The 288,358-nt window shown below is 43.1% G+C and overlaps 2 protein-coding genes and 1 long non-coding RNA gene across 6 annotated transcripts; 2 read left to right on the top strand and 1 right to left on the bottom strand.

The window, feature by feature from the left end:
• The first annotated feature begins 35,399 nt into the window (after window positions 1-35,399).
• On the top strand, window positions 35,400-42,882 carry LOC129624124 (uncharacterized). The gene is made up of 3 exons (XR_008700761.1): window positions 35,400-35,524; window positions 38,577-38,671; window positions 42,634-42,882. It is a non-coding gene; the product is annotated as an uncharacterized LOC129624124 (long non-coding RNA).
• Window positions 42,883-93,614: 50,732 nt separating this feature from the next.
• Window positions 93,615-125,129, top strand: SGCG (sarcoglycan gamma). 2 transcript variants are annotated; one of them, XM_055542547.1, is made up of 9 exons: window positions 93,658-93,753; window positions 100,670-100,789; window positions 101,129-101,323; window positions 103,951-104,052; window positions 105,586-105,673; window positions 111,649-111,768; window positions 113,058-113,130; window positions 120,801-120,924; window positions 123,121-125,129. In XM_055542547.1, the coding sequence occupies exons 2-9, from the start codon at window positions 100,676-100,678 to the stop codon at window positions 123,292-123,294; spliced, it is 990 nt and encodes a 329-aa protein (XP_055398522.1). In that variant the 5' UTR covers window positions 93,658-93,753; window positions 100,670-100,675; the 3' UTR covers window positions 123,295-125,129. The 2 variants fall into 2 exon arrangements, with proteins under 2 accessions (XP_055398523.1, XP_055398522.1); XM_055542548.1 differs by lacking the exon at window positions 100,670-100,789 and having other exon boundaries at window positions 93,615-93,753.
• A 2,854-nt stretch (window positions 125,130-127,983) lies between these two features.
• On the bottom strand, window positions 127,984-209,955 carry SACS (sacsin molecular chaperone). Of its 3 annotated transcripts, XM_055542544.1 has the most exons (11): window positions 209,836-209,955; window positions 193,364-193,869; window positions 169,779-169,929; window positions 162,168-162,255; window positions 160,991-161,076; window positions 160,216-160,327; window positions 156,009-156,155; window positions 152,560-154,042; window positions 151,958-152,049; window positions 144,545-144,571; window positions 127,984-140,852 (listed from the first exon to the last, which is right to left on the bottom strand). In XM_055542544.1, exons 2-11 carry the CDS (start codon window positions 193,381-193,383, stop codon window positions 129,295-129,297), a joined length of 13,764 nt encoding a protein of 4,587 aa, XP_055398519.1. In that variant the 5' UTR covers window positions 193,384-193,869; window positions 209,836-209,955; the 3' UTR covers window positions 127,984-129,294. The 3 variants fall into 3 exon arrangements, with proteins under 3 accessions (XP_055398519.1, XP_055398521.1, XP_055398520.1); XM_055542546.1 differs by lacking the exon at window positions 144,545-144,571; XM_055542545.1 differs by lacking the exons at window positions 193,364-193,869; window positions 209,836-209,955 and adding an exon at window positions 169,995-170,144.
• Between the last annotated feature and the right edge of the window lie 78,403 nt (window positions 209,956-288,358).

Below are 288,358 nucleotides of genomic sequence, written 5' to 3'. Positions count from 1 at the left end.
TCCCAGGGATGGGGAAGCCTGGTGGGCTGCCATCTATGGGGTCGCACGGAGTCGGACACGACTGAAGTGACTTAGCAGCAACTTAGCAGCTCCATCAGCTGAAGGAACTTCTTTTGTTGTTCAGTCACTCAGTTGTATTCACCTCTTTGCATCCCCATGGACTATAGCCCATCAGGCTCCTCTATCCATGGGATTTTCCAGACAAGAATACTGGATTGGGTTGCCACCTCTTTCTCTAGGGCATCTTCTTAGACCAGGGATGAAAACCGTGTCTCCTGCATTGGCAGGTGAATTCTTTACCACTGAGCCACCAGGGAAGCCCGAAGGAATGTCTCAGGAGCTTCTAATCCCAAATCCAATAATCTTCTTGCTCAGTAGAAGCTCTCCAGCTTGAATTCATCACTCTAGTCTTCGAGTTCTCTCCATTCTGTTTCCCAGGGTTTCTGACATCTCCTCTCCTATTAGTCTTATGGGACTGTCTCTCCTTGACCGTGGCTCCTAAACATGGACATTCCTTTGGATTTTTTGCTGATATGTCTCCTATATGCACCCTATTTTTATTGTAAGAGGCCTCATTTAACTTAGGGTATTAAATGTCACCATTATGACTGTTACTTTCAAAATACACAGTCATAACCTACTTTACATGTGGTCCTGCATTTCCACCAATTCCATCCTGGAGTGGTGCGTCCAAGAAAAAGGCTAAATGGTGGTCTCATCGTAGGTGCTGACAACCTTCTTCTGTAAAGGGTCATGCAGAGTAAGCACTGTAGGCTTTGCTGGATACACAGTCTCAGTTGCAAATACTCACTTCTGCAACTGTGGTGTGGACACAATCAGAGACAGCAGCTAACGAATGAGGAGGTCAGGGTTCCAATCAAACTTTATCTACAAAACAGGCAGGAAGGCTTATTTCACCCTGGGCCAATGCCTAGAGCTGTGTCTTGAATTTTACACTCAGTAGATTAGTAGTTTGACCTTAAAGAATCATTAATGACCTCAGTATTACAAAACTACTGCTTTAGAAATTATTTATTTTTAGAATTTCTTTCTTTCTTTGGCTGCTCTGGTCTTAGTTGTGGCATGTAGAATCTTTGATCTTTGTTGTGGTATGTGGGATCCAGTTCCCCAACCAGGGATCGAACCCCAGCCCCCTGCATTGGGATTGCAAAATCCCAGCTACTGGACCACCAGGGAAGTCCCTAGAAATCACTTCTTTTGACTAGGATTCTCCTCCTCTCACCCACTACCTTATGGGCCTACTAAACTCCTGTTCATTTCTGAGGCCCAGCTCAGATGGCACCTCTTGGGTGAAGCCTTCCTTCATGCATGCATGCACAACTGTGTGTTAGTAACCTTGGTACCTACATTGTACTTGTACCTGGTACCTATCCCTACTCAGAATCAGCCACACCTTCCTTTTTTTCCCTTTAAGAACACATTTAGAGTCAATTAAAACACTCCTCCTATGACTTCATAGGTGGCACTAGCGGTAAAGAAGCTACTTACAAGTCAGGAGATGCAAGACACCTGGGTTCAATCACTGGGTTGGGAAGATCCCCTGCAGAAGGAAAGGACAACCCACTCTAGTATTCTTGCCTGGGAAATCCCATGGACAGAAGAGCTGGGCAGCTACAGTCCATGGGGTCACAAACAGCTGGACACAACTACTCCACACAAAATACTGCACACAAAATACTCCAAGGGCTCAATTATAATTATGTCTCTCTTCACCCTTTGATGTTAAGCTTACCCACTGAAGCTTCAAAGTCTACTGATATTCACTGCTATGTAATTTATGCTGAATCATTGCGTGCTAAACACTTGTGCATTTGTGCAATGTCATGACCTACATGTTTCTTACCTCATCTTCCTGCTAAAAATATAATTATACTTTTTGTAAACCAAACTCATTGTTTCTTCCCAAATCTGTTTCTCCTCTTGCTAATGACATCCCCGGTCTTAGTTATCCAGGGCTTAAAATTAAATCTATCTTGGGACTTCCCTGGTAGTCCAGTGGCTAAGACATCACTCCTAGTGCAGGAGGCCTGGGTTCAATCCCTAGTTGAGGAACTCGATCCCACATGCTGCAACTAAGACCCAGCACAACCAAATAAATAGATAGATAAAATTTTTAAAAATTGAATCTGCACTGTGGTTCAGAGGATAGAACTGGTGTCATACAGAGGGGGAGCCAAGGCTCAGGGTAAGACCCTGGGTACATTATGACAGTCTCCCTCTCTCTGGAGATGAAGCTTCTCACTTGTGACACGGCCAGGTGCAGCCCAGGGTTACCATGCTGCTACTGCTAAGTCACTTCAGTCGTGTCCGACTCTGTGTGACCCCATATACGGCAGCCCACCAGGCTCCCCCGTCCCTGGGATTCTCCAGGCAAGAACACTGGAGTGGGTTGCCATTTCCTTCTCCAATGCATGAAAGTGAAAAGTAAAAGTGAAGTCGCTCAGTCATGTCTGACCCTCAGCGACCCCATGGACTGCAGCCCTCCAGGCTCCTCCATCCATGGGATTTTCCAGGCAAAAGTACTGGAGTGGGGTGCCATTGCCTTCTCCACAGGGTTACCATGGACCTTCTATAAACCTTGGGTTTTGAATGCACAGCTGACCTTCTACAAATGATTCCTGTTATTTTTTGTTAGGTTCATTCTAACATTTCTGGTGGTGGTGGTGGTTGTTGTTCAGTCGCTAAGTCATGTCCGTCTCTTTGCGACCCCATGGACTGCAGCACACCAGGCTTCTCTGTCCTTCACCATCTCCCAGAGCTTGCTCAAACTCATACCTATTGAGTTGGTGATGCCATCCAACCATCTTATCCTCTTCTTCCCTCTTCTCCTGACTTCAATCTTCCCCAGCATCAGGGTCTTTTCTAACGAGTCAGTTCTTTGCATCAGGTAGCCAAAGTACTGGAGCTTCAGCTTCAGCAGTAGTCCTTCCAATGAATATTCAGGGTTGATTTCCTTTAGGATTGACTGGTTTGATCTCCTTGCAGTGAAGGGACTCTCAAGAGTCTTCTCCAGCACCACAGTTGGAAACCATCAATTCTTGGGCACTTGGCCTTCTTTATGGTCCAACTCTCAGATCTGTACACAACTATGGGAAAAATCATAGTTTTGCCTATACAGACCTTTGTTGCAAAGTGATGTCTCTGCTTTTTAATATGCTGTCTAGGTTTGTCATAACATTTCTGGTAGCATGACCTTTAGCAAATTTTTTAGTAAAATTCATTTTCTCTTTAACCTTTATTGATTTAGGATTACACTGCCTGATACCCTGATCCTAACACAAGGCATCCTGGAACATTGTGTGAGAGCCAGTGCCTTCAGGGGACATACAGTCTCTCTGTAATACTCCAGGTGTATATGTTATACTAAGCTGTATAGCTAAAAATTAGTTTATAATTAAGTGATAATACTTAATTGGATGTGACTCTCTTGAGGGGCTTCCCGAGTGGCTCTGTGGTAAAGAATCCACCTGCAATGCAGACACTCAGGTTCAATCCCCGACTCAGGAAGATCCCCTGAAGAAGGAAAGGGCAACCCACTCCAGTATTCTTACCTGGGAAACTCCATGGACAGAGGAGCCTGGGGGGCTACAGTCCATGGGGTCGCAAAGAGTCAGACATGATTGAGCGACTGAGCACAAACACAGATGACTCTTTTTTAAAAACCATGTGTTCTGTCTATAGAGGGAAAATATTTGTCTTTATACTTTCAGATGTTTTGGGAAACCCCCGTATACTTGAGCCTACAGTACCTTAAATGCATCTAAACATTTTGTGTAGCCTTTGGCTTTTAGTAACTCAATGAACGATATTATTCAATCAAGCATTTTTTAAGAAGCAAGAATTTTTTCTTTCCATTTATAATCAGAAGCATTCAGATGGCTGTTCCTTTAGTGTCTGTGTTCTCTTACTCTTCCTGCATAACACAAATTCCTATTCATATTCCAATCTATGTTCCTAAAATTCATTGGTTCCTAAATACTTATTTTCCTGTGTCAGGTCTTTAAATCTGTTCTGGAATATTTTAATTTTCAGTTTAATTTAGCTTTTTTATAAACTTGTGTTATTTTAAAAAATAGATTATAAATTCTATGTATGAAATAAAATTATTTTATCAGTGTTCGTATTCTCACACAACCTGGTGTAACTCTGCCCATTTTTTTCTTATCACTGTATAAGTGTAATAAATTTACAAGAAACAAAGCTGAATAAGCCTGTATGAGCCCTGTTCCATAGACTAACTGAACAAATGCTTTTTGATTTCAAATTATTAAAATGCTAGTTTGAGAATAATGTTGATTCTTTTCTTTGAGGAAAAGTAAATGAATGAAATATACATGTAATTAATCTCTCTGATTGTCTACACCCTAAGTATATACATTTGTTTAAAGCATAGGACATTATGTTAGGCCTTACAAAATTCCATCTTTATTTACAAATATCTGTATAGTCATTGATGTTGTAGGATGTATACTGTGTCCTACAACCCACCTTCTTTGAAGAGATACCATCTCTGATTGAAACATCATTATGGCTATTGTTTATTTTTGCACCTCTTTAAGAACTAAGCCACTAAGACTATAAGAATTTCGAAGAGAAATACAGAAACGAATAGTAAGTTTCATAGGAAACTTATCAGACTTAACATGGTAATAAATGAGGTTAAAAAAATAGGAAAATCTCAAACATAGCAACCAGCAAAACAATGAAAACAGTGCCTCAATCTTTGTCCACCAGCTCCACCATATGGCACCGTGAGAATTTACAGTTTATCTTCAAGGGGAAAGAATTTCCCCAAATATTTAAAAATACTTATTCATGGTGAATTCAGTATTTCATAACAACAACAACAAAAAACTATTGAAAGTAGTAAGAAGCAACTTTTATCAATAACAAATGTGTGTCCTTTTACTTTGTTCTAAGTTTAAGAAGTTATAAAAATATAGTATTATCATCCCCCAGGAAAATAGATCTAAGGTAAACTAACTTTGCATCTTAAACCTAAACTTTTGCCGTCTGCTTTGCAATATTATTTTACCATTTACAATGTTGGATTGAAAGTTCATGGTTGGTTTTATTTTATCCAATATCTATTTCAGGCACTAGATTTGTAGCTCCATGAAAATTACATCGCTTCATAAAATGTAAGAAGACAGAAAAACATATGGTCATCCCTTTGTAAATCTAAGTTTAAAATTAAATGAACTATTTCTTCAATTTAACTTTCCGATCTCCTCTCACACTGATCTGTGTCCTTAAGTTGGAGCATACAAGTATACTTTTAAAAAATAAATTCTACAAAAGTCTGCTGTGAGAATCAGAGCTGAGCAGCTTAAGTAAAAGAAGAAGATTTGGGAGGGCTTTTGAATGTCCTTCATGGGGAGAAGGAGTCAGATAACAAAGGTGGGGCAAGAGAACAGTGTGGGCACCACAGGGCAGCTCTTAGTTCTAGTGTCTTCTGGGCGACTCAGGTCCATCTACAAACACTGTCCTTGGACTTGCCTGCCTCAGGTGCCTGCCCTGAGCTAATCAGCTGACCCAGGGACGACTCAGTCACATCTGTTCACAGTCATTGAAGAAGGGGGTTCCTAGGCAACCATCAGGTGTAGACAACACCTGTGTGGTCCCATAACCAACACCACCAAGATGGTTCTAAAGGCAGTTGGACCACTGAAAGGAGGAGATGGCTTCCAACCCCACTTTATCCAGATTACCAACTAAACCAGTCAAATACAAATAGTGTTGCTAACTAGGTAATTCAATATTTCCAGCCCAATAGATTTAAGTCCAAATTATATTAGTAGAGTTCAGACTACAAATTGTACACATTCGGAGAATTACAAACTTCCCTCTCTCTATGTGAATTTGGGCAGATTACAGGAACACCAGCTAAATGAAGCAGTTTGGATCATAAAGCATATGGTCCTCTCCTGTCAGGTGTTAAAGGAGGTCATGGGAATTATGACAGCACTCTGGACCGCATGGATTCTCACAGCTGTACCCCGGAAAGACGCTACTACTGCCACCAGTGAGCTTGCAGGTGACGGGGGCTCTCTGACCTTGACTCTTAAGGTCATGTCTGCAGGCAGGGACCCATGTGCTAAAGTGGGACACGTCCACATGGGGGCACTTCTCAAATATCTTTCATTTACTGAGGACAGTTTTTCAATAACAAAATAATTCCTCTGCCATTTCTGGGGCACTTATCAGGCCCACATCCTCTTTACATGCACTAGCATATTTTAGTGCACATACAACAATCCTATAAGTATTATTTTTTATTATTATTTATTATTCTCTTGCAGAGAAGGCGATGGCACCCCACTCCAGTACTCTTGCCTGGAAAATCCCACGGACGGAGGAGCCTGGTGGGCTGCAGTCCATGTGGTCGCGAAGAGTCGGACACGACTGAGAGACTTCACTTTCACGTTTCACTTTCATGCATTGGAGAAGGACATGGCAACCCACTCCAGTGTTCTTGCCTGGAGAATCCCAGGGACAGGGGAGCCTGGTGGCTGCCGTCTATGGGGTCGCACAGAGTCAGACACGACTGAAGCGACTTAGCAGCAGCAACAGCATTATTCTCTTGGGCTTCCCTTGTGACTCAACTGGTAAAGAATCCAACTTCAATGCAGAAGACCCTGGTTCGATCCCTGGGTTGGGAAGATCACCTGGAGAAGGTAAAGGCTACCCACTCCAGGATTCTGGCCTGGAGAATTCCATGGACTGTATAGTTCACGGGGTCGCAAAGAGTTGGACATGACTGAGTGACTTTCACTTTCACTATTATCCTCTTAAACAACGAGAAGGGTTTTTCTGGTGGCTCAGAAGGTAAAGAATCTGCCATCAGTACAGGAGACTAGAGTTAGATCCCTGGGTCAGGAAGATCCCCGGGAGAAGGGAATGGCAACTCACTCCAGTATTCTTGCCTGGAGAATCCCATGGACAGAGGAGCCTGGTGGGCTACAGTCCATGGGGTCGCAAAGAGTCAGAAATGACTCAGCAACTAACACTTAACTAAACATCAAGAAACCAAAAATTGCAATCCCAAGATGCCACATCTAGGAATGATTTAAATTCAATCTACTTTGGAGCCCGCCCAAAGACAAATTTCCCTACAAAAGCATGTTTAAGGCCTATGCACTCAGTTGTATTTAACTTTTTGCAATGCTGTGGACTGTAGTCCGCCAGGCTACTCTGTCCATGGAATTCTCCAGGCAAGAGTACTGGAGTGGGTTGCCATTTCCTTCTCCAGAGGATCTTCCCAACCCAGAGGTCGAACCCAGTTCTCCTGTATTGATAGGAGGATTCTTTACCAGCTAAGCCACTGGGGAAGCCCCTGAGAGATAAATTATCCTTTTCACAATCTTACTAAGAAGTATAGACAGTGTATAGATTCAATTGCAATATAATTCATATTGAAGGAGCAGATTTGTGCCTTGTTCTGTGTCAAACTCTGAGCCTGGAAAGTAGAGTATTTCTCATACTCCAGGATCCTAATGAGCTGACGGCAGCAACCACAGAATCTCACCTGAGAAGTCGCACTGAAACCACTTCTAGTTACTGTCTGATAATAACACTAATCCTGCATTGAACACCTACCGTAGATCAGTTGGTTTTCCTACGTTATCTTATTTAATCTTCCCAATACTGTCAGTTTAGTATTATCGTCCTCCCTTTACAGGGGAAGACGTGATGTCCTAAACTAGGTCCTGGTAAAGCTGGTTTTCAAATCCATTTTAGGGGGGAGGTTGTTTCATTGTGTTTCAATTTTGAGGCTTATATTTCTTCCATTACAACACACAACACCTCTGGAACATCAATCTACTTTCATGTGCTTAATCTCATTTCCCTAGATACGCAGTGGCTCACACCCATAGTCCAATGAAACACATTTTTTCTGGAAGGGCTTTTATCGGTGGGTGTCGTGGGCACCAAGGCTGACTCATCTAAACTATATTTGGTAGATCCTTTAAGTTGCTCACATCACAACACAGAGAGGCTACATGCTCTGCAAATGAGCGGCTTTCCAACTGAAGAATTTTATAATCCATAGATAATAATCTCTGCAGAATCACATAACAACTTCTGACTTTTCCATCAGAAATGTCCCTCCATCAACATTCTGTGCCACCAGTCCAGGAACAGATATAATATTCCCAGAATACACTTTAAGGATGAACTGCAAAATCAGAGAGCTGGTTGAGAACTGTGTGTGTAGGGGGGGGGGTGGGGGGGGGGGCATGTCACAGTTTTTTTTTTTCCCAATGTTTTGGGTTTTTTTAAGAAATCTTTGAGTATGCTTCTTTGAAAAGACCTCTGGGTTGTCCATGCCAAGACATCAGTATTTTTTTTTATTTTATTTTATTTTTAAACTTTACATAATTGTATTAGTTTTGCCAAATATCAAAATGAATCCGCCACAGGTATACATGTGTTCCCCATCCTGAACCCTCCTCCCTCCTCCCTCCCCCTACCATCCCTCTGGGTCGTCCCAGTGCGCTAGCTCCAAGAATTCAGTATAGTGCATCGAACCTGGACTGGCAACTCGTTTCATAAGTTAACTATTGACCCACACGCTGTCTCCAGAAGACCCAGGCACTGAATCACCACCAGTTATCTGCTTTCAGCATCTTTCCTCCTGCCCACATCAGCTCAAAACTTCCCAGATATTCCTACATTCATACAACTTTTCATTTTCTCTGACATCATCATTTGGTCACCAACTTTTCAATCTTTATAGTTCATCTAAGTGTTCTACTTTTGGAGAGGCACTTCATCATAGAAAGACTTCCATTTTTTCCTGCTTATAATTTAACTCTTGCTTTACTTTGCATTTTTATTTGACAAACTCTTTTATTTTTAAAACATCAGTCCTTGAAATGACTCTGACAGTGTCCCGCTCTCTCCCATCCTAATGTGTGTATTCCAGAGGCCGAAACTCCGTGCTAAAGACAGCAACAGCTGTCCGGTAGCAGCAGCCACTGTACAGACACAGCGTCCATGCAGTGCGTGCCACACTTGTCCCAGATGGGAGGGCTTCTCTGGTCTGCAAAGAGTCATCTGACACTACTTTTGAAGTCCTCCAACAGTACAGATGTGCATTCCCTTCAAGGTTCCCCAGCCCGTTATAAAAATGTTCAACTCAGTGATTTTCCAGGCAGGTCCTCAACTCAGCACAGCCTTAGTTCTACAAGGGAGGTTATCTTATCTAAGAATTACACTTAAGTTAGGCTGAGATGATCTTTCTTAAACAAGCTCTGTTAGCTAATACTTCATACATTATGGCATTCAGGCACTAACTCGCCACTTCCCTAGGATGTGTTCTGAAGTATTTTTCTCGTGGGTTTTTTTTCTATTTAAGGAAGATTCGAGCATCCTTTCCTTATGAATCCTATAGATAATAGTTAATATTTTGAAATAATGTGTTCCCATAAAGGGACATAAAATGTTAAGAATAGAAAACTGAAGAACATATATGTGTACACACACACACACACACACACACACACAAGGAATATGGAAAGAACAGACAAGAGTAAAACTCAAAAGCTATAGATTTCAAGTATGTGACAACTGAAAATTGTAGATACCATATAAAGTAAGTTTTGTTGGAAATTTTCCTTCCACATTTGTAAATACTTGTTATAATGTTATTTAAGGAAAACTTGAGTTGCAGAAAGCATGTTACACTGCATTTCAAATTTTAATATTTAGTTGCTGAAATAATAGCGCCTTAGGGGTAACAGATAGCAGGGGGAATTGGTGCCATTCTCAGGACAATAATACAATTTCTAGCAGAATTCACCTAAGCCTGTGGAGATGGGGAGGGAGACCTCCAGTCTGCGCTCTCATTGTAATCACCTCCCCATCCTCACTGTCCCCCCCACACCCCCACCCACGCCCCAGCCCCGCGCCCCAGGCTGTTGGCCACAGGATGGTCTCAGGACAGCACAACAAAGGCTCAGAAAGGTGTTTTCCAAGAATGGACTTAGGCACAAAATTCTGGGAACAAATCACCACCACCAGACTTAGTTTATTGTTCCACTTTCAGGATATACGATCTTTCTTAGAATTTCAGCCTACATCACAGTTGACATGCGTTCAGGCAAAATTCACAAGACAATCGTTAGTCTGCCACGAAAGGTTTTGTTCAGACCCTCCTAAATTCTCCCAACCAACCTCTTCAAAGCCAGGGCTGGGTCATTCTCATCTTACAAAGCAGCTGAACCTGCAGCATCTTTATACCTGCCTCCCCACCAACCCTGAACTGCTCAAGCCTCCTCCCTTTTAAAAATCAAACTTCCGCTTTCACTCAGTTTTATTCTCCTTAGCAGGCACACTGAGACACACGCCTGAATCATTAGTAGTCTGTCAGCACACCTCCAAACGCTGTTTAATCCACTAAGGCTTGATGAGGTGATTCAGAGACAGTGCATAAACAGTGCCACAACCAGACATGAAGGGTTGGTATCACCTGGACCTATTACCTTTCTGAGATTACACAGATTTATTTTCCTCCCTGTTTGATTTCTTTGTTCTGTCTGTAATGTTACAGTGATACCAAACCTACACTCCAAATGAAGTTTGATTTTCAGATTTTGTTGATTTCACTGAAGCTAAATACATCTAATATCCTCCCCTAATTTTTGTACATTGGAATTAATTTGAAAAAAGGGAAATGATTAAAATGAGTGAGTGTTGCATGCTCAGTCATGTCTGACTCTTTGCGACCCCATGGACTATAGCCCACCGGGCTCCTCTGTCCATGAGATTCTCCAGGCAAGAACAGTGGAGTGGGTTGCCATTTCCTTCTCCAGGGGATCTTCCCAACCCAGGGATCAAACCCAGGTCTCCTGCATTGCAGACAGATTCTTTACCACTGAGCCACCTGGGGAAGAGTTAAAATCAATACACTAATATCCAGAGATAACAATTAAATTCTTCATAATACTTTCACTATTTTCTCTATATACTTATTTATACCCAAATTAGCATATGGGCACTTGGTGATGTGCTTGTTAACTAATAAGTTAATACTTTTTACAACTAATGAAATGGACAACTGTGCATGATAAAACATTAAAAACAAAATGACAAAATATGTTATTCGTAAGAGTTGCATAATAATTTTTGGATGTACTATGAATTCTTTGTCCATTCCTTTGAAAACCATTCTATGATTACAAACTGTTGAACTATTATATTGCCATTTTTGTACTTGGATCCAGATCAGATCTCTGATCATGACCTTGGATTCTGAAATGTGGAACTGTGGGCTTAAAATTAAAAACATTTAAAAACTTTTGAAACACCAAAGCCAGTGTTTTTCCTCCAATGTGTTGCTCTAGAGAGGTTTTATCAGACTTACCAGTCACAGTAACTCTACACCTCCTGACACAAATTAGTCATATCTTAATTGTTTCTTATTCTACAGTTAATAGCTCATGAATGTAACTTGTGTTCTATTTATTACAAATCTATTGCACATTTCATTTGATTTTATATTGATTCGCAATTTGTTTGAAATTAGTTAACTGACCTTAGCTGATTTTTATTAGTGCTTTAATGTAGGTATTTGTTTGTTTACCAAACCTTATTATATATTACAACAATTAATACTTTATCTGGCATTTATAAAGCAAACTGTTTTCTTGCTCTAACAGTTTCATTCTTTTGACTTCAGTGTGTTAAATATATTTTATTGATATTTTCCTCTGTGACTTCAATTCTTTTCAAAATATTGATAATTTAGTGTTTTACTTTGTGTTTTGGTATATGATGTGAGATGAGAACAAAAATTGAGTTTTTCCATTCCCAGTGCCATTAATCAAACCATCCATTCTCCTCTGGAGTGTTTGTGTATTTTCCTGATCACATACAGACAGAAGAGAGGGGCTTCCTTTCCACCAGCTTGAGCCAGCAACAGGGCTATGATGCTTAAATCTAAGCATTAGTTTATCCCTGAATGGGCTCAACTTCCCACATTCTTCTTCTTCTTTATTCTCCCCATTCATCCTATTTTTTCTAAATGATATTTCTTCACTCTTATTAAGTCCTTCCCCTCAGCATCCTCACAAAACTTATTTCCTTTATCCTATGGCTAATAATTATACTAATACTGTATGAATTTAAGTTAATTCGGGAAAAAGTGAGATCTTTAACACAGTTCATTTACTTATTCAAGATCATGGCACATTTCTGTATTCCTTAAAATTCACTTTTAAGTTTCTTTGTAAGTTTCCTGGTTTCTTTGTCTTGTATCTTTAACACAATTCTCTTTAGGGCTATTCTTAATAGCACTTTAGGATTTTATTTTTCTGATTGTTCTAGTTTTTATTTGCTATCATAATCTTCTCCCATCTCTATCCCAGCAAACTTACAGAGGCTACATTAGAACACTTTTAGTTGTATGCTGGCATTTGCTCACTTTACTGAATACTCATATTTAATTTTAGGTTTTTATTCAATTGATTCTCTTACACTTATTAAGCATGCAATTATGCGAGTTCAAGTAATGGCAAGGTTGTCTGCTTTGCAAGAGTTATATCTCCTTTTTCTATTTCATGCCTAATCTGTTGCATTGACCAAAATGTCCAGAACAATGATAATTAGTTGTGATATGTTTATAAAAATATACATCAATAGAAATTTTGACTGTATCTCTTTGTTATATGTGCTTTGCTGTTTTATACCACAATAATACAAAGGATTATGAGAGACTACTATAAACAATAAAATAAAAAAACTAGATAACCTAGAAGAATGGTTAAATTCCTACAACCTACCAAGAATGAATCATGAATAAATAGAAAGCATGAATAGACCAATAATAAGTAAGAAGATTGAATCAATAATCGAAAACTTCCCAACAAAGAAAAAGCCCAGAACCAGATGGTTTCACTGGTAAATTCTGACAAACATTAAAATAGAATTAATGTCAACCCTTCTCAAACTCTTCCAAATAATTGAAGAGGCAGAAATTCCTTTTATGAATTGGGATTATCCAGATGCCAAAGTCAGATAAGGACACTAGGAAAAAATAAAATCATCAATCTATACCCTTGATGAATACAGATATAAAAATATTCAATAAAATATTAAGAAACTGCATTCAACAGAATATTAAAAGGATCATACACCAAGATCAAGTGAGATTTATCTCTGGAATGCAAGGATGATCCGTATACACAAATCAATCAGTGTGCTACACTACATTAATTTAATAAGATAAAAATCATAAGATTATCTCAATAGATGCAGAAAAAGCATTTGGCACAAACAAGCATCCTTTCATGGCAAAAAAAAAAAAAACACTCAACAAATCTGGTATAGAAAAAATATACCTCAACATAATAAAGATTAAACATGACAAACTCATAGCCAACATCATATTCAATGGTGTGAAGGTCATACTCAATCTTTTCTCTAAGATCAGAAACAAGACAAGTGGCCCACTGTTACCACTTGTATTAAACACAGTCCTTACAGTTCTAGCCACAGCAATTAGGCAAGAAAAGAAACAAAAGGCATTCAAACTGGTAAGGAAAAAGTAAAATTATCTTTGTTCACAAATGATATGATGATACATATAGAAAATCCCCACAAAAAGAAAAAAACGTTACAGATAATCAATGAATTTAGTGAAGCTGCAGGATACAACATACAGAAATCAGTTACATTTATTATACGCTAACAATCAATTATCTGAAAAAAAAAATAAAGAACACAATCTCATTCACAATAGTACCAAAAATGATAAAACACTTAGGAATAAATTTAACCAAAAAGATAAAGATCTTTACACTAAAACTATAAAACTTTGATGAAAGAAATTAAAGAAGATACAAGTGGAAGGAAATCTCATGTTCGTGGATTAGCTGAACTAATATTTTTAAAATGTCCATATTACCCAAGGCCATCAATAGATTCAGTGTAATCTCTTTCAAAATTCCAAGGGTGTTTCTTGGAATAGAAAAAAATGAAAAAAAAAGTCCTAAAATTTGCATGCAGCAATGAAACCCCTGAATGACCAAAACAATCCTGAGAGAGAAGACAAATCTGTTAGCATCACACTTTCTGATTTCAAACTATACTACAAAGCTACAGTAATCAAAACAGCATTTTATTACTTTTAATCACTGATTTATAATTTATTGATTGATTTTATATTTTGGTATGAAACTTCAAGCACATTTTAATTGGACTTACACTTTTAATCAACATATAAGGATTCTCATTTTGCTACTTACTGAACTGTTTGAATTATTAAATCTATTTTTAATATCCCTCTTCTTTATTTGTTCTTATTTAATACTGTATGAAATATCATATGAAATATCTTCTTGACTTTCATTTTACCACTGACTTTGACAAAGCTGCTAATAACCTGAAATCGATGACACCTGAAGAGTGGGGCTTGGGCACAAGGGTGGGTGGATCCTGTGTTACCCTTTCATAAAGGTATTACTCTGATTTTTTTTTAATTGTTAAAGTAATTAAATTAAATAGGGAAAAGGAATTAACAAAATCACAATGAGACTTTGCCATCTGCATTGGACTTTGACTATGTCACTTCCTAGTGTTTTCCCAAGACCAGAAAAACTCTACCTTCAGATTCATATCTATAGGATCTATCATTGATGCCTAGAATCTCAGAGATGTTAAATAAATGCTTTGAATTAAATACATAAATCCATTAATATGAAATGAACCTTCTTTTTACAGAAAGTAAGAAAGTATAAATCATAGAACAATAAAGAAGTATTAACAATACAGTGAATGGTTATCCAGGCAAAAGAGTTCACCCTAAAGCTAGATCTTGTTTAAAAATCCACCATACTACTTTGTGGAAGATTTCTAAACTTCTAACATTTGCATTTTTTCAAGCTTAAATGGTGATTATAACAGTTCACTCACACAGTTGCTATGAAGCTGAATAGAAATTACCCATATCACAGTTTGTGGATTCAGTTTCCCTTTTCAGACCAGTGATAAATGGTACAGCAGCTTTAGTGAAAAAAATGTGCCTGGATTTATATATCCTGATGAATTAATTTATGGAAAGGAATGAGAGAATAAACTGAGGGACATGATACAGCAAATACACTGCAAAATCAATGTTAAATTTTAAAGCGAATATGTCAGGCCAATACACAGAGACAGACATGTAAACACTTCCACTAATTCTTCAGAAACTCTGGTTCCAGACGCAACAATATCTCAGACTTTAACAGGAGAGTTTCATACCTGGAAATCTTTTTCTATGTTTGTACCAAAGCCAGGGCTTCCTTCAAATGACCTTGGACCTTCAGAATCAGCCTGAATCAAAGATAGAATTAAAGAAGAAACAAAAGAACCAGAACTGAAACTCAGATATTTTAAAAACCAAGACTTGTTTTTACAAAGTTGAGTTTCCCAGTTTCACAAGTCTGACTCTGTGCATTGCACCTCCATGTTAGCTTCTCTGGTGCCAGAGGTATTTCAGGATTCAAAGAGAGTCCTAGGCATGATGTATACTTCTATTGGGATTAAAAAAAAAAAATCAAAATTCCTTAAAGATATCTCTTATCAATTACAGCTCAAGTGTTGATTACAAAGGGCAACAATTTCCCATTCAAGACTGCCTAACTCCGGTCTAGTTTAACGTATTCATCCAATCTAAGTTAACTTCACAAAGGTCTTTAGCACCACAAGAGGGCATCCCCTCCTCCAAACCCTACCCCCAAACTCTGAAAGGCACATATATGATCTGGACAATACACAAAGGAACAAGAGGGGATTCAGAAACAAATGGCTGTTGTGATGGGAGCTCTGAGGTCCCTGATCCTGGCTGAGAGTCCAGGAAGAAGGCATCCACCAGCGGACACCAACAAGCGAGCATTGTGCCCACAGAAGACGGCACTTTGTGTACAAGGGGGAAATCAAACACATTGTAGACATTGCTCCAATTTCCCATAACACAAATGTTATAAAACAGGAAACAGCTGAATGAGATGGCAGTTGATACAGCAGACAAGTGCAGAGCATGAAGTCTAGTTACAGTCAACAGTTAATCAAATTCAACGCACAGTTTTTATCATCCTTGGCCTTTGACTCTCTGACACTGACATTCCCCACACTCTATTTAGGGAGTTTTGACTTGGCTGGAATCTCTGAATTGTAATCACATTTAGCTGAAAACAGCAGGGAGTGGGGGCAATTTAATCATTTTTAGTGAAGATGGGGAAGAAAAGCATGAGAAAACCCTCTTGTTTTCCCAGTGTGGTTTAATTAGCATCTTTCTGAGTCACTTCTTAGCTGTGACAAAAACCTGAGCTTTGTGGCTGGAGGAAGGGGTGTTTTCACAGGTGTGTGGGTGGGGAAGGGGCTGGAGCAGGGATGGGGCAGGGAGAAAGCAGAAAGTGGAGGTAGGAAGAGGCCCCGTTTGCCTGTTGCTTTCTTGACCTACATAGATTTCCCTTTTGGGGACTGAATGAGGACACACAACTACCTGCTCTGAAAGTTGCACAAAAGAGCATCTGTTCTATTCTAAAGGTGAGAAAAATCTTTGTGCAGGAATAAATATAGCAGCAGTATGAATGTCTATATTTATTCACATCCGAGTGAAAAGGAGCTTTTCAAAGCCAACGAGAATATTTTCTATGTGTGACCTTCACGTGCCTAAAAATAATTTCACTATCATGCACACATGTCATGTCTTTTTTGAAGCAGGGAGGAGAAAAATTTCTTTTTTCCCAAATCTGTATCATGACTAATTTGGAGATAACACAAGCCCCCAAAATCTCCAAAATAAAAGTAAATCTCCTATAAACACAATGGAAATATTTTCCACTAGCTGTTTAATTGTTTATGTTATATCCCAAAGAAGTTGTGACTTGATTGAGAATTTAATGATATGAACAGAACAGTAGTTCATGTTCATGGGTGGCCAAAAATAAATGCTTTAAACTGGTTCAGGTTGGTCACCTGGACATGAAAATTGCAATTCCCCTGCCAGATGGTTGTAGGAGGAGATCTTGCCAGAATCTCTACCATAGAGGGAGGGGGTTCCAGTCTTCCAGCAGCCCCCACCTGCTCTTACATTCCTGGGTGAGTTCAAGTATGGCCACCCAGCAGTCTCAAAACTGCAGGGACCCTGAAGCTTGCTCCCCTCCCCACAAATAAAAACAAAACAAAGCAAACCAAAGAAGCTGAGTGCATTGAAGATCTTCAGATCATTTCATGTGTAATCATATGAATCATTTCATAGGTATTTTCAGAATCATATCATTTCCTATTATTTCCCTAGTGTTGGTACTTCTATTTCTCTCAACAAGTATTAACTGAGTATTGGGGTAGCAAGATGTCCTTCCAGGCTCCTGGGAGACTGCAGGGAACAAAATTCAGAACACCCCTGCCCACTGTAGCTTCTAGTAGAGAGAGAGACAGACGATACCAGTACACATAGGAACATTACATGGAAGAATGTTAGGTGGAAGCGAGTGATAACAATTCAGGGTAAAGGGGAGAGATTGTGGGGTGGAAAGGCTGATATCCTATGTGGGAAGGTCAAAGAGGCCACTCAGAAAAGGGGACGTGAAGTGAGGGTCTAAAGGAAGTAGGGGCAGGAGCCATGGTGATGCTGGGGGAAGAACATCTGTGGCTGCCCAAGCCTGCAGTGAGGCGGGGGAGGGGGAGCATAGATGTGGGACTCAGGACAGCTGGCGGGGAGGGGAAGTCAGGCCCAGGCCACAAAAGCCTTGACCCCTGCGCTGAGGGACACGCAGAGCCACTGGAAGTGTTTAGCAGAGCAGTGGCAGAACTCTTTCCATCTCAGTAGGACTGCTCTGGCCATTACGAGGTCTTGACAAGCATCCAGGTAAGAGATGAGGAAGTCATAGTGGTGATGAGACCTGGTCAGGGTTTTGAGGGGGTTGGGGGTATATTTTGAAAGAAGAGTCTAAGGGATTTGCTGGTGGGTCAGAGATGGCATGAGAGGAAAAGAGGCCTAGAGGCCACAATTGCCACGTAGAAGAATAAGAAAGACAGTGGGAGGAACAGAAATGCAGGAGAGGTGCTGAGAAGGCAGCAGAGGTAAGACACAGATGGGGCTGGAGGGAGGAGTCTGAACTGAAAACATGTGCTCATGAATGACTAGCTCATAGCAAAGGGTAATGGCCTTGAGATAAAACGCAGTTACCCAGGGAGTAAATGCAGACCACATGGAGAGGAGGGAGGCTTTGAACAGGATGTGCTGCCATGCTGGGATTCGAGATATGGAGGAGGCAGCAGAGGGGCCTGAGAAGAGCCCTCGTGAGGAAGAGCAGACAGGAGTCGGGGTCCTGGGGGACAGCTGGACAAATTGCTAAAGGGAAAGCAAGGGTTTCTCAACCAGATGCTATTGATGGAATGAATAAAGATGACAACAGGCCATTAGACTGGGTAACATAAACCAAAGTAGTTAAAGGATTTTCCTGGTGGCTCAGACAGTAAAGAATCCACCTGCAAAGCAGAAGACCTAGGTTCAATCCCTGGGTTGGGAAGATCCCCTGGAGAAGGGAATGGCTACCCACTCCAGTATTCTGTTCTGGAGAATTCCATGGACAGAGGAGCCCAGCAGGCTACAGTCCATAGGGTCACAAAGAGTCAGACACAACTGAACGACTTTAACTTTCACTTTTCTTTCATTAAAGTACAAGTCTATGAACATTTCTACTCCCTGTGTATATGAAAAAGTACACATGTCAGTGGATCATAAGCTAAGCAAGTGGACAGAACCTAGCAGCTCTGACCCAGTCCAAGGTCAACGTCCCTGAGGGGCCCCAAAGTGCAGGCAGCAATGAAACCCCAGCCCACTGGCCACTCTTGAGGGTCAGGAGAGACAATGGAAAGGTCAAGTGACTATATTCTTTGCAGTGAAGGTACAGTTTGGGGGCCACTTCACAAGGTCGTTCATTTTTCCCCAGGAGCCTCTTAGCATCCTTCAGGTGGGAAAGCCTTCCAGGGACAAGACTGAGTTTCCCACAAAAACCTCCAGCCTCAACACAAAATGAGACCCTGAGCCCCAGAAAAATGGCGCTTGCATGATATACCTCCAGAAAGGAGTGATGGTGGTCCCCATCTGCATGAAGCTTGCTGTGCGGGGTGGGGAGGGGGGGTGTGAGGGGACAGCGGGGCAAACACACAAACAGGAGAGACACTCAGCTTTGCTGTGCAGAGCAAGCACAGTTCTGTGCAGAGTCAGCAAGTTCTGACTCCATTCACATGGTGTGCTTTCAGATCTGCAACACGAAACAGGAGAAAAGGCTGGAAAATGAGCCACTGCAGAGCCGCTCCACAAGTCTTGGCTCAGAACAATGCCTTTTGCTTCCCCGGGTCTGGGTGACACATCCTAACAGGGGCCCTGTGGGGCTGCTGCACTCTTCAGGGGAAACTGAAGATGGGTTTAGAAACACACACAAACTACCAGACATTCCTCTAAATGTACGGCAACTACCGTCATGTCATATTTTAATACAAAAGAAGCCCCGGCAGCATCTTCTGCTGACTCCACTGAACTGAAAGCTGTCTTCCACACAACCTCAGTTTCCAACCCACCCAGGAGCAGAACCAATAAAACACACATGGCAGCCAGACTCCTACCTCCATCACGCAGGTAGCCAAGATCAACAGTCATGTGAGTTCAGACTTAGCAGGAACTGATACAGGTACTTGTTCTAGTCTCAAGCCTGAATCACCTGGCTCTCCAATGCTTTCCTGAAGGAGCCCATGCTGGTTGTCAGACCACAGGGTCTCCTGTCCCTTCAGAAGGACCACAGCTAATTTAATGCTCTTTTGATGCCAGGCATCCTTAACCCAGGGCTTCCCTGATGGCTCAGTGGTAAAAAATCCACCTGCCAATGCAGGAGATGTGGGGTCCATCCTGGGTGGGGAAGATCCCCTGGATAAGGAAATAGCTACCCACTCCAGGATTCTTGCCAGGAGAATCCTATGGACAGAGGAGCCTGGAAGGCTACAGTTTATGGGGTCGCAAAGAGTTGAATACAACTTAGCGATTAAACAACAACAAATCTTTAACATAGGAACCAGCCAACATGGTGCAGGCAAAACGTCTTCAGAAGAATTTCATCTGGGAAAGAACTGCTTTGGGCCTTTGTGTTCCTCTTAAAATGACCCACGTCTCTGCCCTCCCGTGGCTTCCAGCTGTTTTTTTCTTGAGCTCAACCATATAAGCCACTGAGTCAGAACTAACTCTAAGGGGCTCAGAGCCCTCCTTCAGGGGCCGGTCTGGGATGATGAGAACTACTCTGGGACGATGATGCTGGAAGGCCAGGAAACCATGTGTCTGCTCCTTAGAGAAGTCCCTCCTGATGAGTCTGCATGCAGAGACCCCTGTTTAGAATCACCTGAAACTGAACCTAAAATGATTGAAAATCATCTAATCTAGCAATGCTTATTGCTACTTTCAGGATGACTGCTTTTTTTTAAAGATTTTTTTGATGTGGGCCATTTTTAGTCTTTATTGAATGAGTCACAATATTGCTTCTGTTTCATGATTTGGTTTTTTGTCCCTGAGGCACGTGAGATCTTAGTTCACTGACCAGGGATCAAACCCACACCCTGCATTGGAAGGCAAATTCCTTACCACTGGACTGCCAGGTAAGTCCCAGGATAACTGCTTTAAATGAAAAATTAAGAGCTTAATTTTTACTAAATATCTCAGGATCTCTAGCCGTGTGTGTGTGTGTGTGTGTGAATGTGTTCAGAGTTGAATTGGGGAAAGAAGGGTTAAGGTACCTTTTATTTTACTTTAAACCAATAATACCCTAGCTTTACATTGAGAAAACATTACTCACTCCTGAAGGCATAATATCAAAAAGTTTTGACATATGAATTCCTTTGTTGAGGAAGTCCATGCATGTAGGCTACACATATATTGTAGGATATTTGCTGCAGAGCTAAAGCTCACAATTCTTGTTCAGAAATTGCACTGTGTCAGTGGTGCCCACAGACTCATGGCTCCAATCTCTGCCCCCATTCCCAGGCCACATCCCTGGGAGTCTCTACGTCTTCACATAAGAAAACTTGCCGTCAGATTGAAAGGCCACCTGGGTAATCTGGGATGATCTCATGCTGAGTCCCTTCATTGCATCTGCGAAGACTCGTTTTCTAAGCAAGGTCACATTCACAGCTTCTGAGGGCTAAAAAGTGGACCATTCCACAGACTGCAAGGGGATAGGCTTTTGGCCGATGGAGATAAACAAGGACAGTTAAGCACAGCTGTGCAATGATGCACAGCATTGCCCTGCGTGCAAAGAAATTGTGACATTCTCATTTCCTAAAACTAAACAGAACTTTCCCATGAGTTTCAACATGTGCTAGTGGAGATATGAGAAGAGGAACTTTAACACAGAAATCCAAGAAGAGGCAAGGAGAAAGGTATCTTATATCCTTGCCTTCCCACAGCTGTCTTCCTCAACACAGCCAATGACAGAGAGAGGGCTAAGGCCTCCACTCCTCCTTTATTCTGGAACAAAGTTTCTCTCTGTCTTATTGTCCTCTCTACCAGGTGATATCTACTCTAACCTAAGAATCAAATATTTTAGAACAAACCTAACCAAAGTGGAAAAAATACACACCCGAAATTATAAACCACCACTGAAAAAAACTGAATGAGAGACAAATAAATGGAACATGCATAAGTTGCTGCTGCTGCTGCTAAGTTGCTTCAGTCGTGTCCGACTCTGTGCCACCCCATAGATGGAAGCCCACCAGGCTCCGCCGTCCCTGGGATTCTCCAGGCAAGAACACTGGAGTGGGTTACCATTTCCTTCTCCAATGCATGAAAGTGAAAAGTGAAAGTGAAGTTGCTCAGTCGCATCCAACTCTTTGCAACCCCATGGACTGCAGCCTACCAGGCTCCTCCATCCATGGGATTTTCCAGGCAAGAGTACTGGAGTGGGGTGCCATGGTTAGGATATTTAATATTGTGAAAATGGATATATTCTCCCCCAAAATTTATATACTAATTCAACATATTTTATTTCAAAATCCCAGGAACCTAATTGTTTTTTTTAATGTTAACAGTTCAATTCATTCAGTTGTGTCTGACTCTTTGTGACCCCATGAATCGCAGCACACCAGGCCTCCCTGTCCATCACCAACTCCCAGAGTTCACTCAAACTTATGTCCATCGAGTCGGTAATGCCATCCAGCCATCTCATCCTCTGTCGTCTCCCTCTCCTCCTGCCCCCAATCCCTCCCAGCATCCGGGTCTTTTCCAATGAGTCAACTCTTCGCATGATGTGGCCAAAGTATTGGAGTTTCAGCTTCAGCATCAGTCCTTCCAGTGAACACCCAGGACTGATCTCCTTTAGAGTGGACTGGTTGGATCTCCTTGCAGTCCAAGGGACTCTCAAGAGTCTTCTCCAACACCACAGTTCAAAAGCATCAATTCTTCGGCCCTCAGCTTTCTTCACATTCCAACTCTCACATCCATACATGACCACTGGAAAAACCATAGCCTTGACTAGACAGACCTTTGTTGGCAAGGTAATATCTCTGCTTTACTAAAATTCATATGGAAATGCTATAGAACCAGGAGAGCCCAAAACAGTCTTGAAAAAGAAAAACAATGTTGGAGAACACACCATTCCTGGTTCCCAAACTTGTTATGAAACCATAGCATTTAGGATAGTGTGAGGTTGGCAAAATGACAGACATAGAGTACAGTGACTATAATTCAAAGTCCAGCAATAATCCTTTCCACTTATGATTAATTGATTTTCAAAAGGATGCCAAGACAATTAAATAGAGAAAGATTGGTCCTTCCAATAAGTGGTGCTGGGGCAACTAGATTGCCAGCACGCAAAAGAACGAAGTTGGACTTCATCACAGCATAAACAAGAATTGACTCAAAATGAACCATAGACCCAAAGGGAAAAGGTCAGGTATAAAACTTTTAGATGAAAACATAATAAGACTTTGTGATCCTGGATTAGGAAATGGCTTCATGGTTATAACAGCAGAGGGCCACACAACCAAAAGAAAGATAGGTAAATTATCTTTCATCAAAATTAAAAATACTTCTGAGCTATAAAAACTGAGAAAACTATGTTTAAAAGACTTATATCCAAGTCCCTTTTAAATATATACATACATTGTGTGTGTGTGTGTGTGTATATATATATATATATATATACATATTTATATGTATAACTTCTACAACTCACTAATAAAAAGATAAATAAGCCAAGTTTTAGAACAAGCAAAAGTAGAAATAAAACTTTCCTAGTTCACAAATGACATGATTTTCTATTTCTGCATAGGAAATCCCAAACAATCATTAAAAAAAAAACAAAAACAAAAAACTTCTGGAACTAATAAGCAATTATAGTAAGAAGGTAAGATACAAGATTAGTATACAAAAGCTGCTTTCTTTTATACATACCAGTACTGAAGAAGTGGAATTTCAAATTAATACCCCAATACCATTTACATTAGCACCAACACATTAAATACTGAAGTATAAATCTAACAAAATATGTGCAAGATTAATGTAAGGAAAAGTACAAAACTCTGATGAAAGGCATCAAAGATCTAAATAAATAGAGAGAGACTTCTTATTCATGGATAAGAGGACTCAATATTGTTACACTATCAGTTCTTACCAACTTGATCTATAGATTCAATACAGTCACCATAAAAATCATAACTTTTGATCTATGGTGCTGGAGAAGACTCTTGAGAGACCTTTGGACTGCAAGGAGATCAAACCAGTCAATCCTAAAGGAAATCAACCCTGAATATTCATTGGAAAGACTGATGCTAAAGCTGAAACTCCAATTCTTTGGCCACCTGATGCAAAGAACTGACTCATTGGAAAAGACCCTGATGCTGGGAAAGATTGAAGGCAGGAGAAGAAGGGGAAGACAGAGGATGAGATGGCTGGATGGCATCACCAACTCGATGGACATGAGTTTGAGCAAGCTCTGGGAGTTGGTGATGGACAGGGAAGCCTGGTATGCTGCAGTCCACAGGGTGGCAGAGTCAGATATGACTGAGCGAGTGAACCGACTGACTATATTGTGAATACTGACAAATGGCTTAAAGGTTTTATGGACAGACAAAAGACATCCAACACAGCAGCAGAGGAGAAAAATAAAGTCAAAAAAATTGACTTACTTCTAGACTTATTATGAAGCCACAGTAATCAAGACAGTGTGGTATTGAAGAAGAAATAGGCAAGTGGATCATTGGAACTGAATAGAGTCCAGAAATAGATGCACAAATATAAAATCATATTTGTATGACATGTTGGTCACTTAACTTTCATTTGCAAATGTTCAAGAAGCTAATCATGCAGATCAGTGACTCTGTCTTCTGAGAAACCCTGGCGGACCTCAGAAGCACATTCCAAAATTTTGGAGAGATTGCCCTTCCTGAAGGCATCATTTTAATTGTCATTGTAGTTTCTTTGACCAAGGGTATGGACCTGACAGGGAGACCACGGGTTGGCATGATAACTTGTTACTCACTCAACAGTCTTAGGTATGAATGAAAGTCTCTGAAGTGCAATTTTGAATTAAAATGTGAATTACAAATGTACTTCCTTGTTAGGTTATTGTGAACCTCACATGAGCTGAAACACACAAATGGTTATCAGAACACCTGACTGCTGCATATTATTTCACTAATAAAATTCAGTTCTATAATTATGACCAAAGGAAAAGAAAAGGAAGTATTTGAAAGTCTACCAGTGGGCTTGATAAAATTTAGGAGAGATGGACAGGGAAGGAGTTTAGTTAGAGGTGACAACCAAAGTTTCTGAACCAGAATAAGCACGATGGTGATGCTGTCATTGAATTTAACTAAGCTCAGTCAGTTTTTTTCATGTTGAATTTAGTTGAATGAGAGTGGAAAATTGAAATAAACTTGGGGAGAAACTACACTTAAGTGCTCTTTGCTTCAAAACAGTAGTAGACTCAATGACTGTTGAATGAATGTATAAATTCAGGGCTATCACTAAATACCTCTTGTTGGCTCCTTGTAGATTTTGTCCTAATTCCCACATACAAGCTTAGCCCAAAAGACCTGAAGGAGATCTCTTAACCCAAAAGATGTAACTCCTCCAAATACGGTTGTGAAAGAGTCAGGCACTTTGATGATGCTGTTAAAGTGCTGCACTGAATACACCAGCAAATTTTGAAAACTTAGCAGTGGCCACCGGACTGGAAAAGGTCAGTTTTCATTCCAATCCCAAAGAAAGGCAATGCCAAAGAATGCTCAAACTACTACACAATTGCACTCATCTCACATGCTAGTAAAGTAATGTCAAAATTCTCCAAGCCAGGCTTCAACAGTACGTGAACCATGAGCTTCTGGATGTTCAAGCTGGATTTAGAAAAGGCAGGGGAACCAGAGGTCAAATTGCCAACATTTGTTGGGTCATCAAAAAAAGCAAGAAGAGTTCCAGAAAAACATCTACTTCTGCTTTATTGATTACACCAAAGTCTCTGACTGTGTGGATCAGAACAAAATGTGGAAAATTCTTAGAATTTTCCCAGGTGGTGGGAATACCAGACCACCTGACCGCCTCCTGAGAAATCAGTATGCAGGCCAAGAAGCAACAGTTAGAACCCGACATGGAACAACAGACTGGCTCCAAATTGGGAAAGGAGTATGTCAAGGCTGTATACTGTCACCTTGCTTATTTAACTTATATGCAGAGCACATCATTCAAAATGTCAGGTTGGATGAACCACAAGCTGGAATCAAGATTTCCAGGAGAAATATCAATAACTTCAGATATGCAGATGACACCACCCTTATGGCATAAAGTGAAGAACTAAAGAGCCTCTTGATGAAAGTGAAAGAGAGTGAAAAAGTTGGCTTAAAACTCAACATTTAAAAAACTAAGATCATGGCATCTAGTCCCATCACTTCATGGCATCTGGTCCCATAACTTCATGGCAAATGGATAGGGAAACAATGGAAACAGTGAGAGACTTTATTTGGGGGGGGCTCCAAAATCACTGCAGATGGTGATTGCAGCCATGAAATTAAAAGACACTTGCTCCTTGGAAGAAAAGCTATGACCAACCTAGACAGCATATTAAAAAACAGAGACACTACTTTGCCAACAAAGGTCCATCTAGTCAAAGCTATGGTTTTTCCATAGTAGTCATATATGGATGTGAGAGTTGGACTATAAAGAAAGCTGAGTGCTGAAGAATTGATGCTTTTGAACTGTGGTGTTGAAGAAGACTCTTGAGAGTCCCTTGGATAGCAAGGAGATCAAACCAGTCAATCCTAAAGGAAATCAGTCCTGAATATTCATTAGAAGGACTGATGCTGAAGCAGAAGCCCCAATAGTTTGGCCACCTGATGTGAAGAACTGACTCATTGGAAAAGACCCTGATGCTGGGAAAAATTGAGGGCAGGAGGAGAAGGGGACGACAGAGGATGGGATGGTTGGATGGCATCACTGACTCAACGGACATGGGTTTGAGTAAACTCCAGAAGTTGGTGATGGACAGGGAGGCATGGCGTGCTGCAGTCCATGGGGTCACAAAGAGTCAGACACGATTGAGCAACTGAACTGAACAGGCACTTTATGCTTTCTGATGCTTTTAGAGAATTTGAATGCACACTGTACGTGAGATAATACAAAAGTATGATTTTTAATTTTTTTAATGTAAGAAAATACCTATAATTTTTGGTGGTAGAAACCAAAGTATTGTATTTGTTTTTTAAATCATTCAGCAAAAGAGAAAGGAAAAGAACATGTAAACAAAATTGTGTTAATTGTTGAATCTTGGAGATAAGATTACTGTAGCTCTTTCTTTACTTTTCTTTATTTTTTGTTATGGAAAGAAAAGAAATGAGACATATATATGAAGACATATAGGGACTTCCTTGGTGGTCCAGTGCTTAAGACTCTGCCTTCCAATACAGGCAGTGCCAGTTCAATCCCTGGTCAGGGAACTAGGATTCCACATACCTTGTGGCCAAAAAGCCAAAACATAAAACAGAAGCAATATTACAGCAAATTCAATAAAGACTTTTAAAATGATCCACATCAAAAAAAATCTTTAAAAAAAAGAAGCATAAAGACCAAAAATCAAGATACTCTGAGAGATGGAACAAAACAGCTGAGAAAACTTGAGACTGCCCACTGCTGGAATATTAGCTACATAAATAACAAAACACCATGGTTTGAGCCAATCAGTCCTGGTTCTTGACTGTTTTCATTTGAACAATACAATTTTATGCCATTGTGAACAGAATATTGACTTCATATTTACCACGTGCTATCATGAAGTACTTTTTTCATAGTTTTAAGAGCTGACAATTCTGTGAATCCTTAAGATTAACAGAGCACATTTCCTTCTAAAACCCTAGTGTTCCTTTCATGGTAGATTACTCACCACTTCCAGTTCATTCAAAAAAGTGATTAAGCGTTTTACATATACACAATAATGTAAGGTTTGGAAAAACGCGCAAATAGACAATGTATGGAGGAAAGTGATCAGTTAAGGGAAGTAAAATAAATCTATATTTATGGAAACCTTTTATTTGGTGTGGGTTTCAGCTTAGACACAGTCTCTCACATAAGATAAACCACAGTCTATTTTCATAGGCCATAGGATAACCAATACAAAAGAAACATTACTGTTAATCCAAGTAAAGTCATGTCCTGTTTCTCATTCAGTTCAGTCGCTCAGTCATGTCCGACTCTTTTTGACCCCATGAATTGCAGCACACCAGGCCTCCCTGTCCATCACCAACTCCCAGAGTTCACTCAAACTCACGTCCATCGAGTCGGTGGTGCCATCCAGCCATCTCATCCTCTGTCGTCCCCTTCTCCTCCTGCCCCCAATCCCTCCCAGCATCAGAGTCTTTTCCAGTGAGTCAACTCTTCACATGAGGTGGCCAAAGTACTGGAGTTTCAGCTTTAGCATCAGTCCTTCTAAAGAACATCCAGGACTGATCTCCTTTAGAATGGACTGGTTGGATCTCCTTGCAGTCCAAGGGACTCTCAAGAGTCTTCTCCAACACCACAGTTCAAAAGCATCAATTCTACGGCTCTCAGCTTTCTTCACAGTCCAACTCTCACATCCATACATGACTACTGGAAAAACCATAGCCTTGACTAGATGGACTTTGTTGGCAAAGTAATGTCTCTGCTTTTCAATATGCTGTCTAGGTTGGTCATAACTTTCCTTCCAAGGAGTAAGCGTCTTTTAATTTCATGGCTGCAATCACCATCTGCAGTGATTTTGGAGCCCCCCAAAATAAAGTCTGACACTGTTTCCACTGTTTCCCCATCTATTTCCCATGAAGTGATGGGACCGGATGCCATGATCTTAGTTTTCTGAATGTTGAGGTTTAAGCCAACTTTTTCACTCTCCTCTTTCACTTTCATCAACAGGCTTTTTATCTGAAAGAGATGGGAATACCAGACCACCTGACCTGCCTCTTGAGAAACCTGTATGCAGGTCAGGAAGCAACAGTTAGAACTGGACATGGAACAACAGACTGGTTCCAAATAGGAAAAGGAGTATGCCAAGGCTGTATATTGTCACCCTGCTTATTTAACTTATATGCAGAGTACATCATGAGAAACACTGGGCTAGAAGAAGTACAAGCTGGAATCAAGATTGCACAAGGAGAAATATCAATAACCTCAGATATGCAGATGACACCACCCTTATGGCAGAAAGTGAAGAGGAACTAAAAACCCTTGTTTCTCGTTAGATATTTACAATTTAAAGCTACATAGTCAAAATTTCTAAATATGCTTCTCCACTAAAATTATATTCCAGCATGGCTAAGAGCATGTTTTACTTCATGTTATTTTTACATAAACATATAAATGTGCCCATGAAGAAATTTTTTTTCAATATAAATGAAAAGTGCAAGTTTGGTCATAATTTTCCACGAATACAAAATCACTGGGTACATGACTCTATTTAGTAGTGAAAACCAGCTAACTATATCAGCAGATTAAGCTTCTATCTAAGATGTTTTATTTGAATTGTAAATTAAACATTGTAAAATGCGATGAAATGGCACTAGCCTGTCCTTCAGTTTCAAGTTCACAAAGTTTTAGGCATCCTCACTTAGAATTCTGTCTTAGGCATTTTCATGCACCACTACTTTTTTTACCCACACTTAAGGAACCTCTATGTTGCTCTGGCATTTGTTTTTGTAACAGACTACGGACACAACTGAACACACGGTAAATTAGGGGTAGAACAGCGGTAAAGAATCTGCCTGCAATGCAGGAGACCTGGCTTTGATCCCTGGGTTGGGAAGATCCCCTGGAGGAGGAAATAGCAACCCATTCCAGTATTCTTTCCTGGAGAATCCCATGGACAGAGGAGTCTGGAGGGCTACAGTCCATGTGGTCGCAAAAGAGTCAGACACGACTTAGCCACTAAACAACACGGTAAATCAGAAATGTATTTTACTTTGAGGTTGTTTTAAAATTTAAATAAATACATCAGCTCAAGGAAATTTAGTTTTGATAAAAATAGAACTCCAAAACAACCCACCTCTCAGCTTTTCTGGATGGGGAATATTAAAATAAGGTAATATGGAAACAGGAGCTATGGTTCAAGCAAGGAGATAATCCCTGTTTGGCCCACATACCATTTTGTGAGTATAAAAATAATCTAATTAATTTGATTGACTTGAAATATTTGCTTTATTGCAAATCATAAAACCAGATGAAGAAGAAGATGAAACAACACTGGCAGGACCCTGAATACTTCAGATTCCTCAGCAAGGTGGGGAACAAAGGATTTATTTCTCCAACTCAAGGAAGATGAGATTAATTTCCCAGTCTTCCCATTAGTGGCTGTATATCTTTCTCATCCCCTCTCGCTTCTTATTCAACTATTTGAGCTCCTCTATCACTAAACTTGTAATGTATTCCCTGCCCAGCCTTCAAAGCCATGTTCACATTCACAGATAAAAGACCTGGTGCACCGGCTGGGGTAGGACCGCCACAAGCCACCCTGCAGTGATGACATGAGCGCACGATAAACATCCTGACACAAAAACGCTCTTTTTTAGAAGCGGCCACCACTCCATAAGCAGACCTTTGTTGCTCTATCTGTGAGTTAAAGGGTCGGTCCTCCCACTGAAAGGCCCTGAAGTCGACAGCAACTCCAAGTTGCTGACACCACGAGACAGAACAAAGGATCAGTCCAAGTCTTGATCTCCCGGGTTGGTGTGGGCCAAGTTCAGCCCAGCCATCTATCAAGACCCTGGAATGTGCCGTGAGAAAATACCCACATTCTGCCAAGGGGAGAGCAGAGCTGAGTCACTGATGTGCACGGGACCCTTGCGTGAGGGGCACAGGCAGCCTACACCCAGGCCTGCACTGTATAATGGGTAGATTTTCAGCAAGAGCTTGGAAGACAAATGATGCTTTTATCTGGCTTCTCCCCTTTGCAGTCAGAGTTTACGTTAAACCCACTTAGCTGTCTGCAGTGCAGCCTGCGGATTACCTGTTTGTATGAATCCAGTACATTACCTGGTCATGTGACTGAGAGACGGGGGCGGAGGAGATTTTTGTCAAATTGGTTTTGCTTTGAAGGGATCTTCAGCGGTTTCTGAAGCCTTACAAAGACAACTGTGCGTTCTGGACTCCACAACAAAAAAAGGATTAAAAGTGAACAATATACCAACTAGAGACGGTTGTCTTGTATTTCTGGCGATTTTATTAGTTTAGGCTCACTCAGTTGCAAGCTTAATATCAGCCACTCATAAGGGCAAAGTCGGAAAGGGAATAAAAACCCAGTCCCCACGACAGTCTTCCCAAGCTTGGGAGCTGAGCGTCCAGTGGATTTTTGAGATAAGGCCTCATCAACTAAAGTGAAACAATCATCTTTGAACTAAAACCACAAGGCCCTAAGTCAGGTCGTGAAGACAGCACTGTGAGGACAGGCGTCTCAAATGTTAACAAAGTTGAACTCAAATACCTAAAATGATTAATCAACCAAACTCATGTTGAGGTTAAAGCTTTTCTGTTTCTAAAACGCATTTGATTCCAAGAAGGAATTCTTTTCACAGCCACCCTGAGTGAAGCCTCAGCTTCAGCCTCAGAGGTTTGCTTTCTTTATCTTCATTAATCTTGGTCTCAGCTGAGGACAGGTGGGGGGTTAAGATGAAAATGGAAGGACATCAGAGAATTTAATTTCCAACCTCAGTACCAATGCCCAATACCAAATTATGTACCAAGTCTTATTAATAAAACTCTCCAGTGTCAAGACTTGAAGGTCTTCTTGGAGACATGACTGAGCGGCTGAACCGAACTGAATAGAATGTCAAGACTTGATCGTCACTACCTTGAGGACCTACCACATAGGCTTTTTTTTTTTCCATTTTTTAAGGACCAAATGAGATAAATTCATGTGCAACTGGTTTGGGAAAAAATATGAAATATTATGATAAACTCATCCTTAGGTTGATTTCAGAGTGCATATCACTGATGTTGTTGTTCAGTTGCTCAGTTGTCCCCAGTTCTTTGCGACCCCATGGACTGCAGCACACCGGGCTCCTCTGTCCTTCACTATCTCCTTGAGTTTGCTCAAAGTCATGTCCATGGAGTCAGTGATGCCATCCAACCATCTCATCCTCTGTCACCCACTTCTCCTCCTGCCTTCAATCTTTCCCAGCATCAGAGTCTTTTCCAGCGAGTTGGTTTTTGACATCAGATGGCCAAAGGATTAGAACTTCAGCAGCATCATCAGTCCTTCCAATGAATATTCAGGGTTGATTTCCTTTAGGATGAACTGGTTTGATCTCCTTGCTATCCAAGGGACTCTCAAGAGTTTTCCCCAGCACCACAATTCAAAAGCATCAATTATTTGGTGCTCAACCTTCTTCATGGCCCAATTCTCACATCTGTACATGACTATTGGACACCATAGCTTTGATTATACAGAACTTGGTCAGCAAACTGATGTCTCTGCTTTTTAATACACTGTCTAGTTTTGTCATAGCTTTCCTTCTGAGGAGCAAGCATCTTTTAATTTCACAGCTGAAATCACCATCCACAGTAATTTTGGAGCCCAGGAATATAAAGTCAGTCACTGCTTCCACTTTTTCTCCTTCTGCTTGCCATGAAGTGATGGAACCAGTTGCCATGATCTTAGTTTATATGAATGTAAATCGAATCTAAAGTCTTGTTCTCCATTTCATTTCCAGTTTTCATCTCTTAAACAGACAAAGAAATCACTAGACTATTAACTGTATAATAGAAAAGTGAATTCTTCAGGACTTTCTGCCCTGGCTGCCAATCATACATTATATAAGCTCTCAATCTGAAGCTATTTCTAATTGATGCCAAAAGCCCAAATTTGGCCAAGACAGGAGGCATTTAAGTAACTCAAGTTTAAAATTCAGGCCTCAATTTCAAGTTGACAGAGACTGATAAAGTCAAAAGAAATGATGTTTTTGAATTGTGGTGCTGGATAAAACTCTTGAGAGTCCCTTGGATTGCAAGGAGATCAAACCAGTCAATCCTAAAAGAAATCAGTCCTGAATATTCATTGGAAGGACTATGCTGAAGCTGAAACTCCAATATTTTGGCCACCTGATGCGAAGAACTGACTCATTGGAAAAGACCTTGATACTGGGAAATATTGAAGGCAGGAGGAGAAGGGGACAACAGAGGATGAGATGATTGGATGGCATCACCAACTCAATGGACTCAATTGAACAAGCTCCAGGAGTTGGTGATTTGAGAGGGAGGCCTGGTGTGCTGCAGTCCATGGGGTTGCAAAGAGTCAGACATGACTGAGCAACTGAACTGAACTGATAGATTATTTTCTCTTGAAAACTAATTGATTTTTTCCTAGTGCTTGATAAATGCTCTAATTTACAATCTAATTTATAAAAACTGAATATTTCTAAACACAGACTTCTTTAAAAAGTATCTAAATAGTCTTCAATATTTGTTCACATTAAAAAAGACTTACTAAGGCAGAAATAGAGACACAGACATAGAAAACAAATTTATGGACACCAAGGGGGGAAGGAGGGTGTAGGATGAACTGGAAGATTGGTACTAACATATATACCCTACTATTAACATGTATAAAATAGATGGATAATGAGATCCTACTGTACAGCACAGGGAACTCTACTTGGTGCTATATGGTGACCAATGGGATGGAAATTTTGAAAAAAAGATATATATACATATATAGCTGATTCACTTTGCTGTACAGAAGAAACTAACGCAACCTTGTGAAGCAGCTACACTCCAATAAAAATTAATTTTAAAAAAGCTAAAACATAAAAAGATTTACTGATCTTGACACAGCTTTGATCATCCATGATATGGTTTTTTTTAGCAGCTTTATTAGATATAAATTGTACATACCATAAAGTTCACTCATTTAAATGTCCAGTATACTTTCTCGGGCGGCTCAGATGGTGAAGAATCTGCCTGTAATACAGGAGACTCAGGTTTAATCCCTGGGGCAAGAAGATCTCCTGGAAGAGGGCATGGCAGCCCACTCCAGTATTCTTGCTTGGAGAACCCCATGGACAGAGCAGCCTGGCGGGCTACAGTCCACGGGGTCGCAAAGAGTCAGAGATGACTGAAGCAACTTAGCATGCACACATGCGTGACTTATTAAAGATGAACAATGTAAATGACAAATTGTATTTTTATAGTTATTACCGTTATTATTATTTTGCTGAGAGTGCACTTTTTCTTTAACACGTTGACTGTAATCTTGTTAACATGTATTTTATCTCTGCCTGTTCTCACCTGTGATTCTTATCTGTGACTCTCCATCTTCACCTGCATGTTACCTGAGCCATGATACACGCTTTTCAAAGATGTATCTGGGGGTCAGGGTGTTCCAGGTTCAGAAAGAAAAGGGAAGATTAATTGTGTATAGATACGGATAGATCTGTGTTGCTAGGGTGACTGGAGAAATAAGCACAATAAGGAGACTGTAAGAAAACAGTTTTATTTGTCCTTTTCATCCAAAGTCTAGCCATTCCTATCAGATCAGCCAGTCCCACTGCTTTCAATTTTAATGAAGCACATTTTTTACAAGACTGTCTTAAAGGTTTGGTATATAAAACATAATAATCAATCCCCACTGGAAAAACCCCAGACAACTTTAGAGTATGTTGTTCACGCCTCCCTGGCACCTTAGTGTGCCTGGACCAGTGCTGGGCACACAGAAGTTCCTCAATGAATGTTTTAGAAATGAACAACCTGAAAGTGAACAGAACAGCTGAGGCTGGAGGCTGGGACTGACTCTGCAAGTCTTCAGATCGAAAGAAGAGTCAAGCGGTCATAATAGAGTGTCAGAAAGATTTCTCTGAAATTGGGGTTGAGGACAGACTTGGAGAAGAACAAGATAAGAGTAGAAGTGCCTGACTATCCACACAGAGGGGAGGAGGCTGAACCACTTGCAGGAATTAAAGCAAAGAGGTGGAAGTTAAGAGGGAGCAGGGAGGGTCATCTGTGAGGCTGATTGACCCTCAGATGTGGAAGGTGAGCAGGAGGGAGGCACCAGACATGAGTCCAGGTAGCCTCTGGAGGCGCCTTTCACCTGGCTGGGAGCTTGCCTGGCTGGGGTTGAAGAAGAAGATAAGCTTGGCACTTACAGAGGATTCTGCCTGGATTATCACCCAGGGACCTGCAGCAGATCACAGAGGCCTGGGTTTCAGGGCATGGGAATGGCTGGACCACACAAGACTGCAGGTCTCCAATACAAAAAGTAACAGTTTAAGCCTCCTGAGTGGATGAAATTTCCAGGAAGAGAGCAAAGGAGGAAAGAAGACCACAAATGGAGCCCTAGGGAATAACAAAATTAAAGGGCAGACAAAGCCCCTCAGCATCACTAGAAGGACAGTGTGACTCAGAGAATCCATCATTATTGATAAAGAGTCAACCATCTCCTGTCATGAGTTGAATTGTGTCCCCACAAGATACGTTGAAGTCCTAATGCTGGTTCTTCAGAACGTGCCTTTATTTGGGTGGAATGGGTTAAGATGAGGTCTTCCTGCAGTAGCAGGCCCCTAACCAGTCTGACTGGTGTCCTTTTAAAAACACTACACGAAGAAGCAGGCATGTACACAGCAGAATGCCAAGAAGCCTCGAGTTATGCTAGCAGCAGCCGGGGAACTGCCAGGAGCCAGGAGAGAGATGCTTGCCTGCTGTTTTCCAATGGAGCACCACTGTGCAGACACCTTGACCTTGAACTTCCAGCCCCCGGAACGCGAGACAGTAAGTTTGCATCTAAGCCACTGGGTCTGTGGTACTTCTTAACGGCAGCCTCAGTGACCTGACACCACACCCTGGCTGCACAAAGAAGGTGCTGTTTCTCCACTCTGTTCCAGCCTCTCTCCCGCATCCTTCCTGGATCTCACTCCTGATTCTCAGAGGTTTCTGGGTAAGCAGATCATCCCCCTTACTCACCTGGAGTCTGAGAATCAAACTGTCTTGCGCATCTCGACCACTTCAGACTTTGCCCTGCTCAAGGTAAGCCAGGAGACACTGTGGCACCTCAATTTCCTTCTTTTCTTTTTTTTTTAATTTGCTCTTTGACTGGAGGAAAATTCCTTAATAATGTTGCGTTGGTTCCTGCCATACAGCCAGGCAAATCAGCCCCAATTATACATACATCCCTTCCCTCTTGAGCCTCCCTTTCCTCCCTCCAAACCCACCCCACCAGGTCATCACAGTTCACCGAACTGTGCCATACAGCAGCTTCTCACTAGCTAGCTGTTTTACACACGTTAGCGTATATGTGTCGATGCTACTTTCTCCATTTGTCCCACTCTCTCTTTCCCCCACTGTGTCCACAAGTCCGTTCTTCACATCCCATTTTAAAATAAGGTGCTAAGGTTGCAAGAGCGTCTTCAGCTTCAAGTTTCTACAAATACCTGGATGGAAATTAACCTGCAGAAAAGTGAGGACACAAGTTGATCCCCTCCCCCTTCTCACCACTAAACACCCCAACCTTTTATCTGAGCAAAGGGAGAGACACCCTCCTTTGACGTTATCAGACAAATCCCCATGATTCATCTGCCGTATTTTTAAGCTTTTCTTATAAGCCTCTAAGTCTCATAACTGCATTAACATTATTTTTCCTTCATCTTAAACCTGTCCCCTTAAAGTTTCGAACATTACTATGATTCAATGTTAAATATGATGACTTACAAAGTCGCACGTATCAGACCACAATTCAAATCATTCTCAGATTCATCCCTCTCAACCATCATGCTAAATTGTTTTCATAATTTCACCACCCATGAAGCCTGTCTGATTTTTACTTCACCTTCTGATCCGCTTTCTCTACCATCAAGAGTAAATCACCCATATCTCCATATGTTTCCTCCCCTTCTCTAACTGTATTACTCTAACAATTTCAAATTCAGTTTCTTCCATAAAGTCAAAGAAGCCCCTAATGAAACAAAGGAAACTCTTTAATGCCGTTCTGCCTTTAGAACCTGTACTCCCCCTAGTAAATCAAGCCTGCTCCAAACCAGTGGTGTCACTGCGTATCTAAATACTATTTTTTAAAAAATACTATTATATCTTAAACACTGGTACCTAACGTCATTGAAACTTTGTCACAGACCAACCTGAGAAAAAATGGGGTGCATATTTTTGAGATAAGACAGCAATCACAAAGTTGGCTCAAGGACTGTACCTGGGAGTAACATTTCTGTTTTTTTGTTTGTTTGTTTTGTTTTTTACTGGGGGATAATAATAAAATGTGTAACTCATAAAAATAGTCATATTGCTTCATGAAGTCAAACTACATCATCACTTCAGATCTATTAGTAGTAGAAGGGGGAAAATGTTCTTTCCAGTCTTAGCTTTGTAAGAATTTCACATATTTTATTTTAAAACCAAAATAAAATATTTGTTCCTTCATCCACCAAGCAGAATGTATGTTGTTAAAAAATATATGTATTGTTCATTGATTCTCCAAAGGCCCAGTATAGTGTAGAATCCTATTTGTCACTGAGCTTTTTTATACCTAGGAGTCTCATAGTAAACAGAAGTGGCCCTTTAACAGTTCAGTTCAGTTTAATCACTCAGTCATGTTCAACTCTTTGGGACCCCATGGACTGCAGCACACCAGGCCTCCCTCTCCATCACCAACTCCCAGAGTTTACTCAAACTCACGTCCATTGAGTCGGTGATGCCATCAACCATCTCATCCTCTGTTGTCCCCCTCTTCTCCCACCTTCAATCCTTCTCAGCATCAGGGTCTTTTCAAATGAGTCAGTTCTTCGCATCAGGTGGCCAAAGTATTGGAGCTTCAGTTTCAGCATTAGTCCTTCCAATGAATATTCAGGACTGATCTTTAGGATGGACTGGTTGGATCTCCTTGTAGTCCAAGGGACTCTCAAGAGTCTTCTCCAACACCACAGTTCAAAAGCATCAATTCTTCGGTGCTCAGCTTTCTTTAGAGTCCAACTCTCACATCCATACATGACTACTGGAAAAACCCTAGCTTTGACTAGACGGACCTTTGTTGGCAAAGTAATGTCTCGGCTTTTTAATATGCTGTCTAGGTTGGTCATAGCTTTTCTTCCAAGGAGCAAGTGTCTTTTAATTTCATGGCTGCAGTCACCATCTGCAGTGATTTTGGAGCCCCCCCAAAATAAAGTCTCTCACTGTTTCCATTGTTTCCCCATCTATTTGCCACAAAGTGAGGGGACCAGATGCCATGATCTTAGTTTTCTGAATGCTGAGTTTTAAGCCAACTTTTTCACTCTCCTTTAATAAATGGTTGGCAAATAGCCTGGTATTGAGTGGGGCAGGATTCTTAGAGGAAAGGGCAGAATAGGGAGGTGCCAGGCACATCAACCGAGAGCTTTTTATCAGTGGAAACGTAATGAGAAATTTATCTCTAGATGATGCTCTGTGAATCAGGTTGTTTTATCCATTTTTAGGAGAAGGAACCGAGTGTCCTTTCTCACAGCTCATAAGGAGCAGAGCTGGGACCCTGTGCACCCAGGTTAACACATCCTCGTACTTCCTTTGATCAGAAGAGAAGCCGGAAGGGAGCCATCTATGTTAATGTGAAGAGCAACTTCCTTTCCAAATAATCTGATCAGACTCAATAGATTCCAGACAAACATGGCTTTGCTAATACTTTACTGTTTTGAAAACTACATTGTTGCTGTTGTTCAGTCACTTAAGTTGTGTCTGAGTAGAGCTGAGACTCTACCTTACTGCAGGCTAGGTTCCTTTCTGATTCTGACTTGCTAGGAAATCTACTCTAAGAAAGACCTGTCTACCCCTCTCTCTCTGTCTCTCTCACACACACAGACACACACATTATGACCCAAGTTTAGGAAGTCGTAGACTTTTTGTTGACTCTGTATAAATCAATGGGATAAAATGCACTTTTTTCACTTCCTGACTTCACCATAAGTGAACTTATGGTGCCATCGTGTGGTGAGATACAGAGATTCATTTTTATCTGTTACACCAGGCTCCCTAGACTTCAATCTGTGACTTTAGCATCACCTCTTGTACCATCTCTCTCTCTCTCTCTCTCTCTCCATAAAAGCACAGCCACCCCTGAGGGAGACATGTGTATCATTTCCACTTTTTGCATCGGACATTCAGCAGAAGATGAGGTGTTTGCCTGCTGCTTCCTAGCAGGTCAGTTATGGGATTATCTGTGGGGTACTCTTTAATTGCAGCTTCACTTGCAAGGGTGCCTTTGATTACTAAGAGGTGTGAGTAAAGCTGAGTCCAGGTATTTGTGTGCTATCTGCAGGCAAAAAATAACCATCTGGAAGGGAGTTAGTGACTGGTTTTCTGCAGGTAAAAAGTGACGAAAAGTGAAAGTGTTAGTCGCTGAGTCTTGTCTGACTCTTTGTGACCCCGTGGACTGTGGCCCCACTAGGCTCCTCTGTCCATGGAATTCTCCAGGCAAGAATACTGGAGTGAGGAAGCATTCCCTTCTCCAGGGGAATTTTCCCAACCCAGGGATCAAATTCACATCTCTTGCATTGACAGGTGGATTTTTTGGGTATATTTTCTAATTTATGCAAGAAGAATCTGTCGAGAATGGCCCTAAACCTGGCTCCTTCACTTTAGTTTCCCATGGGTTCCCCTCCCTGGACCTTTTCCCATGGGTCCCCTCACCCTCAACATTCACACATCAAAGATGTGGAAGGAGAGACAGAATTTTAGCTCTGGCCTCAAACAGAAGTGAATTTCCCATAATTCTCAGGTTAGATATGTACAGTAGGCTCTTAAACTAACGTTCAAAAAACACAACCTTATTACAGAAAAACTGTGTTGAATGGACATTGTTAAAAATCATTATTTACTTCTGGAAGTTAGTTGATTTTATATTTTCCAAGCAGATATAAAGATATTACCACTAGAGAGCACCATGGTTCTTCCTTAATCTATATACATATGTGTTATAGTGATCCCTAATTTTAGGGATGATGTTAAATAATAACCATTATAATTTAAGCTGAATTTGGAATATTCTTTTGCTCTGTTTTGGTCTTTGCCTAGTAACAATATCCAAAGGCATTTCAATTTTGTTTTTTAAAATGAAAATCAGCAGCCAATTTCTTTGAAACCAATGCCACTTGTCTTTAGTACAACACCTACAACTATCTTGACCAAGCAAATACTAGCTGTTCAAATGCCTTAAACACCTTCCAGATTCACAGAATGAAAATTCATGCCTTTGTGAGGCTTATATTCTAGAGGAAAGACTGAGACAATGAATGAAGATTTTATATATATGTATATATATACACACATACATATATATATACATACATACTATACACACATATATTAATAACATTAATGAGATATTATATATAAAATTGTATATAGTCTATATAAAACCCCTGACAAGATGTTACATATGATATATGTATTTACAAGTCTTGTCTGAAATATTATCACTAAGGTAAACTCAGATTGGGCTTCCCTGGTGGCTCAGTGATAAAGAATTTGCCTGACAATGCTGGAAACACAGATTCTATCCCTAAGTTGGGAAGATCCCATGGAGGAGGGCATGGCAACCCACTCCAGTATTCTTACCTGAAGAATCCCATGGACAGAGGAACCTGGGGGATGGAATCCATGGGGTCGCAAGGAGTCAGACACAATTCAGTGAAACAACAATAACAAACTCAAATTGTTAACGGGCAGCTATACTACATTAATTAACATGCAGGAGTAGACGTGTCCTTTTCTATAGAGAGTCAACATCAGAACATCCCGCCCAATCTCTCTGTGTGCTCAATCTCCAGACTACCCCAACTCTTATACAAATGTCTTGAGAGTGAGCCACAGAAAGACAGCTTTGGTTTTATTTTGGCATACATGCCATTGTACCTGTACTAATATCATGGGATCATGACTCAGGACTCCACCTCAACAAGACTTCATTCATCACGAAATAGGCTTCAGGTCAGATTCCATCAAGTGCATCTGGAGAGATACTTCCTTGGTGGGTATCCCAACATTCTTCCATGAGACATACTCAAGGACAGAGCTTTGCAGTGGCATTATCCACACGAAATCTGCCCAGAGGTCAGGACAGATATATTGCCTTCACAAGTGGCAGTTCCATAACCCACTCAGTGCAGTGTCTGGATAGGATAACTCTATAACTCCTTGATAGGATCCGGAACAGGAATAAAACAGGTATAAAAGGACAGCTGATGAAATCTGAACCTGGACTGCCAATTAAGTGTCCTGATCTTCATCATTATAATTTGGCTACAGGGCTTCCCAGGTGGCTCAGTGGTAAAGAATCTGCCTGCCAATGTAGGGGATGTGGGTTCAATCCCTGGGTTGGAAAGATCCCCTGGAGAAGGAAATGGCCACCCACTCCAGTATTCTTGCCTGGAAAATTCCATGGGCAGAGGAGCCTGGTGGTCCATAGTCCAAGGGGTCACAAAGAGATGGACACAACTTAGTCTGAGCATTTACATAATTTGGTTACATAATCATCTGTCCTTGTTCTTAGGAAATCTACACAAAGAATTTAGTGACAAAAGGGCACAGTATCTTCTGCTTACTCTGAAATGGTTCAAGAAAAGTGAATGTTGTCTCTATACTGAATTATCTCTATCTACTACATCTGTCTCCAGAGAAAGAATGATAAATAGGTCACTATTCTTGAAATTTTTCCATTTTTGAAATTAAATAAAACGCTGCAAAAAAAGAATGCACATCAAAACAGAAAATGCACACACAAAATTATATCTTTCCTATTGTGACAGTTTCCCTCAAATTTGCATAGGTAAGGAAGCTGTGAATTATTCAAATGAATAGTGAGTGTAGGTGGAGGGTTCTGGTTAGAAATAGCAGGAATAACATTTATCCTTAGCAATTCATGGCTAAGGGCAAGGTTTTAAAAACCCTGATGCAGAAGAGATGGCTGAATGCAAAAGGTCACAGCTGTTTTTAGAAAAAGGCAAGCAAGCTATTGCACAAAATTTCCTCATGGTAAAATAGATTTTAAATGCCCTACCATTATGTATTTTCATAAAGAGTACTCTGATCCATAGAACTGCTATATGGCTGCTAGAAATAGGAAAGAATTTACTTCTTCCTGCATTTGATAAAATGACTGGAAATAGCAAGTTTAAAATGAAATCGTCATTTTGCTTCAATTTTCAATCCAAGAAAACCCTCTATTTTCACCCCATGGCTATAAATGTCTGTGCAGGCTCACAAGAAAATGCTTCAAGAATTCACACTAACACAGTTAGGATGAACCCTCTTGACTCATATCTTTCCCCCTCTTCTGTGAAATTCCTGTCCTAAGTCATTGATGGGATGCCCTTGGCACCTGAAGACTGGAGATGACAGGTCATAAAACATTTAATCTGGGAAGGACAGCATTGGATAAATACTGCTGCTAGGAGCTCCTGCTATGTGGAAGAAAGGCAGAGTATAACAGTCGATACTAGTTACAAGATGGGAAAAATCCCTTCTGTGAAGATACATTCTAGCTTTTTTAAACTTGTAAAACCTGTAGTCAGGAAAAGGAAAACAATGGAGAGAGAAGCGTGGCATAGATATGTTACTTATTTCTCATAAAAAGCCCTCCAGGCTCCTCTGTCCATGGGATTCTCCAGGCAAGAATACTGGAGTGGGTTGCCATTTCCTTCTGCAGGGGATCTTCCCAACCCAGAGATTGAACCAAGTTTTCCTGACTTGCAGGCAGATTCTTTACTGTCTGAGCCACCAAGGAAGCCTGTCTTGAGAATACTTGAGCATAGTTATGTAATGTCAACAACTGTCTGTCAACTACCTATTACCAAGTGGTCAGAGAACTAGACATTTTATACATTTTCTTACCTCATCGAATCCTCATAACAATCTCATGATTTAAATTGCAATCTCATGATTTAAATTGCATTAGTTAAACATCACAGAGAAAAGTGAGACAGAAAAATCAGCTTGGGTAAATCCTAGCTCTGATTTAAATCTAGGCTGTTAAATGTCAAAGTCTTTGCTCTCACCTCAATACTGAACTGGCTATGAATGTGCTATAGGTCCTGACGGGGGCAGCCCTGGATCATGACTATCATGTAGTCAGTAAAATCTATCCTTCCTTATTTTACCCACAGAGGAAAAATCATTTGATCAGAAAGAGAATTCTCACCCTGCAGCATGGAAGAGAACATCCAAAAAGTGACTGAACCTCCATCTCCTGAAGATTTCTTACCACTGAGCCACCTGGGAAGCCTGATTTAGGGACTATGGCTTTTTTTAATATTCACAAAACATAAAATTTTAAGTAATTTTATACACGACAATAATGTTATTAAATGTACATTAAATGGTGGTGCCAATATGAGATTGGAAAAATAAACCCCCCAAATAAAGGATTAATAGCCAGATAAATCAATAAAAAAGAATCAAATAGTTTTCAGTTAAGGTTAGAAAACTTTGAAAATTAAAAGCAACATTAGAGAAGCAAAGCTTTGTATAGCAAAGCAAATCACTATGTATCAGGCAGGAATGATGAAAAAAATACTGGTGATATGGCTGCAAAATAAATGCCATAGCAACGTGCCTGTACACATCAATTTCAGATTTCTAGCTCTGTAAAAGCATACTACCTACCCTACATTTATCTCTTTACTCCTGAATTACTCTTGAAAACTACTCTTGAATTATTCAGGTGTTGAATTGCTCAGGGTCTTCAGAAACAATTTATAACAATGGAATCATTTTACTGGGTACAGATAGATGAAAAATCACTCTAGTCATAAGAGAGAATAGCATCCTTCAGAAATCGATGCATTTGTGCTTGATTTACATGCATTCTTGTGATGCCACATCAACATTTAGAAAATAAAAGAACAAATGACTTTAAGAAGCACTGCCTGGGAAGACTCTCAGATGAAGGTCACCTGGGTGACCAGCTGCCACACTTTCTCAGGTGGAGACAGGTGCCCACACAGGCCGGTGCTACTGCCTTAAAGACGAAGTCAACACTTGCTTTGATACTTTCATTAAATGTATTCTGTATTACTATGTGTGTTGTAAAGAGTATATACTTTGGTTCTGTGTGTACATGTGCATTTGTCCGTTTTAGCACGCATTTTTAATTCTCAGGCTTTTCAGGATAACTCTCTTTCTATATCATCTTGCTTCTGTTATTTTATTTTCAAAATTTATAGTTCCTTTCCAGTCGATTCCATTTTCTGTCCAGGCTACATCATCTGCTGTTATTTTGTTCAATGATACAAATGGTAGATAACCTTCTGCAAATTCCATAATGGCCACCTAAGAGTTCACAAAGACATCTGTTAGCTTATTTCCCTTAAGTGTGCTTATTTAATTTTTTCTGTGATTCATTCTGATATTAAAAACTGACAAAGCATTAAATAAAATTTGAACAAACATGTAAGAACAAATAATCTCACAATAACAGGAGCTATATAGTCTGGTAGTCATATAAAAAGGGCTGTCAGATTCAGATAAGATCATGTAATTGTTTTCCACCTGAATGCCTCTCGCAGTTAGGCATCTCATTTTCCTGTCTCACAAAAAGAAGGAGGAGAGGAAAGTAACAGCAGCAGTTGATCATAAAGATGCATGATGTTTTCAAAGACACAGACGCCCTGCGAAACAGAAAGCAAAGGTCTGCAGAAGTTAACCTTGCAGGTGATCCTCTGTATGGAGACGTTTCCTGACTCAGAGGTATGTCTATCATTAGTTTCAGGTTTACTACAAGGAGGTCCTTCCAGGGTCTATTGTTTTTCTTTCTTTCCTTTCTTCTCTCTTTTCTTTTTTTCCCTATCTTTCTTTCTTATTTTCTTTCTTTGGGTATATAATCCAGGGCTAGAAGGTTTCTCCGAGAACAGCCAGTTTAACACCTTAAGAAGGCTATGTATCAAGCAAACAGCTAGTGGGGAGCTGCTGTACAGCACATGGAGCTCAGCTCGGTGCTCTGTGATGACCTGGAGGGTTAGAGGGGAAGGGAGGAGACGGAGGTCCAAGACGGAGGGGATATGTGTATACTTAGAGCTCATTCACAGCAGAAACTAACACAACATTGTAAAGCAACTATCCTCCAATTAAAGAAGACTACATGGACTTGTCAAAGTCTCTGACATTCAACGACACAAACAGCATCTCAAGTCCAATGTTGTCCTCATCATGAGTCCTTGACTTCCTCATTTTTTGATGTTTTGTTTCCTACCCAGAATGAACACACAGAAGTTGCCACTGAATGGTCTGGAACTCCTTGATACCATTTCAATTGTGAAACTAAACCACACACACCACAGAGACACCCCTGCCACCCGGAGTCAGAGGTCTGATGTGTGATGCACTGGGCTAGCACTGAGCGTGTTTGCCCTCCTGATCACTCAGTCCATAGAGTGATCGTAGCCAACAGGCATGAGTAAAACCAAAGTAACTGAGGATGCAAGCACCAGAGACAGGAACTTAAGGATAGAAAAGACATCACTTACCTTATTACTTCCAAGGTTCAGCTAGTTTATAAGATGCATGAGGCTCATTCATTGGACTCTTATAGAAAACATTTAAGGCTAAAACAATTTTATGTAAAACACAACTGATATGTTATCCAATGAAGCACAAGAGAAAGGAAACTACCTTCCCATCTGTGGTTTCACTGCTCTCCTTCCACTCTGCCCTTCACCAGACTAACTGATAACTTGCCCATCCAAGAGGCAGTTTCTGTGGTTTGAAATCCGACCTGCTGGTGTGAGTGCCGCAAAATGTATTCTCAATGAAAGTAGACTGTGAATATATAATGTGTATTCTAAACTCCAAATAATTAGAATCCAAAGGGCTTCCCAGGTGACCCAGTGGTAAAGAATCTGCCTGCAATGCAGAAGATGCGGGTTCGATCCCTGGGTCAAGAAGATTCGCTGGAGTAGGAAATGGCTACCCACTCCAGTATTCTTGCCTGGAGAATCCCATGAACAGAGGAACCTGGTGGGTTACAGTCTTTGGGGTTGCAGAGAGTCCGACACCACCGAGCTGCTGAGCATGCATGCACAAACCCCAAAGATGCTTACCACTGTGGAAGGTAATACATTGCTTTACACGGCAAAAGGGACTTTGCAGATATGGTTAAGACTCTCAAGATGGGGAGACTGTCTGAAATTCTCTGGGTCAGAATCAGAGGAGGTGATGTAATGACAGAAGCAAGGGTGTTGGTTGGGGAGAGAGTGGGGGCTCCTTCCTGGATGGTGTGAGGATGGAGGACGGTCCACGAGCTGAGGAAGACAGGCAGCCTCCAGAGCCAGAATAGACACACACTTCTCTGGAGCCACCAGCAGGGGGGCCGGCCTGCTGACATGTCGACAGCAGCTCAGGTAAGCTTTTTTCGGATTGATGACATCCAAAACTGTAAGATGATAAATATGCATTGCTTTGAGCCAACAGGTTTGTGGTGGTTTGTGACAGCAGCAAGAAGAAAAATACATTCCCCTCTCAGTAGACAAGTCCTACCTGACGTCTTCAGTGAGAGTAGGCTTCTGAGTTCCAGACCTACTTCCTGACATCTCCAATTCCTTGGCATCTCCAATTGCGTATTCTGGAGGAGGGAATGGCAACCCACTCCAGTATTCTTGCCTGTAAATTCCATGGACAGAGAAACCTGGTGGGCTACAGTCCATGGGGTCGCAAAGCGTCAGACATGACTGAGAGACTGATCACACATGCTAGTGTGCTTCAGAAGGATTTAAAGCTTAGCGTGGCTCAAAGGACACATGTTCTAAGAAAGTTATGGACGCTACAATAAACTCTAGTTGTGGAAAATGAAAGTGTTTGTCGATTTCTATTGAATAAGATATTTCAGTGGAGTCAGACTCTGCAATCCACTGGACTGTGGCCCACCAGGCTCCTCTGTCCATGGGATTCTCCAGGCAAGAATGCTGGAGTGGGTTGCATGCCCTCCTCCAGGGAATCTTCCCTGACCCAGGGATTGAACCCGCATCTATTACGTCTCCTGCATTGGCAGGCAGGTTCTTTACCACTAGTGCCTCCTGGGAAGCCTAGTTGTGGAAAAGAAACTAAAATGCAAGACAAAATTGGTGTAACCTGTGTACACAGTTTATTGATTCAGGACAGACTTAGTTCCAACCTTGCAATGAATGGCCTTAATAAGAAATATTACTCCAAAAGAATGATCAGAAAGCAAATAATTAATTTGCCAAAAGACTTTGAGACATCATACTTTCTTGGACAATTACAGTGTCTCTTGAAAGACTTTAGAACTTTAATTGTCTAAAGGTTGTATACAAAAAGTTGGTTTAGAAGAAACTTTTCTAACATGCTCTTTCCATTTCCTGGAAGAAAGAAGCCAAAAAGTGATTAAAATACTGAAGCTGTAAGGGATTGGCATCACTAGAACATTTTCAGTAACAAAATAAAACAAAACAACACAAAAAATAATAATTAAAACTTTGCTACACTCTTTTATATCACTGGCTTCTGGTGAAAAGTCAAACTAAACACTAATTAAACCAGGGCTTTCATTGTAGATAATGCTAGCTCTATAAAAGGGCAAGAGAAAAATAAATTATATACTGACTAGAGGTAAGTCATGAAAAGGGTAATAAGGCTTGTAACATATTAGGAATCAGGCAGGGAGAGGATTAAACGTCAGAAATACTGTTCTTTCAGAAATTATTCGATTTGGTTTTATCACTGTGAAAACTGTCATACTCTCACAATACCACTAAAAATTCTTCAAAATTATCCTTATATATAGATACTTGTATACGAATACATAGAGAGATAAACAGATACAACTTAAAAACATACTAAAGATAACGTCTTTCTTTGAACATATGAGTCTGTGTAAACTGGTAGGTAGCTTTTGCAAAGTAAGTTCTACATCAAAAATTTCATCCAGTCTATGGTCAAATCTCAAACTTGAGTCCATGTCTGCATATTCAAAGTGCAAATCTCTCACCAACAGACACAACGAATCTCAGAGAAATGGACTAAAGGATGCCTGGTGTATGCATATGTACCTACCAACAAAGTGTATTTTCTGTGATTGTGTTAGAAATCACAGCTGTGTGTGCTCGTGAACACAGTATTTCCAATTCCAGACCCCTGTGTTAGAAACATCAGCTGTGTGTACTACTGAACCCAGTATTTCAGACTCCAGACCCCATTTAAAGCACTGCATCACCTCCTGGTATTACAAGGCTGCAGTCCTGCAAATCTTTCACAAGATACAGCTGAGTTTCTCCATGTCATCTGCCTACTGATGACGCCAAGTGGGCACGGGGGCAAACAACCCAGGCTTGGGAATATTCTAATTCAATTAATACTGTTAAAATAAGTCAAATGCCCTTTTGATTACTACTGCAAAAATTATAGAAAAATGGTACTGATGAACCTATTTGTAGGGCAGGAACAGAGACACACATGTAGAGAACAGATATGTGCACACAGTGAGGGAAGGAGAGGGGGAAGAATTGAGAGGGTAACATTGACATATATACACTCCCATGTGTAGAATAGCCAGTGGGAAGCTGCTATATAGCACAGGGAGCTCAGCTCAGTGCTCCGTGACACCCTAGAGGGGTGGGATGGAGGGGTGGGAGGGAGAGGCCATATGTACACATACAGCTGATTTGCACTGTTGTACAGCAGAAACCAACACAACATTCTAAAGCAATTTTACTCACATTTAAAAAAATCTTATGATAAACCATAATGGAAAAGAATATTTTAAAAAGAATGTACATATAACTGTTCATTTTGCTGTACAATAGTAATTAACAACATTGTGAATCAACTATACTTCAATAAAATAAATAAGAAAATAAATTCAAAAATCCAGGAATAAAAAATTATGATGTCATGTCTACTGATAAATAAAACCTGAGCTCTGTGCTAAGTGTTGTATCTACTTCTTTCCTGTAAATGTCACTGCAAACCTTCAAGACAAATATTCATTTAAAACATTTCCACAAGTGAATACACTGAGTAGAGACAGGTTAAATAACCCACAGAGATTGCATAGGTAGGCAGAGGTAGAGTCAAAATCCAAACCCAGATCTATGTGATTCCAGCATGTGCTTTTGAATAAACCATTATTTAATGTGTTAAAAATAAGTAACATATATCATTTTTGGTCATTTTAAAAAGCAATGAATATATAATAACAGACAACGTGATGATCATATGAAATTGTTACAAAATAAATTTGCAGGGTCTGCTTTAGCATAAAGAATAAGTGAAAAATAGTGTTGTTCAGTCACTAAGTCGAGTCTGACTCTTTACGACCGCATGGGCTGCAACACGCCAGGCTCCTCTGTCCTCCACTATATATATATATATGTGCAAAAACACATAAATCTCATTATGTTGCCAGAAATGACCACTTATCTGGGGAAAATGTTGGCCACGTATTACATATCATATTCAAAATTAACTTCTAGATTATTTGAAGTTTAAAATATGAAAAACTTTTTAAAACTCTAAAAATATTTTAAAAATAAAAACAAAAGATTTAAGTATGATCTTTTTTTAAATAATGGAACAGAGTATGCTAAAGCAGGATGCAATCATATTTTTTTACTGAGGTATAATTGACACATAATGATATACTAGTTTCAGATGTACGACATAATTTGCTATTTGTTATGTTGTGAATGACCACCCGGGTAAGTCTAGTTAACATCTGTCATCGTGAACAGTTAATTTTTTTTCTTGTGATTAAACACTTTTAAGATCTGCTCTCTTAGCAGATGTGTTTATGACTTGGAAATCTGAAAAGGAAGAGATGGGCAAAGACAGGCCATATAACTGCTAAAAACATGAAAAATGGCTTAGAGAAATATATATTTGACAAAACTGAATACAGGACTCAAACACTGAGTGTGATGAAGGCAAATGCTTTATGTTGACAAAGGCACCTGCATTCAAAAGGCAAAAAAACTCAAGGACTGAACAGCATCGCATTGAAATACAGAAAGGAAATACTTTCAAAAAATACAAAGAAACTGAGAAGACTAGAATTAGGGAGGAAAAAAACCTGTCTCAGAAAACAGCAAAGTCATACTGAAAAAACAATATGAAGAATTTGAATACCACAAACATCCAACTTGGTATGATATACATATATCATACATATATATATAGAGAGAGAATTGTGTACCAAACAAATTGCAACTAAACATTCTTTTCAAACATCATATAACAGTTGCAATAATAAGCCAGATGTGAGGTTACCAAAAAATGCCTTCCGAAGTCCCAAAGCAGAAATCATACAGCCCAAGTTCTGATTAAAGGGTCACAAAACCAGACGGTAAACAACTAAAGCCTAGCCCTAAAGAAACTTCCTACTGAGAAATGTTGAATCGCTCTTCTAAATGACTCAAGATAAAAAGAAACTCAAAATTAAAATTAAAGGCTATTCAGAAATGAGTGAGAATAGAACACCATATATCAAAACACAGAATTTGGACAAAGCATCAATCAAGGAAATTTTGATGGTGAAGGCATTTACTAGAAATGGAGAAAAATGGAAACTACACGAGCCAAGGAGTCGGTTCAACAGAGTAGAAAGAGCAGCGGTCCAAGCCCACAGCAAGGAGCCTCAGGCAGGGAGGGGGAGTGAGCACTGGGACACACTCTGGGGTGGACTCTGGACTCCTCCTCCATCCAGCTTGGCCCTTGATGGAGTTACTTCACCTCTCTGTTTGCTCTTCAGCAAACCAGGGCTCTCATTGTTTTATTAAAAGATTAAGTGAGATGGCGCTAGTGATAAAGAATCCACCTTCCAGTGCAGGAGTAGTAAGAGATGAGGGTTTGATCCCTGGGTCTGGAAGATCCCCTGGAGGAGGCAATGTCCACCCATTCTAGGATTCTTTGCTGGAGAATCCCATGGACAGAGAAGCCTGGCGGGCTACAGTCCATGGGGTCGCAAAGAGTTGGACACGACTGAAGCAACTTAACATGCATGCATGCCTAAGTGAGATGGTGCAGATAAAGTTCTTGGGTAAGCACCTGACCAGCAAAGCTTACCTTAAAAGGAAGACAACAGTGTGCATTAGTCAATGACTCAGGACTCATTTATCTAAATTAGTCTATCTCTTGTATGAACATAGATGCAAAACTCTTAAAATATTCACAAGCTAAATCCAGTCATGTATAAAGGTGGGGGTAATATGAGTGAGCCAGCTGAACATATTCTAGACACACAAAGTTGATTCACCATTGGAAAAAAATTGACCGACATTATTCATGAAGAACTCATCAGGCCGATAGGAATAGAACACCTGCTGCCATCTTCTCTGCTGCTGCTGCTGCTAAGTTGCTTCAGTCGTGTCCGACACTGTGCGACCCCATAGATGGCAGCCCACCAGGGTCCCCTGTCCCTGGGATTCTCCAGGCAACAACACTGGAGTGGGTTGCCATTTCCTTCTCCAACGCATGAAAGTGAAAAGTGAAAGTAAAGTCACTCACTCATGTCCAACTCTTAGCGACCCCATGGACTAGAGCCTACCAGGCTCCTCCATCCATGGGATTTTCCAGGCAAGAGTACTGGAATAGGGTGCCATTGCCTTCTCTGGCTGTCTTCTCTAATGACCCTAAATTGAGACTATCAGCATCTCACTCAGGTGAAGTCAGGAGGCGTTCTCCAACTGAGTGCATCCGGGAAGAATGTCAACAGGTCGCATCTGGAGTTGTGCATCTTACTGCCAGGTCACAGGCACCTCCACAGTGCGCGGCATCTACATCATTAAAAATATGGCTGACATCCCACAGCTTCACAGACCTACGTATGTAGTGAACAACAAACATTTCCATCCAGAAAGAATTCAATTTTATTTGAGAGCAAGAACATTTAAAAATTCTCAAGCAAAAATTCACATAAGCACGTTTGTTCTGTTCTCCTGGTTTTAAAAATAATATCTAAATTGCCACTTTAGTAAAGGAGATAACCAGATGGCAATTTTATTTCAAGAATCTTATTTCAAGAGGGTCAGTCCATCAGCATAACTCTTCAGTCTGTTCTGTCTATAGATCTGAATCCAGGAGACACTCAAAAATTATGTTTAAACATATTCATCTAAAGGACGCCCAGGGTTTATATTCAAGGTAACTCTAAATATATAAAAAAAGCATCTCTGGGCAAGAAGTGACAAAGATATCAGTAGGGCTCCCTCCTCCTCCTTCTTCTTTAAAAGAACATATTGATATGAGTAACCTAAAATTCAAGAAATGTGACTTTACAGTTGCTTGAAGGTTGCAATCCTAGAATGTCCTCTGAGAAGGTATTTAGAACTTCAACATTCAGGCAGACCACAGACCACAGCACGAGGCTCAGATCACACCGAGAGGACAAGCACATGATGAGAATCCAAATTTAGGCAGAACATGACGTGAAAATATGAGTTCAGGCAATATCTTCTTGTCTTGGCATAATGGTTCTGCATAATCATTTTACATTTGTTTTCAGTGCATGCTACTGAATCCACATAAAATGTCTAATGTTGTTTTAAAATGCAATGAAATAAAATTATCTTGTTAAATATGAGGAGCAATTAACCAAAATCCATTATTCTAAGTTTTAAAAGGAAATTTTTCACTTTTATTGGAAAAAGGGAAAGTCGTACCCATTTATTTCACTCTCCTTCCTGAACAAATCACCAAAACACACAAAAAGGAGTCAAAAATAGTAAACAAAACATCGCCTGCATTGAAAATAGGTTGTGGCCATAAACACGGGGTGCAAAATCACGGTCTTATTTTCTTTCGAACTAAAGAAACTTCTTTAACATCTCTTGTGGTGCAGGTGCTCAGGCAACGATCCTCTCAACTTCTGATTGTACAAGAAAGTCTGCATGTCACCTTCATTCAGGAAAAGTGTTTTCACTGAGCGTAAAATTTGAGTTTGGCTTTTTTCTTTTAGCCTTTTCCCGATGTTTGATCGTCTCCAAGCTAGAATAGTGTCTCACAGGGTGTTTGTTGTTATTCTTAGCTTTGTTCCTCTTGATCTAAGATGTCTTTTCCCTCTGGCTGTATGAAGATCTTTCTGTGGCTGGTTTTCAGCAGCCTCATATGGTATGTGACAGTGTGATCTTTTTGTTTATACAGCTGAGTACGTCTTAAGTCTCTTGGATCTGCAGATTTAGTGTTATTAGATTTGGAAAATATCTTGGCCATTATTTCCTCAAATTTTTTTCTGCCCCTGCTTTTTGGGCCTCCAATTACACATATATTACATTGCTTCCCAATGTCCCATGGCTTACTGAGTCTCTGGGTTTGAGAAAGATTTTTTTTTCCTGTCTCTTTCCTTTGCCTCTATCTGGATTATTTCTATTTCTATGTCTTCAAGTTTATGAGTTTTTCATCTGAAGTCATGTAATCTGCTGTTTATCCCATCCAGTTAAATTGTCACTTTAGTTGCTATTTTTTCAGCTCTTGATGTTCCATTTGGCTCTATTTATATATTTTATTTCTCTTGATATTGTATTTTAATTTCCAGTTTTCCCAACACCACTTATGGAACAAACTTATTTCCCCATTGTATATTCTTGACTATTTTGTTGTAAATTAATTGACCATACATGCATGGGTTTATTTCTGGGCTTTCTGTTATATTCCATTGATACATGCCATTTTTATGTCAATACTACACTGTTCTGATTATGCTATCTTTGTAATATAGTTTGAAATCAAGGGGGATGATGCCTCCAGCTTTGTTCTTCTTTCTCAAGATTGCTTTGGCTATTCAAGGTCTTTTATGATTCCACAGAAATTTAGGATTGCTTGTTCTATTTCTAAGAAAAAATGTCATTGGGATTTTGATAGCAATTCTATTGTATCTGTAGATAGCTTTGGGTAGTATGGCCATTTTAACAATATTAAATCCTTAAATCCATGAACATGAAATATCCCATAAGTTTTTTGTGCAGTATTCTCATTTAGTCATCTAATTGCCAATAACTATAGTAATTTCCTCTCTACCAAACAGTTATTTTGGAGAATGTTATTCTAATTTTCAAGTGATTGTAGTTTTGTTTAAATAGATTTGTAGGATTCTTCTGTAGTTCTTTGATTAACAGGTGAGTTTTTCTGTCTGATGTGAAATTAGTTTTTTCTTCTGCACTGAGCCCCTTAAGTGTTTCTTTATTTTCATATTTTTCTCATCCTTGCAGTGGGAATCAGGAAATAATTAGGTTTGTGTTCAAACCATCACCTTGCTGGAAAACAATCACGGATAATGGTTCAGTTGACTGGTACTTTCTTCTTCTCCAGTGTAAACCATTCTGTCGTTTTCGTTCTCTTTGCTCTCTCCAGCACAGTCAGTGTTCTGTGACTATGACAATATCAGGGTCATTTTAAATTCTGTTTGAGAGAAAAGTCACTCTCTACTTAGAATTTAAGGTGAAAACCAACAGCTAGCCTCCACTGTGCCGAGCCATGATTTTTTTCTGCAAAGCATGATGACGGCACTCTCTAGCAACAATAACTCAGGAGTAACTTGAAGACATGTCTCTGTAATTGCTTCACACCCAAAGCCACAGAGACAATAACTGCCCTGCAAAGGACCAAAGAGATCATCCAATTAGTAACTACAGCCCCTTGTTCCGTAGATGAGGAAAGTGAGTCATGAATAAGACCTTCCCACACCATTATTTAATGGAAAATTTGCATTCATATTTGCCTGAAGAGCAATGCCTTACATAACAGAAGACTAACAACTTAGTATAATTTATGGGAACATCATTTTTAAAAGGGTTACTCATAACCTCGGCTCCTTCAGAAACTATATAGAATAGAAATGACTTTCTGTCAGCATTTAAAACAGTTAATTTTCTATCCTAAATGTCAGCTGGTAAGTTACTCACTAGAGTCGTGCATGAACAGCACCCAAGAGACACTGGAGGTTCATATTTGAGATTTTGTGTTTCAAAGTATTGGAATTTCTTGATCATGAAGACAGGCAATGTCTGTAAAACATCTATTTGCAACTTAAAGGCAGGTATACATGACTTGTCTCTATAGTGTACTCTCTACATAAAGAGTTGTCATCTACTCTGCCCTTACTCATCTTTACCGTCATTTCTAGAACCTCCCTTCAGCCATTCCAGGAATAGCATGAATAGTGATACTGATGTTATTTTCATCTTAATTTTACTTCTGATTTTAATTCCAATACTAATACTAGCTGAAGGTTATTGAGTGCTTATTAGATACCAAGCTCTTTTCTAAATGCTTTAAAACATAGATTGTCTCTTTAACACAAGTAAGAACCAACTATTAGGTCCATTTTTCAGACTAGGAAACTGAGGCACAGATCACTGAGTGACTTAGCCCTACCCAGCAGTCTGGTTCCAGAGTCTGAGGTCTGTTTTTAAATGCTGCTCTATTTCTCAGTCCCAGAGTCCATTCGGGTATTTGTCATGTCCAACTGAAAGGGGGAATTCTGAAAGCCTTCTCGCACTACAGTGGCCCAGGGAACCTGTCTTTCTTATAGAAACCACAGGTTACTTGCCTATCCTTGGCCATGCTTGCCTCAAAAGCCCGATGAGAGTCACATGCATGACGTTTCATGAGCAGGAAAAAGAAATGGGCTCTATAAATCATAACTGTACACTTCTGAGAAGGAGAAGAAGACCCAGAAGTAACAGTAGACTCTATTCAGATGTTGGACAAACACTTAAATGCTCATGACCCAGTGATGAAGGGCAGGAGGCTACCACACCTACACATGTCCCATTCAGGGGGCTGTTTCTCAGAGAAAAACAATGGCTCCTCCTTGGATATAGTTCCTCCTCGATCTCATATTTCTTGTTAATTTTAAGGTGGTAATTTCAAATGGTTATTCCCATTTGCATCAGATGAAAACTAAAAGATTGAAAGCAGAAGGAGAAGAGGGTGACAGAGGATGACATGGTTGGATGGCATCACAGATTCAATGGACAGGAACTTGGGCAAACTCTAGGAGATAGTGAGGGACAGGGAGGCCTGGCATGCTGCAGTCCATGGGGTTGCAAAGAGTCAGACACAACTTAGTGACTAAACAACAATAACAAAGACTGAAATGTCCATCGAATTCAACAACCAGGTTGTGTGACTACAGTAGAGCGAACCAGGGAAGCAAGGCAGGGGTGAGATGCCCAGGCTCATGGAGCCCTGTTGAAATGCTGGCTTTCTTGCTGAACATGGTGGAATCACGGGCGTGACTCAAGCGTAAGAACGGTATATTCTGGCTCAAAATTTTAAAGGTTCACGCAGGCTGCAGGGTTGTGCACAGGCCCAGGGTGACCAGGCAAAACAGACCACTTAGGAAGGGATTTTAATCATCCCAGCAAAGGAGGACTAGAAGTTTTGTGGTAGCAGGAGAGATGGAAAGGGTCAGCTGGGGTGCAGGGGTGCAGGGGGAACCAGTTAGGTTTGCTGATAGATGGGACATGGAAAAGAGAAACAGAAGGTCCAAGGATGACTCCAGGGTTTTGCCAATGGCACTGGTCCTGGCTTTTTGCTTGTTTGCTTGTTTTATTGGAGTGTCTACAAAGATGGAGTTATCAGAGGAAGTATTCAGAAGGAAAAACAGATTGTGCAATGTGTTGGTGCCATCTTATTCTATTTCATTAATTTGATCAATAAAATGCATCGAGTGTCAATTTCACGGCATGCTCTGTGCTAGATGTCAGAGACGGAAAACAGAAAGACATGCCATCTTTGCCCTCGAGGGAGTCACAGTCTAGGAGGAGACAGACATATAAGACCATGTTTCAGATAATTTCCTCCCCTCTCAAGAGGAGGAAATTTGTTACCAGGGAAGAGAAATTTATCACCTCACAGAACAGGACTAAACAAATCATCCCCCAGCCCCATTTACTAAGGTTCTATAATGATAAAAGTTTGAAATATCTTCACCCAGAGCAGGTCCAAACAGCTTAAGCCCCAAGGACAAGTCAGTGTTAACATCACTCCCCACCGCAAGAAGATACAAGATGACTTTATATGAAGAGACCTGAGCTGAGAGAATAACTATTTTTCTATTTTCAAAATTTCCTATTGTCTTGAAGCACCAACTGTGAGAACCCAGGAGCATAGAAAAAGATCTAGGAGTAAATCAATTTAGAATAAATTGGCATCCTTCTGAACACAGCGATTTGGAAAATTGGAGGAAAAGTGTCAACCAGAAAACTGAAATAGCATATTATCACTCTGAATGCTTTGTTGGTTCTGGAATTCTTCCTTCAGCTTTTAAGATCTTAGACTGAAGGAGAACATGAGAAACACATCACAAGTTTTATTCTGAACCACTTATTTATGGTGTAATCTTTTTAAAGTTGTCATACATTGCAGACATTTTAAGTTTAGCCCCTACTCTTCAGAAATATAGAACTTTTCCTTCCAGTGTATATATATGTTTCCTACTGTGATTATATAATATTATACATATTCTTAAATTATCATTCTACTTTGAAAAATAGCTCCAGTAGTTTATAGCACAGCTATCTTGAGCCAGCATCCCTAGGCTGAGCTGATCATATTTCATTTCTAGAATTTATTAGACACAAATTCCAGGACTAAACCTAGGCATCAGCAAACTTGGGGTAAGAGCAAAGCTAGCAAACCAGTGCTCTGACTTTTTAGGTGACATTTCTACTGTGGTCATGAAAATCAGTGTGGCTATGTGTCTATGGAATTATTTTAAATGTCAATAAAGACATACAGTGAACATTGAAGAATCTATGGAATAGAAATTTTATTTTTGGATAAGTTTTATATTTGGATCTGACTGTGGGCAGAGTAACCAGAGATCAAACTGACAACATTCACAGAATCATGGAGAAAGCAAGGGAATTCCAGAAAAACATTGACTTCTGCTTCACTGACTGTGCTAAAGCCTTTGACTGTGTGCATCACAACAAACTATGGAAAATCCTTAAAGAGATGGGAATAGCAGACCACCTGACCTGCCTCCTGAGAAATCTGTATGCAGGTCAATAAGCAACAGTTAGAACTGGGCATGGAACAATGGACTGGTTCAAAACTGGGAAAGGAGTATGTCAAGGCTGTGTATTGTCACCCTGCTTATCTAACCTACATGCAGAGTACATCATGCAAAATGCCAGGCTGGATGAATCACAAGGTGGAATCAATACTGCTGGGAGAAATATCAACTACTTCAGATATGCAAATAATACTACTCTAATGGCAGAAAGTGAAGAGGAGCTAAAGAGCCTCTTCAGTTCAGTTCAGTTCAGTCACTCAGTTGTGTCCGACTCTTTGTGACCTCATGAAAGGCAGCACGCCAGGCCTCCCTGTCCATCACCAACTCCCAGAGTTCACTCAAACTCATGTCCATCGAGTCAGTGACGCCATCCAGCCATCTCATCCTCTGTCGTCCCCTTCTCCTCCTGCCCCCAATCCCTCCCAGTATCAGAGTCTTTTCCAATGAGTCAACTCTTCGCATGAGGTGGCCAAAGTATTGGAGTTTCAGCTTTAGCATCAGTCCTTCCAATGAATACCCAGGACTGATTTCCTTTAGGATGGACTGGTTGGATCTCCTTGCAGTCCAAGGGACTCTCAAGAGTCTTCTCCAACACCACAGTTCAAAAGCATCAATTCTTCGGCCCTCAGCTTTCTTCACAGTCCAACTCTCACATCCATACATAACTACTGGAAAAACCATAGCCTTGACTAGATGGACCTTTGTTGGCAAAGTAATGTCTCTGCTTTTGAATATGCTATCTAGGTTGGTCATAACTTTCCTTCCAAGGAGTAAGCGTCTTTTAATTTCATGGCTGCAGTCACCATCTGCAGTGATTTTGGCGCCCCAAAAATAAAGTCTGACACTGTTTCCACTCTTTCCCCATCTATTTCCCATGAAGTGATGGCACTACATGCCATGATCTTCGTTTTCTGAATGTTGAGCTTGAAGCCAACTTTTTCACTCTCCTCTTTCACTTTCATCAAGAGGCTTTTTAGTTCCTCTTCACTTTCTGCCATAAGGGTGGTGTCATCTGCATATCTGAGGTTATTGATATTTCTCCTGGCAATCTTGATTCCAGCTTGTGCTTCTTCCAGTCCAGCGTTTCTCATGATGCACTCTGCATATAAGTTAAATAAGCAGGGTGACAATATACAGCCTTGACGTACTCCTTTTCCTATTTGGGACCAGTCTGTTGTGATGAGGGTTAAAGAAGAGAGTGAAAAAAACTGGCTTAAAATGCAACATTCAAAAAGCAAAGACCATGGCATCTGGTCCCATTACTTCATGGCAAACAGATGGGGAAAAAATAAAAATAATACAGCATAGTATATACACACATATCAGAGAATAATTTGGTGAAACCTTGACTTGACAGTGGAGTAAAACATTTTGAGATGCTATTTAAAAGATACATTCAAATAAACCTATAATTATAAAACTGATAGAATTGTATTAGAAAAATCATAGTACCTCACTTAATATGGCACTTTGAGAATTAAATGGTGTAATATTAATACAGGTAAAGCCTTTGCATAGTGACTGAAAACTATATGTGTACTCTGGAAGATGGGGATTCAGGAAGGACTATTGGCAGTTACATTTGTAAAACCTTGAGAAAAGCCTGTATGAAATTTTAATGAGTTAAATAAATATTTATCAATGACCTGTTCTGCTGTGTGCATGCTCAGTCATGTCCAACTCTTTGTGACCCCCATGGACAGAACCTGCCAGGCTCCTCTGTCCATGGGATTCTCCAGGCAAGAATACTGAAGTGGGTTGCCATTTCCTTCTCCATGGAATCTTCCTGATCCAGGGATCGAAACTGCATCTCCTGCACTGAAAAGCAGAGTCTTTAACCACTGAGTCACTCAGTGACTGAGTGACCCAGGAAGCCCTATCAATCACCTACAACACAGCAATTCTGAATAAGTTGTTAGACTTCAAAGCATGACTAAGACATGGCTTCTGCCTCTGGTGTGTGAAGGTGAAGTAATGATAAATAATTCAAATGCAACATATAGGTGCTCTGATGAAGGTGTGTCCAAAGCTCTGGCAGGGGGTGGGGGTGCGCAGAGCAAGATGAGCAACTTCCCTGTTGAGAAGAGGACCAGGAGCTGGGGCACACAGGATTTTCACAGGGCAGAGGAGGAACAAGTTTCTAAACAGAGGAAAACAGATGCTCAGGAACTTGGCAGCAAGACCATGGGGTGGATTCACTTTAAAGGGAGAGAAGATGTGGAGTGAAGCTTAGGCAAGACGGGGAAGAGTAGTGACCTCAGACTCAAGGGCCCTTTGGGTTTAGTGTTCTTCTCCTAGGCAATGGAGCGCCACCAAAATTTTGTATATGCCACAGCCTAAAAGGTAAGATATTGCAAAATACTTTGGAAATCTTCTGAGAGTTGAGCCACTGAAAAAAATATACAATAAGTAGGTTCTGAAAAATCTCAGGAGACAGAGTCTAGCCTTTCCCGGGTCTCTCTTGGGAGGAATGTGGAAAGCTGGAGTGTTACTAGCTGCACTCCAGTGAATTTAAAGAACTTAATTTAAAATCAGGCATTAATGACAGCATTGGAAAGAATCCGGTCCATGGTTCCTAACCAAGGTCATTAAACAATGCTATTTTTGCATATATTACATACAAAGCTAACATTAATCCCGATTTTCTTATCTTTCAATGTTTCATCCCAGAATTGCCCATGCAGCAGCAAGAGGAAACACTGAGCAGACTCCAAGGCAAGAATGAGAAATAGGAAGATTCTCCTGACTTGTCTCTAAATCTCTATGAAAACTACATTGACAAAGTATGTGATGGTCTTCATATACGAACTCTTCTCTTTAGAAATGAAAGTCCCTATCAAAAATTTTAAAGTACTGACGATTATGAATATAAATAGGTCTTTAAATACTATGGGCTTTAAATGGTTTCTAGCCTATGTGATACAAAAGTAAGCCTCTAATCAGAAAGTTATGTTTCAAAGGCAAGCATTTCACACTTTCTGTGTCCATTATTACATTTTATTGAGGGAAGGCAGTCAGCTTGGAATAATGCAACTCCATTTTCTACTTTTGGTAAAGAGCTGTCTTTGGATGTAGACACGGAGCTGTTTCAGTCATCAGAGATTTTCATGACAACCACTCAGACTTCACTGCAAATTCGATTACGTTCAAATGTGGCAGCTCGGATGGTCATAGCACTGACTATGTTTCCTCTATTCCTCAAGAAGATTGGTACATGTTTTGATGGCCCCTTAGTGTCATGATGAAAAATACATGTCCCTGTTTTTCCTCTCCAGTGTCAACAATTTTGGATGATTATATATCTTCTGAAATTGCTGCTGTTCTAGTGTTGTTTTCAAGGTCCACTTAAGTACTCAAATCTACTCACATTTTTATGCCTGGGATGGCAATTTGGAAAAATGTAAAATACTACAGAGCAAAATGAAGGCTATCTTTACAGAGATATGGCAATGTTTATCTTCATTTAAAAGAAAGTTGGAGAGATTTTAACCAGCTCAGAAGCCCAGAGAGGTTAAATAACTCATCCAAGATCATATTATTAAATCTGGTGTCAGGTGGGTCTACCTGACACCAGATTTCAGTCTCTGCTGACATTGAGAGCTCTGTTCCTACTGGTGTTAAGCTAGGATGTTTGTTTCTATTAATATATGAGTCTCCTCCACACCTGGACTTGGGCAGGTGAGCAACTGAAATGCTGTATTTTTCTGTGTTTATCCATTCAAAATGTCTTTTCCAAGCACCTAGTTCCAGGTCTTATGTTTGCAACAAAAAACTAAGCACTGTTCTTGGCCAGAGGAATGTTTAATCTAATTAGAGAAGAAATCTCATGAATTACAAAAATAAAGGGGTAAAACACTGCTATGTATCAAGTGCTGTTAAAAAGAATATGGAATTGCAGAGAAGGAATGAATCTGCTGCCACTGTGATGAGTGTGGTAGGAGGTGGAGGAGGGGCCCAGATCCGTGAAAGTGGGCAGAAGTCAGTGTCCCCACAGTCAAAGGGAGTAGAACCCAGCTCCTCTTTCAAAAATTCACATCCTGAGACAGCAGTCCCCTGACTTGCCTTTGATGGCTCATATCCATTAAACCACCTCGTCCTGCCCATGTTTTTCATGTCATGCCCTCTTTTTTAGTTCCTGTATTCTGTGCTAAGTTCTTAGCAGCAGACACAGAAAAGGAGACATCCAGCTAAATGATTCATATTTGGTGTATAAGATGGGCTGGGTCATTGTTGGAATCAAGATTTTTGATGAATACAAGAAACAGAGCTAGAAAACAGTATTTAAGCAAGTATTTGAAAGATGCCCATTTCATGGGGTTTTTCAAATTTTGACTCTACTGAGGTATAACCGACTTATAAAATCATAAGATATTTAAAGTATATATCGTAGGGATCTGATATATGTATACATTGTGAAAGGACTCCCCATCTAGTTAATTAACACAGCCATCATCTCCCATATATATCTTCTTTTTTAGATGAGAGCATTTGAATTCTACTCTCTTAGCAAATTTCCATTATGCAATACCATGTAGTGTTGACAGCTAAATAAAGAATTATTTGACTCAAGAAACAATGGAGTTGGGTTGGGTTGGACACTTTGGTGAGAACCAAGATTCTATGAAGATAAAAATAAAGCCAAAAATTTTATTAAGACAGTAACTCTGCATCTTTTCTAAGGCACAAATAGACAATGGAAACCTTAAAGTTGTCATTCACTGCATGATTCTAATAATTTAACCTTGAAAATTTAAAGCAATATCAGATAGTCTGCCACAGAGTGCAAAGGAAAAAAGAAATGTCTTAATACACACAGGAAATGAAAAAATTTTATTGCACCTGGATTTAACTTCAATAAATGCTTTTTAACTTTCTCCAAAATGACATTGGGTCATTTGACTAGAAGGAATGCTGAGGGGAAATCTTAATAGAGATAATTTTAAAGGCTTAGGAGAAAAAGATGGTGCCAAAAAGATGTTAATGAAAATGGGGTTACAACTGACATTAACTTTTCTTTATACTCAGTTTTTCAAAATTTCTACAATGTATGTGAACTGGTATCACAATCATAATTACCATATACGTTAAAAACAATGGGAATACAAAAGGAAAAGATATGCTTGTTCACTGCAAGATAAATGAATCTGCTTTCAAAAAGTTTCCAGATGTACAACTCTTCTGTCTGAATTTCTTGGCCAAAATATTCTGGCCATTTTTAAAAGAAAAAAAATCACAAATTAATAACGATAAATTGCCTAGAGGTAGATTTTCATGAAAGTGAACTCACAACAGCAGCATATTTATTGCCTTGCATTGGCAGTTTAACAGGGGCACACCTGGTACTGAAACGCATACTATTTACGCTGTCTGAGCACATCTGGTCTTATCTTACCAAATAACACAGATTCAGGTGAAACTGGGGAAGCCCTCATGTCTGTGGGTTTCTGGTATAAAAACTTTCTAAACAGCAAAACACACAAGAGATACAGGAACACCTACAGAAAAACACATTCAATCATGGGGAAATTTCACTAGGTATGTGTCAGATCATGGGAAAATCTGGAGACTGACAAGCTCGATTAAAGCCACACTTGCTTCAGAATAATGACAGTTTTAAAATGAAAGAGAGAAAAATAAACTTATAAGTACATTCTAAGAGCATATGAGCAGACAGCTTTAAAATTTCAGTTCCTACAGAACCATACCCTTATTCATGTGTGCATCTATTTGTGAACCAAAATTTTTTATTTAGACACTCATGTGCCAACCTCTGAGAAGCCTGGTGGGTGACAGGTGAGTGAAGAGAATCATCTCGGAGCTTCAGGTCAGTGGGGAGCAGACAACATGCTAAGACCTGGCATGTGCTCTACGGGGGGTCCTGATACTTCAGAGAAGCCCCCAAAGGAGAGCGATCAGGTACCCACCATGGATTCCTACTAATCCGTAATGCAGCTCCTATGATTAAATCAATCAGTCACAAACTCCACTCCACAAGCAGCTAAACAGAGGTGTGGTGGATGAGCCAGCTGGGCGAGGCCTTAGCCTCCTGCACGCGCGCTGGTTCAACTGAAGTGTGTTGTGTGTGTGCTCGGTCGTATCCAACTCTTTGAGACCCCATGGACTGTAGCCCGCCAGGCTCCTCTGTCTGTGGGATTCTCCAGACAAGAATACTGCAATGGGTTGCCATGCCCTCCTCCAGGGGATCTTCCTGATCCAGGGATTGAACCCAGGTCTCCTGCATTGTAGGCAGATACTTTACTGTCTGAGCCACCAAGTGAGCACCCAATAATAATAATGTTCAATGAATGAACTGTTAGATAAGGGAGCTGAGGTCTTCAAATTGCTTCTCACTGCCTCTCTTTAAGAGAGTCAACAAAATTTTCCTGTCTGGGAAAACATGTGTGATAAAAGGAAGCTATTTTTTTAAATGTCTAAAATTTGCCTTGGAAATGATTTTTAAATGTTCAGGCAGTTTGAGAATCATGAAAAACTGTAAGTAATTTAAATTATTGAAATTACAGATTTTGTAAACATGATGGGAAACACTGACCTGGATATTGTAGATACCACCACACAGCACTCCCTTCCCTTCCTTCTGTTCTGAATCTGGAGTCTTTACTCAGGATAGAATACTCCAGGAATCACTAGAAACATCTTGTTGACACTTACTCAGAACTTTCTCCCCTCTTTAGCATGATCTTATTTCATAAAGCAAGGATAAAATATTCCAATAAAGCACATCTCTAATTTAATATTAATAGGAAAATGATTTCTCTTTAAAAGGTTATTTTTAAAGGGTTGAAACAATTTATTCCTTAAAGCAAAGAATTATCTGTATAATTTATTTTAGAGATGCTTTTCTATCTCACATGGAATAATTACCTAACTTAACCATTTGTGAGCTCCATATTCTTAAGGATATAGAATTAAGACATGATTACTGCTACCAGTAAACTTACAACCCAGCAAGGTAAACACATAAAACAAAACAATATACTAGAAGTAGCTAAACGAATCTTGAAATATATTAGATGGCATACACCAATCAAGTCACATGATGCAATAATTAATAAATGGCTCAGAGAATAGACCCTCAAAAAGGACTAGAGGAATCCAAGAAGACTGCACAGAGGTGTCAGCCAGGGAAGACTTGAAGAGAGAGGGTTTTGACTGACTTTGACTAAAAGTCAGTACAGATAAATGGAAATTTCCTACAACACTCTATTGCCCTTTCCATCTCCATCTAATCTGAGAAACATTAAACAAGGTATTCCATGCAAAACTGGAATTCTAGAGAGAACATATAAATATATATCACAGGCATCTATATAGTACATACCAGAAGGATATATGTGTGTGTAATATCAGATCAGGGGCTTCCCTGGTGGCTCAATGGTAAAGAATCTGCCTGCCAATGCAGAAGACATGGGTTCGATCCCTGGGTCTGGAAGATCCCATGGAGGAGGAAATGGCAACCCACTCCAGTATTCTTGCCTGGAGAATCCCATGGACAGAGGAGCCTGGCGGGCTACAGTCCATGGGGTTGCAAAGAGTCAGACACAACTGAGAGACTACAAAACAACAAAACATCAGATAGATACATATCATATCTGATGGATGTATTTCATGCAATATATACATATATGTATCATTTCATATCAAACAGAGGGACCCAAATCCTATCTATGAACAATGATGCTAACCCTACCTACATTCCTGACCCTCAGAGCTTTCTTTCCCCAAAAAATCCCTCAAAGGAAGGGGCTTCAGAGCCACAGTCTCACTCCTAAGAGGTAACATCACCCCACAACCAGCTGAGGAAGCACCAGGATGTGAGTTGTCCCACAGCAGGTTTGCCTGAGCCCACCGTCTGGGGAGTTCTCTGCGTGTTTACTAGTCAGGAGGCTCTTTAGTTCTCCAGTTGGTACCATCATGTCACCAGCCTTTCAGCCTCACTTACCACAGTTGATAACCCCCTTATCCATGAGAAGCCACATTTATGAGGCTCTAAACATGGATCACCCTGTGTTCTCTTCCCATCTTCTTCCCATTTCAATGGGGACACCTTCTCACCACGCATTTCTTTCTCTTCTTCGTCTCCCCAACTCTAAATACTATTGTGACCCAGAACTGAGTCTTCCAGACTCCTCTCTCCAACTGCACCTCTGTTCCTTCAGTATCTTCCTCAGGGTCATGGCTTAAATCCCAACTTCCATCTTCATATCCCCAGCCTGGAGCCTCCCTCCTCAGTTCTTGATGCAGACATCTGCTCATGGGATGTGTCAGCTTGATGTCTTAAAGAGGATTCAAATTTCACAAGTCTAGCACTAGACTCGTCACCAACTGCTTGAACCTCTTTTCCAGCCATCCCTTCCAAATCAGTCCTCAGGACCATCATTCACCATTTGTTTGAGGCAAAGTGTGAAGTTATCTCAAACTTGGCTCTTTTTCTTACCTCGTATCCAATCCATCGCCAGAGGTGTTGACCCTGGGCAGCCCTCCACACTGACCTGCCCAGGCTGTGGTCACCTCCCACCCGGCTATTGCAGTAAAGGCCTGTCATGTCACCCCAATCGCTACGATCTACTCACTGAGCAGCTTATACAACAGGCATTTACATCTCACAGGCTGGAGGCTGGGCGTCCAAGATCAAAGTGTCTGCAGGTTTGGTTTCTCCTGCACTCTCTCCTTGCCTTGAAGACGGCCCACCTCCCTGCTCTCCTTAAGCGGTCTTTTCTGCTTTTCCTCACCCTACTAGTGTCTTTCATGTGTCCTGATCCCTTCTTATAAGGACACCAATTAGACTGGATTAGGGCGCCACCCTAACAACCTCATTTAACTTTAATTACCTCTTTAAAGGTCAGTCAAGTCTTTAAATATAGTTACACTTGCAGTTGGTGCTTCAGTGTATGAATCTGGGGAGGCAACATTCCATTATGGTATCATTCAGTGGTTTCCCATCTCACACAGGAAACAAGCCAGCATCTTTTCAGTAGCCCGAGAGACAGCATGTGGCATGGCCACCCTGTGGCTAGTCTTACTCCAGCTCCAGCACGCAAGCAAATCAGCTTGTTTGCCATTCGTGGAAGAACAGGCACCCTCTTTACTTGTGATTCCCTCCTTGGAAGGGTCTTTCTCTCCCTGTCACAGGGTTCTCAGGTCTTTGCTGAAGCATCTCTTCTCCAGGAGACCTTCCTGCCTAATTTACAGCTTCACCTTGAACACCACGACCCCCCTCTCCCACTTTATTTTCCATCAGGACACCTGTCATCATCTCTCCCAGTGTTGACATGACATATATTTTACGTATTTATGGGTATTTGTCTGACACCAAGCTTCCTAGTGGCTGAGGTCTTAGTTTTATTCAATGCTGGTTCTCCATCATCTTGAACAGGAACAAACATTCTCTGATCAAGGTGACAGAAATTCATGACTGTTTTCAAGGGTATAATGCTGATCAGAACTATCAACTATTTCTAGAACTTATTTGATCTTGGCCAATAAGCAACCTCTACTTTCTCTAGTTGATAATAAACTCGTACTGGTTTTGAGATCTCTTTCTGGAGACTGACTCTGCACAGCTACCCCAAATCCATTATTATTTCTTGTTTCTTTGCTTGTATACTTAGAACATGCTGAAATCAGCACATACAAATTCATAAATTCAGACCAGTCCCTGGTTTATTGAGGTGTTAACATAAACCATAATCCTGCAAAGAGGTAGAAATTTTAGATGAAAGAAGAGAACATTTATTGAGCACCCACTTTGAAAATGTATGATTTCATTGAATCCTTACTACAAGCCTGACTTCCCGTGGCTCAGATGGTAAAGTGTCTGCCTACAATGTGGGAGACCTGGGTTCAATCCCTGGGTCAAGAAGATTTCCTGGAGAAGGAAATGGCAACCCACTCCAGTATTCTTGCCTGGAGAATCCCATGGATGGAGAAGCCTGGTAAGCTACAGTGCATGGGGTCCCAAAGAGTCGAATACAACCGAGCGACTTCACTTTCAATACCTTTACTATAAGCCTCTGTTACCACTGTTATTAAGTCTGTTGATACTCATTAAATCTATTCATACTGTATTGTCTATTGATACTGGATTAAGTCTATTGATAGTGTTATTAATTCTACTGATACTATATTGGCTACTGATGTTGTTAGTAAGTCTAGTGATACTGTATTGTCTATTGATGTTGTTATCAAGTCTATTGATACTCTATTAAGTCCACTGATCTGATTGTCTCCTCCCACACATCAGAGCCAATACGGTTCCCTGAATATATAACAAAAATCTACCTTTTTTTTCCTCCTGAATATGCAGAGTTAATTTTCAACTCTTAAGGATTTTATATAACAAGAAGCTTATCTTCTCCACTGAGCTAACAACATTCTCCTGCTGGACACCCTGTGCCTGTTCTCACATGTGGAACCCTGGATACAGCCTTGATCTCAGAGGCTTGGAATATGCAGGAGCCAGGAGGGAGGAAAGGTATTGTCTTCAGCAATTCTCCAAATACAGCATAATGTACTCTGTAAGAGTCTGGACTCCTGAGTGCAAAGCCCGGGTTGTCCATTGACTAGCTGTACATCTTGGGGAAGATACTTCACTTTTCTGTTAAATGGGAAGGATGACAACAAATACATTGACAGCATTCATAGAGATGTTATGCCCACAGCCTGTAGCAGCTTCAGTAATGTAAGCTATTGATCTGCAACTTGCTTTTTTCATTTGTACCAGCAGTCACATGTTTCCCCTGATGATTAACATTTAATTTCTGATCTCTTGCTTTAACAATGCAAGTCAAACATCCTCATACATATTTCCAGAGGCTTATGTGAAAATTAGTCTAGGATATATACAGAGAACAGAGTTTGGCAAATGTTCATCTCCAATTTGTCTGGATATCACAAAATTGTTCTCTAATGCATTTGTACGGACTTTTACTTCCGTCCCCCAACACAGCAGTGAATGATACCCTCCCGTCATCTGATTGTCAGGCTTGATTGAGTGTGGCCTTCTGATGTGTGTGAGATGACCTCATGAGATACTCTGTTTTCATTTCCCTGATGGTTAATAAGGTTGGATATCTTTTCATCGTGTCAACCTTTCAGATTTCCTTTTCGGCTGATTGCTTATTCACAATCATTTCTACTACATTTTATTGATCAAGGTAATTCATAAAACCAACTTTGATTTGAGGGTAGGAGAAATAGAGTCCACTGCTTAAACAGACAGAACATCACACCGCACAGTGCATTTATCAGTTCTGTGGCTTGCTTTTTGTAACTGTTTTAGTTAATTTTACTGGAATTATCTATCATTCCCAAATAACATCTTCACCCATTTAGATTATTACAGAATATTGAGGAGAGTTTCTTGAGCTATATAGTACATCCTGAATGTAAAGAGAATTTGAAAAAGGATAGATGTATATGTATAACTGAATCACTTTGCTGTGATTTATGCATCACAGATGTCGCTTCCCAGCGTGTGGCTGATCTTTTCACACTTCACAGTGTCTTCTGACTCATAGACATTTTCAGTGTTAACATAGTCAAATTTACTGTCTTTGTCTCATGAACTGTGATTTCTGTGTCTCTTTTAAGAAAATCTGTGCTCTCCAAAAGTCATATTCTGCTGTTTCTCCAAATGCCTTAAATTTTAGTATCTACATTTGGGTCATAAACCATTTGGTATTTATTTTAGTACCTCATTTGGGGTAAGAATAGAATTTAATTTTACTTTTTTTCATGTAACAAGCCAATTGCCCCAGCAGAGTTTGTTAAAGAGTCTAGATTCCTCTATTTATTTGTAATATCCTTCTGCTGTATAATAAGTTTCCTTATATTTATGGTTGCATTCAAGTCCTCTCTAGCTAGAATACAACACTGTTTTAACAACTGAATAAGTTAAGACTGAACATTTGATTTGATACACCTTCATTTTTTTCTCCTTTAACTTTTCCTGACTATTAATGTTCTCTGCTTTCTCATTCAAATTACAACTGGTTTGTCGAGTTCCACTTATTAGTATCTTGGATGTTATTATATCAAATTTTAAAATTTAATTACATTGTAATCAATGCAAAAATCTCATCGGGAATTTTTTTCTTATAGACTGAAAAGATGATTCTAAAATTAATATGAAACCATCTAGTGTGTAGGAATCTTGTATATCCAAAGCAGTCTTTGAAAAGAATTAAGTCGAAGGACTTATACTACTTGATTTCAAGACTTATTATAAAGCTGTAGTAATCAGGATTAGTGATGCTGGCATGAAGACTGACACATCAATGAAACAGAAAAAAATCCTGGAAGTAAACTCACATCTGTGCTGATGTTTGATTACCAGCAAAGTCAGCAAAGCAACAACTGAGAGGGGAACCTTTTCAAAAGGAATTGTGGGAACAATTGGACATCCATCTAGGAAAACAGACCATAACACTCTCCTCAAACCAAACACAAGCATAACTCAGCCTGGATTACAGACCTACATTTAAATGCCAGAACAATAAAGCTTCTAGAAGTTACAGGGTCCAAGTTAGGTCTCGGAATATCTGTACCAGTCCTTAACTAATTTAACAAGAAAGAGCCAAGCAATAGCAAATTGTTTCATAGCCCTGTTCCCATGAACAGCACAAAATTTTCTCTAAAACACTACACACTCCAAAACTAATATATTCAACAGTTAAATCTAATCATACTCAATATACTTCTACCTTACTTTGTATCAGTGCGTAAAATCCTAAAAAGATTCTTTTAAAAACTCCTTATGGGAAATCTATCACCACCTCATTTCCTGATGCTCCAAAGTGAGCTGTTTAACTCAGCGTTAAGAAATTTCCCACATCTTTCTTTTTGTTTTCCTTCTCCTAGCTGGCACAATTTTTGATATGTAGTAGGTACTACTTTGTTTAATTTCATTTAATTGAAGATATAAAATCAACGTTTAAATGTTCATAAAAATTTATGAAGGAAACATTTCTTTAAATTACTAAAGCTGAAGCCAATAAAATGACAGTAAAATTCTAAAATACCTATTTTCTTTCATCCAAAAAATCCCTATTCTTCTGTTGCAGATTAGCTCAAAGAACTTAAAACATTTTTTTTCAAAACCAACAAAGAACAAAAGGGTAAATTTTTAAAACACAATTCAGGAGTTTGAGCAGATTCAGAATTTTCTCGTCATTAAAGGTAATGAAACTTTGACGGTATAGCTTTAATATTCGGAGAAGGCAATGGCATCCCACTCCAGTACTCTTGCCTGGAAAATCCCGTGGATGGAGGAGTCTGGTAGGCTGCAGTCCATGGGGTCTCGAAGAGTCAGACACAACTGAGCGATTTCACTTTCACTTTTCACTTTCATGCATTGGAGAAGGAAATGGCAACCCATTCCAGTGTTCTTGCATAGAGAATCCCAGGGACAGGGGGGCCTGGTGGGCTGCCATCTCTGGGGTCGCACAGAGTCGGACACAACTGAAGCGACTCAGCAGCAGCATTCTTCTTCAAATGTGTTCATAACTATTCATGGTGAAGCAGTTTTAGGTTCACTGAATTTACATGCTGCATATTACAGAGCATGACAGCTTTGAAATTCCATAGGCAAGAAACTTGTGACTTCCAATTTATTGTTATGCTGTAAATTTATAGATATGTAATAGATATTTTCATCTACAAAGATTACAATTGCAGTAAGAAGCATGATAACCATTTCATTTCTGCCATGTTTAGCACCAGTTTCTGAATGAGCACATCCAATCACGTTGCTATCTATTCCTTAAATATTTTAGGACCTTTCATGTTTGTTCCAGTATGCTAAGCCATGCAACTCTAAATTTCTAGTGCCGTCCAGAGGCTGCAAAACTTTAACATATTTTTGAAATCAATTATTAGAACACAAAGGTGTCTGAAGGAGAATCTGACACAGCAACTGTGGAGCTATTTTATTCATGGGACTTTTTTGAGAATCTTATAAAGATTACAGACACTGTCAGAACAAATGCATACTTTCACAAAATTTTGCTTACAACTTTAGGAATTTCAAAGAATACTGAAGTCTGATTCTTGGATCCCAGATTAAGAATCTTCACCTAGTTTAGTCCCCTTGAGTAAGTGAGTATATGTGTGCTTAGTCATGTCCGACTCCTTGCAACCCCATGAACTGTAGCCTGCCAGGCTCCTCTGTTCATGGGATTTTCTAGGCAAGAATACTGGAGTGGATTGCCATTCTCTTCAGAGGATCTTCCCAACCCCATGTGCTGTGCTGTACTTAGTCACTCAGTCATGTCTGACTCTTTGTGACTCTACGGTCTGTAGCCCGCCAGGTTCCTCTGTCCTTGACGATTCTCCAGGCAAGAATGCTGGAGTGGTTCGCTATGCCCTCCCCCAGGGGATTTTTCCGATTCAGGGATCAAATCCAGGTCTCCTGCATTGCAGGCAGATTCTTTACCATCTGAGCCACCAGGGAAGCCCCTTCCCAACCTATACTGGGAGCCAAAGCCCAGCACTGTGGGCCAGGACTCAGCACTTCAGTGGCCCAGCCAGTCTAAAACTCAAGCTTTTGCTGTCTGAGTTCATTACTATTTTTCTGCACAGTACTCAAATTCAAAAGAGGTAACTAGGAACAAAACACAGGATAACAATTCAAAGTTCTTATTAGATATGAAATAAAGTCTGAACAAGACAAACAAGTAGGTATAGTACTCTAGCATAATATGTTTAGTGGTAGAAAATAATCATAGCAAGCCATCAAAAATGACATCTTAGGGACTTGCCTGGTGGCCCAATGGTCAAGATTCCACCTACCAATGCAGGAGATAAGGGTTCAGTCCCTGGTGCAGGAAGATCCCACATGCCATGAGGCAACTAAGCCTGCGTGCCACAACGAGAGAGAAGCTTGGATGCCGCAACTAGAGACGCCCATGTGCTGCAGCTAAGACCCAACCAGCCAAATAGATTAAATAAATAAAAGTGACAGCCTAGACATGAGTGGTCAAAGTACATCCCACACAGTGAGCACAGATAATCAATATAAAGTGATTGCTGGAAGGAAGGAGGGGGAAGGGCAGAGATAAGGCGGGAAGTCAAGGAGGGAAGGGGAGAGAAATGTGTTTACCAGCACAGAATTAAACATTCATCTAAAACGTCGTGCTTCTGCTAAGGTTAACACTGTCTTATTCGTCCAGTTAAGTGAAAATGTGACCATGATATGGTGCTTCCCTGATGGCTCAGCAGGTAAAGAATCTGCCAACAACGCAGGAGATACACGGATTTGATCCCTGGGTCAGGAAGATCCCCTGGATGAGGAAATGGCAACCCACTCCAGTATTCTTGCCTGAAAAATCTCATGGACAGAGGAGGCTGGTGGGCTACAGTCCATGGGGTGGCAAAGAGTTGGACATGACTGAGCAACTAAGCATGCACGTCATGTGACAATACAAAAGACTGCTATTAAGTAGTTATCAAAGGAAAAATATTATCTCAGTTTTTTTTTTAACCTTGGAGTAAGATGGATCCTGCTAAGATGGTGCTTTGTTCAGAGAAGGAGCAGGTGGGGTGGAAGAGCCTGGGAGATGGCGGGAGCTAAGATTTCAGAAGAAAGCAGAAGCCACTCTGCACACAGAGGAAGATGTGTTTAGAACCCCTCATAGAGGGAAGGACAGAGATGGGAAAGAGGACAGGGTGCAGAGCGGGCAGGTAGCAGGAGGGCTCTGCTCTGGGAATGTACTGGAAAAGGGAAGGACTAATCTGACTCCACTTCTCACCTGTTTCTTTTGCTTTAACACTGTGCTCGGTTGCCCGTGCTGAGTCACATTGGCTTTGCACCTTTTGTAAAAGAATGCTGCCCAGAGCCTGAAATACACAGGGGAGTCTGTTCTCAGGGCTCTGACCTTTAAGGGTCCATCCACACAGAGATAAAAAGTTGCAGAACAGACAAGAGCACTTGTTTTATTTGAAGTTTATAGAAACATCATGACCTGACCTAACTGCACAGCTGCAAGAACAAAGGATTGCTACACCAAAACGTCTGCAACAGAAAACTACCCCCCTTCCTCACCTTGCCCTTTAAAAATGTTTTGCTGAAACCCTTCAGAGAGTTTGAAGTTTGGGGAGCACAAGCCACCCATCTCCTTGCATGACCCTGCAATGACTCTTTCTCTGCTCCAAACTCTAATTTTTTTATTTGTTTGACCTCACAGTGCAATGGGCACATGAACGTGCTGTTGAGAATATGAACTCAGTAACAGTATCTCTTTCTCAGAACCCCCAAATCTTGAGATTGGTCTAAAACTCAAAGAATGTCTAATAGGAGTGGTCAATTTATGGAAGACACTGAATGACCTAAACACTTTCTTTAGGGGCACCCCACTCCAGTACTTTTGCCTAGAAACTCCCATGGATGGAGGAGCCTGGTAAGCTGCAGTCCATGGGGTCGCTAGAGTCGGACACAACTGAGCAACTTCACTTTCACTTTTCACTTTCATGCATTGGAGAAGGAGATGGCAACCCACTCCAGTGTTCTTGCCTGGAGAATCCCAGGGACGGGGGAGCCTGGGGGGCTGCCATCTATGGGGTCACACAGAGTCAGACACGACTGAAGTGACTTGGCAGCAGCAGCAGCAGCAGGGGCCAAAACAAAGCTGCTAGCTCTAGCTCAGAGGTTAAAGCGTCTGCCTGCAATGCAAGAGACCTAAGTTCAATCCCTGGATCGGGAAGATCCCCTGGAGAAGGAAATGGCAACCCACTCCAGTATTCTTGCCTGGAGAATCCCATGGACCGAGGAGCCTGGTGGGCTACAGTCCACGGGGTCACAAAGAGTCGGACAAGACTGAGTGACTTCACTTCACTTCACTTCAACTCTAAGAAAACTCTTTCTGACAATAGAATGTATGTCCAAAGAAGATTATCGACTCTTCTCTGGAAATGTTAATGCTGAATTAGTTATCCAAGAGATTGAAATGACATAGGTATAAAACCAACTGAACTGAAGTTCAATCAACTAACTGAAGTTACCAAAGTCTGCTAAATATCTTCTTTAGTATCTTTTAACTCAATTTTTATGTTTCCATGATTTGCTTTCTTCAATAGTCCACATGTTTTAATATATTAGACACCATTAGAAATAAGAATTTCAGGTACTGAATTTAAATATATCTGTGAAATTCACTCATGCACATGGATTTCATTAAGTTCGGTGAAGCAAATAAAGTCTGTTGTTATGAAGAGGACCTTTGACAGCTCATAATTACATAAAAATAAATGCATCAGTTGAGGAGTAGAACAAAATTAAGATGTCAGCATTGATGAATCTCATAACTAAAATTTTAAGAAGCACTTTAAAACTCAGTAACTTTTCCCTATTTTGTGTGGCTACATTAAAGTGGTAACAATTAATTTTGCAGCAACTTGACAGTAATTATTTAACCCAACACATCATGGAAGGTAATTTTTAGAAATGATGGACTAAAATACATTAAATCTGCTTAGCTAATTAAACCATGAAAGACTAAGATTGGAATTGCAACGAGAATTCAATTTAATTCAAAACCTGAACAAAATTTATAGATTAGAAGTAAATGATTGGTTCTAACACTTGTAAGTAAGGATAACAATACTAAAACAAAAACAAGCTCCAGGTCAAAACACTAGTAAGAGGCATCTTTGGCAGTGGTAGCAGCAAGATTCTTTTTGGTAAATACTGGTAGCCAACAATAGTTAGGACAGATATATGTCCAGGCTTCACTTAAAAGCTAGTCTCAGATCAAAACCCACCAGACATGGTAGGTATTGCATTGAATCTGTAGACTTCCTGGGGTAGTATGGTCATTTCAACAGCATTAATTCTTCCAGTCTACAGGCACAGTATACCTTTCCATCCCTGTGTCACCTTTAGTTTCTTTCATCAGCGTCTCAGAGTTTTCTGAGTACAAGTCTTTGACATCCTTAGCTAGATTTATTCCTTGTTATTTCATTATTTTTTATATGATTGTAAATGGGACTGTTCTCTTAATTTTTCTTTCTGGTAGTTCCCTGTTAGTGTATAGAAATACAACTATTGGCTTTGGGCTTATTATATATGACTTTATTTGAAGAAGGAAATGGCAACCCACTCCAGTATTCTTGCTTGAGAAATCCCCATTGACAGAGGAGCCTGGTGGGCTACAGTCCATGGGGTCACAAAACAGTCAGACATGATGTAGCAACTAAACAATAACAGCAACATGCCTTTATTGCGTTGAGGGATGTTGTCTCTGTAGCCACCTTGTTGAGAGTTTTTATCGTAAGTAGACATTGAATTTTGTCTAAAGCTTTTTCTGCATCTGTTGAGATGATCAATCTGTTAATGAGGTGTATTGCACTGATTTATGTGTGGATACCAAACCATTCTTGCATCCCTGGGATAAATCCCAATCATGGTGTATGATCCTTTTAAAGTATTATTGAATTTGATCTGCTAATATTATGTTGAGGATTTTTGCATCTATGTTCATTAGTGATAATGGCCAGTAATGGTCTCTTTCTAGGATATCTTTGTCTGGTATCGAGGTGACCCTAGACTTGTAGTATGTGTTCAGAAATGTTCTGTCCTCTGCAATTTTTTGGAATAATTTGAGAAGGATGGATCTTAACTCTTCTCTAAATTTTTGGTAGAAATCACCTGTGAAGTTATCTGATCTTGGACTTCTGTTTGTTGAGATTTTTTAAATTACTGATTTAATTTCATTAATGGTCACCAGAGCTATATGCTGTAGGGGTTCCTCCTATGTGGTCTGCATGGGCCCTTCTGCTGTTGTGAGCTGACTACTGTGGGCTAGTATGCTTGTCTGACTCTTGTTTCAGTTGGTTGCCAGGCCCTGTCTTGTGCAGAGGCTGCCTGCTGTGGTTGGTGGGGCCAAGTATTGGCATGGCTGGATATAGGGCTAGGGAATCTTGGTCCATACCACCTTATTGGTGGGAGGTGCTGGGTCATTATGGGGGGTGGACTTCTAGTAGGCAGGGTCAGTTTTGTCATGGCTAACAATGGAGTCCATGGTGTCTTGGAGCTGGAGGTGGGGCCATGCCCTGGCGTCTCTAGCCCTGGGGGTCCTGGAGTCAGTGTTAGCTCACAGGTGGTGGGACAAGGGCCCAAGGGATTCCAGAGATGGTGCTGTCCCCTTGGTGTGTAGGGTTGGGTTCTGGGCCCTCTGGTGGGCAGGGCCAGTCCCAGGGCAGCTGGGGTCATAGGGGTTCCATGGTAGCCAGCTGTTGTGTGGGGCTGTGTCCCCACCCACCTACCTGCTTGGCCCGGGGTGTCCCAGGGCTGGTGCTGACTGGCTGGTAGGTGGGGCTGGGTTCTGGAACTAGAGGGAGGATTTCAAAATAGCACTCAGAGCACCAGCATTCTCATGGTGGATGAGCTCCACACTATGGCTGCTGTAGCGTCCACATCCCCAGGGTGAGCTCCCACTACCTCCAGTCTCTCTGCAAGGCTCTTCAGCATCAGCAAGCAGGTTTGACCCAGACTCCTTCCAAATAACTGCCTCTGCCCTGGGTCCTGGGTTCTGTGTGAGCTTGGCAAGCATGGAGTCTCCCCTTCCCACTTGTCTCTCTTTAGCCTTGACTTTCTCTGTAAACTTCTAGCTAGCCTACCATTGAGCTCTCAATTATCATGGAGCCTCCTCTCAACTGTGTATTACCAAGCTCTCCATCATTTCTGAGAGTGTCCTTAACTGGGAACTTCCCCAAGCTCTCCTCCAGAAAAATTCTGTCTCCTTAGGGAGGGCAGTGAACCCCCTGCTTCTTCCCTGGGAGAACCTGGCCCATTGCTCCAGAGCTAAGCAGGACATGTGCTTTAGTCACTCAGTCGTGTCTGACTCTTTGTGACCCCATGGACTGTAGCCCACCAGGCTCCACTGTCCATGGGTTTCTCCAGTCAAGAATAATGGAGTGGGTTGCCATGCCCTTTTCCAGGGGACCTTCCCAACTCAGGGACTGAACCAAGTCTCTCCCTTCTCCTGCACTGGCAGGTGGGTCTTTACCTCTAGCACCACCTGGGAAGCCCAAGGACTTTAAATAACTGCTTTTAAAATAATTTTCACCACTTTTGTTTCATTGGAGAGAGTCTGCAGAGAGCCCCACATCACCATTCCAATATGTTTTCCATTTATGTATGTTTTTACCATTCAGTTAAATTTTCTATTTGTGTTTTACAATGTAAGTAATATATTAATTTACTGCATATAATATAGCTATACATATACATAAGTTGCAAATAATCCTACCTGCATTGCTCAAAATATCTCCGAGAAGGTGCTCAGTCAAAACTGTATGAATGGATTTATCTCTGGGCTTTCTATTTTGTTCCATTGATCTATATTTCTGTCTTTATGCCAGTACCATACTGTCTTGATGACTGTAGCTTTGTAGTATAGTCTGAAGTCAGGCAGGTTGATTCCCTCAGTTCCATTCTTCTTTCTCAAGATTCCTTTGGCCATTTGAGGTTTTTTGTATTTCCATACAAATTGTGACATTATTTGTTCTAGTTCTGTGAAAAATACTGTTGGTAGCTTGATAGGGATTGCATTGAATCTATAGATTGCTTTGGGTAGTATACTCATTTTCACTCTATTGATTCTTCCAATCCATGAACATGGTATGTTTCTCCATCTATTTGTGTCATCTTTGATTTCTTTCACAGAGTTTTATAGTTTTCTATATATATTCTTTGTTTCTTTAGGTCAGATGTGACTGAAGCAACTTAGCAGCAGCAGCAGCATTCCTATGTATTTTATTCTTTTTGTCACAATGATGAATGGAATTGTTTCCTTAATTTCTCTTTCTGTTTTATCATTGTTAGCATATAGGAATGAAAGGGATTTCTGTGTATTAATTTTATATCCTGCAACTTTACTATATTCATTGATTAGCTCTAGCAATTTTCTGGTGGTGTCTTTAGGGTTTTCTATGTAGAGGATCATGTCATCTGCAAACAGTGAGAGTTTTACTTCTTTTACAATCTGTATTCCCTTTTTCTTTTTCTTCTCTGATTGCTGTGGCTAAAACTTCCAAAACAATGTTGAATAGTAGTGGTGAGAGTGGGCACCCTTATCTTGTTCCTGACTTTAGGGGAAATGCTTTCAATTTTTCACCACTGATAATGTTTGCTGTGGGTTTATCATATATGGCTTTTATTATGTTGAGGTATGTTCCTTCTATGTCTGCTTTCTGGAGGGTTTTTACCAATAATGGATGTTGAATTTTGTTGAAGGCTTTTTCTGCACCTATTGAGATAACCAAATGGTTTTTATCTTTCAATTTGTTGATGTGGTGTATCACATTGGTTGATTTGCAAATATTGAAGAATCCTTGGATCCCTGGGATAAAGCCCACTTGGTCATGATGTATGATCTTTTTAATATGTTGTTGGATTCTGTTTGCTAGAATTTTGTTGAGGATTTTTGCATCTACATTCATCAGTGATATTGGCCTGTAGGTTTCTTTTTCTGTGGCATCTTTGTCTGATTTTGGTATTAGGGTGATGCTGGCCTCATAGAATGAGTTTGGTAGTTTACTTTCCTCCACAATTTTCTGGAAGAGTTTGAGTAGGATAGGTGTTAGCTCTTCTCTAACTTTTTGGTAGAATTCACCTGTGAAGCCATCTGGTCCTGGGCTTTTGTTTGTTGGAAGATTTTTGGACACCTTATCTTTGACAAGTAGGCAAGAATATACAATGGAGAAAAGACAATCTCTTTAACAAGTGGTGCTGGGAAAATTGCTCAACCATCTGTAAAAGAATGAAACTAGAACACTTTCTAACACCATACACGAAAATAAACTCAAAATGGATTAAAGATCTAAATGTAAGACCAGAAACTATAAAACTCCTAGAGGAAAACATAGGAAAAACACTCTTTGACATAAATCACAGCAGGATCCTATATGACCCACCTTCTGGGGTAATGGAAATAAAAGCAAAATCAACAAATGGGACCTAACTAAACTTAAAAGCTTTTGCAAAACGAAAGAAACTATAAGCAAGGTGAAAAGACAGCCTTCAGAATGGGAGAAAAATAATAACAAATGAAGCAACTGACAAAGAATTAATCTCAAAAGTATACAAGCAGCTCATGCAGCTCAATACCAGAAAAATAAACAACCCAATCAAAAAATGGGCCAAAGAACTAAACAGACATTTCTTCACAGAAGACATACAGATGGCTAACAAACACATGAAAAGATGCTTAACATCACTCATTATCAGAGAAATGCAAATCAAAACCACAATAAGGTACCACCTCACACTGGTCAGAATGGCTGCTATCAAAAAGTCTACAAACAATAAATGCTGAAGAGGGTGCAGAGAAAAGGGAACCCTCTTACACTGTTGGTAGGAATGCAAACTAGTACAGTCACTATGGAGAACAGTGTGGAGATTCCTTAAAAAATTGGAAATAGAACCCAGCAATCCCACTGCTTGGCACACACACTGAGGAAACCAGAATTGAAAGAGACACGTACACCCCAATGTTCATTGCAGCACTGTTTACAATAGCCAGGACATGGAAGCAATCTAGATGTCCATTGGCAGACAAATGGATAAAAAAGCTGTGGGACATATACACAGTGGAATTTTATTCTGCTATTAAAAAGAATGCATTTGAATCAGTTCTAATGAGGTGGATGAAACTGGAGCCTATTATACAGAATGAAGTAAGTCAGAAAGAGAAACACCTACAGTATATTAATGCATATATATGGAATTTAGAAAGATGGTAACGATGACCCTATATGCAAGACAGCAAAAGAGACACAGATATAAAGAACAGACTTTTGGACTCTGTGGGAGAAGGCAAGGTTTTTTATTTGATAAAATGACATTGAAACATGTATATTACCATATGTGAAATCGATCACCAGTCCAAGGTGGATGCATGAAACAGGGCACTCAAAGCTGATGCACTGGGACAACCCTGAAGGATGGGATGGGGAGTGAGGTGGGAAGAGGGTTCAGGATGGGGGACACATGTACACCCATGGCTGATTCATATCAGTGTATGGCAAAAACCACTACAATATTGTAAAGTAATTAGCCTCCAATTAAATTAGTTAAAAAAAAAAAAAAACAAACCTGTATGGAGAGTTCAGACCTTACAACACTCCTGGCTTTTTCCCCATATTTCTCTTCGGATACATTTAGCTTTTCCATCAGGGAAATCATGGCCAGCGCTCTGGGTCCTCTGGGCCGTCACCTTCCCCAGGAAGAAACTGTGGAGCCAAGTCGCTCTCCCACGTGGGCGAAGGGGTCATTGAGTAAATACTGATAGACACAGAAGCACTAATAGAACTGTGTGCCTTAAAATCATTTCAGCGAACCTCTTCAGGTTTTAAAAAAGAAAAGAAAAGAAAAGAATCGTGGTACTGCTTCTTCTCCTTTAGGAAGTAGAGGATGGGCGCTATTCCCAAGCGCAAACCCCGCGGGGCACCCCCAGCGGCCAGTCCCCGGCCCTGCGCTGTGTCCGGAGCCAGGGAGGTTCGCGGGGGACCGGCTGGGGTGCCTCCGAAGCCCGCGAAGAGCCGGGCCCCCCGCATCGACGCCCGGACACGCGCGGGAAGGGCGGCGCTGGCTGGGGTACCTCGAGGCACGAGGGCCTTGGAGGGGGACCGGCCGGTGCTCGCGGAACTCCGAGCACCGATCCGCGAGGCCACGGCGCTGGACCCGGAGTGGGAGTGTCTGGAAGGCGGGGGCCGGAGGAGGGGGCGGGGGTGCCCTGAGGCCGCGGGGCCGAGAATCGGGGAGAGGGCAGCGGAGGGCGCGCCCGTGGACTTGAGCGCGGGGCCGGTGCGCGTCCGGACTCCCAGAGACCCCGCCTCCCCCGGCGCCGGGTCCAGGGCGCCCCGAGCCCGCGCTGGGACATGGGCGCCCGCGGCTGGGGGAACGCCCCCCCAGCCTGGGAGCTGAGCCGGCGCGGCGGTCGCCGAGGGAGGAGGACGAAAGCGCGGCCCGCTCTGCCCGGGAGAGGCCGGTGGTCCCCTTCCTCCTGGGATGGAGGACCTGGCGGGGCCGGCACGCGCCCCCAGACCCGGGGAAGCGGCTCAGGTAAGGAGCGCGGCCGCGCGCCACCGCCTTGCCCCAGTGGCCCAGTGTCTACCCCTGAACCTGCCCGCTGCTCCCCCTTCCCAGCCCTGTCCCACGAACCCCGCCGCCTCCTGCCGGGGCCCTGGCCGGCCCGCACCTGCCCCTTCGCCGCTGCGCTCCGCGGAGGGGGGGAGGAGGAGCCCTGCGGTGTACTTGGGACCCTTCTCCAGTCTTTACTCCAAAGACTAAAGGCTGAGCTGTGCGCAGACGGGACTTAACTTCGGGAGAGGGAACGGTGGTCCGTGACCCGGCCTTGCGCATCCCTCGGCGGCGGGTGGGTGGGAACGCCCTTGGGGGCTAACCTGGGCTTCGGGGGACGGGAGGGGGACAGAAAGCCCTGAAGTGCCCCGTCTCACCCCCTCTTCACTGGGGTGGTCCCTCCATCCTCATTCACTACCCTCAAAGCACCCTTAGGTGTATGTTTGCATGTTATCACTTGGTTACGTTGGGATTAATTATTAATAGGAAGTCAGTAACAGCCATCCAGCGTGGTTGCTGTTCATAAATTTCAAGACAGTATCGTGCAGTATTTCTGGGAAGCCGCTGATCTTCAAGTGTTACCCGCTGTCTCGGAGCAGGTGATGCAGGGCTGGCGCTCCGTGTAGATGCGGGGTACCTTGGTGCAGTGCTGCTGGGTCTTCCTTAAAGCGGGTAAATCCATGTGAAGCAGTGGAGGTGTATTTTTTTTTTTAAGTAAGCCTTTTTATATGGCTCTTTTAGTGCTCTTCTTCCTTTCATATGAGCAGGTTATTTTAAAACTATGAAAAGTAGATTTTACAATGTTACTCAAATATTTACTTAAGCTGATCTCTTGGCTCTTGGTGGTGGACTGCTTTGCTGGAGGGTTCGATGTGCCTGGTATTAAAACTTCCTCGGAGAAAACAGAGCCTCCAACAGAGTGCTGTCAAGCGACATCCAGTCCACGTATGCAAAACGTCCTCCCCGGAACTTTTCAAATTGTAGAACAGTCATGTTTTCAAGTATTTTACTTTCTGTGAATCCTGTGTTCTTTCCATTTTCAATGCTTGTTAGTGCTGACTCAACATTAAGCACAATATTTAGTAGATATTTCACATAAATCATTAACACAGATAATATACTTGCACTTCCAGGTTTAGAAGCATAAAGTGCCCTGCATAATAGTTATCATCTATGAGATAATGTTTCTTTAATCTCGGAAAAAAAGTAGTGATGAGTTTTAACAAATTAAATTCATTAGAGCTACATAGCAGACTATGAAAGAAATAAGCAAAGCTTCACATTTAGCCAATAATTTGTTTGCTTTTTTTAAACTATAAAAGCACCTCTTTCAGAGATAATGAGACTCATTTCAATTTTAAAGATGTGTTTTATTCCTCTGGCTAGATCATATTTAAAATATATCAGATTAAATACATATATGTACTATTACATTTTAATCAGCATCATTTCATTATCTTGGTTCTGATTTTTCTTTTAATTTATCAGACCCTCATTTAGTCGTTAGTACTTAAGATTGTGCCCTACAAGAACTCCTGTCTTACTGTGGGTAATATATGCAAGTGTCCACAGACATAGTTACGGTTAAGCAAAAAAAAAAGGTAATTTTTTTTCTTTCTCTAGAATTGTATAGTTAAAAAGTTATTTATATGGGAATGATCATTGTAGTGTAATAATTAAACATTTAATTTTACAAACATTTAATTTTCTAGACATAGGAGATAGTGATTGGTGATTTAAAAAAAATACCCATTTTATTGTCTTCTTAGTTAAATTTATATGAAGTAAACACAACAGGCTATGTGCTGTCAGTTCTGCAAATGCAGTGTTCTCTGTATAGACAACCTCATTTGAAGTATATTTGCATATAAATTTCTGAGTGTAGCACCATCTAAATTAGGAAACAAAATAACTGTGTATAACAACTTGTCTTTTTAGCATATCATTCTGCTATATGTGAGGGAGATGTTTGTTGTGGAATAGGAGGCCTTGGGAAGAGGAAGGAGACAGAAAAGAGATGCTTCCCCAAGGTCATGGACCCCTTTGAAGGTTTGGTGAGAGTTACAGGTGTGCTATCCAGAAAAATGCCTGGAGAGGTGTACCTACTTTGAATTCAGTTTCAAGAGGTTAACAACCCTCTAAGCTCAGTCTTGGACCCCAACCAAGATCACTTAAGTTAGGTTTTTAGCAAGTCAGTGGGCTCAGTTGCTGCACGTACAAAACCCTAAATCATTCCATTATAGCAAAACAGAGCTGCATTAATAATTACCTTCATAATAAAACAATGAAAACGGAATTGGAAAAGAAATATGAATTAGGTATAAATTTATTAAAATGTGCTTATTCTTTTTGTCTGTTTGTTGCTAAACTCTTTTTTCAAAAATAAGGTCTCTGAATGAGAAAAGGAAGAATTTTAATATGAAAATGTTAACTAAAATCATCTTACACTGATGACAGAGACCTAAGGAGCAAACGGATACGAAAAAGCTAGGACTGGACACAGCTGTGTTCTTACAGAGAATGTCTGTATGAATCATTGCGTTATTTAGGTGAAATTCTGTGGGTTGTGTTATAACTGAGATTCTAACCAATGATCCCTCTTGGTAGCCATGATTTCATCCTCCGTATCCTTCTCCTTTAAGATTCTTGACTCAGTCTGTTTATAATTCCTTAGTTCAAAATGCCTTGAGGGAAATATCCAATAAATTGCTGTTGAGAATCTCCTTCTCAGATGTATCCTTAGTAATTGTCTTCTGGTGTTTGCCCTCAAAAGAAAAGTCCTGTTTTGTTGCATTTATTGAGTTCCTGCTTAAACCAGGCACTTTAGGAGTTCTACTTCGTCCTGTCTTCACCAGCACCCCCTGATTAGGGCCCCCAATAATACAGAAGGAACCTGGGCCCAGAGAGGCTGTTTTTATTGGCCCAGATGGCTGCTGGGCAAACCTGAGTAATAACATAGACCTGACCCCAAATCTGTGCCTCCCATCACAGACAGAGCACAGAGGGTTTTTAGGGCAGTGAAAATACTCTCTATGAATCAGTACAGGAGGAAAACTGGAAAATTCACAAATATGTAGAAGTTAAACAACATGCTCCTGAACAACCAGTGGGTCAAAGAAGAAATCAAAGGGGAAGTGAAAAAACACCTTGATGCAAATGAAATGACAACACAATATAAAATCTTTGGGATGCTGTAAAAGCAGTTCTAAGAGGAGAGTTGAAGGCAAAGTACTTACATTCAGAAAAAATAAAGATCTCAAATAAACAGTTTCATTTTATACCTCAAGGAACTAGAAAAGTAGATCAAGCCTAGCAGAAGGAAGGAAATTACAAATGTCAGAGGAGAAATAAATGAAATAGAGACTAAAAAGACAGCAGAAAAGATCAATGAAACTAGGAGGTGGCTTTTAAAAAATAATTAAAATTTACAAATCTTTAGTAAGACTTAAAAGAGAGGACTCATAAAATTAGAAGTTAAAAGAGAGTCATTACAAATGATAGTGCAGAAACACAAAGGATCATAAGGGACTACTATGAACAATTATATGCCAACAAATTGGATAACCTAGAAGAAATGGATATATCCTAGAAAAATGCAGCATACTAAGACTCAGTTCAGTTCAGTCACTCAGTCGTATCTGACTCTTTGCGACCCCATGAATTGCAGCACGCCAGGCCTCCCTGTCCATCACCAACTCCCCGAGTTCACTCAAACTCATGTCCATCTAGTTGGTGATGCCATCCAGCCATCTCATCCTCTGTCGTCCCCTTCTCCTCCTGCCCCCAATCTCTCCCAGTATCAGAGTCTTTTCCAATGAGTCAACTCTTCGCATGAGGTGGCCAAAGTATTGGAGTTTCAGCTTTAGCATCAGTCCTTCCAATGAACACCCAGGACTGATCTCCTTTAGAATGGACTGGCTGGATCTCCTTGCAGTCCAAGGGACTCTCAAGAGTCTTCTCCAACACCACAGTTCAAAAGCATCAATTCTTCGGCCCTCAGCTTTCTTCACAGTCCAACTCTCACATCCATACATGACCACTAGAAAAACCATAACCTTGACTAGACGGACCTTTGTTGGCAAAGTAATGTCTCTGCTTTTCAATATGCTATCTAGTTTGGTCATAACTTTCCTTCCAAGGAGTAAGCGTCTTTTAATTTCATGGCTACAATCACCATATGCAGTGATTTTGGAGCCCAAAAAATAAAGTCTGACACTGTTTCCACTGTTTCCCCATCTATTTCCCATGAAGTGATGGGAGTGGATGCCATGATCTTAGTTTTCTGAATGTTGAGCTTGAAGCCAACTTTTTCACTCTCCTCTTTCACTTTCATCAAAAGACTTTTTAGTTCCTCTTCACTTTCTGCCATAAGGGTGGTGTCATCTGCATATCTGAGGTTATTGATATTTCTCCCAGCAATCTTGATTCCAGCTTGTGCTTCTTCCAGTCCAGCGTTTCTCATGATGTACTCTGCATAGAAGTTAAATAAGCAGGGTGACAATATACAGCCTCGCCGTACTCCTTTTCCTATTTGGAACCAGTCTGTTGTTCCATGTCCAGTTCTAACTGTTGCTTCCTGACCTGCATACAGGTTTCTCAAGAGGCAGGTCAGGTGGTCTGGTATTCCCATCTTTTTCAGAATTTTCCACAGTTTGTTGTGATCCACACAGTCAAAGGCTTTGGCATAGTCAATAAAGCAGAAATAGATGTTTTTCTGGAACTCTCTTGCTTTTTCAATGATCCAGCAGATGTTGGCAATTTGATCTCTGGTTCCTCTGCCTTTTCTAAAACCAGCTTGAACATCTGGAAGTTCATGGTTCACGTATTGCTGAAGCCTGGCTTGGAGAATTTTGAGCATTCCTTTACTAGCGTGTGAGATGAGTGCAATTGTGCGGTAGTTTGAGCATTCTTTGGCATTGCCTTTCTTTGGGATTGGAATGAAAACTGACCTTTTCCTAAATCAGGAAGAAATAGGATATCTAAATTGGCCAGTAGCAACTAGGGAGATTGAATCCAAATCAAAACTCTCCCAACAAAGAAAAGCTAGAGACCAGGAAAATTCTACCTACATTTAAAGAATTAATGCAGTTTCTTTTCAAACTCTTCCAGAAGAGTGAAAATGTGAACACTGCTTTTGAATTTTTACTTTTTAAATCAACCTGTTCAAATCATAGGAGATACAGGAGACGATCATTTCAAAATGGAACATGTGACCAGTTTGATCATGTGAAAGTAAAGGAAAAGTGATGGAGGGCTGGAGAAGAAGGGGCACATGTCTAGGTGGGGGGAAATGCTAACATCCTCAACTAGAGAGCAGACAGACAAAGAGATGCTCGTCATCAGGGATCAGGAAAGAAATGCTGACATACACTGTTTGGAATTTCAGAGGTGACCGCGGATAAAACAACATTGAGAAAAGGAGAAGAAGGTCACTGGGTGATAATGTGCATGAACTCAGCCAATAGCATGAGTCCAGAGTTAATAAATCGAGCTACAGCCATTTAAGTTTATTTAAAGGGTCAGAGGTGAGTATGGGGAAGAAGATGTAAGTAGTGACTCAGGCCAGTGGACATGGAGATTGGTAGGGAGACGCGGGAGACTTCAGGTTTCTCATAAGCCCCCCCACCTTTTTTTTTTTTAGCTGTGAGACTTATGGGATCTTAGTTCCCCAACCAAGGATTGAATGCAGACTCTTGGCAGTGAAAGCACAAAGTCCCAACCACCGGACCACCAGGGAATTCCCTATCACAAGCCCTTCTGATGGTTTTCCTCTCCAGCGTGTGTGGGTTCTGCTTTGCTAATTGCTCAGTGTTTCCTGTCATTCTGATGGCCACACAAGCACTTCCATTCCCTGCCCACAAGTCCATACTTACTGAGGCTGTAGTATCCGTTTTCTGTGAATTAGCAAAGTTATGTGTTCATGGAATAATGCTTTTTAATTATTGTGATGCAATTCAGGCATTACCAGTGGATAACCTTTGAAATTTCAGGTCATGCTCCACTTTTCTCTTCTGAAATCTTAAAGTTTTCTATTCCTTTTAGTCTTCCCTTTTCCTACCTCTTATTTTTCCAGCATTCCAATGCTTTATCCTCTCTGTCTTCCCTAAAAACACTCAATTAGCCCTTGATACTGAATACTGACTCCTAAATTCCCCAAAAGTACCATGAAAAGCATAAGATACCCCATCAGCAGTCTAGTAGTTTCATTTTTATTGATTTGGAGACTCTGAAGGGACTATGAATTGTTTTTGTTAAAATGCATACACTTGGAGACTTCTCTGGTGGTTTAATGGTAAAGAATCTGCCTGCCAAATGCAGGGGACATGGGTTCAATCCCTGGTCCAGGAAGATTCCACATGCCAAGTGGCAATGAAGCCCGTGTGCTGCAATTACTGAGCCCTCACTCTGAAGGCCGTGCTCCACAACAAAAGAAGCCGCTGCAGTGAGGAGCCTGTGCACCGCTCTAGAGAGTAGTCCCCACCCACAGCAACTAGAGAAAGCCCGCGTAGCAATGACGACCCAGTGCAGCCAAAAAAACAAATAAATAAAAATAAAATGCATACACTTGGATCACCCCTATTTAAAAAGTCATCAGAGAGGCGGGTGAGAGGGCTCCAGGTAATTATATTAATAACATTTCAGATGAAAAACTTGAGTTTTCAGTTGTGTATAGAATCATTTGATCACTTCATTTTACTTACTTGAAAAGTCTGTGGCCATCTGTTTTGAAGAACTACAGCTTCAATTGAAGGAGCAAATGATTCACATGGTATTTTTTTTAAAAAGGTTTAAAGTTGATCACTTACAAAAGAATTTAACTTGATTTCACATTTCATTTACTCTGAAAGCCATCCTCTTACCGCTGTTATACTGACCTCTTCTGGATAATTCTTGTAATGTCATTCTGATCATATATGTTAGCTCTGTGTGTGTGTGTGTTACTGTACACTATGGAATTGCTTTTGGTGTAACTGCAGAGTCAACTAATTGAGGGTTTACTATATGCAGGTGCAAAGCAGGTAGTTCATGGTCCAGTAGAGAGAACAGGTTTACAAACCAATGATAGCCGTGTACCTACAAGCAATTATAATAAGTTTTTAAGTGCATATAAAAGAAAAAGCAGAAAAAAATGAGTGAGAGCTCTAGTCCGAGGTCCAGTGGGCGCCCGACAGCACGGTGACTCCTGTGGTTCCTTACAGAACCCACAGGGAGAGGACAGGTGAGATGGGCAGGCCTGACTACGAAGGGGGGTGTGCCTGTCTGGACCTGGCACCCCATTCCGACGGCTTGCTGAAGGACTTGAAGCAGGGGAGTGATGAAGGCAGCATTTCCTGTTCTCGGTGTTAATGTGGCATCGGGGAGAGTAAGACACAACACAGTGTACCTGCACTCAGGGAAGCAGGTACCAGCTACACACCAGGCAGAGGAGGACCCAGGGCAGAGAGGGGGGCAGAGCAGGAGGGGCGGTGTTGATTGGTGACTGGCAGGCGGGTTAGCAAGGGGGCTTCCTCGATGTGTCTCCCTGGACTGTGTGGAAGATGGAGTCGTAAGCCAGGAAAGGAAGGATGGGCGAAGGAGCAGGTTTGGGGAAGTGACAAAAGTGTAGCCAGGGTCAGGGAGGCTTTGCTGTCTATGCTGTCAGCTGCAGGTAGAGTATAAAGTCTCAGGGACCGTTCAGGATGGGACCATTGTCTATTCATCAACTTCAGCTGGACCCTGAACACAGACTCATACATTTCACTGGTAACTTTACTCCCTACCTCTTCAAAGCAGCTACTCCTCACTTCTCTGTTCTTTCCAAAACTCGAATTATCTCATCTGAAAGTTGCTTCCCTCCATGCCCTTAGCAGCTCTGACCTTGAACAAAGTGTTTTACATCCAGTGGAGGGGTAGACTAGTTTTCTTTAAGGCTTCTTATAGCTTTATAATGTTATCATTCTGTTGAAAACAAATGTGATGTGTGTATGTGAGTTACAAACCTGAATAGACCTACAGTGGATGCTTTGAAGATCTCTTCGCAATGGTATCAACTGTGGTATAAAATCAAAAGATTTTGTTTTCAAAGCCATCCTTCCAGCAGGATTAAAAGTTTAGTCAATAGTGTTAAATATATCTGTGAATGAGAATGGAGAACAGATATACAACTTGACTAACGTGCTTACAAGACAGCCCCCAAGCTGAAAATTCATCACTGTAAATCAGTTAATCGACCGATGACAGGTCCCTTTGTAAGTAACTTTTACGTGTGACATTTCAACCAGAATATTGAGTTAGGGGTTTCAGATTTTGACTATTTAGGCACCCGGTGATATTAAAATACATCTCATATCATCACTGTTAAATATAGTAGGTATTTTTGTTGAGAATTGGTGGCTTTGCCTTTTGTCCAACTGAATTGCCATGAGAGAAAAAAATAGTAATGCACAAAGAATTCATGTAAGATTTTTTGGTGTCTTATAAATAAATGTACGATTAGTTGAAGCTGTATCAGCTTTTCATTTAAGGCCTGCAGCTGTTGGTGTAAGAAGCATCAAATTTCAAAAGAAGTCAGAGCATAAATAAATAGCATGAGAAAAAGTCTCCTGAGAAGAAAATAAAATAAAAATTAAGCATCTGGATTATCATTCACATTGCTTCTCACAGTCAAGGTTTGGTGCCAAAATATCAATTTCAAGTACATAATTTAGTCAGTTTTAATTCATGCTGGAAACCAGGCTCTGTAAAAATAATGCAGAATAAAAGATTAAGATTATTCAAAAGTTGAGTAGATTTTCTTTACACCTTATAAAAGATGAATGATCTAATTGTTCTTTTTAAAGAAAGATAAGACTACATACAGACTTAAATTGACAGACTTAAATTGAAGAAAGTAGGGAAAACCACTAGACTGTTCAGGTATGACCTAAATCAAATCCCTTATGATTATACGGTGGAAGTGAGAAATAGATTTAAGGGCCTAGATCTGATAGATAGAGTGCCTGATGAACTATGGACTGAGGTTCATGACATTGTACAGGAGACAGGGATCAAGACCATCCCCATGGAAAAGAAATGCAAAAAAGCAAAACGGCTGTCTGGGGAGGCCTTACAAATAGCTGTGAAAAGAAGAGAAGCAAAAAGCAAAGGAGAAAAGAAAAGATATAAGCATCTGAATGCAGAGTTCCAAAGAATAGCAAGAAGAGATAAGAAAGCCTTCCTCAGCGATCAATGCAAAGAAACAGAGGAAAACAACAGAATGGGAAAGACTAGAGATCTCTTCAAGAAAATTAGAAATACCAAGGGAACATTTCATGCAAAGATGGGCTCGATAAAGGACAGAAATGGTATGGACCTAACAGAAGCAGAAGATTTTAAGAAGAGGTGGAAAGAGTACACAGAAGAACTATACAAAAAAGAGCTTCACGACCCAGATAATCATGATGGTGTGATCACTCACCTAGAGCCAGACATCCTGGAATGTGAAGTCAAGTGGGCCTTAGGAAGCATCACTACGAACAAAGCTAGTGGAGGTGATGGAATTCCAGTTGAGCTATTTCAAATCCTGAAAGATGATGCTGTGAAAGTGCTGCACTCAATATGCCAGCAAATTTGGAAAACCCAGCAGTGGCCACAGGACTGGAAAAGGTCAGTTTTCATTCCAATCCCAAAGAAAGGCAATGCCAAAGAATGCTCAAACTACCGCACAATTGCACTCATCTCACACGCTAGTAAAGGAATGCTCAAAATTCTCCAAGCCAGGCTTCAGGAATACATGAACCGTGAACTTCCAGATGTTCAAGCTGGTTTTAGAAAAGGCAGAGGAACCAGACATCAAATTGCCAACATCCGCTGGATCATTGAAAAAGCAAGAGAGTTCCAGAAAAACATCTATTTCTGCTTTATTGACTATGCCAAAGCCTTTGACTGTGTGGATCACAGCAAACTGTGGAAAATTCTGAAAGAGATGGGAATACCAGACCACCTGACCTGCCTCTTGAGAAACCTGTATGCAGGTCAGGAAGCAACAGTTAGAACTGGACATGGAACAACAGACTGGTTCCAAATAGGAAAAGGAGTACGGCAAGCCTGTATATTGTCACCCTGATTATTTAACTTCTATGCAGAGTACATCATGAGAAACGCTGGACTGGAAGAAGCACAAGCTGGAATCAAGATTGCTGGGAGAAATATCAATAACCTCAGATATGCAGATGACACCACCCTTATGGCAGAAAGTGAAGAGGAACTAAAAAGCCTTTTGATGAAAGTGAAAGAGGAGAGTGAAAAAGTTGGCTTCAAGCTCAACATTCAGAAAACGAAGATCATGGCATCCACTCCCATCACTTCATGGGAAATAGATGGGGAAACAGTGGAAACAGTGTCAGACTTTATTTTTTGGGCTTCAAAATCACTGCAGATGGTGATGGCAGCCCTGAAATTAAAAAACGCCTACTCCTTGGAAGGAAAGTTATGTCCAACCTAGATAGCATATTGAAAAGCAGAGACATTACTTTGCCAACAAAGGTCCATCTAGTCAAGGCTATGATTTTTCCAGTAGTCATGTATGGATGTGAGAGTTGGACTGTGAAGAAAGCTGAGCACTGAAAAATTGATGCTTTTGAACTGTGGTGTTGGAGAAGACCCTTGAGAGTCCCTTGGACTGCAAGGAGATCCAACTAGTCCATTCTAAAGGAGATCAGTCCTGGGTGTTCTTTGGAAGGAATGATGCTAAAGCTGAAACTCCAATACTTTGGCCACCTCATGCGAAGAGTTGACTCATTGGAAAAGACTCTGATGCTGGGAGGGATTAGGGACAGGAGGAGAAGGGGACAACAGAGGATGAGATGGCTGGATGGTGTCACCGACCCGATGGACGTGAGTTTGAGTGAACTCTGGGAGTTGGTGATGGGCAGGGAGGCCTGGCGTGCTGCAATTCATGGGGTCGCAAAGAGTCGGACACGATTGAGCGACTGAACTGAAATGAAGACTACATAAATCGCCTTGTTGCTGCTGCTGCTGCTAAGTCACTTCAGTCATGTCCAACTCTGTGCAACCCCATAGACAGGCCCACCAGGCTCCCCTGTCCCTGGGATTCTCCAGGCAAGAACACTGGAGTGGGTTGCCATTTCCTTCTCCAATGCATGAAAGTGAAAAGTAAAAGTGAAGTCACTCAGTCATGTCCGACCCTCAGCTACCCCATGGACTGCAGCCTACCAGGCTCCTCCGTCCATGGGATTTTCCAGGCAAGAGTACTGGAGTGCGGTGCCATTGCCTTCTCCGCCTTGTTACTTTCATGTAATTTTTTAAACAAGATGTAATTTTAGTTTACTGAGAAAATAACTGTCATAATTTTAACATGTCCAGTCTAACTTGTCTTTATTGTAATGATCATTATTTAAGGTTTTCTCAAATGTTAAAGTTTTTTCACTTAAAAGAGGTCTAAAAAAAGTGACAGTCACTCAGTCGTGTCCAGCTCTTTGCTATCCAGGGACTATACAGTCCGTGAAATTCTCCAGACCAGAATACTGGAGTGGGTAGCCTTTCCCTCCTCCAGGGGATCTTCCCAACGCAGGGATCAAACACAGGTCTCCTGCATTGCAGGCAGATTCTTTACCAGCTGAGCCACAAGGGAAGCTCCCCCAAAAAGGTCTAAAGAAAGTGATTTTTAAAGATTGTTACATAAGACTTTGCAGTTTACTTGAAAGAGAACAGTATACATTTAATACTAGCAAAGTCGCATGTGAATCTGATTTTTATAAGACTTTTGTTGACACTGGATTCCACTGGAAATGCGTCCCACAGGCTTTTCCTGCTCATTTAAGGTCAAGTTCACTGTAGAAAGTTAAAATCACATACTAGGGTCATGATTCAGGGTTTAACTGTTGGTTTTGTAGGAGGATTTTCTCCTCGGCACACTTAGTGCTGTGTCCTGGAATTGGTGCCCAGACAATTTTAAGTGTGGTATGAGCTGTTTGTGTCACGAGAATAAAATTAGATGCGCCTGTTGCTAATAGAAGGGAATGAAACATGAGACAGACCCAGAATGGGAGCCTTCCTCCGGCTGCCTGGCAAACTTGACCCCTCCCCTCTCACTGCTCGATTCCTGGGACAGCCTCAAATCTTGTCTCAGAAGCTCTGAAGGAGTACAGTTAATTCACTTTGTGCTTTTTGACAACATCTAAGGTAAGGAATCGGCTTTAACTTGGATCTTACAGAATTAGAATGTTCAACTTAAAGACCAAATAGGTATAAGGCTTCTTGATTATTTTTCCTTCATAGATGACATAATGGAAAATAAATTTAAAATGTTAAATAAATTTAGCTCAAAATGATTATATATTAAATATCAACAAAATGGAATTAACGCTTCATTTCAACTTTCAAGTTTTTCCAACTACTAAAATGCTACATGTTATTCTAGCATGATTATGTCCTTCTAATAGTTTTAATTTTAGAACACCATGACAGTATTTTTGTATTATCAGGCATTCAGTTGTTGCTGCTGCTGCTGCTACGTCACTTCAGTCATGTCTGACTCTGTGTGACCCCATGGATGGCAGCCCACCAGGCTCCCCTGTCCCTGGGATTCTTCAGGCAAGAACACTGGAGTGGGTTGCCATTTCCTTCTCCAGTGCATGAAAGTGAAAAGTGAAAGTGAAGTCGCTCAGTCGTGTCTGACTCTTAGCGACCCCATGGATTGCAGCCTACCAGGCTCCTCCTTCCATGGGATTTTCCATACTCTAGTTAATCTAGATAAAGAGTAATCTTTCAGATCACCTACTTCTAATTCTGGGCTTCCCTGGTTGCTCAGACAGTAAAGAATCTGCCTGCAATGAAGGAGACCCGGGTTTGATCCCTGGGTGGGAAGATCCCCTGGAGAAGGGAATGGCAACCCACTCCAGAGTTCTTGCCAGGAGAATTCCGTGGACAGAGGAGCCTGACGGGCTACAGTCCATGGGGTCAGAAAGAGTCAGACACGACTGAGCGACTATCACTTTCAGTTTCACTCACTTTTCACTTCTAATTCGACTCTTAAACTTTTGTGGTAGAAGTACATTTGCTTTACATTTTGTCATAGTTTTGTCAAAGACGTTTAAACAGAGTAAAATTCATGAGAACTAAAGTCCAGGTGGTTTGATACATTGAGAATAAGCAAAACAGAAGCAAAATGCCAGCTTCAGCTGCCCAACTCTTCTTGGATAAAAAAGGGAAAAATGTCTCTCTCCCCAAATCTGGGGAAAATAGTCTATTGCTCAAAATATGTATCAGAAAGTATAGTAAGTAGAATATGAGGTAAACATGTGCTGTGCTTTGACCTGTTAAAATGTCTATTCTTTCTGATGGATCCTAAGTAACATAGGCCTTTGGAGGACGTGTTTCTAAAGAAAGTCATCAAGAAAGATAATAGGGAAAAAAATAGCTTGGCTGGCTGGAAAATTTGCCAGCAGAATGGAGTAACTCACTAGTGCAACATGAACTACAAAACTCCCTGTGTTTATGTTTTGCTTGTTTTCTTGGAAACATTTTGTAGAGATGGATACAGAGAGGTGTATTTACCACCTTGTGGTTCAAGTTGTTGTTAGTCTTAGAGGTTCTAGAATTTATCTGAGGTTTCTTTCAAAGCCAAATGAAAAGCAGTGTTTCACTATATTTAAATATCAAATTCCAAAGACTAACACATCCAAGTTTCCTGAATATGTTGGCTAAGCTTGCAGCTAAAATGCTGCAAATAAAGCTGTTCCGTGTGGTTCTTTAAAAAATAAACACTGTAGTCATTAAACTAAACTCCTACTGGTGTTTTTCAGTCACTTAAGTCGTGTCTGACTCTGTGACCCCACGGACTACAGCACACCAGGCTTCTCTGTCCTTCACTATCTCCCAGAGTGCTCAAACTCATGTCCATTGAGTTGGTGATGCCATCCAACCATCTCATCCTCTGTCGTCCCCTTTTTCTTCTGCCTTCAATTTTTCCCAGCATCAGGGTCTTTTGCAGTGAGTCAGCTCTTTGCATCAGGTGGCCAAAGGATTAGAGCTTCAGCTTCTGCATCAGTCCTTCCAATGAATATTCAGGACTGGTTTCCTTTAGGATTGACTGGTTTGATCTCCTTGCAGTCCAAGGGACTCTCAAGAGTCTTCTCCAGCACCACAATTTGAAAGCATCAATTCTTTGGCACTCAGCCTTTTTTGTGGTCCAACTCTACTATACTGAAGGTGAAAATCAAATAACAATTATAAATTATGAATGGGTGCCCATTTTGTTTAATTTTGCACATTTTGTGGGACCTGGGAGGGGTTCCCCCAGCTCCCTCTTCTACATGGCTGCTTCTCAAGTGAGCCCAGCACTGCTCACCTGCCGTGTCTTTGGTTTCCTAGTGAGGAGCCTTCAGAACCCACCTCTGCTTCCTTCTTTCCTTCCTGCCTCCTTTCTCAACCTCAAGAGCATCTAGCCTTATTCTTCTCTGGACCTACTTCAGGACCAGATCGTTCTGTGGTGTTCATGTGAGCTTTGTAGAATTCCCTACCCTCTGTCTTTGCTGTTCCAGACTCCATGCTCACTTCTTGTTTCACATCTTACTGTGCCTTAGGGAATTTCCTGGGAAATAGATGCAGGAGTGTTTGGTGATCTGCAGACTTGCAGGAGACTTGAGACTTCTCCCAGAGTCCTTCACAGTGTCTGAATCCACTTGACTTTGTTCCAGCTGGTGTGCTGTGCATGCTGGTGAAGGAGCTGGCATTCCCATGGGTTGTGTGTGCCCAAAGCATGTGTGCTTCATCCTGAAGCCACTGGGATAGAATTAGTCTTGTGGGAGGTCACTTTGGTTGCCATGAAGACTGGATAAGGGGCATGGAGGGGGAGAGAGGAGCTGTAAAACGTCAAAAGATGGCCTCAGCTGAGGTCTGGAAAACAGACCCCAAGGGAGAACCAGCAGGAAGAAGTCATTGCCGTGGAGACAGTACCTAAAACCCATCCTCACTTTTGTGACTGTTTTAACTCTTACTTGAAACATTTTCAGCGAGTTTTATGTGTGCAGCATCTTTGAAGAAACACACTCTCAAAAAGCCTGGTAGGTCACTTGAGTTGATCAGTTGACCAACTGTTTGTTCCTCAATGGACAGAATTGATCATCACGTCACAGAACTAAGCAGGTGTGACTCTAGATTTCAGTCTGTGTTATATGATAGTGAAAGGGAAATACCTAAGATAATATGGTTGAAAAGTGAGGGTAGAAACAGCCCTTCTCTGATGCTAATCATCCTCCCAAATCCAACTCATTTATCAAGGTAGAACTTTGCATGATCTTGAAATACACTGTTGAAATACAGAGTACTTATGGATAGACATTCCTGGTAGAAAATGAAGTAGCATGAGGTCACTAAGGTGTGAAATGCAGGACAAGTCCAGCTATAAACCTGTAGGTGCTGGTTATATACTGGTGAACAAAACGGAGAACAAAACATCCTTATGTTGGCCTTATTTCTGCTAACTTCAGCTTCTGGACATTGCTATTACTCCTTAGTCAAACATGACATAAGGACGTGGTAAAAGCTTCAGATTTCTGAGTTTATTTAATAAAAACAAGAGTAAAACACTAAGAAAACATGTTTGAATTGCTCATCTTCATAATCATAGCCCTGCTTTAAAATAGTCTCTAACCGAACTAAGAAACAAATATGCATTTTAAAACCGCAGTTTTATGACCTAACATTTGTATGACAGTGGCTAAAAGTGTGGGGTTTTTTTTTTCTTGTTACTTTTTCATTTAAATAAAGGTTTCTTCCCTGATCAGGAATGTTAGCTAGTTAAAGGGCATTTATTCTGTTGGTTTGGTGTATTCTATAAGGAACTTTTTTAAATGGCAGCTTGCCATTTTATTTTAAAAGTCAGTTCTGTTGTAGAGACGAGAGAACAGTTTGATGACCTTGTAACCTGTGACTCTCCCTGCGTGTGTGTGTTTTATAGCAGGGGCCTTTGTGATGGTGAGAATTGTATTGATTGTGACTTTGGATGAAATTGATAACTACAGGTTGTGTACTTTGCTTTATTTTATAGTCATGCTAAGCAATTTGGCCAAAAATGAAGAGGAACTATTTTTTAAATTATTTGGTCATCCTAAATGTAGTCATAAAGTTGGGACAGGTATAGTGAATTTTCTGTTAGCTTTTCTATTATCAGAGAACTATATATAGCAAAAGGTAGATATATACAAATTTTTTAATCTGAAAAAATACAGAAAGACATTTGGGAAATGCAATTTTAAGTGACAAAGGTAGAATATAGAGGGAAATTATTGTTAACAATTTTAAAATTTGTTTATAGTCTGTTTCTATGGGTGTATATTTTAATATGTATTTCACATTCTGTTTTTCATTCAGCACTCTACCATTAGCATTTCTCTAGGATATTCAAGATATATGCTTTCAAGCAGTTAATTCTGTAATGTTATAATAATCCAATAACTAGTTACTCTGATGTTTAAACCTTAACATTATTTGTTGTTGTTGCTTAGTCATGTCTTGACTCTTTTGTGACCCCACAGACTGTATAGTCCACCAGGCTTCTCTGTCCATGGGATCCTCCAGGCAAGAACACTGGAGTGGGTTGCCATTTCCTCTTACAGAGGATCATCGAACCCCAGGTCTCCTGTGTCTCCTGCATTGGCAGGCAGATTCTTTACCACTGAGCCACTAAGAAAGCCTTTACTTTCCAGTCATTCACCATTATAGATAAAGTAAAACAAATACCTTTAAACATCAATCTTCATTTTCATTCCTGATTGTTTCTTTGGAATAAGTTTCTAGAACTGAAATTACTGTCTGTTTGAAATTCTCCGTACATAGTGCCAAATATCCTTCTAGAGGAATGGTGTTAATTTTCACTTTCAACAGCAGAGGAGTTTCATGCCCATTTTTCAAACATATCCATATGATATCACTTATGTGTGCCAATGTTGGCTAGAACCGGTTTTTAAATTTCCCTTACTGTTTGAAAACTGCCTGTGGAATTTGTGTTTGTGCTTCCTGGTGAAGTAGAATCCTTTACTGTGTATTAACCATTTGAGTTTCTTTAATGTGTGTGCATGGTTTTGCTCAAGTTGTATTGATTTATTTATCTTTCTAAGGGTATTAACCTTGTCTTATCTTTAAGGCAAATATTTCCTCCATTAGTTATCTACTGTTGAATTTTCCTTATTGATGTACTTTTTGTCACATCTACCAAGGCGACCTCTTCGTTTTCCTAAACGTTGGCACCATGTAGGAATTATGTGAGTTATGATGCAAACAGTGATCTCCAAAACTAAAAGATAATAAGATTATGTTGAATGAAGCTAGGTTTGTGATAGGTTTACACCAGCAATAGTAAGCTCTATATATGAATAGAAATATGTAACAATTGGAAGACATACATGTATGTGCATGCGAGAATGTGTATATACACTCATGCTTAGAAAACAGCTGTTTTTATTGATCTCTGGCAATATTGTAAAAAATATGTGATAGTTTTGAATTCTGAGTCTCTGGCCATACCCCTCCAATCCAGTCTCAGACTCTGAGCTTATCTTTTATGGACTGTCTGAATTTGCCACCATTATTTAGATGACACGTGTTTGAAATTAATACTACAGAATGATGTGATATGATGGGATTGAGTGTGTCCAGGGAAGACTTCTTGGAGGAGATGACATGTGAACTGGTGCTGAAGGTGAGGAGGGGGCCAGCAGAGGGTGTCAGGTGGGGAGGATGCCCAACAGTGAGTCCTGACCTGAGGGTTCACCTGGGCTGTTTGCAAGTAGGTGGGGCACCGTGGTAGCAGATGAAGAGGTGAGCGAAGGCTCTCATGTAGGGTTGGGGGTGTGGGCGATGGAGGAGCCTGGATGTTCTCAGTGGGGAAAAGCCATGGGAAGATTTGACATTGTAGAGTGACAGGCACTGAATTTTATTTCATGTCCCTGCTGCTGGGTAGAGAGAGCCTTCCAGAAGGGGAGGAAGGAAGTCAGGTTTGCAGTGGTGAAGATGAGGGAGTTCGAGGGGCTGGCACCAGAGTGGTTGCCATGGAAATGGAGGGACGTAGGCAGCCCGAGGATCTAGGCTGAAGGTAGAGTTGGTGTGGGGCTGATGTGGGGCTTGAAGGAGAAAGGGGGAAGCAAGAATGACTTCAGAGACTTTGAAGACCTGGGTGGGTGGTGATGGACTTTCTCATATAAAAAAAAAACTGGAGGAGTCAAAGATGAGTAAGTGAAGAATGCCCTCATGAAACTGTTAATAACCGCTTGGGTTTTGAATAATGCAGATTGTCAGTCTTCAGTGTTTGAAAATACTGAGTGATGAACAGCACCGTTTTATACAATCACTTTGAACATGGGGGAAATGCCCATTCAGTTGGAAAGAGATTTAAAGAATTATTTTAGACCATGACATTTTAAATAAGGACATCTTTAAATCATTCCTAAAAGTAAATGCATAAAAAAATCTCAGAGGAGAATTCTTTATGTTCTTATTCATCATTTTGCTATCTTTACAATCAGAAAAGTCATCATAATTTCTAATTTTAATTTAAACAAAACTATGCTCTTTGTGTGTGTGTGTGTGTAAAGAGGAGAATGAGCAACTTTTAAAAATCTCTTCCTAAAGTGGAAATTGTTACTGAAACTCTTACCCTGATTAACATAAAATGATGGATGTTTATAAGCATTTGTACATATCCACGTTTTGATCTTTCTTGAAGTAGGTCAGTACTTGGGACCTTTATTATAGGCAAATGTTGGTGTGATTGGTATCTTGTAAAGATAATTCTAATTTTAAATTCTGAGTAATATTTAATGGCTGAAGGAAGATGTAACCTAATTGTTTGGCATAAAACTGAGGAACTGGAATTTTTTTCACAAGACTTATAGGTACCAGCTTGATTTTCCTCCCACTGAATCTTTTAAGAACTTGATCACTTAACTGTTGTAGGTTGATGCTTCAATTCCAAAGTTAATCCTGCAGAATTTTGAAAGCTGTATATGTACTGAGTTTATTGATTAAGACCTGAAAATGTGGTTGTTGTTGTAGTCGCTAAGTCATGTCCAACTCTTTTGCGACCCCATGGACTCCATAGCCCACCATGTTCCTCTGTCCATGGGATTTCCCAGGCAAGAATACTGGAGTGAGTTGCCGTTTACTTCTTCAGGGGATCTTCCCAAGCCAGGGACTGAACTCTCATCTCCTGCATTGGCAGGTGGGTTCTTTACCACTGAGCCACCTTGGAAGCCCTGGAAATATGATCACTGGATTTCAAATGAATTTGTTATATCTATTATGGTAAATGACAGATTATCACTGTGGCTGAAATACAATGACATGTTTCATAGTATTCTTTAATGCTCTTTTCAAAAATCACTTAATTTTGGAGATTTGTTATTGGGGTAAAAAAATGTTTTGTTGGACTAATGGTCAGTCAATATTGACAAATTCTCTCTCTGTCCGTCTGTCTCTCCCTTTGTCCCTCTCCCCACTCCCACTTCCCACGTCCTCCCCCTTTTTCCCCCTCCCCCTCTTCACCCCCTACCTGTGGCAGATGGTGCGTGAACAATACACCACGATCACGGAGGGCACCCACATAGAGCGGCCAGAGAACCAGGCTGTCTACAAAATCGGCATTTATGGCTGGAGAAAGCGTTGCCTGTATTTGTTCGTCCTTCTTTTGCTCATCATTCTCCTTGTGAATTTTGCTCTTACCATTTGGATTCTTAGAGTCATGTGGTTTTCCCCAGTAAGTGTTATTTTTCCTGATAATCATGTTCTCGTTTTGTTTGTGCTGTCAGTCCATCCCCATTGCATCAACAGAAGCTCCCTGCCATGCAGTTAGTGTTTGTCTCCTGTCTAGATAGAATGCTCAGTAGCCAAAAAAAAAATACATATAACATTTAAAGTAATATAGCATTTACCTTTTCTTAACCTTTTTTAATAGCTTCACTGCAAATTATACTCTGTTGATTTTACAGTGAGTTTTCATTGCAGTTTTTCCACTCGTCATTATCTTTTCATGGTGGGAAAATTGGAGCCACCTTGAGTTTGGGGTTGATTGTGTGTCATGATTGCTTAAAGATTATTTAATTCATTAACTGACAAAATTTTACAAATTGTATTTTTCTAATTTCACTAATTTATAAATATTTACCATTCAAATGCAACTTACTTGATTTTTTTTATTCTGATATGCAATAAATTCTAGTACACATTTCAGTATTTAACAGCAAACTTAGTAACTAGTGAATTCAGTTCAGTTCAGTCACTCAGTCATTTCTGACTCTTTGCGACCCCATAGACTACAGCACGTCAGGCCTCCCGGTCCATCACCAACTCCCAGAGCTTACTCAAACTCATGTCCATCGAGTTGATGATGCCATCCAACCATCTCATCCTCTGTCATCCTCCCAGCATAAGGGTCTTTTCCAATGAGTCAGTTCTTCTCATCAGGTGGCCAAAGTATTGGAGTTTCAGCTTCAGCATCAGTCCTTCCAATGAACACCCAGGACTGATCTCCTTTAGAATGGACTGGTTGGATCTCCTTGCAGTCCAAGGGACTCTCAAGAGTCTTCTCCAGCACCACAGTTCAAAAGCATCAATTCTTCGGCGCTCAGCTTTCTTTATAGTCCAACTCTCACACCATACATGACCACTGGAAAAACCATAGCTTTGACTAAACTGACCTTTGTTGGCAAAGTAATGTCTCTGCTTTTGAATATGCTGTCTACGTCGTTCTTCCAAGGAGCAAGCATCTTTTAATTTCATGGTTGCAGTCACCATCTGCAGTGATTTTGGAGCCCAGAAAAATAAAGTCAGCCACTGTTTTCCCATCTATTTGCCATGAAGTGATGGGACTGGATGCCCTGATCTTTGTTTTCTGAATATTGAGTTTTAAGCCAACTTTTTCACTCTCCTCTTTCACTTTCATCAAGAGGCTCTTTAGTTCTTCTTCATTTTCTGCCATAAGGGTGGTGTCATCTGCATATCTGAGGTTATTGATATTTCGCCCAGCAATCTTGATTCCAGCTTGTGCCTCATCCAGCCCAGCATTTCACATGATGTGCTCTGCATAAAAGTTAAATAAGCAGGGTGACAATATACAGCCTTGACATACTCCTTTTCTTATTTGGAACCAGTCTGTTGTTCCATGTCCAGTTCTAAGTCTTGCTTCCTGACGTGCATACAAATTTCTCAGGAGGCAGGTCAGGTGGTCTGGTATTCCCATCTCTTTCAGAATTTTCCATAGTTTGTTGTGATCCACACAGTCAAAGGCTTTGGCATAGTCAACAAGCAGAAGTAGATGTTTTTCTGGAACTCTCTTGCTTTTTCGATGATCCAGCGGATGTTGGCAATTTGATCTCTGGTTCCTCTACCTTTTCTAAATTCAGTTTGAACATCTGAAAGTTCGTGGTTCACATACTGTTGAAGCCTGGCTTGGAAAATTTTGAGCATTCCTTTACTAGCGTGTGAGATGAGTGCAATTGTGCGGTAGTTTGAGCATTCTTTGGCACTGCCTTTCTTTGGGATTGGAATGAATAATTTAGTAACCTAAAAATCAGTCATTATAAGGAATTCAGAGTCTGTTTTAGGCACCCTCGTGTTCTCAAGATAGCTGGGTAATTTTATATGCTTTAATAATATTTTGTGTCCTTTTTGAAAAAAAATTCATTTAATACAGAATGTTTTTACTTTACCAGATAGTCACAGTGAGAAAAGATGCAGCAATGAACACTTTTTGGAGACTGAATAAAGGTTGAACTCCTCAGGTTTACACCCCAGGGTCTGTCAGGGACACCTCCTGACTACAGGGTCCTGTCTGGCCTCAGAAAGACCCTCGCTATGTGGAAGGCTGGGGGATGAGCAGGAAGATGCTGGAAAGGTCTGGAAGGGAGACACACCCGCCCCCGACCTCCAGCCCCACAACTGCTGGAGACAGAAGACTGTAACAGCCCCTGGGCGCCAGGGGCCATGCCTTCTCCCAGCCACTGTGTGATCCTACAGCGTGGTTGGCACTCAGTCAGTGTGTCCTGAAAGAATAATGATGTGCATTTTCTTAGAAATACGTGTCAATTAATCCCACAGACTTTGCGTGAACATTGTTATACTGTGAGCCCACCTGGTGCTCTTAGCTGTTTATCGTAAAGTGATTATTTAAATCTTACATGCATTTCCTAAATAGTCCTTTGTATTTACACAAGATTTAATATAACACTGAATACTGAATAAAAACAACTAAAGTTATAAATTAAGTGCTTAAGAGAAATGCAGAAAAAGGCCGATAGGAAATCTATAAAAATGTATACATAATTTAAGTCGATAATAAAAGAAGTGAAAAAGAAAGCAATAACAGAATCTCTGCTCTGTTAACAGGTGGGCATGGGTCACCTGCATGTTACGGCAGATGGACTTCGCCTGGAGGGGGAATCTGAGTTTTTATTCCCGTTGTATGTCAAAGAAATACGCTCCAGAGTGGTAAGAAAATGAGGACACGTTTAAACAATTTGTTTTATGAAAAATAAATAATGGTTTGCTTTTCTAATGAAAAGGATGTCTGCACTGACATTGCGTGGCTCCCTGGCCATGTGCCTTGTGTGTGCACGGGCACACAGTGAGTGACCAGCAGGGTCACACCCCAAACCTTGCCCAGAAACCCCAGCCCCACCCCCAGCAGATTTTTTACATCTCAGTGACCAGAGTTGTGTCACTTGGGTCTCCCTCCCCAAAGACAGGCTGAGAAAGCAATTAGCATTTCCAGCCCCTGAGGTGGAAGCCAGAAAAAAACTTGGGGAGAGGGGAGTTGGAAAGCATCCATGAGACAGGCAGAGTGGTTCCCCGGACAGCTGACTGTGTCCATGCCCGGGGGTGGGCCTCGCAGCCCTGACTGCCATGTCCTCCCTTTCAGGGAGAATGATAAAAAGAAAAAAAAACGAGCCTGGACGTTGGCACCTGAACACTGGGCTCCATCATGGAACGGTCACTTGCTGGCTGTGACTGTGGGAGAACTGTCATTTAATCTCTTTGAACTCAATTTCCTCATCTGTAGATGAGGAATAAAGCTACCTCCTCCAAAGTGTGGAGGTAAATGAGAGGATGGATGGCCAAAATCTTTGGTGAATTGTTAGCTTTTATTATCATGCTAGTCATTTCATAACAAAGCAAAAACAAGTAGTAAGCTCACACCATTGGATAAAAGGTGAGACGCTGGTAAACCCATGTGCTTCCACAAAGCAAGTTGGAGAATTTCTAACCAGCTAGACGTCCAAAGTGCTCCTAAAACTTCTTTCCTTCGGAAAAAAAAAAAACAATGCATCATTCCTCCACAACTTTGGAAGATATTTGGTTCCCTCTGACATAAACCCACCTGAATCCAACAGCCGAATTACTGCATTCCTTTTGAAGAAAACTGTTTATATAAGAGCCAGCAATCTTCTGTGAAACAAAGCCCCCATTCAGAGTATGACCCCACTTACACGCTCATAAAGCCACTTTCTCTTCCAACAAAGAGCTCTAAAAGCTTAGGCATCCAGCAGATTTTAAAAGCTCTTGAAATTGTGAGAAGGCTTTTGTGTTTTGAAAATAAGTAATACTGTCTTTATTACAGAAGAGCTAAACATTCTCTGATTTATCTTTTAAAATATATCATATCCTGAACATAAATTGTGAGAAATGAAATTTTAATTTTTTTGAAAAGACCAAACAAACACCAATTAAAATTTAATTGTTTCAGATCTTCACATTGAGAATGAACCTGGTGTATTATAAAATGTACATGGGCTCTGTAAACCCATGAGGTTATTATATTTTGTGGGGAAATAATTTAATGCATTTACCCCATTCACATAATATAATCCAAGTTTAAAAAAATTTAGCTGCAGTTTATAGGCTCACAGGATCTGTGATATCAGAAAAATTATTTTTCTATAAATCTTCAATTTATATACAAATGTAAAGGTATAGTCACTTTAGATAGTATACATTTGGCTCACTGTGTGAATCCATTTTTAGGACTCATCTCTGCTTCTGCAGTCTACACAGAATGTGACCATGAATGCACGCAACGCGGAAGGAGAAGTCACAGGCAGGTTAAAAGTGGGTAAGTTCAGCTTCATCAGAGTGCTTTGAGTGTGCGTGGGGTCCACGAGCAGTTGTGCCAAATGGATATATTTGTTTTTTTCTTCTAAAAGATTCAGAGTTATTTATGAGCAATCAGAGTATGAGTTTTCTAAACATCATGCTGTGTTGACCATAGAGAGTCATTCACCTGGTGGGAGGACAGTCTGAAGTATTTTAATTGAAGTTATTTTGATTCCAAGAAATAGAGGACCGTTTAAGGTAGTACAAGAAGCACAGTGACTACTGCAGGATACAAAACCATCTTGCAGAGACAGAGAACAGAAAACAAAGTAGTTGCACTCAAGGCAAAAAAGACCCGGGGCTGAGAGTCAAAGTATTCCTCCTCTCTCTTTCTTTCCCCTTCCTTCTCTCCACCGTATTTCCTTCCTTTCTGTGTGTGTTTGCCCATGATTTTCACTTGGGTATTGTGATTACATCAGTCCTAACTCTACAGGACTCTCTGGTCCTTCCTCTGGTTGACTGTAGTTCTCAACACTAGCCAACTTAGTCTTCAGTGTCTTCAATTCTGAACTCACAACAAAGTACTCTAATTGGCCCAATCACTCTGTCCAATCAACTGCCCTTGGGTGAGCCTTGTACACCCATCTGATCAACGAATAAGATCAGAGAATATATTCACATGGAAGCAAGGTCCCATGGAATCTTGCACAGAGAGTAAAAGGATTAGAAGAATAAGTATCAATGGAAAAAATGACAAAGAGCAAACAGATCACCATCTGTTTATAAAGGAATATATATTTGTACTACATATGTATACATACATATATATATATATGACTCAGTTATACATATATATGTACCAGTTTAGTTCAGTTACTCAGTCATGTCTGACTCTTTGCAACCCCATGGACTGCAGCACACCAGGCCTCCCTGTCCATCACCAACTCCCAGAGTTTACTCAAACTCATGTCCATTGAGTTGGTGATGCCATCCAACCATCTCATCTTCTGTTGTCCCCTTCTCCTCCTGCTTTCAATCTTTCCCAGCATGAGGGTCTTTGCAAATGAGTCAGTTCTTCACATCAGGTAGCCAAAGTATTGGAGTTTCAGCTTCAGCATCAGTCCTTCCAATGAATATTCAGGACTGATTTCCTTTAGGATGGACTGGTTGGATCTCCCTGCAGTACAAGGGACTCTCAAGAGTCTTTTCCAACACCACAGTTCAAAAGCATCAATTCTTCGGCCCTCAGCTTTCTTTAGAGTCCAACTCTCACATCCATACATGACTACTGGAAAAACCATAACTTTGACTAGATCGACCTCTGTTGGCAAAGTATTGTCTCTGCTTTTTAATATGCTGTTTCAATGGCAATATTTTAATAATATTCCAAAGAATGTACATATATAATAACTTGATTATGTAATATTCAAATATTGTAGTTAGGTTACTCTCTTCAGTCATTATCACAGTTCTTAATTCAGGCCACTCATATACTTAGTAGGTGTTTTCAATAAATACTTATCCAATGAATGAATAGAGGAGTGAATGAAAGATTGTGTAGAATGGGATGGGCTGAAAAACCATCTGGGAGAGAGTTCTAGGAGATGGACTGGGGTAAGACAGCCTGTCTAGAGTGCTCCAAAGTGCACAGGGGTTCAGATATAAGTCTGAGCTACACCATGAGGGATTTGGGGTCATGGAGAGGATCATGGGTGGGAAACAGATTCAAAATTTAGCAGCCAAAACAGAGGAGAGAACTTCAACAAGAAAAGTCAGGAATAAAAATCAAGGGGTTAGCAGCATTATTCACAATCGTCAAAACATGGAAACAGCATAAGTGTCCATCAGTGGATGATGGATAAAGAAGATGTGGCATATATGCACAATGGAATACTATTTATTCAGCCACGGAAAAGAACAAAATAATACTGTCTGCAGCAACATGAATGAACCTAGAGGTTGTCGTACTAAAGTGAAGTAAGTCCCAAAGAGGAAGGCAAATACCATATGATATAACTTATATTTGGAATCTAAAAAAAAATAATAAAATATGACACAAGTGAACCTATCTACGAAACAAAAACAGGCTCACAGACATAGAGAACATATTATGGTTGCCATGGGGGAGGGGACTGGGAAGAGGGATGGATTGGGCGGTTGGGGTTAGCTGCTGCTGCTGCTAAGTCACTTCAGTCGTGTCCAACTGTGTGTGACCCCATAGATGGCAGCCCACCAGGCTCCCCCATCCCTGGGATTCTCCAGGCAAGAACACTGGAGTGGGTTGCCATTTCCTTCTCCAATGCATGAAAGTGAAAAGTGAAAGTGAAGTCACTCAGTCATGTCCTACCCTCAGCTACCCCATGGACTACAGCCTTCCAGGCTCCTCCATGCATGGGATTTTCCAGGCAAGAGTACTGGAGTGGGGTGCCATTGCCTTCTCCAGTTAGGGTTAGCAGATGCAAACTATTACCTAGAGAAGGCATGAACAGCAAGGTTCTACTGTATAGCACAGGGAACTATATTCAATATCCTGTAATAAACCATAGGGCTTCCCTGGTGGCTCAGTGGTAAAGAATCCACCCGCCAATGTAGGAGATGTGGGTTTGATACCTGGGTTGGGAAGATCCCCTGGAGAAGGAAATGGCAACCCACTCCAGTATTCTTGCCTGGAGAATCCCATGAACAGAGGAGCTTGGCAAGCTACAGTGCATGAGGTTGCAACATGAAGTTGGACACGACTTAGCAACTAAACAACAAAAACAACAATAAACCATAATGGAGAAGAATATGAAAATGTGTGTGTGTGTGTGTGTGTGTATATATATATATATATATATATATATATATATAAAACTGAATCACTTTACAGCAGAAGTTATAATATCGTAAATCAACTCTACTTCAATAAAATAAATTTTTAAAAACAAGGGGTTCATCCACAGCGCTGCTGTAAACAGGACTGGAGCCCTTTCCTCGTTATTTAGGTCCGTGAACTCATGCATGTAGATGTAAAAGACTAGCCTAAAGATTAGAGTCAAGCTACACAGATAAGGGTCATTGACTCCAGGCTTATAAAGCTGAACTAAATAATACAAGATTACTCTAAAAAATTAGTAGAGTAAACTTAACTGCAGTTTTCTACTTCCAGGCCAGTATTTGTCCGGTACCATATTTGCAGCGGTAGAATAAAACCTTCCTAAAGGACTTTGTGCTGTTTGTTTTTAAATGATGCTCTCTTAAGTTAAAGCTAGCATAGTGGGGAGGGGCAGTGTTAATGGGGTATATTGTGAGTTAGGGAGAATTTGATTGTGTTTTTACAAGAAAAACCCTTGGGCCAGTTTCACAAACTGAATTCATCAGACCATAAAACCTGCCTTTATTTACTTCCTTTATCTTTTATTTATTTCCCTCTTTGTTTGAAACAAAGCCTTTCATTAGAAATTTTATTTTACCAAATAGCTCTTTCTTCATCATGAAAAAAGTATTTGAGTTTTGTTTCTTAAAGGACATGGCTGCAAATGAGGGTGATGTGTTCACCCCTAACGCACACCCACTAAGGTTATAAAATCTAGTAGACTATTAATAAAAGTTAGAAGATTTAGTTATAAACAGTTATTTTAAGAGGTGATTTATTCCTATGGCGGGCTTGTTGTCACGTGGAGAACAGTTTCTTTTGAAGTGGAAAACATAAACATGTTTAAACACTACACATGTTTCAGTGTCTATATTTTTTATTAAATGAAGATGGAATTTTATTCACCTCTGTGCCTTTGCTGGGGTAGCCCCTCTACCTGGAAAGTCTCATTCTCCCCTCATCAGGGAAACACTGATGCTTCCCGGTCAGCCCAGACATTCTCCTCCCAGGGTGTCAGAAATTCCTTGTTAGGTTCTCGCTGGACACTGTCCATGTTCGTCTCATGGCACTTATCACATTGCCCTGGGCTTACATTCTGTTGTCCTCAGTGGACTGTGAATTCCATCTGCATCTCACTCATTCATATATATTAAATTCTTAGCACAGAACTTTGAACATAAAAAACATACAAGAAATTTGTATTGAATGGGAGAGACTCACTCTCCTGCATTTTCTTTGATTTGACGGTTTGCTTGGCTCTGTTACTCATGAAAACGATGCAGCTAAACTCATTTGTTGAATATTTCAACAATATATATGAAGTAATGGTTACAGAAAAAATAGATCATTTAGTTGAGCCCTTTTACTTAATAAATTTCCCTCAAATTGTCATATGAACCTCCAGGGAGCTAAACAGTGAACTCTTACTGGATATATTACTCAGGTTTTTTTCATCTTGATTTTAAGCTCAAATAACTTCAAATTCATCACTTAATGCAGATCAATGTTTATATGATAAATACATCAGATATATCCGTGACCCAGAAGAGATAAATAGTGACACTGAGTCACAGGGTAACTGAGTTTGGGGCAAAGCTAAGAAGAGCAAAAATACAGGCAACTAACAAAAAATAAAGCAAGCCTTCCTAAAGAGAACAGAGAAAACATACAGGGGAAAAAAAAATCACTTCCACTTTATAACATACGCATACACACACATACACATATTTAAATGAAGCATGTATGTGGAGGGTTTTGAGGTACAGATCAGAATATGTATTGTGACAATATCCAAAACTGATTAATGTATTATTGGAAAACTTCTATTTAATTTCTAGCAGGTCCCCCTCAACTTGAATGAATGCTGTGAGGGACACAGGGACACATACACAAAAGCTTTCAGTTCAGTTCAGTTCAGTTCAGTCGCTCAGTCGTGTCTGACTCTTTTCGACCACATGAATTGCAGCACGCCAGGCCTCCCTGTCAAGTATCCATTTGACAATAAACTTACTTTTCTAGATAAGACTATAGAGCCAAGAAAAGAATTCAGGAACACTTGAACAAATGCTGAATGCTGTGTTCTAGAGAGATTAGTGAAGTAAAGTGAAGTCGCTCAGTCGTGTCTGACTCTTTGTGACCCCATGGACTGCAGCCTACCAGACTACTCTGTCCATTGGATTTTCCAGGCAATAGTCCTGGAGTGGATTGCCATTTCCATCTCCAGGGGATCTTCCCAACCCAGGGATCAAACCCCGGTCTACCACATTGTAGACAGATGTTTTACCGTCTGAGCCACCAGGGCAGACAGGTAATCTAGAGAGATTAATCCAGCATTAATCCTTCATGCTGGGTTAAAGTGCAGGGTTGGAAGAACAAGAAGCACAGAGAAATTAGGAGACATAGAATGATGTGCACCAATGAGGGAGACTGAACAAGATCTCACCCACCAAACGTACAGCATCACCAATGCCTGGCACTAGAAGCATCCATGAAACAAACATCTGCTGAGTCAGCCATGGGTTGCTCACAGTGGGTCTAAAGTTCATGAGAAAGGAGTCAACTTGGAGGACAAAGTGATGCCCTGTCCCTGAAATAGAAGATGTGGAGGAGACAGAAATGTCTGGGATGAAGGGGAAGGGCAGAAGTTGGCGGGTGTATTTCCATGGTGATGTCTGTTTTCTCCAAGGAGTAGGAGGTGAGGGGTAGGGCAGAGGCGAGAATCCAAGTGACTCATTGCCTGGGTTAACTTTGGTCACTGAGATGGTCTTTCACAGATCTCACATTTCAGAAAACAAAATCCTCAGTTGTTGATATGCAAAAGAATAGCAATTTAAGTAATCTGCGTAGAGGAATTATATTATTTTTGGCAGGTTTTAAAAACTGGAAAAAATTAATTTTTAAATAATTCATTCATACATATATTTGATATATACTAACACACATGTGACCTAAATTAATTTTAATAAGATTTAGGGTTAAGACTTAAAATTTAATCATAGAGTTAAAAAAAATAAACTATTGGTGACAAATCCTAAATGTTTAGTGATGTGGTACTAGTGCGTGACAGCATATGTAAAAGTGGAGTCTGTAACACTGCAGAGTGAACACTTTATAATAAGCTGTGTTAATTAATTCTTTAGGTCCCAAAATGGTAGAGGTCCAGAGTCAGCAGTTTCAGATCCACTCCAAGGATGGCAAGCCACTGTTCACTGTGGATGAAGAGAAAGTCATGGTTGGTACAGATAAACTTCGAGTAACAGGTAGGTATAGCTCTTTATTTTTGATTAAGGAATAATTGACAAACAACATTAGCTTCAGGTATACAATATGGTGATTCAATATTCATATATATCGTGAAATGATCCACACTAAGTCTAGTTAATGTCCATCACCACACATATTTACAAATTTATTTTCTTGTTATGAGAACTTGTAAGATGCACTCTCAGCAACTTTCAAATATACCATACAGTATTATTAACTAGGGGGCTTCCCAGGTGGCTCAGTGGTAAAGAACAAGCCTGCCAAAGCAGGAGACTTGGGTTCGATCCCTGAGTCAGAAAAATCCCCTGGAGAAGGAAATGGCAACCCACTCTAGCAGTCTTGCCTGGGAAATTGCATGGACAGAGGAGCCTGGCTGACTATAGTCCATGGCGTCGCAAAAGAATCAGACAGGACTTATCGACTAAACAACAGTTGCTTTCTAGTTTTAAAATAAGCCTGAGTAGGAAAGATACGTACACCCCAGTGTTCACTGCAGCACTGTTTATAATAGCCACGATTTGGAAGCAACCTAAGTGTCCATCAACAGAGGAATGGATAAAGATGAGGTATGTATATACAATGGAATCTAACTCAGCCATTAAAAAGAATGAAATAATGCCATTTGCAGCAACATAGATGGACCTAAAGAGTGTTATATTAAATAAAGTAAATCAGACAGAGAAGAAGAAATATGATATGACATCCCTTATATGTGTAATCAAAACAGAAATGATACAAATGAACTTACTTACAAAACAGAAAGAGACTCACAGACTTAGAGAATGAGTTTATGGTTGCTGGGGGGAGGAGAAGGATGGGGAGAAAGGATACTTAGGGAGTTTGAGATGAACATGTACACACTGCTATATTTAAAATGGATAACCAACAAGGACCTACTGTATAGCCCAGGGAGCTCTGTTCAATGTTATGTGGATGGGAGGGGAGTCTGGGGGAGAATGGATATGTGTATATGTAAGGCTGAGTCCCTCTTCTGTCCACATGAAACCACAACATTGTTCATCGGCTATACCCCAATACAAAATTAAAAGTTAAACCTGGGTATTTGCAACTGCTTTAAAAATCATATTTTGTTTATAGGAACCTAGTGAAATCATGGCGTTCTTGGAAAAGTAGGAAAGCAGTTATGCCTATTTTATCCCACAACTCAAACGTCTATACAGTCAGCAATCAGAACCTACACGTCCGGTAAAATGCAGTATAGAGGCTTGATTTGTTGGCCGTTGTTTACTTTTGTAAGAATGCTACACCTTTGGTTTGTGTTTAGGGCCTGAAGGGGCTCTTTTTGAACATTCGGTGGAGACGCCCCTCGTAAGACCCGACCCACCCCAGGACCTCAGGTAAGAGTTTTGTTCAGATGTAAACAAACTGGTTATGTGCTGGAGTAACGCTTCAGCAGATGCTACCAGGCGGTTCCTCATTCTGATGACCTTCCACCCATGACAGGTCATTTCTGACAGAATCCAGTGGGTGAACGTCCTTGAGCGCGTCCCGTCTTCCCGTCTCTGAGACGCAGGCCTGGTGACCAGCCCTGCCCCTGCCCCAGGGCAGCCTGCACTGTTCTGGTACACTAGTTCCTCCTCCAGGAAACCTCAGGGACTTGGCTAAATGCCACTATTTTATTTACTTTTTCCTAGCTTTTTTTTTTTAATTGTGGTAAAAATACACATATAAAATGTATCATTGTAACCATTTTTAAATGTATAGTTCAGAACATATTTATACTTTACAAACTTAAAAGTTTCGTTTTTTATTTTCTATTATGGTTTACCACAGTATATTGAATATAGTTCCCTGTGCTGTACAGTAAGACCTTATTGTTTATTCATCCTGTATATAGCAGTTTGCATCCGTTAACCCCAAACTCCCAATCCTTCTCTCCCTCCATCACCACTCTTCCCCTTGACAGCCACAGGTCTGTTCCCTATGTTTGTGGGTCTGTTTATGTTTTGTAGATGAGTTCATTGTATCATATTTGAGATTCCACATACAAGTGGCATCATCGATGGCTCAGCAGGTAAAGAATCTGCTTGAGATGCAGGAGACATGGGAGATGCGGGTTTGATCCCTGGGTGGGGAAGATCCCTTGGAGGATGACATGGCAACCCACTCCAATATTCTAGACTATTGCTTGAAAAATCCCATGGACAGAGGAGCCTGGCGGTCTACAGTTCAAAGGGTCGCAATGACTCGGACGTGACTGAGCCCACAGCACACATAAGTGATATCCTATGGCATTTGTCTTTGTCTGACTAGATTATATACTAGAGAGTAGTATAATCGCTAGGTCCATCCATACAGCTGCATACAGCATTATTTCACTCCTTTGTGTAACTGAATAATATTCCATTGTGTGTGTGTGTGTGTAAATATACCACAGCATCTTTATCCCTTCACCTGTCGATGGACATTGAGGTGGTTTCCACAGTTTCTGGTTACTGTGAATAGCGTTGCTATTAAAGTAGGGGTGTAAATGCAGCTATTTAAAAATGCTTCATTGACTCCATGTCAGCCATAGGAAAGTCCAGAATGCTCCCGGGGCACTTGGCCTGTGACCTAGTCTCCATGGGGCCCCCTAGACTGGCACCCTGGGCACCTCTGCTCACTCGTCCTGAGACCCAGCAGCTGCCAGCCCCAAGCTCCACACTCCCACACACCTTGTCCCACCTGACTGGGGTGCCCCTCCTGACCTTGGACACCCATGGATGTCTCCTTGTCCTCTTGCTTCAGCTCACCAACCCATCGTTCTTCCCTGAAAATCATCAGCTGAGGTAAAACAATGGCACCTTTTAGTGAAAGAGAATTGTGTCCTATATGGGCTTAAAATGTCCAAAAGGCATTCTCAGAAATTTCAGTTTAACATTACATTTTTAAAATATGTGCACTGTGAGTAGAGACAAGAGCATTACAAAACTGAGAACATGATGAATCCATATGTGCAAAGAAACTGGAAAACTTTGATATATCTTTTTTAAACTGTGGCAAAATGCACATAAATTTTACCTTCTTAACCACTTTTAAACGTACAGTTCAAAAGCCTATGGTAGGCTCATTGTTGTCAACCATCCCTACCTCCAGTCACCAGAATTCTTTACATCTTGCAAAACTGAAACTCCACGCCCCTTAAACACTAACTCCTGTCCCTTTCCCCACGCCCTGCATGCCACCACCCTGCCCTCTGTGTCTATGAATCTGAGGACTCTTGGCACATTGTTTAAGTGGAATCGTACAGTATGTGTCCTTTTGCGACTGGCATAATATCCTCAACCTTTGGTATATCTCTGTGTAATATCAGAATATATAAAATCACCTCGTTCCATATGTGTTTATTCTTTATACAGAGTCTCTGTGTGCCTGTGTGTATTTCACCGTATCACTGGCTACTGAATGTCCTTTACTGCTGTAACTGTTTATTCCAATAGTATATTTGTGCTTTATAACAAAAACAAACAATAGTTTTAAAAACAAGTGTCTTCAAGTCTACAGTGTCACTTAAAGTCACATTTAGAATTTGAACTGGAAAAATATTCAGGTCAACTAGCACATTCTAATATATTATATTAATATATAATTAATAATTATAATAATATTTTAATTAATTTATATTTAATTTAATATATTAAATATATATTTAATATATTAAATAAATAAATTAATTCTATTAATTTAATTAATTAATAATTATAATAATAATTCTAATAATATATATTCTAATATATTATGTATAACAGGGGAATAATGTACAGTAGGAACTCCAGCTTTACAAACAAGCCTGGTGACCTTGGCCAAACTAACCTTTTGAGGCTATATTTTCTCATAAAACATGTCAGCCATAGGAAAACATTGGTAGTAGTATATATCTCAGTATTCTGGGGAAGATTTAATAAGCTATGAAGTTAAAAATGTCTTGTAAACTGAAATTTTTATTATCATTATTATACCAACTAGATATTCATACCAAATGGAATTGGAGTTAGGAAATTTGGCATTTCTCTTAGCGTTAATGTCTAATTAAACATTAATCTAAAGCAAATGAGAGTTTAATTCATCTTACCCACTTAGAGAACATTTGCAGCATAAAATTAGATTGTGACTATAATTAAATTGTAACAGTTTCATTGATTTTGATAAAGGACCATGAGATCAATATTATAGAATTATTATAGTTAGGGAAGAAGAACATTTTATTTTTGTAGGAAAGAAACATGATTCAATCTCTTTAAAAAATAATGCCATGAGAAAAATTTTGTTTTTAAAAATAATATAAATTGTAGAGCTGCCAAACTACTCTTTGCAATGAACGTCACTGTTTTAAAAGTATGGGCCTCATTATTAAACAATTCGTCTTACGTTTTTCCCATTAGGAAATAAATTTTCTGGCTTCTACAGCAGGGCTTTGCTGAAAAAGAAATGGCAGAAGAGTATTCTCTGGCTTTCTAAAACGTGACACTAAGGGAACATTCCATAACCCAAGTGTTACAACCAGAGTGACTGAGAACATAATGAAATTATAAGGAATTGCTTGAGGAATGGGGTTTGGATGGAAGACATGAACTAACAGGTTTTGAATGCCTGCCACTGCCAGGAAATGTGTCTGTACTGTCACATAATTTATCTCGTTTCCTCGTCAGCTCGACCTGAAAAGCATCAACTCAATCCCCATTTTACAAAAGAGAACACTGAGCTCCAGGTAGGAGCACATTCTAAGACACAAAGGAAAAAAGGCAGCCAACTGCTGACTCAACAGCTCTGGCTCCAAAGCCAGTGTACGCTGTGTTCCCACCTTCCACCACCCAGGGGAACCCTTTAGTGATTCACTCCCTGATTTACCACCAGACTCTGCTGACTGAGTGCATGAGAGCTGTATTGTCTTCTGTGAGTTCGTGCTATCACCTGTCTTTCCCTTTTTATGTCTATGTCCAGTAGCATTACTATTCCTGGCCTGAGTAAAATGAGATCGATTCTGGAATATCTTAACTGACCTATGAAAACTTTGTGGATGTTGTTGGGTTAAGCACTGGGCCGACCCAGAGGGATGGAATGGGGAGGGAGGAGGGAGGAGGGTTCAGGATGGGGAACACATGTATACCTGTGGCGGATTCATTTTGATATTTGGCAAAACTAATACAATTATGTAAAGTTTAAAAATAAAATAAAATTGAAGAACAAAAAAAAAATTAAAAAAAAGATCATGAAGATCATTTATAAAAAGACCTCTGAAATATATGTTTAAATATCACAATTTAAATTTTGGTATTTGCTCAAATGGTAGTTATGAAAGCATAACAGTTATTTTCTTTAAGAAAAGTATATAATTGACTTGTATTTAAGCTAGATTTACATTTCTTAGGGCAAGGTCATCCTCAAGAGAAGCATGAACTATAACATACCATTTTAAAGCTAATTCTCATTTATGCATGATATAATTCAATCTTTTTTTAAAAAATTCAGCAAAAATGTATAAAGTGTGTTTACGTGCCAGAGTCTATATAGATGCTGCTTCCACAGTGATAAAAGGCATGGTCCCTGACCTTAGTGAGTTTAGAGTCTGTTGGAAGAAAGAAACGTGCAAACAAGTTACAATGACATCATTCATTGTGATGAAGGTGCAAAACGATAGTGAGGGCATAGGAGAAAGAGCGTAACTCTTCCTAGGGTGATCCGAGATGAAGTCACAGATAGGAAAGCTCTTGAACGGAAACTTAAGGATTCAGTAGATGTGGATGCAGTGGGGCAAACTGCAAAGCCCCTACAGTCCAGTAGGGATGTGATGGTGGAAACCATGCCCAGGACGTAGTAACAGATATGTTTCTTCATTAGATCAGTAAAATGAACAGACATGGAAGTATTTGTTCCCATTTCAAACACTTGTAAATATTGCTTTCCTTAGTACAGTTCATAAATATCACCGAAGTAGAAACCAAGGAAGCCCATTCATTCCCAGGTCCCAGGAATCAAGTAGAAAATTCATGGTCAGTGCATGTGTCAGTCGTGTCTGACTCTTTGCAAACCCGTGGACTGTAGCCCACCAGGCTCCTCTGTCCATGGGATTCTCCAGACAAGAATACTGCAGTGGATTGCCATGCTCTCCTCCAGGGGATCCTCCCAATCCAGGGATCAAAGCCAGGTCTCATGCATCTCCTGCATTGCAGGTGGGTTCTTCACCACTGGCACTACCTGGGAAGCCCATGGTGGAGTGGAAGCTCAGTCAGGGGCACTCAAGGAGAAATCAGGACTCCACAGAGACTAGGGGCTGGAGCTTGAATATTTTATGGAGACTGAGATTCCAAGCTACAACCTAGTGTGTATGAAATACCCAGAGAATCTCATAGATCTTGAGAAGATATTTCAGCGTCTGGTAGGACTAAGCACACAGGCGCATGCACACACACACACAACACACACATATGCATACACACACACATACACACACACCCTCTCAGAGTTTTTCTCTCTCACCACTTCTCTGTCTGTTCTTGCTTATTTTTCCATGTGAACGTTAGGTCTTTGATATCTGACCATGCTGAACGCATTCATGGAAATGTGTACTTCAGAGCATTCTCATCTTAGCCTTTTTGGTAATATGGGTCTAAACCTGTGCTGAATTGAAACGTTTCGTCTTCAAGGATAGAAATGATGCAGAGGGGAGGAAGTCTGCTTCTGGGAGCATCGCGTTATGAGAACATTAACAACTAGTCATTGGTCCTGTTGAGGTCACTTGTGGTTTGAGAATGACCCTGGAAATGGACTCACCTTCACCAGGGTCCCTGAAATGGGCCCAGCGGTGCAGGGTACTCACACCCTCCTCCTTCCCCTCCACTGCCTTCCATCAGTCCAGGCAGGAAAGATGCAGGCAGTTAGCAGTGGCCAGAAGGTGCCTCCATCAGCAGACCAGGCTCATGTAGGTACCAGTGTGTTTCCCCCAACACCTAAACCCAACAGAACTTGACCAATACATTCCAGGAATATCTCTGCTTCTAACACTCAAAGTCATATTTTAACATGTATAACAGGTCAGATCTTACTGAGAGGGACATAAGAAAAGGGAGCTTTATTTTCCATAACAAATAGTGGTAGATGAGAAAACCTGCCAATTAAAGGTAGTAATCCACCTGATTTAAAGGTTGATCAGTACCACTTAGTCATAAAAAAGAATGAAATAATGTCATTTGCAGCAACATGGATACAACTAGAGATTATCATACTAAGTCAAGTAAGCCAAACAGAGAAAGACAAATAATATAGGATATCACTTATATGTGGAATCTAAAATATGATGCAAATGAAACTGTCTGTGAAACAGACTTAAGGACATAAAGAATAGACTGGTGGGTGCCAAGGAGGTTGGGGGAGGGAAGGATTGGGAATTTGGGATTAGCAGATGCAGATTATTATATATAGGATGGATAAGCAACAAGGTCCTACTGTGTAGCATAGGGAACTGTACTCAGTATTCTGTGATAAACTATAATGGAACAGAATATAAAAGATTATATATATATATATATGTATAACCGAGTCACTTTTCTATGCAGCCAAAATTAATTAACACAGCATTGTAAATCAACTATACTTCAATTAAGAAATTATTTTAAAAGTCGATCAGTCACTTCAGATGCGCATTTATTACCAGGCACTTTTCGCCTCTTAAATGCTACCCTTTCTTTCTCCTACCACCTGCACCCTACTCTGACCCTGCAGTGGGATGGGTCCTCTTCTCCTTCTCGTGGATCTTTAAACATTCCAAGCAAGTCGGCCTTTTGCCTTTTGGTTGAGCCAGATTGGAGCAGCTGAAAAGCCTGTCCAGTGATCCTGTTGGGCCATCTGGTGGAAATGCCATCAGTCGTTTCCAGGCAGAAGCAAATAAGAGAAGTTCCCTGCTCCTGTGTTCCTGGTTCTGTATCTGTGTTTGACTAAATCACAAGGAGATGCTGTTGAATCTTACAGAAACAAGGCCTGCTGAGGCCAGTCTCAACCCTGTCTGTAAACTCCATTAGTTAATCATTTTTCCAGGAGAAATTGCTGCATGTGCCCTGTAATCTTCCTAAATGAAAAATAAAAAGCAGACAACAAAGTCCAAGCTTTTGTGAACATGTAGCAAATGAATGTGTTGCCCTTAATTTTCTCTTTTTCCCAAAGAAGTTTGGGTTTGGGCTAAAAAAAAAAGTTTTCCAGAGATATTCACCAGTAGCACTTTCTTCTGGTGTGGCATGCCAGACCACTGACCACGCTGTCCGGAGCTGCCGCACAGGGCTGGGATGGTCTAACGTTTGCATCAGTTTCCAGAGGATATTAATTTCATAGATTCTCATTGATGGGAAGTTAATTTCTTTACTCCACTTTATTTCTGGATTTATCAATGAAAGTCAACCCTGAATATTCACTGAAAGGACTGATGCTGGAGCTGAAGCTCCAACACTTTGGCCACCTGATGGGAAGAGCTGACTCACTGGAAAAGACCCTGATGCTGGGAAGGATTGAAGGCAGGAGGAGAAGGGGACGACAGAGGATGAGATGGTTGGATGGTATCACTGACTCAATGGACATGAGTTAGAGCAAACCTGGGAGATAGTGAAGGATAGAGGACCCTGGCATGCTACAGTCCATGGGGTTGCAAAGAGCTGGACATGACTTAGTGACTGAACAGCAGCTGTTCAGTCCAACCCCATGGACTGCAGCATGCCAGGCTTCCATGTATGGCAAAAACCACAATATTATAAAGGAATTAGCATCTAATTAAAATAAATTAATTTTAAAAAAATTTTTAAAGAATGAATGAATATACTATATATCTTACTGATATATATTCTCTATATGTCTCTATCTCTATTGGAAGATACTATGTCTTACTGATTATATTCTCTATAATCTTACTGATTATATTCTCTAAGATTTATGTTCTCTAAGAATATAATAAGTAAAATATATAATATATTCTCCATTGGTTGGGAGATTCCTGAGGTGGCTGTTTTTTATGCCATTTTTTCTTGGTTTCCTTCCCTCATTTCAGACTAGAATCCCCGACACGGAGTCTCAGCATGGACGCCCCCAAAGGCATTCACATTCAAGCCCCTGCGGGGAACATCGAGGCCCTTACCCAGATGGACATCGTTCTTCAGAGCAGTGATGGGACGGTGAGTCCAGCGGACGGTGCGTGGTGGGTGCTCCCATTGTACAAGCCTCATGTCTACTAAGTAATGATGACATTCACGTCCAATAAGGCATCAGCAAATTACAGTTTGTAAAGAGACGTCATGAAAGGCATCACAGAAAATGTGAAAGAAGGAAAAAAATTAACACTGAAAGAAAAGCCAAGAAAGGTTAAAAGCAGTCTCTGTTGGATCCAGACTGCTTTCTTTGGCATTTGTACTATCAAGTCTCCTGTTGTTTTCAGCTTTGAAAAAGTCCTGGACATTCAGAGCTTGCAAAGACTGTCCATTCTGCCACTTCCTAGTGACCCTCACAATAGAACCGTCCCTGGGGGTCACCTGTAAGGGATAATTCTTTATTTTTTTTACCATCCAGGGTGCTCGCTCACATCAAGTCCTGGTTCAGTGAAAGTCAAATATGAAAAATAAGAGTTGCAATAAAGAAAACTCTGGAACCTCCAGTCCAGAAATAAAACATCCCTGATAAGAGTCCCTCTCAGAATGGGCAGCAAGGCACAGACAGGCTCCCTATTATTTATTGATCCTTCTAGTGTAAAATCAATTCTCCAATTACCTGTTTGAATCAGGGACATTAACAGGCCTCTCTGGACCTCTCTCCTCATTTGTCAAGTATAGGAAATAGTATCTACTTCACTATGTCACAGGGCTAAGAGACATCAATGCAGAAAGATAATTTTGAACTGATACTAATTTAACATTAAGAGAGGGTGTGGTTGAGGCTGCAGAGGGAGACCACAGGAGGCAGGTTCAGTCCCTGGCTTGGCAAGATCCCCTGGAGAAGGGAATGTCAACCCAAGTATTCCTGCCTGGGAAATCCCATGGACAGAGGAGCCTGGGCCTGCTATAGCCCATGCGTCACAAAGAGTCTCACACAACTTAGTAACTAACAGAAGCAGCAGCAAAGCATTAGACAATAACCTATATAGGTTCTGCTCCAAAAAACATAAGACCATTTGACTTCCTGCTCTGACGGTGACTCAGACCCCAGGGCAAAGCCTGCCTGCCATGCACTTGTATTGTCACCCTGCACTTCCCGCAGAGACGTCAGCATCCCAGGATGCCAGTGTATTCAGAGCTTGGCCTGACGGGACCAGAGCCACAAAAAACAAAGGTGGGATTCGACCTTGTTGGCGAGGAAGAACATGGGAGCTTCCCAAACATAGTTTAGTTCATTCTGATGAGTGAGCACCCTGCCAGGGCTCAGGCTTGGTTGCTCTGTACTATGACTCTAATTTCTTTTAGCTGTCACAGATTTCCAAAACTCAATCAACAGCCATTTGTGTGCATCTTGGTTCAACTAAACCTCTCTAGGAACAAATCCCATGGACGGAGGAGCCTGGTGGGCTGCAGTCCATGGGGTCGCTAGAGTCGGACACAACTGAGCGACTTCACTTTCACTTTTCACTTTCATGCATTGGAGAAGGAAATGGAAACCCACTGCAGTGTTCCTGCCTGGAGAATCCCAGGGACGGGGAAGCCTGGTGGGCTGCCGTCTATGGGGTTGCACAGAGTCGGACACGACTGAAGCGACTTAGCAGCAGCAGCAGGAACAAAAGTCCAGTGGCTCCCCTCTTATTTTAGTTGTCTGTCACCTGCTTCCTGTATCTAATAGAAGGCAACAGAGTTGCAAATAAAATTTTAAAAGCTGGAGAAATGGTTGCTAGCCATTATGATGAATTTAATTGCCTCTCCTAGGAAAATAATATCATGAGCAATTCCAGCATTCACATGGTAAAATGAATAAGATGAATTAACTTCTGCAGCTTATATTTTATCCTAATAGAAGGAGAAGTTGAAGGTCAAAGTGGAACACAAAGTCAATGTGAATCAAAAAATGGTATTTATTTTGGCCAGATAACTCTAAAAGGTCTTCAAGGAGTGTCACATCATACACTTTCCTAGCTGGCCTAGTGCAATGAGTAAAAGAAAAAAAAAAGACTTCCCTCCAGTTCCTAAGGAATATTTATCCCCACTGCCCAGATGGAAACTAGAAATAGGCTTTGAAAGAATCAGGTCATCATAATATGACTTCAGCCGAGGCAGGTGCCTACTTCATTTTCTATGCAGAGAAAGAACTTGGAACATTTGGTACATTTGAGTTTCGTGTTTGTCGTGTTCCCTCCCCCTTGACCACGTCTTGTCTCGCTCTCTCCCAAGCAGGTTGTGCTCGACGCGGAAACTGTGTGTTTGCCGGAGCTGGCTCTCGGGAGCCAGGGGCCCGCGGGCAGCTCCCAGGGGCTCTACGAGGTCTGTGCGTGTCCGGATGGGAAGCTCTACCTGTCTGTGGCTGGCATGGGTACCACATGCCACGAGCACAGTCACCTCTGCCTCTAAACCATCGGCATCGCCCAGGGAGCACCTTCTGTGTCTCGGTATGCTCAGCAGTGCAGACCTCAGCCTTCCCAGCAGGAGCCACTCAACAACAGTGAGCTGAGTTTGCATGTGGGAGTTTGAAAGGAGCTCAAACGTACGACTGAAAATGTTCCCATGAAACTCTGTGATCCCAGAGTGGACCTTAGACACAGAAGTCCAAGGATCAGAAGAAGTGTTGATCCCACCAGATGGGCTCGTTGCCATCATAACCAATGTGACTTTCCCTGTCCTATGTGTGTCAGTCTGTGATGGGATGTCGGGCTGCTGTGTGGAATGGATGCATGGATGCGTGATGCTCAGCTGGGGACCTCTGACCTCCCATGAGAGTAGTCTTAGTCCTGCCCAGGTGCCCCAGAGTTCTCTGACATTTTCCACTGTGTCACTCAATCCTGCAGGAGCTGTATTCATTTCAACACAAAGTGTGTCTGGTTTCAGAAGAAAATCTTCAAGTTTTAAAGGGATGTTCAGATTGATTAGTCTTTCAGAATGTGGTCAGGGAGTAAATTGTACACAACTGATCATGTTTCTTTATATAGTCCATAAGCAATAAAAATCAACCTACATTTTTCATAGACTTCACCATGTGTGTTACTTTCTTTAATCCTCAGAACTCTTTTTGAGTTCAGTACTGTTTTTCCCCCAGTTGCTGGTGATTAAAAAAAAAAAAAAAAGGTTCAGATGAGTCAAGTCACAGGTCACTCAGTATCTACTAAAATTAAACTCAACTGGACCCTAACATTTCAACATCAGTTTCCACTTTGGAAAACTTTGATCTGTGTCTCACTGCCCCTGCATCACCTGTTTACCTGATACCTGCACAGACGGGCTGATGCCTATATGAAAGGTGGAGAAACTAAAGTCAAGGGGAGTTTTGTCATCCACCAAGATGGCCCCATGAGCTGGTGGGGGCTCGCCGCTGCCCAGCCCGCATGCTCACCTCACAGGAGAGCTGAGGGACCGGGGGTGGAGTGGCGCGTCACCAAGTCACTGCTCACAGTTGCCATCCTTGGCTGTGTGATCTGTATATGAATATGGTGGACGCACACACTGAACCCATGAATGCTCTGGTTTTGTGGTTTTACTTACACGGTAGAATGCCTTCATCACACCGAAGGCCAGGTGTTGGTTTTGATGTCTGTTTTACTGATCGTTCCCATTAGAATCCCCACATGGCACAAGACGTGGTGGGACCAACAGCACTGCAACCTTCCCATTAAAGGATTTATGACTAGAAATACAACATCCGTTTCATTTCCCACAATCTCAGAACTGAGAGAAAAGTGGTCTTTATTTCTAATGCTGTCTTAACAAGGTGTTAATGCAACCCACTCCTAACAGTTTCTTAATATTTAAATCACTGGTATTATAAACATTTGAAATTATTAATACAAAATAAAATACAAATTAAAATTTTAAAAATACGGTGTGTCCTGATCAGTTAAGAGCAAACTCAACTCTGAATATAACACTCCTAGTTTCAGGGTATTGGGAGGGTGGGGACTTAGATTATTTAAATAAGTATTTGCCTTTTCCATTTAGTTAAGTCCTGATTTTTAGAATTAATGTCTGCTTTCTGGCTGTGACGCTCCTGTTGTCATAGTAGTGTTGTCATTTTTGTGTCATATTTACTCTCTTATACCATGTTTGTGCAGGGAAAAAAGTCTTCCAACCCAATTGATGTAGATGGGTTCTCATAAAATGTGTGTACATGTCCAAAAAAATGATGTCGATGATAAAGCAAAGTCAAAAAAAAAAAAAGAATCAAAGGACGGGGAATAAACATTTTAAACAAAAGGTGTAAATCCAAACTTTTGTTTCTAGCTGCATTCTCCAGAGTGATGAGGAATTTCTCCTTGGTTACAACACAGACTTTCAGATGGGCTGTATTCTAGACTGTACTGCATAAACCTACCTTCTTAAGTACATTATACAGTGTAGTTTAGATATCCACTGAAGGGGCAAGGCCGTGCTAGGAGCACCCACAACGAGGCACATACACAGAGAGCACTACACACCAAGTGGTTGCGACCACTGACTATTGGCTGATACTTTAGGGACCTTGAAAAACAGTCTTTATTTCTTTTCCAATTTCCGAACTGACTGAGAACAGACACAAGTCAAAAAAATGAAGATCAAAATGTCAGCTTTAATAGTAAAGTTAGATTTGCAGCAAACTAGACTTGCTAAGACCTTTCAGTGGAGCAAATGTGAACGTCTCAACCCCCTCACAGGCTCCACAGCTCCTACAGGGCTCAGGTTCCCTCCTCGGGCACCCCCCGGTCAGTCTCTGCTCATGGGGGACAGGGTGGGAGCCCTTCTGAAGAGCAGAGCCATCCCCAGCATGAAGCCCGCGAGGCCCAGTTGCTTGTACCGTTTGTCCCCACCATTCCCTGATCTAACACGTCACGGCTCACTGGGCTTCAGTCTTCTCTGTAACTGCCACTGCATGCTGGCTGTGGTTTGAAAACCAAGTGAACTTTGGGTTGGGCATAAACAAGCAGGTGGAATAAGAGGGTAAGAAGGGCACGGAGTAGAAAGTGAATTTTGAGCTGCTGAATAGTCAGTAGCTTCAGTTTTTGTCCTGGGCTTTGTATCCAGGGCCTTAACAAACACAAGAGAAAGAAGCAGAGATTTTAAGCACGTGGTTCCTCTTTTTAAATAAAATGTAACTCACGTTGGCTCTGGTATCCATGTCCCCCCAGGCTCTCCCATGCCTTGACAGCACAGGCCTGGGACTAGCTTCCTAACCAATGGAGGACTGATGACACTTTAGACCAAATGTGGCAAAACAAGATCAGTGGAGAAGCTCTAGAAGTCAGGGGTTTAGGAAACTCCACCCGCAGTTAGGAAGCTCCAGCTCCTGCTCATGGGTGGGCATCCTGCGGGCATGGACTCTGGCCCCGATGGCTGGTCAACTCCTGGAAGGAGACCTCTTCCCACGTGGTGTCTGCATGTCTCCCACTGGCTCCAGGCTCTGGTGGAACCCTGAGCAATACATGACTAGCTAAGTCTCATCTACTTGCCATTCTCTACTCTCTTATCCTTGAGGTCGACAAAACGCTGAAGGACATAGATGTCAACTGGCACTGATGGAAGGACACCCACTGGTCCCCAAAGCTAACCTGTCAACTACTCTTTATTTGACTAAACGCTACGTGAATGTCTTCCCAGCATCATTCTTGGGCCTTCACCTGTTCCCCGCTGGCGGCTGCGGACCACTTGGGCCTCCTGCCCACAGGGCAGCACAGAGCCCGTCTCCATGGGCAGAAGGCCTGTTCCAACCCTCTCCCCAGGAGCAGCTGCTCACACACCAGTTGGCAGTCTCCAGTTTCCTTTTAATAAGAAAAACAAAATAGGGTAAAAGGCATAAAATAATAATAATAATTAAAAAAATTCTTCGGGTCCAAAATTCCTTACCCTGAACTTCAAAATCTAAAAGTTTCAAATAATGAAAACTTCCCAAATCCATCTGCTGTAAACTCTGGGCAGCAAAACCTGATCTAAGTTTAGATGAGGCTGTTTCTCAAGTCTGTGTATTTTAGGGTGGGTGGGTGTTCATGGTTTCACTGTGTTTAATTAAAGGGAGTGGCCCAACCCCCACCCCCAATGGAAAAGCCTCATTAAACCCAGTTTATACGCAGTGGTATTAACTTTCTAAAATCCAAATTCTGAAATACATTTGTATGCAAGGGCTTCATGGAAAGGACTGCAGACCTATAATTTTTCTGTTAAAGGAAGTCCAGAAAAAACACAAAACTCCAACTACAACAACTATCACAAAGGCAAAAATGTTCTGTGTACATTTTAATATCCAAAAGCAATAAAATACATTCCAAGTGTTGAATCTGAGTTTTAAAGTAGCAATAACTTAAAAGTCCCAGATAGCTGGAGACCCAGAATTTGGGGGTCCCCGGGACAGAGAACCCCAAGCTTGGTGTGTAGGGTTTGAAAACTTGTGCCTCAGGTATAAGAAGAACATCACCCACCTGTTAGGGCTCAGGTGTGAACTAGCCCCAGCACACAGCCCTTCCCTGAAGCAAGGTCAGCATCCATCCAGCCTCTACTACAGAATAATTCTATTTCATATATTTCCAAATACATATGTGTATCACATATGTTGAAGTTCCAATACTTTGGCCACGTGATGCAAAGAGTCAACTCATTGGAAAAGACCCTGATGCTGGAAAATATTGAAGGCAAAAGGAGAAGGGGGCGACAGAAGATGAGATGGTTGGACAGCATCATGACTCAATGGACATGAATTTGAGCCAGTTCCAGGAGATAGGGGAGGCCAGGGAAACCTGGCATGCTGCAGTCCATGGGGGGGTTGCAAGGAGTCAGATACAATTTAGCAACTGAACAACAACAAAAATTATAAATGTCAACTAATCACATTCCCTAAAAAGGTGAAATAAAATCAACTCTTAACAAAATCAACAAGCACCTAATAAACTGAGTATATATCAAGTACTTCATACTCAATCATAAAAAGAAACCCCTTAAAATTCCAGTATAAAATATATACGAAAGTTCTAACCTAGTATTTCCAATAAACACACATATGCACAGCATGTCAAACCTTAATACAGGAAGATATTAAGTTTGATTTTCAAGGAACTATTTCTCAAGAAATACCAGTTACAATGACTTCATATGTACATTTGCTTTATTAAAATTATGGCACTTCATATAATAGCAGAAATCATCACATGGCTCACATCCAGAAGCAATACAATAGTGGAGGTGCAAACATTCCTTATTACCAGTACAAGTAAAAAAGTGGTAATATGTCCCATAAGCCCTTATTTGCATAAAATATTATACTGCACATCATTTACAGCCAGCAGACTTAAATAAACTAATTATCATCTTTTATATTCTGCAAGGGATATAACGTTCATAGGACATTCAAACATGGTAAAAATTAAACATCAGTTCTGAATTATTCATGGGGAAGACACAAGCTGATAATTCCTCTTTTATAACCTACTGGATATTTTCACATGATTTTACAATTTTTTAATGTCTTCAGAGTGAAATCCAAAGGAAAAAAACTCCACTAAGTGCCATGTTGAAGGACAAAAAATATTGAGTGCAGCACCTTTAGACAACGAAAGATCACATCCTGTCCACCCACACCATATAAATTAGGGCGTTTGTGGGAAACGCATACAAACATCAAGCAAATGCCCTCACAGGTGACGGGCATGGCTTTGGCAAGCAGTTCTCAGAAGCAATATTCACATCCAGCGAGAACAGGGGCCACCACCAGGTCTCCCGTGTGCCACCTTTGTGATCTGGGATGCCTGCAGGCCCAGGGAGGGGGACCTCCAGGAAAAGGATGTGAAGGGCACTCAGGGCACCCTAGTGGGGGCTGTCTGCAGAGTCAATCAAGTAGTATTCAGGATAAAATACTGTACCACATTACACATGTGCTGAGTATCTAGTATGTAAAACTGCAACAGGCTCATAATCAGATCCAGCTGATAATGCACCCAAGAGGATCTGCTTAAAGAAACAATAAAGCTCCACAGACCTAATCCCCCTAATTTGTTTCAACCAATGATATGTCCAGTGTTTCATTAGCTCCTTCAAAAATACTGCATACATTAAAAACATAAAACTAACTCCCCCCGCCCCCCACCACCAACCAGAGACACAGAGACTCTAACAGACCGCTTAGCTTTGGTGTGTAAAGTGCAGTTCACAGAGGTGCTGGCCAGCCAGCCAGCCGCATCCAGCGATTTCAAGTTCACCACCAGCCTCAAAACACTACTCTCTCAGGTAAAGGTTCCCTGTGGACATCCACATTAGTAAGAAGGTCGAGATTCTACCTGATCAACCCCTAATGTGCTTCACCATCCCTGAGTGCTGGCGATGGGGCTTAAGGAAGGACAGTGAGTCATATTTGTGCTACGACATGTCCAGGACATAGCTTCCTGCTTCTCCCCTGGTGTTGCCTCACACTTTCTGTTGTATGAAGTTTTCAAGTTTAATGATGATACAGGCAGTACATTCCATCACCCTCATGGCAACCTCAGACGTGAACCTGTCATTGGGGATTTGCGGGAAGGGCAGCAGGTCAGGGTACCTGGTCTTCAAGCTGTCCACACCGTAGGCCTCCAGGGTGTGGACGTCGTTGGTCAGGCCCTCCAGCTGCTGGCTGTACTCCTCGATCTTCTGCGCCAGGGCCGTTGGCTTCACATCCTTGTCAGACTTGCCCCGCACGGCATAGTCGGCCGCGATGAGAGCCAGCTTGGCAGACAGGAAGCATTTGAAGCACACCCACTCGTTGGCATTCTTGTGCAGGTCATTCCTGGCAGCCGAGAAGTTGGCCCTGGCCTGGCGCAGCCACCTGCGTGCCTCCACCGGGTTGCCAACCGTCTTGAAAGTAGGGGGCACAAAGAACCTCTGGGAGTACGTCTGCCCAGCTGGTGGTGGGCCTTTCTCTTTATTTTGCTGCTGCCTCTCGGATTTGTGGCTCGTGGCCTCCTGGTTCCACGATGTGTAAAATCTCTGGAAGGAGAACTTCTCTGACTGGAACCGGGTAGCCGAGGTGGGAAACGTCCGCCTCGAGGCTCTGTCTGAATTTTGATCAAGAAAAGCCTGTTTCTCTAACCTGTTAATCTCATTCTGCAGATGCTTGAAAACCTCATTAGCCATGTCGTGGTCCTCTGGGTTTTTGTCAGGGTGCCATTTCAGGTACAACCGCCTGATAATCTTCTTCCTCTCCGACTCAGGAAGCTTCCAGGCTTGCTCCACCACAGACGTCACCTCCTTTAGAATTTCTGGGAGAGAAGTAGCCTTGAGCTTTTTGGGGGAATGATGCTTGGAAGATGGGGTCTTGAGGCCCTCTCTCCCAGGGAAGAGGGGTGGGATGCTTCGAAGACCAGGGGCCAGGAACTCCGTGGGACTGGTAGGGGTGGAGGGGGCACTGTCTCTGCTCTGGGAGCTCTCCTCTGGCCGTGAGAACTTGTACAGATCCAGAGAGCTAACGATTTTGTATTCACTGTAGCCAATGTCAATCTGATAAATCTTTCCTAGGAAGCTCGAGTTGTCAGCGTCTTCTCTTTCGACCTCTTGTACGATGATGGCGTACGTGTACGTCGGCTGGTACGACCCATAGATGTCCCCGCCTTCGGCATCTACAAGGTACCCGACATACTCTCCTGGGTAAAAGACATTCATGGGGTCCATGAGCAGGGTGTAATGAATCTCAGCAGGTATTGGCGTGCCAGGCATTGGCAGTTCAAGTTTTGATGGTTCTGAAGAGTCGTACTTCACGCCTAGGCTGTCAAGCTTCTCGCTGATCCTGTAAATGTCGTTGCATCCCAGCATAGCAATTAGGTAGGACGTGTCGGAGATCAGGTTGTCGGTCGCCGACTTCAGTGTCATGGCCAAGGCCAGCAAGAAGTTGATGTCCTTACTGTCTGAGTGTTGTATGTACAGCAGGATGACGGCATTCCCAAACCGCTTCAGGAAAGCGAAGGTCTCGCTCCTGCTCTGGGGGATGGGGTTGAAGCCCTTCACCCGTAGTGTGGTCTGAAGCTTCTCGAAGCAGGACACCTTCAGCCCTTCCCGGAGGGCCTTGCAGAGGCGGATGGCCTTCTCCTCATTGGCCAGGAAGGCATTGTCATTCTCATGCTTCATGATCCTGACGAGGCCCGCGATGAACTGCTCAGAGGACAGCAGGAGCTGCAGCCGGCCTTGGAGTGAGCACAGTGCCCCGAACTGGCACACCCTGGGGGTCTCCTCATCCAGCTGCTCCTCTAGGATGCTGCTCAGCAGGCGTGGACGCAGCTTCTGGGGGAAGAGCATGATGAGCTTGGTGTGGAAGCCGTGGTCCTTCCCCAAGTAACACTGGCTGAGGTCCACCAGCATCTGCACCCCGATGCTGCCCTGGATCCGGCTCTTATAGTGTGGGGCATCATCAAACACCAGGATGCTCGACCTGACCAGCCGGCCATCCTGGCTTGGCAGGTAGAGTGTGAGGTCCCGGATGTTCTCCAGGTCGCCCCGTACCTTGACGGAGTCGTTCTGCAGACTCCTGAACAGGCCAGAAACAACCCTCTTGACAGTGCGCATCTCGTTCGGGTCCAGCTGCTTCCCTTCGGAGTTCTTGAAGATGCGGCTCAGCACCTCCACGTACTGCTTGGTGGAGATGACGTCCTCAGTACCCAAATGTTTGAACAGCTGGTGGAAGGTGCCCAGCTCTAAGGGCAGCTTGTACAGATACGGCTTGAAATCGGACTCGTACTCCAGGTTGATCACCACCTCCTCTGGCTTCAGGAGCTTCCAGCCATCTTCCACCATCACAAAAGCAACACCCCGCAGCTGGAAACGGAACTCCCTCTTCTCGGCGCTGAGGAACTCATATATGCTCCTTAGGACCTTGGCTCTAGTCCTGACCATATCTTCATCCAGCGTCGTGATGTTGCACACATTCCTGCAGTTGTTGATGACCTTGTCCACGGGGGGGTCAAGGTTCACGTTCAGCAGGCTCAGAACCTGCTCCAGCTGCTCCTGGGGGCCGAGGTCACTCCCTGCTTGCTCCCTGATGCTCAGGGGCGTGGCCTTCTCTGGGAGGATGGGGCAGGACGTCCACAGCAACTGCAGCACATCGCACTGCTTGAACTTCGGGTTCACCTGGGCACCACTGAACCTGATGAGGGGGAGCGTCCCGTTCACCTCCTGATATTGAGGGTGAAATCGGATGAACTCTGCGGGAGCCCGCTCTGGACACAAGAAGGGGATCAGAGACAGTTCTTTCAGGAAGTCCCCCACAAACAGATCCATTCGTTCCTGGAATATGTGATGGAGAAGGATGTCGACCGTGTTCTGCAGCATTTCCTTAGACCAGTTTTCCGTATTAGCTCGCACACTGATCTCCTTAGCAAACTGCAACAACTGCTGCTGAGAGAGGATGTGTTTCAGTCCAATGTTTCTTAAGAATTCTACCCAAGAGGTCATAAATGCAACTTGATTTTTGGGTTTTATAAGTTGTTCCAGTTTTTTAAAGAAGTCCTTTGGGATGAACAATTTTTCAGGAAGCATAACTTCAAAAACTCTTACAGTTCTGTCATAGAAATGCTTTGCTTGCTTTAGTCGGTTGTTAGCATCGTGGATTATCAATAAACCTTCCAGCTTTTCAAAAAGTTGTTCCTTGATCTCAGACAGCTCCTCAACATTCGACAGTCTATTCTTGAGATAAATCAAATGCTCTAGTTTTGCATCGTAAGAGAGATTTTCAATTTTTGGTAAGAGGTGTTTCAAATATACCTCAAGATCATCCACGGGTACACAACCCAGAAGCTCATACAGTTCTTTCAAGTGTATTTTTTCTTCAAGAAATGCAGAGGACGATGATTGCGTCCATTTTTCCACTTCGGCGGAGGGAATGCTTTTTGTAAGCACGTAGCATGTTCCAAACTTTGCAATGCTCATGTAGCGACCACTGATGGATTTGTAGCATGGAAGTGACTTTAAAATTTTTATGTCATCTTGAGACATCAAGTGATTCAAATTGCAGTTGAAATACATCAAAAGTGCTTCAAAGTCATTTTCCACTAATTTTTCAGTTCTAAATGTTGAGGTTTGGACCATGTAATGCACAGCCTTCAAAATGCTTGTGGGGCTCTCTATGTTGGCCGTGTGAGAGGATAACAGAGGGACAAATGCACTGTCTTTGGAGCAGATTTTGTTCAAAGCCAGCTGAATGCAGCCAGCTTTCATGAGGGCATGAAAAACCTTATCAGTCTGGGCGTTTGGGAATACAGCAATGTGCATGAGGCTCAGCGGGAGCAGGACGTCCCCCTCAGGGACCACGAGCTGGTTGGCCGACACAGTGAACTTTGTTCCTGGGAGCAGGGCCCAGTCTCTCAGGGTGTCCACGACGGTGTCGAAGGCTGGCTTTGTCTCCTCTTGGTCCTCCTTCACGTTCATGGACTCGCTGATGAAATGCCAGGCATTCTTCAGCCAAGACTCACTGGCAAAGCTGTCTTTCCACTTGGTGCAGCTCTTTGTCTTGTACTCGCGGGGCAGCACAGAGGGCAGCAGGTCAGCAAAGCTGGAAATGTCAAACACTTTTGCGACTTTGCAATTCAGTAAAATATTGCTGTACTTCAAGTACAGCGTGTTCATGAACAGGTCTTTGCGGGATGGGATCAGTTCGTGGTATGTTGTTAGAAACTTGGGACGTTTTGCATCAAAAGTTTGCAAAACACTGTCCAGGGTAATGAGAAGGGGCAGGCCCTCCACTTCAAACTCACTTTCTTCTGCGTCCTTAAAACAATAATCGACTAAAAGTTTTAAACTGTGGAAAAGCTTCAGGTTGGTCTGCTGGAGACGACAGGGCAGCTTCCCAATATGGCAGTTGGTGTCGGGGGAGGAAAAGGTCATTAAGAAAGCCCGGACATCAGCAGGGGTGACGTAGCTCACAGGGATGTTGGCATCCACAAGGCAGTGGTACAGGTTAGCAGTCTCATCACAGTTATAAACCAGGTTGAAGCCAATCTCCAAGAGCAGGTGTTTCAGCCTGTAGACGTTCTCTGCGACCGTTTTGCGTGTGGTGATGTTATAATCTGCGTTTTTAAGGTGCTGTAGCTCATCCTGCAGTAGATTGTCAAAGAACGGCCTGGTTTTATTTGAGATGGACATGTTGACCCAGGTGATGATGACAGCGGAGTGCAGGTCGGAGCCGTCGATGCTGGGAGCACGCACCACTGGAAGGAGGCGCTTCATGTCATCGTGGATGCAGCTGTACAGCGCCTTCACCAAACAGTACAGGTCTGGCTGGAGGTCCAGCCTGTTGACGGGGAAGAACGACAGGAACTTCTTCAGCGTGTCCTTGACAACGTGGATGGGCGTGCTCTGCAGGACCGACAGCGTAGGGTCGGAGCCAGGGAAGTAGCGCTTCTTCAGCTGGGCCAGCAGCTCCACGTACGCAGGCGCAATGAGTGCCGTCATCAGGCTGCTGTTCCAGTCGCTGCGCACGCCAACCCCATTGTCATCTCGCCACAGGTTCCTGCGGGCCGAGTCCAGTGCAAAGTGGCCATTCACGTGGAATGGGAGCCCCGTCTCTAAAGAGAGCGGCAGGAAGCAGAAGACCCTGTGGGGCTTCTTGTAGTTGTGGGTGATGCAGGCAGCCACACCCCCGCGAGGGAAGAGTGTGATATCCTGGTTCTTGTGTGCTGACACAACGCTCTTGGACACCTTGTCCATGCTGGAGAAGCCAGACCTGTTACAGATGAGCCAGGTGGTGAGGCTCCCCTCAGAGTCCTCGGTGTCCATGGTGTAGGTGACCTGCTGCACTGGGATGTCTGGGAGCTGCCTCTTCTTTGTGACGCTGTCAATGACAGACGCATGAAACTGCTTCCTCTTCAGCCGGTCCCCGTCAGTGATGTTGCCCTTCACGGAATACAGCACGTTCAGGGCACCCGTGGCTTTGTCTATTTCACAAATAGAGATTTTTTCCATGTGGTTAAGAAACATTAACAGCTCTGCCCCATCTGACCGCAGCTTGTCCAGGAGGTTCTGGACCATCCTATCTGATGATGGAACTGATGAGATCTCCGAAACCTTTGCCATCTCTGCGTTACGGAGAGGGAATCGGAACATCGTGCAGTTGTCCAGCTTGAAGTGGGTTCCCAGGTAAAGATCCAGGACGTCAGAGAACTGAGTTCTGAAATCCGCATCCAGGTCTCTGAACATGCGTCCAGGACTGACAGATGTGGCCCCCGGTGCATACCTGGCGTGAGGGTCGAAAATGCACAGGATGTCATTGCCGGAGATGAAGGAGGGGCAGTCTGTGATGTGATACACGGAGTTGAACCCCACCCCATACTGCCCAGTCTTACAAGGGTTCCCTTCCTTGGTGCCTCTGCCCAGGTTCTGGATCCCTCTGACATCATCCTCCGTGAAAGGCTGGTTGTTGTACACACACAGCGCTGGCCCCTGCAAGGGTGCCCACTTATCATCAAATATCCTGTCCACTGGGTGCTGCCTGGGGTCAAACACGAAGCAGATCTCCGTGGCCTTTGCGTCATCAGCGTTCTGAAGCAGCTCTTTCAGCATTTCCTTTTCTGAAGGATAGGCATTGAGGATGCTCTTAATTCTGCTGGTCAGTTTTTCTTTCTGCCCAAACTCCGAGCCCAGTGTCGTGAAGCACACGTTGGATGCATACCGTTCCAGGGCTTTGTGCCGCTTTGGCACTGCACCCAGTTTCACGGCTACTTCCCTGGGTATGTCTGCGTGACAGTACTTGACAGTGCTGTCCTTCACTTTTATCCAGGGACAGTCATTATAGCACAGAGACTTCGCAGGGAGAAGCTTAAGGTTAGTATCTGGCAATAATATGTGGCCATAATTTTTCTCACAAAATTCTTGTTTCTTTTCTCTAATGAGACTCCATATCCCCTCACTGATTATTCGCCGGCAGAGCTGAAAATTCTCTTCTGTTACTTGTTTGGTTTCTTTTTCTTGAGCTATGGATTCCAAAACGAGGGCAAAATCTTCCACAGTGAAAGACTGCCTCACACCCACACTTTCAAAAAGTTCACGGAAATTATTTTTATATTTATTAGGCAACTGATAAAGGTATGGGGCTGCTTCAAAATTTAAATGAAAAGCCACCTTTTCTGAGTTGACATATGCATTCTCAACTAGAATGAAGCTAAAGGTTTTTAGCTTTTCAGTGACTGCCGTCTTGGTGCTGTCGCTCTGCATCATCGCCTCATGGAGGTATTTGTAGCAAGCGTTGGTGATGTTCTCCTGATATAATGTGATCCCATCGTCAACTGACTTTGCAACTTCTCTGAGCTGGTTCACAACCAGCTCAACTGTGGGTTTCCGGAGCAAACCCAGAAACTCCTTCACCGCCAAGGGCACAGACCCACAGCCTCTGAAGGAATGAGAATTTTCATTTAGAATTGGTTGCAAAAGACAGACTATATCCTGGTGCTCAGCTATATAGAGGTCAGTTGCTGCAAACATGGTTTCAGGCTTAAAGCTGTTGCCTTTCCAATCCAAAGAGAAACCTGCCGGCTTAGTCAGAAATGGGAGGAAGGGGATTGTTTGATACATTGTAGCAAAATCCTTTGCTCTTGGATCCCTTATTTTCAGTTTTTCATCAATAAGACTTAACAGGATGCTGCTTCGTAGACAAGCAGCGACGTGATCACTTTTATTAATTTCAGCTACTGACTCTGCACGCTCCAGCATGTCGTCCCACAAAATATCATCCTTCGCCATTCCTAGCTGGACTAGTTTGATCAGAATAATAGGGTTTAGATAGTCCTGAGTGGAACCGTAAGGAAATCGTCCATCTTTAGTATCAAATAACTTAGCCACGCGTCCTTCAGGGTGGATTAATCTTGATGGTAAAACCAAAGGATGCCCCTCCAAAGAGCAGGGGATACATGGGGTAATGCGGAGGATCCCCGAGAACTCATCAACTTTCTCATTTAGGACAAAATTCATTAAAGGATCTCTGAGTTCTGCTTCAATTTCCTGAATATTTGGGAAAAACACTTCTGAAAAAAACTGTCTCTCTGAAAATGTATTTTCCAACAGTATCTGTTTGCAGCCAGCTTCTTCAAATCCTAGCTTTACCGAAGAAGGAAGTTCAACAGCACAAAGGTTTTTCGACCCTGTCTTCTTGAGGTATTTCAAAAATATCTTGAAGGCGGCTGGACCAACATCTCTTCTTTTAAGTATGGAGTCATCCAGAAATCTCACGTTCTTCATGGAGACCCACATGGACCCGTCGGAGAAGACCCTCGTCAAGTCCTTCCCTTTCCCATGGGCGATGTCTTCATAAAACCCTTGGCAGATGACAGAAAAGTCATCATGCACTAGGTCGGGGTCAGGCCATACAGTGTGGTAAGTGTAGTCCATCAGCTCCCCGCTGGCAGCTAGCTCACGCAGCACGCTGAGAGCCTCCAAGTATGCTTTCACGACCACGTGCCTCATGAAGGTGGTGTTCCAGCGCCCCTTTGTGTCTGTCTTCCAGATCTCTTTCCTGTTTGAAGTAACAGCAAAGCACCCGTTGATGTGAACTGGCAATCCTGTCTTTATCCGCAGGGGTAAATAGCAGAACACTTCTCCAGCCTGTGGCCGCACGGCCCACTTCTGGTCCTGGACTTCAGCAAGGAGAACCGCCACAGCCCCACATGGGACCAGGCCCAACCTTCTCCCGCTCTCACTTAGGGAGAACTTGAGTGCCTCCCCTGTGTCCATGCAGGTACAGATCAGCCATGTGGTACAATCCACGGTTTTCTGGGGCAACTCATCTGACGGCTTTTTGGATTGGCCTGCCCTAGCCATTTCAAAGAGAGCAGCCGGGTCATCTTCTGGACCTCTGAAAAGTGGTGACTGTAAGTCCGCAATCCTTCGGAACACGTGGTGAAATTCCTCCACTGTGATCTGCAGGATGCAAGATGACTTGGGGGCCTCGGCAGGGAGCTTTTTGTTACTGGTGCCGCAAGTTTTCATGAGCTTAGCAGCTTCTTTTAGAACGCTGATGACAGGTGCAGTCAGCGCTTTGGTGGAGCATGGTTTTTTTTTTATGATTACTGTGTCCTGTGCTAAGCTGGGATTGGTCTCCTCAATCTTCAGGTACTTCAAGTACATGGAGGTTACATTCTGAGTGAAAATGATGAGCCTGTGTCCACAGAGACTAAACTCATCCACCAGAGAGTAGATGTCAGCTGTGTTGTAGCAGGTGCTGCTGACCTCGCTCACTTTGGCTTCCTGCTGGGTTCTGAAGGACAGTCGGAACAGAGTCCCGCTATAACTGTAGGGTGCCTCCACCGTCAGGGGCAACTGACAGTCAAACACGTTCATGAATGGTTTGAACTGATTAGGAAACTTCCTGAGTCTCTTCTGCTGTTTGCTCCAGTTAATTTTGATCCCAGGGTTAGACCTGTCCTTAATGTGCTTGCTAATGTGGTTGATGTTCGGGTCAAACATTATCATGAACTCTCGGCTCATAATGACAGGGATGTCAGTGATGTGGTACACAGAGTTGAACCCAAGACCGAACTTCCCAACCTTGTCAACTTCGGCCCTCTTCAGAGATTCCCCAAGCCTGGTTATGTTCACGAAGTCTGAATCCGAGAACTGGGAGTTGTTGAATGACCACAGAGCCGGCCCATGGCACGCTGCCATCCCCGGGTCCAGGAGATTCTCTCGGATGTCCATGTTTCTTCTCATGTCAATCATGAAGCTGCATTCTGTTGCATTTGCATCATCAGCATTTTGAAGAAGCTCTTTAAAGATATCTGACACTGAAGGGTACTCTTCCAGAATGTTTTTGATCCTTACCGTCAGCGGTTCTCGTTGTCCTGACTGCTCAAAGCCCATGTTCTCAGGGTTGATTAGTCTTGTACTGAGGCATGGGACTTTCAGCCACTCGGCGGTTTTCATGGGTATGTCCTCATGCACCAAAATGATAGGCTCCACAGAATCTTCCAGTAAGTCATTCAGGTCATCAACTTTGATGTCACAGTAGCAGCATTCATGAATTGGCTTCATGATGAGCTTGGAAGGGTTCTTGCTATGATGTATAGGAACCGGTGTGTTGGGGCTTGCTGGAATCTGATTGCTGTAAAGCCACCTGATAATGTTCAACATAAGATGAAGATTCTGTTTGCTTTCCTGGTCACTGAGGTCTTGGTCACTTTTGAGATACACCTTCTGAATGACCATGGAAATATGATCTGCTGTCAACTCCTCTATTGAGCCACAGGCCTTAAACAGCTGGTGGAACTTTGCCATGGTTTTAGGCACACTATGCAAATAAGGCTGAAGGTCAAGATCATGGAATGGTTTTATCACAGCTTGGGCAAGAGGACAGAACTTTTTGCCAGTCCAAACCCACGGAAATTTTAAGGCTCTGAAAGCATCTTTCCCTTCATTTAAATGATCATGCATGAATCCATAAATTTCAAGCAAAATATGTTGGAATTGGTAGTAGTCTTCATCACTAAAGGTCTTTGATGTATACCAATCCACAACGATCTTAAAGTGCTTTAAGACAGCGTTGATACCAGGTTTTGTGAGGATGCCTAAAGCTTTCTCCAAGTTTACATGGACGCTCTCCACGAGGGGAAGTGACGAGCCAACCAGGATGGCATGGGCTGCATCGCACATGTCAGGGGGTGCACAGAGCTCACAGAGGTCACCCTTCCAGACTAAGGAGCCTGGGTAGTTTGGGGGCCTTTCCTTGCAAGCTGGAACCCATTTTATCTTCTTTAAGGTCGCCTTCCCTTCACATGAGTGCAGCAGGGCAGGGTTCTTATTTAAAACCAGTAAGAGTGTCCTGGCTTTCTTCAGGAGAGTGTCCTGATTTGGACAAGAACTGGCCTGTAAGGCCTCAATTTTTTTAGCCACTTGCACAACATCTTTCTCTTTGAGACTGGCTTCATTTTTCAAGCCAATCTGTCTTAAAGAGTGAAGGATGTCTGGGGAGGTAAAGACCGAAGGCGGGAAACAAGCTTCCTCTTCGTCATAGAAGAGGTCTTTCAACACCTCTACGTCAGGGTCGAAGAGTTCACTGGCCATCACCAGCCGCCCTGGCGGGAGCTGAATAAATTTTAGTGGTGTTAACCAATCAAGCACATTTGGGTTCTCACTTTTGAGAGAGGACAGGTTCTCAAGGACCCATAGCACAAGGTGTGTCACCTCTTCTTGAGAGTAAAATGTACTTTCTATGTCTTTTAAGATGAGCTTCAAGCAGCTGGTGGTCCTGACCTTCTCCACCTTCAGCAAGTTCACCAGGCGGATGGTGGCCTCATCGCTGCTGTCCACCACTGAGATGGAGAGCCGCAGGCCAGCCGGGAGAGTGGCCGCAGGGTGCAGGACCCTGCAGCCCTTCAGCCTGGTGTAGGAGGACAGCCCCTGGCTGGATGAATGGTTGATGCGCTTGAATATTGTCAGCTCCTGAATTATTCTCTTCTCCTTCTCACTGCTCTCAGTCAGGTTGGCTAAGAACTTACGCAGGGCGTCTTTGTGCGTCGGAAGCAGCGATGCAACCTGGTTACACAGCTTCTGCAGAGGCATCTTCTCCATGATGTGCAGCACAGCACTCGGTGAGGGCAGGTGGATATATTTTTTAATAAGTGGGTGCTGTATGGAGGCATCTAATTTTTTAAGGACAATCCCTCCAAGCTTCTGTACCACATCTGCTAAAAATTCTGGAAGCTGTGCTTCCGACTCATCATCTAAAATGACTAATGAAGGAGCCCTGAGTCTGATGAGCTCCACACATGTCTGCCCTTCTTCTAGTGGGGTCCTGGGGATGAGCGGCATCTCATCAAATAAAGTCAGATCCTCTGAAAAATGTACGTAGAGATGCTTCCACACCATCCTAAGCCATGACACAGATGGATGCTTTCTGTCTTCATCGCATGGGTACCACTGGACAATCAACTCTCTGCCAGGCCAGAATGTGTTCATTACTTCTTTGATAAGACGTGCAAAGCGATCTGGATTAAGGAGCTGAAGCTGAGTGCAGGGTCTTCCTGCAAGTCACATAAAGAGATGCTATGAGTACATACAAGTCTGCTGTCACTCATTTAACTTGCATATTCTTGCATAGTAGATAGGCCTAGAAAGTCACTTTGAGAGTTTTAAGCACACTGTAAAAATGCAACAATTTGGCATAATTGTGCTGATAGAGCCTAGAGAAGTAATATTTTTCTCTGGAAAATGCTTACTTTATTTTTTTTATAAATTTTATTTATTTTATTTGGCTGCATCAGGTGTTGGCTGCGACACACAGGATCTTCAGTCTTCACTGAAGCATGTGGGACCTTTAGTTGTAGCAAGTGTGATCTAGTTCCCTGGCCAGGGATTGAGCCAAGCCTCCTGCATTGGGAGCACGGAGTCTCAGCCACTGGACCACCAGGAAAGCCCTTGGAAAGTGCTTATTTTAAATAAATATATAGAATGCATTTACATGCATTTAAAAAATTACCCTATAGTATCACACAAATGGAATCAACATGGAAAATAATTTTTAGTGGTGATTTGATCACAAATAAGACCATCAAAGAAAATGTAAATAAAGCTTTAAAAAGCCTCATTTTATTTAAGGATAATTTATACGCAGGCCCTGTAAGAATTTTTCTTTGTGGTGCTCCCAGGAGCCAAGCAGCTGAAAGGATAAAGTGAGGCTCCAGGTGAGAGTATGGGGACTGGTGTCCCTGTCCTAGCTGACCCAGGCAGTAGGAACTGAGGCCGCCAGGAGCCTGGAGCTTCCTGTCTACCACAACTGGATATTTGAGAAGAGGGGGCTAGCACGGCCTCTCTGGGACTTGAGGGCTCACTGGAGAGAGGAAGGGGCCGAGGTTACAGCTCTGAGATGCTCTGTGCATGTCCAGGCAGGGAGCACGGCCACGACCCTCCGAGGCAGAGTTCACTTGTGCTTATGACCCAGGAAAGGGCATTCTTCTGGACTCTGGCCTTGGAGGCAGTGCTTCAGGGATAAGCAATGGGGCACAGGGGCCAGCTGTGATGGCATCCTTTCCACACCAGGTAGCTGCACTCTGGGACGGTTGATAAACCAGGAGGCTAGTAAGGTTTTCTCTGGGGAAAAAAACATGTTTGCTGATTTTCAGCCACTGGTCTAGAAAATAACATTTTATTTCTAAGCACATTTTGTGTTTCCATGTATTTGTCTACAATATCAGGGATAATAAAATTTTAAAATAACATGATATACCTGTGGGTATATATTTGCCTATACAGGGAAATAAAAAGCATCTCAAATTCAATCTTATGCAAACTAACATTCCATTTTCTCCCTAGCATACATATAATATCTAGGCTCTGGAAAGACTGATTTTGGAAAAAAATATAAAAAGGGGAACACCTCAAGCCCCTTGAAATTTTGTCCATCAATATCTGTTAACCAGGGAAGGACACTCTTATTTCACAGACTCACACACCAGGGAGATGGCCTTAACTTCTACCAAGAAGATTCTCTCTCATGTTACAATAAGACATTTAAAATTACTGCCACGGAAGTTTAAGCAAGGACACACTTCTGCAACTGTTGAAGACACCAATACGCACGTCCTAATTATTGTCAGTTTCTACACTATGTGACATAGGGTGAGTCAGGCAGTAGTGTTTAAGAAGTCACAAAATCTTGTCTATAGTCTGACTAGCACAGCCTCCTTGGTCTGTGAGTCCCATTAAAATATTATTTTTTAATTAATTTTTAATTTTCTGAAAAATGCTTACTGAATTAACTATAATAGAATATCCAAATCACAAGGCAAGGATATAATATCAAAGATACAAAAAAAGAGTTAGAAATTAAAATTCAGAACACTCAAAAAACAGAAAAACCAAATGTGCAGCACACTGTGTTCCATGTTAATAACTGCCACCCAACATGCACTCTGCAGATAATCCTGTCCAATAACCTTGCATGAAATTCAGCAGCCTATAAGCCACATACCTACCTTCAGGACAGCTGTCTAGTATCGATGTGCAAATAAAATGTCAATGATACGCGCACACCACATGTAACATGCGACCGTGTGCGCCATGTGTAACATGTGATTCACGTGTACACCACACGTAACGTGGTTGCACACACCACATGTAACATGCAATTGACGCACACAGCACATGTAACATGCGATTAATGCCAGTCATGCTCTGATGAAACAAATCATAAAAAATAAAGGAGAGAGAAAATGTAGTAAGAGACAATTCTAAACACAGAAGTCAATTAGACTTGGAGTTCTGATTTCTGTTTATTTTGTAGTTAAGCTTTCAGCTTTTGCCCTAAAGTATAAATGTTAACACAGAAAAATGTCTCCATGCCCTGGATTGGGGCACCCTTGAAATTGTGAAGCACCTCAACTGGTATCCATAAAATAATTCAACAGCATTTATTAAATGACTTGTGCTTCTGTGGCCCTGCCTTTAGAATTATCAGCACTGTCAAAAGAGGTTAAGTATTTCGTGCCAGGCATGTTCCTAGAAAGAGAGTGTTTATCAGTTGTAACTATTTAGGAACAACTCTGCTCAGAGTGGTTTGTGCTTTCCTGTGGGTCAGCTCAAGGTAAAACCGTCAGCATGCTAAATCTATGGTTCAGCCCTCACTTTGAGGAAGATTTTCCACGTGGATGGAAACAGGATGCTACAGTCCACTTGAAAATAAGATGAGGTGCCAGTTAAACTGTAGGCCATCTGTCAGTCAAATCTTCAAAGGAAGAAAAAGGAAACAAAGGACAGAAAAGCAGCACACAGGGATGGAGAGGGCAGCTCGGTGGCCAGCCCGGTGCTCCCGGCGCTCTGCAAGGGCCCAGGGAAGCCTCCCTCTACTCCACAGGGCACCAGGCTGGCTCAGAACAGCACTGCGAGCAGACTTCTCAAAAAGTCGGCAGTGACACTGCAGCGCGGCCCTCGCTTCCATCCTGAACAGGAGACAGACGACAAGTCGGGCGGTGGCCGACGCCACCCAGAGCACCCCCTGCCCAGGGCAGGCGGCTAACCATACAGCCTGCTGACAACAAGACTCTGCCTTCCGCTGTGATCACTCCTTAAAGATGTAGGAATACAGTCACGGTAGCTGTGAGGGATCAGCCACTTTTCCTACAAGCTAGAAAACAAGGTTAATACTTATATGAATTATCACTATAACAGTGACTTAGCTTCTAATTTAATTTTAGCTTCAAGGAATAGACTGACTCCAAATGTTTACTATAATGTTTACTATAAAAACAGTTTCTATAAAGCTAATCTCATATCCTGATTTTCCAAGGGAAACACGAACTGGAGGAAAACAATACAAGTCTATCAAAATTTTTTATAAAAAGACAGTCAATTACTGACACTTCACTGACAGAGATCCTAGAATGGATGTCCCTCTGTCCATTTCAATCTCATCATATAACAAGTGTGGGCACTCTCACCCTTCCATTAAATCCCACAGCTTAAATACCAATCTCAGCACAATTGTTTCATTTGAGACTAAATGTTCTATGAACTGAAACATGGCCTGATTGTGACATGTGTAACAACCACCTATGTACTCTACTAGTATAGTTTCCTCTCTCCTTTAATTGTTAGCACCAAAAAATAATACTGATACAACTTCTAGCTACTGGGGTAAATGAAAAAACAGGATTCAAAGAATCAAATGAACAAAAACATCAGGCTGCAAATGAATACAACACTTAGTCAGTCATCATACCTGAGTATCCCCAGAGAAGTTGTTGTGCTAGAATATAATTAAATCCGTTCTTAGAAAAAGCCGGAATTGTCACAGTTTTCACATAATGGCTACAGCAATTATTCTGAATTTAAGATAGCACTGTTTTCAGAATCTTACACATCATTATGTAAAAGAAAAGCCATAAACAAACTCCAAACATAGCAGAATATACATTTAAGATTTAAGGATATACTTCAATATAATTGACCTAGGTTCGATTCCTGGGTCAGGAAGATCTGCTGGAGAAGGGATAGGCTACCTACTCCAGTTTTCTTGGGCTTCCCTTATGGCTCAGCTAGTAAAGAATCCACCTGCAATGCGGGAGACCTGGGTTAAATCCCTGGGTTGGGAAGATCTCCTGGAGAAGGCAAAGGCTACCCACTCCAGTATTCTGGTCTGGAGAATTCCATGGACTGTATAGTCCATGGGGTTGCAAAGAGTTGGACACAGCTGAGCAACTTTCACTTTCAATATAAACTAAATCCAAATTATGAAGCATTCCTATCATGTGTCTGATTCAACTGTTTTTCTTCTACTTCCTCCAAAACCTATTTACCTGCTCTTCTAACTTCCAAGAGTCACCCATTTACTCAAGTAACTTAATACAGAAATAACCTAGACCTCTGATAGAAAAAACAAAACAACAGAATCTTCACCCCAACTCTGAAGCTCCAGATAGCCCTAAGTCCTTCAAGCTCTTTCAGCCTCAGTGTCTCTGTCCCTCAGAGGAGGATTAAGGTGTAGAACAAATAAGACACAGAAGATACGCATTTGAAAAGAAATTCTGACTCACGGCCACACTACAGGCATCTGCCTGCTTGTGTCCCCATCCCCGCAGCTCCACCCCACCCAGCCCAGCAACGGGAGCTCAGCATCAGCCTATCAACCTGGCACTGGGAACATGAAAGAGACTAATGGGCAGCTTCCTAGTCTGTCTGGCCCAGGAAAACGGGGCTGTGATCAGGCAGAAAAGATTAAAAGGGCAGCGACAGGCTTGAATGACACAGGTCTGTGTGGCCTGCAGGGGCAGGGGCAGGGGCGTGGGGGAGGTGCGGGGGCAGGGATAGCACAGAGAGCCTCTCCCTGGAGGAGACTTGTGGGTTGAAGGCAAAGAGATGAACAGAAGCCGGCAGGCAGGGTGCAGGAGAGTATTTTAAGCAAAGGGGACACTGTGTGCAGAAACACAGATGCACGAAAACCTGAATTCGTGTAAAAGAAAACTTTACCAAGTGTCCACCCTGAAGCGGGCACTGTGCCTCGCGGGGGTGACAAGCCTCACAGGGCTCTGCTCTCTCAGATGAAGGGAACTCTGGTCTCTTGAGGCCAGTCACGGGAGCCCCGCAGGCCATTCAAACAAGACCAGACCTGTCCAGAGTCAGGACACACACGGAACCCATCAGCAGATGGTGATGAGATGAGATGAGCACAGCAGGGAGGAGGCCCTGGGGGCTCACAGCACAGCCGGAGAAGGGCGACACAGAAATTCCATCCCCAGAGCCCAGAGACACGAGAACAACGGTGGTGATGGTGCCGTGCTCACGAGGAAAGATCACACAAGAGGCAAGACAGATATGGACACAAGAGGCAAGACAGATAAGGATACAAGATAAGGACTCGAGCAGGGAAAGCGTGGACTTTGAGCTCCCTGAGGAGCTCCATGGACAGAATGACAACAGTGTTTCTCATTAGCCAGGTGTCATGTTAAACTACACGCTCTATGCACACCAGCTTATCTTCAGAGAAAGCCTGCCCAAACTAAAATATCACTGGAGAGGTTGTCAATAGCCTGCCTGATGGCATCATGCAAACTGGATAAAATTCAGCTGGTAGGCTGGGACTGCCTGCCATCCTCCACTCAACCCTTATTCTCATTTCATTATACTTGTAAGAAAGAAAACAATCTTTCGTTTCATGTAGTTGATTCTCGAGCTCCCCAGATACACTTTTCTGGAAGGATGTCACTGATGAGGAAAGAGGTTCACAGAGATCAGGTAATTTGTTGAAGGTCACACAATGGAGGAATCAAATCTGAGCCCAGATCTGTGCATTGACAGAGCCTGGGCCCATACCCACCACCCTGCACTGCACTGCGAGTCCTGAAACTGGGCACCAACAGAAGACATACAGACTACTACACGTGTGTGATCAAGGGACCTGGGTGAACAAGGAGGCCCAAAGACCATAAGGAGTTTCTGAACTGACCCCCATTAAGGGGTCAACTAAGGAACAGAAATTCACAAATAATTCTTAAAAGAAGCCAAAGAAGTATCAGGACAACGAGAGAACCGGGGAATTAAAGATGAGTGACCAGTAGGAGCAAAGCCTCAGGGGGACCAGGTAAGAAGAACAAAACAATTTCACTGGATTTAATAATTTTAAAAAAGTCATTAATTGGTGATCTCAGTCAGGCAATTTTATTGCACTGAATGAAAAGTGCATCTGCAGAGACAACAGATGGTGAGCAAGTGTAGACGACAAGCACATGCCACTCCCCCGGATGCTGGACTACACAGAAAGCAAACCAAAGTCAAGGTTGGCTTTGTTTCCCCCAAATGCAGAAGACTCTGTGGATCACAACAAACTGTGTAAAATTCTTAAACAGATGGGAATACCAGACCACCTGACCTGCCTCCTGAGAAATCTGTAACCAGGTCAGGAAGCAACAGTTAGCACTGGACATGGAACAACAGACTGGTTCCAAATAGGGAAAGGAGTACATCAAGGCTATATATTGTCACCCTGCTTATTTAACTTATATGCAAAGTACATCATGAGAAATGCCAGGCTGGATGAAGCACAAGCTGGAATCAAGATTGCTGGGATGAACATCAATAACCTCAGATATACAGACGACATCACCCTTAAGGCATAAAATGAAGAAGAACTAAAGAGCTTCTTGATGAAAGTGAAAGAGGAGAGTGAGCAAGTTGGCTTAAAACTCAACATTCAGAAAACTAAGATCATGACATCTGGTCCCATCACTTCATGGCAAATAGATGGGGAAACAATGGAAACAGTGAGAGACTTTATTTTTTGGGTTCCAAAATCACTGCAGATGGTGATTGCAGCCGTGAAATTAAAAGATACTTTCTCCTTCGAGGAAAAGTTATGACCAAAGTTGACAGCATATTAAAAAGCAGAGACATTACTTTGCCAACAAAGGTCTGTCTAGTCAAAGCTGTGGTTTTTCCAGTAGTCATGTATAGATGTTGGACTATAAAGAAAGCTGAGCACCAAAGAACTGATGCTTTTGAACTGTGGTGTTGGAGAAGACTCTTGAGAATCCCTTGGACAGCAAAGAGATCCAACCAGCCCATCCTAAAGGAAATCAGTCCTGAATATTCATTGGAAGGACTCATGCTGAAGCTGAAACTCCAATACTTTGGTAACCTGATGCGAAGAACTGACTCATCTGAAAAGACCCTGATGCTGGGAAAGATTGAAGGCAGGAGGAGAAGGGGATGACAGAGGATGAGATGGCTGGATAGCATCACCGACTCAATGAACATGAGTTTGAGTAGGCTCTTGGAGTTGGTGGTGGACAGGGAAGCCTGGGGTGCTACAGTCCATGAAGTCACAAAGAATCAGACACGACTGAGCTACTTAACTGGCTGACTGAACTGAAGTGTGCAACTGCAAATGAGAGGCAACAGAGTTAAATAGTGAGAGTACAGTCAGTACCACAGTTCTTAGCTGAGGATTTTACAGTGAAACAAGTGGAAGATAAAACTTCCACATGATGAGGTATTTTGTTAGGGCTACTCCCATTGCCAAAGAAAACACTTCCCATGCAACTGTGTGCAGCTGTACTTCCAAATGTGGCCAATCAGATTTTACTTACAATTAGGAAAGAGAAGCCCACGGTGCTTTGTGTCAGCAAAAGGATCACATAATCGGTTTTTGCAGCCAAAAAGATCCACTGACGTTTCACGTCTGTGACGTTCCCACCGTAGGAAGGGAGCCCCACAGATGCAGCCCTCTCGGCCTCTCTTCTCATACTCCTGCCCCACACACCAGAAAGAAGACTGGCTCATTGACTGCTCAGTGTAGGAAGAAACGCCTGCCCCTGCCCAGGGGGATGCCCGGGGTAGCTCCCGCAGCTCCGCAGTGCAGGGCGGGCCGGGAAGGAAGTCGAGGTCCCCAATGCTGCCTGTGACCAGCCTGGTGAGCTCATCCATCTCACCGTAGAGGTCACAGTACAGGCCCACAGCGTGCCCTAAGCCACACCCCCAAGACCAGGGTCACCGCAGTGACGCAGGGCTGACCAGTAAGGTCTACCAACTGGTTCCTCTCTGGGTCTTCCTTCACCAACTGGGGTCCCAGGAAAGGAAAGCAAAGGGGTCATTACTGAGTCCCCACTAGCCCTACACCATAATGCTCCCCAAGCAGTAAATCTGTTCTTGGGGATAAAGTGACATCAAAAATACATTTCTGTCTAGAACTAATGGTACAAAACAACAGGGAGGATGCCCAGGAGGCAGTCCCTTCACCACGTGGCCAGATAAAGAAACCAGAAAGGCTAGAGACCAGGATGATTAAATAATCACAAGGGTGGCAGGCTAATATTAATACTTAAATCCAGATAAGTGACAGTGAAGACAACTTCTGAGATAACTAGCTGCACATCACGGGTGACAATAACAGCAAAGACGTCCCTTCTAGTGTAAAACCAGGAACCAGAGATAAAACACAGCGTCTGCAGATGATTCCAAAATAACAAATCAGAACTCATAGTCGATGAGAAAACGAGAACACACACAGAGTGGGAAGACTCAGCTTTACAAAGACGTCATATTACTGAGTTAACAGTAGATAAATGTAACTCATCCCAAAAATATTACGATAGGTCCCCATTCATGCAAGGCTAGAGAAGAGGTTGTGGCCACGCCCTGTGCCACAGAGTACTTGAAAATTCGAAGCAAGACCAACATTATCCTGCTGGTCTTCTACCCTTTGAGCCTGATTTGATTCTGAATAATTTTCAACTGATTTCCAACTCCCTACCTACCTCAGAAACTAATGCACATGAACAAAAATTCTCTCTTCAAAACAAAGGGAAACCACACAATGAAATAGCACTGCTGTGAGAAAGAACGGTCTGCAACTGCGGACACCAAGCTGGATCCCAAATTCAGGGCAAGTGACCACAGCAGACTGTGTGCACATGGATTCCCCCCACAGGAAGCACAGGAAGCCCCGAGTCCATCTGTGCTGTCGAGAGTCAGGGTCACAGTTGCCCTTGGGTGGCCAGGACTATCTCAGAGAGGCAGCCAGTCTTCTGGTTCTGATCTGGGTGTACTCAGCTTATAAAATTCCACTAGACCTATACGTCAAGGCTGTATATTGTCACCCTGTTTATTTAACTTATATGCAGAGTACATCATGAGAAACACTGGACTGGAAGAAACACAAGCTGGAATCAAGATTGCCGGGAGAAATATCAATAACCTCAGATATGCAGATGATACCACCCTTATGGCAGACAGTGAAGAGGAACTAAAAAGCCTCTTGATGAAAGTGAAAGTGGAGAGTATAAATGTTGGCTTAAAGCTCAACATTTAGAAAACGAAGATCATGGCATCCAGTGCCATCACTTCATGGGAAATAGATGGGGAAACAGTGGAAACAGTGTCAGACTTTATTTTTTGGGGCTCCAAAATCACTGCAGATGGTGACTGCAGCCATGAAATTAAAAGATGCTTACTCCTTGGAAGGAAAGTTATGACCAACCTAGATAGCATATTCAAAAGCAGAGACATTACTTTGCCAACAAAGGTCCGTCTAGTCAAGGCTATGGTTTTTCCTGTGGTCATGTATGGATGTGAGAGTTGGACTGTGAAGAAGGCCGAGTGTCAAAGAACTGATGCTTTTGAACTGTGGTGTTGGAGAAGACTCTTGAGAGTCCCTTGGACTGCAAGGAGATCCAACCAGTCCATTCTGAAGATCAGCCCTGGGATTTCTTTGGAAGGAATGATGCTAAAACTGAAACTCCAGTACTTTGGCCACCTCATGCAAAGAGTTGACTCATTGGAAAAGACTCTGATGCTGGGAGGGATTGGGGTCAAGTGGAAAAGGGGACGACAGAGGATGAGATGGCTGGATGGCATCACTGACTCGATGGAAGTGAGTCTGAGTGAACTCCGGGAGTTGGTGATGGACAGGGAGGCCTGGCGTGCTGCAATTCATGGGGTCGCAAAGAGTCAGTCATGACTGAGCGACTGATCTGATCTGATCTGATCTGATGTGTAAGATAAGCATACTTTTCTGTGTGTACATTGTATTGCACTGTAATGTTTTACATAAGAAGATAATAGAGAACTTGGGAAGTAAGAACTTGGAAAACTTTGGAGCAGAGAACAGCAGAGTCATAGGAAAGAATTCACATTAAGACTCCTCACAAGGCTCCTCTAAAGCTCCTGACACAGGGAACAGCAGCGTCCGGACGCCCTCCAGCTCACACCGCATTGCCCACAGCCTCTCTGCACTCCATCCTGAATCAGCACCCCAAGCCCCAACTCCTTTTGCTTCCATTTACAGGAATGAAGGTGCATGACCATTAGCAAGTTTTCCTTTAGCCATTACCTTTGAAAACCAGCACACAGTACAAAAGACACGTCACAAAGAGCACGCTTTACAACCTTACCTAGAACAAACCCAGAATTTTTCAGGCCAGTATTTAACTTTAAAAAAGTTCAATATCCTTCAATACAAAAAAAAAAAAAAGTGGCTGAAAGAATATAAACAAACAAACAAAAAAGTTCAGGCAACAGTCTTACAAAGGTGCTCACAAAAGTTGAAAGATAAGGTTAAACAGAACCATGGTGATTTTTCCCCCAATTATTCTCTTTTCCTAAAAAGTACTCCCAATAGAGGACACCCTTTCCTGCCTCGGCCCCAGGAGTCCTCCCAACCCTGATGCACAGGTCTCTTCTCAATGTGCAGGTCCCCAAAGCCGCCCCAACACAACCACGTGGAACCCTGGAGGCAGGTGATGTAGGGGTAGAGCAGGCGGACCCCGTCTCCCCTTGCGTGTCCACCTAACCCACAGCAGCGCTCTCACCACCACGTGGCCCACCAGGGAGGAGGCCGGGGGCAAAAAAGGGGAAAGAAATGGGGAAGCATGCAGGCCCGTGAGGCACTGTGCAGGGGTAAGGACCACTGCCACACCCGAACCCTAAACACAGGTTTCTAAACACACGACCACCTTCACATTCGGACAGACGTCAGCATCCACGACTGACACATCTCAAACCACGAGTACATGAGGTTGAACCGCATGGGGCTGCTGACCAATAGGCAATTCCATACTCATTCAACTTAACAGGAAACACATAAATTGTTCACATTTTTATAATTACACTTATTTTTAAAAAGCTAAAATAGCTATAATACCTCGGGTTTGGGCAGCTTCCTTTAAAGCAGCTAGAAGGTGAGGCTTCAAGTTATCCAAAAGAAATCTTCCTTCAAGACCTGGGAAAAGGGACCTAAAAAGTGACAGAAATGCAGCAGTTTTAAGTAGATAAGTTCAATGATATAATTACAAGCCAGTTATATGTGCTCACTATTTTACCTAAATTATAAGGCACACCTCAGTCACACGCAATCCTTGTAATCCAGTCCTATCCAGGTGTGGCTTTAAACCCTGAGGCAGCATGCAAACCCAGGGACAGCCCAGAACACCTTAGAGAAACATGCACTGTATTCCCTGAAATGTCAATAGGCATCCTGAGCTATAATTACCGAGTATTTTCGTGAATTTAATTGCATCAAAATAATTTCCTTTTGACTAACTTTAATTATTACTAGCTCTTTGTAGCCATTCTTTTCTACGTTCTGTTATTAGAATTTCCAGGAACAACAACGGCTTGGACCGCTTTTTAACGCGTAAACATCTGGAGGCCCTTCCACCTTAGAACGTAATGGTGTGTTCTTTCTAACGGAGCAGCTCTGCAGAGCCCCCTAAGGCCGCACGCACCGACGTGTGCCCCGCCTACCTGGGGTGCTCCTCTGAGGCAATGTAGATCACGTCCTGGTCGCAGGTGGACGAGGAGAAGGGGACGAAGGCCCCGCTCTGCAGCGGCAGCAGCTCCAGCCCCAGCAGCTCACTGTAGGCCTGGTCGGAGAGCACGAACTCCAGCAGATGCAGCCTCTCCGGCGCACCCGCACCGCCCAGGCCCGCCTTCCGCAGCACCTGCCGGGTCCACGCAGGCGTCACCTGCGTCAGCGGCCCGGCGCTGGAGGCCATGAGCTGCGCGGCGGCAGCCAGGTGGGCCGGGGCCCGGACCACCTCCTTCCCCGAGCGCTGCAGGAAGCAGAGCACGGCCGGGGCGTAGTCCAGGCCCTCGTCCAGGTCCGAGAAGCATGCCTGCTCCAGGGGGACCCAGTGGCCGCCCAGGGAGGGCAGCACCTCGTGCTGGAAGAGCTCCTGGAACAGCGGCTCCAGCGCCGGCCGCCAGGGCAGCTTGACCTGCGCAGCGTCGGGCCACAGCCCGTAGACCCCGGCCACCGAGAGCGGCAGCCCAGGGCTGCAGCCGGCCCGCAGGCGGGCGACGGCGTCGAGGATGAGGGCGGCGTAGGCCCTGGGCACCACACTCAGCACGAGCAGCTCGTTCCACACAGCGGCCGGGTCCCTCCACTGGTCCAGCTCCCGCCACTTGATGCTCCTGCGGTTGTCCGTCAGGCCGAAGAAGCCACTGACGTGGACCGGGAGCCCAGTCCGGCTCTCCTCGCCCGGCGGTAAGGGGAGGAAGCAGAAGGCTTTCCCTGAGAACCCAGCCGCCCCTTGCTCTTCAGTCAGACCCGGCAGGGGCGTGGCGATGCCGATGACAGGGACGAAGCGCAGCTCGTCGGCCAGCGCGTCCAACTGCGCGCTAAGGCCCCGGCCTCCCACGCTGTTGCACACCAGCCAAGACGTTTCCCGGGCGCCCTGGGCGCCCCCGTCCTCCAGGACGATGCTCACCGGGTACGTGACGCACGTGACGCCGCCGCTGGGCACCCGCTCACAGTAGTCACTGAGGGCGGCCCCCAGCGCCTCCACCGCCCCTGGCCGCTCTGGCGCCGGCCCTGCCGGCTCGCGGGCCGTCACTCTGAAGACCAGCTTCTCTGAGCCGTCGGCCTCGCGGACGTGCAGAGACACGGCCTGCACACTCTTCAGGAAGAGCAGCACCGTGTCTGCGTCTGCCTGGAAGGACTCAAACAGCTCCAGTACCTTTTGTTTGTTGTAGAGGGTCCCGCTGAGCTGGGAGGGCTGCCGCCGAAGCGGGAAACGGAAGAACGTCCCAGGGAAGTTGCCCTTCACAAACGTCTCCTTGGTGCTTCCAAAAAGGCCAATAAACGGTGCAAACTGGTCTGAAAACTCGCTAATTTCTTTGCTGTCATCTCTGAGATTCCAACACTGGCCTGATTCGTGTGGACCGAAAAGTGTCTGATGAGGATCTAACATGCCAATCTGGTCACCACTAAAGATGCAAGGAACATCTGCAAAGGAAAATTCAAGTCACCATCAACTCTGACCTATACTGACACTGATAATCACAATTACACTGCACAGTTACACACGGAGAAGCATGAGCCACAGAAGGATTCTAAACAGAGTTATCTAAAAATGAACTAAGTCTTGCTTTGGAAACAATTCTTTGAATGCAAAAAATGATTTCTCTTTAGATTCAAAAAGCACCAGGTATTGAGAGGCTTTAAGTGATTATTGTGAAAACCTAAGATGTATCTTCAGGCATTTACTAAATTAATTAAAATACATAAGGAATATTTGGATATTTACACTCTCCCTAGAGCCTTGTGAACCCAACTAAACAGAACAGAATTGTAGCCTGTGTGCAAAATAAAATTTCAACCACAGATTCTCTGAGAGAATAAGAAAGAACAAGTGATCTCAAGCATGCGTCCCGGAGCAAGTCTGAAATGGACAGTAACTTGAGGACCTAACCTTCACACAAGACCTCTATGGGGTCCACCCATGACACGCAGGGTCACCGACTACAGGCTTAGGCATCACAAGCACCAAATCCTGAGCTCTGGGGTATTTTCAGTAGGCAATGTTATGTCCACCAGCCCACCACCACGTCCAGTCAACAAGGCTGATCCACAGCCCCTCATTGTCCACAGTCCCTTCTGCACTCCCATTACTGAAACTATGTCAGGGAGAAGCCTGGTGGCTGGAGAGCAGAACTCATGACCTTGGAAAGTCCTTGGATTAGAGGTGAGCACCCAGGGAACCCATCCCACATAAGTGTGCTGGTTCTCAGACAGGGAACAAACCCACAGTGAGAGCAGATACCTGCCGCCAGGGGACTCTCTGGACAATACATCCCTGACAACAGGCTCTACACTTATGCAACGCACAAGTGTGTCCCCATAAAATTTAAAAACCACTGCATGTCACAGATGCGAGGAATAACTCACAAATAGTTGAACACATGACTGTTAATATTCACATAATTGTTACATAACATAATGACTTCATCAGTTTTATTATATAATACATAATATACTTAACACAATACTATACATTATAACACTGTAAATGCAATTTTAAAAATAGATTTGCTAAAAATGGGCCATGGTGAGAATGCTTCTGCGTCCCACTTGCTCAGGGCAGTCCCAATTCGGGCCAGTGGCCGAGAATAATATCACTTCTTAACCCTCAGGACTACCCCAGTTTGGGCGATCAATTAATGTTATTCTAGCAACAGCTAGAACTCTGCCAGCGCAGCTCCTTCTTCTCCTGCAAGTTCAAAATGCAAAAACAGTTCCAAATTAAGCCATAACTGGTGCTTATTTCATTAAAAAGTTTTATCACAAAACCACAGTAAATACTAAGAACTCTGGTTCCAGAAGAACAGCCCTAAAAGTTATAAGTATTTCTTAGTGTAACTGAATCAGAAACCTCATATTCTTTCTAGATTCCAAACATGACTTCAAAGTAATCATCAAAATACTCAAGTTGAAGAAGAGCAAAATTTCTATAGGGAAATTGAGAAACCAAGATCATTTTAAAGTTCTCCTCTGTGTCAGTTACGTACCATTGGATATTATATTTCCTTCTTCCTGTTATTTAAAAATATGTACAAGAAAATCTGTGAAAACCAGTTTGCCTGACTCAAAAATTTGCAATACAAAAGTTTTTAGAGTAACAATTTTGTATAGGCTTTCAACTGCTGATGTAGTAGGCTTTCACCTGCTGATGTAAAGTCTCAAACTTCATATAAAATAACTGACTATACTACATTGATTCCACCGGAAATGATGACATTAACTTGCATCACACGATGAAGATTTGATATGGTTACCAAGATAACTAGAGAAAACACAAGACACACTGAAATTTCACTGGCATTCAATATTGTCTCTGAAGTTTACCCAATAATATACAAAGCAGAGGCTAAAATAACTTTGAATCTCAAGACTGAAAAGCCAAATACCACACCTGTGATATGATAGACAGAATTGAAGCCAATTCCAAATCTTCCAACCTTCAAAGGGTCGTCCTTCTTCCTGCTCCGCGCTATTTCCTGAATGCCGTGCCAGTCCTCCGGGGTGAACACCGCATTGTTGTACACATAGAGAGCAGGCCCTGGGGGTCAAGATGCACAGGCAGGGGCTGAGAAAGAAGGGAGCTTGGACACTCACTTCTCCTATACAAACTTCCTCTATGTAATAACGCTTATTTGATGAAAACACAGAAAGAACTGAAAACAGTGACTGATCCAGTATCACTGTTTGGTTGCTCTCACAATAAAAACAGTATTGTTGACCCAAAATCCAAACAGGAAAAATTATAGTGCTTAGATACTGAAAACATAGCGCAAACAAGAAAATTAATCACAGTGTACTACTTTGTAAAACTTGACCCTAACATATTTACTTACATATTTTTGTAAATGGAATTACCTATAAATGTACTGAGAAGACTAAAGAAACCATGTTAAAATAATGCTTTTCATGCGCCTATGAATTCAAGCACAGATATGGGGATGCTGGTTATAACCTATGTTACAAAAATGGCATGACTGTAAAATATCTGTAAAATAGTCAAAGTAGATACATGAAAAACCCAAGCCTAAGGGGTTACTACAGGAAGGTTGACCACGTGGAGATCATGGTGTGTCCCACATAGCAGGAAGGGCGTGGGTGGGCTCTGGGAGCCCCCGGCTTCTGGGAGCCCCCGCCCTTCCTTCACTTGTAGCTCCTAATTAACTACACCCTTGAAGTCCTTAGTAAAGTGAGAAACTGAGGAAATCTCTTATTTTTCTGCATTGGATCTCTCTCATCGGACACATTCTGAGTCTTCTGTCTTCTCATTATATAAAAGAAACAAAAACAAGTTGAACCCAAGAGTTCTCATCTACAACACTAAGCGTCCGTAAAGGGGAAAAAAACGGTAACCCAAGAAGATGACACCAGCCAAGACACCACTCTTGTCTGAATGTGAGAAAAACCACTCACACACCATGAGCACAGAGCGCCCTCAATAGACGTTAGTTAAAGAGATCACCAGCTTGAACATCTGGAAGTTCATAGTTCACGTATTGCTGAAGCCTGGCTTGGAGAATTTTGAGCATTACTTTACTAGCGTGTGAGATGAGTGCAATTGTGCGGTAGTTTGAGCACTCATTGGCATTGCCTTTCTTTGGGATTGGAATGAAAACTGACCTTTTCCAGTCCTGTGGTCACGGCTAAGTTTTCCAAATTTGCTGCCATATTGAGTGCAGCACTTTCACAGCATCATCTTTCAGGATTTGAAATAGCTCAACAGGAATGCCATCACCTCCACTAGCTTTGTTTGTAGTCATGCTTTCTAAGGCCTACTTGACTTCACATGCCAGGATGTCTGGGTCTAGGTGAGTGAAAACACCTTCGTGATTATCTTGGTCGAGAAGATCTTTTTTGTACAGTTCTTCTGTGTATTCTTGCCACCTCTTCTTAATATCTTCTGCTTCTGTTAGGTCCATACCATTTCTGTCCTTTATCGAGCCCATCTTTGCATGAAATGTTCCCTTGGTATCTCTAATTTTCTTGAAGAGATCTCTAGTCTTTCCCATTCTGTTGTTTTCCTCTATTTCTTTGCATTGATCACTGAGGAAGGCTTTCTTATCTCTTCTTGCTATTCTTTGGAACTCTGCATTCAGATGCTTGTGAGAGTTGGACTGTGAAGAAAGCTGAGCATTGAAGAATTGATGCTTTTGAATTATGGTGTTGGAGAAGACTCTTGAGAGTCCCTTGGACTGCAAGGAGATCCAACCAGTCCATTCTGAAAGAGATCAGCCCTGGGATTTCTTTGGAAGAAATGATGCTAAAGCTGAAACTCCAGTACTTTGGCCACCTCATGCGAAGAGGTGACTCATTGGAAAAGACCTGGATACTGAGAGGGATTGGGGCCAGGAGGAGAAGGGGACGACAGAGGATGAGATGGCTGGATGGCATCACTGACTCAATGGACGTGAGTCTGAGTGAACTCTGGGAGTTGGTGATGGACAGGGAGGCCTGGCGTGCTGCGATTCACAGGGTCACAAAGAGTCGGACACGACTGAGTGACTGAACTGAACTGAACTGAACTGAAAGAGATTACCAGGGCTTCCCTGGTGGCTCAGATGGTAAAGCATCTGCCTACAATGCAAGAGACCTGGGTTCGATCCCTGGGTCAGGAAGATCCCCTGGAGAAGGAAATGGCAACCCACTCCAGTACGCTTGCCTGGAGAATCCCATGCACCAAGGAGCGTGGTAGGCTACAGTCCGTGGGGTCGAAAAGAGTCAGACATGAACTGAGCGACTAACATTATAGTCCATGGGGTCGCAAAGAGTCAGACATGACTGAGCAACTTTCACTTTCAAAGAGATCACAATCATGTCCAGCTCCTTCTGGACATCCAAGTTTTAAAAATCTGTCTAATGTGACATCACTCACTCAGCTAAATAGCAAAAACTCCTAGACATGAGAGAGCTGAGAAGCAAAACACCTCCAGGATCTCTTCCCATTTACAGCTCTACAGGACACTCCGACCAGCAGAATGATGCCAGACAAAGAGCATGGCGACACACGCGAGCTCCTGGGACCCTCAGAGTAACTGGGGGTGGCCGTGTCCTCGCCAGTCCATGGACGAGCAGGCTGACATGCCACCGGGCTCAAGCTCCACTTAGGCCCAGGGAGGAACTCGAGGGGCAGAGCTGACACTGGGTACTAGCGCCCATGGACGTGGAGCACGGGCAGCCCCAAGCAGGATCGGGACTTAGACAGAAGTCCGTCACATCTACACTAAGTGTCTTTCAACAATGCTTATATCACAGACTCTCAGGGCCAGGAAACCTACTGGTTTCATCCTCTCACTGTAAAACTGAGCTTGCCTGAGATCAGCAAAGGTGGCAGGAGTCAGGACTAGAATGAAAACCTCTTGACATATTATATCTCATCTCTTTATAGAATAAAAAAAAAAATGCAACTTCCATATCATAAGAATAAACATATGAGCTATCATAAATGCTAAATATTTAGTATTTAAATATTTAACAGTAATGTTGATTATTCTCCTAAATCATAAAACATCTTTTAAAGAATATATGATTTACACCTCTCTAAAAAAGTATGTCCAGGCAAGTCTGACTTGATCTTCCCTTTTCTCAATGACTTTCCACCACAAACAGTCATTTACAATCATTCTGTAGACTTTAAAGCTGCTCTGCAAGTGATGAATACCCTTTTCAACACAGCACTTCACAGCACAGGGCTTCAGGAGTCCATGTGTTAGTTATGGTTCCTACTGTTTTTCCTTTCATTCTCCTTACTCTATCCTCTCTAGTATTTCTTCCCACCTCCCTTCAAAATACTCCAAGGGCACTCACTTGGAGTAAATACACTCACCCAAAAAGCAAACTTCTAAATCCAGGAGTCAAGCAGGCATGGGTTCATGGCCCCTGACTGTGGGTTTAGTATTATTTTATTTGGTCAGCTGGTTGGTTTGCAATGCTCCTGCACAATGTTTTACATAAATTCACAAAATTCACCTCTCACAGCAGAAAGTAAGACAAAAAACCACAGCCTCTCATGTGAAACGAATCGCCAGTCTAGGCTCGAGGCATGATACAGGGTACTTGGGGCTGGTGCACTGGGATGACCCAGAGGGATGGGATGCGAAGGGAGGTGGGAGGGGGGTTCAGGATGGGGAACACATGTACACCCGTGGTGGATTCATGTCAATGTAGGCAAAACCAATACAATATTGCTAAGTAAAATAAATAAATAAAACTGAGATTAAAAAAAAAGAAAAAGAAAAACACCGCCTCTAACTTCTTTCCAAATGCAGAGGAGTGTTCTCTTTGGAAAGGGTGCCATTCTATCTTGCTAACAATATAAAAGGTTCACAAGTTTACTGAATAGAATAAGAGGTTTACGTATTTACACTGTTTGTTACTCTGAGTTTTAAGATTTTTATTCTTTTCTGTTCTGTAAAAATATCAACTAGCAGAGACACTTGCCCACGAAAAGCAGAGAAAACCTCTGAAGAAGTGGAGTTAAATACGCAGAGAAGTGAAGGAGAGGTGGTAATGCGACCATGCACTGAAAGCTGTACTGTAAACCATGAAATTCACCTGTTAGTGCACAGAATAAAACATGCCCCTGACTAACGACTGACTCTTACCCTGATATTGTGCCATGTCTTTCGACCAGAGAGTCTGTGTTCCATACTGAGTCTCATCATACAAGAACTTAACTTCTGTGGCCCCAGCATCTTCTGCATTCTGAATTAATTCCTAGAAATACACCAGAAAGAGTAATAGTTAATAAAACAGTAATCTGCCCACCTTGTATTCACCTCGAATATGTAAAAAGCATTTAAACATAAGTAAAGGAAACCCACTATCTGGATCACGAGCTGGTCTTTGTAGGTTTGCTTGTTTAGTTTATTTAATGAGTGTATTCAAACTAAAAGGATATATCGTAAATACAAATACTGAACTAAAACAATTATCCTTTTAAATACACTCACCCAAAAAGCAAACTTCTAAATCCAGGAGTCAAGCACACATCGGTTCATGGCCCCTGACTGTGGGTTTAGTATTATTTTATTTGGTCAGCTGGTTGGTTTGCAATGCTCCTGCACAATGTTTTACATAAATTCACAAAATTACAATATGTAATTATATAAAAATTGCCCCAAAAAAGCATTAGTAGAGCAACACTGCTTGACTCCAGCACACAGGGGCCCCTTTGCCTCTGAACCCTCACACATTCATGCCAACTGCATCTCAAGCCGTCCTGTTCAGCACATGCATGGCAGGTGCAGAGGGAAACAGATACAGCCATTCAAATCTAGACAAAGCGTTAAAATGCAAACACGAACAGGACTTCCTGTTAATCTGTCTCATCTCATGGTTACCAGCATGGAGGTGCACATGCATGCAACCCTGCCCTACCTTCAGAATCTGCCCTCCTTCTGGGTACCGTCTCAAGATGTCCTTGAGGAAGTCCACAAGCGGTGGCGTCGTTTGACCAAATCGACCTAAAAGAGAGAACACGTTCAACATGATTGTTATTAAATCATTAATAGCCTTTAAAATAATGAATACCATTTGGTTCTTAGAGACAGTAAAGCTGTGCAATTCTGACTTCATACACATCATTGCAGCCCTCTGGTATGAAAACCTACCTGACTACACAGCTTCAGTACAAAATAGAGTAGACTCAATTTTATCAAATCTGAAACTTCTTTATTAAATTACAAATTTGGGTTTTAAAAAACACTAAAAAAAATCCTAAATGTCACATAAGATTATTAACTCAAAAATAAAGAGCATGGGGTGCTGCTATTTTCCAAAGCAAATGAAATAAATGGCGCTATTTATGGGTGCTTTGGAGGTGGTTTTTGTTGCTAAGTCGTGTCTGACTCTTTATAACCCTATTGACTGCAGCCCGCCAGGCTCCTCTGTCCATGGGATTCTCCAGGCAAGAATACTGGAGTGGGTTGCCATTTCCTTCTCCAGGGGATCTTCCCAACCCAGGGACTGAACCTGTGTCTCCTGAATTGCAGGCAGATTCTTTACTGCTGAACCACCAGAGAAGCCTTTGCAGCTAAGTAAGAAGCCAGAAATGGAAGTGCCTGTCATGCCAGCCTTAATATTCTCAAATCAACCACTGTTCTCACTATTCTGAAATGTGGCACAGGCAGCATCCCAATGGCTGCCTGGTTCCCATAGCCTCCGTCTCTCCTAAACTGGAGACTTTCAGGACAGGCCAACCAGGTCACCTTCAGACAGGGGACAACAAAGTGTAGGGAGAAAAGGGGAGGGAAAGTAATTTCCTAGATGTACAGAAAAAAATACATGTTTATAAGCAAAAACAAAATCTGTGATGACAAAACCTCAGTCTTAATTAATCTGCATCGTTCTGGTACCATGACCCACCGCCACCAAGCCCCACAGGACCCAACCCGCAGACAGCTTACCCCAGGGAGGCTCACTCCACCCACGTGTGCTTCTCTGACCCGGACATGCCCTCATCACATCCCAGTGGTATGTACTTTCATTTCATTTTTAAAACATTATCTTATGCAATTAAAAATGGAATTGACTCCTAGTAAAGTCAGTGGTATACCTCCCCCTTTTAAGCCTTTTGATTGAAGGTTTACAAAAAGATGACAGTTCTGGGAGGTCAGATCTCCAATCTTGATCCAGTCAGATAACTGAAAAAAAGAAAATGCATGAAAAGCAATACAGTTCCTACTTCTATAAATTCAAAACTTTACCTCATTCTGTTTCACTTAAATAATGTTTGTTAAGTGTTCTAATCAGGAAATAAGTTGCTCTGGAGAAGTGAATATTTCAGAGAACAAAATTTAGTCAAAAATTTTATTTAAAAATTTAAATGGCTCTTCCTTGTGTGCGTGCGTCAGTTGCTCAATCATGTCTGACTCTTTGCGACCCTGTGGATTGTGGCCCAGGTTTCTCTGTCCATGGGATTCTCTAGGCAAGAATACTGGAGTGGCTTGCTGTTTCCTCCTCCAGGGGATCTTCCCCACCCAGGGATTGAACCAGCATCTCCTGCATTAGCAGGTGGGTTCTTTACCACAGAGCCACCTGATTTTTCCTTAAATAATTACAAATAAAGAGACAGGGACACAAGCCATGGAAGAAAAGCACCGAAGCCAAGAGAGACTGTTAACACTGTTCCAGTGCTTCAGTTGGATGATGGGTTCATGGCTGTTCATTCTATTAATAATTAATTGATGACTAAAAGAGAGCTATGCATAAGCCAAGGATTAGTAGTCCAACTCAGTTAGCTAAGGTACATTTAAAGAAGAATGCCAGGAAGGGAAGCAGAAGTGTGTACCAAGGACCATGTCTCCAGGTTTTAAGGAGGACTTGAAAGGAAGAACACACGCTGTAGAAGCCTGTTAGTGACAACAGACATGACTGGCTGTGTGACTCCAACACTGGATGCTTCTGGAAGATTGTAATCAGTGGCCTATCTCAGGCAGTAATTCTCCCAAAGAGAAGTCAAGCAGCAGAGAGAACCCAGCAGTGTACCTGCGTTCCCTCCTGAGCCTGCCAAGATCTGGGGGTTCTGCTTGGGCCTCTCTCTTGAGACCTTAAGTCACTCAACCAAGAAAAGCTGGTTATATCCATCTCCAGAGGCAATGAAACCTTAAAAGTTGCCAATTTCAGTCTTTGTATTTTGTTTTTAGAACAGAATGATTACAAAATAACTTGAACATTTGGGTCTCTGTTCAGGTCAGCCCTGCTGCTGCTGCTGCTGCTAAGTCAAGTCAGTCGTGTCCGACTCTGTATGGCCCCATAGACGGCAGCCCACCAGGCTCCCCTGTCACTGGGATTCTCCAGGCAAGAACACTGGAGTGGGTTGCCATTTCCTTCTCCAATGCATGAAAGTGAAAAGTGAAAGTGAAGTCGTTCAGTCGTGTCTGACTCTTCGTGACCCCATGGACTGCAGCCTACCAGGCTCCTCCATCCATGGGATTTTCCAGGCAAGAGTACTGCAGTGGGGTGCCATTGCCTTCTCCGTCAGGTCAGCCCTAGTCTTCTTTAAAAACCTCAGCGATGCTCATTTTCATTTTCCATGAAACAATAATTGTGAAGCAAATAGTATAATATTAACTGCATCTGGATCTCCCAATACTTTTTCCTTTGTTCAGTTGTCAAGAGCACAAGGAGTCTCTCAAAATTCAAGGGTTGATAGGCACATTTCTGATGAGCTAAATGAAAGGTAACAATACTTCCCACATCCCAGTTTGAGGTTCAAGCAGATTTGGCTGGAGGAGAAAGAGTCAGGAAGACACACAGTTCTAGTGAGCAGTTTTCCTCTCTTCATGGGACAGGACATGGAGGGAACAACGCACAGACCCCTCTTCCAGACCAGGAGAAGCAAGAGAGACAAGGAGGAGGAGGATGGCAGGGGACCTGGAAAGACTGAGGACCAAGTATTATAAGAGCCCACTCCCAAGTCCATAACCAAAACCAGTTTCTTGCACATCATGAAATACTTAGAATTCTCACCAATAATTCAAATCTCAAAAGTTCTGAGCAACACCGGATAAAGAGGAAAAGAAATCCACCTCTGTGAAAGGTTCACTTATGTAAAAGAGACCCTTCTTGACAGCACATGTTGGCATCACTAAGGTCACCAGTTCAGTAGAAGTCACAGCCCATCTTCTGCATCAGGAGAGAATTACACCCTCTAATTGTTTTCTGGGAGAGTTCCAAACTTGAGTTCAAAGATCACCTTTACTAGTTTAAGTTCTTCTTTGTTTTAAAGAATTTACATTTAACTTTCATTTATTCCCAATTGACAGCCTGACAGGTTCTTTCTGGTGTGGACTTTGGAATCAGACACACATGGGTTTGAATCCTGATTGGATCCTTCATCTCTCTGACTCTTAGTTTTACTCTTCTGCAGGACGGACCAGTCACAACTCTCTCATGAGGCTGGCTGTCCTGCGTAGTAAACAAGATGACATGGGCAAAGTCACCAGCAGAACAGTGTGTGGAACACAGTTGACTGCCCAGCAAACATTAATCATTTCCCCAGTGAGCTTACCAAGATGCAGAAAGAGAAAGGCCCTGATCAAGTGGTTCCCAAACTCATGGTCCCAGCCCTGCCCTCTAGCCCTTGAGCTTCAGAACCAGATCCACAGCTATCTGTGGACCACCATGCCCTAGACCATTAACACAGCAGAGATCTTAGAACTGGATCGGTTCAGTTCAGTTCAGTCACTCAGTCGTGTCCAACTCTTTGTGACCCCATGGACTACAGCATGCCAGACCTCCCTGCCCATCACCAACTCACAGAGTTCACTCAAGCTCATGTCCATTGAGTCAGTGATGCCATCCAACCACCTCATCCTCTGTCGTCCCCTTCTCCTCCTGCCTTCAATCTTTCCCAGCATCAGGGTCTTTCCCAATGAGTCAGTTCTTCACATCAGGTGGCCAAAGTATTGGAGTTTCAGCTTTAGCATCAGTCCTTCCAATGAATATTCAGGACTGATCTTTTTTAGGATGGACTGGTTGGAGCTCCTGGCAGTCCAAGGGACTCTCAAGAGTCTTCTCCAACACCACAGTCCAAAAGCATCAATTCTTCAGTGCTCAGCTTTCTTTATAGTCCAAATCTCACATCCATACATGACTACTGAAAAAACCATAGCCTCGACTAGACAGACCTTTGTTGGCAAAGTAATATCTCTGCTTTTCAATATGCTGTCTAGGTTAGTCATAACTTTTCTTCCAAGGAGCAAGCATCTTTTAATTTCATGGCTGCAGTCACCATCTGCAGTGATTTTGGAGCCCCAAAAATAAAGTCTGTCACTGTTTCTACTGTTTCCTCATCTATTTGCCATGAAGTAATGGAATCAGATGCCATGATCTTAGTTTTCTGAATGTTGAGCTTGAAGCCAACTTTTTCACTCTCCTCTTTCACTTTCATCAAGAGGCTCTTTAGTTCTTCTTCACTTTCTGCCATAAGGGTGGTGTCATCTGCATATCTGAGGTTATTGATATTTCTCCCAGAAATCTTGATTCCAGCTTGTGCTTCATCCAGCTCAGCATTTCTTATGATGTACTCTGTATATAAGTTAAATAAGCAGGGTGACAATATACTGCTTTGATGTACTCCTTTCCCTATTTAAAACCAGTCTGTTGCTCCATGTCCAGTTCTAACTCTTGCTTCTTGACCTGCATACAGATTTCTCAAGAGGCAGGTCAGATGGTCTGGTATTCCCACTTCTTTAAGAATTTCCAGAGTTTGTTGTGGTCCACACAGTCAAAGGCTTTGGCATAGTCAATAAAGCAGAAGTAGATGTTTTTCTGGAACTCTCTTGGTTTTTCGATGATCCAACAGATGTTGGCAATTTGATCTCTGGTTCCTCTGCCTTTTCTAAATCCAGTTTGAACATCTGGAAGTTTCACAGTTCACGTACTGATAAAGCCTGGTTTGGAGGATTTTGAGCATTACTTTGCTAGCATGTGAGATGAGTGCAATTGTGCAGTAGTTTGAGCATTTTTTCGCATTACCTTTCTTTGGGCTAGGAATGAAAACTAACCTTTTCCAGTCCTGTGGCCACTGCTGAGTTTTCCAAATTTGCTGGCATATTGAGTGTAGCACATTCACAGCATCATTCCTTTAGGATTTGAAACAGCTCAACTGGAATTCCATCACCTCCACTAGCTTTGTTCGTAGTGATGCTTCCTAAGGCCCACTTGACTTCGCATTCCAGGATGTCTGGCTCTAGGTTGGTGATTATACCATCATGATTATCTGGGTCGTGAAGATCTTTTTTGTATAGTTCTTCTGTGTATTCTTGCCACCTCTTCTTAATATCTTCTGCTTCTGAAGGGCAGAGAAGCCCCAGCAAGATGGTAGGCGCTGGAGCAGCAGCTGCGCAGCACTTGAGCAACTGTGAGAAGATACCCTACGTGCGAGAACAAAGGAGAAGCCCCAGCAAGGTGGTAGGAGAGGAGAAATTGTGTTTAGAATCAAACCCTATACCCACCAGAGATGCTCAGAGGACTCAAACAAACCTTGTGCACACCAGGACCCAGAGACCCACAGGGACTGAGACAGAACTGTGTTTGAGCATCTCCTGTGGAGGTATGTCGGAGAAGGCAATGGCAACCCACTCCAGTACTCTAGCCTGGAAAATCCCATGGATGGAGGAGCCTGGTAGGCTGCAGTCCATGGGGTTGCGAAGAGTTGGACATGACTGAGTGACTTAACTTTCACTTTTCACTTTCATGCATTGGAGAAGGAAATAGCAACCCACTCCAGTGTTCTTGCCTGGAGAATCCCAGGGAAGGCAGAGCCTGGTGGGCTGCCGTCTATTGGGTCGCACAGAGTCGGACACAACTGAAGCGACTTAGCAGCAGCAGCAGCAGTAGTGGAGGTACGGGTCAGCAGTGGACTGTCACAGGGACAAGGGCTCTAGGTGCAGCAGACCTGGGTATGGCATAAGCCCTCTTGGAGGAGGTCTCCATTAACCCCACCATAGAGCTATCAGAACTTATACAGGACTGGGAAACAAACTCTTGGTGGGCACAAACAGAATCTTATGTGCACCAGGACCCAGGAGAAAGGAGCAGTGACCCCTCAAGAGACCGACCCAGACTTGCCCATGAGTGTCCAGGAGTCTCTGGCAGAGGCGTGGGTCGGCGGTGGCCTGCTGCAGTGCTGGGGGCACTGAGTGTAGCAGTGCATGCAGGGACCTTTTGAAGGAGGTCACTATTATCCTTCATTAACTTCACCATAGTCTGGCCTCAGGTCAAACAACAGGGAAGGAACACAGCCCCAGCCATCAACAGAAAATTGGATTAAAGATTTACTGAGCATGGCCTGCCCATCAGAAGAAGATCCCAGTTTCCCCCTCAGTCAGTCTCTCCCATCAGGAAGCTTCCATAAGCCTCTTAACCTTCTCCATCAGAGGGCAGACAGACTGAAAACCACAATCATAGGAAACTAACCAATCTGATCACATGGACCACAGCCTTGTCTAACTCAATGAAACTATGAGCCATGCTGTGTAGGGCCACCCAAGACAGATGGGTCATGGCGGAGAGTTCTGACAAAACGTGGTCCAGTGGAGAAGGGAATGGCAAACCACTTCAGTATTCTTGCCTTGAGAACCCCATGAACAGTACAATTGATTAGAATTCATTTTATTCCACTGCTACCAGAATAGGAAAACAGAAGTCTACCCTGTGTTACTTAATTTGGCCCCTGTTACCCACTGGTAATACAGAAACAAGATCTAGGTCACCCCCCTTTCCATGTGCTGTCCTAACTGCTTAAGTCCTGCACAAGCTCAAACACACATAAAAGCAAACTGAAACCTGGGTCACCCCCATCCGCAACCTGCTCATCTCTGCCAGCTGAGCATTATCCTCCCGTCCTGCTCAAGGCTTGTGAACATCCTTGGCAAGGCCTTCCCCTTTATTCTACATCCAACACTCACCCACCACTTCTCCCACTGTTTGCACAAATACACATGGCCATTTGGTACCACACAACCCTGTCTTTCACAAAGCCCCCCATGTATCCTTTCCTTTGGGTTTAAACTCTACAGCACAGGTCTGGAAGGTCACCACTTATACGAGCACAAGGTTCCTACCTAGACTCTCCACACCCACCCACTCAATTCAACCGCTCTGCACACCACACCCACACCCACCACCCCACATGGGTGCTCTGCAGAGACGCATCCAGAAACCCTACCAATGGCAAGACTGAGCCACAACTGACTCTTTGGCTATGACCATACCTAGGGGATAAGATGACAAAGCAAATCCAGAGGAGCAACCAAAGAGGTTGGTATAGGACCAGGAGAGGATGTGCAGGAAGGTCAAGAGATGGAGGCGGATGCAGAGAGAGAGGTAAGGCCGAGGAGCTTTTCTCCTCTGTCCTGTCCAGAGCCCTGATCCAGTCACTGACCACCACCAAACACCCTGGGGACCAAGCAGTAGGAGGACTGATCCCTGAAGGAACATAAGAACAGGCTAACCTCAAAGCTGTTTAAGCAGGCAAGAGACAGGAGGGTGCACCAGGCATCCTAAAGGCCAGAACTACACTGCGAGATTAAAAATCACAGGCACCAAGTATGTCGCCGATGTCTGTACTGGTATTAACAGTAAAGAAATCCAGTACTTGAAATGCCATCCTGGGTACTCAAGCAGTCCTGTGTATCTGGTTCAACTCTTAAAAAGTGAAGATATTTACGAGGATAAAATAATAAGCTAATTTTTAGTAAAATGTCTCCATTTAACACCTCCTTTAAGAAAACTGCAGTATTTCCACCAGTCTTAAAGGTTATATATAATATGAAATACTCCTGTTTTCCAAAGTTCTGATTAAGTCATTCATTTGCATCTTACAAGCTTTCATATAAATTTACTCCTCAAAATAGTGGCTTACATGTTAGAGTATGCCTGAAGACCTTCTCGGCCCTAAATTTCTGTGCTTCAAAGATGGGGGGAACTTTAAAACATAAAAAGCTAAGGTACTGACCAAGATCCCAGTCAAATGCATAACAAAATCAGAAAAATATGAGTAATGATGAAGTCATTTCAATGGTGATGGCTCCGAATAAGCAAACCAAAAAAAAAAAAAAAAAAAAAAAAAAACCCGCTTGCTATAAGCACATCAGAAAAGTATCTTAATTTCAGGAAGTGAAGATTCAGACAAAAAGGGAGAAGGGGATACAGTGCTGAAAAGGCAAATCGACAGAAATCTGAGCAGTGACAGGCACACACAGCCACCTCAGCTGATCACTATTCTCAGAGAAGGATGACTTCCAGGCGGGCAGGAGCCTGGGGCCCCTGTCCCCTGCCTCTCGCCCCCAGACCCCGGTCCTCCAGTCCTCCACCTCCGCCCCCAAGCTCCGTCGTCCCAGGGCCCCGTCCCGGCCCCCAGCCATCCCTGATCCTCGTCCCCAGGCGCCCTGTCTCGGGTCCCCCCATCCCCATCCCCGTTCCCAGACCCCCCAACCCCTGTCCCCCATCCCCGATCCCCATCCCCAGGCACCCCATCCCTAGCTCCCCATCCCAGGCCCCCTCATCCCCTGTCGCCCCCCATTCCCGATCCCCGTCCCCAGGACCCCCGATCCCCGCTCCTCCTCATCCCCGTCCCCCGTCCCCAAGGCCCCTGTCCGGTCCCCGGCCCCACCCCAGGGCCCGTCCCCGCCCTACCTGCTGGCCGACCCCGCCCTACCTGCCGGCCGCCGAGCCACAGCCTCTGTTCCGACGCGGGGAAGCCGGTCTCGGCTGCGAGGCGCCGCTTCACGTCGCGCACCGTCCAGGACGCGGGCACCGCTACTGTCCTGCAGCCCGCGCAGCCGGGCAGCACGGTCACCCGGAGCCACCTGCGTGAAGGAAAGGCCTTAGCGGGAGCCACGAGGGGCCTCGGCCCCCGCCGACGCGCGCTCACCTGTCGCCCATGGCGCGTCCTCACGGCCGTGACCACCGAACCCTAGCCATGCTCGCCGCCGGGCCCGGCCCCGCCCGCCGAAGGGAGCCGCGGGAGGAAACCGCGGCCGGGGAGGGGCCCCGGAGACGCCGCCCGCGGGTACGCGCCCGCCAGGACCGTTAGCTGAGGAGACGCCCGGCCTGCGCGTCAGGACTTGGAGGGGTGGCCCCGCCCCACCCCAAGCCCCGCCCCGCTCTCCAGGTCCCGCCCCTTCCTCACCTTTTCTTGAGAAACCCCTGGGCCCACCAGGCCTCACCCGCCCGTTAGGACTCGCCCCGCCCATCCGGCCTGTCCCGTTACTTCAGACGCCGCTGGCCCTGCCCCTCTCTCAGGCCCCGCGAGGCCCCGCCCCTCCCGGATTTGTAGGTGAGTTGCTGCTGGCCCCGCCCTCCCCCAAGCCCCGCCCCGAGGCCCCGCCCCCGCCCCACCCTCCCCACTTCTCTCGCGCGGACAACCTCCACACGGATTAGAGAAGACGTGTGTTTTCCGTGACCGAGTTCCAAAGAGCCGGTTCGTGCAGAACTAGCCCTTTCCAGGGCCTCCGTCTCCTTCAACCCTAGGAACTTGTGAGTGTCTGGAGGCATCGCCGGATGAGATCGGCGGGGGCCTCTCGGGCACAAGCGGGGAAAGAGGCGGCCGCAGAACCGTGCCTCCGCGCTTTCGTTTCCTGTTTGCTTTTAAGGCACAAAAGGACGATCTATCGATTCAGTTTCCTGCTGGACTGCCAGCCAGAAAGCCATAGATGAGAAGGCACGCGGACTTAACTCGGCAATATTGTCTTCTGTTGTGGCCTGTTACCCATCGCACCTGCAAGCTCCTTGAAATCAGAAGCACGCTCTCAGAGTCGATGGACTCGCCCCCGAGTGACCAACGTGGCCTTGCCATTTGAGAGTGTATGTGGCTTGATGACCCTTCAGAACATGTCCTTTCTTCGGGCTAACTTCTCCTAGGTGTGGATGAGACACGTTGCAAAAAAAAAAGCAACATCTACTAAGGCAGCTCAAAGACTCTGTCGTGAACAGATGAACTTGTGTGCTTCTTGTTTAAATACCCTTGGTAGAATTAAATTTTCGTGTTGACCCCAACGATGGCATTAATTACTGGTTTTCAATTATACTTCTCACACACACACACAAGAAATATTACTCAGAACTCATTATCAGTAATAAAGATACAAAACATCCCTACAGCTGTTCCATCCCTTCCTGCCAACCATATTTAAAAGTGAAGTTCCTGTAAATCATTCAGTTCTTTCTCTGCTTGGAAAGTAAGTTTGTTCAATCAATCAGAGGGAGACAGGCTAATGCAATATAAAGATCAGGTCAGAAAACTAACAAATATTCACTTCTTCAATCAGACAAGATGATACAAGCAAGTGTATCAGAGTGAGACTAGTATGATATGCTATAGCTTATATGCAGAATCCTGATACAAATGAACTTATTTACAAAACAGAAATAGGTCTTAGAGAAGTAACTTATGATTACCAGAGGAGAATGGTAAAGGGGAAGGATAGATTGGAGTTTGGGATGGATATGTACACACTGCTATATTTAAAATAGATAACCAAAAAGGACTTACTGTATAGCATGGGGAACTCTGCACAATACTCTGCAATAACCTAAATGAGAATTTTTAAAAGAATAGATACATATATATATAACTGATTCACTTTTCTGTACACCTGAACCTAACCCAACATTGTTAATAGACTATTTGTGCTTAGTTGCTCAGCCGTGTCCAACTCTTTGCGACTTCATGGACTGTACCCCGCCAGGCTCTTCTGTCCATGGGATTTTCCAGGCAAGAATTACTGGAGTGGGTTGCCATTTCCTTCTCCAGGGGATCTTCCCAACCCAGAAATCAAACTGGGGTCTTCTGCATTGCAGGCAGATTCTTTACCAGCTGAGCTACCAGGGAATACTGCAATATAAAATAAAATAAATTTCTTTAAAAGGTGTCAACAAGTAGAATGTGAGCTCTCACTCCTCTGCGGAAGTGCCACAGCATGCACGACCCCAGGACAAATCCTTCACACCTCAATCCTTTGATAACCCCCTGGTCCCTGATTTTCTTAAGCATCTCCTAGGGAGCCAGGCAAACAGGATGCGGTGACAGAAGAATATAGATGCACAGTGAAGACTTGAGAGACAGAGACATGACCTGAAGGGACGGGGTTTCATAAGAATCAAAGCAGATTTGGCTGGGGAAGGACGCGGATCACAAAAAGCTCTGAATATCTGGGGTTCATAGTATGCTTGAAATACACGTTAAAGGATTAGTCAGCATGGGGAATGCACATCTGGAACTCAGCAAGGTGTCAAAGCTAAGGATATAGAGTAGGGAATCATTCATTGAATCAGTGAGTATTTATTCAACCTCTCCTGTGTACTAGATCAAGTCACTCAGTCATGTCCGACTCTTTGCGACCCCCTGGATTGTAGCCCTCCAGGCTCCTCTGTCCATGGAATTCTCCAGGCAAGAATACTGGGATGGGTTGCCATTTCCTATGCCAGGCCATTCTCCTCACCCAGAGATCAAACCCATATCTCTTGCATCTCCTGCATTGGCAGGAGGGTTCTTTACCACTAGGGCCACCTGGGAAGCCCAGGTGTCTGTTTAGAAACAGACATTTCTAAATGGCAGGAATACAGCAATGAACAAAACATAGTCCCTATCTCATGCTGATGTTTTGAGGAAGGAAAACAACAATAAACAAGTGGACAAATTATATAAATTCACATCACGAGGTCAGCCTATTCTTTTTTAAGTGAGGGGAGGGCATCGGGGCAGTACAGGACAGGACAGGAGAGGTACTAGGGTGGTTGGAGAACTCCTACCTAAGAAGGCCCAGTGAGCAGATGCCTGGGTAAAGCACAGGGAGATGACCTTATGCAGAAAGAACCTACAAAGGGGGACAGAGAACTGGGGCAGCTAGCACTCCCTCCCCTTTCACCTGCATTCAGTGTGGTCTAATTCTTTTCCCTCTGCCAGTTCTCTCTCTGATATGTCTCACCCAACACAAACACAGGTTTGGAATTACTGTGTCCTTTTACTGATGGTTTCACGGGGCCTGGAAGAGGTCGTCACACACAATAGGTGCTCAGTAAATACAGAGAAAGGAAGGACCAAGAGAGGGAGGGAGAAGAGAAGGAACGAGTAAATATCTGGAACATACAAAGAAGTGGAAACTCAAACATTATTCATGATTCGAATGCCCACCCAAATGCTAATGATTTTATACACTGCCATAAATGTAAGGGTTTTTAATATGATGGTAATTACACCATGGATAAATAGTATTATTCAGTATTCTTGTCACGGTGTAAACCTCATTTCTAATAATTTCCTGACTTTCCATTGCAAAGAACTATCTTAGGCTACTTAACCCAATGAATGCTTACATGGGTATTTTAATTTTTCAAAAGTGTACAAACTTAAATGAATATCTGTTCATGAAACATCACCACTATGTATGACAAGAAAGAAATTTGAAAAATATATTCTAGGAAATGTTAGAGAAGTGTGAAGTTCGCTCAGTCATGTCCGACTCTTTGTGACTCCATGGACTGTACAGTCTATGGAACTCTCCAAGCCAGAATACTAGAGTGGGTAGCCTTTCCCTTCTCCAGGGCATCTTCTGGACCCAGGAATCATACTGGGGTCTCCCACATTATGGGGTGGATTCTTTACAAGCTGAGTCACCAGGGAAGACTTAGGAAATGTTAAGCTGAGCCTTAATGCTTTTATCAAATGCAGAACAACAAGAAACCAGAGCTTTCAGTCCCTCCTTTCAGGCTAAGTCCAAGTCAGTAAGGAAGGGAGATCATGGGACCACCCTCTGAGCCTGTTTTGGTCGTGGAGATGGGCAGATAAAGCTGTTTGATCACACATGTTGGACTCAGCAGGACACATTGAACAATATTCCTTCTCATGACACCTGTTTTAACTTGCCCTGGTGCTTCCTTTCTCTTTCCCTGGATGTCACACCTGGCACAACACGGGCCCCAGCTTCCCCATCACTCTTAGGTGATGAAAATCTCCCAGTCCCTGCCAAACGATTCATTTTAGTAACTGAAAATCCTACCCAGGGTCATCATCAAAAAACACCAGTCCAGGGCTTCCCTGGTGGCTCAGTGATAAAAAATCCACCTGCCAATGCAGGGGATCTGGGTTTGATCCCTGGTCCAAGAAGATCCCACATGCTGCGGAGCAACTAAGCCATGCACCACAACCACTGAGCATGTGCTCTAGAGTCTGCAAGCCACAATTATTGAGCCCAAGTGCCACAAATACTGAAGCCTGCGTGCCAAGAGCCTGTGTTCTGCAACAACAGAAGCTACTGCGATGAGAAGCCCTTACACAGCAATGAAGACTAGCTCCCTGCTCACTGCAAGCAAGGAAGATTGCAGTCATTTTTGTTGTTGTTTAGACGCTGAGTCGTGTCCTACTCTTTACAATCCCATAGACTGTAGCCCGCCAGGCTCCTCTGTCTTTGGGGTTCTCCTGGCAAAAATACTGGAGTGGGTTGCCATTTCCTTCTCCAGGGGATCCTCCTGACCCAGTGATCAAATCTGCATCTCCTGCATTGGCAGATTCTTTACCAATGAGCTACTAGGAAAGCCCATAAATAAATGAATCTTAAACACATACACACACACAACACCAGTCCAATCCAGTGTAAAAATTCCTAAATTTTTATTGTGGTCCATTCTCAGCCTCACACTGCAGTTTGGAAGCATAGCTCCATGCTGAGGTTAACTTCCCCTGAAACAATTGCTTCATGATTTTATGAAGTGGAATGTTCCCGATTGTGTGTCTTTGATTCAAGAGAAACAATTAATTGGTTCCTTCTGCAGAATGTTGGCCAGTTATAAAAAGACAAAAGTGTAACAAATCATTATTCCCTTGTTTCATGAGTCAGCACAAGACTATTTAACTTGGAAACAGAAAGATGATGATATTGTGGGCACACAGTTCAGTGAAGTCCTAAAGGATGAGTAAAACCATAAGCCAAGCAGAGAAAGGAAGACGGTGTCTAAGGGAGAGGAAACCGGACCACAAATCATGGAATAAAAATAGCAATAAAGCTGAGGAGCTTCTACAGTTGCCTTTGAAAGGGTCAGAGGGTAAAAGTCATGCACAGCATGAAAAAAATAGAACCATGTGGTCATGAAGCCTCTACACCACGAACATATGGAGTGACCGGAAGGACATAGGGAGCACCCTTTAGACTTTAATCAGGTTAGGGGATCATAGCTACATTCTACAAAGACTCCTCAGGCACCAGAGCTTAGGATGGCTGAAGAATACAAGACTTAAGAACAAAACCAAGAAAAACCGGTCTCTGTGAGATTAAGTAAAATGCTTCAGGAAGGGAATCAAGAGTGCCAAGTTGCTGAAGTGCCCCCACTTGACAACAAGCAGGCCACTCTTGACTTAGTTCTTTGTTCCAAAACCTACAGTGATCTGTAGGATCAATGGTCAAACTATCCAGTGTGGCACATAAGGCTCATCACAGTTTAGCCCCCATCAATCTTCTCAAATTCTTCTGTGGCCACCCTGCCAACCCTGATACAGTCTGTGTCCAAGATCAGCTGATACTTAATATCAGCATTCATGGAATACTCACTACATGCCAAGCACCTACTAAAAACCTTCTGTGATTCAGCTCATTCAGTCTTCCCAGCCACCCAGTGAAGCACATGAAGACCTCAATTTCACGTAAGGAAAATGAAAGTAAACATCTTACTTATAGTTCTACAGCTATGAACGGAAGAGTCTGATTTTGAACACAGGAAATGCAGCTGCAAAGCCCCAGCACTGTTCAGTGTTAACCTAGTCAGTCAGTTCAGTCGCTCAGTCATGTCCGACTCTTTGTGACCCCATGGACTGCAGCACGCCAGGCCTCCCTGTCTATCACCAACTCCCAGAGCTTGCTCAAACTCATGTCCATTGAATCAGTGATGCCATCCAACCATCTCATCCTCTGTCATCCCCATTTCCTCCTGCCTTCAATCTTTCCCAACATCAGAGTTTTTTTCCAACAAGTCATCTCTTCACATCATGTGGCCAAAGTATTGGAGCTTCAGCTTCAGCATCAGTCCTTCCAATGAACATTTAGGACTGATTTCCTTTAGGACTGACTGGTTGTATTTCTTTGCAGTTCAAGGGACTCTCAAGAGTCTTCTCCAACACCACAGTTCAAAAGCATCAATTCTTTGGTGCTCAGCTTTCTATATAGTCCAAGTCTCTCTGTTAACCTAGTGTTTACAAAATGCGGTCACTTCACACTGCCTGACCTTCCCCATGGGCTCACCTGCATTGTCCCACCTGCCTGCATCCTCCAGTCAACCCTCTCTTTCTGAAAATCCCTAAGTTGTAGTCCTATATCACTACTTCCTGAACCTTTCCTGCGCTCTTCAGTCTGATTCATCCTGTATAACCTGTATGTTGTACATTCACATTGGTATTATAGTGCCAATCACATTTCTGTTAATCATATTTCATTTCTATTCATTGCAGTGCGTGTCTGTTTTTACCTTAAGGGCCTAGAACTAATAAATGTTACTCAGATATTTAGAGTTAAATGAATGGCTGCATATAAATGGATATTCACTCTACCCCTAACATCAGTCAGCAAGGTTTTATTTTGTTTTTTTGTTCTGTCCAAGATGCTTTTGGTTGCAAATAACTGATTACCTGACTAGCAGTAGCTAAACTGGTAAGGGTTTGTTTTTCTCACAGCTCAGAGGAAGGGTGCTCTTCTTCAAGATCAGCACCCCAGTGACGTGGGGACCTCTCCTCCTTCCCATAAAATGGCTAATACAGCTCAACATTTCCACATTCAATGAAGGAAGAAGGGAAAAGGGAAGACTCCCACCCTGTCTGTTTTATGGGAAAAGTAGAATTTCCCAAGCACACTTCTGTTTCTCTCTCATTGGCCAAAATTCTTATCACATGGACACCCCGTAGCTGTGAGGAAGCCGCAAGAAAAGTGAACACAGTTGTCCCTGGGTATGGGGGGCAGGATGGAGGTGGATTGGTTCCAGGACCTCCATGGTTTCCAAAATCCTTGGATGTTCAAGTTCCTTGTATAAAAAGACATAATATCTACACATAACCTACACACATCTTCTGCGTACTTTAAATCATCTATAGGTTTACCATCTGAGCCACAAGGGAAGTCCCTAATACTTTAGGCTGAACCAACAATTACTCATAAATTCTATATAGGTTATATATAATACCTACTACAATGTAAACACTCTGTAAATAGTTGCCAGCCTGTAGAAAATTTAAATTTTGCTTTTTGGAACTTTCTGAAAATTTTTTCTAGTATTTTCGACCTATGGTTGGCTGAACCCTCAGATGCAGAACCTGTGAATACAGAGGGTCCATGGGTTTATCTAGCCTTCCAAACATCTGTGGTAGGTTCCAGCAAGAGAGATGGAATTTATGAGTGATTGTTGGCTCAGCCTACAGCTTTGTTCTAATCTACACAGCAAAGTTATGTTTGAGTTATCTGTAGAAGTATTAGGGACTTCCCTCATGGATCAGATGGTAAAGAATCAGCCCACAGTGTGGGAGACCCAGGTCCTATCCCTTGGTTGGGAATATCCCCTGGAGAAGGGCATGCAACCCACTCCAGTATTCTTGCCTGGAGAATTCCATGAACAGAGGAGCCTGGTGGGCCAGGGTATGGGATCGCAAATAGTCGGACACAACTGAGTGACTAACACATACTTTAGAAGTGTTAGAAAACAGCATAACTGGTAAGATTGTAAAACCCTGAGTACTAACATGTCAGGGCACATTTTCTGAAGGATTAGGGGTAATGTTTTGTGCTCGTCACCTTTCTCTGCCTTGGGATGGTAATCAGGGCAGATTCTATGGTTTTTCTGCTCACTCTAATATAACCACAGTTCTGAGGTCTCTTTAAGTTATACAACATGATTTCACTTCTATAATTGGAACAAATCCAGCCAAAATCATTATATAAAATTTAAACCTTCAATCCTCATGCAAAGGTCAGCTTTCTCCTCGCTGAAGCCATCAGCATCCCACACTAGGGTAGGTAGTCAAAGGCTGCTGGCCTTTGAGGGGAGCACGTGGGGGTCTGCTCTCTCCCTGACCCCACATAGGCCAAAGCCCTGAGACAAGAGAGGAAGGGGGTGGGCTGTTCCTCCTTGGCTGGGTGGTCCTGAGCCCCATGGCTCTGGCAGGGGAGTGAGTTCACCCTCTCTCTTCTTACCCCCTGTTCCTGAGCATCCGTGTTTGATAAAGCTCTCCCATTTCTGCTTTCCATCAGATCTCCTGACCTTGAAGGAGCACGGAGAGTCCACTGTCTTGGGTGAGGTTTGGTGGTCGCACAGGCTTTCTCTCCCGGCTTTCCCAGGGTGCCCAGCACCTGTCCGCTGCCCTGTGCAGCCTCCACTGCTGGTGAACATCCTAAAAACCCTTTAAAATGGTGAGTCTCATGATACGTGAATTATATCTAATATAACAACAACATTGTAGTTGACGTGAAGCAAAGGCGTTCCCTGCACGCTGTGTGTAGACCCCTCTGGGCTCAAACACCTGTGAACGTGGCTCCCGTGATTTTTCCTGGTGGGTCCAGTGGTTTATCTATTTAACTGTCTTCTTAAGATGTTCTGGGCCTTTTCCAGAGTGGTTGGAACAGACATCTTTGCCCTCAAACACATACGTGAACAAGATGAAATACAGACTCCTTAGGAGAGCATGCGAGTTCTACTTTGCACACTCATCCACGTCCCCCCAGCTCACCACTGTGCTCTCCTCGCCTCCCACCTCCCCTTCCTGGCTCTGCTCCAGCCCCATCAGATCAGCTCCCCTGCTCTCTCACGTGGCCTTTGCCTGCATCCTTCTTCCTCCTCCAAAGCCTACTCCTCCTTCAGATTCAGGAAGCCTATTTGACTTACCCGTGTGTGTCTGCTCCCTAAGCTCACAGACCCCACGCTCCACCATCAGGGCCTCACACAGAGTGATCCTTACACAGAGGACCTGGTCTTCAACAAGAGAGGCCGGTGGCCCAGGCATAGCTTTTCCAGAAACCACATTCAATAACCAATCAACCAAACAAGTGAAAAAACTTCCCTCTCTTCATGCCGGTGTAGACACAGTAGTTTGACTTCTATTTTTAGTTCCATTCAACATGCTTTGGGAAATGATGTCATGTTTCTGAATTAACGTTCCTGCCTTTGCTTCTTCCAAAGAGGACATTATGCACCCCCTAGAGTAAAAGCATCAGGTAAAGCATGAGACTGTACACGCTTTACCTGATGCTTTTGAATCTGTTGTTAATGTGAGAGGTAGTTGTTGAGTTGCCGGAAACCCCAGATTGTTCACATATAACTGGGCCAAAGCCCCATTACCCAGAACAGCCTTAAGTGTAGTCGTGCTTCTGAACGGCAACGGGGTAATCAGAAAGAACTTGGCATTAGAAAGGGAAAAAGTGACTCAGGCCCTCAGATTTTGTCAAGGTGACACATCTTGAGCTGTCTTAACCATTTCAGGAATAATAAAACCACGCATGGCCTCTGAATTCCTCTTCTATTATGATAATCTTTGATGCAACATCCTCTTTTGGAACATGTTATAGAAAATACAGGGACACAGCGAGCTATGGCAGTAGGTACATTAAAATGAATGTACCCCATGCTAATAATTAGAGTGAACTGAACTGAATGGAGTCTCGCCCTAGACACAACAGTAAGGAAACTTTTGACATAAACCTATAAAACGCTCCATCATAAAAATTGATTACACGGGATATAAAAAAGGAAATGGTATGAGCAACGATACCATAATACACTCTAATACACTTCTTTTTTCTGTTTCTTCTGGCTATTTATATTTTTCTTTTCTTTTAGGAAATTAACAATTTCCCTTCTGTTTTGCCCTCTATTTTACATGTTGCTTTTCTTCACTCTCCACCTGTCTCCACCCCTACCCCCTTGAAAGTGAAAGTCATTCAGTCATGTCAGACTCTTTGCAACCCCATGGACTATACAGTCCATGGAATTCTCCAGGCAAGAATACTAGAGTGGGTTGCCATTCCCTTCTCCAGGGGATCTTCCCAACCCAGGGATTGAACCCAGGTCTCCCACATTGCAGGTGGATTCTTTACCAACTGAGCTATCAGGGAAGCCCTCTGCCCCCTTGTGTGCAAACAAATTGATGGTCAGATTCTCGGCTCTCACACCTTTCCATGGGAGGGATGTCACCACTCCGAGCTCACCGCCTCACCTGTAGGACCCTTCCTTGGGGTTATGAAGAGGTGAAACAGGCTATCGCTGACCTGGGAGGGTCACGTGTATTCATACAATAAAAATGCACGACAACCAGGATGCCCTAGGCACTGGCACTCCGATTAAGGGGCACAGTCCCTAGAGGGGTATGTCCCCTTCTATCTGGGGGGTGAGTCAGCTCACAGAAACAGCAATCAGGCACGTACCATGAGAAGGAGGCCTCACACCCTTGTCACCTTCATCTTCCCCCGTGCCCTCCTCTCTGGCTCTGGAGGTCAGTGCCGGAAAAACCATGAAGCAGGCCAATGTGTCTCAGGTCCCCTTCAACCTTTGATCTGAACTTCACCTCCTCTCCTGACATGCTCTGTGCTTGTATGCACTGCATCCCCAGCTCTGCTGAGCTCAGTAAACATTACCCCTCCTAGGTGCAGGCTCTCTGCCAGGGGCTCAGAAATCAGACAGATAATGATCTTAATAACAGCTCCACCGCCCATTAGGAACTCAACAGCCTGTGTGCTCAGTGACTCAGTCTTGTCCGACCCTTTTGCAACCCCATGGACTGTAGCCCACCAGGATCCTCTGTCCATGGAATTTTCCCAGCGAGAATACTGAAGTAGGTTGCCATTTCCTCCTCCAGGGAATTTTCCTGACCTAGAGATCAAACCTGCATCTACTACATTGGCACTCAGACTCTTTACCACTGAACTTCGAGGGCAGCCACGACTGGAATTATGCAGAAACATCATTTCAACATAAAAGGGACATGCTGAAATAAAGGCAAGCTGCTGAGTGCCACAGCATGGCTTTCCATTAAAGGCTTTCCTGGACAAGCATCGCAGTCAAGAAAGAGACTGCTTTCTTGGGTGACCCTCTGTCTGGACAGAGGTCTGGTCTCCTCTTCGCTCGTTGCCTCTCCTCCTGAGCATACCCAGGCTTAGCTCCCATCAGCTGTATCCTTCACACCCTCGCCAGGCACACCCCTTCTGCCCACTAGAACCCCCTCCAAAGTGGCCCTGGGACTCCATTCTGGTGCATTCCCCTGTGTTCCTGTGTGTTTAGAGATATCATTTATTTTTCCTTCCATCTCTTTAACCTTCTTTGGAGAAGACCACACACACAGGGAGGTCCCAGCCAGCCCTCCCTCTCCAGCCCGAAGCACTGCACTCTGACCCCCGCTGCTTCTTCCCCCAGTGGCTCAGCAGACACTTCCTGGCTCTCAAGGGGCTGTTTTAATTTCTACCACAGTGTGGGCCCTGGGATCAGAGGGCAGGGGGAGGTGCATCACTTACTGCCTCTGAAATCCTATCCCCAAGACCGTTGTTCACTTAAAGCAGTCATTGGGATGTGAGAAATGGAAAATCATGCACAATAATAATAATCCATGTGGCTAATGAAACACTTCCTAGGCACCAAACACTTGTCATTTAATCTTCACTAAAATCCTATGAGGCATGTTTATTCCTATTTTACAGATGAAAAGGAGATTCAGAAAAGTTCTAACTGCCCCAGACCATATGCAGGTCCTGCAAACCCATACCTTGTTTATATCCCCATGTGGGGCTGTTTATCCTGGGGAAAACGTGACTCCAGGGTGCATGCTATACTGTTCAAATCGGAGAAAGGTTTTCATGTACAAAAATTTCTGTGACTCCAGAGACAGATGTGGGGTTCACTATAAGGAAAAATATCCCACCAATTAGAACAGCGCTTGTTTGTATTTACTTATCACCAACCACATGCTGACTCTTTCACATCCACTGTCGTATTTAATTCCCAGATGAATCTAACATTATCATCCACAATTACAAATCAGGACTCAGGACCCAGAGAGGGCAAGTAATTTGTCTGAGGTTTCCTTGCAAACACCAAGTGCCAAGACCAGAACCCAGATCTCCATTCAATGTTCTCATTCTGTGCTGCACCCCAGAATTGAAGTAAAAGAGAAACATTTGCTTTGAGATTCTAAAAATCTCGCAGAGTCAGCACACCTTAAGGGGTGCATGCATGCTTGACTGCTAAGTCGCTTCAGGCGTGTCCGACTCTTCGTAACCCCATGGACTGTAGCCCACCAGGCTCCTCTGTGCACGGGATTCTCCAGCCAAGAATACTGGAGTGGGTTTCCATACACTCCTCCAGGGGATCTTCCCGACCCAGGGATCGAACCCATGTCTCTTATGTCTCCTGCATTAGGCAGGTAGGCTCTTTACCACTAGCACCACCTGGGAAGCCCATGCCTTAGGGGTAGGTGCCCTAAATTCTCTCCTAAGAGCTAATCACAATCTTGTATTCTAAAGCATGTGGCAGTTTTACAGTCTGGCCAGACCTAGGCAGCACAAGAGCCCTCAGGCACATGCTGGGAAACACCTTTAAATGAATATGATAAATATGTGAGCATGCACTACAGAATAGAGACACAGACAATGCAGCCAAAAGGGTGAGATTGTACATTTCACTACTTCTGTTTCATTCATGATAGCCAATTGAGTTACTTGTTTAAAACTACGCTCCTCTACATATTTGAGCACCTCTGGGATTTCTTGAAGGATAGGCCTGCTGCAGTCCATGGAGTCGTAGAGTTGGACATGACTTAGGGACTAAACAACAACATATTTAGCTGTGAAGAAGTGTCTCAAACAGAATCCCTAGACCATAATTTGATTAAACTAACATCCTCTGGTCAGAAATATTTGAGAAATGAGTTTATTTATGAAAAACAAATGGGAATCTTCTTTATTTTGTCATATTTTATCTTTACCATTTCTTGCTTATGTTCATTAAAATTTTTTCTTAAACATTTCTTATTTTATCTTATTTCCAAATGTTTGGACTTGGAGTGATAATGTCAATGAATGATCACTTCAAAAGCATCATGTTTTATGTCTGTGCAGTAAGTGCCACAATGACTTGAAAATATGAATCATAGAAACTGTGCCCACAAAATTATAGATCTGTGAATTTGTGAAAAAAAACTTTCTGGTTTTTTCCTTTGCTTTGTATAAAAAGGGATCATGCTACAGCCTTCCTCATATGGAAGGTTTACAAATAGCTTCATGCATTTGCTGTTTGGCGGACAATGATAGTAGTTGGCAGGCAACCACTTGGAGGGGACACAAAGGAAATGCTAGTGAGAAATAGGTCAAGAGAGAGTTTTTTAAGGAAAATTGGGAATGAGTCCATAAAAACCAAAAATGACTGAATTTTATATGATTACTGTAACTGAATGGACACTTCCTCTGTTAAAATCCTACATTTTGCTCATTTTCCAAAGCATTTCAAAATTTCTCTTGATAAGGATTTTATTGGATAAATTAGTTATAAAATGGAAAAGATATCTATTTACTGACAGCTTCTAAAAATGAATATTTCTGAAGAACCAAAGACAAAATTTTTAACAGAGAAAGCATAGAATAATAGTCATATGAACAGGTTTTTTTTTTCAGAATTCATGCAATTCTAAATCCAAAAAAAAAAAACCCTATGATTGTTCACTATTTCTATAATCTTTATAAATATAAAAGCTAAGTAATTTTGGCTGATTCATGTTGATGTTTGATAGAAACCAACACAATACTATAAAGCAATTATCCTTCAATTAAGAATACTTTAAAAAAATAAAATTAAATTAAAAAACTCATCAGTGTAAAAGCTATTAAGGGCAATTGAGTGTACTTCAGAAAACATATACTTAATGTTATTAGCAATTAAAATTTATATGTGTGTTTGTCTTTTAAGCTTCTGGTCACTTTCTTGTTTTCTAAATATTTTCGCACTGCCCCGAATCCTTTCCCCTCTGACTAATCCTGTTAATTAATTCCTGTTGCCACTGAGTTGATCTGTTATGAAGTATGACTTAGCCTCTCCCCAGCATAACAACACTCAGTCCTTCAAGTCCAAAGGCTTCATAGACTCACCTTTCCCACCTCATCCCCACCCCTCCTTCCTGGGCATCCTCCCAGAGCCCTGCAACCATGCTTATATCCTTATACCTTTTTTGCACATTTCTCTGGACATTCTGTTTTAAAGACATTAAAGAGGAAAAAAAAGCACCAACAACTAGACATGACTTAACCAGTCAACTGAGTGGACTTAATCCATGGATAATCCATGCTATGAATTTAAAGAATGGGCTAAACCTAACTAACCCTTTAACCCTTCACTAAACAGTTGTAAGTAAACTGGGTAACATTCACGGTATTTATGCTAAAAATGCATTAGCACAATTTCCTGGTCCAGAACAGGAAACAAGGATTTCGAATCATCTCTTATTGTAACATGACCTAAGAATGCAAAGAATATGACGACAAGGTACACAACTACTAAAATGCAGACATACAGATGACCCTCCCGGGGTTTGCCTTTTTCAGTGACTGTGGGCAGTGGGCAGAGAAGCCTCCAGTTCTCTGCAAGGCACGTGTTCTGCTTGCCAGCCCTCTGTCCTCTTCTTCTGGGGCTCAACTGAAGCTTTAAGTTAAGCCTTCCCTAGTTTAAAAAAAAAGGACAATAGAAGTGTATGATGGGTCTCTAGTCATACACAGATCCATCACATTTGCCTCCATCTTCTCCATGCATGAAAGGAACAAATCAAATAGTGTCTGAAATCTCTTCCTTTGGGACTCTGCTTTCAGCCACCACTTTCTTGCAACATGAGAAAGGTTAATTTCTTTATTTTGTTTTTTTATTTTTTTCTCTTTCTGTGGGCAGTAGGGAGCAGGTGGCCATTTAATTTTATGTCAAAATGTCAGATTGTTAGGCTGCGCCTTCTGATGCCAGTTGTCACAATCATAGACAATCCCTTTTATACATTTTTCTGTTTTTAATATTTTCTATGATTCTTCAAAGAAGGCTGAGCACCGAAGAATTGATGCTTTTGAACTGTGGTGTTGGAGAAGACTCTTGAGAGTCTCTTGGACTGCAAGGAGATCCAACCAGTCCACTCTGAAGGACATCAGCCCTGGGATTTCTTTGGAAGGAATGATGCTAAAGCTGAAACTCCAGTACTTTGGCCACCTCATGCGAAGGGTTGACTCATTGGCAAAGACTCTGATGCTGGGAGGGATTGGGGGCAGGAGGAGAAGGGAACGACAGAGGATGAGATGGCTGGATGGCATCACTGACTCGATGGACGTGAGTCTCAGTGAACTCTGGGAGTTGGTGATGGACAGGGAGGCCTGGCGTGCTGCGATTCATGGGGTCGCAAAGAGTCAGACACAACTGAGCGACTGATCTGATCTGATCTGATGATTCTTCAAGGGATGTTTTCTCTATTCAGTCTTTGAAGGCTTTTTCTACAGCAGCTATTTAACTTGGTCTAGGGGTGCTGCAGGTTTCAGATTGCATTTGGCATTAGCTCTGGAAAGAATTAGCATTTTGTTTCTATGTTGTTTATCTGAGGCTATTGCTTTCAATCATAACAAGCTAGAAATAAGAACCATTTATATTAATGTATCATAAACAAATCATTTTGCCTACTGCTTAATTTAAAAAAAATAATAATCTTGAGTCAGTTGGACTAAGTTACCATTTCTATATGAGATTCCCTCTCCCTCCACCCCTCCCCCAGGAGATTCAGTAAATGAGATAATTTAAAACTGTGTTTCTTGCTGGATAATACACTAACATTATTATTATTCTCAAGAAAAAGCTATCAGTTGATTTTTCAGTGGAGTGGACCTTCCTGAGCAGTATCTAAAGGGCAATGATTCTGACCCCTGTGAATTTTCAATAACACATGTATTTCTACAGCTGAGATGGTTCCTCGTCTCCCATCAGTGATTCTGTGACTGCACCAAACCTGTCCCGGGTCTGCACACAGATCCTCCTTCCCCGACACAAGCCCACCTAAAGCGGGGCAGCCCTCAGGGTTCCCCAGGGACCGCCCTGCAGTTTACAAAGCTCCTACACACACACACATCTGTATTCCCAGGGCTCTGCTGCAAGGACCAGAGAAAATAGGACATCAAGGGTTTGCTTCAACATGAAAAGGCAAAGAAAAAGAGAGACAGAAATAACTGTGGAAGAATTATGACAACTGCTGAAATCTGTTCACTGTAATAAACAGTTCCCTCTGCTTCTCTGGACACCTGAAATTCCTCATGATAAAATTTTTTTACCACGAGGCACAGGGGTGCCAAGGCCAAGCAGAGGATTTCTGCTAATTCCAGGGGAGGGGGATGACAGCCGGCCCCCTCCATATGCACCAGCACCCCGCGGGAGGCCCACTCTCCACCTGCTCTGGGCCCCAGACCAGCCTGTGTGGACCATCAGTGGTGTCTCCAGGATGCCCCTTGGGCCTTCTCTTTGCCTCTTGCATTTCCTGTCTGATGGCCAGTGACATGCCATAAGCCCCTCCCCAACAAGATCCCAGCACAGGTGGAAACAGAGGGGCTGACAGTGACGGGAAGGGACACCCCGCCACCAACAAGAGGGACGAGACACACCGGTCTGCAGCTGCTCTGTAGGCTGGGGCAGCAGTGGTGGTCACCGCGGCACCCCCGGGCACCTGCATTGAGGACAGGTGCTCAGGTTGTGGGTGGGGCTTTGTGCGGGCTTCTGGAGGATGGAGGGATGAGAGCCACATCAGATACAACACAAATGTCTTACATTCACGGGCTCTCATCTAACATTTTTATGGGCATTGTTTTCCCTAAGGCTGCATGACTAGAAAATGGGATTCAGACCAAGTACGTCTGGCTCCAAAGTCTATACTCTTTCCATTACATGATTTGTTTTCTCTTAAAACAAATGGGTGTCTGTGTTTGTGGAGAGTGTTTGTGGGGTTGGTCTTGTTTTGTTTGGATGTGGAGGTGTGTGTCTAAGGAAGAGAGAAGATGTAGAAGGGACAGGATGGGACCCACCGTCCCCTCTCTGGCCACATAAGAGGGACCAGTTTGGAGTCTGTGAGGACAGAGGGTGAAGGACCAGTGCCATGAAACCCTGGGTGGGAATAAGTCCAGGCAGCACTGCATCTCTCCCAGGAAACAAAATTAGCATGGGCTTGAAAAGAAGGCATTCCTCTTCCTGACCTCCAGTCCACAGGTGGCAGTCACTTTGGTCCCAAGGGGTCTGCTGGGTTAAAGTCTTACAGAGACACCACCTACAGAGGTCATGACAAGTGCCCCTGACCCAGAGGCTCAAGTGGAAAGAACATAAGAAAATTCATTCCTGAGACCATAGGAGATGTCACCACCCCCAAGGACACCCAGAAATAGCTGGGGAAGAAGTTAAGCCAACAAAAAGAGCGTCAGGGTTAAGGTCTTATCAACAGGTGAAGATCTGGAGTCATGGAGACATGGGTGTAAATATGAATTGACCTTATTTACACTCACGAACTTCTGAAACCTAGGAGGGGCAGCATAATCACTAAAGCACTTGCTCTTTCTCTGGACTCCACCTCCCCAGCTCAAGTCCTGGCTGACTGCACCACATCCATAGCTCCATCAGAAGTCAGGGCTGGCTGGTTTGCTTGGCCCTCTACAGCCCACTACTGCTCTTCCCCACTAAGCTTAGTCTTCATACACTTGGACTCAGCTAGTCTGCCTCCTCCCCTGCTCTCTGGACCCTACTCTCTTACCTGAATCTTTATTCCTCCTACTATGGCATAACAGGAAATAAATATGTGCTCTTTGCCTCTGAGTCTTGGCACAAAACTCCTAAAACTCTCGGAATTCCCTGAGAAAAGAGTGTCTTTCATATACTGATGAGGTAGCTCAAGGCAGGGCCCCTAGATAGCTTCAGATGGGGAGGGAGGCCTCAACCCTGTGATTAGAGGGTTGGAGTTTTCTGACCCTTCTAATCTCCATGGAGTGGGAAGGACTAGAGTGAGTTCAATCAGTCGATGATGTAATCAGTCACCCCAACATGGACACTTTGCTGGGAACTTGGAAACAACCACTAAGCTACAGGAACTTCCAAGCTGGTGACCACATGGAGGTGCTGGGGTATGGGGGCCCCCGGAGAAGGCCTAGGAGCTCTACACATGCACTGCCCCCAAATCTTGACCCATGATCTTGACAAGAGATGTTGTCTCTTCCATGAGCTGTTACAATAAACAGGAATTGTAAGTAAAGCACCCTATGGGTTCTGGGTCAGCCTAGTGAATTATTGAACCCAAGGGAAGGGGTTCTGGGAACCCCTGAATTTGTAGTTGGGGTGTCCCAGGGATCCCATTCCCACAGGCACCTGAAGTGGAGGTGATCCCGCAGGACTGTCTGTGACATGGGGTCTGTGCTAACTCTGGGAAGTTAAGTGTCAGAATCAACTTAACATGCTGGACTCCCAGGAGGTCCTGGAGAATTAGGGAACCGATCGTTTTGGAGAGATGACTCAATCCCCATCCTCATTGGGTTGTTGACATTCATCTTAGATGTCCTGGCCGTTCTGACACTGCCAGGTGGCCAGGACACTCTCCCAGCCTCAGTGGAGAGACTGACACAGGAGCAGCACTAGGAGGTCAGTGGGGGGCCTCCTCCATGCAGCCCTCCTGGCAGAACCACCCTCGTCGCTCACCTGGGTGGTGACCACAAACTGTAGTGGGCCTTCCTGCCTCTGCTCCTGTCCTCCCCACAGCAGCTGGAGGGATCCTTTTACAAATTCAGCCTCTCCCCGCAGTGGGTCCCCATCCCCTTCATGCTTCCTCTTTAACTGTGACTTCAGCTCCCTGGCCCTAAGCCCCTCCCCGCCAGCCCACCAGCCTCCTCCCTGTTCTTGGAACATTCCGGGCAGCACCCACCTACAAGATCTACACAGTCTGGAACATTCTTCCCCTAAAGAGCTTATGACTAATTCCCTCACCTCCTTCAAGTGTCTGCTCAAATGTCACTTCCAAGAGGTTTGTCTTGACTATCCTATTTAAAACTGTGAGTGACACACGTTCCTATGAAACCCCGTAGACTCCCACCTCCTTTTCATGCTCACTGGTCTTTTGTTTCATCATGTGAGGTACGACTTAGTGACTAAACAACAACAAAAATGAGGTACCCTGTAATTTAATTATGTATTAGGTTTATTGTGTACTTTCTGTCTTCCCCCTGTTAGAGTAGAAAATTCATCAGAGTCAATACCTACATCCATTTCATTCGCTTACATATTCTAAAAGCCTGGCCTAATAAATGCCCCATACACGTTAGCTAAAGGAATGACTTTGTGATGAGCAGGACCCTATAGGGTCTTCGCAAAACAGACCTCCCTCACTGTCTCAGCAGGTCCTCCGCCTGCCTTTGTCTGTAGAAAAACTGTAGGCTCTTATGTTTTTCCCTGAGTCCCAAAGAGTAAATTTAACCAGAAAAGTGAGAAAATGCAGGAAGAAAGGAAACAGTCAAGCAAGACAAAATAATAGTTTAGTCGCTGAACAAAGTTGAAGATCTTTAGTTCCACCTCAAGGGCTGTAGAGGATATCCTGAGCCTTGTCCTTTGAGCTGTTTTGCAACTGCTGAATGAAACCCCACCAGGTGGGAGAAGTTAACTGCACACTGTCCAGAAGCACACAGACCCCAGATGAGTTGAAACCAGGTTAATAATGCTGACCCTGATTACCTTACCATCAACAAAATCAGAAGAAAGGTCCATGAGCCGACCACACAGCCCATGTCCCCTCCTTCACCCTGTCTTTATGAACCTGTCCCTGAAAGCTTTCAGGGAGTTCAGACTTAAGCACCAGCTGCCTGGAGTTCTCGCTTGCAGTGAACGCTGCCCTTTCCTTCACCTTGACCCCGGGGTCAGCACACTCGCCTTACTGCGTGTGGGACTCGCCTTACTGCGTGTGGGCGAGAGGATTCGTTTGGTTCAGTAACAGTTAGTGTGGAGGGTCCTAACTGAAAGCCTGCACTGTGGTCCCCTGGGAAGGTGGACACTGGACACCGGATGGACCCTGGAAGAAGAGAGGCCGGTCCAGCCATTCTGGGCTTGTACCTGACCAGGGCTCTCTCTCTCTCCTTGACCAAACTTCAGAAGCTCCTCTGAGCTCTCTTTTCAATGAGTCTCATCCTTGGGCTCTGTCTTTGAATGGCCTGGCCCAGTTTTAGCAAGAATCCCATTGTCAGTGTAGCGAGACCTCCTCCCCCTTGAGGTCTGAGTAGCCTCCACGTCTGACCAAAGTCCTCCCCACCCACCCACGACACCTGAGCACCCTGGCCTTCTGTCAGCAAGTCAGTTCAGCCGGGGTCCCTGCCCTTGATGTCCCATTAATTTGCCATCTACTGACTCCCCTCTCTGTGCTCATTGGCTGTAAATACCCAGCTCTCTACGCTGTATTCCAAGTTAAGCCAGATCTCTTCCACAGTTGCAATAGGTATCAAGTCTTAAATAAAGACTTCCTTACCATTTTAATAAGTGTCAGCATAATTTTTTCTTTAAAACCCTGTGAGTTTGAACAAGTCACATAACTTCAGTTTTCTCATCTCATCAATCCACTAAGATAGGATCTTTCAGATATTGTCATCAGCCTGAATCAACCCCAAATGGACCAAGTGCTTTAGCACCCTGAACTTAGAACTGTTTCTTCAGCACCTTAGGGGACAGGTTCCCCAAATCTGGTCCACCTCTCCGTATCCTGGAATCTGCTCTTTGCACGGTAACACAGTGACACTCCAGAGGTCCCCTGGGCACAATGGAAGGGAACCAGTCCCAAAGTACCCTTCAACAAGGGAGACCAGGGACTTCCCTGATGGTCCACAGGGAAGAGGACCCAGGTTCCGTCCCTGGTCAGGGAACTAGAGCCCACATGCAACTTAGAGTTCACATGCCCTAACTACAGAGTTCACATACTGCAACTAAAGATCTCTCATGCTGCAACTAAGATGCATTGCAGCTAAATAAATTAATTAATTTTTTTAAAAAGCAATACCAACTCAATTTTTAGGTTAATATTCAGATGGTATAGTCAATAATATGCCTGCTTTTATCTTGACGCAACATTTTAAAGTGCTTATCACATAGATAATCTTCTTTTCCTGAATACTCACATAAATCCAGTGGGCTGGGAAGGCTCTGCATGTTAATGCAGTGGGTAAGAGCAAGCCTTACAGCCTACACACGCCCCCTGAGCACTCAGTTACAGCGCCCAAGATCAAGCCCACCCCAGATCCTTTTTAGCTTTAAAAATTATTATCTTGCCCCTTAACAAAAAGACCAGGCAATCAAGTTTTACACAGTAAGGGTCCTAATGAGACAAGTTTTAAATATCTTAATAAAAATGTGTGTATAAAATAATCTTAAGATGCTTTGATGATGAACATATACTCTGTGTATTTATAAATGCTGTTGTATGTGGTCACTGACATTTTAGCTTTAAGGAAATTATAAGTTCTGAGGAAATTCTAAAGAGCCCAAAGCCTACAGGATGTAAATCTCTGCAAAGATATTCTCAAAGGTAATTTATACCTTGTTCTAGCTAAAAATAGGCTTGAGCACCTAGTGACTGCAAAGATGATCCAATCTGTTGGGTTTTTTTCACTGTCTCTTAGATGCTTCAAATCAATCTTAATTGTTGAAAATATATGCTTAGTGTCAGCATCAAAATGTCTGTGTCATCAGTGCTATTTAAAATAAATTTATACATGAAATTATTTCTAACAAATCTACTAACTGATAAGCTGAATGAAAATGAGTTAACATGTAATTGGGAAAAAAACCTACTTTCAAAACAAGAGGAAAGCACTATATGGAAGCAGTTTGCTGCTGCTGCTGCTGCTAAGTCACTTCAGTCGTGTCCGACTCTGTGTGATCCCATAGACGGCAGCCCACCAGGCTCCCCTGTCCCTGGGATTCTCCAGGCAAGAACACTGGCGTGGGTTGCCATTTCCTTCTCCAATGCATGAAAGTGAAAAGTGAAAGTGAAGTCGCTCAGTCGTGTCCCACTCTTAGCGACCCCATGGACTGCAGCCTACCAGGCTCCTCCATCCATGGGATTTTCCAGGCAAGAGTACTGCAGTGGGGTGCCATTGCCTTCTCCGATGGAAGCAGTTTAGAAGGTTAAAAAAAAAAAGAAAGAAAAAATCCACAGAAAATACTGTGATATCATTTGTATGATGCTATATGAGGGGTCCTCTATCAAGCTTAAACAATTTAGTGTCAGAAATAGCGAGAAAATTCATCTCAGATGACTTCTTATAATATTAGAAATAATCAAAAGTTCCAGTTTGTCAAAACTCAAACCCATTAAGTAGTCTCTGTACCTGTGTTATTCTCACATTTGAATAACAATCGTCACAAGTTAATCCTGATTTGTTAAGAAGTAAGTTCAATTGAAAAAGTTACTCTTGAACTTCCTCTGTCTAATGAATAAAGGTTTTCAAAAGGTAAATGAGAAAAACAAATATTGGGTTTTCTCAATGTTTCAAATTGGAAAGTCAAATTTAAAAAGTCCTTTTATTCATCGATGTCACTGGATTACAAGATATGAGGACTTACCTGGTCTCTATGGCCCTAACTTTTTGATTATTGAACACACTATTTGAATACAGCCATCAAAAATCAATGAAAGAGTCTTTTGTTATAAGAAAAAAGGAACACAGAGAAATTTAAAGGGTAATTCTACATATCACTGATACTATATGTTTTTGCATATACCCTCAAGCTTATAAAATAAGTTCCTATAAAACAGCAACTAAATTTGCGGAAAGGAGCAAATGTTATCTTTTATCTTCATAGTTTATAAAGGAAAAGCAGAGAGTCCTCTCTCTTCTCTTAGCTTATCTGATACAATTCCAAGTACTTGACAGTTGTTATTTAATATTTTCCAAATAATCACAGGCCAGTGAAAGGCACCGATACATACATTTTATGAAGGAGAAAATAGGACACATCGAGTCAACTGTCCACTGTAAGAGCCACAACAGGAAACAGAACCCAGAACCATCTGGGAAATGGAAGGAATGATCGTCAACCCACGGGGCAAGTGTTATCCGCACAATCCCCATTTGAACCAACGTGTCTGGGGTTGATTCACTTTTACCTCGAGAGAGCTTCCCTCTGTTTTTGCCAACGAATGTTTCCTATGTGAAAACCCAGCAAGCCTTGAATCTCAGTGCAAAGTGCCGTAATTTAAAACATTCACTCATTTACCTATTATCCTGGGTCTCCATTATCACTTGTCTTCGAATATCTGTCTGGGAAAACCATGAAAATATTTTTCCTCCTTCCAAGTCGTTCCCATAAGCATGGACTCCAGTCCAGCTTGTTTGGCCAGCAGAAAGACTGTTTCCCCCTCAGCGTCCGTTCATCATCTGACGCGGGAAAGCATCGCTGTGTTTGGCGTCTGCGCTCCTTACAGCAGGGCTCTCCAGTCTCAGTGTCACCTCCCTGGGTTACGCCTGCTGATCAGCAGTCCATGGGCCTTCTTCAGGTAAAACTGATCAGCTAATGGGTTCTGGCTTTTCCCCCCAAAAAAGAGGAGCTATTTTCATCTGAGAACCTTCCTTATTTCTTTCTGCAGGAGGTGGGAAAGATGTTGTGGACGTTCTTGGGCCCCGTGCTCCTCGCCCTCATCTCAGCAGACGTACGATACTCCCTGGTGAGAGCTCTTCTTCTTGCTCTGGTGACACCTGCATCTTGGCATCACTTCTGGGATCCTGAAAGAAAAACCAAGGAAAGGTTAAAAAGGAGTAGGGGAAAGTCCTCCAGTAAAGGCACAGATGAGGCAGCTCCTTGTGCTGACAGCCACAGTGCTGAGCTCCAGGGACTTTCTAATTATAAGCTGCTGCTTGTGTCGGAGCCCTGCCTAGGAGCATGGCACTCGGTCTCCGCTCACTACCAGCAGATACACATCATAACCGCACACGGCCGTCACTATAAATAAAAACACATCCACTTAGTTTCATGTTCTCACTCCCTACGCATTTCTCCTTATCCCTCCAATTCCCTGGCTTCGTCCAAGTGGAATATGTGCTTCGCACAATGTACCTTTTCTCAGGAACAGTACCCCAAGACCCAAACCTATGACTTTATACATTATAACTCACATCTGAAAATGAAACATCTATGTTTAATAAAAGAGCATCTTACTAGCAATACGCTTAAGAACCATGGGTGCCTGCAAGAGTCTAACATGTTAAGAAATAAACTAGAAGGAAAAAATGACAAACTTGGACAATCAGACTAAGCCAGAGGGGTGTATGAGACTGAATTTTCTACCCACTCCTGCAAGTATCATGGTTACAAATCCTTTATAATGTCCAAGGCATGACAAGTCTTAGACATGATGGCATTTCTTTGGGAGAGACAGCTGTGTGAAAGCAGGAAACTTTCACACATCTAAGAAATAGCAATTCTGCCAGCGGTGAGGGGAGACCAGGCGCCATGCTCCTAGGCAGGGCTCTGATGCAACCAGCAGTTTATAATTAGAAAGTCCCTGGAGCTCAGAACCACAGAGCTTAGAAACACCAAGCTAAGTGGCAGTATTTCAGATGCTCGACTAGAAAGTGAGGGGCGGAAAACGAGAAAACCAGCTGCTGACTTATTCTGTTTTTGCTACCCAGCAATGTTGCCTTATAGAGAAGGCACTGGCACCCCACTCCAGTACTCTTCCCTGGAAAATCCCATGGACAGAGGAGCCTGGTAGGCTGCAGTCCATGGGGTCGCTAAGAGTGGGACACGACTGAGTGACTTCACTTTCATTTTTCACTTTCGTGCATTGGAGAAGGAAATGGTAACCCACTCCAATATTCTTGCCTGGAGAATCCCAGGGACGGGGGAGCCTGGTGGGCTGCCGTCTATGGGGTCACATAGAGTCGGAAATGACTGAAGCCACTTAGCAGCAGCAGCAGCAGCAATGTTGCCTTGTAGACAAAAGTAATGTAGAGATCATAATCTAAGCTATATTTAGATCACTATAGATTCTTGGATTCATGAAAACCCAGGGAAGAAACTGAAGACTTGCTGCAAATTCTTCCCCAAACACTTCCCAAGTGACTTCATACCATAAAAATATCCTGGGTGCCATGAGTGAGTGAAATTAATGGAAACAAACCCATCCAAAATCTTATTCCTCTTTTATATGAAATCATATATGAAATGGGCTTCCCTTGTGGCTCAGCTGGTAAAGAATCTGCCTGCAATGCGGAAGACCTGGGTTCAATCCCTGGGTTGGGAACACCCCCTGGAGAAGGGAAAGGCTACCCACTCCAGTATTCTGGCCTGGAGAATTCCATGGACTGTATAGTTCATGGGGTTGCAAAGAGTCAGACACAACTGAGAGACTATCATTTTCATTTTCTGTCATCTGGGATGTTAACTAACCTTGTATCACCTGGCACGTTTGAAAAACTTGCTAACAGCAAAGAGCCTCATGGCAAATTATTGTAACTTTCCTCCAGATGGACAATGGATCATCATTACAAAAAAAAAAAAAAAAATCTTTGGGTCATTTTTCCTAAATAACTCTGAGCTGTAATGAATGCACATCACACACGTTTTTCTGCCATCATTTCTAGCAGGATACAGCGACTTTCCCCAGCATATTATTATGGTCAGGATACCGTCTTTCTCCTGACCCCTACTGAGCTGCTGTCTGAACGGTTTTGTCGAAGGGAGAAATGCACTGAAGATGTGCCCCCTGCACCCACGCTGGGACCCAAGGACCACCACGTCCTAACCACTCATGACCGCTCGCAGGCAATCCCATCTTCAGTTTTAGTATAACTTCTGTTATGAAATCTGACCCACGATTTGGAATTCCAGAAACTATTTCCCTTTTTTGGACACTGAACCATTTGTACATGTGAGTGTCCCCAGGACTTGTCTTAACCCCTGATTATTCAAAACTCACCCTCTGTGGCTGAACAACTATACTTGCCAGTGACCATGCAAGTGGGTAAGAGAAGGCAGTGAACTGCCTGCGACATCAGTTTCCCAAATGATAGTCACAAATTATAGCCATTTCATAATGTTTCTCATATTTGAGACGCAGCATACCATTCTGAGGATCTTTGGCCTACTGTGTATCACCTCTTTGATTATTTACTTAATGTTTTTCTTTCTTAAAATAACTCTCTACTTAAATATATTATAAAAGGAAACTTTCCACCCACAATATAAATGGAAATCCAGTACCACTTTCCACAAATAGAGGGTAGCTCTAAAAATAAACAAAAGGAATCTTATTAAATTCTGATTGAAAGCAAGTGCCCACGAAAAACACTGAGGCTTTGACTTGCTCCTTCTTCATTATAGAGGGGGTTTTGTAGATTTATGGGACATTTCTTTGGAAGGAAAGTTATGACCAACCTAGATAGCATATTCAAAAGCAGAGACATTACTTTGCCAACAAAAGTCCGTCTAGTCAAGGCTATGGTTTTTCCTGTGGTCATGTATGGATGTGAGAGTTGGACTGTGAAGAAGGCTGAGCGCTGAAGAACTGATGCTTTTGAACTGTGGTGTTGGAGAAGACTCTTGAGAGTCCCTTGGACTGCAAGGAGATCCAACCAGTCCATTCTAAAGGAGATCAGCCCTGGGATTTCTTTGGAAGGAATGATGCTAAAGCTGAAACTCCAGTACTTTGGCCACCTCATGCGAAGAGTTGACTCATTGGAAAAGACTCTGATGCTGGGAGTGATTGGGGGCAGGAGGAGAAGGGGACGACAGAGGTTGAGATGACTGGATGGCATCACTGACTCGATGGACGTGAGTCTGAGTGAACTCCGGGATTTGGTGATGGACAGGGAGGCCTGGCGTGCTGCGATTCATGGGGTCACAAAGAGTCGGACACGACTGAGCGACTGAACTCAACTGAACTGATTATTTAAAATAGTTCTCCTGTTCCTTTCTTTCTTTCTGCTGCTGACATTCTCATCACTAGTGTGTTATGCAGCTGGACTGAACTGAATTGATGGAACATTTACTGCCTTCAATAATTTCATTCAGGAAAATAAATGACTGAAAATTAAGTATCCATTTCAAGATCTTAGAAAAAAGATTATGGGGATAAATCCAAAGAAAATAAGATTGAGAGTAGATAAGAGTAGAATTAACAAAATAGAAAACAAAGATACAATGGAAAAGTGAGTTATTTTAAAAGTCTAATAAAATTGGCCAATTTGCAGCAAGACTGATCAAGATAAAAGAATATACATAATATATACATATATATAGGGATGAAAATGGGATGCATCAGGAATTTAAAAGATAACAGAATATTATTTTTTAAACATCATTTATTTATTTATTTGTGGTCATGCCATATGGCTTGCAAGCTTTTACATCTCCTACCAGTAATTGGCTACATTCTGTGCTTCCCAGGTGGCACTAGTGGTAAGGAACCTTCCTGTCAACGCAGGAGATGTAAGAGACGTGGGTTCGATCCCTGGGTCAGGAAGATCCCCTAGAGTAGGAAATGGCAACCCACTCCAGTATTCTTGACTGGAAAATCCCATAGACAAGAGGACCCTGTCCAGCTACAGTCCATGGGGTCTGACAGTCCATGGGGTCACAAAGAGTTGGACACGACTGAAGTGACTTAGCACGTCACCAGGAACTGAACTCAGACCTGAGCAGTGAAAGTGCAGAGTCCTAACCACTGGACCACCAGGGAATCCCCTAAAAATAACTCTAAGGTAATGAATTTTCAAACTTTGAAAATAGACAAATTATTGAAAAAATATAAAGTACCAGACAAATTCAAGAAACAAGTCAATCCAAAATAGTTTCATTCACTGATATTTAAAATCTCTCCAAAGGGAAAACATTAGGCTAGATGGTTTTACTGGAAAGATGTACCAAATATTCAATAAGCAAGGTACTCTAAAACAACAAAGTCTACCAGAAAACATAAAAACAAACAATATGCCCAAATAATGCCATCTGTCTGATAATTCCCAAATCCAGTTATCTAAACCAGACTGGCATAGTATGGAAAAGGAAAATTACTGGCCAATGTCATTCATGAACACAGATGCAAAACTTCTAAATACATATTAGCAAGCTGAATGCAGCATATATAGTATAATACAAGATACTAGTTTATTACCTAATTGGGCTTATCAGAGGATCAAATTCCATACCCATTAAAGACCTTCTGTCAAATAGGAAAGAAAACAAAAAACATTTAGTAAAGAGGAAATAGATGGGAACTTCTTAATGAGCAAACCTCACATTGGGCTATCTCTGTGTCTAGTAAACATTTCACTGGACAGGGACAGGAGGTGGGGGGAATCATCACCTTTCACAGGTGGGACATTCAAAAAGTATTTCAGACAAGTCAATAGAATTAATGATAGAGTTGATCCAGATTACTGATAGAAGTTCAACTGAAGTTCTACATACCAGCAAAAGTTTTTTTAGGGTATTTTTAGAGACAACTATTTATAATGCCAAGAAAAAAAAAAGTTACCTTGGAATAATTATAACACAAAACTTGTATAAAAATTTTAGGTAGAAAATCTATAAACTTGAACAAAAGACACCCTTTAAAAATGGCGACATATACATGATGCAGGGCAGGAAGGATCAATATCACTGAAATGCCCCCTCTCCTCCAATTGGTCTTTTAATTCAAAGACATTCCAATCAAAATCCCAACAACCTTTCAAAATAAAATTTGAAATTCTAAAAGTTCTATGGGAAGCCAAGGGGGTAAAAATAAAGACAGTCTTTCAGAAGTATGAGGGGAAAGACTTGCTTTGCTAAATAGAAACTGTAATGTAAAACTATAATACCTGAGTTGGTATGGTATTCAAACAGAAACAATCAAAGGGTATAAGGCTCAGAAACAGATCCTTGCATTAATGGAAACTTGATAGGTGACAGAGCTGTTGGTAGGGTACAGTGGGGAAAGCTGGACCATTCAAGAAATGTTACTGGGACAAGTACTTACCCACCTGGACAGAGAAATGTATTTGAACCTCACAGTGCACACAAGTATCAATTCCAGGTGATTAAGGGCATCAGTGAGACAATCAAACCGTAAAGTTGCTAGAAAGAAATAGAACCCAATATCCTCATGACCTCAGGGTAGAAATGAACTCTTTAAACAGCAGATAGAAAGCACGAACCACAGAAGAAAAAGATGACTACATTCAAACCACATTAAAAAGATGAACATCTCAAGCTACACACATCAGGAGAACATACCTGCCACACAAATAATCAACAGAGAACTCTTGAAAATAAAAAATAAACTACCTCAAAAGAAAGTGGACAAAAGAGTCTAATTTATACATACTCTTTTGCATGCATGGTATTTCCATTTAATAATGGTAAAAATTAAATGTCTACTATACTGTGTCTCTATCATGGGATAATGTTGAAAATACATTTATAACATGATAGAGTAGTATATAATGACATCTTTGTTTGAAGTAATATCTTTAATATCTTTCATTTATTATCATAATAGCTATTCATTAAGAATGAGGTACAGATGGACTAACAGACTCAACAAACAAGGTTTTTAAAAAGAGGAAGAGGAAAAAAGGGGAGGGGAGGTAAGGAGAGAAGAGATTTGCAGAAAGGGTCACCGTTGCATTGCAACCTCATTTTTGCTGCCTTTGTGAGGAGCATCTGGAGAAGGCAATGGCACCCCACTGCAGTACTCTTGCCTGGAAAATACCAAGGACGGAGGAGCCTGGTGGGCTGCAGCCCATGGGGTCGCTAAGAGTCAGACACGACTGAGTGACTTCACTTTCACTTTTCACTTTCATGCATTGGAGAAGGAAATGGCAACCCACTCCATTGTTCTTGCCTGGAGAATCCCAGGGACGGTGGGGCCTGGTGGGCTGCCTTCTATGAGGTCGCACAGAGTTGGACACATCTGAAGCGACTTAGCAGCGGCAGTGAGGAGCAACTATTCCTTCCCTGAACACCACTCATGCCCTCTCTTCTTATCAAGGTATGCACCCAAGGCCTTGTGAAACCACCCTGAGAACTTACTCCCCAAGCATTCAAAGTATTCCTCAGGGTTCCCAAGACCCCCTCGGTACCAAATAGATCCTTCTTCATTCATATGAAATTCTGCACATGGTATTTAAATAATACTATTTATTTAATAGTATTAAATAGGGGAGAAAAATTTGCTACCTCCAATTGTATCTCTTTGGCATGAGAATGAATTTGGGCTGATAAGCCACATAGATGGACCTGGAGGTTATCATACTAAGTGAAGTAAGTCAGAAAGGAAAAGACAGATACTGTATGACATCACTTATATGTGGAATCTAAAATGTCACACGAGTGAACTTATTTATGAACAGACTGATAGATGTAGAGAACAGACCTGTGATTGTTAACAGAAAGACAGTCAGAGAGGGATGGACTGGAAGTTTTGGGGTTAGTAGATGCAAATTAGGACTTCTCTCATAGCTCAGTAGGTAAAGAATATGTCTGCAATGCCGGAGACCTGGGTTCGATTTCTGGGTCGGGAAGATCCTCTGGAGAAGGAAATGGTGACCCACTCCACTATTCTCACCTGGAGAATCCCATGGACAGAGGAGCATGGCAGGCATTCATGGGATCACAACAGTTGGACACGACTTAGCAACTAAATCACCACAGATGCAAACCATTATATATAGGATGGATAAACTACAAGGTCCTACTGTGCAGCACAGGGAACTATATATTCAGTATCCTGTGATAAACCATAATTGAAAAGAAGATGAAAAAGAATATATATACATATTTATGCATGTATAATTGAATCACTTTATCACCTAAGGACTGATTTCCCTTAGGATTGACTAGTTGGATCTCCTTGCAGTCCAAGGGCCTCTCAAGAGTCTTCTCCAATACCACGGTTCAAAAGCATCAATTCTTTGGTGCTCAGCTTTCTCTATGGTCCTTCTCTCACATCCATGCATGACTACTGGAAAATTTAGGCTGATGCTCTTAAGGCCCCAAAGACTCAGGAAGAAGCTTTGCCCTTCTCACTAACTATCTACAGGAACACAGAGCGTCTATTCCGGGATGGGCCATCGCCGTACAGAACTGTGGTATGAACCAGGCACACGGACAGGGAGGACCCTGCAGAGTCTGTCTGCCGCAGTTCGCCTGTGTCCCATTGTCGCTGCCTGGTCCAGCAAACAGCTATTTACCAAACGTGTGCTTTCCTATCTTCGGGTCAGTTGCCTTCCTCCCTTCTGAAGTCCCAAACCACTACTGCCATTACCCTGTCTTTAGCTGAAGATGCTACTTAAATTGAGGGCTCTGGCCATTTCAGTGAATTATTCAGTCCCTGGGTCTCTCCACGTATCTGTGCTTGTCACTCAGTCGTGTCTGACTCTTTGCGATCCCATGGACTGTAGCCTGCCAGGCTCCTCTGTCCATGGGATTTTCTAGTCAAGACTACTGGAATGGGCTGCCATTTCGTTCTTCAGGGGATCCTCCCAACCCAGGGATTGAACCTGGGTCTCCTGCATTGCAGGCAGATTCTTTACCATCTGAGCCAGACTCCTTAATAAAATTTTGTTTGATTTTCTCATCTTACTCCTCAGACAAAGCAGAACTTAGAAGGTAGATGAAAATTTCTTCCGTATAGTTTCCTCATTTTACAGGTTAAGACACCAAAGCTAAAAGAGGTTAGGGGCTGTGCCCACAGCCTATGGGCGAGGAGAAGGGGACAAGATGACAGATGTCCTCAGGACCTGTCAATGTCAGTTACTGAGACATTAATTCTGCAGGTGGGGTGCGAGACAGCAAGTGTGTCACACCTTCAAGAGCATCTGGGGACACCAGGAAGTGACCCACCCCAGCAGACCTCTCCGCCCCACGTAGGGGATTTCAACAATAAACCAGGCTACTTTCACAGAATAACACTGAAAAACATAGAGCACATCAACATTTACAAAGCCTTTGTTACATATTATTTTACTTATTCTCATGATTACTTTGTGCTAATCCAAGATCAAAATATATAGACAAAAGAAATATTAAAATGTCTTAATTCTCAGTATGTGATTCACACACACACACTCACACCTTTATTCAATTCAACAAATATCCATTTCTTAGTGTGCAGTGGCCAAACAGTCTATATATGAAGATAAATGAACACACCTCTCCCTATAATTAAGTGTGTGTGTGTGTGTGTGTGTGCGTGTGTTAGTCGTTCAGTCATGTCCAACTCTTTGTGACCCCGTGGACTGTAGCCCACCAGGCTTCTCTGTCCGTGGGATTCTCCAGGCAACAATACTAGAGTAGACTGCCATTCCCTGCTCCAAATTAAGTGTATATTTATTGCTATTTCATCCTTATTGTTTTCAACCATAGAAATGTTTTGTTCCTTGCTGACTATCACTATACAGGATTTTTATACTCTATGTTTAATGTTGCTATTGTATATAAATCTCCATCTGATAATGAATCCATTTTTGAGTGCTTCAGTATACCACACGTTTACTTCTATAAATCCTTTACAATGACAACACATGGAAGATAAAAGCTACTAGCCTTTCCTATGGCATCTAATATGATTGAACAGCAGTCAAATGCAATTTTAAACATAAGAAACATAAACATTCAAACTATCCATACTAATAAATTTGACAGTTCCTCAATAAGAAAAATCAAATTAATCATGATATGTTAAATCTAGGTGTTTTTTTTTTTACTGCTTTCATGATAATTTTGTCTTTATTTCATTAACATGGTCAAGAATATCAGAATATCCTAAATTTTGAATACAGTGGAAATGTTACTGATAGTAAAACTGTAATGTAGGGTGGTAAGATTACCTTGCAGAGGTGCAGTGTTTTTAATTTGTTAGAGTGGTTTTATAGATACTGTCTTGTTTCAGTCTCATAAGAGCCTAGTGATTTGGTAGCAAATTACTAATTCCATTTACAGTTAAGGAAATTGGTGTCCAGCAAAGTTAAGCACCATCTCAAGGACTTAAACTAAGGCTTTTACTCCATCTCTTACCTTAGTCCTGCTATTGACTGCCTGACACAATATAGACGCTGAACTATTATGTCCTTCTCTGCCCATACATTTCCCCAAAGGGGAAGTCGGCTGCCCCTCTCATATCACTGAAGGTGGAGGCCACGGCCTGGGACTCACATAATCTCTCGTGCCCTGTCTTCCTCACGGTGGCCCAGGACAGCTGGCCCCATCCACACAGAGTCATCGCAAAGACCAGCCTGAACAACATCTAGAAGTACCTAATGAACTGCAGGCCAGTCCCGCACATACGAGACGCCAGTCTTTGCTCATGGAATATTATCTAACACACGAAAGGACATGACAAGTCCATGGTCTCTGCCCACTGACCCTTGTCCTTCTCTCACGCATCAGGGGCCAAACAGTTGGTGGCCTACAGTGGCGATTAAGGAACCGGCCTGGCGGTCAGCCCTGGCCAGCTGTGGAATCCACGCATTTGGCCTCATCGCCTGAAGCCACTGCCCACGGCTAATACGAACACAGTGTGTCCATCCAGCAAAAGTGCCCTGCTTTGGCAGCCCAGGCTTTCCCGTGGCAGGCAGGGTTGGCACCATGTATGATCTCATTCAAGGAGCAGGAAAGAAACATGCCAGCTCCACTTATCAGGGCGAACATTTCTTTGAGTTGCTCTACTTGAAACAGAAACAGGTCGGACACCCAGGGTTTAAATCATGACCACGTGACCGAGGGCCGTGTCTAAGGAAGTGGGGACTCAAGAGGGCCCCTCCCCCTTCACTGTTCTCAACAACCCTGAGCTCTACCTGTCTCAACCACACCAGTCTCCCTAGAAACAGTCTTTTCACCCCTTTATAGCAAAGACTCAAGCCAGAAGAGACTTCAGCGACCTCTTGCGAATAGAACACACATTCCTCTAAAGATGGGAATTAAAAATCAGCATTACTTTTCATCATGCTCAATCAGACACAATCACACACAGCTTAATCCTCTGTGATGTGCTGGAAAATTCACCCTTGAAAGTCCCTAACATTACAGAAACAAGGAGCCAGTGCAGACAGACTCCTGACCCACAGGAGTCTTCACTGGAATTACCCTCGGAATAACAGTATTGCTCTCCTTGCTGTCAGAGCAAAACATGAGTCAGCACTGACTTGAAAAAGGCATCTTTGCAAAACAGAGAAGTCAGATTAATTCACCTTGTAAATCAAGAGCCCAAAATGTAAGACAAAGGAAGAATTGCAGCCATTCTTAATAACAGAGCTGCCTGGGCACGGTCTACTGGAGAGAAGGCCATGGTCACTAGAGCCATTGCATGACCCCAGATAAACATCCCTGAAATGGAAGATTTACATAATAGGCTTTACAGAGCCCAGACGTAGAGTTAAAGGTAACAGATATTTATTATGTAGGGCTTTGATGGTGTGTCCTGTGTGCCTGCTTGGTCATGTCCGACCCTTTGTGACCCCATGGACTGCAGGTTCCTCTGTCCATGGGGATTCTCCAGGCAAGAGTACTGGAGTGGGTTGCCATTTGCTTCTCCATGGGATCTTCCCAACCCAGGGACTGAACCCGTGTCTTGAGTCTGCGGCACTGCAGGTAGATCTTTTACCACTGGCACCACCAGGGGAGTCCTCATGTGTGTACGTGTATGTGTGTGCAGTTAAAGATTTCCAGTAGAATGTACTGCATAAAAAATATCGTATATCAAATCTAATAAGAAAAATGTATAAATTATCTGCTCAAGTGTCCCAAGTGTTCTCTTCTGTGTTATACAAACCTTCCTCGTCTTTGCAAGAAGGTCCTCCAGAATGTCTTGTTCACCTTTGCCTCCCCTGGTCAGATGCAAGGCCGTGGATACAGAAGGTATTCAATAGAGAATGAATCATTTCATCACTCTGGCCATTTCCAGGTAAAAAGAGACATCTATACGTTCACAGCATGTCTTGAATCGGGTGGATCTAGTGTCAGCATTTGGTCCATCAGAGGGTGGAGCTAATTGTTGGAGACAAGGATCTGGAGGGGCTACCACTGGAATAAGCTCCCTGGAGTCTCAGATTGACCTTTAAAAGCTCAATTATCTTCCAAGTTTATACAAAATTAATATGCCGTATGGGTGAATTGTATTAGTATGTGAATGATACCTCAATAAAACTTTTACCTTTTTTTTAGATTTTTTTTAATGTGGACCATTTTTAAGTCTTTATTGAATTCATTACAATATTTCTTCAGTTTTATGTTTTAGTTTTCTGGCCTCGAGGATCTTAGCTCCCAGGCCAGAGATGGAACCCATGCCACCTACACTGGAAGGTGATGTCTTAACCCACTGGACCACTAGGGAAGTCCCTCAGTAAAGCTTTTAAAATCATACATTAAAGATAGATTATATGATTGAAACAGATCGCATTTGATATTATCTAATATTATTATCTGATTTTTGAAGGGAAAAGTAATATGCACTCACTCACTGGAAAACTCAAGTTTCTCTAGAAGCCTAGGGGAGGGGACTTTGCCCACCTGACATCTGACAGTGGTGGGATGGGGGGAGGGGGGGTGCGGCCATTGAGCATTTAAGGAGGAGGAAGTTGAGTCCATTTAAGGAGGAAAATGAGTCCATTTAAGGAGGAAAATGAGTCCATTTAAGGAGGAAAATGGTCACTGAGTCCATTTAAGGAGGAGGAAATTGAGCCTCTGCAAGATGAAGCATCAGAGCTAGTCTCACGTGCAGTCAGTTTTAAACCATGTTATCTGACTCCAAATAAATACATTTAAAATCTTGGGTATTTTTTTCCGTCATTAGCGGGGCCTCTGAGGAACATGAGGTGACTGGGACACACTCTTCAGGATCAGAATCTTCTTAGGATAATCATACGGTTTAAACATTTCATAGACAAAAGCTTTAGTCAATAAACCCAGGAAGATGCTTGGCATATTATACAAAATTGATGAAGACTGGATGTAATTTATATTGTAAGTTTAAAAACCTAACAAGTTAGTATCTTTATGCCCAATGAAATGAAATAAAATATTAGTTACTCAGTTGTGTCCAACTGTTTTCGATCCCATGGACTGTAGCCCACCAGGCTCCTGTGTCCATGGGATTCTCCAGGCAAGAATACTGGAGTGGGTTACCATTTCCTTCTCCAATGAAGTAACCATTATTTATCAAGTAAGGTTCTGCTTACATAAGGGTGCCAGATTTAGCAAGTAAAAATATGCCTAGTTTAATTTGAGTTTCAAACAAATAATTTTTTAGAATATGTTTATCTTATACAATAGTTTCTGTAATTCATCTGGTAACCCTAATAGGACTTTTTTAATGGTTAAATGCATCATTGCATTAAAAACAAGGAGAAAGACTGAACCTCTATTCATATGGTAAAACAGTGCACAAATTCCAGATGCAGCAAAAATCCAAACTTCTCTCTAGGACTTAGTACTTTAATGAAATAAGAAGTTCTATGAAGTTTAAATCATCACCCATAAAAATATTCAAGAAGCTTTGACTTTTTTTTTTAATGTCATTTCAGAACACATGAAAAGGCTATGTGAACAGCAGAGCCCATATTTTCTGGACTAGATGACAGACTGGTGGTCTCAGCCAGAGCAGAATACTGAAAACAGACGTTTGTCTGGATGGAACATTGCTGTAAGTGAACCACCAATGTCCCCGACAAGACAGAGAAGCCCTGTGGCATCCTGGGCTTCACATGGCCATGACCTCTGGGTGCCCTGATGCAGGGCCCCATGGTGCAGGGGTCAGTATTCGGGGAAGGGCGCTGATCTCAGCGTTCACTGATGTCCAGTGAGAAAAGCAAAACTGGAGACTGTCCCATCAACCCCCTCTTTCTACAAATCAGGAATGGTCAGGCCTCTACTCAGTCTTAATTTTACATTTAATAATGTGCAAAATGGGCTGCCTGCTTCATAAGGCTGCTGTGAGAATGGAGAGGCAGCAAGCATGAAATCGTGGAATTTGATGGAATAATTGTTATAAACTGAGTATGTCAGGCCTTGAAGGAAATGTAAAGATGGTCTACATCATACATCTCACCTCAGAGCTGGGGTTAAATGGCTCTCCAATTAGCACAGAGAGAAGCCAAGGCTGAGACAGGGCCACGCCCCTGGTTCCCAGGCCGTGGCCCTTCCCACTTCGTCGTGTCTCCTGAGGCCCGGGCACAACGGCCCATCCTGACTGCAGTCTGACACAAGGCGCTCAGCGTGGTGTTTCAGGGAGGCAAAGGTGGCGAGGAGAAAGGAGAAAGGCACGTAAAATACAAACAAAAGCAGTCCCAGCATGGGCAGTAGGAAAAGCAGGTTACCACCCTGGTTGTCCACCATCAGAACCACCAGAGGAACTGTTCCCATTTCCAGTTTGGCGCCCTTTACATCATTCTTTTAGCGGTCCTCAGTTGGACTCACTGCAGGACTATTGATGTCCTCAATTCTGCCATCACTCAGGACTTAAAGGGACCTAGGGAAAGGGCCGGGCCCTTCCTCCTCCAGCAGAACACGCCTGTGCCGACATGGAAATGTCTGCATCACTTTTACAAGAGATCCTTCCCTCTGCTCTCTCAGCCATGTCCAACTCGCCACAACCCCATGGACTGTAGCCCGCCAGGCTCCTCTATCCATGGGATTCTCCAGGCACGAATACTGGAATGGGTTGCCATGTCTTCCTCCAGGAGATCTTCCCAGCCCAGGGATCAAACCCATGTTATCTGCATTGGCAGGGGGATTCTTTTACCACTGAGCCACCTGGGAAGCCCTAAGGGATCCTTATGAAGTACTGAGTATGTTTTATGTACTCAGAGCTGATTAAGAAGCACTTGGTCACACGATCGTTTCAAAATCCATTCCTTCAGGGACACGGTAGAGAACCCTCTTTAGCCTGCTTCCCCATGGATGGGTGGACAGGTAACTGGAAGAATTGAATGGGAAAATGACAAAACATCCCCTGAGTAGCTACATCTGCGCCAAGGATGGTGCTGGGCGCCTTCAGACAAACTGGCTCATCTCAATCCCAGAAAACTGTGTGAACAACTGCCATCATCTTTAGCATAGGAAGGAACTGAGGCTCACAGAAGCTGAGGGGGTTTTCAGGGGTCTGCAGAGCTGAGATCTGAACCCAAGTCTTCTGATAGCAAACCCAGCATAGAGCAACATGAGATGTGCTGATGTAAGCTGCTGCTGCTGCTGCTAAGTCGCTTCAGTCGTGTCTGACTCTGTGCGACCCCATAGACAGCAGCCCACCAGGCTCCCCCGTCGCTGGGATTCTCCAGGCAAGAACACTGGAGTGGGTTGCCATTTCCTTCTCCAATGCATGAAAGTGAAAAGTGAAAGTGAAGTCGCTCAGTCGTGTCTGACTCTTCGCGACCCCATGGACTGCAGCCCACCAGGCTCCTCCGTCCATGGGATTTTCTAGGCAAGAGTACTGGAGTGGGGTGCCATTGCCTTCTACTGATGTAAGCTAACCTTGTCTTAAAGGCTGTCATGAAGCTTCCCTTCCTATCATGTGAAGAACAGAAAATACCATTTTAATCATGGAAAAGATCTCGAAAACCAAACAAGGAGCCAGGAAGATATGAGAGTATGGTTGGTTTGAAAGAGAAACTGCAGGAGCCTTGACCTCGACAGAAAAGGAGCAGTTTGGCCAGGCAAAAAGCCAGAAAGGTAAAGAAAGGATGAAGGGACGGCCGCAGGAGGAAGGAGGACAAGGAACTGGGTGTCATTTGTCCATGATGAGAAAGAAGACTTTGCGGCAAGATTAGGGACAGACAGCCGGTTAGTCCTGAGTAAAACCAGTGGGACGTGATGCCCGTGCACTAACCTAATACATGCCTGGTTATCCATGTATACAGCTTTAAGAAACAACATGAGAGATCTGCCTTCCAAGTGACAAATAAAATGAGGTTGAGGATCTATCACTCCCATCCGCACTGGAGAAGTCAGAGCTCCCTGGGTTATAACTCCAGGGAGCACATGGTTTTGACCTGCATTCCGCCTTTTATCCAAACGGGCTGTCCTCACACAGGGAAGACAAAGTCACACAAAATTCAAGCCCAAACACTGGCACGTCAGAAACAAACCCAGCCCTCTTCACCGAGGTATCAACCTTGTTTTAAGAAACACAAAAGGAGCAAGAGATTTTTCATTGTTGTTAAAACTGGGATACTCTTTCTAAGAATTTAAGGATCACTGATTAAAATATAATTTAATAACTGTGGAAAACGTGGTCCACTCAAAGCAGGGTGTTCCAATATTGCTATGTAAGATAACTGGGTGATATGTGTGGACTCATTTCAGGGCGTGCAGTTTAAAGAACAATTGCTCTACATCAGGCTGGAAGGCACTTGGGGGATCCCGCTTTACAATTCAACAGGACACTCCCGGGCCCACACTCCACGTTACAGCAAAGGATCCTTTGTGAGCAGACCCAGAAGTCTTGCTGGAAATGAAAATGACAAAGCCGGGCTGTCTGAGCATCTCGGCGGGGGCGGGTCGCCTCGCCCACCGCCGCAGGCCGAGGCCCAGACTAGGGGGAGTGGAGAAAGAGACCCTTCCTCACCGCGGCCAGGGGCGTTCAAGAAGCGCCCCAGTCCTCTCCAAAGGCGGCTCCCCCATCGGCCGCAGGGCCCGGGCGCCTCCCCCCGCCCCGCGGGGCCCGCACTCCCGGGGCCCCCTCCGGGCCCCCAGCCGGGGCCTCACACGCTCACCGGGGCTGCCAGGGCCGCGTCCGCCCTTTGTTGTCCTTGTGTCCCGTCAGCGGGTCCGGCGCGACTGACCCCGCAGCCGCGCTGGTCCAGGCCCCGAGCCGGTGCCGCAGTCAGCAGCCCGCCCTCCCCACCCGCACGCATGCTTTTTTTTTTTTTTTTAAAGAGATAGAACCATCCCCAACCTCGGGTGTCGATAATGCTGCACCAGGCGGCCTGCTGGCTTGGGCTGGTGACACAGACCACAGACAGCCCGCTGTCCCTTCTCTTCTGACTGCAGAGCTTCATTCGGAGGGAGGCACGGCTGCAGGAGGTCATCTCCGCTGGACCCAGGGAGACCTAGCGCGTCGGTTGCCTTAGACAAGTCTTTAGCGGGTGGCATTTTCCCACGGAAAACAGAGTCCCTGTCCATGTCCAGTCTGGAAATCCTGTAATTTACTAGAATCACCTAGAAAAATACCAGCTGCATACTTGCTGCTGAAATGCAACAAATACACCACGTGTGCCTTGCAGGTTCTAGCCCACACAGTGGTTTCTGTATTTTATTTGGATTTGAGTAGGAGGTCCCAAAGGTTAAAAAAAAAAAAAAAAAAAGCATTCACTCAAAATACTTTGTAAACTGTGAAATGCTCTCCAGCTGTTAGAGGCCCTATGTTTTCATCGTTACTGTCAGTTGAGTAATAAAAATACTGTAACAATAGATCAGATAGGATCTATCTTCTTTCTTCCTACAAGACGGGCATGTGAAATCCCAGGAAAGTCTGTGTTTATAGACAGCCCTCCGCTCCATGCCTTGGGTGGGTGTGCTATGCTCCTCCGTCCAGGTTCATCCATGTTCCATGCGGACCAGCCCACGTCCCCAGTGGGATCTGCATTGGAGGATTATCTGGGCACAGATGGAGCGTCCAAGCTCCGGGCTGCTTTACCCCAAATGAAAATTGCTAACTCAGCTCAGCAAAGTCTAGAACTCTCCCCGGGGGAGACCAAGCAGGCCTCCAGTGTCAGAATCAGCCCAGAGCAAAGCCACCTGCCTCTCTGCAAAGCAGCCGTGTGCAGGCTGCCCTCAGGACACCAAACTGCTCGCAGGGAGTCCTTGGCAATCTTCGCCTCGCGGAGTTAGATGTGTCCATAGTGTCCTAGGACTTGATCGGGAGTGTTTGGTCCTAGCATAATCACCAGGTAAGGACAGAGGACAGGCTCCTATTGGGGGAAGCGTGACTGGGGAACCCTTTTCCCCTGGTTCTCACTGTGGTGCCATGTGGGCCACCAGTCACCTCTGGAGGTAAGCCTGACCCCTCAGTTCTTTTGTTTTTTTTAATTAATTGGAGGATAATTGCTTTACAATATTGTGTTGGTTTCTGCCATACAACAGCATGAATCAGCCCTAGGCATACAAATGTCCCCTCCCTCTGAAAAGTCCCTCCCACTTCTCGCCAGATTCCATCCCTCTAGGTTGTCACAGAGCTCCCTGGGTTATACAGCGAATTGCCACAGGCTCTCATTTTGTGCATGTGAGTATGTTTAGCATGCATGCTTCCATGCTACTCTTTCCATTCGTCCCACGCTGTCCTTCCCCCACTGCGTCCACACATCTGTTCTCTATGTCTGCGTCTCCGCTGCTGCCCTGCAAATGGGTTCATTAGTACCATCTTTCTAGATTCCATACGCATGCATTAATATACAATATTCACTCTGTATAACAGGCTCTAGGTTCATTCACCTCATTAGAACTGACTCAAATGCCTTCCTTTTATTGGCTGAGTAATGTTCCCTCAGTACCAACAGCATCGTTTCCATGGTCACAAAATGAATGTGGACCATAGGTAGGTGCTGGGAAAATCTTCAATTGCTTGTTCCCCTAGGGTGATCATCTGCCCATAACTTTGAACTGTTAGATAAGCTCTAAGTGTTTGTAACTCCCCACTCTCCCACCTGCCAAAGAAAGGGGGTCCCTAAGAAGATGGATTTCTTTTGCACCAGGTAGGAGGGTGGGGACCCAAGTAGCAGAAGCTCAGAAGTGAGCCCAGTCGTACTGACCTAGCTGAAAAGTCCTCAGGAGCCAGGATCCAAGGAGAGGGAGAGCTGAGTGTTTGAGGGGAGCCGAGAGAGAGCTGGAGGGGGCCAGGCACGGGGAGGGGAGCTGAATGTTTCTACGAGGATGGAGGCTTTGGGGAGAGACATAGAGAGTGAATTTCCAGGAAATTGTGCTGTGTGAAGCTCCTGCAGTGTCATTCTGTCCTGCCTCCCTGAAGCAGGAGCAAACCTTTGGTGAGACTGTCCCATCTCTCCTTACCCTCTGCAGTGGGTTTGGGATCCCTCAGAACCTGCCACAGTACTGAGTCAGCGCCGGGAGCAAGAAAACATTGGAGTGTCAGAGATGTTTCTGCAGGGGATGTGAAATCTGTCCCCAGGGGTTGGAGACCCCCCGGCAAGGACTTCCCTGTGCTGTGGACTCCTCCTGGAGACCCCTGCCCCTAAGCAAGTCCCTCCTGCCCTCTGACCTCTGTCTCTCTTTCTGTGTCGGTATGGCCACCACCAAGAACAGACTTTCTCCACCCCGGGCCTGGTGGTGGTGGTGGTTTAGTTGCTGCTGCTGCAGCTGCTAAGTCGCTTCAGTCGTGTCCGACTCTGTGCGACCCCATAGACGGCAGCCCACCAGGCCCCGCCGTCCCTGGGATTCTCCAGGCAAGAACACTGGAGTGGGTTGCCATTTCCTTCTCCAATGCATGAAAGTGAAAAGTGAAAGTGAAGTCGCTCAGTCGTGTCCAACTCTTCGAGACCCCATGGACTGCAGCCTTCCAGGCTCCTCTGTCCATGGGATTTTCCAGGCAAGAGTACTGGAGTGGGGTGCCATTGCCTTCTCCGTTAGTTGCTGAGTCGTGTCCAAGTCTTTGTGACCCCATGGACTATAGCCCACCAGACTCCTCTGTCCATGGAATTCTCCAGGCAAGAATACTGGAGTGGGTTGCCATTTCCTCCTCCAGGGGATCTTCCCTACCCAGGGATTGAACACAGGCCTCCCACATTGTAGGCAGTTTCTTTACCGACTAAGCCACCAGAGAGGGCCCAGCTGTTTCTTTGTGTGTGTGTGTGTGCTTAGTTGCTCAGTTGTGTCCAATTTCTTTGCTGTCTCTCAAATACATTCTTTATTCATCCAAAGTGCCTCCTCAGAGCCGGTGTAGACAGGAATCGGGGTCCTGGGCTCTGCCTGCCGTCTGTGTCTGCACAAGTGCAGTCAGTTACACCGAGCCCCAGATTTTGTGCCATCGCTCATCCAGTGATAGTTTTGCAATCAAATGACAACACCTAGATTTTTTTTCTTAAATGACAGTTATTGCCTTATGCTAATTAGCCAGGCAATGTGGATTTATTTTAGAAAATATGACAAATATAACCCATTATCCTACCATCTAACATCATTTGATATATTTCATATATGCTGTTGTTTAGTCACTAAATCATGTCTGACTCTTTGTGACCCCATGGACTGTAGCCCTCCAGGCTGCTCTATCCTTGGAATTCTCCAGGCAAGAATACTGGAGTGGGTTGCTATTTCTTCCTCCAGGGAACTCCCTGACCCAGGGATCAGACTCACATCTCCTGCATCTCTTGCCTTGGCAGGAGGATTCTTTACCACTGAGTCACCTGGGAAGCCATATTTCATATATATATATATATATACACACGCATATAAATTTTGTATCTGGTTTTCCCACAAGTTATGCTAATAGTTCCATTTTTTATTTATTCTTTGAGAACATATTTGTAATGCCTGCATTATATAGCACTTTTTACAGTGATAATATAACTTGATCAGTTGATTCCCTATTGTTGGATTTCAGGTTGCCATGCATAGTGTTCAGAAAGGTTAAACCATTCCCCCACCTGCTCACACTGCATAAAAGGGCCCAGTGGAATCCTGGTTATGCAGAATCCACCTGAAGAAATTTCAGCGCCTCCATGAGCTCCACTGTCATGACATTTACAGACGATTCCATGTGGTTTTATGCCCATTCTGCAGGTTCCTGTACCCACGTGGGTCAAGCGCGTGGGGACCTCCAACCCCACTGTCCAGATGCACCAGCTGTTAACTTTATGCGTTCAGTTAAACTGTTAAATTCCTGGTATGTTCATCATGTATGGACGTTGTTGTCAGAGGATTTAGACTGTGTCATAAAATGTTAAGGAATTGAAGGCTTCCAGATAATTAGTGATCATGGATCTCCTGCATTCAGGTCCGTGACTGACTGTTGGTGCACACAGGTCAGAGGTCAACACGCCTCCACCTCACCTCAAGCTGACCCCTGGAAATGGCATATGACAGTGTTCTCTGGAGCCACCCTTGCCCAGAACCAGCAGGCTTAGCCAGAGGGGAAGCTGTGGCCACTTGTCTGGGACTTTTAAAGAGCTGGCACCACCACCCTCTGGCTTCTTCTGGAAGACTCCCAGACACGGCTCTCACCATGGTCCACTTTTCTCTCCAGCCACACTTGGGGCCCAACCCCTCTGCCCACATGGCCTGCATGGCCGAACTCAAAGTTCTATAAGTGTCAGATGTGTATTGACTCGGAAACGGTCGCTCAGCCTGAGAGCTGTCCACTCCATCTCGGCACCCGCTCATACTTTTGGAGTCTTAGCTTGCATGTCCTTGTCCCAGACTCTGCTAGGTCATCTGTGTACATGGCCAGGCTTCTTGTCTCAACAGCTGCTTTTGGCAGCTTAGCAAGCAGGCCTGGCTTCCCAGGGGATGCTAGTGGTAAAGAATCTGCCTGCAATGCAGGCGACACAAGAGACAAAGTTTCGATCCCTGGATCTGGAAGATCCCTTGGAGGAGGAAATGGCAAACCCACTCCAGTGTTCTTGCCTGGAGAATCTCATAGACAGAGGAGCCTGGTGGGCTACAGTCCATGGGGTTGCAAAGAGTCAGACACAACTGAGCACACAGATGGCTTCAACCTTGTAACTGAGCCAGGGTCTAATCAAGTCACCTATGCTTTTGACCTTCTGTTTCTTCATCTGTGAAATGGGAATACTACCTTCCAGTGTGGGAGTAGGCAGTCCTCAGCATATAGTTAATAATCTCTAGCTCTTCAAATGGTAGAGGTTATTAATTTTGTATATTTCCTGCTTTAAGACACTTTCCGAGTTTGAGAAGTATTACTTAAGACGTGGGAGTAAGACACTTGCTTTTAAAAACTACTATGTCAGCTCAGGTCAACTTCAGAAAGTCCCCGGTTACATTTCTAAGAGCAGCAGAATGTTGCCTTGACAAGCCCTAAGAAGGACACATGGCCCCTGAGCTGTGAGCATGTGGGGAGCTTCGGACACAGCCAACAGATCCACGACCCCGTGATCACATGGGCCCCAGGGAAGCAGCGCCACCCACCTGGGGGGTCCTTTCAGGTCCCCATAGCCTTGGGCCACGGTGGGCATCTGGGTGTGTGGCTGGACATCTGTCCATAGCTGGACAGCAGGGACTGAAGCAGAGCACGCTTCTTCCTCAGGCAGCCAATTTTTAATGAAGGTTTATTATCCCGTTTCATCAGATGTATTTATAATGGCTTTTATCAACTTCTCTACTGTGGGATATTTCAGATATATCCAGATGCAGCTATAAATCTTTGTTTGCATTTAGAATGATTCTCTTATGCTATATTCCTTGACGTTAACAGTAGATCAGACAGAATGGACATGTTTAAAGCATCTTATGTCTATATGTGCGGGCGTGCTCAGTGGTGTCTCACTCTTTGCAACCCCATGGACTGTAGCCTGCCAGGCTCCTCTGTTCATGGGATTCTCCAGGCGAGAATACTAGAGTGGGTTGCCATTTCCTCCTCCAGGGGATCTTCCCGACCCAGGGATTGAATCCAAGTCTCCTGTATCACCTTCACTGGCAGGCAGTTTCTTTACCACTTAGCTACCTCTTGTGCTTAGTCACTCAGTCGTGTCCAACTCTTGCGACCCCATAGACTGTAGCCTGCCAGGCTCCTCTGTCCACGGGATTCTCCAGGCAACCAGTTGCCAAATTGGCCTCCAGAAAGACTTTACCAGCTGGCAGTCCCACCAGCAGGGGGTGAGAAGAACCACATTTATTTCTGGATGCACTGGAATCCAGGTGTTTTTCAGGACTTACTAGATATGAGGACATCGTGAAGGACTTTGTGAAGATGCTGCATCCTGTCCCCTCCCCCACTGTGGAAGGACCTCACACAGTGAAGTGGGGCAATGGAGCAGGATGAGTAAGATCACGCTAGCTGTGTTCAAGCCCCCACTTCCCACCTCCCACACGGGGCCTGGCAACATGACTTGTCTTCAGGCGTCAGTGTCCTTGAATGTAAAAATGGGTGACAGCAGAGCCTGCGTGCATGAAGAGTTGTGCACATCACCAGGCCCAGCTCCCCACAAACGTTAGCCAGATATTACTCTACCAGTGCCACCTATCCGCCTAGAGCAGCTGCTCTCCTCAGGGGCCCTCGATGGGGTCTGGTGACATGTGTCAGCCCAGGGCCAGCTGCCTTGGGTCACGGGTGATGTGATTCAGCGAATCCTCGGCCGCAAGCCTGGGCAAATGGCGGTATAAGCTCACCTCGGATCTGGGCGTGGAATGTGCAGAGGGTGGCCTGGGGACACTCGGCCCCACTCGGTGATACACAAACAGCTGCAGCATCCGGGGAGCCCAGAGAAGCTGGGTGCAAGGCCAGCTCCACCCGCACAGCCCCTGCACAGGGCCTCCTCCAGACCACACATCCCTTTAGCTCAGGAATCTGGAAGTGGGAGACGGAGCAAGGAAGCCAGTGAGCAATGAAGGTGAGACAAACAGGTGTACATGTAAGAGAAGCAAGGAGGGCAGTGTGCAGGCTGGACTGTGAGACAGCAGAGGCTGTGCTTCAGGAGAGGAGGGGGGATGGAGAGAGGGAAGCGGGTGCAGGAAGAGGAAGGTTTCCCTCGACAGGGAATCGGGAATCCTAGGAAGGAGCCTTGTGCTCGGCGATGCTCCAGTTTCAGTCTCCAGCAGATCTCTGTCTCCGATCCTCACGAGACTTCTGAAGTCTACTTAAGGTCCTTTTACCTGAGCCGGGTCGATGTTCCTGGCAACCGGAGGAGACCTGACTCGAGCAATTTCAATCTGTATTGACAGTTTTTATTGACTCTTATAAAATATTTCCCTAAGTTAGCTATGCTCTCAATACATAGTTTTTAATGGCTCAATAATGTTTTGTAGTATGGATACATTGTATTGTTGCTGTTCAGTTGCTCAGTCCTGTCAGACTCTTTGTGATCCCATGCACTGCAGCACACCAGCCTTCCCTGTCCTTCACTATCTCCCAGAGTTTGCTCAAATTCTTGTCCATTGAGTCGGTGATGCCACCCAACCATGTCATCCTCTATCGTCCCCTTCTCCTCCTGCCCTCAATCTTTCCCACTATCAGGGGGAAAGAGTAGGCTCTTTGCATGCCACAAAGTCAATTACTGCTAATGCTATTGAAATAAATCCCAGGGTACTGAGAAATGATCTAGGTGATCCAGGAAGAGCTCCAGTGTTCAAGAATCCTTTTACCCACTAGATGTGGCCACACACACACACACACACACCAGAACTGACCATGGAGATATCTAGCATAGTATGCCTTCAAAAACAATTCCTTGGGTGCTGCTTTCCTAACTGAACCCATTACAGATGTTCTTACGAGGACACGGGGCTATTTTCCAGCCTCCATCCCCATCCCACCATTGTAACTCATGTCATACATAGTCCTACCTGATCTTAGCTGTGGGACAAGGAAATCCAGGGAAATCCAGGCCACCATGGAGTCCAGCTGAGCATTGGACTAGATGCACAGAAACAGCACTTATACCTAAACCCTAAATCTGTCTTTTCTTTCTAACGGATCTCCTAGATTGAAAGAACATAAAGTACCATGTTGTTCTTTCTAAAGCAGAAATGGAATCACCGACACAACGGACATGAGTTTGAGCGAGCTCCGGGAGTTGGTGATGGACAGGGAGGCCTGGAGTGCTGCAGTCCATGGGGTCGCAAAGGGTGGGACACAACCGAGCAACTGAACTGAACTGAAATGAATGGCATCAGCTCAAAAATTGGCACCGATGCTTGGTAAAACCTCGGGCCAAGAGTGAGGAATGTGGTCACCACCCCCCGTTTCTAGATAGAATATCACTACTGGTCTTGTGGGTTTGCAGAGTATTTGGGGAAAAAGCCCATCACCCTCCCTCATGCAAACTTCACCCACATGGTAATGTGAAAGGCCTCCCATTTCTCCTCTTTCCTACCTAAACAGGACAGTCAGCTTTTCCAGCTGGGCTTCTCCCAAGCCACTAAATTCACGCCAGTCCTCCCATGAAATTCCACCCACCCAGTTTTAGCAAATACACAAGGGAGAAAAGCCACAGCGTAATTAAAGCAGCAGGACCATCTCTGAACATGAGGAAGCCCTTCTTTGTGTGCTTTGCCATATTTTTTTCCAGTGATGTAGCTAAATCTCTTATGAGATAAGAGACAACAGCAATGTTCTAGCTCTTATTTAGGGTTACTTAGGAATGATTGTAGTCCCCTTAGGACGAAGGTTAGTTCTGAAAAAACTTGAGATGAAGTGTGTAAAACATGAAGCGTGTTTCACAAATAAAACACTGTCTTTTGCTGGAACGTCAAGTAAATAAAAAGGTTTGGTGAACAGAATACACCGGGCTGTGACAGACACCAGTTCAAGTCCGATCTTCTTGACCCCACGCAAGTCCATCCCCGCTCTGCCATTGCTCTTCTTATCTAAAACGTGGTGTTAGAGATGAGGGACTGCGCCCTTCATCTGGGTTAGCTGTACTCTGTATCAGCAATGCCTCCCCCGTTAAGATGAAGAGAAGATGAAGAGAAGTTTGTGATGCACCTGCAATAAAAGTGGTCTTAATGGAGGAAAAAAAGAAAAAGATGACTTTTCCTGCCACCTTACTGAGGGTTTAATTGTTCTCCATGCTACTCCCCTTGCTGAATTACTGCCTGGATGTGTCTCACCTGCCCTTTTTGCTCAGCATGGTGTTTCTTAAGAGGGCTCCCCCAGTGGCTCAAATGGTAAAGAATCTGCCTGCAGTGTGGGAGACTCGGGTTGGATCCCTGGGTCAGGAAGATCCCCTGGAGAAAGACATGGCAACCCACTCCAGTATTCTCGCCTGGGAAATCCCATGGACAGAAGAGCCTGGCAGGCTACAGTCCATGGGGGTCACAAAAGAGTCAGACACAACTGAAGCGACTAAGCACACAAGCATGTGTTTAATAAATAAGCATTTTTAAACATTGTCAACATTTAAAAGTTGGAAGATTTCATGTACCATCCAGGTTTCTGGCTTCTCCTGACTGGAGGGCGATCTGAGGACACGTGCCCCATGTTCTCAAAGGACCGACGATGCAGGATAGCCCCGACCGGGAGGGCCGCCCCTCTGTATGGGGTCGAGTTGGCTTCAGTTCACGAGAGGACCCCAGAAGTGCATCTGCACATATCACCGTTGGATGTACATGGGGACCTAGTTGGTGGAGGGCCAGGGACTCTGTGTTTCCCATTCCTTCCCACCTCACCACAAACTTCACAATGAAAGCAGCTTACATCCAAGGGAACAGGTGCTCACAGAGGGCAGGTCCACTGACACCTGCCCAGTGCCCCGTGGAGAGCGGAGGTAACGTCCATGCCTCACGTGCCAGGACACATGTCTTGGAGTCAGTGGGGCTGATATTGACCCTGTGAGTCAGGCCCCACCAAGGGTCCTCCAACAAGTGTCCTCCCCTGTTTGCTCACCCCAACAGAAGGAAGCTGAGTTCCATTCAAAAGCAAATGTGTGTGTGAAGTGGTTTGCCGTTCCCTTCTCCAGTGGACCATGTTTTGTCAGAACTCTCCACCATGACCCATCTGTTTTGGGTGGCCCCATACAGCATGGCTCATAGTTTCACTGAGGGAGACAAGGCTGTGGTCCATGTGATCAGATTGGTCAGTTTTCTGTGATTGTGGTTTCCAGTCTTTCTGCCCTCTGGTGGAGAAGGATAAGAGGCTTATGGAAGCTTCCTGATGGGAGAGACTGACTGAGGGGAAAACTGGGTCTTGTTCTGATGGTATGGGCTATGCTCAGTAAATCGTTAATCCAATTTTCCGCTGATGGGTGGGACTCTGTTCCCTCCCTGCGGTTTGACCTGAGGCCAAACTATGGTGGAGGTAATGAAGATAATAGTGACCTCCTTCAAAAGGTCCCTGCATGCACTCAAGAGATGGGAATACCAGAGCACCTGACCTGCCTCCTGAGAAATCTGTATGCAGGTCAAGAAGCAACAGTTAGAACTGGACATGGACCAACAGACTGGTTCCAAATAGGAAAATGAGTACGTCAAGGCTGTATATTGTCACCCTGCTTATTTAGCTTATATGCAGAGTACATCATGAGAAACGCTGAGCTGGATGAAACACAAGCTGGAATCAAGATTGCAGGGAGAAATATCAATAACCTCAGATATGCAGGTGACACCACCCTTATGGCAGAAAGTGAAGAAGAACTAAAGAGCCTCTTGATGAAAGTGAAAGAGGAGAGTGGAAAAGCTGGCTTAAAACTCAACATTCAGAAAACAAAGATCATGATATCGGGTCCCATCACTTCATGGAAAATAGATGGGGAAACAGTGAGAGGAAGACTGGAAACAATGAGAGACTTTATTTTTCTGGGCTCCACAATCACTGCAGATGGTGACTGCAGGCATGACATTAAAAGACGCTTGCTCCTTGGAAGAAAAGTTATGACCAACGTAGACAGCATATTAAAAAGCAGAGACATTACTTTGCCAATAAAGGTCCGTCTAGTCAAAACTATGGTTTTTCCAGTGGTCAGGTATGGATGTGAGAGTTGGACTATAAAGAAAGCTGAGTGCCAAAGAATTGATGCTTTTGAACTGTGGTGTTGAAGAAGACTCTTGAGAGTCCCTTGGACAGCAAGGAGATCCACCCAGTCCATCCTAAAGGAAATCCTGAATATTCATTGGAAGCTGAAGATGAAACTCCAGTACTTTGGCCACCTAATGTGAAAAACTGACTCACTGGAAAAGACTGTGATGCTGGGAAAGATTGAAAGCAGGAGGAGAAGGGGACGACAGAGGATGAGATGTTTGGATGGCATCACCAACTCAATGGACATGAATTTGAATAAACTCCAGGAGTTGGTGACAGACAGGGAAGCCTGGCGTGCTGCAGTCCATGTTACCTCAAAGAGTTGGTCATGACTGAACAACTGAACTGAACTGAATTAACCTTGACCGAGCGAGAGGTCTGGGTATTTGTTTCTATTTCCAGTTTCTGATGTTTGCGCCTAATGCTGGAGCAGTTTTGGAAATGAAATACAACCTCAGGATTGTGTTTGCCTCCAATGACTCAGGGTCATTGGTGGTATAGACTTGGAGGCATGCCCAAGGTGCCTCCGGAATGCTGAGGTGTTTTCCATTGGCTCCTGACTGATTTCCTTTACCTTATTCCAGTTGACAGCTTTCTTGCCTGCTGCCTGGGTTCCCTTTAGGACCATATTTCTATAATGGGCCAGCATCTGTCCCCTCCCCCATGCCTCCATTGTCTCTGTGGTCCCAGCTGGGTCCCACATCTGGGACTGCTTGATTCCCGTCTGAAAATAGCATGACCTGCATTGTGTCTGTTCTCTGTGGCTGCTTCCTCTTGGGCTTTTGAAAAAGCCGTGGCCTTTTCCTCCCTATTAGGAGCACACTGAGGAGGCTCTGGATGCTGGCCCAGGAGGTGGGATGGCCAGTATTTGTTACTGACCCTTTTGAGTCGGCCTCCACAAGTGTCCTCCTGCCAGTGTCATTGGAGCCCATAGAACAAGACCAAGTTTGGTTTGGAAGCAAAGGAAAGCTTTATTGTTTGATCAAAGAGAGAGGGGTTGTGTTATTTCTGCTGTACAGCAAAGCGACTCAGTTACACACGTACGTACATTCCTTTTCACATTCTTTTCCATTACAGTTTGTCACAGGATATGTGAGTGTGTATAGAAATCCTTCTCCACCAGGGGGCAGACAGACTGGAAATCACAATCACAGAAAACTAACCGATCTGATCACATGGACCACAGCCTTGTCTCCCTCAATGAACTATGAGCCATGCCGTGTAGGGCCACCCAAGACAGATGGGTCATGGTGGAGAGTTCTGACAAAACGTGGTCCACTGGAGAAGGGAACGGCAAACCACTTCAGTATTCTTGCCTTGAGAACCCCATGAACAGCATGAAAAGGCAAAAAGGTATGACACTGAAAGATGAACTCCTTAGGTCGGTAGCTGCCCAATATGCCACTGGAGATCAGTGGAGAAATAACTCCAGAAAGAATGAAGAGATGCAACCAAAGCAAAAACAACACCCAGTTGTGGATGTGACTGGTGATGGAAGTAAAGTCTGATGCTATAAAGAGCAATTTTGCATAGGAACCTGGAATGTTAGGTCCATGAATCAAGGCAAATTGGAAGTAGTCAAACAGGAGACGGCAAAAGTGAACATTGACATTTTAGGAATCTGCCAACTAAAATGGACTGGAATGGGTGAATTTAACTCAGATGATCATTACATCTACTACTGTGGGCAAAAATCCCTTAGAAGAAATGGAGTAGACATCATAGTCAACAAAAGAGTCTAAAATGCAGTACTTGGATTCAGTCTCAAAAATGACAGAATGATCTCTGTTCATTTCCAAGGCAAACCATTCAATATCACAGTAATCCAAGTTTATGCCCCAACCAGTAATGCTGAAGAAGTTGAAGTTGAATGGTTCTTTGAAGACCTACAAGACCTTCTAGATCTAACACCCAAAAAAGATATCCTTTTCATTATAGGGGACTGGAAAGCAAAAGTAGAAAGTCAAGAAATACCTGGGGTAACAAGCAAATTTGGCCTTGGAGTACAGAATGAAGCAGGACAAAGGTGAATAGAGTTTTGCCAAGAGAACACATTGGTCATAGGCAAACACCCTCTTCCAACAGCACAAGAGAAGACTCTACACATGGACATCACTAGGTGGTCAACACTGAAATCAGATTGATTATATTCTTTGCAGCCAAAGATGGAAAAGCTCTATACAGTCAGCAAAATCAAGACTGGGAGCTGACTGTGGCTCAGATCATGAACTCCTTATTGCCAAACTCAGACTTAAATTGAAGAAAGTAGGGAAAACCACTAGACCATTCAGGTATGACCTAAATCAAATCCCTTACAGTTATACAGTGGAAGTGACAAATAGATTCAAAGGATTAGATCTGATAGAGTGCCTGAAGAACTGTGGGTGGAGGTTCGTGACATTGTACAGGAGGCAGTGATTAAGACCATCCCCAAGAAAAAGAAATCAAAAAGGCAAAATGGTTGTCTGAGGAGGCCTTACAAATAGCTGAGAAAATAAGAAAAGCAAAAGGCAAAGGAGAAAAGGAAAGATCTACCCTTTTGAATGCAGAGTTCCAAAGAATAGCAAGGAGAGATAAGAAAGCCTTCCTCAGAGATCAATGCAAAGAAATAGAGGAAAACAATAGAATGGGAAAGTCTAGAGATCTCTTCAAGAAAATTAGAGATACCAAGGGAACATTTCATGCAAAGATGGGCACAATAAAGGACAGAAATGGTATGGATCTAACAGAAGCAGAAGATTTTAAGAAGAGGTGGCAAGAATACATAGAAGAACTGTACAAAATAGATCTTCACAACCCAGATAATCACGATGGTGTGATCACTCACCTAGAGCCAGGCATCCTGGAATGTGAAATCAAATGGGCCTTAGGAAGCATCACTGTGAACAAAGCTAGTGGAGGTGATGGAATTCCAGTTGAGCTTATTTCAAGTCCTAAAAGATGATGCTGTGAAAGTGCTGCACTCAATATGCCAGCAAATTGGAAAGCTCAGCAATGGCCACAGGACTGGAAAAGGTCAGTTTTCATTCCAATCCTGAAGAAAGGCAATGCCAAAGAATGTTCAAACTAACGTACAATTGCACTCATCTCACACGCTAGCAAAGGAATGTTCAAAATCCTCCAAGCCAGGCTTCAACAGTACGTGAACCATGAACTTCCAGATGTTCAAACTGGATTTAGAAAAGGCAGAGGAACCAGAGACCAAATTGCCAACATCTGCTGGATCATTGAAAAAGCAAGAGAGTTCCAGAAAAACATCTATTTCTGCTTTATTGACTATGCCAAAGCCTTTGACTGTGTGGATCACAACAAACTATGGAAAATTCTTCAAGAGATGGGAATACCAGAGCACCTGACCTGCCTCCTGAGAAATCTGTATGCAGATCAAGAAGTAACAGTTAGAACTGGACATGGAACAACAGACTGGTTCCAAATCGGTAAAGGAGTATGTCAAGGCTGTATATTGTCACCCTGCTTATTTAACTTATATGCAGAGCACATCATGCGAAATGCCAGGCTGAATGAAGTACAAGCTGGAATGAAGATTGCCGGGAGAAATACCAATAACCTCAGATACATAGATGACACCACTCTTATGACAGAAAGTGAAGAAGAACTAACGAGACTTGTGATGAAAGTGAAAGAGGAGAGTGAAAAAGTTGGCTTAAAACTCAACATTCAGAAAACAAAGATCATGACATTGGGTCCCATCACTTCATGGCAATTAGATGGGGAAAATGGAAACAGTGAGAGACTTTATTTTGGGGGCTCCAAAATCACTGCAGATGGTGACTGCAGCCTTGAAATTAAAAGGTGCTTGCTCCTTGGAAGAAAAGTTATGACCAACATAGACAGCATATTAAAAAGCAGAGACATTACTTTGTCAGCAAAGGTCCATCTAGTCAAAGCTTTGGTTTTTCCAGTAGTCATGTATGGATGTGAGAGTTGGACTATAAAGAAAGCTGAGCGCTGAAGAATCATTGCTTTTGAACTGTGGTATTGAAGAAGACTCTTGAGACTCCCTTGGACAGCAAGGAGATCCAACCAGTCTATCCTAAAGGAAATCAGTCCTGAATATTCATTGGAAGGACTGATGCTGAAGATGAAACTCCAGTACTTTGGCCACCTGATGTGAAGAACTGACTCCCGGGGAAAGACCCTCATGCTGGGAATGACTGAAGGTGGGAGGAGAAGGGGATGACAGAGGATGAGATGGTGGGATGGCATCACCAACATAATGGACATGAGTTTGAGTAAGCTCCGGGAGTTGATGATGGACAGGGAAGCCTGGCATGCTGCAGTTCATGGGGTCGCAAAGAGTCTGACACGACTGAGCGACTGAACTGAACCGAACTGTGTTATACGGTAGGATCTTGTTTATTCATTCTGTACATAATAGCCTGCATCTGCTTACCCCAACCTCCCACTTCAATAAAAAAATAAATAAATAAAATTTTAAATAATGGAGAGGCTAGAGCTCCTAGTGTAGAGCACCTGCTTCCTGCACAGGCTAAGGCAAGGTTGCTTTCTGGGTCTCCTCGGCATGTAGGGGGCAGGGTGCTCACTGGGGTGGGCACAGCTGAGATGTTAGGCTCCAGTCCCATTGCCCAGCAGCCTCTCTGCACAGGGCCCATCATAGCTGCCATGTTGGGTTCTGTGTTGTGGGCGGGGCTTCTGCACTCTACCTGCCCCACTCATTCCCAGTGTGAGCCACAGACTCTAGACTAAGCACAGAGGAAAAGGAAAGGTTAGGCTGTATTTTATTGCCCAGATTCTGTCTTTAGTTCCCAGAAATTGTTAGCAGGCCTCACTGTGACAGGGCTGCTCTTCCTGACTTGGTGGGTGAGCCCCTGGTCTGGAGGCAGCCGAGCCAGGAGGTGAGGACTGGACAAGAAGGCCACCCAGAGGCTCCAAGCACGGCCTGGGAGCTCTTCTGGTGCTGGTCTCATGGAGAGGGAAGCTGACTCTCCCGGAGGGCTGAGAAACACCCCACTTCTTGTCCTCCAAGCAAGAGGGACTGCGTTGGCTGCTAGTCTTCCCAGACTGCTAACCCTGGGGTCTCTCCATTGTACTTGGCCACCAGTCTATCTAGCGAGTGCTGGTGGGTTAGTCTGTATGTCTCTACTGACATTGGAGGCATCTGTACTGATATCCAAGGTTCCAGCCCGCATTTCCCCAGAGTCCAGGGCACCAACACCCTTGGTGACTCTGCTTCCAACCACAGGGGGGCGCAGCAGCATCGTTAAAAAGAGTCCCACATCAGAGCTTCTATGACACAAGGTGTGGGGAAAAGACCCTCAGTTGTGGTTTTAGGTTTTTTTGTTGTTTTTTTTTTTTTTGTCTTTGTGAAAATTATTCTGATACAGATCCCAAGGGGTTTGCTCAAAACAGAGCCTGTTCCAATCTCATTTCGCAAATGAGAAAAGGAAGGCCAGAAAGTGCTGAGACTCAGCCTCCCAAGGTGCAACGGAGGCTGGCGGGCCACCCATCCTCCAGGCTCCCGCAGGTGATGCAGCCTAGGACCCACCCAGGGCCCAGGGCAAGGCAGGGGCCACTCACAGCTCAAAAGACACAGGAAGGTTCAGGGACCATAGCCCAATTGTGTGCAGTGGGGAACTGCCCAGGAGACCTCAGACCACAGCCCCACTGCGTGCAGTGGAGAACTAACTGCCCAGAGGACCTCAGAAACTACAGCCCCACTGTGTGCAGTGGAAAACTGACCAGGAGACCTCAGGGACACCAGCCCCACTGTGTGCAGAGTGGAACTGCCTAGGAGACCTCAGACCACAGCCCTACTATGTGCAGTGGAGATCTGCCCAGGAAATCTCAGGGACACCAGCCCCACTGTGTGCAGTAGGGAACTGCCCAGGAGACCTCAGGGATCACAGCCCCACTGCGTGCAGTGGGGAGCTGCCCAGGAGACCTCAGGGACCACAGCCCCACTGTGTGCAGTGGAAAACTGCCCAGGAGACCTCAGAATCACTTCCAGATTAGAGGAATTGTGATGTCATGGGAAGTCAAGGTGTGCAAAGCACCCCAGAGAGGGTGGTGAAAGCACCTGAAGTCAGAAGGGCTTCCCTGACTGCCGCTGCACCTGTGACCACCCTCCAGCACCTGCCTGGCTGCCGTGTTTGCTCAGAGAGCTCCTTCACCCCCACACAGAGTTGATGAGCTGTATCTGTTCTGGAGCCATGTCTGTCTGACCGAGGATCCAATGTAAATGATTATTAGGACAAGGTAGTGCAGGGCAGCCCACACACCCAGGGCCCCGCATGCACAGCTTGGGTGGCTGATGCAGGATACTGTTGAAGGGAACCCACTGTGGATGGACCCCAGGACTGATCATCTGGGCCAGTGTGTCTCTAACATCCAGACAAATCTACATTTTAAAATCTTATTTATAGTTTGCTGTATTTAGTCATGATTGTTCTAACTTCACTGCTGTTGTCTGCATAATTTTATTAACTGTATTTTCTTAGATATACTTTGTGTACCTTTCCAGGGTAACGCACTAAATAAAGACAGGAACTTGAGAAACTAAAGCTTCTAAGAATGAGTCATTCCCTGGTTATCAAACCTAATCCTGTGCCAGCGTGGATGTCGTGTTCATGGTTAACCTCATAGAGAAGCAAGCTATTCCTCTCTCATTTCTTTAAAGAGGGTGCAGTCCATTTCTTCCAGGGCAAATAATCTGAAACAAAGACAATTTAGCTGGACAATAAAAGATGGTTATGGACTTCCCTGGTGGTGCAGAGGATGAGAATGTGCCTGCCAATGCAGGGGATGCTGCCTACAGACGCAGGTTCCCAGTCCGTGGTCCAGAAGATTCCACACGCCTGGAAGCTACTACTGAGTGCACGCTCTAGAGTCCGAGAGCAGCAGTTACTGAGTCCACGTGCTACAGCTACTGAAGCCCATGCAGCTAGAGCCTGTGCTTCACAAAGAAGCCACTGCAAGGAGGAGCCCAGGCACTGCAGAGAGAGAAAGCCCTCATGTGGCAACAAAGATTTAGCGCAGTCAAATATTTTTAAATGTTTTTTAAAATAGTTCTGCGTTATCATTTCTATAAATCCTGCCCTTCTCCAGAGGGGTCTTGGTAAAGTTTATCCGAAAAAAAGCATATGATAGACCCATTAAAGGGAGAATGAGATAGGAGGGAAAGCTACAGCAAATACAATAATATTAACATGTAACATTGTTTCCATAATTGAATACAAAACATGACTGAGCTTTCTGGAGGCCAAAGCAAAAGTGGAAACAAGAGAAATGTGTAATAACAGCAGCAGACAGAAGAATGTGATATTTTTTACAGATTTATTATCCTCCAAGCCAAATCTAAAAAGAATTGGTGTATGTAAGGATGGCTCTAAGTGAAGAAATGGTGGGCGGTATCCTCCAAAAGAGTTTTTGCCACAAACTACAGGGGGTAAGAATTATATTCCAGCACAACCCAGAAAGGTAATCAATCCCCAGGAAGTCTAGGCCAGCCTGAGAGAGCTTGTGAATTCCAGCAACTGGAGGCATGGGATTTAGGCCCCAGTTTTTTCTACGTCCCTGTGCCTGGAGTCAGGTGTGGATGCTGAAAACAGCTTGTTCCCATATAATCTCAGATTGGTCAAAACAGGAGCCTGCAAGAATTCAGCATCTCCGATTTGAAATTATCCGTATAGATGCTTTTCATGGGCCGTGTGTCTGGCCCCTTAACGAGTACTGGGGCTCACATGCCAGGTTATTTAAGCATGTCCTCTGGCAGCTCCGTGTGCCAACAGGGGACATCAAAACTACATGTGTGATACAGCTTTATTTCATCATTTCACCTCTGGACTGAATTTTGAGCAGATGTGCATAGCTGTCTTTTTTTTTTTTTTTTTAAGTTAAAAAGCAACGAAAAATGCTGTGGTTTTGAAATTAAGTGAGCCCTTGAAAAATATCAGCTTTGTTTGGCTTCAGGTTTTGTTTTTTCCTATACTCTAAGTTTCTCTTCTTGGCAGCAAAATATCTAATTGAAAACTCAGCACGCCCACTGCCTTCCCACTCTTTTAAAAAAAAAAATCTGTGGAAAGTTTTCACTGAGAGAAGTTTTCAGTTTGATTTTATTTTTAAATGATGGTCATTTAATCTCTTAAGCATTTGTCATAAATTAATCAATTAACACCCGTGTATTATTTCTAATGTATCTAGTAGTACTCTGAGCTACTATGTGTGTGTGTGTATATATATATATATCGATTTTTTCTTTTCACATGAACGTCACAGTCTTGTTGGAGAGGAGAAACTGAAACACATGATACAGTTAGAGGACTAGTTAGGACTGCTGCTGCTGCTGCTGCTAAGTCACTTCAGTCGTGTCCGACTCTTTGAGACCCCAGAGACAGCAGCCCACTAGGCTCCTCTGTCCCTGGAATTCTCCAGTCAAGAATACTGGAGTGGGTTGCCATTTACTTCTCCATACACGTCAAATCGTCAAAGAAGGAGGGATCACTGTGGGAAGGAGTGATCTGGGAAGAATTTGGGGTCTTTCGTCATGCAATTATTCCTCATGCCTAAGAAAATGAAAAATATCTAAGTACTTGCCTGCTCTCAGCCCATCTTCAATCTGAAAAATATCCAGATCCAAATCTCTTCCCTAAGTTTCACTCCTTGTCTCCTGCTAGATTTTTTTTTTAATCTTTGCTAAAATGTTGAAGGCCGAAGAGGAGCAAGAAAATCCTGCCTGTGGATCAGACACTGGGAACCTCTCAGAAGGCAGCCAGCTCCAGAGCTCATCATCTCACAGGGGGATTCCTGAGCACAGGCTCGCATTCCGCACCCCTCCTCCCGATCCTCCCTTGGCGACCTTCCACTCCAACATCATCTTTTGTGCAGAGAACCAGGCACGTTTCTCATCAGCATTAATCCTGCTCTCAGCCAGGTGTGTAGATGAGCCCCCAGGATGAGGTAGGACACTGGCCGAGGCACTGATACAACCTGATGGCACTCGAGGCAGATGAATATAGTCTTCATAATTGTGGTCTTGTCTGAACAGTCACCTCATCAAAAACATGACAGCAGGAAAAGACATCCCTACTTCTCTCCTTTGATGTTCAGTCACTCAGTCGTGTCCGACTCTGCAACCCCAAGGGCTGCAGCCCACCCGGCTTCCCCGTCCTTCACCATCTCCCGGAGCTTACTCAAACTCATGTCCATCGAGTTGTTGATGCCATCCAACCATCTCATCCTCTGTCGTCCACTTCTCCTGCCTTCAACCTTTCCCAGCATCAGGGTCTTTTCCAGTGAGTCAGTTCTTCACATCAGATGACCAAAGTATTGGAGTTTCAGCTTCTCTCCTTCTCTCCTGGTCTATTTTTATTTTTGCAGACTTTAGTGATCACTATTGAGGAAAGGAGTAATCTTGGGAATTACTAAAGCAACATGTTGATGGCTTTCACATGGGATGTTTCACATATTTCCAGTACAAGAGATCAAGACAGACACTGACTGGCCCTCACTTGCTCAGCAAACCTTTATCTCACGCGGACTGTAACCTGGTACTAGGCAATGTGGAGAGGATGTGAACAAAGGGTCCTGCCCTCTGGATGGTCACTGTTTTATAGACTGTCTCTGGTAGCAGGAAGGAATGTCTCAGGGTGGCCTTTGAACTGAATCAGTATTTAAAAATAAATTGGTCAGTAGAGTTGGAGGGAGGGAGGGAAGGATGGTTTTGGAAGATGGACCTTTCAGAAAAAGCAATTAACTTGAGCCGAGGCAAGGGCACAAAAAAGCCAGAGCCTTGGGAGAATTGCAGAACATTTTGCATGAGCACGAGAGGGGCTTTGAAAGTGCGGCTGGAGAGGTAATGAGGGGCCACAGCGCATGCCGCACAAAGGGCTTCTCATGCTCCACAAAGGAATTCGGATTTTTTTTTTTTCCTTTAGGCATAAGGGAGCCATTGAAGGGTTTCAAACAGGCAGCGATGTAATCAGATTTACTCTTTGGAAATAAGACCTCCTGATTAGTTAATGAGCTCGTATTTCTTTTCTTGCATGTAGATCATTGTTTTATTATTTGGTCTTTAGACTCTATTTTTGATTGAAATAACAAAGTGGCTGGAGTTAAGAGGCTGTGCCACTTAACCTTCTGAAGTCTCGGTTTCATCTGCTTTTAAAAATAGTGGTGATATTATCTGCTTTACCACTGAGTTTGGGGTAAGAGTGACGTGAAATGAAGGCAGAGAAACTGGCTGGAGATACTATGGTGTTTGGTCTGCCTTCTGGACTCTGTCAGTTAGCTGGTACCAAGCAGGTTACAGATCAATTCATATTTACTTCAAAGGAGAAAGTGAAAGGCATTCAGTTGTGTCCGACTCTTTGCAACTCCATGGACTACACAGTCAATGGAATTTTCTAGGCCAGAATACTGGAGTGGGTAGGTGTTCCCTTCTCCAGGATCTTCCCAACCCAGGAATCAAACCTGGGTCTCCTGCATTGCAGGAAGATTCTTTACCAGCTGAGCTACCAAGGAAGCCCTAATCGGGTAAGGATAGTCTTTTCACTGAAAGATGCTGGAACAATTGAATATTCACGTGCGAAATATATGTAAGGAGTTACTCCCTTACCCCACACCATACATAAAATACTTCCTCAAAAGGGATCATAGATCTAAATGCTAAGCCCTAAATCTGTAAAATTTCAAAAGGAAAACATAGAAATATGGGAGAAGATCTCTGTGGCCTTGAATTAAGCAAAGGTATTTTACATATGACACCAAAACAAAATTCATGAATTGGGTTTTGTTAAAGTCAGAACTCTAGCTTTTCAAAACATATCATTCAGTTCAGTTCAGTTCAGTCGCTCAGTCGTGTCTGACTCTTTGCAACCCCATGAATCGCAGTACACCAGGCCTCCCTGTCCATCACCAACTCCAGGAATTCACTCAGACTCACGTCCATCGAGTCAGTGATACCATCCAGCCATCTCATCCTCTGTCGTCCCCTTCTCCTCCTGCCCCCAATCACTCCCAGCATCAGAGTCTTTTCCAATGAGTCAACTCTTCACATGAGGTGGCCAAAGTACTGGAGTTTCAGCCTTAGCATCATTCCTTCCAAAGAAATACCAAGGCTGATCTCCTTTAGAATAGACTGGTTGGATCTCCTTGCAGTCCAAGGGACTCTCAAGAGTCTTCTCCAACACCACAGTTCAAAAGCATCAATTCTTCGGCACTCAGCTTTCTTCGCAGTCCAACTCTCACATCCATACATGACCACAGGAAAAACCATAGCCTTGACTAGGCGAACCTTTGTTGGCAAAGTAATGTCTCTGCTTTTGAATATGCTATCTAGGTTGGTCATAACTTATCTTCCAAGGAGAAAGCGTCTTTTAATTACATGGCTGCAGTCACCATCTGCAGTGATTTTGGAGCCCAAAAAAATAAAGTCTGACACTGTTTCCCCATCTATTTCCCATGAAGTGATGGGACCAGATGCCATGATCTTTGTTTTCTGAATCTTGAGCTTTAAGCCAACTTTTTCACTCTCCACTTTCACTTTCATCAAGAGGCTTTTTAGTTCCTCTTCACTTTCTGCCATAAGGGTGGTGTCATCTGCATATCTGAGGTTATTGATATTTCTCCCGGCAATCTTGAGTCCAGCTTGTACTTCTTTCAGCCCAGCGTTTCTCATGATGTACTCTGCATATAAGCAGGGTGACAATATACAGCCTTGACGTACTCCTTTTCCTATTTGGAACCAGTCTGTTGTTCCATGTCCAGTTCTAACTGTTGCTTCCTGACCTGCATACAGGTTTCTCAAGAGGCAGGTCAGGTGGTCTGGTATTCCCATCTCTTTCAGAATTTTCCACAGTTTATTGTGATCCACACAGTCAAAGGCTTTGGCATAGTCAATAAAGCAGAAATAGATGTTTTTCTGGAACTCTCTTGCTTTTTCAATGATCCAGTGGATGTTGGCAATTTGGTCTCTGGTTCCTCTGCCTTTTCTAAAACCAGCTTGAACATCTGGAAGTTCATGGTTCACATATTGCTGAAGCCTGGCTTGGAGAATTTTAAATACAAAGACAAGTCTCAGGCTGAGACACGTATTTGCAAGTCATATAAGTGATAAAGACTTGTGGCTCAAAGAGCTCCATAACTCCATGGAGAACTTTGTAACTCCACAGAAAGAAGACAGACAGTCCAATAAAAATTGGACAAAAAGCTTGAACAAAAAAACTCACCAAAAAATATGTTATGGATAAGAAATAAGCACACGAAAGCTGCTCAATATTATCAGTGATTACGAACTCACACATATTTGTCAAACGAACGACATATACAAAGACAACTTTAAAAATATCAGCTGTGTCTCTCTCAGGTGAGAAAGAGAAAATGACACTATCAATATTAGTCAAGTGAGCCTCAAATGAGTTAATTCAAACAATTTACATCATGGTAAAATTTTAATCTAATGTATTTGTATATTTGAGGTAAATTTGGTAAATTTCTTCTTAAATTATTAGGATAATATCTCAGCCTAAGAATTTCAGAGATGTTGTAGCATACTATCTTCTCTCTTGGCTGTTAGAATGTCTGTGTGTTTTGAGAATTCAAACCTGAAGCAATTTTGGTTCAGTACTATACTGAGCCCCTGTACTCACCTCCCATTCTTACTGAGAGCCCGGCATTTTGCACAAAAAGGAGTCATTTCATACAACAGAGAAAGTAAATGAGAGGGATTTCAGCAGACAAACCATTTCAACATGTCTCCAGAAGATATAAAGCAGATGGACAGGGCAGCAAAAGAAGCTGAGTCACTAGCAAAAATAAAAGTTAAAGGTAAACACATGTCAAGTACAAGCCCAGAGGTTTTATGATTATTAGATCTAAGAGACACAAGATGGCATTTCAATCAATGTAATCAGAACAAACAAAATAGGGGAAAAAGAAAAGAGTTACAAAAATGGTACATATTTACTTGTAGTGAGCCTTCAGTGTTTGTCTTCTGCAATTGTAGCTAGCGGTCATGAAAGAAATAGTGATTGTCCACACTTTAAACCCATAAGCATTGGGTGAACATCACATGTAAAAGTGAAATATAATGAAATTTTTATTATACAATGTGAGCCTAACTCTTGCTTTTTAATGTATTTAATCCATGTTGGATTATCAACAATACTATTTGCAGTGGATAATACATACCTAAGCTGTTTCCATGTGCTTTTTAATTATTTTTTAAAATAAAATTTATACAACAAAAAAACTTACCAGTACAGTTCAATGGTTTTTAGTATATTTGCAGAATTGTGCTTTTATCACCACTGTCCAATTCCAGAATATTTTCATCCCCCAAATGGAAATTTGTTAATGGTCATTTCCCAATTTCATCTACTAGTCGCCTTTCTGTCTTTATAGATTTGCCTGTTTGGGACATTTCATATAAATGGAGGTAATACAGTAAGTGGCTTTTTTTTTTTTTTGGTCTGGCTTCTTTCACCTAGCATAATGTTTTCAACATTTGTTCATGTTGTCACATGTATCAGTATTCATTCCCTTTAAGGCTGAGTAATATTCAGTTGTTGGACAGGTCACAGTGTATTTATCTGTTCATCTGTTCATGGACAATTGAGTTGTTTCCACTTTTTGGCTATGATGCACAATGTTGCTATTCATATTAACATATAAACTTTTATGTCAAAATATATTTTCAGTTCTCTTGGATACATTCCTAGGAATGGAATTGCCAGGCTATATGGTAACTTTATGACTAACTTTTTTAGGAACTACTGTTTTCCACAATGGTTGTTCATTTTATATTCCCATCAGCAGTATATGACGGCTTCAATTTCTCTGCATTCTTGCTAACACCTATTATTTTCCTTTAAAAGTAGTAATTCTTATAGTGAAATGTGTCTGCTGTTTTTAGTGTGTGTGAAGTGATAAATCATTTTGGATTTGATTTGCATTTCCCTAATGCCAATGGCACCCCACTCCAGTACTCTTGCCTGGAAAATCCCATGGATGGAGGAGCCTGGTAGGCTGCAGTCCATGGGATCGCTAAAAGTCGGGGACGACTGAGCAACTTCACTTTCACTTTTCACTTTCATGCATTGGAGAAGGAAATGGCAACCCACTCCAGTGTTCTTGCCTGGAGAATCTCAGGGACGGGGGAGCCTGGTGGCTGCTGTCTATGGGGTCGCACAGAGTCGGACACGACTGAAGCGACTTAGCAGCAGCAGCAGCAGCAATGACTAGTGATGTTGAGCACCTTTTCATATGCTTATTGGACATTTGTATGTCTTCTTTGGAAGAATGTCTATTTAAATCACTTGCCCATTTTTAAACTGACTTATTTGTCTTCTTACTGAGTTGTAAGAAATATTTTATGTATTTTGGATACTAGACCCTTATCAGATACATGATTTACAATTTTTTTTTTTTTTACCATTCTATGGGTTGCCTTTTTATTCTCTTTATAGTTTACTTTGATGTAGAAAAGCTTCCCATGTTGATGAAATTCAATTTGTCTGATTTTTATTGGTTTACTTGTACTTTGGAGGTCATCTCTAAAAACTATTGCCCAAGGTCATAAAGACTGATGTACATGTTTTCTTTTAAAATTGTTATACTTTTAGTTCTTAAATTTGGATATTTTATCCATTTGGATTTAATGTTTAAATAAGTTGTGAGGCTGCTGCTGCTGCTGCTGCTAAGTCACTTCAGTCGTGTCCGACTCTGTGCGACCCCATAGACAGCAGCCCACCAGGCTCCCCCATCCCTGAGATTCTCCAGGCAAGAACACTGGAGTGGGTTGCCATTTCCTTCTCCAATGCATGAAAGTGAAAAGTGAAAGTGAAGTTGCTCAGTTGTGCCGACTCTTAGCGATCCCATGGACTGCAGCCTACCAGACTCCTCCGTCCATGGGATTTTCCAGGCAAGAGTACTGGAGTGGGGTGCCATTGCCTTCTCTGAAGTTGTGAGGCAGAGGTCCAAATTTCACTCTTTGGCATGTGGCTAATCAGTTGTCCTGGCATCATTTGTTAAAATGATGTGTCACCTGAGAAACCTGAGATAGCGAATACTAACTAAATGTATTGTGGTATCATTTTCACAATATACAATGAGTCATTTTGCTATATACTTAAACCCACTCAATGCTATTATGTCAATTACATCTCAGTAAAACTAGGAGGGGAATAATAAAAAAGAGAAAGATTACAAAGTAAATTCATTTCTTAAAAAAATTAGGAGTGCACTGATCTACAGTCTGTCATAATTTCTTTATTGTATTTTCCTATCTTTGTATTAACAGCTGAGTTATCAAAGTACTCTATGTAAACCTTAAATACAAAACCACTTTAGACATGCTAATTTGCACTTCTCATCAATGTGTTCAAATGCTACAAAATTTTGTATATTAGCATTCTAAATTTCCCTACTTACCTCACTGTGGACCAGTAACCAGTGGTCTGCAGACCAGCACCAGTGAAAGAGCCCACCAGGAGCTCTTCCCTGAACAAAGCTGTTACACACACAAGACTCCTAGGTCCCCTTCCATGAGGGACCCTCAAGCTACAGCTAGGCAATTCCTTACCGCCTGTTCAGAACAGTCACCTGCTTCATTCACACATTATTGATTCACACCTGCAGTCAATGAATGAGAATTACAGGATGAAGATTTAGAGCACCCAAAGAAAGTAAACAGAGCAAGTGACTCTGGAGTGGAAAAAAAGAAGATTTAAGGAACAGAAGAGAATTTTAGAAAAAAATTTAACTGAATCATTAAAGATTCAACAAGAGATATTAGAGAATTTCTCTAATTCAAGTAAATTTCCTTTTAAAACATAAAAAGAATGTCATGTCTTGAAAAAGAGAGCAAAGGAAAGCATTTGGAAATGAAAACTGATTGTCAAAAAATGTTTTCAAAGGAAAGAATTCCAAATTTAATCAAAACAACTTAAAGGGAAAAATTAAAGAGTGAATGAAATGGGGAAGTATTTTAAAAGAATTTAGAGAAGTAGAAACCCAAAATGTCTAATATCTAACTAGCAGGAGTTCTAATAAGAGATAACAGAGAAAAGGAAGGACTGGAGATCATTCTTTTAGTGTGAGGACAAAACTTTTCTCAGGACTGAAAATGTTATGTCTTCTGAGTGAATGGGACCATGGAATTCTAAACAGGATGAAAGAAGTTAAAGGGCCCTTGACCCATCTTTGTGAATGTTTAGAACAGTGATAATAAATAGGGGTCCTAACAATATTCCAAAGAGGAAAAAGCAGATCATCAAGAAGCAGATTTCAGCTGGTGTCAGTTTTCTTCATCAGCCACACATACATCAGAAAATATTGAAGCCATGCCTTCAAATGCAGGGGGAAAATGATTTTATAGCTTCAAAAATTGGCACAAACAATCAACTATGCAAGAGAAATAAAAGTGTTTTAAGTGATACCGGAAGTTCAACTCTCACAGCTGTTTTTCTCCAGGAATTGACTGGAGAATTTGGAGAAAGGGCTCCCCAGGTGGTGCTAGTGGTAAAGAACCCACCTGCCATTGCAGGAGACGTAAGAGACATAGGTTCGATCCCTGGGTTGGGAAGATACCCTGGAGGAGGGTATGGCAACCCACTCTAGTATTCCTGCCTGGAGAATCCCATGGACAAAGGAGCCTGATGAGCTACAGTCCATGGGGTCGCAAAGAGTCAGACATGACTGAGCGACTTAGCATGCATGCATGCATTGAAGGAGAAAACTCATTGCAGAAGTTATGGTAGGTCCTGGAACATTGCAAGGCAGAAGGCTCAGGAAGACAGCTTGTACATTTGTCCCAGAGAACACTTACTTAAAATTAGAAAGATTAGGGACTCTGGGAAAAGGAGGACTTTGTGAAGTTAGTGTGATAGGCAGATATATTTTGTTGTTGTCGTTCAGTTGCCAAGTAGTGTCCCACTCTTTGTGACCCTGTGGACTGCAGCATGCCAGGTTTCCCTGTCCTACTCTACCTCCTAGAGTTTGCTCAAACTCAAGTCCATTGAGTAGGTGATGCCATCCAACCATCTCATCCTCTGTTGCTGCCTTCTCCTCCTGCCTTCAGTTTTTCCCAGCATCAGGGTCTTTTCCATTGAGTTGGCTCTTCGCAACCAGTGGCCAAAGTGTTAGAGCTTCAGCTTCAGCATCAGTCCTTCTAATGAATATTCAGGATGATTTCCTTTAGGATGGACTGCTTTGATCTCCTTGCAGTCCAAGGGACTCTCAAGAGTCTTCTCCAGCACCACGGTTCAAAAGCATCAATTTTTCAGCCCTCAAATAAATTTTAGGTTACAGCAAAGGTATGTTATGCCTTTTGCAACAAGAAGGATAAAAGCAGTTTTAAACTCAAGGTGGGGGTAGTGAAAAGGTATGGAGAACGGCTCAGGTGTGATGCTTGACTGTATGAGCTTTGAGCATCTACTGCAGGTACAGAAAGGAGGTTCATTCGACTCTGTCGTGAGCCCAGCTTCTCTTGGACACCACCACAGTTCTGCACTGGACATGTAGAGAAGGGTGTGTTACCCAGGAAACCCAGCAGCTCTGCAGGAGCAGTGTTTGCATATTCAAAAGGCTACTTTTGACTTTCTACTTTTAAAATCAACCTGCAGACATCAAATGTAATTATAGTTGCAGAATGAAAAGTAAAATATTATCAGTCTTAATGAAGTCATAACTGTCGGCAGTTGTCAGCGAACAAGGGGAAGGGGAAGGAAGTTGCAAGGCATTTTATATGAGGCGAGAGAGTCAAAACCATTGACAAAAGCTGATGAAACAAAGGAGTAGGACTGTGTTGCTTAACATGGCAAAAAATAGCCACCGTAAGAATTTTTTGAGTATAGAATTGTCAAAAATTGAGAGAATGAAAATGGTAAAGGTGGTTCTGTAAGATAAATCTTTATATTTGTATCAGGAAGTCTAGAAGTATTGTTTTAAACAGATTGGTCACTTGTGTTTCTGGGAAATGTTCAGAGAGACAATGGGGATTGAGTGGGACTGGGGCTGAAAATGTAGGGTGACTCCAGATGGCCAGAAGGGTCTTTTGAGGTAGAAATGTTCTAAAATTGGATTGTAATGATGCTTACACAACTCTGTATGTTTACTAAAATCCATTTGATTGTACACTAAAAATAAGTGAATTTTGCACATACCTTATATATACATCAGGAAAGCTGTTTTAAAAAGAGCTGATAAAAATAGATGGGTCAAAGGACAGATATAAAAGCACATTCTTTAGATAATGTTAGGTTAATGCTGCTATGTAACCAACAGGAGCAAAAATAGATATTTTCAAGAATCATCTAGAAGCAGTGGGACATGGTGAGAAAGTGGAGGCTATCACTTATCATTTACACTTTTCTATATTATTTTTATTTTTTATCACAAAATGTTTTAAACATTTAGATTCCTTGATACAAAAAAAAAATCTCATTTTTAATCTTTTAGAAGGTAAATTTGATTAATGTTGCCATCGGATAAATGAGCAGGTTTTTGTCCTCCTAAAGACCAGAGCCAAGTGGTAGACTCTTTTTCAAGCCACCATCGGTAGCCGGATGGAGGCAGGAACTTGGCTGAACACAGAAGTGTACAGCACTCCAAAAATAGAACCTTGCAAAGGGAACAAGCAACTGACCGTGCGGGGAACAACATTTGGTACAGCTGTGCTAAGTGGTTGCCATGGATTAACAGATCAAACATAAATAATTTTCAGGGAAGCAAGTGCCCTAGAAAACGAGATGACAAGTGAACTCGCTAATGTTCTCAGCTGTCGTCATCTGTTTGTGTAAGAATGATGCCAAAGTAACCCCTGCTATTCCTGGGTTCTGAGCCTCACGGGGCAGCCTTCTCAATCAAACTGTAGGGTGGCTGATGAGAGACTGTCAACTCTGCAGAACACACATCAGGGAGATTTTAGGATGTGGAGTGTTAGGTGGATCCAGGGGCTTTGAGCTACAAGCTGAGGGCCTTGCAGTTGGTCTTGTCACTGACACGCTGGGCACCACGGTCGCTAGAGTGTGTGTGGGTATTTCATTATCATTCCACTGGGCAACCAGAGAATTCTAGAGGTGGACTTCTTTAGAGTCACGCGCTATACAACACTGAACCCACTGAGGGACTGCAAGCAGCCAAGCGGACGAGAGATGGGGCGTGCTATCTTTGGGCCAGCTCCACTGTATGTGGTTCTCATACACAGTCTTCCTACTAACAGTCTTTGCTCATCTGTTCAGAATCCTATTTTTATTTAAAAGTGGCCTTCAGCCAGTTTGAAACTGAATTCTAAGAGAAAGCCAGTCATCAGCCTTAGAAATTGGAGACTGACTCTCTCCTGGGTCTGTTTGTGAACCCTGGGGGTTTCTTTCTCTCAGATATGAGGGGGTACACATGAGATCCCCACCAGCTCTTAATACAAATGTTCACGTGCCAGGTGCCAGGAGGGATGCAGAGCTTCAGGGGCGTAAAACAGTGGCCTTGCAGAGTTACACAGGCATATTAATAAAACTGTAACTAGCGATGGAGACCAGCATACTGAGTCTCGTGTGCTCTGTTTGTGTGTGTAGTTTAGTTCTGGTCCTTTGACGTTAAGTATGGGAACCCGGCAGTGTGTATGAAGGTGTGTGTCTGGGATTTTGTGTATGTGTCTGAGGGAGATTGTGTGTGTGTGTCCGGGGGGTGGATTGTGTGTCTGTGTGTTCAGGGGGGGGATTGTGTGTGTGTGTCCAGGGGGATGCAGATGATACTCAACATCTTAAACATCGAATTAGGAAAATGTGACTAAGACTGAATTAGTGTCACTCTTCCCTCACTCATTTATCTCCCCTTTTCCATCCCTACCTGCCCCAGCTCAAGGTGATCACCAAGCTCAAAGATTCCACAAGCTCAGCACAGACAATGCCCCCCTGACAACGCCCCTAGTCTATCACCACCCAACTTCCCTACTGGGACACACGTTATCCAGATATAAAACCCCAAATGGGAACTTTCCTGATCATCCAGAGGTTAGGACTCTCAGCTTCCACTATAGGGGACACAGGTTTGGTCTCTGGTCAGGGATATAAGATTCCACATGCCACGAGGCACCGCCAAAAACAATGAGAAAAAAAAAAGAATAACAATGTCTTATCCATTTTAAAATAAATAAATAAAGCTCCAAAGCAGGTGAAGGAGGTGGTCTTACATCCTGGACCTTCACACTTGAAAGTTACAGGAAGACACTCAAAATTTCCCTTCACCTTTGTTCCAGCCCAAGTCACTTTATTCTTAAAAAAAGGGAGAAGATTTGGAATAATTATCATGATTCTCCCCTGGGCTCTATTTTCTTATGTTCACTTTAACTGGAAATATATCTTTTGCCTACCATTTCTTTTTATTGAAATATCTAAACAGCCAAAGTAAAAAAGACTTTTTTTTCCCTTTTCTTTAAAAATTAAAAATTGGAGTTCCATAAAAAGTCAAAGTGGGGGACAGAGACTCATCAGAGAAATACCGAAAGAGGATTGCTCAGAACTAAGTCACTGGTTTCTGTATTGAAAAGGCCAACCAAGTGACCAAGCAATTAAGAAGCACGATTATATCATAGCATGTTGTCAAATTTTTTCAAATTCCAAGGCAAAGAGAAGCTCCTGAAACCTTCTAAAGATGGAGAAAATGGAAGCCAGAAAGCAATGGAACAATGCCTTTGACATTCTAAAGAAAATGTTTTCATCCTGAAATTATTAACCAAGCCTAACGATAAATCAAGTGTGAGGTCATAATGTATTTTTGAATGTACATACAAGTTCTCAAAAAAAAAAAATGAAATTTGTCCTTTATAGTAAAAATCTATAGGCTTCTATGAGCTTTTTCTCACAAAAAGCTACCAGAAGATAATTTTCACTAATAAAGAGGAAGACGAGGAATAAATGAAATAAGAAATCAGCACATGTGTGCTCAATCATGTCCGACTCTTTGCAAACCCATGGACTGTAACCTGCCGGGCTCCTCTGTCCATGGGATTCTCCAGGCAAGATTACTGGCGTGGGTAGCCATTCCCTTCTCCAGGGGACCTTCCAAATCCGTGTTTCCTGCATCAGCACACAGATTCTTTACCACTGAGCCACCTGGGAAGCCCGTAATCAGCACAGGAAGAAGCAAAGAAATGGTGGCAAGAGCCCATGACGACAGCTGTGGACCAGGCCTGGCGGACAAGTGGTCTGGACCAGGGGAGACTAGAAGTTCGTAGAAAGGCTTCTCCCAAAAACTGAAATTGATAGAATGCCTGATGTCACCTGAAAGCCCTGGGGGAAGACTTGGACAACTTGTGAAGAGTTTGAGGTTAAATTAGCAGAAAGACAAAAAATCAAGAGAGGAAAAAAAATACTGTTAATTCCAAGAAAAACAAAACTTTGCACAGAAAAGGGACAGTAATCATGATTTACTACATGGCTTAGCTACAAATAGCACTTACATTGTCATAAGGATACAAATACTGAATATTGAGTTCATTATTTTATAGCATGGCTGTAATAGTTTTGGAAGTGGGAGAAGAGGAAAGACATAGCTAAGTAACCATCAATAATAGGAAGATAACCTAGAGCTAAAAAATTGAAAAGTAGAAATAAAAGCATGCCATTAGAGAAATGGAGGTAGAGTAACAATTATACCCTAAAGTAGGTAAATGGGGTTGTCTTGGAGTAAAAAGTGAGGAGAAGGGGGTGAAGAAGTTTTTCATAACCAGCTTGTTGGCTTGAACTAAGGACATGTGTAAATTTGATAAATATTAAAACTAAGATAAATACATACAAAAACAATCCAGTTAACAAAGAGGTTGGTGGTAAGATCAGTTGGTTCTGATACCATAAAACTGTAGAGATCTGGAGCTTCCACTGACACAATGATTATCCAAACCGGCTTCAGTTGCTAAGCAGGGGTGAATTAGGGAATGGACTTCCCTGGTGGTCCAGGGGCTAAAACTCCACTCTCCCAAGTGCAGGGGGCTCAGGTTCGATCCCTGGTCAGGGAACTAGACCCCACATGCACAACTAAAAAGATCCTGCATGCCACAACTAACACCCTGCACAGCCAAATAAAATACAAAAAAGAAGAAGGGATGATGTTGGGGCTTGGCTATATGTGCTCATTCTGCAGTTTACTTCTAAACAGTGGTGAAGATTGTCTAAGCTCTGGGCGTTTCCAGTTGTTCTTGACCTCAGTTTTCGAGAATGTTCAGTGAGGAAGCAATCTGGAGGGAGTCATGGACAAGGAGAAGGCTCAAGAAGAAATCATCTAGGAGATGCAGTCGGCTAGTGGCTGCGAAGAAGACGCCAGCACCACCAAGACACAGGAATTCAAAATAACAGATGAGATTTGCACACCCTTATGTAAGGGAAATTCCATGGACAGAGGATCCTGGTAGGCTTCAGTCCATGGGGTTGCAAGCAACTTCACTTTCCTTTCTCAGATAAGGCAGTAGAAAGGAGAAGCAGAAGACACAAAGGCTGGCCTCGCTGTGACTGGCAGAGCATCCTGTGCCCATCTGTTTGGGTTTACTGAGTTGTCCTTTGCCAGCAAAGTTAGGAAAATGCATAAAAACAATTCCATCCCCTCTCAGGCAGGCAGTATCATCAGAAAGGGAATGTAATAAACTGATTCATGAAAACAGTGGGGGTGTATCCTGTAAAAACTCAAGGCCAGCACATCTAAGGCCAGGATTAACTTCTTCAGTAAAATTCTGCTGAGTTTCCCAAGACAGCATGTCTCCTTTTTGCTTCTTTCCCAGAAGCATCCCAACCCAAAAAGCCTTTGGAAATGATGTCCTGTGCCAATTTCCTAATCCCAAAACTCTACAGCAGATTATCCTAAAATAATGTCATTAGAAACGCTAGACTAGATTCTCAGTTGATTGAATTATAAGTCGATATGAAGTCAACTGCAACTATAAAATTGGACAGTAAATCCTAATCATGTCTCTTGAGCAACAGCAAAAAAAAGGTGGTGGAGGAACCCTTCAGGAAAGTCTGGGCTTCTTAGTGTCTCACAAATCATGCCATTTGGACTTCCTGAGTAAAACAGCAAGGTTCTCCCTTGTTGCTTTGACCTCCCCAGCCACAGGTCCCAGGGCTAGAAGAGGTAACCCTGAGCCCCATTTACGTGTCAGAGCCCCCACGGGAAACACCAGTCCATCCAAGGGCCACCACCTCACACAATGCAGAGACTGTGCACAGAGCAGTGGGGCCCCCACAGGGGGCCCCCAAGTATTCTGAAACACCCAGAGGTGAGCAACATGAGGGAAAAAGTCAGGTTCCCCTGGGTCTGATGGGGAGGCAAGAGGAGGGTGGGTGACCAGACCCCAGTAGCTACGTTCTTAGACGGACAGTCATTACCTGAATGGTGGGGCCAACACGGGGAGCAGAGAAGGGGACAACCCCATTTCTCCCCTCCTGCGGTCCATCCTATGGCCAGGCCCAAACTGGCTGAGAGGGAGCTGAAAAAACGGAGTTCACAGGGGTCAGTCTCCCAGGACTCAGACTGAAGAGAGGAAAGTCTAGGGAATGCGGGGAAGGAAGGGGAAAATGGGGAGAAGCCAACAGAACTGGCTTGTGAGCCGAAATGGTTTCCTTATATAACACTTGGAATTGATTTTTCAGAAGCTTGAAAAGCATGTGTATTTACATGTGCATATTTGTGTATGTAAAATAGAGATCACACACACCGCACGAATCATCTTTGTTTCTCCAAAGTGATCTCAATTGGCATATAGTCATAAAGACACGAAACAGTTTAGGTGATACAGTTACGACTGTTATAGCATCCTCTGCTCCACAAGAGGGGCCTGGAATGAGGGCCTGGGTGTTCATATTGTCAGCAGCTCGGTGACCGAGTGAGTGGACATGAAGTTCTGAGAACCAGCCATTTCAATAGTCAGCATCAATCATGCTCCTCTAAGGAAAAATTCACTGAAGCAGATTATTTTCCTTCTGGTGATGAGGTTGGACCCTCAATAACCAGAAGATTTTTCCAGTAGTCATGTACAGATATGAGAGCTGGACCATGAAGAAGGCTGAGTGCCAAAGAGTTGATGTTTTCGAATTACAGTGCTGGAGAAGACTCTTGAGAGTCCCTTGGATAGCAAGGAGATCAAACCAGTCAATCCTAAAGGAAGTCAATCTTGAATATTCACTGGAAGGACTGATGCTAAAGTTGAAGCTCCAACACTTTGGCCACCTGATGTGAAGAGCCAACTCACTGGAAAAGACCCTGATGCTGGGAAAGATTGAGGGTAAGAGGAGAAGGGGGCAGCAGAGGATGAGATGGTTGGATGGCATCACCAACTCAATGGACATGAGTTTGAGCAAGCTCCAGGAGTTGGTGATGGATAAGAAAGCCTAGCATGTCCATGGGGTCCATGGGGTTTGCAATCCCCATGGGGTCTGCTACAGTCCATGGAGTTGCAGAGTCAGACATGACTTAGCAATTGAACAATGACAACATTATACAAATAATACTGAATTAATTTTAAATAAAAGATCAGATATCTTTTAGAATGACTGATACTTTCTATAATATCTAAAGCCATTTTTAAGACATTGGCTCGAGTCTTATCTTGATTGAATTACAAACTACTTTTGAAAAACGAATACTGCAAAAAAATAAATAAATAAACCCTTCTGCTTTATTTTATGCACAGTGATCATCTGGATATTTCCATTCACTTTATTGAATTAAAACCAGCTCATCCTCCAGGAAGCAAAAGTAGCTGCCATATGAGTTCGCTAGCCAAAAGCTGCATGAATAAAACCTCATGTAGAATTTCTGAAATTTTCCTTGAACTAAAAATAATCAAAGGGTTGTGGATGACTAGATTGCTGATAAATTCACCCCGGCAGACATTCTAGAAGCTCTGCAGATAATCATCTGTTCCCACAATAAATTTCATACAGTTGGCCCATAAGGAATTTCACTCTCTGAAGTGATAATTGTTTTGATTAATGCCAAAATTCTCTTTTAAAGTTCAAGTAGGAAGCACCCCCCCCACCCGCCCCCGGAGGAGGAAATGGCAATCCACTCTGGTATTCTTGCTGGAAAAGTCCCATGGACAGAGGAACCTGGCAGTCTATAATCCATGGGGTCGAAAAAGTCTAACACAACTGAGCAACGGAGCACAGGAAGCGACTAGCTGGATAACTTGAGATACTATGAAAAAATGAGGTATGGGAATAGAAGAGTTCCCATGCTTGTGCCTGGTAACTAGGATGAAACGTGGTCATGGTGTCTTTTATGTGGATGAACCTCAAAGCTCTTGATTCTTAGTGGTGACATGAATGGAACCTTCCTTTAGATGCTTTCCTCTGGGGACAATGAACTGGTTCTGAACAGCTCTGGCCAGAGATAATTTACCCAGTGATAAATATTCTATCATAAGGCTTTTTATTCCTGGAGTACTGAATCCCAAGGAGTCTCTGCAGGACTGACTTAAATGACATTTGCTGAGCAAGATGCTTCCTGAATGTTTCTCCTGGGCTGGAAAATGATTTGTGGGGAGAGAGGACACTTGTGCTTCCCTGGGCAGCAAAGACCACGAGTGACTGATAAGCTCCAATCGCAGCAGCTATGTCTCCATCCAAGGTATTCAGAGATGCTTTCAGAGATGCTGCAGGACAGACAGAGAGAACCAGACCTAATGTCCCCAAAGTTAAAAGACGAAACATTTCTGTAACTCTGATACAGCATCCTTTGGCAGTTAAGTTTTATTTCATGCTTACCAAAATATAGATTTTTAAACTTATCCTAACCAAAGTATTGACTTTGTCCTCTTTTAAACATCATCCCTGTACTTCTCTCATGGTCCAGGGGTTAAGAATCCTCCTGCCAGTACAGGGGACATGGGTTTGATCCCTGGTGCGGGAAGATCCCACATGCCGCAGGGCAACTAACTGCTGAAGCCCAAATGCTTTAGAACCTGTGCGCTGCAACAAGAGAAGCTACTGCAAGAAGAAACCCGAGCACCACAGCTAGAGAGGGGACCCCACTCCCCGCAACTAGAGAAAGCCTGCACAGCAATGAAGACCCAGAACAACCAGAAATAAATAATAAATTAAAAAAAAAATTTCAGTGGCTGAATCCTGAATTCAGTGCCTGAATCACCACAAGTGATACTCTGAAAGCTGTCTCCTCATCCCTCATCAAGAGCAGAACGTCCATGGAAACGTTCACAGTTGGTTTATGCCTGCAGACAACTCAAGTGGAGAACAGGACCAGATGCCCCCATAGGGATGGCTGAGTGCCATTTTATGTACAGAAATGACTGGTGACATGGCCAAGGAAAAGTCTGTAGGTAAAGACCATCCTTGCCATGCCCCACGGCAGGAATTCCACAATCTCACATGAATCCTTGCAAGGAGATCAAACCAGTCAATCCTAAAGGAAATCAATCCTGATATTCTTTGGAAGGACTGAAGCTGAAGCTAAAGCTCCATTGCTTTGGCCACCTGATGTGAAGAGCCAACTCATTGGAAAAGACCCTGATGCTGGGAAAGATTGAAGGGTAGGAGGAGAAGGGGACGACAGAGGATGAGATGGTTGGATGGCATCACTTACTCAATGGACATGAGTTTGAGCAGATTCTAGGAGGTAGTGAAGGACAGGGAATTCTGGAGTGCTGCCGTCTATGGGGTCGCACAGAGTCGGACATGACTGAAGCGACTTAGCAGCAGCAGTCTATGGGGTGGCAAAGAGTCAGACATGACTTAGCAACTGAGCAAAAGCAACAACAAGGAGCAGACCTGCACCTTTTTATGCCCAAATTCAGCTCAGTTCTAACCTGATGAATGACACATGTTCATCCAACAAATGAATAAAATACACTGTTTCATCACCCAAAGTCCCTTGTGATTAATCTAACACTATCCCCTCAGGATTTGCCACCAGGAAAATGTCTTTTTTAAGGAGTTTATAAGCACCCTACATTTGAATCAAAATTATTAAACCACTAAGCTTAGCATTTTGCTCTGACTGCCAAATCAGAACCAAATACTGTATTCAGTAACAGTAACTAGACAAGCCCTTACACTCAGAGTGTTTTCTGATTTTGGTTTATTATACTTACTGTTTCTGTTTTATTCTAAGCTGCCTCAAATTGGAAAAGATGGCAAGCGTTAAATAAAATGTGGAGATGTGGGCTGTGTTGACTGATCCATCATTTCAGGGTGTCCTGTTCCTCCTCCAGGGGGCCATAGACTAAGTTTCTTCCTCTCACTGGGAAGCCAAGGGGGTGTTGCCTGGGTCCTGGGGGTCAGGAGGGTTTTGCATTCCTGCCCCATGGCAGCTGGTTCTGCCCATACCCCTCCAGAACAAAGGGTATGTGGGCAGGCTTTGGGCGGTCCCAGGGGCAGCTGATCTCCTCTGTCCCCAGCCCTGAGGAGTTCCAGGGGTGGGAGCTCCCTTTCCATCTGGGCTTGTGGCTGAGGGGCATGCTAGCCCACGTGGGAGTGGTCTTTTCGCTTGTTTGTGTGGTGCTGTCTTCTCCTCTCAGTGCTCACAATCCGGCCTCTCCTGGAAGGGCTGATCCCTCTTTGAAATTCCGTTTACTCGGTGGCCTTGAAACCCAGCTCCCTGACGGGTTCCAGAAGAGTCTTGCTTTTGTAGATAATCTAACTTTTTGTCATCACTGGGGGAAGCGAATGAAGCTCTTTTGCGGTTTTCTACTTTCTAAGTGGAAGCAGAATCACCCAGGTGATAGTTTGAACCACCACTGGGGTGTTTTGAGACACCCCCTCAGCCGTGGAGCCCTGGTTCCCATCCCTTCCTGCCTTCCTTACATCCAGCCGGGGCCCGGCTCTGATCCTTTGCCAGGGTTCACATTCCAATCAAACCCATGACCTGAGCTTATTCGCCCCATGCCCGCAGCACCAGCATAACCAGTGCCCTGATGTGAAGTCAGATTACACCCCGGGGGAGGACCAGAACCCCTACACAGTCACGGCCTTTCACACCAGGGCTGCCTTTTGGCTAGATCCTCCTGAATTCTCACAACAGACACTTTGAAAAGCTACAGGTAAGTTTTATGTGTGTGCTAAGTCTCTTCAGCACAGTCCAACTCTGTGACTCCGTGGACTATAGCCTGCCAGGCTTACACAGTACTGTACAAAGAGAAACAGAGATGAATCGCTTCTGTAATGAATGTGGAGTAATTAGATCAACAGGGTCAATCCAACTAATTTAACTGGAGCCCCTGTGACACTGGTTCTAAAGTCACCATGAATTTTCTTGGTTTTGATCAGTACCTGACAAAGTCACATTTCTTCTTGAACTTTTTGATTCAAGAAAATATTGATATATGATAAATCTATATGGAAAATGAAGGTTTGGTACCTTCCTGAAAGCTTTTTTTTTTTTTTTTTTCCAAATTATGGAGGCCATTATAACAGTATCTTTGCTAATAATTGGCTCTCTGGCTGTCTTTGTTTTCTATGTTAACTTGTCCTTGGGTGGTTACCGTTTCTGGTTGGTGTTATATATGTCTGGAGAAAGCAAGCAAAATGTCCATTTGATCTTTCCTACTCCAGCAATGAGATTAACACCAGATTTCCTAAAGCTGCTCGAAGATTGTACAAAACAAAAATCATACTGTTTAAACTTTTGAAGTAAGTAGTCTCTAAAGAGCCTCTTGATGAAGGTAAAAGAGGAGAGTGAAAAAGTTGGCTTAAAACTCAACATTCAGAAAATTAAGATCATGGCATCTGGTCCCATCACTTCATGGCAATGGAAACAGTGACAGACTTTATTTTTTGGGCTCCAAAATCACTGCAGATGGTGACTGCAGCCATGAGATTAAAAGACCCTTGCTCCTTGAAAGAAAAGCTATGACAAAACTAGACAGCATATTAAAAAGCAGAGACATTACTTTGCCAACAAAGGTCCATCTAGTCAAAGCTATGGTTTTTCCAGTAGTCATGCATCGATGTGAGAGTTGGACTCTAAAGAAAGCTGAGTGCCAAATAATTGATTCTTTTGAACTGTGGTGTTGGAGAAGACTCTTGAGAGTCCCTTGGACTTCAAGAAGATCCAATCAGTCCATCCTAAAGGAAATTTGTCCTGAGTATTCATTGGAAGGACTGATGCTGAAGCTGAAGCGCCAATACTTTGACCACCTGATGTGAAGATCTGACTCATTAGAAAAGGCTCTGATGCTGGGAAAGAGTGAAGGCAGGAGGAGAAGGGGACAACAGAGGATGAGATAGTTGGATGGCATCACTGATTCAATGGACTTGAGTTTGAGCAAGCTCCAGAAGATGGTGAAGGAAAGGGAAGCCTGGTGTGCTGCAGTCCATGGGGTCACAAAGAGTCGAACACAACCGAGCAACTGAACAGCCACAGTCTCCAGTTTAAATAATGGCCGATGACTGCTTTTTTCCTAATAAAAAAGTTATAAATACAGTAACTCTGTTATAGAGGCCACATGCTACAAGTTTTTTTTGTTTTCTGAAACAATATTTTATAGTCTAAATTACAAATACCAGAAGTCAAATGTTTATCATTAAAAACTTAAATTCTGGTATCTCGAACCTCAGACTATCAGACAGGGAGCCTTTTTAACTGAGGACCTGGCTTGGGGCCCCAGCAGAGCTGAAGGTTGAAACAGGCCATGAGAGTGGTCAGGTTGAGTGTGGCCCTGCCCATGAGGGACCCCAGAGCATCCTCCCAGGAGAGGCGGGGGACAGTAACCAGCTTGGAGGTGATGGATTCCCTTAAAAGAGCAAGATTGGCAGGATCCCAGATGATAGAAAAGACCCCAGCCAGCTCATCTACAATCAATGCCTCTGTGTTGCCAGAACAGAGCACAGTCTGTCTGATGCTTTTACACGCCCAGCTCTGCAAGGTTTCCTCTGCAATTAAGAACGCTAGTCCAAACCCTCCTCCAGAGAAGAGACGACAGACAATTCTACATCTAAAATGAAAAGATTGGCCAATCTTTTGTCAGATAAGAAACACATTTGGAAAGGTGGGGGGGAAAGCCAGATGGGTAGATATTTCACGAAACTAAACCAAAATATAATTAGACAAGGAATATTAGCTTTCCTTAAGGATTTATAGCAGATCTTCCAATTTTACAATCTCATTTCTTAGGCTAACTTACGTTTATTAGCTGACTATATATTTATTCTCTAATGATAAGAGTTATTTGGAATGTAAATAGTTCAAAAAATTAAAGTCTTCTTGTATTCCCTCACGTGATTTTTTTCATTCATTTGATGTCATTTAAGATTTTATTAGGGCTTCCCTGATGGCTCAGCAGATAAAGAATCCACCTGCCAATGCAGGAGACACAGGGGACTTGGGTCTTCCTGGGTTGGGAAGATCCCCTGGGGGAGAAAATGGCAACCCACTCCAGTATTCTTGCCTGGGAAATACCATGGACAGAGGGGCCTGGCGGGCTACCTACCGTCCATAGGGTCACAGAGAGTCAGACATGACTGAGTGACTAAGCAAGCAAGCTTTTATTTGATCCTAATTGATTAGGAATATAACATGTATTTTTGGGAGAAAATGCGCTCCTGGCGATTACTGAACTTCTGTGTCAGTAAACTAATGAGATTTTCCACCACCTTGCATTGTTTCGGTTTGTATAAAGTATTATAAAATACCATCACCTTTAATATTAGCTCATTTGTTTTGAAAGGCGCTGAGCATGACTTCATTGACTTATGATGGAATTTCATTTACTCTAAACAAGATCTGCAGCTACAAACCAAGGCAGCGTTTCCAAATGCAGGGCCTTGCGCTTTTACTTTAACGCGGCTGGTTCTCTTCACGCTGGCATCTCTTCAGGATCCGTTTGTCACATCTGTTTCATGGATTTATTTGGAAAACAAAAGGGTTATGAGAGCCTGGAAGACATTGATGTTGCCACCAAGCATGAATTCAATTCCTCTGTCTTTGAAATTGCCTCCCAGACACATTCTGTGCATTTGGCTCCATGTGGAACAGCTTAAGCAAGAGAAGACAACTTCAATATTAGATCAGAAGTACTTTTCCAGATGCCACTTTCCAGTAACAAACAGAGCTGCAGAGTTTGCTTCCAGGGGAGGCAGCATTTGGAACAAGGCTTATCATTAACAGTCATCCGCTTCTGATGATTAAAAACATTGATGTTTTTTCAAAAGGCTACTGAAATATTTTATACCCACCAAAAGAGAGTTTAACAGAGTGTATTAAATGCCCACCCTCCTGGGCCTGTGCCTTGGCAGAAGGAAACCTGTGACATGAACAAGAATTTGAGTCTGGAAAACATACTTTGATTAGAAAGAAAGAAAGAAATGAAGTCAGTTAAAAGAAAAAATAAGGATTTGAGGGGCAGATTTCCTCTTAAGTATTTCTGTATGCTTTTTTCTAACTCCTCTAATTCACTCCTCTCCTGAGTGAATCAGCTGAAGTCATCTGCCTCTCCTTGGCATTTCAGGGATGTTTTATTTAGCTGTTCCACTGAAGGGAATGAGATTGTGGACTAAGGAGATTTGGGCATGTGTCTTGTGTTCTAAAGCAAGCGTGAGGTTCTTTGAGGATGTAAACCTCATCTTCACTGTTATGTCTTCTCGAGTGTCTTCCAAATACAGGCCCTTCGGGTGGTGACCACTCAATAAATGTTGAGTTGAAGAGGAACAAGATGGGACGGAATGGATGCAACGGGTGAAGGAGAGACTGAGGACAAGACGGAAGGAGGTTCAAGACACTTATTCAAAATCAAAACAAGTTCCCAAAAATGTATGCAGGGAACAAAGACATTTGTTCCAATTATCTCCAGTATCAGCAGGGGTAGAGCTGAATCTGAAACAGTTATGGTGAAGGCTTCAGCCTATTGGTCCCCTATTAATTTAGCTCAGATGTCTCATCCAGAAGAGAAAACAATTAAAAGCCAAATTCCTTCCCAAGTGGCACTATGAAAATGTTTCAATATGTTTCCCAAAATCTCACCCAACAAAGCCACTTCAAAGCTCAAGGTGGAACATGATACTCAGGGATTGTTCCAGAAATGTTTCTCAGTCACAAAAATCTACATGGTTCCTTGGCAATAAACAAGCAAATACGTAAATTATGTTGCTTCAGCCTTTTTAAATGGGGGCAGCCTGGAAATGCTTTCCAAAGAAAGAGTAACCTGTATGCTAGACAGGTGTACTGGGTAGACTGTCCCTCTTAATCACTGGAAATAATGCCTCCTTTCCCACTAACTTAGTCCAGAATAAGCTCGTATTATGGTGACACTTTCAGAAAGAAAACACCTGTGTGCATCACCTGGCACAACTTAAATCTTGTTAACAAGGTGGTGACAAGGAGTTGGATGCAGTTCACCAGTGGGTCGCTACATGTTTGCAATAAACAAAATCGATTTTGATCTACCCAGAGCCTTGCTCACAGGGAGTTTAGATAAATACATACCTTCCTTCAATCAGAGGTAGGATCACTGTTCTTTGCCAGCAGGTGGTGCAAAAACCGTATTGTAGAGATGGGCCCAGAAAACAATGGGATCTCTCAAGTTGGGAGCTTAGGAGCACATGGACCTTGCTTCCAGAAGACATGATGGTGGAGCTCCTTGTGTAAGGGTCGGCAGGTGCTACTTCCATAATGCATCACCCCTTCCCACCTGAACACCCTGCTAATTCCACACCTTTGGTTGGACGAGAGTTGCTCCATTGTGGCCAGCATGATAAATTAGTACTGGTCAGCTCTCATCTCATGTCCTCTGCTTTCCCCAGCTCCTTGGGGTTGACGCCAGACCAGCATGAGACTGTTAGCCGTTCCCAAGAGAGGTAGGTAATTTGTGACTCCTTCTCACCTCACCAGGCGGGGTGTCCACATGAGATCAGGGTCCCTGAATCCAGTGGACTCTTGTCTACTGAGCTTCTGTATCCGTTTCCCCACCTCACTCTCTGCTTCCAATCAGAGATGAGATTCTGCACTATCGAGACTGGTTCAAAGCAACTGACTGTCATTATTTAGTGACAGAGACAGTGAACCACAGGGTGTGTTGTGGACGGACAAAACCAGCTAGAAATGTGAAGCACTTTGGAAACTAAAATGATCACTTTGAATGGTTTAAAATCTGCTTGAGATAAACTGACCCAAATTTAATTCATCTCTGTGCCAGGCACTGGGCTATATAGACTTTTGCAAACTTCAGTAAAACAGCTAGTAAGAGACAGTTCCAGGACTCAAGTCCAAAATCCAGTTGGGTCTCCTGATGAGTTTCTCTTCACATCCTGATCCATAAATGCTAATTTGATCTTGGGTGACAGATCTGAGTGAGGCCACGGCTCGAACAGGACACTGAATGCGGCGGTCCTCCTTAGGGCACACTGTCACAGGGGTACTGGTCACAGAAGATCCCCCTCCAGAAACACACACGGTTCACTTTAAAACGCGCTCCAGTTTTGAATTACTAGAGAGACTGGACATTCTGCCCTGTGTCACAGAGATGGCTGGCTGCCTGAGAATAATCTGTTTCCTCTCAATGGAGCACTGAGTGCCCAGAATCAGGCAGGAGAGCAGACAAATTTCCCCTCATCCCCGTCAGAGATATCCTCGGGTGACCTAGACAGGCCTTGCAGGATCTCACCGCTGCCTGGACCACGCCCACACCCCGCCCCTTCGGCTTCAGAGCTGAGGCTCCATCCCCGCAGCCCCCTTTCTTTATCTGCACCTGCATTCCAGGCCCCAGCGAGCTGGCTCCCGGCAGGCTCGCTCAGCCTGCCTCCTCCCTTCCTCTACTCTCACCACTGAGGCTTCACAGGAGCCACTCGGGGGACCTGAGCAGTCCTGCCCCCAGACTCCAGGATTCCCAGGTTCTCAGACGAACCCCACTTTATTTAGTTACGGTTGTGTTTGTGTGCCCTTCCCTTACATGAGGATGTAGAGCCGTTCAGATTCATTCTCCTAACTCTAACCAAACACCGAACTTTATATGCTCCATAAATGCAGTTTTTATTTATAGGTTTTCTGTGTAATCTATACACTTGTGTTAGATGGCATATTTCACATGGATTCACATTATCCCATTGACTCTTCATTGTATCAGCAGGTGTCTGACCATTAGATACATTTTGGTCATTAATAGGCTCTGATATCATGTAGATATCATGATATGAGAATGTAGGTGTTTATCTATTGCTGATTCTGCTTGTGCCTAATTTTTAAATTTTGTTCCTTTCTGGTTGCGCTGGGTCTTTGTTGCTGTGTGGACTTTTCTCTGGTTCCAGCAAAGGCTGCTCTCTAGTTGCGATGTAGAGGTTCCTCACTGCAGTGGTTTCTCTTGTTGCAGAGCACAGGCTCTAGGGTGCATGCACTTCCGAAGTTGCAGCACGTGGGCTCGGTAGTTGCGGCTCCCAGGCTCTAGAGTGCAGACTCAGTAGTTGTGGTGCATGGGCTTAGTTTCTCTGAGGCATGTGGGATCTTCCTGGACCAGACTTTGAACCCTCCATTGGCAGGTGGATTTTCTTATCCACTGTACCACTAGGGATGTTCCACTTGTGCCTAATTTTTGTACTAAACTTTTGCATTAAGTTTATCAAGTGAGTGATCCAGGTGACACCAGAGTCCACCTACCCTTTATCGTATTTGCCACATTATTCAATGAGGATTTATTAAGTATAAACCAATTATTTATTTAATGTAAACCAAGTCTTCATTCCAATCCCAAAGAAAGGCAATGTCAAAAAATGTTCAAACTACCACACAATTGCATTCATCTCACATGCTAGCAAAGTAATGCTCAAAATTCTCCAAGCCAGGCTTCAACAGTACATGAACTGTGAACTTCCAGATGTTCAAGCTGGATTTAGAAAAGGCAGAGGAACCAGAGATCAAATTGCCAACATCCGCTGGATCATTGCTTTTCTGAAGTAAGAGAGTTTCAGAAAAACATCAACTTTTGCTTTATTGACTATGCCAAAACCTCTAACTGTGTGGATCACAACAAATTGTGGAAAATTCTTAAAGAGATGGGAATACAAGACCACCTGACCTGCCTCCTGAGAAATCTGTATGCAGGTCAAGAAGCAAGTTAGAACCAGGCATGGAACAACAGACTGGTCCCAAATTGGGAAGGGAGTATATCAAGGCTGTATATTGTCACCCTGCTTATTTAACTTATATGCAGAGTACATCATGCAAAATGCCAGGCTGGATAAAGCACAAGCAGGAATCAAGATTGCTGGGAGAAATATCAATTAACCTCAGCTATGCAAATGACACCACCCTTATGGCAGAAAGCAAAGAAAAACTAAAGAGCCTCTTGATGAAAGTTAAAGAGGAGAGTGAAAAAGTTGGCTTAAGACTCAACATTCAAAAAACTAAAATCATGGCAGCGAGTGCCATCACTTCATGGCAAATAGATGGGGAAACAATGGAAACAGTGAGAGACTTTATTTTGGGGGCTCCAAAATCACTGCAGATGGTGACTGCAGCCATGAAATTAAAAGATGCTTGTTCCTTGGAAGAAAAGCTATGACCAACCTAGATAGCGTATTAAAAAGCAGAGACATTACTTTGTTAACAAAGATCCATCTAGTCAAAGTTATGGTTTTTCCAGTAGTCATATATGGTTGTGACAGTTGGACTCTAAAGAAAGCTGAGTGCCAAAGAATTGATGCTTTTGAACTATGGTGTTGGAGAAAACTTTTGAGAGTCCCTTGGACTGCAAAGAGATCAAACTAGTCAATCCTAAAGAAAATCAGTCCTGAATATTCATTGGAAGGACTGATGCTGAAGCTGAAACTCCAATACTTTGGCCAGCTGATGCAAAGAACTGACTCATTTGAAAAGACCCTGTTGCTGGGAAAGATTGAAGGCAGGAGGAGAAGGGGATGACAGAGGATGAGATGGTTGGATGGCATCACTGACTCTATGGACATGAGTTTGAGCAACTCTCAACGGGAATTGGTGATGGACAGGGAAGCCTGGCGTGCTGCAGGCCACAGGGTCGCAAAGAGTCAGACATGACTGAGCGACTGGACTGAACTGACTGAAACCAAATACAAGTCACTGGATTGACCTACAGGAAAGAAAAACATGAAAGTAACACTCTCAGCCCTCAAAGATTTTATTGCCTTAAAAAGGATACAGATTAGTGTGCACACAACTTCTGCTAAGAAGTAGAACGAGGTAAGACTACCTCAGAGGCATAAACCAAGGGATCTAGAAACACAGATGAGGAAGAGATCTTTCTGGTTGATGGCAGGCTGGAGATCAGAAAGGGGCTGGACCAGGGGGTTGTACATCTGAGGATAACAGTGTTCCCAGCAGCCAGCTGAACAGAGGGACCCTCTAGCTTGGTGGTGGGGAGGGGGGAGCGGCGAAGAATGGCTGAAGCCATGAGGAGGCAATAGGCAGTTCACGTGCCCTGCAGCTGTGGTTGGCAAGGCAACAGGGCAGGGGTATCCACAGCACTGAACTAGAATGGCGGGTATGGATCCAAGAGGCATTTAGAGACAAGTCCTCAGGTTTCAGCAAGTGTCTGGTGGGCCAGCAGGACCTTGCAGCGCTTTCCCCAAGCACCAGGCCTTGTCGCCAGCATGTCACATGTGTTAATGCTGAGTCCTCAGGACAAACTCCCCGAGAAAACGGAGAAGAGAAGGAAACGGAAGAGGGGGTTACGAGCCCAGTTGTCACGCTCCTCCAGGGCCCTCAGAAGCCGACATGGGACTCAGAGGCAGAGGGGTTGTGAGCTGGCCTTTCAGCAAGAATGTCTCAGCTGCACAGCATGGCAAGCGGTGGGTGGGCCCTGGAGGCTGGCTGGAATCCCAGTCTCTCACCCATTGGGTGTGTCCACTTGGGCCAGTTCCAGGTGGATAGGAGTTGGTCCCCTAGTGGGGCTGCAGTGAGGACTGCCTGAGTTAACACGTGCAGAGCATTGCAAGGGGGCCTCAGCAGTGCTGCACACGCAGTTACACCTGAGCCAGGCTCCAGGCGGGTTGGACGGGCCGTGCTGAAATGGGGGGGCCGGGTAGGGCTGTCAATGGCATCACCCTATTTTCACTGCTTTCCCCAACTTCTCTTGCGTAGGTGTCCCCTAAGACAGAGATCTACCCCTGGTCTTCTCTTCCTCTCGTTTCACCCTCCCTGGGAACCTTGTACATTCCATGATTTCATTTGGCAACACTCTAAAGACAACTTTTATATCCCTTTGTCAATTCAACCAAATACAGTTGAGTGTAAGTGCAAAGTGGAAAACATGTTACTTAAGGAGCTCAGTAAGTTATAGTTATATTAAGTATAAACAAATACAGTGCAGTTTAATAAATGCAACAGGGTCCATAGAGGGGGCAGCCTTTGAGCTATATCCTGAGGACCAAGAAGAGATTCACCATGGGAATAATAGTAGAGGGTAGGTCTTGTGGGCTTCTGTTTCTCCTGTGCTTGGAGAAGCACTTGAAACTGCTTCCAGCCGGTGCTGGGGGGCAGGGGGGCGAGTAGGACCATAGCATCCTCGTGGGGCAAGAGTACTCGGTACTTGCTCTGTACCTCTGCTTGAGTATTCCACTAGTAACCAAATTAAACACATCCCAATCTGATCCCTTCTTACCGACATACCGCACACATTCTCTTCTTCCTCCAAACAGGGGTTCTTTCTTTACCAGTTGACAGCGCCCCTTACTCCTGACAACCTAACCTTAGAGATACCATCCTTGAGGCTTCTCTGGAAAGCCCAACCCTGCCAAATTCTGAGATCCTTCCTCTGAATCTCTCTTGGATCCACCCTATCTTGGTTTAGGTCACCTCCAGGTCCCTTCACAGAAGGACAGGCAGCTAGAGAGTGGAGCACTACATTGAATAGCCAACAGAAGAGAGTTTGTCACTGATGTCATAAGAGAGGGACAGGAGAACGAAGAAGAGCACAAGCGCTGTGGCCCCCAAGATGCTTGAAGCTGCCTGGGAGATACAGTCGGTGCTGGGGGGGCGGGGAGGCGAGTAGGACCACAGCATCCTCACGGGGCCAGAGTACTCAGAAGCCAGGGGATACTGGCTCAGCCAATCCAAATTCTGAGTTCTGAGGGAAAGCCAGAATGCACACACACATGTACATAGTAAACCTCAGCAGCCAACTCTGGCTTACACAATTCAAGGTGTGACGGCCAGCACTGTGGGTCAGACGAATGCCGTCCCTGGAGGCAGCCTGTTTCCAACATCCAGGTGAGAGTGAGTAGGAGGACAGGATGACTGCTGAAATGCTGTCACATGGTTAGCTGTTGTCAGAACTTGTGTTGCTGTTCAGTCGCTCAGTCGTGTCTGACTCTGCAACCCTACCGACTGCAGCACACCAGGTTTCCCTGTCCTTCACCATCTCCTGGAGCTTGCTCAAACTCACATCCATTGAGTCGGTGATGCCATCCCACCATCTCATCCTCTGTCGTCCCTTCTCCTCCTGCCTTCAATCTTTCCCAACATCAGAGTCTTTTCCAATGAGTCAGTTCTTCACATCAGGTGGCCAAAGTATTGGAGCTTCAGCTTCAGCATCAGTCCTTCCAATGAAAATTCAGGACTTATTTCCTTTAGGATTGGCTGGTTGGATCTCCTTGCAGTCCAAGGGACTCTCAGTAGTCTTCTCCAGCAGCACAGTTTGAAAGTATCCATTTTTTGGCTTCCACTTTCTTTGTGGTCCAACTCTTACACCCATACATGACTACTGGAAAAACTATAGCTTTAATTATATGGACCTTTGTCAGCAAAGTGATGTCTCTGCCTTTTAATATGCTGTCTAGGTTTGTCATAGCTTTCCTTCCAATGAGTAAGCATCTTTTAATTGCATGGCTGCAGTCACCGTCTGCAGTGATTGGAGCCCAAGAAAGTAAAATTTGTCACTGCTTCTGCTTTTTCCCCTTCTATTTGCCATGAAGTGACGGGACCGGATGCCATGATCTTGTTTTCTGAATGTTGAGTTTCAAGCCAGCTTTTTCACTCTCCTCTCTCACCCTTATTGGTTGTCAGGACAGGATAGCACAGAAGCCAAGGTACAGGGCTCATTGGTGGGTCCACTGTTGAGGGTATGGTGCCAGGACACATGGCAAGTCACGCTGCCTCGGGGTCTCTTGACTTCCTCACCAGGGAGAATGGCTGATTACAGGTGACCCTGCCTCAGAAGCAGCAGGCACTCATTTGCTCAGTCAGCACGGGGAGTCCCATGTTCTCATTTACAGAAAGCCCAGTGCAGGGAAAATGGAAGTTATTGTCTCCCTAAAAGCCTTCCTCTAATACCTGCAGGGGCCAAATGGCCCAGACTGGATTTAATCAGCTAAGGTCAGACCCATTAGCATCCATTAAAGTGTTGCTATCTGGGGCGTCTTTTGAAGTTCTACGTGGCCCAGGCAGATCCTTTCAAAGCCTGCACTGATTTTTGTTTTGGCTGCGGCCAGCGGGAAAGCCAAGACAGAGACACTGGAGACCGGGGATATGGTGCAGGGTGGGGCCGGGCCACCACCCAGCAGAGAAAGGCTCTGAGCTGGACCTGCTCGGGGAGGTGAGTCTTGCCTCTCAGAGGTTCTCTGCTCAGTCAGTTCTCCACGCAGGACAAACTGAGCGACTAGGCCATTTGTCTCTTCTTGTTGTTCAGTTGCTCAGTCGTGTCTGACTCTTTGCGACCCGGTGGACTGCAGCACGCCAGGCTTCCCTGTCCCTCACCATCTTCCGGAGCTTACTCAGACTCATGTCCATTGAGTTGATGATCCCATCCCACCATCTCGTCTTCTGTCACCCTCTTCTCCTGCCTTCAATCTTTCCCAGCATCAGGGTCTTTTTCAATAGGACTTGGTTATCTCTCTACAAAATGGAAATGAGGGTAACCTGGCCCAGGAGGTTTCCTGCACTTATTGTAGTGCAAGTACTTTAATCAAGTACTTAATTAAAATACATGTGAGTGTGTGGGTGTTTAATAGAGAGCTTCCATCTAGTGAAAAAATTTAAAAGCTGAGACTTTTTTTCTCTTTAGTCCGTTAACCGCAAATCACGGAAGAGATAGATGTTAAACACACATTCAGTGAGCTGTTTACAACCACATTCTCCATCTCATTAGAGACATTCATCATTGTTCCATTTCAAAGTCAGTGCTATTTAAAGGTTATGACGTATCTTATTGGAAAGCTCCAGTAAACATATCTTATTTCACTGAGCATTTCTGGAAAATTACTTCAAAATTGTTCAGGATGGTACAGAGCAGTTTTGCTTCACTCAAAAGAAGCCAAGGGTGATTTAGTAGCTGTGGATTGAGACTAAGTAATGTTGCCAAAACAGTGCAAAGCGTCTCACTCAGGACGTTGGTAATAATTCTCATTTTCATGAAAGCTAAGTACAAACTAACACTCTGAAGTTCTCTTCTAATGCACTCTCGTTTCATTTACTGTTTCATCTTCCCACTGCTTTGATGTTTGGATTTGTTTATTTTGTAAGCATTTTGTTCAAAGACACTCTATGATTATTTGACGGCTATGCCCATTCTTGCCATCCTTGGGATGTTAAGAACTACCTGTCATGGGCAATCACAAGGACCACTCTGCCAAGAGAGAATAATGGGATTAAAATGCCACACACATGCAAGGAATATCCAGGAACACAGTGGAGTCGATTTAAATATGCACTAAATCAAGGGTAAGTGCGCGGAACAAAACAAAGATGCAAGTTCATTCAGTATCAAGGCCTGTGTGTGCAAAGTGCGTGTGCAAAGTGTCTTTCCTCCAGGTAGTGCTGCTGCTGACAGAGGGCTGGCCTGGGTGGCCCAGAGATATTTGTCTCCTTTGGGGTTACTTTGTCCCTGGCGAGGAGCTGGATGCGGGCCGCAGGCGCAGCCCACCATTCCCTCATGAACAGGGGTTGCCATCAGCTTAAGAGAAAACCCACTTCCTCTGCCCTCAGACCTCATGTCTCACCTTCACTTGCACCAGTTCATCCTTTCAGAGCAAGGGCCACCCTCCCAGCAACCAGCTTCCAAAAACGGAGAGGTGAGGGTGAGAAGGTCACGGAGAAGCTGGTGATATTCTCTCCTGGACCACGACCTTGGGATTTTACACACCTCTCGTTGTTTCATTTTCACCTTAAAAATGCCTATTATAGCCTGACTGTGTCCCCCGATCCCCATGTTGAAATCCTAATCCTCCAATATGGAGTTATTAGGAGGTGGCCTTTGGGGGCAATGAGGTCTTGAAGGTGGAGCCCTGTGAACAGAATCAGTGGCCTTTGAAAAAAGACACTTTTCAAAAGGGAGCTTGCTTGCCCCTTCCACCACGTGGTGTTTCTGCTGAGAGACAGCTGCCTGTGAACCTGGACTTGAGCCCTCCTGCCCACAAGTCTGCCTGCTGGCATCTTGATCTTGGACTTGCCTACCTCCAGAACTGCAAGAAATAAGTGTTTGCTGTTTATAAGCACCTAATCTATGGTATTCTGTGATAGCAGCCCCAACTGATTAAGACAACACTAGTAAGAGAGAAAGGGCTTCCCAGGTGGCTCAGTGGGAAAGAATCTGCCTGCCAGCGCAGGAGACGTGAGAGATGTGGGTTCAATCCCTGGGTGGGGAAGATCCCCTGGAGACGGAAATGGCAACCCACTTCAGGATTCTTGCCCTGAGAATCCCATGGACAAAGGGGCCTGGTGGGCTACAGTCCATGGGGTCGCAAAGAGTTGGACATGACAGAGTTACTAAGCACAAACACACAGAAGAAGAGAAAACCCCATTCAGATCTCTCACAATCATGGTTTCTCATAATTGAAATTATGACGTGACAGAACATTGCTTGCTGTCCATGATGCTTTTAAAATAAAAATGTGACTTCTACAATATTATCATGATGTAATTGGTATGAAATAGAGTTAGTATAGCTCTTAATAGTCACTAAGCATGTCCCTACAGTTTAACTCGTTCAAGCCTAGAACAGAGATAACAAGCACAGACGTTCTTACCGTGACATTCATCTCAGATGCAGACACTGAGGTTCAGAGACGTCGACACTTAGTACGTGTGAGAGCTGCCCTCTTTCTGACCTACAAAAAGCCATTTTTTCCCACTTCACACCATTATCCTCGATCAAAATTTTGTAAAATGACTCCTGATATGCAGCCCTGGGGCAGGTGAAGTTTCATGCCCGTTTACACAGTTGCTGTAAAGCTACATCAATTGTGCTGGAAAGCCGGATTTAATTGTTCAGTTGCTAAGTCATGTCTGACTCTTTGTGGCCCCCTAGACTGCAGCACGCCAAGTTCCACTGTCCTCCACTGTCTTCCAGAGTTTGCTCAAACTCATGTTCGTTGAGTCGGTGGTGCTATCTAACCATCTCATCCTCTGCCACTCTCTTCTCCTTTTGCCTTCAATCTTTCCCAGCATCAGGGTCTTTTCCAATGAGTTGGCTCTTCACATCAGGTGGCCAAAGTACTGGAGCCTCAGCATCAGTACTTCCAATGAATATTCAGGGTTGGCTTCCTTTAGGATTGGCTGGTTTGATCTCCTTGCAAGGGACTCTCTAGAGTCTTCTCCAGCACCACAGTTTGAAAGCATCAATTCTTCATCCCTCAGCCTTCTTTATGGTCCAATTCTCACATCCGTACGTGTCTTGGTTGCCCTGTATCCCTGTATGGCATGGCTCATAGCCTCATTGAGTTACACAAGCCCCTTCCCCACAAGGCTGTGATTTACGACGGGGCTGGATATAATTGAATTCTTTAAAATGTGACAAGCACTCAGTGCACCTAAAAGAACTTGTCTTCCACATATAGAACTGAAAACGCCAGTCTGGGGACAGAGTTAGAGAATCCATGGCAGTTCTCTCTGGTTACAACAGGAGTCCTCTGCAAACCACAGAACCCCAGCCCCCAGCATCACTCCTACTGGGAGCAAGCAAGCCTGCGGCTCATGTTTCCTGACTGCTTGTTGAAACACGCGATTTTTCTCTTGCTAAACACTGATTGACATTGGATTCATTTAAAGCACTGGATAATAGACACATCATGGAGCACACAGTATATCTTTCCTGTGACTAAGTAGTATGTCCACAGATCTAGAATATTCTCCCGTTTTCCTGACTTGCATTCCTCTCCCAAACAGAAAGCCTCTCTAGTGAGCTCTGTACATCCCTGAAGTCTCTCATCGTGGTCTTTTTTTTTTTTCTCTATTGTCTTTGGCTCAGTTCAGCGACTTCACAATGTTGCCGATCTGATTCTTTACTAAACTGCTTCTTGAAAGGCAAACTGCCATGTTTACTTATAGGAAACAACTAGCAACAAAGTTCCCAAAGTGAGTAGAAACCAGCCAAACACTTCTGAAGCTCCTGGTGCGGCCCCTCTCTATGTAGACACAGTGTTGCTTTTCTTGGGGTACCAGAAACAGTGATCTTTCTTCCTCATTCATTATTTCCTTTTTCAAACATGTTCAAACCATTGTTCTCTATCCATCCTCTTACAGGAACAGACCAAACATAGTCTTTCATGAGCCTCATCCGAAATGTGAGTCTAGAGTTTGGGACCTTGAACAATCCTTCCGGCTCTGAAGATGAGGGCCCACAGATAGGTGAAGGCACCTCTTTTGATTTCAAGTTGTTTCATCTAGAGAAAAAAGAAATCAAAGGGATTCCTTCATCATTATATCCAAGCTCTGTAAAGCCAGCCTTGCCCTTAGTATCAATGATTTAAGATAGAAGAGGATGAACGGGCAGCCTCAGTGGTTCTTGAATGGAGAACCTCTTCAGGGGATGTTTGCAATGACTAGAGATGTTTTTCATTATCTTGGCTGCCTTGGGTCTTAGTTGCCACATGCTGGCCCTATGTTGTGTCACGTGGGGTTAGTAGCCCTGTGGCATGTGGGATCTTAGTTCCCAGACCAGGGACTGAACCCACATCCCCTGCATTGCCAGGCAGATTCCCAACCACTGGACCACTAGGGAAGTCCCAAGGTATGTTGGAGGTGTTTTGCATTATCTTGAGTGGACTTGGGAGCAGCTGCTATGCTGATGTAGCAGGTAGAGGCCAGGGATGTGGCTGGAGGCTGGGCATCCTACAGGGTGGGGGACAGCCCCCCAAAAATAGACTTGTTATGTGGGATTGATCACTTTCTGACCACTACTCATCTGTGTCTGAACCACATGATTAGGGGAGTTTTCCTAATCCTGTTGCATGGAGAAAACGGATAGGCATGTGTGATTAGTTGCTCAGTCGTGTCCAACTTTTTGCAATCCCATGGACTGTAGCCTACCAGGCTCCTCTGTCCATGGGATTCTCCAGGCTAGAGTACTGGAGTGGGTTGCCATGCCAGATATCCAGGTGATCTTCCTGACCCTGGGATCGAACCCAGGTCTCCTGCATTGCAGGTGGATTATTTGCCATCTGAGCCAAAATGGATACGGCATGTGGTGATGTTCATTCTCATTCTCTGGTCAGCTGTTGCTGAAGCTGAGGGAGAACTCAAGTGACACAGATGTCCTTACTCCGGGGCTGCACGCCCATCTGTCCCCTCACCGCCGCTCTTCCCTTTGACAAGACTGTGGGCAACGTGGGCTTGTGGAGGGTTTTCCGAAGACCCGTGCAATTGTAGACATTCTGATCTGAATACATTTCTTCTCTTCATTTTCTGAACTGACATGACTATGGATTAATGTTGTCTTTACCCTGGTTTTAAGGGCTTACGAGCAACTGCAGCAGTTTAGAGGGTATCGGATGTCATTGAGGTGAGTAACCAGGACCATCATTAGATCTGACGTGTGTTCTATCTGCCCACTCTGCCTCAAATTGTAGGCTCCGTAATAACTAAATTTAACTTGGACATGTTCTCCATTGTGTTTATATAACATGTTTTGACCAGCTCAGCCTAGCAGGAAGCCAGAAGAGAAAACCGTAAATAGATTTTAAAAGCTTTTCGATTCAGTGCAAACAGTAATCCACATTCAGGGTTAAACCTTGAAATTCCAGAAAGACTTAAAGGTTTTATAAGGTTTACCCACCCATTATGTTAACTTCTACCTTCTTTAGTAACTAACGTAATTGCTTTGAAAGACAATTCTTACAATGACTGGTTTGGTTTGGTTTTGTGTTTAACCAAGGTTTTGCCAAAATACATAGCTTATTTCACTAGCTCTCAAATATTTGCTGCCTTTTGGGGATAATATCTTTAAAACTGTATTAGATGACAGTAAGCCAGCGGAATACTATCTTAGGTGGGTAAGATCTCTCTGGTGGAGCTAATTATATAGGACAGTGTGTGGGGAAGTGTTTAAAATCCAGAGCCAGAGTGCAATGGCCTGGGTTGGAATCCAGCCTCCCCACTGGAGGGGAGGGGAGGAGTGTCATCATGTGACTCCATCTCTCAGCCTGTTCCCTTGTGTATAACAGGGGACCCTCCTAGGCATCTGTCAGAAGTAAATTAGTGAAGTCAGTGGTTCTCAACGTTTGGTTCACAGTCTGGGGGCAGCATCGCCTGGGAACTTTTGGAAATGCAAACAGCCCCGCCCAGACCCACCACCTCTGAAGCCGGTCTCGGTGGTTCTGATGCACACAGGAGTGTGAGAACCACCAAGATAAGCCACATCAGAATAAGCACTCAGTAAATGTTAGCTCTTAGCATCATCCCGTCTGTCAGCCTTCACTTTTCTGTAGCATTTTATACTCCCGTCTGCTCATTTCTTTGAAAACATCTACTTCTGACACGCCCTGGCTTTCATACCCTCCTGGCTTTTAGTCAGGCACAAGGTGACTCACCCGGACTCGGCTCCGCCCTCGCCCTCCTCCCTTCTGGCCCCGGGGACTCCCCTCCACCCTGCCCACCCCTCCCCCAGTCCGCCCTCGTCTTTCTCTCTGAGTCTCGCACAGACCAGCTCTCTCTGCTCTCCCAGAGCCCACGAAGATGTGAGGAAGGGCACGTGCCCTGGTGCCAGAGAACACGAGGACACTTGGGGTTTCCTTTAGGTCCACAGGGGCCCCCAACCTCTGGGATCTAAGGCCGGATGATCTGAGGTGGAGCTGATGTAACAAGAATAGAAATAAAGTGCACAATACATGTAATGCACTTGGCTCATCCCCAGACCATGCCCCTCCCCACCTTCCATGGAGGGATTGTCTTCCACGAAACTGGTCCCTGGTGCCGAAAAGGTTGGGGACCTCTGCTTGGGGGCACAATCTCCACCTTGTGGTTCGCCCCGCCACACAGCTACAGGAGGAACCGCTCACATCACGTTCCATGTCATCCTGCCGGGTGTCGTCCTAAAGGGAATTGTTAGGACAAACAAAGGGGAGAGATGATGAACTCATAGCACCAAGAACAGCATTTTTGAAGAAGTGGGGCCCCCTTACTCCCGCAGCAGAAAGGAAAAGTCTCCTTTGGGACTCAGACACCACATAGAAAGTCAAGAGGCAAGGTTATCCCAGGAGACTTCTGATGAAGAAGGCCTGGCATGATCCCAACAGAAGTCCTGTCCTCACTCAGCTCCAACAGATCAACCTAACTGACAGGAAAAAGAAGAGCAAGCTTCCTTCTCAGGAGTACAGTTCAGAGAAGGGAGGGGAGAAAGACAAACACAGCCTCAGCCAGGTGACCTCGGTCACCATCAACAGCGGTAAATCATGCTGACCGCAATGCCCTTATTTTTATATGATGTGGTGGAAAGGGCATTTTATGTCTGTGGCCTTCCTCCCAAAAACCACAGCCCTGGTCTAGTCTTGAGAGAAATATCCGATGATCCCAACAGTGAGACCGACCACAAAATGCCTGATCATTGGTCTTCAGGGTGTCCAGGTCAGCAAAAATAAGGAATATCTGAGAAACTGTCAGAGACCAAAATCTACTAAGGCGCCATAAGGACTAAATGTGATATGTCCTCTTCAGGGTCCTGGAACAGGAAAAAAAGACATTAGGAAAAACTAAGGAATAGTTTATGTATGAAGTATGGACTTTAGTAATTGTAAATCAACATTCATTTATTAACTGTGACAAATGTACTGTACAAAGGTTAAGATTTTCATGATAGTGAAAACTAGGTAAGAGGCACATGGAACTTTTTTCAATATCTTCATCAGTTCAGTTCAGTCACTCAGTCGTGTCCGACTCTTTGTGACCCCATGGACCACAGCATGCCAGGCCTCCCTGTCCATCACCAACTCCTGGAGTTTATCCAAACTCATGTCCATCAAGTCGGTGATGCCATACAACCATCTCATTCTCTGTCATCCCCTTCTCCTCCTGCCCTCAATCTTTCCCAGCATCAAAGTCTTTTCAAATGAGTCAGCTCTTCGCATCAGGTGGCCAAAGTATTGGAGTTTCAGCTTCAACATCAGTCCTTCCAATGAACACTCAGGACTGATTTCCTTTAGGATGAATTGGTTGGATTTCCTTGCTGTCCAAGGGACCCTCAAGAGTCTTCTCCAACACCACAGTTCAAAAGCATCAATTCTTCAGTGCTCAGCTTTCTTCACAGTCCAACTCTCACATCCATACATGACCACTGGAAAAACCATGCCTTGACTAGACTGAGGTGGAGCTGATGTAACAAGAATAGAAATAAAGTGCACAATACATGTAATGTATTTGTTGGCAAAGTAATATCTCTGCTTTTCAATATGCTGTCTAGGTTGGTCATAATTTTCCTTCCAAGGAGTAAGCATCTTTTAATTTCATGGCTGCAGTCACCATCTGCAGTGATTTTGGAGCCCCAAAAAAATAAAGTCAGCCACTGTCTCCACTGTTTCCCCATCTATTTGCCATGAAGTGATGGAAGTGGATGCCATGGTCTTAGTTTTCTGAATGTTGAGCTTTATGCCAACTTTTTCACTGTCTTTTTTCCCTTTCATCAAGAGACTCTTTAGTTCTTCTTCACTTTCTGCCATAAGCGTGATAGTTTTTCTTTAAATTGCAAATATTTCTAAGAGTTAACATTTGTTAAAAACAAAACAGTAAGACTTGAGAGGATTCAGCCACTATGGAGAGCAGTATGGAGGGTCCCTGAAGACCTAAAGATAGAGCTACTATGTGATCCTGCAATCCCACTCCTGGGCACATATCTGGAGAAACCATAATTGGAAAAGATACTTGCATCCCAATGTTCACGGCAGCACTATTTACAATAGCAAGACTTAGAAGCAACCTAAATGTCCATCAACAGACGAATGGATAAAGAAGATATGGTACACATGTACAATGGAACACTACTCAGCCATGAAAAAGAAGGAAATAATGCCATCTGCAACAACATGGATGGACCTAAAGATGATCATACCAAATGAAGTCAGAAAGAGAAAGACAAATACCGTATGAGATCACTTACATGTGGAATCTAAAAAAAAAAAAAAAAATGATACAAATGAACCTATTTACAAAACAGAAATAGACTCAGATGTGGAAAAACAAATATGCAATTAACAAAGGGGAAGTGGGGGTGAATCTCCCAACATGCTTGGGAAATGTGAGCTCCCCAGGCGCAGGTAGCTACCCTTGACTTCCCTATGACATCGTGATAGTCCCAATCACCTTTGCCACTGATGGTGTAACGGTAGGGATGGTACTCATTCTGGTCAGCGATATGAGAAAAGTGGATTGGAGGGTTATTTGCTCACACTGTCTAATGGGGACAGGGTTTCAGTTTTGCAAGATGAAGAATGTCCTGGGGACTGGCTGCACAACACTATAAATATCCTTAGCGCTACTGTACACTGAAGATGGTTAAGATGGTAAATTTTATACTGTGTATTTTACCACAATTAATCCTTTAAAAATATATATTGAGGGCTTCCCCTTGGTGTTCCAGTGGTTAAGAATCCACACTTTCAATGCAGGGGGGCTGGTTCCATCCCTGATCAAGGAACTAGATACCACATGACATAGAGCATAGCCGAAAAAAAAAATTTTTTAATTAAAATATGTATGTAGAGAGAGTCTTCCAATATATAAACACAGTGTATCTATTTGTTCAGGTAATCTTCGATTTCTCACAGCAATGTTTTGTAGTTTTCAATGACCACACCTTACAATATTTGTTGCATTTATTGCTAGGCACTTCATGTTTTTGACATCACTGTAAACGGGATCATTTAAAGGCAGTTTTACTAAAAGTAAAACTTAATTTATATTTCTTCCTTCCTTCCTTCTTCTCTTCCCTCCCTACTTTTCTCCCTTCATTCCTTCCTTTTTTGATGGTGTTGAGCTCAGATGGAGAGACAGACATCCTTGCTGTGTTCCCAGTCTTTGAGAGGAAATGTTCAGTCTTTCTCCATGAAGTATGTTGCTAACTCTAGGATTTTCATAGATGAGCAGATTGAGGAAGTTCCCCTATATTCCTAGTTTGTTTAGAGTATTTCTTATTAGTGGGTGTTAGATTTTGTCAAATCCTTTTCCTTGCATGTACTGAGATTACCTGGTGTGTTATTATTGTTCAATCGCTCAGTTGGGTCCAACTCTTTACTACCCCATGGACTGCAGCCAGGCTTCCCTGTCCTTCACTATCTCCCGGAGTTTGCTCAGGCTCATATCCATTGAATCAATAATGCCATCCAACCATCTCTCACCCCTTCTCCTGTCCTCAATCTTTCCCAGCATCAGGGTCTTTTCCAATGAGTCAGCTGTTCACATCAAGTGGCTGAAGAACTGGAGCTTCAGCTTCAGCATCAGTTCTTCCAATGAATATTCAGGGTTGATTTCCTTTAGGATTATCTAGTGGTCATGTGTATTCTGTTAATATGGTGAAGTATCTTGATAATTTTTATATGTTAAGCCATCCTTAGAGCCCCAGCATGAAACCCACTTGAATTTGATGCCCTATCCTCTTCATATCTTAAGGGATTTGATTGGCCAACATGTGCTAAGGATTTCTTCCTCTATGTTCACAAAATATATTTGCAAATGGCTTTCCTTTCTTGTAATGTCATTTTCTAGATTTGGTATCTGGGCAATATATTATAAAATTGAGAAGTGTTCACTTCTCTGTTTTCTGTAAGATTGATAGAAAGAATCTGGGCAGAATCCAGCCATCCAAAACTATCAGAGTCTGAAATTTTCTTTATCAAGAGACTTAACCTCAGATTAAAATATTTAATAAGTATAAGCCTATACATATTTCCTATTGCCTCTTGAATCATATTGGTTTGTGTCTTTCAAGTAATTTGTCCATGTAATCTAAGGTGTTAAATTCGTTGTCATAAAATTGTTCATAATATCTCATTATTCTTTCAGTATATGTATGATGTGTATGACGACCCACTCTTATTCCTGATATTTGTGATTTGTGTCTTTTCTTCTTAACCACCCTAACAATCACAGAAAACAGCTTCTGCTTGTGCTGATTTTCTCTATTGTTTGGTTGACTCCTAATGTATTAATATGTGATCTGCCCTTGTTTTTCCCTTTCTTCTACTTTGGGTTTCATTTGTTCTTTTCTAGCCTATATAATGCTTCTAAATACTACTTAAACTGTCTTCTGCATTTACCTATACGTTTTTCATTTCTGATGTTTTTCTCTTCTTTTAAGATTCAAGTTACTAGTATGATTTTACTTCATCCTAAGGAATTTCTTTTAACATTTCTTACAATATAAGCTGGGGAAATGTCTTTCAAGATTGTTTGTCTGAAAATGACTTTCTTCTCTTTATTTTTGAAGAATATTTTCTTTCACTTGTTATAAACTTCTGTGTTCCCACTTTTCTTTCATCAATTTAAAGATGTCTTTCCGCTGTTTTCTGGCTTTTACTGGCTCTGAGAAGGATGGGACATTTCTAATTTTATTCTTATGTACATAATGTCTTCACCCCTCTGGGCTGCATTTAAAATTTTCTCTTCATCCTTAGCTATGCTCTGCTCAGTCATGTCCGACTCTTTGCAACCCCACGGACTGTAGCCAGCCAGGTTCCTCTTTCCATGGGATTTCCCAGGCAAGAACACTAGAGTGAGTTGCCGTGCCCTCCTCCAGGGGATCTTCATGACCCAGGGATTGAACCCACGTCTCCTGTGTCTCCTGCCCTGGCAGGTGGGTTCTTTACCACTCACATCCGCTTCATCCTTGGTTTTCAGTAATTTGAGTGTGATGTTCCTTAGCATTTTTTTTTCATGTTTTTTTCTGCTTGGAATTTATTGAACTTCTTGGATTATAGGTTTATAGTTTTCATAAATTCTGAAAAATTGTGACCATTATTTAAAAATTTTTTTCTGCCCCCTTTCCCCTCGAATGACATGTTAAATCATTTTATATTTTCCTACATGGCACTAAAGCACTGTTCATTTTTGTTCAGCACTTTTTTTCCTCTCTGTGCTTCAGTTTGGAGTTTCTATTGCTGTGTCTTTGATTTCAGTAACTTTTTCCCTCTGCAGTGTTAAATCTGCTGTTAAGCCCTTTAAGTGAATTTCCTCTTTCCAGGTATTGCACTTTTCAACTCTAGAAGTTATACAATATGCACCCATCTGATTAAGTCCTTGCAGGTCTAAACCATGGGAGATGGTAGGTCTCACACTGATGGTTTCTCCTTCCTCTGGAAGCTCACTCTGTGCTCTCTGTGGTCCAGCATCTTCAAGCCATTGCTTCAAAAACCTTGTATCCTTTTCTTTCTCTTTCTTTCCTTTTTTAAAAAATATTTATTTATTTGGCTGCACAGGGTCGTAGTTGCAGCATGTAGGATCTAGTTCCCTGAGCAGGGATTGAACCTGGGTATCCTCCATTGGGAGTGCAGTCTTAGCCACTGGACCACCAGGGAAGCCCTTGTCCCATTTTCTAGTTCTCCATGGCAGGAGGAAGAAGAAAGTGAAGAAGAACTAAAGAGCCTCTTGATGAAAGTGAAAGAGGAGAGTGAAAAATTGGCTTAAAGCTCAACATTCAGAAAACTAAGATCATGGCATCCACTCCCATCACTTCATGGCAGATAGATGGGGAAACAATGGAAACAGTGACAGACTTAATTTTCTTGGGCTCCAAAATCACCGCAGATGGTGATTGCAGCCATGAAATTAAAAGATGCTTGCTCCTTGGAGGAAAAGCTATGACCAACCTAGACAGCATACTAAAAAGAAGAGACATTACTTTGCCAACAAAGGTCTCTCTAATCAAAGCTATGGTTTTTCCAGTTATCATGTACGGATGTGAGAGTTGGACTCTAAAGAAAGCTGAGTGCCAAAGAATTGATGCTTTTGAACTGTGGTGTTGGAAAAGACTCTTGAGAATCCCTTGGACTGCAAGGAGATCAAACCAGTCCATCCTAAAGGAAATCAGTCCTGAGTATTCATTGGAGGACTGATGCTGAAGCTGAAGCTCCAGTACTTTGGCCACCTGATGCGAAGAACTGACTCATTGGAAAAGGCTCTGATGCTGGGAAAGATTGAGGGCAGGAGGAGAAGGGGACGACAGAGGATGAGATGGTTGGATGGCATCACTGACTCGATGGACGTGAGTTTGAGCAAGCTCTGGAAGTTGGTGATGAACAGGGATGCCTGTCTTGCTACAGTCCCTGAGGTCACAAAGAGTTGGACACAACTGAGTGACTAAACTGAACTGAACTGATGGCAGGAGGGCAAGTCCGTGACAATGATGACAACATGACTAAAAGTGGAAGTTGTTCATAAGCTTTTGACACACTACCTATATCACTTTCTCCCCTTTAGTCTCTGTTTTCTTAGTTTTTCCTACTAGCTCTTAAGTTCTGTAAGGTCAGGGAATTCAGTCTGTTTCCTTGCTGGTACTTCTCCATTACTTAGGCAATGGCACCCCACTCCAGTACTCTTGCCTGGAAAATCCCATGGACGGAGGAGCCTGGTAGGCTGCAGTCCATGGGGTCGCTAAGAGTCGGACACGACTGAGCGACTTCACTTTCACTTTTCACTTTCATGCTTTGGAGAAGGAAATGGCAACCCACTCCAGTGTTCTTGCCTGGAGAATCCCAGGGACGGAGGAGCCTGGTGGGCTGCCGTCTCTGGGGTCGCACAGAGTCAGACACGACTGACGTGACTTAGCAGCAGCAGCAGCAGCATACCATAAATATTGCTCACATTATTGAATCAATTTTTTTTCCTGCAATTTAAAGTACTTTAGCCAAGAAAGAATGGTACTATATTTGTCCCAGTAGATTCCAGCTTTGACCTGGCATATCAATGTTCACAATTATGAGTCCACATTCAGAGGTGTTTACGTAATATTACATCAGTCAGCATGTGAGACCTCACTAATTAGCAAAATGTATGTGAAAAATGGGGCCTTGCTGGTGATATCAAAGGCATTCAGAATGTGGGGACGGGCTAGGGTATTTCAGAGGCATTCCTCACCCTCATAAGACATAAGAATTCAGTGAGCCTGTAGTCTAAACTCAGTGATGGTATGAGGCTTAATCTTTAAACAATCTTGTCTCCAGCCATTTCTAGGCAAACACGCTTGCCTGACAGTGACTATGGAATGTTGTCATGCATTTTATGCAAAGCACTAATCAGAGCACCCAGATGTACAGGGAGCTGGAATTTCATCTAGATTAGAGAACCAGTTTTATGTCTACTTCCTAAACGGTACGAACTGCGCTCATGGAAGGGGGTGGAAACCGAAGGGGCTTCACATCCAGCCAGGCCCGGGGTCCACATTACCACCTGTACCACAGGAAAGTGAGGTAGAGGTGAAAATCATACTTCATGGATTCAGGAAAAACGCCTTCTAAGATGAAAGGGCCATCCACAACTTCCTGTGATATCCCCCACACAGGACACTGCTAGGCTTCTGCATTTCAGTTAAAATCTGAGCCCTAACTTCTCCCAGGCCGAGCCTTTACCTCCAAGCTTTTCACCAACTCTTCATTTGCTCACAAGTATCTAGTGCTCATTTCTCTGTGTCACCAGGTACAAGCTTCTTTCAGGTCAGGGCTATGTTTTATATCCTCTGGGTCTAAGACAACATCTGGCTCTTATTCAATTCAGTTCAGTCACTCAGCCGTGTCCGACTCTTTGCGACCCCGTGAATCGCAGCACGCCAGGCCTCCCTGTCCATCACCAACTCCCGGAGTTCACTCAGACTCACGTCCATCGAGTCAGTGATGCCATCCAGCCATCTCATCTTCTGTCGTCCCCTTCTCCTCCTGCCCCCAATCACTCCCAGCATCAGAGTCTTTTCCAATGAGTCAACTCTTCGCATGAGGTGGCCAAAGTACTGGAGTTTGAGCTTTAGCATCATTCCTTCCAAAGAAATCCCAGGGCTGATCTCCTTTAGAATGGACTGGTTGGATCTCCTTGCAGTCCAAGGGACTCTCAAGAGTCTTCTCCAACACCACAGTTCAAAAGCATCCATTCTTCGGCACTCAGCCTTCTTCACAGTCAACTCTCACATCCATACATGACCACAGGAAAAACCATAGCCTTGACTAGACGGACCTTTGTTGGCAAAGTAATGTCTCTGCCTTTGAATATGCTATCTAAGTTGGACATAACTTTTCTTCCAAGGAGTAAGCGTCTTTTAATTTCATGGCTGCAGTCACCATCTGTAGTGATTTTGGAGCCCAAAAAAATAAAGTCTGACACTGTTTCCACTGTTTCTCCATCTATTTCCCATGAAGTGATGGGACCAGATGGCATGATCTTCATTTTCTGAATGTTGAGCTTTAAGCCAACTTTTTCACTCTCCACTTTCACTTTCATCAAGAAGCTTTTGAGTTCCTCTTCACTTTCTACCATAAGGGTGGTGTCATCTGCATATCTGAGGTTATTGATATTTCTCCTGGCAATCTTGATTCCAGCTTGTGCTTCTTCCAGCCCAGCGTTTCTCATGATGTACTCTGCATAGAAGTTAAATAAGCAGGGTGACAATATACAGCCTTGACGTACTCCTTTTCCTATTTGGAACCAGTCTGTTGTTCCATGTCCAGTTCTAACTGTTGCTTCCTGACCTATTAAAAAACATTAATAGGTATTTTTAAACTAACTGTCTTTCTGGTCACCTTGAAAGCCAAGATGAAAGTCATTTCCTAAATGTTTAAGAGGCCAAGATTCTTACCACTCTAAGATCAAGGACTAGTTCCTGTTGGAAAGTATTCCCTTCCCCAGGTACAGCATACAGCATCTTGCAATGAACCTACCAGGAGAGAAAAGTAGGTCTCTAACTTCAAAGCTTTTCAGAGTGTGAGTCTTTTACAATTCCTATGGCAGATGCCATCAGAGCAGCCTGTCCAACTGTAGCTTCCAGCAGGAAAACTCCTTGGAGAATTTCTCTGCAAATCACTCGCAAACTTCAACAACTGCCTTAAGTAGCAATGTCTGCTTGGGAAAGTTCGTCATAAAGAAGTCTGGATTCTCTGGCCTGTAGCTGGATGTTTCTATTTCACTTAAGGTGACTCTGAGGGGCTGGATGTAATCTACAAAGCTCTACTGTCTAGGTAAAAATTCCTCAGAGAGCTCCCCTTTCCCTTCCACGTTTTATGGTAATTACGACACTGGGCTGTGTTACTGCTTACAAGCAAAGATCTGAATTTCAGAAGTAGGAAATTTGGCCTTGAAGAAGACAGTATTATCTTCACAATCTTCCTATTGTGATTAAGCAAACACATTAGATTAAGCAAACACAATTCTGAGTAACACCCAATCTGTCTTTTTTTTTTTTTTGAACAATGGAAATAGGACTAGTATAATTTTGGGGTGGAATTGAGATACATCAATAAAAAATAAATTTGTCAAATAATACTGAAGAATTTATAGGGCTTTCCTGGTAGTCCAGTGGTTAAGAAGCCACCTTGCAATTCAGGGGAAATCAGTTTGACCCCTGGTCCGTGAAGATCCCACAAGGCCGCTGAGCAGCTAAGACCGTGTTTCACAACTACTGAGCCAGTACTCTCGAGCCCACAAGCCGCAACTACTGAAGTCCGTGCTCCTAGAGTCTGTGCTCCACGAGAGAAGCCACCTCAATGAGAAGCTTGCACACAGCAACTAGAGGGTAGAGTAGCCCCCACTCACCACAACTAGAGAAAACCTGCATCCAGCAATAAAGACCCAGTGTAGCCAAAAATAATAAACAAAAATATTTTTTAAATTATAGAGGAAAAATGGAGATAGCATAATACATAAGACATAGCTTGGAAAAGAGTACATGCTAGTCCACCCATCGAGCGAGAAATAGAATCAAGGGGCTCAAATTTGAGAAGCAGGTCATTCCTATAGAAATCAGTCATTTATTCACTCAGCCACTATTTACTGGCCATCTGCTATGCCATATCCCCTGTAAGATGCTGAGAATTACTTGCAGTTACTAAAAGACATTGACTCAGTCCCTGAAGGATAATTCAGGTCTCCCAGTGGTAATCATGCTTTAAAGTTTCTCTGTTTCAATTGAATGTGTACATAGTCATGTCTTAGTGGGAATCTAGGTCAACTATTCCTCTTGCAATAGTGTTCCTGTTTTACAGCTCATCTGTTTCAGTTAAAATGCTTGACTGGCTCCAGTAAAGCCAATCAGAAGAAAGTAGAGGCAGTCCATCAGCAGATGATGACAATAAAAAGTCCTTTCTGTTAACCGCTCCCCCCACCCCCAGGTTAACTATCCCACATTTTATGACTGTTAAAAACTTGAAAGGCCAGCTTACATAACTGTGAGCTTGAAATAACCTCAGTTACAACGAAAAGGAAAATCTTGAGTTGGGTCAAATGCTCCAGGGGTTTACATCCCAGAGCAGCAAAGGAATATTTCCTCTGCTGTCTGCCTCACCAAAGACGACAGCAGGACTGCGCAGAGCAGCATTTGTTAACAGGAGTAAGCTGATACTGTTGAGAGGGTCCAGAGCCCGGCACCCAGATGATCAAAGGAGCTGCTTGTGCATTAAGATCAAAAGCCCTGGCAGAGTGTAGACTGGCCGAGCAGTGGTGGGGGGAATGGATGCTGCCTGGATGCGCGATAAGAGCTCTACAAATATTTAAAAGGTGTTAACACCCCAGAAGGCAAGTCAACATTTTGCTTCCTTGGGGGTGACATAATGTGAGAAATAGTAAAGGTAAAACTAAAGCAAGAACAAAGTACACAGGATATCTGGAAAGATTTCCTACAAATAACGATTGAAGTTTTTTGCAAAATGTCCAGCGTTTGATCCATGATGCCCATAGCAGAAACGAACTGTGCAAAACTTCCCTTCCTTTCGAATGTTGTCTTTCTTACCTTGTTACCCATCATTTAAGACTTACTAATCCACCTTCCACCTGTTGCCAAAATTCTTTCATGTCCTTAAAGGTCCCATCAGTGACCTTGCACCTACTTTTTGATCGAATACAACTTATGTAGCCACGTCATATAGACATCTACAAATAGGAAGCCTTTGGATGGTGGCCATCACTGATGTAATCCCTAGGGTTTCAGGAACCAGAAACAAGCTTGAGGGGACTGCTCTCATCAGAGAGGCTGGGGGACTTCTCTAAAGTGTACCAGTCTCATGACTGAGAAGAGAAAAAACCAGGTCTCGCCAACATGGTGCAAATCCCAGTATAGAGCAATTTTGTTGTTGTTATTGTTTAGTCACTAAGTCATGTCTGACACTTTTGTGACCCTCCATGTAGCCCGCCAGGCTCCTCTGTCCATAGGATTTCCCAGGTAGGAATGCTGGAGTGGGTTGCTATTTCCTTCTACAAGGGATCTTCCCAACCCAGGGACTGAACCTGCATCTCCTGCATTGGCAGTTGGATTCTTTAACCCTGAGCCACCTGAGGAAGCCCAGGAAAGAGTGGAAGCCCACGATAGTGGAAATACAAATGATCAATAAATATGTGAAACATTGCCTAACTTCACTTGTAATTAATACAGAATGCCAAATAAGACAATGAGATAATACTTTTCACCTATCTAGTTGACAAAAAGTGGAAAATACTGATAAATTTCAGTGTGAAGCAAAGGTGAAGGCTGGAGTAAAGAGGTCATGTTCGTATGCTGCTGGTGATAATGCTAAACGATCCAACCTTTTTGGAGGATACTGCAGTGATAGCCTAAGACGCTGACTGCATATAACTCGACCTAGCAATGTTCTAGGAGTCTTTCCTAATGAAATATTAGCATGTGTTGGCAAAGATATTAACTATGGTACCATTTACAATAACAGAATAATTGGGAATAACTTAATATCCACTAATAAGGAAACACCATGCAAGCATTCTGATACATTTAGTGTACAAAAGGTACGTTTTAAAACAATAGAAGGAAGGATAGCATAACCACATTTTGTTTAAAAAAATATGTACGTGTGTACATGGTGTGTGCACAGTGTGGTGTGTGTGCAGTGTGTGTGGTGTAGGCATGCTATGATGTGTGTGCACAGTGTGGTATGTGTGTGCAGCGTGTGTGGTGTGTACATTGTGTGGTGTGTGCACAGTATGGCAGATGTCTGCGTGCAGCGTGTGTGGTGTAGGCATGGTGTGGTGTTGCACATGGTGTGTGTGCATGATGTACATGTGCAGTGTGTGAACCTGCACAGACACACACTTGGAAGGGCTCCCACTGCAGGGCTGGCAGAGTCAGCCTGTGTAATCGGATTAGCATGGCAAGAAGGAAGGAGGGAAAGGAGTTCCTTTCCACTGGACACATTCAGTGTCCTTTGAATCTTTATTATAGATTCCTGTACTGATGTTCTGATCTCTGAGTCATGTTTCTCTTTTCCTGCTAGACCTTTCAAGAGGAAATGGTGCAATTTCTATTCGAATTCCAGCACAAGAGACCTTTTTCTCAGGAACCTCATTTGAGGACAGTGTCTTATTTTGCAATCCCCCCTCCCAAGTGTCAGAGACGTTCCCAATAAAGGGACTGATTGTCAGAGACATTTGTTCCCTAAAGCTTTGCTCGTAGATGTGATTATGAGATAAAGCAGGGCCCAGCATTTCCTGTATTAAATATCACACTGAAGTAGCACTTCAGATCCCCACCAGAAGGTTAAACAAACAGGAGAGGAAGAACAACCTCATCAGAAACCTGCTTGCTTCTCCTTTCAGGGTTTGCCAGTAATGAAAAGCTTCTTGCTTTAATCATTTAAATCCATATAATTTTTATAAAGAAGACTAAATCAGGATTATGGATGAAATGGATAATATCTTTTTACTTTGCTTTTGTGTACTTATCCAGTTTTTTAAAACAAATATATACTGTTTTTGTAATCAGGAAAAAAAAACAAACAGTGCTTGAAATTTAACATTTTTAACAGGAGGACACATAAGCCTCCTGTGGGCATTTCTATAGTCCAAGAAGCCCCAGTAATTTACAGAGGCTATTAACACTTAGGTTGGCAGGACTCCCTACTTGTGAAAACTAAAGCAGGATTTTAGAAAGACATTTAATTAACAGAAAAATAGTAAAATAGTGTAATCTTGTAAAAGAACACACCATTGGAGTCATACACTCCTGAGACTGATTTTAGCCATGTGACTGTGGAAGGCTGATGTATCTTTTCAGCCCCTTGGTCTCCTGGCCTGTGAACTGAGGGAGTTGATTATGAACCTAGCAGAGGACAAGGCTGAAGAGAAGTAGTTAACCAGGAGATGTTGCTAATAGCTCTGCAGAACACACATGGAAACGGAGAGTTCCACTGTGTCCCCAACCTCTCGGAGACCCCAAAGGAGCTGTCAGATCATCAGGGCCTCTGAGGAGCACTGGACGCTTTTTTGCCTCTGATCACAGACTCTCGTCCTGGTGGCGTCCTGGGTTACTGGGCCCCAGGGTCCTTCACTTCTGACTTTTTAGCAGTTGGACTTCCTCCATCTTTCACTGGCTGAGGTCTTTGCTATTCATCGTGCCATGTACATCCCTGCAGACCATACCCTTAGTCTTAGCACAAGAAGTTCTGTGACTTATAATATCTCCAGGCTTGTGCCCTCTCTCTAGGAAGCCTATACCACTCCAAGATGGCAGACTTACAACACAAAGCTGCCCCCAACCCCCAACACACAGACCACCTCTACTGTGTTCCCAGGATTCCTCCCTGTCTCCGTTGTGACTCTTGCCCTCCACCATACCCTTGACTGGTGAAGGACTAGACATCCTTCGCTGACGGTGGGCGTTCTGTCCCTCCAATAGGGAGGACTCACTCACTGTCTAGCTGTCCCAGTGTATGAAAATTCCTTTAATTGACTGAAATTTATACATAATATATACACTTTCACTTCTTATTGCGGGAGAACCTTGTTAATCTTATGCATTCATCTAGAGTGGTGAATCCTTAACCTCTAATATGAATGAAATATCCCCCCTGAAAACTGTCATAATACACTTTGGACTTTTTGATGGTATGATACTAAAATTTCACAGTTGTTCAGTCAATAAAAGTTGTGTCTGACTCTTTATGACTCGATGGACTGCAGCAAGCCAGGCTCCTCTGTCTTCCATTATATCTGAGTTTGCTCAAATTCATGTTCATTGAGTCAGTGATGCTATTAAGCATCTCATCCTCTGTCTCCCCCTTCTCCTCCTATCATCAATCTTTCCCAGCATCAGGATTTTTTCCAATGAATCAGCTCTTCATATCAGGTGGCCAAAGTATTGGAGCTAGGGAATGGCAAGCCACTCCAGTACTCTTGCCGTGATAACCCCATGAACAGTATGAAAATACCACAGTGGCAATTTTTAAAAATCCAAGTTGTCCATATTCAAAGCTATAAAACATGTTGTTTGCCAAAATGCAAAAATATCTTTTGACTTCAACATGAGAAATGCTTAGAAAAAGCAGAATACAGTGTGCTTTTCTCTTTCAAAGACAATTTTTTTCTCATCTGATACAGTCAGAAATGATTCTTTTTTTTTTTTTTTTGGCAACACTTTAAATAGCTGGGACTTAAGGTGTGCTCCATACTTACTACATGCCAGTACTATTCTAAGGTTGACAAAAACTCTAGCGAGTAGGTAGTCTTATTGCCCCAAGTTTTAAAGATAAGGACTCTGAAGTTTAAAGTGACTTATTGACACTCAGAATTTCATGTGGAAATACTGGAATTCAAGCCAGCACACCCTGGCATGAGCAACCATTCACTTAAGCAATGTGGCTCCAGCTAACACATTAGAAGGTGAAAAGTTGACTAGAACAGTTTCTTTTTGAAAAATTCCTTATATCTACTTCCAACAATGTATGCATCTCTTACTTGAATGGGTTCGATCCCTGGGTCGGGAAGACCCCTTGGAAAAGGAAATGGCAACCCACACCAATATTGTTGCCTGAAAAATCCCATGGACAGAGTCTGGCAGGCTACAGATCATGGGGTTGCAAGGAGTCGGACACAACTTGGCAGCTAAGAATGCACACACCCACACAAGGATCTATGAAGCTGGAAAATAGACACTAAACTCTGAGACTCATACAACCTCTAGGCTATGATCTTAAATAAAGTTAGGAAAGATCTACAATGTAGTCATTTTTCACAAATTAAAAATAGCAACTGCATAGTGTATGCTTTATTAGAAGGTAAGTTTATATCTGGGCTTCCCTGATGGCTCAGTTGGTAAAGAATCCGCCTGCAAAGCAAGAGACCCCGGTCCGATTCCTGTGTTGGGAAGATCTGCTGGAGAAGGGATAGGCTACCCACTCCAGTATTCTTGGGCTTCTCTTGTGGCTCAGCTGGTCAAGAATCTGCCTGCAATGTGGGAGATCTGGGTTCGATCCCCGGGTTGGGAAGATCCCCTGGAGAAGCGAAAGGCTACCCACTCGAGTATTCTGGCCTGGAGAATTCCATGGATTGTATAGTCTATGGGGTCCCACAGAGTTGGACATAGCTGAGGGACTTTCACTTTATATCTAGGGAATAAAGAATACCAATTTTACACAAACTTTCATAGAAAATGGAAGAGGATGAAACACTTTTCAACCCATTTTATGAGGCTGGCATTACCAAACAAATACATCACAAGAAAAGAAAATGAGTGATCACTATCTTTCATGAACATAAATGCAAAAAAACACAAAACACTGAATCCAGCAAAATATTAAAAAGCTCAGACAGCACAGCCAAGTCCTACAAATCCAAGACTGACCTCATCCAACGTTTAAAAATCAATCAGTGTAATTCACCGTATAAACTGAAGAAAAACCATGCAGTCATCTCAATAGATGCACAGAAAAGTGTGTCACAAAAGTAGCCATCCATTTACGATAAAAAAAAATGTATTAGGAAATTAAGGATAGAGGAGGCTTTCCTCAACCTGATGAGAAACAAAAGCCAGGACAAAAATCCTGACCGCTACCATTGAACGTATTGCTGAAAGATGGATGGTTTCTCCTCAATACTAGGACAAAAGCAAGGATGTCTTCTCTCCCCGCTCCAATTTGACACCCTAATGGAAACCCTAGTAATGCAGGAAGGTAAGAAAAAGTGTGTAAGCACAAATGGTTATCCATTTACTCTACCACTTTACTTTCAATTCAGTTTTATTTTGCAGAACTACTCAATTACACTTCTTTTTAAAAATAAATTCTATCTTTTCCTGATTTTATACAGCAATTATCATTATTCTGTGTGTTTTATGCCACCAACATTATGCTAGGTGCTTTTTCAATTTCATTAAATATTTTGACTTTAGATCAGCATTTCTTTAAGTAGACTTCTACTTTTCTTTATCTAAAATCGTACTTCCTGATGAAGTGAAAACCTCTCTCTCTCTCTGGTATTATTCTGAAGACATTCCTTACTGAATCTTTCTGTATGTTCTCAACATTCCATTAGCAATCTAATTTCCTCATGTATCATGTCCAGCTTTCAACAAAAGATCGTAAGGGCTGTCAAAACACAAGAAAATGCACAGTCTCAAGAGACAAAGCAAGCCTCAGAACTAGACTCAGACATGATGCAGTTTTTATAATTATCACATAGGAAATTTAAACTAACTGTGATTAATATGGGCTTCCCAGGTGGTGCTACTGGTAAAGATCTCACCTGCCAATGCAGATGTAAGAGACATGGGTTCAATCAATGGATTGGGAAGACCCCTGGAGAAGGGCACAGCAACCCACTCCAGTATTCTTGCCTAGAGAATTCCATGGACAGAGAGGCCTGGTGGGCTACAGTCCATAGGGTAGCAGAGAGTTGGACACGACTGAAGTGCCTTAACACGTGATTACTATATCAAGGGCTCTGATGGAAAAAGGAAATAAGAACAGATGTAAGCAGAGAGAGGGAAACGCTAAAAGAGAAAGGGACTTTCCTGGTGGTCCAGTGGTTAAGAATCCATCTTGCAATGCAGGGGATGGGGTTCAATCCCTGGTTGGGGAACTAGGATTCCAGATGCTGCAGAGCAGCTGAGCCCATGTGCCACAACTTCTGAAGCCTGCACACCAGAACTAGAGAGTCCATGCATTGCAACAAAAGGTCCCACATGATGCAGTGAAGATCCCATTTGCTGCAACTGAGACCCCATGAAAGCCAAACAAATAAATATCTTAAAAATAAATTTAAAAATAAAACAGAAAATAAAAAAGAAATGCTAGAAATCAAAAACTTTGTAACCAAAATGAAGAATGCCTTCAGTAGGCTCATCAATACACAGGACACAGTGAAGGAAACAATCAATGAACTTGAAGAAATATCAGTAGAAACTTGAAAGTGAAAATGCAAAGAAAAAAATGAAGAAAATCTTGTGGGATAATTACAAAAGGCATAACTCACTAGTGATGAGAATGTCAGCAGAAGAAAAAAAGAAAGGAACAGGAGAAATAGTTTAAATAAATAATAACCACTGAGAATTGTCCAAAATTAATGACAAACACCAAACCACAGATCCAGGAAACTCAGAATCTACCAGTCAGGATAAACACACACAAAAATCAATGCGTAGGCATATCCTATTTAAACCACAGAAAACAAAAGACAAACTCTTGAAAGACATCTAAAAACAAAAATCAAAGCAAAAACACTTTCCTTATCAAGAAACAAGGATAAGAATTGCATCAGATTCTTGATAAGAAACTGTGAAAGCAAAAGGAGAGTGGGGTGACATATTCAAAATGTTGAAAGGAAAAGCAAAAAATCATCAAAAAATTCTTCAGAGAAAAGGAAAGTTTCCAGGTGCCGCTAGTGATAAAGAATCCGCCTGCCAATGCAGGGGACTGTGGGTTTGATACCTGGGTTGGGGAGATCCACTGGAGAAGGAAATGGCTACCCACTCCAGTGTTCTTGCCTGGAGAATCCCAAGGATAGAAGAGCCTTGAAGGCTACAGTCCATGGGGTCGCAAAGAGTCGGACATGACTTAAGAGACTTAGCATGCACATATGCACCTAGAGCTTGCAATACACACTACAATTTCTTAGTCGACAGATTGAGAAGAAAGAAATTAAATTTTTTTCTGTTCACAGATGTCATGATTATTTACAGACAATCCCAAAGAACTGACCCAAATAAACGATGGAAAAATTCCTGGAACAAATAAGTGATAAGAGCAAGGTTGCAGAATATAATACACAAAAGTCAATTGCATTCCTATATACAACCACTGAACACTTGAACCTTGAAATTACAAACACAGTGTCATTTATCTTAACAACCTACCCCCCAAAACTAAAATATTTCAGTATAAAATATTTCAAATGTATTATATATATGAGGAAAAGTACAAAACTCTGATTAAAGAATTCAAAGAAGATCTAAATGAATGGAGAGATATTCCAAGTCCTTGAATAGGGAGATCCACTGTTAAGATGTCAGCTTTTCCCAGTGTGATCTAAAGGTTCACTGGACTCTCAATCAGAATTCTATGTATGACACAGGACATTGCATTTGTCAAAATCTATACACCTCCTTTGTACAATTCTGTAATGGCAGTGAAACTGTTCCATCTGAAACAGGATACTATGCATTTGTTAAAATCTGTAAGAACTGTACAACACAATGAGTGGCCTTTAGTGTGAGGTAGAGACTTCAGTTAATAAAATATATCAGGTCTTCCCTGGTGGTCCAATGGTTGAGAATCTGCCTTGCAATGTGGGGGACACTGGTTCAATCCCTGCTCCGGGAAGATCGCACGTGCCACAGAGCAGCTGAGCCCATGTGCCGCAACTACTGAGCCCGTGCGGTGCCACTATTGAAGTCCACACTCCCAGAGCCTGTGCTCTGCAACCAGAGAAGACACCGCAGTGAGAAAACCCACACACAGCAACACAGAGGAGCCCCCACTCGCCGCGACTAGAGAAAGCCCGTGTGCAGCAATGAAGACCCACCACAGCCAACAAACAAATAAATCTCAAATAATAATAATAATGTATCAATACTGGTCCAGCCCCATGACACAGCCAGGTGGTAGAGACAGGACATGGGGAGGAGAACGAGATATGCCGTCTACACAGGACGTGGCTCTAGGGATCAGAAATAAGACTTCAACTCAGTATTGTTCAACTGAATCATAACAGAGTGGGGGCTGACATATTTATTATTGTCATAGCATATGACTTAATTTCTCAAATCTAAGATTCCCAGAGGAGAGAAAGGAAAGCTGTGCAGGGGATCCCCTTCATGGAGCCCTGCAGAAGCAACCATGGGGGGCCACGTCTCCATATTGCATGAGCCTCTCTGGGCACAGCCCTCGTGGGTTGGGTCAGGAGGTCAAGCCTCGTTCCAGGCGGCCTTCAGCCACACTCTGCTCCTGGTGACATAGGTGGTCCTAACCTCGCTTCCTGTCATCTCACATGTGGGGGGCTCTCGGCCACAAGAGAAACAACTCAAAATAATTCTCAGCCACTGGGTGAATAAACTCCTCCTTTGGAAATGATATCACATTGCTAGGCTTCCCTGGTGGCTCAGTGGTAAAGAATCCACCCGCAACACTGGAGACCTGGGTTCGGTCCCCGGGTCGGGAAGATCTGGAGGAGGGCATGGCAACCCACTCCAATATTCTTGCCTGGAGAATCCCATGGACAGAGGAGCCTGGTGGGTTACAGTCCATGGAGTTGCAAAGAATCAGACACAACTGGGCGTGCGCAGATCATTGCGTCATCATCGTCACATTTCTAGACACAGATCTTCCTTGGTGACGTTCGTGTAAACGGAGGATCACTTGAGTGGTTTTCACTGAAGTCCCTGCTTTCAAATGCATCCTACCAGGTTCCAGTGGAAGTGTCAGAATCCTGACCTGGCCCCTCACCTAATTTCCATTGGTGTTGAATTCTATCAATACATTAGGATTTTACATGCTTATCCGAAGAGCCTCACAGAGCATCTGTGTGTGTCTAGGTATGGTCAGTTGCTCAGTCGTGTCCAACTCTTTGCAACCCCATGGACTGTATGTAGCCCTCCAGGCTCCTCTGTCCATGGAATTTCCCAGGCAAGAATACTGGAGTGGGTTGCCATTTCCTCCTCAGGGGGATCTTCCTGATTGAACCTGCATCTCCTTCGCATCTAGGGCTTATAAATTACTATGTTGGTGTATCAGGAAACATAACTTCTGAGCGCTGCTTGGTGGAATATGGATTTCACACTAGGGGCAAGGCTGGGTTAACTCAAAGAAGAAATGAGTACATGGCCACTGGGAAATATTTTGTCCTTTTTGGTATTCTCTATGTATTCTGTGGAGCCCAGGTAATGTTACATGGAGTCCAAGTATCACAGGAGTTTTCGTGGTATACTTTTGAGAAGTCATAGGAAATCATATCTTGATCATATACTATCTGAGCTCTAAGCATCTTTGAGAAATGACCTGTGGGGGAGGAAAATTGTACAAGAAATGCTCATGGAAGTGATTACTTAAATGTTAAATACTGAATTCAACTGTGGAAACCAAAAATTTTGCTATCAAAATTTGAGAATCTCAGACATCTGGAAATAAACATACCATACACCACATTTTCAAAAATCACATGAGGAAAGAATTAGATGAAACTTATTAGGAAGAGGAGTATATAACGTATATAAATTAAATTCTATTGTCTTCTAAGTTTTACAAAAATATTTTTAACTGACTTCTAAAGGTTGGCAAGTTGCCATTAGAAAACAGAAAAATTTCCTTCAGGCCATAGAAGAGTGGCCTGGAATTCAGAAATGCACTGTATCCTGGATTGTAAGATGAAATTTTGAAATTATTTTCTATTTTGATAAATGCTAAAAATAAACTTATTTTATTGAATCTGCTGTTGTTCAGGAAGGATAGTCAGACAATTCTAAATAATATGTAATAAGTTTCAGGTTAAAACATGAATAAATAGACTAAATGTGATGACTTTTAGTGAGTTAGGAGTCCAAACTATGGGTTTAGGAGAAATGGCCCTAAAAGGCAAGGAACACAGCCTTCTTTATTTTTGTGAATTGTATTTTTTAATATTTATTTATTATATTTATTTAATTGACTGGGCCAGGCCTTAGTTATGTGGGGTCTAGTTCCCCCATCAGGGATCAAACCAGGTGCCCTGCACTGGGAACCACTGGACCAACAGGGAAGTCCTTCTTTTGTGAATTTTAAATACTCGATAGGTGTTAATGAATTACACCTATCTAAGAAGTACACGTAGTTTTGAAATCTAATTTTCTGAATCTTAAACTAAGATCAAGACTATGTCGGGCCCAGTGGCTTAAGTGAGAGGGTGAGAGATATCAAAATACTGGGTAACTTAGTTATCTGCTCGTTAATGACTTTGATTAAAGCGCCAGTGATTAATATTGGCAACGTCTAATAATTTAAGTTTCAAGGAAAAGACAGGTTACTCAAAATCCGTAAGGACTGGTCACAGGGAAGGCCGGAACCGCCTTTGAAGAGAG

This window comes from Bubalus kerabau, chromosome 12 (genome assembly GCF_029407905.1).
Source record: "Bubalus kerabau isolate K-KA32 ecotype Philippines breed swamp buffalo chromosome 12, PCC_UOA_SB_1v2, whole genome shotgun sequence".
NCBI classification, from domain to species: domain Eukaryota; kingdom Metazoa; phylum Chordata; class Mammalia; order Artiodactyla; family Bovidae; genus Bubalus; species Bubalus kerabau.
This window is presented reverse-complemented; position numbering and strand designations above follow the sequence as displayed.

Bases quoted from the DNA above. Each gene is read 5' to 3' on its own strand.
- SGCG (XM_055542547.1), top strand. From the start codon at position 100,676: ATGTTCCTCTGTCCATGGGATTTCCCAGGCAAGAATACTGGAGTGAGT. The intron at 105,674-111,648 runs GTAAGTTCAGCT...TTAATTCTTTAG, and splicing joins CACAGGCAGGTTAAAAGTGG to GTCCCAAAATGGTAGAGGTC. The intron at 120,925-123,120 runs GTGAGTCCAGCG...TCTCCCAAGCAG, and splicing joins TTCAGAGCAGTGATGGGACG to GTTGTGCTCGACGCGGAAAC.
- SACS (XM_055542544.1), bottom strand. From the start codon at position 193,383: ATGGAGACCCAGGATAATAG. The intron at 156,156-160,215 runs GTAAGAGTCAGT...CTTGACCCCCAG, and splicing joins AGACATGGCACAATATCAGG to GGCCTGCTCTCTATGTGTAC. The intron at 140,853-144,544 runs GTATGATGACTG...TGTGACTTGCAG, and splicing joins ACTTCTCTGGGGATACTCAG to GAAGACCCTGCACTCAGCTT.